Source organism: Opisthocomus hoazin, chromosome Z, assembly GCF_030867145.1.
Source record: "Opisthocomus hoazin isolate bOpiHoa1 chromosome Z, bOpiHoa1.hap1, whole genome shotgun sequence".
In the NCBI taxonomy this organism is placed as follows: domain Eukaryota; kingdom Metazoa; phylum Chordata; class Aves; order Opisthocomiformes; family Opisthocomidae; genus Opisthocomus; species Opisthocomus hoazin.
Window position 1 is genome coordinate 86,285,758 of NC_134454.1, and position 273,289 is coordinate 86,559,046.

General features: G+C 45.4%; 8 protein-coding genes across 16 annotated transcripts; 5 read left to right on the forward strand and 3 right to left on the reverse strand.

Moving 5' to 3' along the window:
* Nucleotides 1–27,022: 27,022 nt before the first annotated feature.
* LOC142358805 (urea transporter 2-like) lies at nucleotides 27,023–39,448 on the forward strand. The gene is made up of 8 exons (XM_075410657.1): nucleotides 27,023–27,188; nucleotides 29,476–29,665; nucleotides 30,146–30,274; nucleotides 32,756–32,948; nucleotides 33,809–33,956; nucleotides 35,471–35,605; nucleotides 37,736–37,785; nucleotides 39,200–39,448. Exons 1-8 carry the CDS (start codon nucleotides 27,023–27,025, stop codon nucleotides 39,446–39,448), a joined length of 1,260 nt encoding a protein of 419 aa, XP_075266772.1.
* A 16,873-nt stretch (nucleotides 39,449–56,321) lies between these two features.
* Nucleotides 56,322–63,296, forward strand: LOC104335626 (urea transporter 2). The gene is made up of 8 exons (XM_009941377.2): nucleotides 56,322–56,469; nucleotides 57,184–57,373; nucleotides 57,725–57,853; nucleotides 58,976–59,168; nucleotides 60,534–60,681; nucleotides 61,304–61,438; nucleotides 62,401–62,450; nucleotides 63,120–63,296. The coding sequence occupies exons 1-8, from the start codon at nucleotides 56,322–56,324 to the stop codon at nucleotides 63,294–63,296; spliced, it is 1,170 nt and encodes a 389-aa protein (XP_009939679.2).
* Nucleotides 63,297–81,940: 18,644 nt separating this feature from the next.
* Nucleotides 81,941–91,558, forward strand: SIGLEC15 (sialic acid binding Ig like lectin 15). Its single transcript, XM_075411803.1, has 5 exons — nucleotides 81,941–81,992; nucleotides 84,971–85,354; nucleotides 88,678–89,037; nucleotides 90,052–90,082; nucleotides 91,462–91,558. Exons 1-5 carry the CDS (start codon nucleotides 81,941–81,943, stop codon nucleotides 91,556–91,558), a joined length of 924 nt encoding a protein of 307 aa, XP_075267918.1.
* Nucleotides 91,559–96,605: 5,047 nt separating this feature from the next.
* Nucleotides 96,606–156,249, reverse strand: EPG5 (ectopic P-granules 5 autophagy tethering factor). Of its 3 annotated transcripts, none has more exons than XM_075410835.1 (44): nucleotides 156,158–156,249; nucleotides 151,443–152,381; nucleotides 149,146–149,389; nucleotides 148,490–148,626; nucleotides 147,819–147,926; nucleotides 146,697–146,770; nucleotides 144,498–144,606; nucleotides 143,871–143,985; nucleotides 143,109–143,259; nucleotides 141,275–141,430; nucleotides 140,763–140,920; nucleotides 137,046–137,200; nucleotides 135,459–135,599; nucleotides 135,079–135,243; nucleotides 133,744–133,863; nucleotides 131,921–132,180; nucleotides 130,101–130,241; nucleotides 129,239–129,383; nucleotides 128,181–128,378; nucleotides 127,522–127,632; nucleotides 126,618–126,737; nucleotides 124,436–124,602; nucleotides 124,009–124,236; nucleotides 122,686–122,809; nucleotides 121,625–121,766; nucleotides 119,367–119,538; nucleotides 118,256–118,418; nucleotides 117,518–117,660; nucleotides 115,754–115,910; nucleotides 114,729–114,923; nucleotides 113,435–113,648; nucleotides 112,475–112,635; nucleotides 112,148–112,355; nucleotides 111,427–111,502; nucleotides 110,422–110,525; nucleotides 109,344–109,519; nucleotides 108,439–108,624; nucleotides 106,086–106,295; nucleotides 105,807–105,951; nucleotides 103,670–103,912; nucleotides 102,601–102,820; nucleotides 100,899–101,114; nucleotides 99,802–99,916; nucleotides 96,606–98,590 (listed from the first exon to the last, which is right to left on the reverse strand). In XM_075410835.1, exons 1-44 carry the CDS (start codon nucleotides 156,209–156,211, stop codon nucleotides 98,408–98,410), a joined length of 7,749 nt encoding a protein of 2,582 aa, XP_075266950.1. In that variant the 5' UTR covers nucleotides 156,212–156,249; the 3' UTR covers nucleotides 96,606–98,407. The 3 variants fall into 3 exon arrangements, with proteins under 3 accessions (XP_075266950.1, XP_075266949.1, XP_075266951.1); XM_075410834.1 differs by having other exon boundaries at nucleotides 133,744–133,866; XM_075410836.1 differs by lacking the exons at nucleotides 149,146–149,389; nucleotides 151,443–152,381; nucleotides 156,158–156,249 and having other exon boundaries at nucleotides 133,744–133,866; nucleotides 147,817–147,926; nucleotides 148,490–148,572.
* Nucleotides 156,250–158,389: 2,140 nt separating this feature from the next.
* PSTPIP2 (proline-serine-threonine phosphatase interacting protein 2) lies at nucleotides 158,390–186,797 on the reverse strand. 5 transcript variants are annotated; one of them, XM_075447175.1, is made up of 15 exons: nucleotides 186,434–186,797; nucleotides 173,332–173,432; nucleotides 171,046–171,123; nucleotides 170,059–170,093; nucleotides 167,538–167,644; nucleotides 165,859–165,921; nucleotides 165,298–165,396; nucleotides 165,050–165,095; nucleotides 164,609–164,688; nucleotides 162,541–162,639; nucleotides 161,998–162,094; nucleotides 161,601–161,682; nucleotides 160,555–160,589; nucleotides 159,940–159,997; nucleotides 158,390–159,742 (listed from the first exon to the last, which is right to left on the reverse strand). In XM_075447175.1, the coding sequence occupies exons 1-14, from the start codon at nucleotides 186,533–186,535 to the stop codon at nucleotides 159,948–159,950; spliced, it is 1,074 nt and encodes a 357-aa protein (XP_075303290.1). In that variant the 5' UTR covers nucleotides 186,536–186,797; the 3' UTR covers nucleotides 158,390–159,742; nucleotides 159,940–159,947. The 5 variants fall into 5 exon arrangements, with proteins under 5 accessions (XP_075303290.1, XP_075303292.1, XP_075303291.1 ...); XM_075447177.1 differs by lacking the exon at nucleotides 186,434–186,797 and adding an exon at nucleotides 182,695–182,772; XM_075447176.1 differs by lacking the exon at nucleotides 165,859–165,921.
* Nucleotides 186,798–186,885: 88 nt separating this feature from the next.
* Nucleotides 186,886–194,854, reverse strand: ATP5F1A (ATP synthase F1 subunit alpha). The gene is made up of 12 exons (XM_075447174.1): nucleotides 194,682–194,854; nucleotides 193,332–193,410; nucleotides 192,098–192,267; nucleotides 191,088–191,261; nucleotides 190,841–191,007; nucleotides 190,550–190,698; nucleotides 189,468–189,619; nucleotides 189,113–189,337; nucleotides 188,901–189,008; nucleotides 188,195–188,339; nucleotides 187,816–187,966; nucleotides 186,886–187,093 (listed from the first exon to the last, which is right to left on the reverse strand). Exons 1-12 carry the CDS (start codon nucleotides 194,739–194,741, stop codon nucleotides 187,012–187,014), a joined length of 1,662 nt encoding a protein of 553 aa, XP_075303289.1. The 5' UTR covers nucleotides 194,742–194,854; the 3' UTR covers nucleotides 186,886–187,011.
* A 286-nt stretch (nucleotides 194,855–195,140) lies between these two features.
* HAUS1 (HAUS augmin like complex subunit 1) lies at nucleotides 195,141–207,134 on the forward strand. Its single transcript, XM_075411647.1, has 9 exons — nucleotides 195,141–195,229; nucleotides 197,305–197,479; nucleotides 198,067–198,202; nucleotides 199,236–199,370; nucleotides 200,403–200,526; nucleotides 201,296–201,361; nucleotides 203,798–203,869; nucleotides 205,755–205,802; nucleotides 206,838–207,134. Exons 1-9 carry the CDS (start codon nucleotides 195,179–195,181, stop codon nucleotides 206,919–206,921), a joined length of 891 nt encoding a protein of 296 aa, XP_075267762.1. The 5' UTR covers nucleotides 195,141–195,178; the 3' UTR covers nucleotides 206,922–207,134.
* A 7,067-nt stretch (nucleotides 207,135–214,201) lies between these two features.
* Nucleotides 214,202–262,551, forward strand: ARK2N (arkadia (RNF111) N-terminal like PKA signaling regulator 2N). 3 transcript variants are annotated; one of them, XM_075410945.1, is made up of 6 exons: nucleotides 214,202–214,323; nucleotides 215,796–215,906; nucleotides 231,573–232,390; nucleotides 251,849–252,031; nucleotides 255,916–256,042; nucleotides 259,595–262,551. In XM_075410945.1, exons 3-6 carry the CDS (start codon nucleotides 231,667–231,669, stop codon nucleotides 259,776–259,778), a joined length of 1,218 nt encoding a protein of 405 aa, XP_075267060.1. In that variant the 5' UTR covers nucleotides 214,202–214,323; nucleotides 215,796–215,906; nucleotides 231,573–231,666; the 3' UTR covers nucleotides 259,779–262,551. The 3 variants fall into 3 exon arrangements, with proteins under 3 accessions (XP_075267060.1, XP_075267059.1, XP_075267061.1); XM_075410944.1 differs by lacking the exon at nucleotides 215,796–215,906; XM_075410946.1 differs by lacking the exons at nucleotides 215,796–215,906; nucleotides 251,849–252,031; nucleotides 255,916–256,042; nucleotides 259,595–262,551 and adding an exon at nucleotides 240,074–246,516.
* Nucleotides 262,552–273,289: the final 10,738 nt, after the last annotated feature.

Genomic DNA, 273,289 nt, shown 5'->3' on the forward strand with positions numbered 1-273,289 from the left:
GTTCCTTCAGCTCCACCTATTGGCATCCTAAAAAAATGAGTGCTTTGGGGCAGCAAGTCTCTTCCTTCTGTATTGAGCACATTGCTCGGCCTCATAGATGCACAGAGGAGACCCGTTCCCCTGACAAGGCTGTACTTTAGCAGGTTGAGAACATGACTAATCTCTGCGGGTTCAGGACAACTGATCAGACAAAGCTGTACTCTACCAGGTTTGGTAAAAATGGAAATTTTTCTTCAGATTGTGGCAGAAACTTGTGCTTAACTAAGTAAACTTGAGTACAAGCCAACCCAAAGGAAGAATGACCATCATTACCATCATTAACATATGGTCTGATTTCATGTCTGACACAAAGCCTATGAAGTCAGTGGAGGACATCAGGGTAAGTTACAGACAATTTAAGAAATGAAGATAAAAGAGCAAGGAGCTGGCTATTTGTGTGGTTGGTGCACAATACTCCTCATTGACCAGACCAGGCTAGGTGAATGAAGATTTCAAGGAAAACCTGCCAGAGTGAGCCTTGAAAGAAGCATGGTAGCGAGCAAGCTAGCAGAGCGGGAAGTCAGGAAGATAAAAAATGGACTCAATTTGTTTCTCTGTCCTGTTGTTTGGGATCATATTTTTCCATCTCTACATTGTGAAAGGCCTTTGTGGGACAATGGAGACATCCCAAATCTGTAAAATGTCAAACTGTGAAGCTTTTTTTTGTCACCTTTGAAAAGCTCCAAGTGGAGGAGGTACATGGGGAAGAGCAGAGCTAAAGAGTGGGGGAGCAGCTGGGAGGTATCTAACAACCTGCCACAAGGTGCTCTTCACCTGAGCCTCATGCAAAGTGCAAGCACACTTTAGTCATCTTTCCCTAGGAAGAGTGTGTTCACCAGAGCACAGCTGGCAGGTCCCACAGACTTTGTATATCTGGTACTTCCATGGCTGGTCCTTCTTGGAGGTCAGGATTTCTGACTCTGGAAGAACTGGTACGGAACATGAGATGGGCAGAAAAGCAGCCTCATGCAGGGGTGGGAGCACTGGGCCAGGCCACAGGAAATCTGAGCTCTCCTTTGGCTCAAACTCATGACTAGTTTTTGACCTTGGTTAAAACAACGCTTTCTTGCTTTGTCTGTCCTACGATCTTTCACGTGTAACTTCTCTAAGCTCCCACTTAAGCAGATGTGTCACATTATCCACATCTTACCTGGAGCCGTACTCACCCAAAGAACTGGTAGCAAATAAGGACACAAGGGAGACAGGTTCAACTTCCAGCAGTGTAACACCACACCGGTCCATGCTGGGAAAGTCACCTATGGCTCAGAAGTCAGACAGAGGTAGGGTGGCAGTGGGAACTTCAGAAAGTTGCTCTGAAACACTGAAATGATTCATATTTCTAAATAACTTCTTGATCCCTGGTTAGAAGGAACTTGTGAATTGTTAAATATCATTACGAAACAAGGACTTGGAAACTTTTCTCCAGCGATGTATTTGGTTAAAGGCTGGTTTGGTAAGTGGCCCAAACTACTGGATGTGCCTCTATAAACTTTTCTGGAGATGACTCTCAGTGCTGATTGCATTCAGAGACTCATCGGCAGCTCTGCAGGTCTCCAGGCATTATCTGAACCCTCCCAGCCTACAAGCAGATGTTGGCAGTCACAGAGAAATGGTCATTTCCATCACCTCTGGTAGAAATATCTTGACAACAGCCTTGCCATATCTTGGCACTTCTGGTTCCAGAAACCAGAGATGGAAGCAGAAGTGGAAAGTAGAAGTATTTTATTTCCTTGATTTTAATGAAAGGTTTGGCTAGATACACCCAACACGGTGAGAGAGTGAGCAACATACTCATCACAGGAACTGATGGGCAACATTATAGCTTTCATCTTCTCTCCTGTATAGCTGAAGTTTATAAAGTAACTTGGCAAACCTTTCTGGAGATAGCCTGTCACCTGGAAGGTTTACAGCCTTGCTTCTGCTCTGCAGTACCTAAATAGAGAAGGGACGTGGCCAAATTCATCTCTGCGTAACTCAGTGGGGCTGAGGGGAGTTAGCACAGGGAATGAACCTGGCTTGCAGTTTGCTGTGTCTGATAAGAGATATGTGATCTGATAGGATGTTATGCAGCTCAAGGCTTTGCAGCAGCATAGACAAAAATTGCATATAGTCATCCCAGGAATGAGGGGCAGAGCTGAGACACAAAGTCTTGCAGGGGAAAACCTGGAGAACTGGTTTTGCAGCTCCTCCTGCTGCCACAAGAACCGACTGCTGTTCATATGAGGGCTTGACATCTCCCGGGAAAAGGTGCTGTCCCAGATGCCCCAGTCTCTCCCCAGCAGCAGTGGCATCAGCCGGAGAGCCTGGCAAAAGCTAAACAGGTAGGGACGAACATCACACTGCCATCTGACCACTTGCTATCGTGCCCACAGAGCATGCTGTTTCCAGCCATCTATTTGCTTTACATCTGGCCCTGTAGTGCCTGCAGCTTGAAACCGTTCTGTCTTTGGTCACTGCTTCCCTGCTTTGAATCGCTCCGTCAGCATGTAGCTGCAGGAGCCACACTTTATGTCGAGCTGCTGCAGTCAATGAAGGAGACACGTCCACACCCTGGGCTCTTTGACGGAGACTTTTGCTCATTCTTGCAGTAGTTTTTTTGGATCCAGCCTAAAAGCGGTTCCAACCAAAAGGCTTGTTTGAGTGGGAGAAGACACAGCAGATGCTCAGACTGCTGGAGGGAGCATAGGCTGAGGGCACACAATGTCTTCTGTCTCAGAGAGACAGCCCAGGAGAGAACAGCACTCCTGCACATTGCACTCAGGCTGAAAGATGTGGCTGTCTCTGCATGGAAAGCCTGCCGAGGCTACACTTAGATACCTGAAGCCAAAAACAGAAGATAAGGCTTCTCATTTTAAATAGAAGGAGGAGAGGGGGTCCCAGGGCACTCTGCAAGAAAAAAGCCACGCAGCCTGTGCCGCTGGTTGAATTCCAAAACCGCATGGCCTCTTTGAACATGACTCATGAGTCTGTGGACTTGTTCCACGGCCCCACACTATTTCTATATCATTTCACACACATTTAGGAAACCAGTGCATAATCCTTACAGCTGTATATTTGCACTGTAAATTTACTGGCTGGTTCGTTACTCCCTCCTTCCACACACACGCGTCTATATATTCATACACGGTTTATGCCAAGGCTGCGAAACCAATTCACAAACAGCACCTAAAATTACATGGAAAATTTTATCCTCTACCCTCGAGTTTCTGCAGCATGATAGACAATTGCCCCTTGGGTCAGTTACAACACAGGGCAGAAATGTTTTAGATTTTCTTGTAGGAATGAGCTGTGAGGGGTTTTTTTTTTTGGGGGGGGGGAACACAGCACATATTACAGGAAGCTGCTATCAGAAAGATGTTCAAAATAACCAGTCACCTCACTAACCTTCAACCCTTATTATTGCCCTTCCCCCATCACCTCCGAGTTATTATCTGTTTGCCACATTTTTAAACTATAACAAAGAAAACAGAATAAAATCAATAGCTCTCCTTACAGCTAGGAGGACAAAAATGTCCAGCTCCCTGGTAGGAAAAATGGTTCTTTCTTCCTTTCTTTCTTTCTTTCTTTCTTTCTTTCTTTTTAATTTTAAACTTCACTTAAGGTTCAGTGGTTGAACAAAAGCAGACAAAAAATATTGCAGTTATCTGACGTACAGAAGTGTAACACGAAGTCTGCTCATTATGGATAATATTTATGGCAGATCATAACATTAAATTACAACTCAGCCGCCTCAGCCAGAAATTTGTAACACCACACATGTGCTTCTAATTAAGGGCTTTTGAAGTTGCCCTGGATATTTATTTTCAACGGATTTAGTGCACAGAACGATTAAAGTTTGCTCTTGTTAGGAGTTCTGCAATCTGAAAAAAATAAAAGAGAGATTGCAAATGGACCTCAAATTAATATATACATTCATTTTTGCATGAGCGTATACTAGTGTGTCTGTTTATACACATATCTATAAAAAAATAAAAACGTGTGTGTTAACATAGATAAAATATTAAAAAGAGGGAGACAAAGAGCCCTTTGTTTCAAATGTGATCCGAGTCCAAAATTTGTGACCGTAATTTTGTTTATAGGAAATCCTTTATAATGCTAGTTTAGTGTTTCCATATGGAATTCTCATAGGACTCTTTTTTACCCCCTCCCTTTTTTATTTGGATAAGGCAAGAGAAAAGTGAATGTACATTCCAAAGATGCATAGTCATTCCGGATCAAATTCAATGGATTCTGGCAAGAGTTGAAAAACACAGATGCAGTGTTTTAGGTCTCCTGCTGTGCAGCCTCCAGCCGTGAGTGTCTGGTTGAAGCACTTTGTAAAATCATGAAAACCCTATTAAATTCATGAAACATGATATACTGCGTTTTCGAGCTAACTTTCCATTGAACTGTCCATGAAGATGGAATTTGGCTGGCTTGCTCATACAGTGAGTGTGCACACACACCCCCTCACCCCCCGTGCAACCAACAGACAAAATGAGGACCTGCTGCAGTCATTCAGAGGGGTCTTTTCCCTCTGCTTCTACAGCTGAATCTCCCTCTCCAAACCAGCAGAGCCTGGATCAAAGCCCAAGAGTTCCCATCAAGCCTGCTCTACCTTTTGCACCATCTAGCTCACCCAGCAACCTCCGTACAATTAAAGTGCTGAAGAGGTCCTGATGTTTAGGCGAAGGGAAGCCAGCCTCCAGCACAGCTGCCCCTCTTCCGAGTTAAAACAAAATCCCTCGCTAGGAAACTACGCCACTGAAAGCAGACCGATATTCTTACTTCATTTCCTATTGGGTTTCACATCATAAAACCATCAGATGTTTAGGCTTGGGTTTCTTTTCTCCTTTTTTAAATGAAAAAGTGAGACCAGTCCCCTGAGGAGAATGATCTGTCTGTTAAAATTGTCCTTGAGACACAGGCAACTGCAGCCCCTGTCATGCCTGTCAGGATAAGAAAAGTATGCATTTTACTAAAACTGGTCTGCCCTTCTTTATTTATGTCTAGGCACCCACTTAGTTGAAAGTTGTAGTAAGTTTAATAACATGTGCATGTACCTGAGCTTACTATACAACTGCATGAGGCTTTCTCTACCGCTACTTAAGGCAGATGGAGCTCTCCCATAAAATATGCTGTACTTCCGGTTGTGTCTCTTATTCAAGGATCTGTAGGACCTTCAGAAACACAAAAATTCATAAATGTTTGGGCCAGAAGGGATATTTCAGCATTCAGTCCATGTAATACAGACTGTAAATTTCATCCTGTAAATGCTGTACTGAGTGTAGTAATGTTGACTTCCAGTTTTGAGGTGAAGACTTCGAGAGTAGAGGAACGGATTGCTTTCCCTGGTAGTCTGCTCCAACAGCTAATCAGCCTTTCTGTTAAAAGCATTACCAGCAATAAATAACCCATAAAGTTTATGATAATATTGCTAACGGGAGGATTTCAGTTGTATATCTGTGATTAAGACTGTCCACAGGAGTCTTAACTCCACATAGTTTGAGCAAAAATTATAATAATGTGATTCATTTTCTCTCCATGATCTCTACCAAGTTCTGCTCCACGATGTCCACAGATAATATTTAAGATTTTGTGTAGAAATGTACATTGGTGATGCTTAAATGTCTCCACACTTTTGGTAGAGTCTTTCCCATTTCTGTTGTGTGTGTGAAGGTTTGATGCTTATTAGGCACATTCATATCTTTTGATCAAAGGTTTTATTGCAAGCACTAAAGCAATTCAAACTGGAAGTTGCTTTTCAGAAGAAATGTCCAGAAGTTTGCTCATTTACTTAAAAGTTCCAGATCTCTTTGGACTGGAAATAAAGGCTTAAATTTCAGGACCACACTGCATGTTTGACACATTCACTGGCCTCAGATATGCCAAAACAGAGACAATAGGCTGTCTGCTCTTTCCCATTCAAAATAAGCAGGGTGAAGGAATGCCACGAGTCCCTTGAGTGCTCACTTTTTTTTGTATAAATAGAGTTTTGAACTTGAGATATTTGCAACTTTGTTGTTTGCATAAGGGTTAGATGTGAATTATCTTAGGCTGTGATCAGATGAATCACATTCTGGAGCTGTCTGTGTATCTCCACTGACTGAAAAGGCAGTCTAATATCTTCCATTCAGACCTCCATGTCTTTTTAGAGATTTATTTTGGGTGAGATTCCCACTTTTTCCTTAAGAAAACACATTGAAATAAAGACAATTGCAGAAGTGTTACTAATGCTGTAATTGTCTACGAACATACAAAAAAATGGAGATAGCAGAGATAATACCTTCCTTTTTGTTGATTAGAGGTTACAGGGTGGTATATTTCTGTATCATGTCCCACCAGTGTCAAGGAGTCAGCTAAGTTACTTTACATGTCTTTAAATATTATTGATTTTATGATTCATAGTACAGTACTCTGCTGTCTTGCAATTTTCTTTAAAACACTGAATCATACATTTGCAGATGCTAAAGGAACATTAATTAATGAGGTTTATGTTAACAGACATCTTGAGAGGATTAACGTGCAAAAATTAGATAACTAAGTGCATGCCATTTAGGCTTAAAGTGCAACTCCTGCTGTGCTGTGTGAAAATTTTATGCAGAAAAGCACCTGTATTCTCCATAGTGTAACAAAATAATGGGGAACTTATTAAGCTTTACTAATTTAATATATAAAGTGGCGCCTACAGGACACATGTATTTACTGCTCTTTGCACTTTGGCAAGGAAGATTGTTCAAAGGGAACAAACAAAAATCATCTGCAAATATTTTACTGGATATCCAGCAAGAAAGATGAGAGAAAAGAAAATTCAGCATATCTTTGGCTTCATCCCAACCTCCCTACTCCTACCCCATCCCTTGGTGGTTACAGCCATCAACACAGGGTGCACAACCCTTTTGACAGTGACACACCAATGGACACATCCTTTGCAGGGCTCCCTTCGGTGACAGTGACCAGCATGCATCCATTTGGGTCCCTGCCCTTCCAAAGCCTCCTGAGACATGAGGGAGCATGTCAGGCTCCTAACACCACTCGTTACCTCTGACCAAGACATCTCATCCTGCTATGCAGCATAACTGCTCCCAGTTCCCCAACCGTGTGAGCATACTGTCTCAGACCGGAGTCTCATGGTCATGGATTTAGAGACTGCTTCTAGAGGTGCCATCAAGGTGAGGAATGCAATCTGTAGACCTTGCAAAGGTCTCTAACCCTGCTTCTCTTTGTAAAAAGAAAAAAAAGGAAGCCCAGCTGAAAGAATGGCATTCTACGCTTCTGTGTCCCAGCTCTCTCACTATTGCTGCATGGTTTGAACTTGGAATTTTTGCAAAACCAGGATCCTATTTACCTGTGAAAAGATGATCTCTTGTTTCTTCTTCCCACCTCTGAAGTGGCTGGTGAGATATTTCCCTTCTGTAGTGTCTTCTTATCTGTTCAGTTACCCTCCAGTCAGGCCCATTGGATCATCACATCTCCTTAATAACTCGTTGATCCAGGACATTTCTTCTTGAGAAAAGCCTACTCTTGACTAGTATTTCCAAGTAAGTAGAAGATCACGAAGCTTTAACAGGTGTTTACAGTCTTGCCTGTCCTCCTTTTTTCTTTTAACTTCAGAACACTACAAAGGCAAAAAAAAAAGCAGAAAGTAACCACTTCTACATTTAGAACAGAGCCCATGATTTGATAATACCTACAGTCAGGAATTTAAAAAAAAAATTACCAAACTACTTTTCTCAGTTGAACCCTTTATTTATTTCACACATGCCACTGGGCTGTCAACAGTCAAGAGACCATCCTTCTTCTTAGCCCCCTATCTAGCTTTACATAGCCATGTATAGTAACTGACCTTAAAATACTTTGACTGTAGACTCTTTGGAGAAGGAATGACATTTGATTCTGCTTTCATGCAGCATCTTCCAGTGCATCGAGCTCCATGACCAACACACAAAGTGCTACCACTGTGCAAACAACACTGCCTGGCGAAACACTTGTCATTAAGATGGGCAGCAATAGCCAAAGACTCCATAAATTCTCACTTCCATTACTTTCAATCCCATTTAAGGCATTTTTGGATCACAATGTCTCTTCTGCCCCTCCAAAAACAATAGGACTATTAAACAGGAACGTTGTGCTCATTGCTTAAATGCAACAAAATGTTTTGTCCACCACACAAGGAGCTAGATCTTAAAGCCTTCCCTGCTTCCTCAGGCAAATCTCCAGCAAGAAAATTCAAGATGATGGCATCATTACTGGTATCCTGCATAATATGCACTGGGGGGGTTCACTACAGAGTAGCAGGGATGGGCATAGTTCAACAGTTACTTCCTAAAAATCCTGTTTAGAAATTTTATAAGTGGAAATGCTAGTTTGTTCAAATGTAGTTCCCCACCCACTTGCAAATCCCAGTGATAAAAAAAATTGCCTTAAATTAATATGGACATCTCTCTTGCTTGTGGCACTCTATTTTTGGATGTAGGATTTGTGTTAAATATTGTATGGCAAGCTTGACTATATTCTTGAGTGTTATTCATATTATTCTTATTATTCGTATTGTGTTCCTTATGGAAGCCCTAACCATAAATCCCACTGGGCTAGATGTTGTGCACACTAAACCCAGAAAGATGGCTTTGCTCCAAAATAGTTTTGAATTGAAACATGAAACAAAAAAAAAAGATTGATACAGACAAACAGATGGGAAAACATGAGCACAATACAAGGCAATACCGGTTAGCTGAATAGAGAAGAGCTTAACACATCAGAAACTTGATCATTACCAAATGCTACATTCTCACTGTTCAGACCACTGGGCTAATTTCATTCAGTTCACTTACTTCAGACAAGGCAATTAGCCTCCCCACAACCACCACCCCATTTTTTCCAGTGAGCCTGGAGAAGACCAGCAGATAGAACAACAGAAAATAGGAAGGAACAGATTAACATCAGATTTGACAAAGGTCTAGAACAGCCTTTCTATGGAAACACCCAGGGAGAAACCTGTCTGGCTCTCAGATGCACAAAGGTGGGTTTGTGTATGAGGTTATAAGATGGGTTGCCTGGTGGCAATCAGGAGGTGGACCTGATGACCCAGATCTAGCGGTGTATACATAGTGGGGATTATTAGTGCTAGGCCAAAAGGAAAAATACATACAGGTATGTTTCAGAACACAGAAATTATATGAAAAAATAATGGCCATTAAAAACAGAATCTATATACACTAAAAAAAAAAACGTTTTTATAGAGAACAGAGAATATAGCTGAGAAGTACTGGCTGATTTTACCAACAGTAACCACACTTTTGTTGCACATATACAAGTTAAACTCCTATTTCTGAAAATAGAGACATTCTTTACTTCTTTCTTTGAAAGATTCCCAAGAAGAATAAGCTATCATATGCTTTTCCTTCTCTCAGAAGGGTTATTTAACCTGTCTAGAGCTCTGTACTACTGCAACCAGGCTGCTTCTGGCCCAGATATTTCTTGCCACGCTATCTGAAGCGATTGTTCCTATGCTTAAATAGAGAGCTTCGGGTAAGATGGCATATGCTCAGCATATTCTAAGATGATATTGACTATACTTTCTGTTCAAAAGTTACTCTTTTACATGTAACATTTACACTGCTTACAAAGTACAAAAGATTGGTGTTCCTCCATGTTCAAAATAGGGCCTGCTCTAGAACTAAGATAAGGACAGAGAGGAGAGGGACAGGACTCCCACCCTTCCCTGACAGGCATCCACTGAACAGGAACTCGGACTTGAACACCTCTTAAGCACACCAGAAACACCACCTGTTCCTGGTAAGACACCTCACAACCCACAAAGCATTTAGCACACTCCACAAATAAATCAAAACTACAGAATGAATCTACTAGTGTTCTCAGTCCATGCTGAAACTATAAAGCAAAGTCATGTAGCCCAAACCAATCTCTTGTGGGAAGAAGACGTTTTACCTTTTTATTTTTTGCCAATGATTCAAAGTGGTAGAAATTCCAATTCAATATTTAGTTGGGGAAAGAACCACAGGCCTGTTTTAGCAAAGAGGAACGTCTAAGTGTGGAGAGACTGGAAACAGATGAAGAAAGCCAGTGTATGTCCCTTGTAGCTGAGTCACTCCCATGCTCATTGTGGGCTCAGCTCCCACAGGGCTTGTACTCTGTTTCTCTCTTGTCCCAGTCCAACCCCCTCCGGATGCAGTAGATATCCAGGGTAGAGTGGACTCTGCATCACCACAAATTGTCACGTTACTATCAATTATCTGCCTAGGTGCAAAGTTACAGCTCAGACAGAAGTTTTGGGGTTTTCCGACTCTGACTAGCTAAAGCCCACTTCATCCAGACATTGACAAGACTTTCTCTGGCAATTAAAACAATATAAATCCCTCTTTTAACTTTGGTACAACAGCTACCAAATCACGGACTTGATCATAAACATGTTTTCCTCACTCCGTCTGTCTCTCTAGCCAGTTAAACTCATCATGATAGGAACAATAGTCAGTATCCATAGCTGTATTACCAGGCACATAATTTCCATAACGCTGGCACAGGTGGCTGTGTTTGGACACTCGCTAGCTAAGGCAGTGTTTCCTTTTTCATAGGCTGTGGCTCCATGACAGGACTTTGCACATGCAGGTTTGGGAACGTGCATCGGCTGGGCTCCACAGTTCATAACCACTACCTGGAATTTGCACAGCTCCTGAAAAGGCTGTACATGCTACGGTGACAAAGGCCCTCATCCACAACCCACTGAAGTCGAGAGAAAGACTTATAATTGACTTCAGTGGGGTCTGCATCTAGCTGATGAGGCTGTTGATCTGTTGCCTTTCATGAGCACTGATTTTACTAATGTATTTTTCAATGCAGTTCAGCTATCGCTAGGATAATTTCAAATCTGCCAAGTCAGATGGATGTGCTGCACACCATGCTCCATAAAAATGAAAGGTCAGCTATTAACTGGCTTCAGTTTAAGCTTGGTAACTTCAGAAAAGCCCCTCTCACAGCCACAATGTTAAATTTATGGATAGATATAGCTGGATCTATTTATTTCAAGAACAAAATTCTCTGGTTTGCAGCCATTGATTTTATAAAAGAGATAATAAAAATGTAATGAGTATGGAGATGCAAAAGTGGAAATGACATGGATAAAGTAATAATCATTAAAATAAAAATATAAACAAGTCTATAAACCAAACCCTAAAGATATTTGCCATGTGCAATGTAACTTTTATACTTCTTACTTCATAATGCAGAACTTTAAAAGAAAATTAATTTAATTCTTCTGCTAACCTTACCCAAGCCCAATCAAGTAAAAGGTAGCCAGAAAAACAATTATATGCACACACAGTAAGCTTTCATTTAGTTGAAATGGTGATTCAAGTATTTTGATTGCATAATAAAGACCTGAATCCCATTTTACCAATAGATACACTGAAATCCCAGAAGCTGTTTTTCATGTGAGACTGCTTGGATACTTAAACCCTGCATAAGTTTTTAACACTGGGATTTTGTGGGACACTTATCCTTGCTGGCCTCTCTAAATTTCATCAGGTACTTTAGCCACGATTCAGAAATAAGCTGTAAATATGGAAGCAGTCTTGCAGGAGGGACTAGGCTTATGGCCAAAGTATACTGCTGGACCATCAGCCAGTCATGATGGAGACTGTGTCCCAGTCTGAGTGAGCAGAGAGAAAAGCACTGATCCTCTTCAACCCATGCCAGGTAGAACCACCTGCAGCAGAGGGCTTAGCCATGGCAGTTTGTACCATGAGCCCAACCCAACAGCTCAATGTGATGATGCATCAGAGCCGAGCCCCTGTTGGGATGCTCTATGGGCAGCGCCCCTTCCATGTGACAGGACAAGGGGTAATAGTTCTAAACCAAAAGAGGGGAGATTTAGACTGCATGTCAGGAAGACATTTTTAACAATGAGGTTGGTGAGGCCCTGGCCCAGGTTGCCCAGAGAAACTGTGGTTGCCCCATCCCTGGCAGTGTTCAAGGCCAGGCTGGATGGGGCTTTGAGCAACCTGGTCTGGTAGAAGGTGTCCCTGCCCATGGCAGGGCCTTTGGAATTAGCAGATCTGTAAGGCCCCTTCCAATCCAAACCATACTGTGATTCTATGATTCTATGTCAGGCAAGAGGCACCTCCTGGGGAGCTACAGAGGCAAAGAGTTGACAAGCTCTTTAATCCCCCTCCTCCCTTGCTCAGGTCTTGTCCTCAGCTCCCAGCAGCATGATCACTGCCTTGCTGCAGAGGGAAGGACTGAATCATGGAGATATTGAAGTGGGTAACTTGAAAGTGGGGCGCTTCATGCTTATGTCTACCCAGAGATGTATGGCTTGATTATCCCTGTTGTGAAGTCTTACTGCTGCCTTCAGCAGACCTGACTGCACAAACAGAGTTGAGAAAATCACACTGACTGTTAAGATGTGGGATTATAGATATTTCCACAATCTCAAGCAAATACGTCAGCCTTAAATGGTTCTAATCCCTGGTTCCCCACCTTTAAAACAGAAAACAAGGAACTTCACACACCTTTCCAAGGGTAGGACAGGACTATTTCTAGAGCCGACTGAGGCCTTAGGCAATGGAAGAACCATGATCAGTAAGTCCAGAGAGAAAAGCAGGCATATGCTGTGGAAAACATTGGTAAGGGACTTTCAGAAGCAGGGAAAATTGCTCTGTACTAACAAATCCCTGAAGGTTTTGCTGGCCTTGAGTTCAGTGACACGACTAAGATATCCGTAGTCATATAAAGATTGCAGTTCTCTAAGTAGCTTTGTTGATTGCCAAAGGCAAGATCTACAAACCAATAATTATCATGATTAATATCAATTATTTTTTAAAACTGATGGAAAGCCAAAAGCTTGAGCTCAGTAGGTGGCCTGTTCCAGTAGCTGAGCCACAGAGGGTAGCAGAGCGATCCATGTAACTTCTGATTTCACCAGGGCTTGAACAGGGAATTAATGTCTTTGAGCTACAAGCAAACTTGTGAGCTTTGGACAGGTCCTGAGCTTCAGCCAACCTTGTGGGTACCAGACTCCTCAGGCACCCACATTTCTGCAGGAAAGCACAACTTCATGCAGGTGTGATAATATCGTTCTTCCTTCCATCTGCCTCATTTTCAGCTGTTAACAAACAAGGCATTCTTCCATCTTTGGCTGGAAAGCCACGTAGGAGAAGTATTTTCCGAGCAGGTCTCATCCCAGGACAACAGCAGACAGGAGCCAGCTGCCGACAGAGCTGGAGCAGCTCGTCCAGCTGCAGCTCTTTGCTTGTGCCCCGGGACAGGAGTCAGGGAGAGGCAGCTGCCAGGTTGGGAAAACATTTTGGCAGGCAGAATGCAACCCTCAGGACAAACATTTCTGCTTGAGCCAGACTGGACTTCTTGCCTGCTTGTCAATTCTCGCTTGTCCCCTGCATGTCAGATCTCCAGCAAATCAAAGGTGTCTTGCCCCACATCTTGACCTGAGTGCATGTCTCAGGACAGTAAGCTCCAGCATGAGTCCAGACACTTACAAGGCAGGAACAGCAAAACCCAAGGTCCGCTCGCATCATCCCCTGCATCTGGCTATAAATGACTGCTGAACTTCAAAACTAATTCCCTTTTCCAGATTCTCAGCTTCTTAAGCATTTACAACTTAAAATACTTATCTCTCCCATTACCTCAACCAACTTGTTGATATGTCAAATAAGGAACATGCTTGCAAATTGGCTCCAAATGTTTCTTCTCCTTCCCCTACCACATCCAAAGTATACAGATTACACCATCCTGAACTCACATAAACTCCCAACTGTGTTTATTTCAGAGCTGTAAAGCTGATGTGACTGTTCAGATTGATACAAGGAAATAGAAACAAATCACTTTACAGCCTCCAAGTTGGCTTCTACTGCCCAAATATCTTTCTTTGTGCCTCAGGCCTCAACAGTTCTCCACCAAATGGGTCTGAGCACAAGCCACGCAGATGAGTTAGTTCTTCACACATCTCTTTTAGGGCTTTCCACACTTAGATTCCCTTTTATCCTCCTTTTAATTTCCAAATATCTGGATATCTTAAATCATTCTCATACTTACTAAGGACCTTGCCAATATCCATTTAAACCCAACCATGCCTACTTGAATGGGTCAGGCCATCCAGAAATCTATCTTACAAATTTTTCCTCCAGTAAAATCTATAATGAGAACTGCATGAATAACTGTTTTTTTTGTTTTAATGGTTGAACTGAAAAACTAAGAAAGAAAATAGTATTGGATGAATTTTAAACTGTTTCATTTTTCTCAAAGGAATGAAAACAAGCACAAAAACACAATGAATGTTTTATTGCAGTATTTTCCTCATTTGAAAAATTATCACTGAATTTAGCTAAACTAGGCTTTAAAGGATCCAGACTGTAACTCTTTGATTTTCCCTCCCTGCATTTGATCTTTTTTTATTTTCTTCTGACAAAGTACTTTGCTAAATACAGCTGTTATTGCTAGATGTAGAATAACCTGAAACGGCTTTTTTAGTAAGAAAATGCAACTTTCTCTTAAAAATTGTTCTTCTATATCCAGACACAGAGAGAGAGAGAGAGAGATCTAACCTTTTCCTCTCTTATAGCACAAAACTAAGTGATATGTTACTCTTTCATGACTTTTTTTTGGCCAAGATGCTCTAAAATCTTTACTAAAATCTTTCTGGTAGTTTCTGAGGTAGGTTCTGCTTTATCAACCCTAATGGCAAAATGGGAAGGGACAGGGATGGGAACATTCAGCAGCCTGTCTAGAAAGAAGTATTTACTCGTGATGGAGCATGGCGATCAGCCATGGAATTTTGCTTATACTGTAGATGTGGAAAACATAGACCATGGTCCAGAGATTACTTATCTGATGTCAAGGGCAACATTGTTTATAATGTGTTTCTTTCACCGACTGTGTCACCATAACGTTTCTTCCTAGAAACACAAGAAATCCCAGAGCAAGCTCATGGAGAGGTGTTTTGGTCCATAACAAGGACCCCTGGGTGCATCCTGACCCCAGATCTAACCCCTACTTTGGCTCCAGACGAGGCATTCAGACTCAGGGACTCAAACCAAGTGGAAGCAGCCCTCAGCTCATCTCGTTGCAGCTGGCAAACTTCAGTCAAACTCCTGCCTTTCCAATTCAGCTTCTTATGATCCTCCACACTAATCCCAACCTTCGTGATGGCCTCAGTACAGCTAGCAAATTTATGTTATAACCCTCTTTATGCACCCTTTAGTCTTATAAACTCTATATTACCCAAGCAATGGCCATGCAAAAGGCACCCAAGGCCACACAAGAATATGGTGTTCAAATAAGCTGACACTAGTTAGATGCCTCATCCTCATAAGTGGAAGCCTTCATTGAAACAAAATGTTGCATTTTGAGAATTACAGTAGAACCTAGTGCTAAATCTAACCTTGGCTATAGAGAAGGCATACTACTCTGCGTGAAAATTCACTGTGAGTAAAACAAGCTGATGTAAACTCTGTGTTTTCCTTCACCATTGTGCCAAAGTTCAGCTATAAGTTTGGGTCTGCAATTTGTCTTTCAAATCCTGTGAAAGTAACTGCAACAATAACATAGGGAATGAGGAAGGTAGGTAGCACCACAAGAAACCTGAGCTTAAGGTATTCAAGTAAAGTGACATCAATATTGTCCATCAGAGAAGCTGCAAATTTGAAAGTAACTGCAGATCTGCAGTCACCAGTTTCATAGAGGTTATCCCTTATCTATTTCTGTCAGGAATACGTATCGTGCAAAAATTCAAAATAAGGCAATCAAATCAACTGAGAGCAACACACAGCTTTCCTCCACAGGGTCAAAAAAATTCATTCCTAACCTTCTCTCTGCAGCAATTCTTTTCGTAATCCTAACACCATCTGAACACTAACTTCTTACAGGCTCATACTGCTAACCAAAAGTTAGGAATATGGCAGTGTTTTAAAAAAAATGTACAAATTGTGAACATATCTGGCCTGAACAAGTTCTAAAATTCCATTATTTTTTAAATATTAAATAAACTTTAAGAAATAAATTTGAATTTTAAATTCTGAAGACCTCCCTCCACTTTATTCCAAATCAATTCTGCACCTGCGACTAACCTTAAACATCAGGTGATACACTCTGCTCTGCGTAAAGGAGAGCCCCAAACTGGCTCACCCACCCAGCTGTGAAAGTGAACATGGTGTTACTCACACACAGGAGCTGAAGTTAGGGATACATCAGACAGAGACCCCAATATCACATTTCCACCTCTTCCCACTTGAATAACTAAGCGTGAATTGCAGAAACTGGCTATGACTTAAGCTCCGCTTCCCTGTTTCACAGACCTTAACTCTAATCTGGTCCCTAACTCCCCCTTCCTCCCTTCCTCCTTTCCTTTCCTCTGGATGAGTTGAACATTGACCTAATCCTGGCTCTCCAGCCTTTCTTCCCTGGAAGCCCAACCTGAACACATCTCCAACACTTGGCTGGGCCATTTGCAATACTCATACTTGTGAATGAAACGCAGAAGGGTATCTGGCAAAATGTTCTTACTTCATTCTTTCCCTTTCCTTTCCACACAAGTGCTAACATTTGAGCTAAAATACATCTCTGCACAAACCTTAGTCTCATTTGTCCCCTGGACCATGGTCACTAACCCCACTCCCAATATTAGCTATGGACTAGGCATCCACTGGCCCCAGCTCCCACCATAACCAAGGCAAACTGATAAAAAATGCCCTTTGCACGAAAAAATAGATCAGACTGGGATGTTCTGTGCTGAATTTCACAAATCCTAACCCTGGCCCTATTTCTAAATCCGTACCTCTGTCTTTAGAAAACAAAAGACAGGCTCTGCTGTTGGTTAAAGTCCTCTACCAGGAGCCTGTTTGGCACCCAGAGATAACATCACCTGCATCTTTGGGGAGGGCTGAACCTCAGACAACACTTGACATAACACATGGGGGCCTCAGCATGAGCCAGCAATGTCCCCATTGCTCACCCAGCACACAGAGCACATGTACACCATGGTGCCCAGAGCACGCCACCTGGGAAAGGTCATCTACCTAAGACCTTAGATATGACAGACGCTTAGGTTACTTCTCTCCAGGTCTAGGCAGTGCAGGAGGGCACAAAGAACCAAGAAACTAGGCTGGGATGCAGCTGTCAGAGAAACAGAGATGAAGATTAATCAGAAAGGAAAGAAGTCCCAGCGTGAACAGGTCCACCACAGCTGCGGTTTGCATTAGGCCAAGCTCAGCAGTGGGCCTTCACCGAAGGTACAGGAGGTCTGCTGACCTGTGAAACACAGCATCCAATGTGCAAATGTCCTAGGGATCCCCCAAAAATCAATTCTGCCCAACCTCTAAGCATGACAGGAAAATGAGCAATTGCACACTTCTACTTTCAGCTTTCTGTATTAGGGATGGGAGGTTATCTCAGTATCTCGCAGTGCCTTTCAGAGGAGGCCCTCACAAAATATCTTCTGATCTGCCCAGGGAGCAATTTCTCTGGTGTTTCTGTTGGGAGAGTAAAGATTTCTTTTTCCCCCCTCCACAGATTCCACATTTAACAGCTTTGCCGCAGCAGTCAGTTTTTGGACCATGTACCCCCACTCATAGTAGAATTAGGATTAAACTAATTTGTGCATGTCATATGACCCTCTTAGTCCTCAAATTTAATTTAGAAACTTTTTGAATTTCAGAAAAATAACACCTGCCTCTAATTAGAAGCATTATTTAATCAGGTTTCACGGGCTTTCAAACTTACTAGGTTCTTGTCACAACCCTGGGTATGATTTAAGCATCCCACTTGAAAACATACACTTTGGCCACCAAAATATGCCAAAGATACCTTCTGATAGCAGGAGGTATTTAATGTTGCAGTTACCTGATATTATAGTTCTCACAGTACAGTAACAAAGCACAAGTGGAAAACACTGTAGCCACAAAACAAAGAACTTCACAAAAATGTGGAAATACCAGGAGACAGAGATTTTTCTCCTGAAAATCTTTATAGCTGCTAAGCTTCTGGTGTTCTAGCTTTCCATTTTGAAACCACACTTCTTTTTTTATCTGTAACTTGATATCGCAGCTATATGATATTGCATTTTTTTAAAGAGCAAAGCAAAATTAAATATTTTCAAAGACCCAAATTTAAAAAATAATAGCCGGTTTCAATTTTTCTTGTTAGAGATTTCTGTAAAGGAGGGGGGTTGTTCTGCACACCTTTTCAAAACCCTCCACAAAATAACACTCCAGTCTTTCATGAAACTCTCAGGCTATGAACAGACAGGCTTTGTAATGCAGATGTAGCACACAGATGTAGTCACCAGTGGGAGGTGGTGCAGACCTGCCCTGGGACGCGCATCAATGCAGTAGCATGCAGAAACCATGCTTGCTCCTCCAGTACACAAGTCCCAACCTGCAAACAGCACCAAAAACAGCTTTTATATATACAACAGCACAAATCCAGAGCAGCTCCACTGAGGATGAGGAATATGACCCTTCTCTAGCTCACATTAGTGTTATTCCATTAACTACAGAGGAATAAAACCTGAGATGAAAACCAGACTCCATCAAGCAACCTCTGCGCTTGAGCTGCTGCAAGAAAAGAAAGCCCAGACTGTGTAGTGGTGCCAGGGTCTGCCAGGAGCCTCGGCAGCTGCAAAGTTGTTACCTGAAGCTCTCGCTCCTCTCCGCTTCTTCCATCTTAGGGTCTGATGAAAAGGTCATTAACATGAGGGGCATCCCTCCATTGCATTTCAAAAAGGTGTAAGGCCTCTTCTCCACTGTGTAAGTGGCATTCCTCTGGCACACGAGCAGTGAGATACCTGCACGTGTGTGGATGCAAAACCCCACATCCTGCAAAGTGCCCTACTTTTTCGTTTGATTCTAGTTGGTAAGTCCCAGCGCCGTTAGCGACTCGGGAAATTCGGCCTGTCGTCTGTAATCTTTGAAGTGCAAACTTCAGGATCACGCAGAACAGAGAGCAGAAGTGATGTCTGTATTTTCAGGTGAGCAAAGCTGCAGACTTCAAAGGTACGGTATTAGTCTGTGAAGCTTCTTAAAGATTGTCACCCGAGTTTCTCAAAAGCTGGCTGAAAACGCATCCGCACATCCAGATAAACGTGTTCTTTGATCTGAGTGATAAAAACAACTGTTCTTCTACGTGTAAACTCCCTTTTTGTAAATGTTTATGAACTGTGGGAAATTATGTCTCTGCCAGATTTTGAAATAAAGTGATTCAATGGCTTTGCTTTACATTTACCATTCATTATGCTCACTAACATTGCAGGAATCCCAACGGAGTTTTCAGGGAAGGTTCACGGTGTTGTAGTTACCAGGGAAACACACGATAAATTGTTGCTATCTAAAAAAGAAAATCCCCATTAACTTTATATTAAAGAGCAAGCAAAGTGAACTATATGGAGAAATGCCTTTACTGTTACCCTATTAAAATGATGCATGTTTTGTTTCAAGATTTAACCAAATACTGGCCAAGGTGAGACGTTTTTATTTGTTGTGAACAGTGCCTAGCATTTAACAGTCTGTGGTTTGCCATGCATTGTTAAAGACAGTCCAGCATTCAGCTGGGTCAGCCCAGGAATAGCAGACACCATGTGATTGTTACTGCAGCTGAAGCAATTACAGGCAAAGCTTTGCTGGAGAGAGGTTTGATTGTTTCATACTAAGCTAGCAAAATTGGCAGTGCATTTCACACCAAAATGAAGGGTTTTTTGCCAGCCCCCTCATGGCTTGTACAGGGTATCCAGTCCCAGATGAAGACTATACAGGTTGAGCAACCAAGTAACTCTGCATAGTATAGACCTATATACCTATAGTATAGGTTTCTCAGTGTCTATCTACATTAGTTTTTTGGACTTGTGGCACAATTGCGTGCACACTAGGGTTGCAGGCCACAGATCACCCTGGATGCTCCAACCCTACCTTGCCCTTGGTGCTGCAAGTAGTGACAACACCACACGGCACCTCCTAAGCAGCCACATGGAGAAATTAGAAAGCTTCCTTGTTCAAAGCCCTCTTTGACCTCTTGCAGTAATGAAGAAATCATCACCCTCAACAACCACTTCTAAGAGGGAGTTGATGTCCCCACTGCGTTTTGGTCAGTCACCAGCCTTTGGGACTGACCACAAGAGCTTCTCCAACATTACTGCAAGACAGATACATTGCCTAAAAACACCTTCAGCAGAAGCTAAATTAAATCAGGCTTCTTCCACACTAAACTGTCCTAAAAGCACATTTCCTTCCCTGTCCTCTCTTTCACACCCATCAGTTACGGTATCTCAGCCAGTCAGAAGGTAGCTCCTCACAAAGAACAGTAATTTCTCTAGCTGCTCCAATGCAATTCATGTTTGACTGCCCATGTCTGTCACACTCAAGCCTTACAGAGTAAGTCTCTGCATCACTATAGTAAGTAAAAAGGATTATTCTCATTTAGGAGGTCACCTCTGAATTGATGAGAGACGTTCAGTAGCTGACTTCCCCAAGTTTCCACTGTGAATTAACAAGAAAGCAGAGATATCGTCCAGTTTCTTGCTGTATTATTCCCACCTTGCAACTCTCTGGATTAACGAAGGCATTAATTTCATCGGAGATCATGTTAGGACATCAAAGCTCTGTCCAACTGGAGAGGGTCTTTAGAAATATTTCTGGCAAATGGAGGAAGCGTTATTGGTAAGGTGAATATAGAAATTCTTTTTTCCCTCCTGACAAGACAGAGCAATGACTGGCTCTGAAAAGTGAAGATATGCAGCTCTTTGTGAAGGAGAAACACAGAGGGGCATGTCAAAGCGAAAGTGGGGAAGACGACAGGAGTGATTGTCAAGCCCAGAAAGACAGATGCTATGCTAAAGGAGAACTGATATGATGAGAGCTTAGGTGAGAGTTTTAGCTTCTTGGATGAGTAAGAAAATCACGTTTCCAAAGACGTGTCTGAAGGCAGGGCACAGGTCCCAACTCCCTGCTCAGCTCTCAGCTTACCTTGGTGGTTCCTCTGAACACCCAATGCCCAGTGCCTTGTAATGGAGATGAGGCACTAATTCAGTGAGTTGTCTGACACCACACAGCTTCACACTGTGGATTTAGCCTTAGCTTTAAATCGGTGTCACCAGCATGCAAAACAATGGAACAAAAGTGTCATTTTAGTCAGCTGGACTAAAAAGTTGACCTGTTTTCTTTTTCTTCTCCTTATTTTACTTTTACTGGTCTGTTTCTTAAATCCATTCTTAAAACAAGCAAACCTTTTTTGTTTCCATTTGCAAAGGATAAAAAAAAAAAAAGTGAGAGTGAGAAAGAGAGACACAGACACACAAAGCCAATAAGAAACAGAGAATCCAAGTGGAGAGGTATGTGTTATTGGACAAGTGTTTAATTTATGGAACTTGGCCAGCAGAACAAGAGTTTGAATTGTACTTCAATAAGTGGAGCTCTTAGAATAAATGTGGCTTGTAAAGTTGTTTTACAGTCTGCTCTGCCGAGCAGCCAACACCTCATGGAAACCTTTGAAAAACATTCTGTTTAGAAGCGATGTTTTTTATATTTCATATTTTCTCTATTTGTTTTCCCCTCTGGTTTTATAACTGAAACCATATGCAGGAAAACAGAATTTTTCTGTCTTAAAATATCTACCTGGTCTGACCACTTTTATTATTAAAAAAACAGCATTTTGAAGATTCTTCATGTATTAGGCACTTGATTCAAATATTAACATGTCCTTGTTTGATACCCCAGTCAGCTACAGATTTCCTGAATGACCTTGGGATAGTCACTTAGCTGAAATTCATAACCCCTCTCCCTACATATCTGTGGTGCAGCTGTGTGCGTCTGAGCTGTCTGTCTTTCCCATTATAGACAGCAAATGCAGCAGAGTTTAGGACATGATTCATCTGCGTAGGATAGGAGGGGATGAATCATGCTCTAGATCCATATATTGACCAGTTCTTCACTGGATGTCAAGGTAAGCTTCTCAGATACAGACAGCTAAACAGAGACACCCACAATAGCCCCATCTTAGCGCCTCGGTGCCACTAAAGGGATGAGGCAGACGCCTCTGGAAAGAAATCCATCCTATCCTAAGGGTGACGTCTGACACACCTGGGTGAACTGCCCAGAGATGATACCGATCAGCCTATGTTGACCATAGAGAGTGTCAAAACCATCAGCCTTTAAATGGCTGCAGGGTGTCAAGAGGAATCCCTCTCCCCAGACATCATTCAGGAAACTCACGGTAAGGAAGTCAAACCCTCCTTCTCCACAGTTACATACACACACACACGTATGTATAGACATACAATCCATATACAAATGGTATCAGCACAGCTCCTACCCATGACACTAGGACAATCCCTTAAATAAACTATGTTCCTCCATTTGGCAGATTGGGAGATACTTCTGCAACAGAGGGAAAAGAAGAAGGAAGACACAGAAAGACTCCAAAGCCGCTACGTGACAGCCAAGTATCTGAACAAGGATGTAAGAGTCATATTTAGCCCCACAAGTTAAACTATCCTGATTCCTAGCTATTGTGTGGTATCTGTGTTTGTACAGATACGACAGAGCTGCTCTGGAATGGGGCTTCATTTAATGGCTGTGATAGGAAAGAAGTTTACTTGAGCAATTTTTTTCTTTTTGGGCGGGATATTTTTTCTTTACTTTAAAAGTCTGTGGCTAAGTGTGTCATACCTGCTCTCTGCAGTTGTGTTGCATTCCACCTCAGGGACGGTTCTGAAATGCCCTGCTTTGTTCATTTGTTTTTAGTGTCACAAGCTGATCCCTGGTAGAGCTTTGCTTGGTAAAGTCATTATGACTCAGCCAAGCATTCTGTCCCCATCCCAAAGTGTTGCCCTTCTGAGAGCAATGTGCTTTTACAAACTGTTTCTTTCCAAGGCCCTTGTGAGGCCACGTCCTTTGAAGTCAATGCTTTCCTGATCACCTCTATGCTTTCAGCACAGAGGAGGAAAGAGAAACTGCCCAGGCTTGGCTTCAGGCATCTTAGCATAAGGCTAAGCTCCCTACACAAACAGCAGCCCTGTAGAAAAGCTGGCTCAAGTGTAACCCATCACCCTGGTCATGCACCTTCCGACTGTCCACAGCCCACTTTTTCATGGGGCCACCAGATCACCACAGACTGCGTGAGGGTGCTACGCTGTGAACATTTTCTCTAGCAGCACAAGCCAAAAAGAAACCCAGTGCTTACTCTGGCAGGCTTAAAAATACCAGGCTCTGTGCTATCAGCATCCTGCACCTCAAAAGCACGTTACAACAGCTGTCTGTGTGGGAATGAGCAGCCACAGGTAAGTCTAAAGATGACGCCTAACCACCAGGCATTACCCCACAGTCTGACAAACGTTCATAAGAAGCAGGACAGCTCATTACCATATTGATGAGTCAGTGTCTGCTGAAAAAAAGCCCTTTTCTCAAGGAATTCCCTATCAGCCCTAGGTGTGCCATAAGTGATTCAGGCTCTCATTAGCCCTAATTAGCTAACTGTTCAAAAGATTTCTCTATTATTCATGGAGCCTGTACCACTGAGCACAAGCCTATCGACTGACAGGTGCTCACTGCAAAGAAATTGTGCTTTTCCAGGGTGATGCTCCTGCAGGGATCACTGTGCCCACCACAGCCCTCCAAGACCTTCTCTAGTTGTTGCAGCCCCTTAGGGTCCTCTGCTGTAAAGCCCCACCACAGACCACTGTGCCAGTATAGAGAATTTCAACATCCCCATGTCTCTTTTTCTCACTACTCCTTTCCCCTAAAATTTTGTAATTCTTCAGTCGTCTCCTCTAGTTATGTGCCAGGTTGCCTTCCCATCCGAGGTGGGTGGGTGTGCTCCCTTCTAAGCAGAGATTTAGTTCCCATCTGATCCACAGGGAGACAGCAAACAGGAATCATAGAAAGAGACCATAATTTTTTTTCTTAGCCCCAGAGCTTTGATGCCCTTCTTGATGCAGATTACAGGCCTGTTACAGATGGCTCAGTGATTTAAAGCACTAGCCTGGGACTCCAGATCCCACCTCCATAAACTTGGAGGTTGACCTTGGCAAAATCTCCTAGGCTGGAATTTCTCCTGCCTGAAAATAGCCCTCTGAAAGTTCAGCAACCAGGCTCCTTCTGCAGCTGGTGGAAAGACAGGGACAGACACCCTTTTTTTCACATCTCAGATAGGTATGTAAGGAAAGGGACATGAATCACTCTCTGGAGATACTGGCCTCTCTCTGTATTGACTGCAAATGGCCCTCACATGACTACTTTGCACTTAACCCCTCACAGTTAAATTACGTGAGCAAGGACAAGAATTTTAAAAATATACATGTCCCATGTCTCAATTTCAGAGCGAATTGAGCAGTGCAGTCTAGTAAATACAGGCTTTGGAAGCTCTGCAGTGATATTTCTGCTTTGTAAAACCCAGCAGTAATTTTTCATGGTGAGGTTTAAAATGAGCATGAGATTTTCAGGTGCTATGAAGACATAGACACAACCACTCGGTATTTATTCTCTCTGCTGGTACCAGCTGCAGTCTGTTGCTGGTGGAGGATATTGTTCACAGCAAAGGGGCCACACACCTTTATTTACTGATGCATCCCCAAGACTTTAGGGTCCTAAGAGATGCTCCAGTCTCCTTTATGTGGATCCACTGCAGCTGTCTGAGCTCACTTCAACTCTTGAAAATCTTTGGAGAAGTCTTGTGGAAGGAACACAAGCAAACAAATAAAACAGGCAACATTGAATAGCTATCTCCAATACCAGCCGCACCTGCTAAATAAGAATATGAAGCTCTGGAGAGAAAGCAACCTCTATGACACCGAGGTGCTAGCCTGGCATTGCTCTTGAGTGTCTTCTCTGCTTGTGCTGTTGACCTCAGACCATGTGTCCCTCCCAAAACACATTGTCTGTTTGACTGGAGCACCCAGGTTGAACTGTCAATGGGAAGAACAGGAACTTTCAGAGGGTAGTTCTGAGCTGAGATGGGCTGACTTTCATCTGAAGGTGCCCAGACCGACGCTGGCGATCAGGAAGCCCAGGACAATGACACATCTTACACAGCCGAGAGCTTAAGGGATGTATCCAAGCACAAATACTTAGTTTTCCAGTAGGACTTGGCCTCTTCCTACCTCAGGGTGACGCAAATTCACATATCTGACCATTGCAATTTCTGTCAGTCTAGAGGACATATAGGACAAGAAAGGAGACTCTTGGTCAGTGTTACCTGCACCAACATCCTCCTGGATAGCCACAAGGAACTAGCCAAAAACGAAAGTCACTAAGGCTGCCTTAAACTGAAAGCAGGGATCGGACTCAGATTCTGGCCAGAATCAGATTACAGAGTCAAAGAAAAAGAAGACGGACAACAAACTCACCCCCTCCCTCTTCTTTTGCTCCTTGCTTGTTCCTGCACTGAGTGCAGTTGGGCAGAACCTGGGAACCCCCTTGCTCACGATGCCAAAAGTCACCGGTGAGCAAGGTTTTGGGGGTGTCTACTCCTTGCACAACAACATTCATTGCTTTAGACCTTTCAATACATGCTGTAATCCTCCTCCCCCGTACGATCAAGTAAACTGAATGCTTCTTTAGGTTTAGGTTTTACAGTTTCACATCACCTGCCCGTCTATCCAGCCCCGGGCTGACGCTGGTGCACGAAGGTCATCCCAAGGACTCTCGCTGCGGTGGGGACGAGCTGCCGGCAGAGAGAGCCAAAGCATCAGGCAACGAGCACTATGCAGTGCGTTTGCAGGGCTTCACTTAGGGGTGAAGAGAAAGCATCTTCTGACGCTTGAGGACCTTCTTACTAGGGCATTCCGAGCCACAGACATTTTTACCATCCGCCTGTCAGTGTTCCTCTCCGCAAAACAGCCTTTCCTCCAGCCACGCATCCCTTCCCAGCCTTTGCTGCTGCTGCTACGGGCTTTAACGCCGACAGTCAGCCTGTTTGAGCTACCAAAAACCAGGCTCCCACCAGAAGGTGGTGCCCACATCCCACGGAACACGGGACAAGCCTTACACAACCCAGTCCACTTCTGGGCAACGCCTAGAAACCTAGCCACACTTCTTCAAAATCACCAGAGCAAAACCATAGACCAGCCGGTGCCGGAATCCCTCCGAAAGCAGGGCGGCATTGTTGCAGGTGTAACCTGCAGCGTAGCTCACTACGGTGCGGTGCAGACTTTTCTCTGAAGGGTTTACATCTTCATGGACTTTATTAAATGAACACAGCCCTGCAACTGTAATAAGGAGTTTACTAAATCCATAATCCTGCCTGGGTATTCACCTGTTAACTAAAAAGCACACAGCCCTGAACTAACGTGTTTATCTTTGTCTGAAGCCACACGTGGATGCTGATTTCTGTGCAATACTTTCATGCTACTTCAGTTTGCTCTTGATGGTCTGTCAAAGGCAGATGTGGAATGAGGAGCACAGAAAGGCCATAGATTTGCTGTGATATGTGAAATCATCAGGTCAAAACATCAAAAGGGATACAGGCTTCAGCCTCTCCTCTCGTATTTTTTGCCTCCTGCTGTCTGCTGCTGTACTCACAATTTGCATTGCGTCCCGCCAACTCGCTCCTAGCCAGAGATCAGCAGGCTCCCTCCTTGGTAGCTGCAACAGCATGCAGGTACTGCTCAGTTACTTGGCAAAGGTTATGTCCCTGTTCAGCCAGCATCTTGTCACACCCTTCAGCAGGAGCTGGAGCGAGGGTGGGATGCTCCAGGGCATCTACGACACATCCCTCTCTCCCCCTGCAGCTCTGTGCCACAGCTCCATGACAGCAGTGGGTCATTTCCCAGTCCTCATCCCCAAAAGCAGACACCGCTGCCCTGGGCAGCAGCGCCCACCACTCTCAGCAGTGGTTCAGGCAGGTCCCTTCTCCGTTAAACACCCCATCTTTGAAAAAGGATGTCACCAGGGGGCTCTAAAATACAGCAGAAAGTTGCCAGGGCACAACACAAAAGGTTTTCTAACACATGGGCTTTGTGGTTTCAGTTACCTCTTCTAACCACCCATAAAAGATGGAGCTTGGAGAGATTGTTGTGGCCGAACGTCCCAGTGAGACGCAGCTGTACGCGGAGCAGATGCCAAGAGCCCAGGACCTGCTGGGGAGAAGCAGAAATCAGATCCACCAAGTTGTTGGGTATCTCACAGGAGAAATGAAAGAATATGGAGAGTGGATGAAAAGTAAGCAGAGTGATATGTCTGGGGCTTTCTGGCTAGGAAGAGCTAGATGGGAACATTTGTATTGCCAACAGCACTTTCAGTGCTGGGGCACAAGACAAGGCAGAACAGCGGCAGCATGGTCTGAACTCACTGCAAACTTCTGGCCTTTTAACCTACATCATTTGATTCTCAGGAAGGGGATCTCACTGCACCCTGTTGCCATTACCATGGCTGCAGGCATAATTCAGCACAGGCAAAAGACGTCTTTTACACTTCATCAGTTATGTGTCATTAGCATCCCGTTCCTTATAGCAGTGCCCAGAATCACACGTCAGGGTTGGGGATTTAGTTTTGTTTGTAAGTGCTTTGGATCAGCGACTGTCTCTTTGTCTGTGTGTGGGCTAATGCGGGGGACTTGACTCCTGATTGTGTGGGCAAAGGCTCTTGTATTACCAGCCGTGGGGGAGGAATGAGCACTTGTGGCTGTTACGTTGCTATAAAATACAAAGCAAGTACTGATCTCAAAGGTTTAGTGTCCAGACAGGAACAATACTTAAGCAGATGGTCCATGTTACCCAGAATCATTAGGGATTTGGGGCTTTGAGAGGCTGTGTAAGGCTGTGGGTCCTCTGTCAAAGCTAGGTTCATTAGCAATACAACTGCAGCAACTGGGGAGAGAAAGAAGAGGCAGACATGTACATCCAGGCTGTGCAGTGGCTATCGGTGGAGGAGGTGGCCTGAGAAGCCTCCATGCAGGGAGCTCAGCAGACTGGCAGTGTGGTCCACAGCTGCAGGGGAACATCTTCTCCTACTTTCTCTTTACTCTAGTGGTCCTTGCTTGGTAGACAGCTTTTCTTACTCAACTTCTTGACAAGCTTTGGCTTCTGCCCACAGGTTATATTTGAATACTTCTAGTTAATACTTGTGTCTGAAACCAAAAGAGTTGCTGATGTGTTTCATAGTTCAGCACCAAACATTAGTAATTATTTCAGAAAAGCCTATTTTTTTTCTCTAAGGAACTCATTCCTACCTGGTTTTAACTGCCTGGCTTCCCAACAACGCACAGCCTGAGGGATGCTTGTGAAGCCATCCCTCAGCTTGCATTCCAGCCTCTTGGGAGGGCTCTCCCAGGGATGCTGAAGAGATGCAGAGTTCCACCCAGCCCTTCAAAGGTCCTCTATTTAAGCTAATCACTTCTGAAAGCAAAACTTCAGACTTGATTGTAAACACAACACAGGGAAGTGGAAATGGACAGAGTGGGGAAGAGAGGAGTTTTTAAGAATAAGTCGTTACCCAAATTCATAGAATCATAGAACCAAAGAATAGTTTGAGTTGGGAGGGACCTTTAAAGGTCATCTAATCCAACCTCCAGCAATGAGCAGGGACTTCTTCAACTAGATCAGGTTGCTCAGAGCCCCTTCTATCATGTTTAATAGGGCACACCAGAACAGAAAGGGTTACATGCTTCCCAGAAGAGTGGCAGAACAAGTCTTCAAATCAGTTTGCCATAGAAGAGCCAGCAGCAAAAAGTTATTGCAGTGTTTCAAGACCCTCCTTGCCCCACAGAGATCATTAGGAGCACTGTACATAGATGCCCTCAGACAGGCTGCCCTCAGCCCCACACACATCCCACCTTCCCCCCTGCACTCACCTGAGGTACTCGAGCTTGGTGCCCCTTTTCTCTGTCCAGGTTCAATAGTCTTCTCTGAAGAGCAATGGCTCTTTGTCCTTTTGGAAATGCGCCTTTCACCTGAGTACGGTCCAAGCTATAGCAACCATTCTTTTAATTCAGATTTTTCAGTTCCCAAAGTACTTTTTTAGACACCTTTCACAGTTTGACCCCATCTCCTGTATGCAGTGTAGCTCCACGTCCTGTGTCCCTAAAACAGCAAGTGTTTCCTTTTCATATTTCCCTATCCATGTAAAAATCAGTTTCAGTCTTTGCCCAATCCCTCTCTGCATCTGAATTATATACACAGAAAGAAACTATCTCCTCATTAAATTTACAGCAGAACCTTAAGCAATCTACCATGCAAGAAAGACTATTCTTCGACAACCATAAATAAACCATTTTTTCATAAATCCCTCTACAAACTTTATAGCAGTGCCCAGTCCATCCCTATTAGCTTTTCAAGTGCCAGATGCAAAACATGCTCAGACAGCCATAAATCAGAGACGGATTTTACAGTGCTGTTGACACATCGCCTCCATTCTGTGGCCAGAAAGCGACTGTAGAGATGAGCGTGCTTTGAGGGAGTCCTGCTGAAACGATGCCTTATCACTGGTGGATTTATTTGATCTCTTCCAGATAAGCCCCTAATGGTCCAGCTGGTGGACTGGCTCTTGCGAGGGACCTCTCAGGTGTTGTTTGTCAACAACCCCCTCAGTGGGCTGATCATCTTAGTGGGGATCTTCGTCCAGAGCCCTTGGTGGACGCTCACGGGCTGTACTGGAATAATCGTGTCAACATTAACTGCACTGGCCCTCAGTCAGGACAGGTAGGTGGTACCTCGCGTCCAGGCGTTGAATAAGAATTGATCGTTACGGTATCAGAAACCCGCTGACGGGTCACAGTCACACATCTGAGTACGTTAGAGACAGCAAACCGGCTTTCCTTACGGATGGTTTGGAAGCAGTTAGGTGTGGACAGAGCTGTGGTCCAGGAAGAGCTGGCCTGTCCCCACAATTGGCTGTCTTTGTGAGAGCAGGCAGTTAGCTCTCTCTGGTAGCCATCATCACAGTCATGTAGGTCCTTTGGGTCATGGGAGCCCCTCTGGATCATCATCATTCAGCAACAAACTCTTCCCATCCACACATCAGTGCAATGCAATACGGCAGAAACCTCACCGCTTTTTCATCCTTTCCCTACACTGCCTTCACCAGGAGCAGGACACTTCTAAATTGTCTGTCAGTGGGTCCCTGCGACAGGTCACCTTCAGCACAGCTTTCTGCCTTGCAAACATTTCTTTCCATCACAGATCAGCCATCGCAGCTGGGCTGCACGGCTATAACGGGATCTTGGTGGGACTGCTCATGGCCGTCTTCTCTGACAAAGGGGATTACTACTGGTGGCTTCTTCCTCCTGTGGCAGTTGTATCAATGTGCTGGTAAGTGCCACTTCTCCATCTAGGGACAATTCTCAGAGAATGAGGAGTCCTGCTATGTACAGCTTAAACACACTGGAAGTCCCCTCTGCCCAGTCCCCTACACCAGCATCACCAGCCAAGCTGGCACTGAAAGAGGCATTTGTTGATGCACAGAGCTTGTGAGGCCCATTGGCAGGAGGCTGAGTGCACAGACACTGATTACAGCACACAGACACAGCAGCCCCGCTTCAACACCCTGCAAACAGCCCTCATCAGCAGGACACATTCAGAGTGGATGCCATTCGTGTCCAACACCGCAAAGGTTCCTCCTCATGCAGGTGCTGAACCAACCTGGTGCTCTCCCTCAGGCTGACTTCAATCTTCCCCTTCCTAGAGGTGCAACCATGAGCAAAACTGATTCCTCCAAGCAACTCCAAATGCCAGATCATGTCCTTTCAGGATTAAGTTTACCATTTCTAAATATGGACCCTAACAGCACTGCAGAGTCCATTTAACAGCTTTAACTGAAAAATTAATTCAGGAGTCACATTTTAATCACAGTTAGTGATAAGATGCAAGTCATTATTGCGTTTCACTGGGTTTAAAATCAGGATTTTTTTCATACTTTACTTATTTAGTCACTCTCAGCAAAGGTCCTTTTCTAACAACCTCTAAAAACCCGGGACATGTTGCAAGAATGTTTAGTTTGTCTTGTCTGCCAGAATTCCTTGAGGCTTTTTATTCAAACATTTCTTTGTTCTTTTAGTTCACAAGCCTCAAGGATAGAGCTGAAAGATTTTAAAATTAGACATATTACTGATTTTTTCAACTGATACTTCAAACTTCAGCTTTAGAAGTCAGCATTTCTTTATTTGTTTCTTTTTTTTCTGACAAGATGTATAACTGGCAGAAGATTTGTAGTTCAGCACAGAAATTAGGACACCGTTTTCACTGAAGTGCTGATTTTTTTCCTAGAGCTACAAGCAAGGAAATCTGTAAGCTGCTCTGGGAACCAAATTTCTCATAAAAGTATAGTCTTCGTTTGAGATTACACAGGGCAAACAAAGTATTTTTTCCACTGATAGTATCTACACAACTGGACACAAGATGTTGCTTTTGAAATGCCAAATAGTTTGGGTGGGGCTTTTTTATTAGAACAAGCCTAGTGACTTTCTGGCACTCCAATGCAGCTTCTTGAAAAATTCAAGTCTTTAAAATTATTTTTTGTAAACTGTGCAATATCCACTGCTACTTGGATGTTCACCGTGAGAGCTGATCAGCTCTTATTAGGAAAGCTCAGCTGAAAGCAGCAGAACATCAAGGACAGCACCTGGCCTTTCACTCTCTTCCACATACTTCCTGGTCTCCATAAAAAAACAGATATTATCTTGCCAATATGCTACAACAAAGGCATTCATGTGGGACACCCACTTCAAGTGGACATAAGGCAGTCTGTAAATCTCCCAAGGAAAGTAGATCTGGCGAAGTTTATGTCCTTGTTTCTACAGCCAAGAGCTTTGGGAAAAGTCATAGTATCTCAAGGTTTGTGTGCTTTTTAGTGTTCAAGCTCTGAATATTTTGATGGTCACCCCAAATACTTTACATGTTAAATATACTAAGTCATATTTATTAAGAAGGAAGCTCACTTTTCAGAAAAAGCCATATAATTTTGAGTGGTACCGGGGCAGCACACAGTAACACCAGTCTCATTGGCATAAGCAGAAACATCAAACAAGGTTTGGGTCATGCCCGGCACAACATCGTTCATGGCTCTGTTGCACTGCTGACCTCATCTTACACTCCGTCAAGGCTCCATGTGTCCTAAGGACTCCTCATGCCCCCAAAATAGCATCTGACAAACACAGTAAATACTTGACATCCTTCTTAATGGAAGATTTTCCATTCTCTTTAATCACCTTTTCTGTTTTATTTCTCTACCTTTCTCTTAAGGTATTCTTCAAATTATTTAAACAAAAAACAAACAAACAAACAAAAACTAGCAAATTTACAGGTAATTTCCAACTCCCTCTTGCCTCCTCAAGATGGCAGCTTTTCAGACCATGTAAAGTTTTCCACAGTTCTCCATGTGGCACTCCCAAAATTTGCTCTTCTGTTTCTTGTTAGAGTCTTCTACTGAATAAGAAGTCAGATTACCTTTCTTATCAGCAACTAAATGCTGTACTGGTCGCATTTCTTCATTGACTCCCTGAGCTCGGCACAGCTAGCGGAGCGCTTGTACACTAGCCAGCTGTCCTGAGAGGAGGGTGTGGAGTTTACACCATCCATAAATGGATGCGATAGTTGTTGCAATAAGATCAACAGCGTTCTTCAACTATTTGTCTGATGCAAACTAATATATTCGGGGATTCACTACCTGATGTTTATAAAACAAATGCTATTGGCTTGCATTTACCAGAGCTTATAACCAAAGTGGTAAGCTGTTCCACCACTATAATTGTTGTGAACAGTTTATAGTTGTTTCTCTTCTCCTTTTGTCCTCAGTCCAATCCTGTACAGTGCTTTGGGATCCATCTTCAGTAAATGGGACCTTCCTGTTTTCACTCTGCCCTTCAATATTGCGGTGACTTTGTACTTTGCAGCCACAGGACACTACAATCCCTTCTTCCCTATGACCCTCATCAAGCCTGTAGTGTCAGTGCCCAACATCACCTGGTCTGCAATCAATGTGCCACTGGTAAGCTTCACTCCAAAAAGTTTATGTTATTTCACTAAAGGGTGAGTGTGAAGGCATTCAGCTCGGGATAACAATTTCACATGGGCCAGAATGGCTACGTGATCTGTACAGCCAGTACCAATTCACAGAAACAAATGGCCCAGTTCAGTTTGTAGTGGACAGGACCGTAAAAGCCCTGGGGACCGACCTGGCTGATCCAATGGAAGTGCTGATTGAGCCTGAGGGAACAGAGATGCTGAGCCTCTCATTCCACCTAAAGTCAGTCTGCCCCAAAACAAGCCCTGAGTGCTGTCAATACAGGAGCACACCTGGATATGCACTCCTGCTGTCCAGATGTGGTTAAAAGAACATCAGCAAGACAGTCAGTGACAATATGAAAAGGCAGAAGAAACATCAGGTTGCCAGAGAGACAGAAACTCATGTACACCCATTCCCCTCAGGTCTAGCTTTAGCTCTGGAGGATCACCTTCTCAAAGCAGCATAAGGGTATCTGATATACTTCATATAATATATAATAAACCAACCAGACCCGCCATAGTATTAGTGCCTAGGAAAGTTACCATTTTTCTCCCTCACTAAAGTCACACAAAAAAAAAAAACCTAAAAAGCCCTATCCCTCCCACTCCCCATCTACCATAACACCATCCCTAAAGACAGAAAAGTCAGTCTTGGACTGGTGATGTTTGAACGAAACCGTGAACTATGGTTTGAAGGGCATGAGTGCCCATACTTACCCACCAGTCCCAATCAGAGCCAGGGTCCTTTCCTTCCTTTCCAATCAATAGCTTGGACAATATAACTGCTGTGTCCTTCCAAGTACATAGATACAATAACATGCCCTTTTCTACTGGCTGCTGCAGCTCTTGCAATCCATCCCAGTCGGTGTTGGTCAAGTATATGGTTGTGAAAACCCCTGGACTGGAGGCATCATCCTTGTTGCTTTACTTATCTCCTCCCCACTTATTTGTTTACATGCAGCAATTGGATCGATAGTGGGGATGTTTGCAGGTAAGAAATATTTGCCAAAGTAACTTTTTAACTAGGGTATCTTGACACTAGCCATCATATGGCTCTGTCCAGACTTTAGAATTGTATGGGCTTGGATGTACTGTCTCTAAATTTGAAAGGTTTTACTAAAGGTCAAACAATATGATGAAATCATGAACAGAAGCAGGTTTTCTTTAAGCTTTGGATTTTTTATTAGGTTTGTAACTCAGGCAGATGGTTTGTTCCACCTTGCTTAACCCTCCTGCCACTGGATGTGATGAATCCCATGGACATAACGATAAAGAAATCATTTCAGAACTGATCTCTTGCCATCACAAGTGTTTCAAGTTACCACTACAAACATATGTCTGCCTCAGAGCTGATCGGTCAGGGAAAAGAAATAGGTTTTTCTAAGATGCAGTTCGTTCTATCCGGCCACAGATCTGTAAAAACAGCTAAATGAATGCCACTCAGAATGGCCTGTCTCTCCACTAACCACAGCAACAACCGTAAGTTAAGGGAGATGAATCTGACCCTTGAAGTTAGACAAGATTAATGCCACTTATGTGACTGCCTGTAATACAAAAATGTGGCAGAATAAGTGTAGTCTGAGACCACAACCTTGGAAAAGGCACAGTTGTCCAACAGTCAGTTCTCTGTGCTCTGAAGCACTTTGTACGAGATGTGAGCTGCCTTACATTTGCATTTCGAAACAAAACTATCCACATTTAGTACAATTAAGAGCATTTGGCAAGTTTTGTACAGGTCTGACATTTAAGGTAGAAGAGAAAGGTCAAGGGAAAGTATCTGGGGGTAAGCATGGAGATGAAACAGAAGACAAATGAGGACAATATAGCAGGAAATGTATTAATCTCCAGTGTGACATGAAGGTGGCCTGTGCACTACATGTTGTGCGCTCCTTTTTACTGGTACTCCTGAAGCCTATGAGACATCCTGCAGAAGAACCTGTGGGGTCAGGTTTGGAGCAGACCCTCAGCTCCCAGTGGAGAATTTCCACAACACTGATGGAGTGGCCATCTCTACTAATTAGACCACCTCTAGCAAAGGTCACCAGGAAGAGATGGAAAACTCTGCTTACTCCCACAAAAGACACTCAGCTGTACCTCTGATATTCAAGATCAGGGTATGTATGAGGTTTAAACAGTGCATGTGAACACAGCATTCTGCAAGAAGGAGACCCAGGTGAGAACGTCCTCCTACACTCCGGCTGGATCTTCAGTCTGGTCATCTGGGGGACTAACTGCAACACACTTGGTGCATACACACTAAGTTTTACCTGAAAGAACCCTTTCAGATTGGGCCAAATTCCAACCCTAGGGACATTATTAGAGCGCCAAAATAAAGAGATTCATTTGATTTCATCCTTATTCTGCATATGCATGTTTTGCAAGTGTGAGCATGATTAAATTTGTTTGGAGGTCACAGGGAAGGGACGATGGATTCCCAGTAAGTGATAGGTCCTCCTGAAGATACCTCTCATACCTGACCTCACAGCCTTGCCCTTTGTCTTGCAGCACTGAGCATTGCATCTCCATTTGACGGCATCTACCTTGGCTTACACAACTTTAACTGCGCAGTCGCCTGCATTGCTATTGGGGGCATGTTCTATGCCTTGACCTGGCAGACTCATTTGCTGGCGCTTGCCTGTGGTATGTACCTTTTACATGAAGGGAAGACAAAAATTTATGTGGCCAGGCAGTCTATGAGTAGTACAGATCTAAAGTCAACTGTGGGCTACCACTCTGCTGCAAAGCTAGGTACTATGCAAGAGGTATTTCTGTGATGGCATTAGAGTTGAGCTTGAATGTGCAAGCTGCAAGTGCAGAAAAAAGGGCTTTTAGACCCTGATAACAAAAACATCTAGAAAGAATGGAGGTACTTTTTGTGAAAGGAACACAAGTTATGACATGAGCAGAAATTTAACAAATTAGCAACTCAACCGATTCATAGAAGCAGCATTTTCATAACTTTATGTATCATTAGAGGAAGCGTGTCATAAGAAGAGAGCTGTTGTACAAGGTCAGTTTAAAATACACCTACCCAAAGACCCCATCTTCAACAGCAGCCAAAAACAGACTTTATGGGAAGAGTTTAAGAACAGTGTAGCATATATGCAACTCCCATGAAGACTCAGCCAGCCTCCAACCATTTGCATTTCAGTAGTTTTCTGTCCTGAGCACAGTTTCTGGATTGTTCAGTAGCTTTCCCTTCCTTGACTTTGTCCTCAAGTGCCTTACCTCCTTCTTTGTCACCTCTGACATCCTGAGGCCAGGAGGCCCACTACTCACTGCTTGTGGTTGGAGCCCCAGGACAGACACTAGTGGATGTTTTGGTTTGGCCTGGATCAATGCCAGGTGCCCACCAAAACCGCTCTATCACTCCCCCTCCTCAGCTGGACAGGGGAGAGGAAATATGATGAAAGGCTCGAGGGTCGAGATAAGGACGGGGAGAGATCACTCACCAATTACTGTCAGGGACAAAACAGACTGAACTTGGGGAGAAAAGGGAGTTTAATTAATCACCAATTAAATCAGAGTAGGATAGTGATAAATAAATCCAGATCTTAAAACACGTTGCCCCCACCCCTCCCTTCTTCCCGGTCTCAACTTCACTCCCGTTTCTCTCCCTCCTCCCCCCGAGCGGCGCAGGGGGATGGGGAATGGGGGTTACAGTCAGTTCATCACATGTGGTCTCTGCAGTCCCTTCCTCCTCAGGGGAAGGACTCCTCACACTCTTCCTCTGCTCCAGCAGGAGGTCCCTCTCATGGGAGACAGTTCTTCATGAACTGCCCCAGCGTCGGTCCGTTCCATGGGGTGCAACTCTACACAACATGACCCAGCATGGGTCCCTTCCCACAGGGCGCAGTCTTTCAGGAACAGGCTGCTCCAGCATGATTCCCCCATGGGGTCACAAGCCCTGCAAGCAAACCTTCTCTGGCATGGGTTCTTCTCTCCACGGGTCCACAGGTCCTGGCAGGACCTTGCTTCAGCACAGGCTCCCCACGGGGTCACAGCTTCCTTCAGGCATCCGTTTGCTCCGGCATGGGGTCCCTTCCATGGGCTGCAGGTGGAGATCTGCTCCACCATGGACCTCCATGTGCTGCAGGGGGACAAACTGCCTCACCATGGTCTTCATCACAGGCTGCAAGGGAAGACTCTCTGCACTGGCATCTTGAGCATGTCCTCCTCATCCTTCTTCTCTGACCTTGGTGTCTGCAGAGTTGTTTCTCTCACATCGTCTCACTCCTCTCTCTTGACTGCCACTTCACCATGTGTTTTTTCCCCTTCCTAAACATGTTATCACAGAGGGGCTGCCACCATCACTGACTGGCTTGGCCTTGGCCAGCAACGGGTCCGTCTTAGAGCCAACTGCCACTGGCTTTATCAGACATGGGGGAAGCTTCTCACAGGTTCTCACAGAAGCCACCCCTACAGCCCCCTCACCACCAAAACCTTGCCACGCAAACCCATAACAGTGGAGAACTTCTATAATCCCCCACTGCACTCAGGTCAAGTTGTGCCGACTGATAAAAGAAATGCCACCATTACCTCCTCTTAACAAAACTGCATTCTTCATTCACCAGCCATCTCTACAGAGTGGATAGGACCAAAAGTAGTCTCTATGGCCAGATGTAGCCTTGGGGCATTTTAAATAACTGTTGAATTCTAACACTAATCCTCACATCAGGTAACTGGGATGATAATTTATGGTGCATTTGGACAATATTTCTTTGGAGAGACTTTACTCACCTTGATCTGTTTTTGGTCTTTTTCTCTCAGCATTATTTTGTGCCTACTCTGGAGCAGCTATTGCTAATGCCCTGTCTGTGGTAAGTTGGGGGGAGGAGGGAGGGAGTTGTGGGATTTTTTTCCTTGTTTGTTTTAACTGCATTTTGATTTGTTATGACATAATGCTAAGGAACTACCCCAAAATTCTCCATGTCAGTTTTGACAGCATTGAAGAGAGAATGCTGCAGCCAGTGGCAGGTCTTGGACAAATTCTGTGTCAGCTGAATTGTGCACTTGCAGACTCCAGTAGCTGACAGTAGGATTTCAAAGACCTTTGGAGCATGTTATCCACAGTAGGACTGCACACATATGTGTGAATTCGAGAAACAGCATATGGTTTGAAGTGCAATACCTCATTGCAGGCAATGTTTTTGAACAATTCCCAATGGTCTCAATTCTTACTTGCTTCTTCCAAGGTCTTTCTCCCACCCTTCCCACAGATATTATTTAATTTTGATCTGGTTATGAGAACTAAAATGAGAGGGAGACTGTTCTTTTAAATACAAAAGCATCATATCTGGGCAGATCAAGAAAGAGGTGAAGCCAGAAATGTCCAGCTTTACTTATTCTTTAAGATCTGAGAGGTTAAAGCAAAACCATATTTTAATAAAATTGATTTAGTAACTTCAAAGGAAAAATATTTAGAACTAGTATCTTCATGCTTTAAATGTATTCTTCTGGCATCCACTCAGTACCGTATAGGTCCCTGCAGATGGGTTGCTTTGTTAAGCACATCAGAAAAAAAAAACGTTTACTTTTTCTTCTTATGATCTTGTTTTTTGCAAACCCCAAGTCAGGTAAAGAGATGGGGTCACAGAGTAGGACTGAGGATTGGATGCAATGCCAGTAACACACGGGCATTGAGGATGGTGAATTTGTATGAATAGTACTCTCAGTACATGACTTCTTACAGGACAGTGAGTGTAGGATTTGGCTCATGTATTAGAGAATTTAAACGTCTACGTGTGAGCTGGGTGTCTTCACTTTCATTACAGTCAGCAGAGTCTGGAGCCTGATTCATTTGCTTCAATATCAGTGCCAAGTGCCATTCAGCACCTACAGCTGCAACTTCAAAAGGGCTGAGGTCTTCAACGTGGGCTGCCTTACACAGCCCCGTACATTCCAGATAAACTAGATAACTCTATGTGAGCAGCTGAATCGACACTAGGTAGCAGAGGATCTTCCCAGACCTCCAGTGACCAGCAGGCACCTAGCTCACAAGTACCCTCCACCATGAAGGCTCCTGCATCTGGGCATCCTCCTCTGGATCCAGATGGAGGATCCTGTACGGGGGCATTGAAGAAGACATGCCCTATGTCACACTGTCCTCAGGGAAAGCACGGGCTCTCCCAGCTTCTCAAAAGCAAGAAATTAGCAACAGGCAGAAGTAAGCAAAGGGAACATGCAAAAAGAGGTACCAAAACACATACATTTGTCTGTCCTTTCCCCTCCCAGTTTGGGCTGCCACCCTGCACTTGGCCTTTCTGCATCTCCGCACTGCTCTTTTTGCTGATAAATACAGACAACCCAGCTATCTACAAAATCCCCCTCTGCAAAGTCACCTACCCAGAAGCCAACCGGATCTACTACCTGAGAATGAAGAGAAGAGCATCAGAGAGCAGGAGAGAAGAGCAGAAACCCTCCAGTGACTCAGAAATAAGCCCAGGAGGCACCCTCCTGTACCCCCCCAAGAAACGCCACTGATTTCAAACGTCCACGAGTGTACAGTTCTGGGGTGTTTTCTCAGATGCTAGCCAAGCACATTACAGCCACAAACACCCCTTTTGGCGATAACCTGCAGGCTGGGGATTCAGCATCCCACACTCCTAAGGAAACACAATTTGCCCTTGAGCTAAGCTTTCCAGAAAGTACTCAGATAGAATAATTGCTGCCTTATCAATCCACATGCTGTTAACTTGAAAGTCACCTCTTCTCAATAATAGCTATAAGCACAGACAGAAGAACATTAATGCTGACATGAAGCTGTATTTAATTTCAGATGTGTAATTTAACAAAATAAATATGCTGAGAAGGACTTGGTATCTAATATTAATAAATAATGCAAGAACTATGTCCAGAACTGCACTTCCAAGAACATGTGTATTTGGAAGTGGAATAAACAGTGTGATCTCTTCCTTTCCTGTGTCCCATCAGTGTCTAACCCTCTTAATCCCTCTTCACAGCTACAACATACACAGGTAAATTTTCTTACAGAGTGCATACTATTTTTGGTGCCATTTCCTGACTCCCCATTAAGCGCAAAGACAATGAAGGTGGGAATATATACGCTTTAATCAGACAGCAAAAGTGACTAGTTAGCAATAATTAAACATTTTTCTTTTCCTTGCACCATTTTCTGTCTTACAAATAGAAGATCTGTCTCCTGCTGAATACAGGATAGCAGGTCTGAGCCCCTACACACATCCAGTGGGAAATAGGAAAACTTCATGTAAAGAATGAGATAAATATTTACTGCTGGTGGAAGTTACCGCCGTTCTTTCTCTCCCCTTCCCAAGGGAAGAGTTCCTTTGCTTTAAGCCACGAGCAATGAACAAGCCCAAGGCTCCTCTTGCCATCTTTTGGGTGTCAGACTGTGATCTTCACACCGGTCTTCAGTGTCCCGCCTGTCCCAGAGAAACCTCATGAGGCATCATCAGAGTTTATCATGGGAAACTGAGGACCCTCTTGCTGTTTTTCTCCCCAGGGGACTGGTTTCCAAAAGGCACAAGGTGCAAGAGGGTCCTGGCCACTTTATGCTTCCTCCAAGTGCCTACAACAGGGAAGGGCCGATTGCCTTAGGAGGACTTTCCTTGGGAACCTTTTCCAAAATCTCTGCAAAGCAAGCCTGACAGAAAGGCTCTCTCATTCTAAAGTCGTTTCACATGCTCAGTTTAAAATCACAGACCCAAAGGACTTCAAGATTTAAAATGCAAAGAGACTATGCAATCACCACATGGCTTTCGATGCGCGGCTGTTTTACAGATTCCTTGGAGCGTCTTTGAGCAGGTGGGAGCCCAGCTCTCACCCAGACCATGGATCTTTTTAAAAAAGGCAAGCGTGGCTGCTGTTCATGGGACAATTTGTGCCTTTATAATCAAAAGACCATCAGCACCAGCAACCGGCAACTCCTCTAAGCATCCCCTAAAAGGAGCATCCAAGACTGAGGTTCGCCTGGGACACAAAAATATGGTGCCATGTAAGTACGCTGAGATGATTTTTAAACAGGTTAGGCCTTTCCAGAAACTTTAATAAAATTTAGGTTCTACTTCCTCCTCTATCTGGATGACAACAGATTTGATATTCCACCTGCCAGGACAGCCTCACATATGCAGAGAAGTCCAAATTTCAGTAGCCAAGATAGCCCTGTCATTGAACATTTAGGGATCCAGAGAGCTTTTCAGCCAGTATGACCTGGTTCACCCTCAGACTCGAGCATCTGTGTGACACCTCTGTCCCCTTTCAGACACCTGAACCTGACTTTACGAATGCCCTCCAGAAAAGCACCGAGAGAGGGAGCTGGCATTCCCACATGCCACAAGTCTTCCTGGAGACTGATAAAAGCCCAAGAATCCTAGCAGTCTGCCTTCTATGTTAGCCACGAGACTTTTGTTGGCCCAGGGCAAACTAAGAGGGCTGGGACTCAGCACAGCTTGATACGTGACCTATGTCTGTTAGGAGGAGGAAGATCTGACAGATGTACAACCAGAGTGAGCAGGAAAACAAATGTACAACAGCGGCCAAAACCTCCCTTGCAAACCCCATCAGCCTCCCGGAGATGCTGAGCTCTGACAAGCAGCAGCAGCCCAGAGGCGCAGGCGTATTTCTGTAACACAAGAGCAAGGGATGAGAACTGCTAATTTAGGAGAAACAGATTGTTTGCAAAAAGCAAACCGTCACCCAGGCACTGCACAAAGGCAGCTGAGCCTTTAAGCTATCACAGAGGACTGCTGCAAATGGATCTACAATACCAGCCAGCGTTAAAGGGCATTTGTAGGCTGTACATGCAGCTGCTTATTCCCGCATTGTGATGCCAGAAAAAGCAAAAGGGGACAAAGACACCCTCAGAAACAGCGTCACCAGGCAGGGAGGAAAGCAGAGAGCTGCAGGAGAACTGGCTGCCATGCTGCCCTTTGAGCCATGATGCCAGCAGACCAATGTTAGTAAAAAAGCGGTCTGGTATGGTCAGTACAGAACGAAAGATCAGGGACATCCCAATGTTACTGCTCCTGTAGAGAAAAAAAGGCAGGCAGAATAACAAATGAGGTGATACATAGCTGTCTGAACACCTTCCCTTTATAGCAGTCAATGAAATATTATGCACATACAAACTAGCAAGACCCTTTCATCTACTCTGCACAGTTTAATTTAGCTCATATACAATCCAGCATTAGAGAAAGGTTTGAACAGTAGCAACACGAAGTTACAAAAATACTATAATACAGTCAGCTAAAACAATGCTAGAACCGTATATTTTAAGAAAAACCTTGACTATGGTTAGTTATGCCAAGCATACTATTTGTTCTCTTAAAAATAAGAGTGAAGTCCAAGCGCAGTAAGGCTATTGGAATTTGTCATGTAAGAGCCAGTGCAGCCTTTGACTTCTCAGCCACAAGAAAATCCATCCTGAAATCAATTAGTAAAGCAATTTCTAGAGTTGATGCCATCCATAAAAAAGGGTATGAACAGCTTTATTAATTCTCTAGCTAATCAAAAGATTTGAGTAACTATAGCCAGTACTAATAATTCTTGAAAACAGCCAGGACAAGCCAAGTGTCCTCTGGAAGGGAGCAGTAGATAATAAAAGCACTAACTGAAGTTATCAATGGTAGCCCCAACAGCCTACTGTCTACGGAGTTCTATAGAAAATTTCTATAAAGAGAAATAAAATGTACAGTTTTCAGTGGGACTAACAATTTTAGACAGTTCCCAGAGATCTAACATAAAACAAATGTACCCATAAGAAAAGAAAAGCCTAAAAACTAAAGCCACTTCTACAGCTAGAGTGGTCACTCCACCCAGTTCATCTGCACTGTAAATGAAATAAATACAAATAAGTACAAACCAATGCCTGACCTAGCAGTTACATATATAAAAAAAAAGTCCTCCTGAAAATTTGCCTTCAAAAACTGAACAGCAGCAGCAAATAGGAGCAGACTAAGCAACATGAAGGAATTGCAAGAGACTTTCCCAGTGAAGAGAGACAACCACCTTCTTGGTTGTAACGGGAGTCCAATATAAAAACACTACATATACCATGTGGCTCTAAGATAAATGCTTACTTTATTGATCAGAATGTCATTTTTCTTACTGTTGTGTTTGCTCCCTACTCCCTAAAAAAAAACAAAACCAAAAACAAAAACAGACCAACTTTGCTCTTTGAGTGGATGATCCCAGTTCTTCTCCCATAGAGACAGGTGCTTCTGTCGATTCAGAAAAAGCTGAGGCAAGTGCTTCAGATGTTCTGGATTGGGTAGTGATGACTCCAGAATGAGTTACCTGTTAATCAGTCCTCAGGAACAACTAGCAAAGCTGCGCTGCGCAGATGTGGAGGGGAGGTATTTGCCTTCTCAGTGGACATTAGTAGTAGCAGAGATCAGAGCCCCGCTGACAAACACACTGGAGCATCCTAGCTGCTGGACCATGACGTTTACCACCTGGTTCCCTCATCTGATGACCTTTTTTGAGACCAAACAACACACTTACGTACTACCGGGGTCCAGAGCAGACAGAAACAGCAGTACAGTGGGAGCCCGCTATAGGAGATGGTGACACCTTGCAGCCCAGGGATGATACCCAAAGCTGTAGGGCTAGAACAAGATGCTGCTAAGCTTTCCAGCAGAGATGGGGTGAAGCGGCTGCAGCGCTGTATGGAAAGCAAGAGCCAGGCAAAGCTCGATGGGTTAAAGTCCCACTGCTGCCACTGAGCGGGTTTACTTGTTGGCCTCCACTCTCAAGCTGCCAAAGCTGCTCTGCAGCAGTGCCTGGGCTCTTCCCTCCCAGCTCCAATCATTACTGCTGTGAGCTTAAAATGAATATTATAATTTTTTCAGCCCCTCTGCAATGTCAATACCTTTTCTTTCCATACCTGCAACTACAGATCAGTGTGAACAGGAGTGTGAAATTGTTAGACACGGGGACAGCAGGCATGTCCCCCCCAACCCCGATACATCTGGCGTGTGGAGCCCGCCAGCATCCTGGCAGCCATCAGCAAATACCAGGAAGGGCTTTATACTCCAGAGGGGTGCTCCAGCAACAAGGGGCCTCGACACAAGCTGAAAAACCCCAAATTTCACAGCATGTCCAAATAAGCTAAGCCCCTAAACTTTCCAGCTGCTGGGAAGTTGCTCTGTGCTTTGTCCATGACAGATATGTCTGGTCTGCAACGACAGACAAATTTCCCAGCAACGCAGGCTTACTCAGTTTTTTGTAGATCACGTTTGCCAGGGTTACAGAAATATCAGCACTCTGAGGGTGCGACCTGTTTGCCAAACACCTTCTCCTTCCTCCCCCTTCAACAGAGGGTGTGTTTTAATCTGGAAGACGGAAGGAGTTCAAACAGGAAACAAACCCTCGATTGCAGCTGATTTTACAGTTCTCAGGGGTCTTTTACAAACTCCTGCAGATGTTGCCACAGCTGGAATTCATACATCCCAGTGGCAGGATAAGAAGACCAGGGATAGCTCTGTGGGAAACAAAGGTTTCTTCCGCCCCATTTTCCTTGGGAATGAGTTTGGACACCTCCCACTACAGCTCAGCAGCTTCTGAGTGCACTCAATTACCTCAGTGCATTTAGTAGTTTAAGCTGTCGAGAAGCTGCATCCTCACATCCTTCTCCAGGGACAGCCGTTTGCACAGAGATTTGAGGCAGAGCCAAATTCGTGCTCCCAAAGTGTGCGGCTTCGCTCAGGACAGAAGGGATGAAGCACCAAATGCATGCAGAAGCTCTTCCAAAATGACATCCCACCACCCCACCCCACCTCACTGCACAGGGGTGCAGGCTGCTTAGCACATCTCAGCAGCTGCAGATCGAATTGTGCTGTGTGCTGAACTGTAAAAGGCGAAGACAGAAAGACAGAGACATCCTTGACCTGTGCAACATGGGACGATCTGGAGTTTTATTCTCTTCGCTCCAGGGCACCCCAGCCTGCACCTGACCCCACTTCTCTGCACTTCCCTCCTTTCAACTCAGTGCTGACAGCTCTGCTGCTCTGTTGCCCACAAATCTCTGCTCTGCAAAACCACTCATCCAGAAACCAGACATCAACTTCTTGGCTGCGGAGAAAACCAGAAAGGCAAAGATGATGACAAAATATCAACCAGAGATGGTTTCTTACTGCAGCTGAGTGAGTATTTCACTCATGTAAAACTAAATCCTGTGTAGGGCATATTCCGATCCCAAAAACTGAGTTATCCAGCAGACATGACTTTCTTTTGTCTACTACTAAATGTGCCTTGTTGCTGCGTATGGATTTATGCCTGCTTCCATGTGTGCATGAAAATGCTGCTCTGTAGCACTGCTTACAAAACCCCATAAGCATCTACAGCCATTGTAACTCTACCTCTGCCCATCGCACCGATCATTAATTTTCAGTCATTCCTACTGTCTGCTGGTTCATTTCTGGAGGCTGCCAGTTTTCTTTCTCTTGTTGATCAGGGTTGCAACCCATGCTATGTACAGCACCTTCCACTTCTATTAAGCTCTACTTGGCAAGAAAATAGCAATCACTGGGATTTATATGCTGAAAGAGTTTCTCATTGGAATTACTATAGTATTCTGCTCTTTGCTAAGGCCTAACACATTCATCTTCTACAATGTATAGGTTTGTGAGAATGGATCGTTTCCCTGAAAGCAGGTATGCCTCAGGTGAGACTCACACCCACACTGTCAGGGCGAAGGAAGAGGAAAGGGTGCGTAACTGCCAAGCTGAGATTAGATGCAGGGAATTTAAGTGAACCAACTCTGAAATTGCAAAAGTGGATGAAGCAGAAGAAAAACACCTTGCCTTTTGTCATAAAAATGAGGCAAGTCTGGCCAGATTTGTCATTCTCACGGTGACACGGCTGTCTTGAGGTGGGTCTGGAAAATGAGCCCCTTTGGATCTGGGCTTTTCCATGGATCCAGGAGAACAGGAGAGGGGTTTGAAACTGGAATTCAGAATTGTTTGAGTGGCAATTTCCTCTCCAGTCCTGAAATACAGCTATACAGTTAACCTTGGTCTGCCAAAACCCTCTAGTAATTCAGAATGTTTCAATACGGCTGATCCAGTATGCAAAGCTACAGATGACCAGAAAAACAAGCAGCGTTGAGGCTCAGACTCCTGGTATGAAGTGGAGAGCTTTGTTCCAGAGTCCCACAGCAAAGAAACAAAGTGGACCATGCCAAGAGCCAGGCAGAACCGATGTTCCCTCCTCCAGGTCAGACGCACACAACTGGGAGAGAGGAGAAGATCTGAAGGTGTCTGAAGCTGAAGTCGATCATACAAGAGGTCAGTGTCTTCCAGCCAAAGCGCACAGTATCTCGGGACCCAGCTGGCCACAGTAATTGGAGCTAGGATCATGATGGTGAAAAGAACGATTTCCAGTGGAGGTCCTATGGGTGCTTGCGACTCTATCTCATTTCCACAGGAATTCAGGCCAGCCAAGTGAAACGGCCATTGTTGATAAGAAAAGTGATAGTGCCGCCTGGAAAAAGAGCAGGGAACACAAACCCAGACAAGGGGAACCAGCTAGATGAAGGCACTTGGCTTTTCTTTGACCTATATTTACTCGGGTTTCATGAGAGATACTACTACTTGGTCTTTCTTGGAGTCTCAGAGACGTCTCCTATGCTGGACACCAAGGTCACCTCTGCACTAATGAATGGAGTGGTGCAGGTGGCAGCTCATCATCTCCTAGATGCTGAACTATTAGCACAGTCCTTGGCACCTGTTGGCCTTGGCCAGCTAGCTCACTTCCAAGCAATTCTTCATTCCAGCTAGTAGCAATGTTTTAAACAACCATCTTGAAAAATCTGCAGCTAAAAGAGATGAGTTGTTTGCTGTCCAGCACTCCGGTATTCAGAGCATCAGCCTACAGGAAGCGAGTCAGAACCTTTGCCTAATATTGGCACCTAATTGCCATGACACTGTAGAGCTCTTTTACACCCTACTCTAGCCATAAAACATCTACAACCCACTCTTCACAGGTTCCTGCCCCACTGCTATCCCAGGAGAGAGAGATTATGGCTCCTGATCTATAAGTGCTTTTCCAGACGCCAGTTAAGATCTCCTGCAGCTGCACGGACTGAGAGGTTGAGTCCCAGGAGCAGGTCAGGCTGGACAGAAAGGACAATGGATCTCCAGAGCAGGTGGGCAGGAGATGGAAGTGATGTGCATGCATTAGGAGAAAGGTTTATTTTGGGAGCGTATGTCAGCAGCATTATCCAGAACCTAACACGAGCTCAGAGCTTTGGCTGGGCCAGGGGCAGGAAACTGGTGTTTATGAGCCCTCTGAAAATGGACATCTGAACATTTGCTCCGATTTCCATTAACTGCACAGGTGGCTGTGCTGGACACATACCAGCAGAGGGAGCCGGACACCAGAGCTGGACAGCTCTCTTCTCCAGCCATCCCCAGAGCCACCAGCTAGAAGAAATTCTACCCAGTCGTCACACACAGAAGTGTCAAATAGAAGCTTTCTCTGGAGTATTTTATGGGCCAAAATGAAGGGATAGAAGCTGCCCACACCAGCTTGGGTTTTGGGCCACTCTGTATAAACCCAAAACTACTTCCCTCACCTAACAAGTGCAAGGCTGTGACACAGTACTTGGTGCTCTGAGCTGAAACAGATTTTTTTCCACTCTGCTTTTGCTCATAAAAAATAAGATTATGAAAAGCAACGTGGCCACAGATGCCAACAGGCACAGACTTGCAGACATAGATGTTGCTCCTCCAGGTACACTGCCTGCAGGACTGCTCAGCCCTTGCCTGGCCAGAGGAGCTGTCTCCTCAGCCAGCACACAGGCTATTCCTCTACACACCACTACACACCTCTACGCATCACTATTCCTCTACACACACCATGTGGTTATCCCCCCCTTCTGCCAAACTTTCATCTCCTTTGCCGCCCCTCCAGAGAAACCACAGATTGGGAAAAAATCTGAAAATGAGGTGGTGGGTTCAGACATAGTCAGCCTTACAGCAGGAGGCTAGACCAGATGAGCTGCAAAGGTCCCTTCCAACCTGAGTTATCTTATGGTCCTAAGTAACGGAGCAGTTTTCGAGCAGCATTCGGTTTTGACACTGTCTCCTGTGACTTCCTCATAGACACGTTAATGAAGTATGGGCTAGATCAGTGGACAGTAGGTGGACTGAAAACTGGTTGAATGGAAGCACCCAGAGGGTTGTAATCAGTTGCACAAAGTCCAGACAGAGGCCAGTCAGTAGTGGTATAACCCAGGGGTAATATATATTGGGGCCAAAAAAGTTTAACATCTTAATTAATGACCTGAGTGACGAGGTAGACCACACCCTCAGCAAATCTGGGGAAGATACAAAACTGGAAGGAGAGGTTCACATGCCAGAGTCATGCTGCCATCCATAGGGTCCTCAGGCCGGAAAAATGGGCTGTCAAGAACCTCATGAAGTTCAACAAGGAGAAGTACGAAGTCTTAAATCGGGGAAGGAACAATTCCATGCATCAGTAAATGATGGGGGCCACCCAGCCAGAAAGCAGCTTGTCAGAAAAGTCCCTGAGGGTCCTGGTGGACACCAAGCAATGTGCCCTCGCAGCAAAAAAGGACAACAACCTCCTGGGCTGCATTAGGAGGAACATTGCCAGCAGGTCGAGGGAGGTCATGCTTTGTTTCTTTCCCCTTTACTATGCACTGGTGAGCTACATTTGGAACACGAGGAGCTGAAAACTAGACATAGTACAGGAGAAATGGGGACATACCGAGTGAGACCGGTAAAAGGACACAAAGATGATTAAAGCATTAGAGTCCCTGTCATACAAGGAGGGGTTGAGTGAGCTGGAACTGTTCAGCCTACAGAAGATAAGGCTCAGAGGTGTCTTATCCATGTGTACAAATATTTGATCAGGAGAGTGAAGAAGGCAGGGCCAGACAGTTCGCAGTGGTGCTCAGTGACAGGATCTCGGCTCCTGGGTGTGATTTCCCCACCAACGAGGGATGACAAGGAGTCCAAGAACATTGGCTACATTTCACACATCCACAGCCCAACCTAGCAAAGGCAGAACAGGCCTTGAGTTTTAGCAATCTGCAGAGCTCCATACATGGATTTATGTAATTTTAAATCACCTGTTGGAGTCCAAGAGCTGATGCAGCTACCTGTACAGACCTAATCTCTGCAGAGTAACCCAAGCAGAGGAGCACAGCCAAAACCAGCAGTTTAATGGCAATCTGCTACCGAGTGGTTTTCAATGTACCTCTTGAAGGCCACTGAGCCTTGAGAGAGGCATGCAGATAGAGTGTGTGAAGCTGGATTAGGGCCATAAAAGTCTTTCCTGGCAGAGATGACAAGTTCAAGCACTGTACCCAGCTAACGCAGCTAGACAGCTCCTGCTTGGCAAGCTAACACAGTCAGAGATCATTCAGGCGTTTCTCTTGCACAGCTCAGGTACTAAACCTGGTTGAGATCCAACCACCTACCCCTCTTCTGACCATGTCAGCCACTGGGTTTGGTCCAAGGGGCGTTCTCAGGGCCACGTTCCCACAGAGTTCAGCAGGCAGAAGAACCACGTCAACCAGCTTCACTGGCAGAAAGCTGATGATTTAAGCCATGGATCCAGCTCTCCTAAATGATGCAGAACCCAGGTGCCAGACACCAACCCCAGCTGCCTTGTCCTCAGCACCAAGTGGTCTTCACACATGCCTAAAATGAACAGACAATTCGCTAGTCACCTGTGTTACCTGCATGCTCAGTTTGCACATCATTACACAGTTACCCAGAGCTGGTGGCCCACTCCCAGGCAGATGGCACCTGACAGTTACATAAACAGGCACATGGCATGTCTTCATCCGTTTGATGAGGACTGGCCTGTGCTGCTCCAGTCTCCCCATCTTGAACCCCAAAGCCCAAAGACAGGGGTAAATAATTACACCCTTGAGTGCTGAGCACTGGAGATCAGCGGTGGGCACCTAACTTGGCATGGATTGAATTACATCTGGGAGGTTTTCAACAATTGCCACCCTTCTGCACCAGTCCTATAGGGAATCTCAATCCTCAGGCAACCATGAGTGCTTTGGCCAGCTAAGGCACACAGCCATGGGCAGGTGTTCCTGCACCGACTCCAGCACCCAATGTGGGATCTGGCCCAGACCTTTTTGGAAGGTAATTGTTAGAAATTTAGTGATTCACTAAGGCAATTGCTGCAGTAGTGAAACCCTCCCCGTAGTTGGCTGCACCGATGATCCCGTGATCTCATCACATGGCAGTGGAGAACATCACTCCTCTGCCTGTAGTTCACAGAGCAGGCTGCTGCCAACGACCTCATTCCCACGCAGGCATCAGCAGACTGTGATCCTGTTACTGATTAACCAGCTCTTTGACGAGCTAAACAAAGCATCGCTCCCAGACATCCATCAAAGACCTGCAACCCAGTGGCTTTTTTATGAATCCCCTCTAAAATGTCAACAATCTCTTTAAAGCATCAGAATTGGACAGGGTGGTCCTGAATCTGGTTCCCCGGAGGAGAGAGACACCCCACCGCTCCGCAGATGGAGGCAGCACAGCGCGACAGTGAATCCCCTGCTCTGCATCCTTTTCACAGAGAGCAGAGAAGACGCTGTTTTAAACGACTTGAGGCTAGGACTGAGCATCCCTGAAAATGAGATGCAAAGTCTAAAACTCAGGGTGATCATATTTTCTGCGAGGACCTCCCATCCAAATTCCCCAATGCATTTCCCTGCTTTTGAGATGTAAGAATTCATTTTACCAGTGAGAAAGCAAAGGTAGTCCAAGGAGAAATCAACTGTAAAGGCAAAAGGTTTTACTGCACTGAAGTGAAGCATCTTCCTCTGCAAAATATCATGCAACCTGTATTACTGGGTGCTAAGTCAGTGGACGGCAGCATCTGGCTTGCTCACAACCAGGACTCGCTGGTGTCTGTTTGATCAGAGGAAGCCTAGATCATGCTGCAACGCTAAGCTGACAACCGCTATCAGATATCCTGCTCTTAGTGGGGAAAAAACAAATCCCGTCTCCAGTTAAAAATATCTCCATCAAAAGACAGGCACCCTGGGAATGAACACAGTGAGAATAACATCACTCCAGCTCGTGCAGATGCTGAGGCTGTTTCCACAGGGCCGGAGGAATCAAAGCCATAAAGCTAGATGGGTTCTGGTTCAACAACAAACCTTTCACTCCAGCACTCAGGTGAAGATGCAGGGTTGCTTCTCTAAGCTATCACTCTGAAAGAGTGCTAAAGTGAATTAAACTCTGGTTTAAATTAGCCAAACAGGTTCCTTAAGCTTGCTGGCTTTTCCTCTGCCCTTTCTCCTATAATTCACTCCTTCAAGACTTCCCCCTCCAGCCTCTTCTCTGCCTTTCGCAGTGATTTCACAGCTTTATAAACTTCTCAAATATGCCACACTTCTGATATTCCAGATTCCTCCAGCTAGCCAAGGAGGCCAGGTCAAAAAAAAAGGAGAAAGAAAAATCCCTCTTAAATTTCTCAAATAACTGAAAAAAGCAATTAAACAACAGAAGGTCACCACATCCTTTGCTCCAGTGTGTTAGCAGGATAGTGCCTCCGAAAACCACCCAGAAGCGGGAAAACTCAACAGGCTGCTGAACACAACGTGCTGTGACACACACTCCCAGCTCAGTGTTTTGAGAGGGAAGGGTGCTGAGCTGTCTTGAATGAGGAGAACAACACCGGAGAGGTCGAGCTCAGGTATACCAAGAGTCCGCTTTGAAGCCCTGAGTCTTTTTAAGCAATAGAGGAGGAGAAAGACAGAGTTAAAGGAGAATTAACAAAGAAAAGAAAAAAAAAAAAAAAAGCAGCAGGGAAGTGGACATTTGGAGAGGCCGTTGGCAAGAGACCAGGGAGAGAGCAAGAGGAAATGTGGGGAACTCAAGAGGGAAGCTTCTTGACTTTCGCTTGGAGCTCACCAAGTGGGAGGAGAAACAAACCAATTAATAGTATCAGGACAGGAGCCATGCTAGCCTATATAAGCTGGTGGGACTTTTCCTTTTCCTACTGTCTTAGCCCAGCTTTCCTTCTGTCTTGGCCAGCAAAGCAACTGCTACCCCTGCACTCACCAGAGAGGTAAGAGTACTTTTTTCATTCTTTTCAATGCACAGCAATAAACGTGCACCCTGTTACTGACTTACCTGGCTCTTTCTTCTCCCCCAGAACACAGAACAAACAGCTTTTGAACTGTCCTCCTGAGTGAGAACAGCGAAGGTTCAAGAGGAACACAGAGGATAGGGAATGTCACAAGAATTTCAGTTAATGAGAATTTTCTAGCAGAGTGAGGATTTATTAATACTGCTTAGCCCAGTTGGCTGAACCTTTGAGGAAAAAAAAGAAACAAAAAAACAGCTGGAGCTCTTTAACATCTCCTCTTACTGCCTTCCTATTCTGCAAAGTGAAAAATGCCCCCACAGTAATAATACACAGTTAATGTGATAGTATCTCTGGATTTCTCTGTCCCCGAGAGACAAACCTCTGAAAATTGAATTGCGAATGGGCTTAACGAATATTTGAATCTGAGGGATAAGTTTTCTTTTGAACTAATGCTTTGAAATGTATCTTCTATGGGAAAACCCGAACTTTTTTTTTTTTTCTCCAGTGAGGGTCAAGTGCATTATAATCTCTCTGGTTCGGGGAGTGTGCTGGTGCATGCACGTGCTCCTATACATAACACAACACTATACTTCTCCAGCTTTACTAAACCCCTGGTAACATTACACAGGCTATGCTGGAATCAGAGTTGCTGAGAATCTGGCCCTTTCCTCCTATTGTACTTGGATGCAGGAATTCCTCTAAAAACATGTGAGAGCTGGGTGCCTGCACGCTCCACAGCAACAATTCAGAGAATGCAAGATGCATTGACTGTGATTGTGTGGTGGCAGTTCCTGGGACAAAAAAAAATACCACAGAGTCATTTAAATCCTCTTGATTTACAGAGTAAGCTTGAATTTTGGCAGGGAGAGAGGAAAAATCCAGAAAGAAGAGAAAGTACTAGATAACTTTGCTGCATTTTCAGAGGTGAAAGCCCAACACCTAGCAACACAGGCACTAGCCTGGAAATAACTGTCACCTGGGAGTATTAAAACAATTAGCCAAATAAAAACCTCTGTTCCTTTCCCAGCTGCAAGCACAGCACCACTCTTGCCATGCATAACATGTAAGCAATGTGTGACCAGGCTTGTCTCAGTTGCAGCAGGTGTAAAACAAGTATTTGCAGGCCAGATGTTGCAGGAGTGCAGCACCAGCATGGAGCCTGCTTCGCCGCAGCTTTAACAAGACATTACTGGGATGCCGTAGGTATGGCGTGACATGGAAGAAGTGTACACAAGTGGAAGGGAAATTGATTTAGGGAGACATGAAGTTGCATAACATCAGTACTTTGCTACAGGACATTTATTAACTCTGAAAAGGTGATAAAAAAACCAATAGATTAGCTTCTTGGCTGCTTCTTGGCTCTGTGATGATTTCATTTTCATGCAAGAGCAACCATTTTTTTTTCTTTTCTGTTCTTATGGGTTCCTTTTCATAACTGATACAACAGTATTTAGATACTTTTAGCTGCAAAACTTTCCTTCTTGCTTACTTGAGCATTCTTAGTGAGGATGGCAGAGCGATATTATTCAACAGCACAAAGACACCTAGGCAAAGGGAGACGACAAACACCTGGAATCACTGGGGAAAAGCAGCAGTGCCCCAAATCTAGCTCTCACTCTCCACCACCAGAAAACAGATTTAAATAGTTTCTCTGCACATGCAGCAGAGCACAAATCAGTACTTACACCACAGAGATGAAAATCACATTCAGAGTCTCTCTGCCTGGGTCCTGCTGCTGCTCCTGTATCACACCAGTTACACACCAGCATCGGGAGCCTGCACTGGATGGCCCACCAAACTCCTGTCTGGAGCACCTCCCCAGAGCATACATCTGTGTCTGAGAGCAGGACTTACACAGTCCTTAGTTAAGAATCTAAGATCAAAAAATACTTTCCCAGACTTACAGAAATTAGGAATAAAAAAAATTTTTTACAAATCCTGTCCCCCTGCAGAAGCCAAGTAGTCTGTTCCAGAACAGTAGTCCTTTCAAAATTATTTCTATTTTCTTCATGAACTAAGGAAAAAAAAGCCCACTTTGACTGAAAACCACATGTTAACTTTAATTTAATAGCAGGTCTTCAAAAGACCTGCTGTAGACTGGCCTTCCTGCAATACCTGTCAGAAAGCACACACTTCAGCTTCAATTAAAATTCAGACATCACTGTCTTAAAATTCTCTGAGCACCTCCAATATTCTGGGATGGGACACCTTTTGTCTTCTGTCCTTTCTTAAATAGTTGCTATCACTAACTCCCTGAAACAAGGTAATGTGTTAGCAGATCGTTAATTTGAGCACACATGGCAACTACCATTTCTTACAATGTCAAAAATTATTAAAACCGCCAAAAAAAATTCTGTGCTGGTGTCAGTTTCCAAGTGGTTCACTACTCCTTTATACTTTCTTTGGACAACTAAGTAGAAGTTGTGCAAGTCCTCCATGCTCTGTGTTTCTGGACAGATGGGACAAGCACCACGGCTGCGGTGACAGCCAAATCACCACTTACCAGCAGCTGCCCTCACACAGAGCCTGGGATGTGATTTGGGGCAGCCGTGAAGCCAGTGGGACTGTATCTGGGTCCTTAGGTGTCACAAAGAGCCCACCTGAAACCAAGGGTTCTCTTAGCCTACGCATCACACACCATGCTGCTCTGCAGGCGATGGGGGTGTTTCGTAATGATTTCTTTCCCCTTTACCATATATAAGCAGATAGGAAAGATGAACTGAAGTTAATGTGATTCTTCTCTAGAAAGGCACATCACTTGAAGTACAGGGACATAATGAACATACATTTGACCACTGGCCAGAACATGCCCGTGATCTACCTACCCAAGCACTTTTAATATTCTGGAAGAACAAGTATGCAAGGCATTGACGCAGCCTTCATCGGGCATGAAGTGCAAGCCACGTTGGTGGAAGTGACTCACCTGGTCACCTGGTCTTTTTGCCGTGCGAAGTTCATCTAGCTGACATCATTTCTGGCCATGAAAACACAGAGCAAAGGAGTTCTGCTGTCTCAGGCTTGCACAGTGTGGTACTGCCCTAAGTATCTGCTTAAGTGCCTTTCTATGGCAAAGAAATTAATCAATTTTGATGAATTAGGGCCTCCACCCTGACCTGTTTTCTTCTGTACTGTGTGAGGGACCAGACAGTGACTCCAATATTTCTCATGCGCATTACATCCCACTCTGCAGACTCCTGCCGTGCAACCAGCTCCTCACTCAGCATGCGGAGAAACATATCAGGCATCCCAGCACAGGACACACAACATCACTCTGCAAATGCAAATGTAACAGCCCTTGAATTTATGGATTAGCAACTGAGAAAGTCTAAGTTACATAAAGAGAAACGTTATTTAAATTGAAAATGTAAACGTACTTACACCAAATGAAGGGCATTTATCTTAGCTGGAAATTTTGATTTAACTGAAAGTGCATCCAATTCACTTATTCCATTATTGCAGAATAAAATATGAGAAAAACGAAGGTATATGAATCAAGGTAATGAATTATAACTGAGCCGGAAAAAAGCCTTCCAGCACCAAGACACCATCCCTAGCAACACTCTCATCCTTTTCTTCCTCCTCTAGTTAAGCTCCTTGCCTTTGTGTCCTACACAAAGTCAAATTCAACACTCTTCTATGTAGTGTTCTAGTCTTCGTCATCTTTCATGTGGAACCTATCCTTGCATTAGCAGGGCCCTTACAAAAAATATCTATTTATTCTTTGTGCAAATATTTACTACTTCCTGAAAGGTCACCATCAGCCTTCCAATAACATACAGTAAGAAAGTGGCCAGTATGTACATCAACCAGCTGCTCCCCCCCTAAGCCTCAGAGCTGCTTAACCACATGTCTGGGTCTGCAAGTGTAATGCCCAGGGGTGAGGCTGCTTCAGCTTAAGTACCCAGCAACTGTAGTTCTGAAGTATGCATTCTCTTCCCCAGCCACCGAGAAGGCTTCTACTGAAGTTGCAAGTTTCACAGACTAAGTCAAATAATTTCATGCTTGTTTCATCTTATTTAGTCTATTAACTCACAAGGTAAATTCTTTATTTGTGACTGCATGAAAGTCTGGAAGGACAGTACAGGGTCCCAAGAGCACATGAAGAGAGAATGTGCTCCTGGAGACATGAGAATCAGGCATTCAGAGTAAGGATTTTCCTCTTTTTTGCTCCAAAATGACACATGGTAAGAAATAATACATGGTAGAGAGAATAAACAGGGATCAGTAAGAGGCTTTGTAATGAATTTTTTTTTTCCCTTGAATTTTACCAAAGGGTCAGAACATCAACATGGAAAACAATGTTGATGTCAAGATAGAAACCAAGGGGGAAAGAAAGACAATCAAGCAGAATCCAGTGAGCAAAGCTGGGAAGAAAGTCTGCAGAGCTGTCGGGTACATCACTGGAGACATGAAGGAATTTGGAGCCTGGCTAAAAGGTAAAGCTATTTCTTCACAACTAATCAGGGGATTCCAGAGAAGAATTACATCAAAGGAGTAATAACTAACTTCTCAGTAATGTAATTCAAGTTAGAGTAGTACAGAAACCACCTCTGCCCTGATTTACTTCTGTTTTGTAGGGAAAAAATCAGCTTTGCGCAGAGATTCAGATACTGCTTAAATCTTGAGGATGACTGAGATGACATTTACCTCCCAACATGCCATGTACAAAGTGAATATAGTCCCACAGAACCTAGCCCAGGATGGTTATTCTGAGCTCTGCCGTTCTTTATAACCCCCCCTGTCCTTTCAGCTGAGCAGTTTCTGTCAAGCCTAATGCCACTGTGAAGTTAAATTACATATAGGTAGGTGTATTTGGTCCCCATAATAAATCAGTAACGGGATACACATGATTTGCCATCTGAGGCACAGACATCATAAATTAGCTGGTTCATATGAATCTGGTCCAGGTTACTTTATAACACAGGACTCTGGCAACCACACTGTTCATCTCAGCTTTCCAGCTGTAAGACTTCAGTATAGACCATAATAAATCCCAGTCATGTTTTACAGTCTTGTTGATTCATGGCTTCAGTCGTGCTGCCAAGTTCCACTGCCAAAACTCTTCCTGAGTTTCAAAAAAAACATGCCAAATCTGTATCATCTGCATACTTGGGTTTTTTTTAATTATTATTTAATTCAATCTTTTCCAGATAAACCTCTCATGATCCAGTTTATTGACTGGATGCTGCGTGGGATATCCCAGGTGATGTTTGTCAACAATCCCCTCAGTGGGCTTGTCATAGTTGCTGGCTTCCTGGTGCAGAACCCGTGGTGGACACTCACAGGCTGTTTAGGAACAGTTGTCTCAACTTTAACAGCACTTCTTCTGGGTCAGGACAGGTGAGTCCATCCTTTTCCCCTTCAAAACCAGACTGTCACTTCAGTGCTGACTTCTGTGTTAAACGAGTGACATATAGACGAAAAGCACGTAGCCTTCACCAGCTATGTATCTGGTCTGGTAGGAACAGACAGATCTGTCCACCAGCTGCATCTGGTGCAAAGGGACACTGAACGTAACTACAGTAGGGGTAGCTGCTGAGAGGACGTGGGACTCATGCATGCGAAATCGAAGGTTGATGCATGAGCCCTGGCAGGTCACATAGAGTCACGAGTGCATGGGGAGGGAGGGGGTGATGCAAGCAAAGCATCTGAAGTGGAGAAGATTTCAAGACGGTTCGTTCCTTCACACAGATCAGCCATAGCAGCGGGCCTGCATGGCTATAATGGGGTCTTGGTGGGACTGCTCATGGCCGTCTTCTCTGCTAAGGGAGACTATCACTGGTGGCTTCTACTGCCGGTAGCACTGGTGTCCATGATGTGGTAAGTCGGATGGCTCTTCTGCTTCTTATTCCATCCCCAGTGTCCTCATGCTGAGACTGAGCTGTTGTATACTTTTATGCACTATACAGACTACAATGGGAAAGAAACACAACTAACATATATGTGCTACTAAATCTATATCATTCTTCATACTTTTAAACTCAGATGTAATCCCAAAACAAATAAAATATCCACATAATCACAAATAAACCCAACTGGGAAAAGCAAAATTGATAGATGATCATATGTAATTCAATGCCCTAAATGTTAGCCATATTGCTGTGATGCATCAATGCATTTTTGTCTCCAGAGGAACATTATTTTCACCATTCCCTACCACCATCAACTACAAGTGTTTCATCTATTTAAGCCATCGTATAAAAATGCCAAGAAAATTTACCTCTCCAGGCACAGAAGATGATCGGTGGTCCCAAGACATGATGGTTGATGCTAATGAAAACAAACAACTAATAATACTTTACTTATATATATGACACCATAATCTGCTAGGTATTTGGATAGAAAAAATTTTGAAAGCTGGTCTTTGGCCCCCAAATGTCTATTTGGAGATTGCTAAACCACACACATCATCTGTCTGCCTGGAGTTCATGTGGTGTTCTACTCATTTTAATAAGCATACCTTTGACATCAGCCTTTACTTCTAATGACTCTGATCTGTGAGCTTGGACAAGGGCACACAGCCTTTTTCACAGTTCACTCAAACCTGGCACGAGTGTCCCAAATACAATCCTCTTCAAGTACTACAAGAAAAAAGTAAACACTGAGAGCGAGCTGTGAAATAATTCCATTAAACCACTAGATTCTCCACATGAGTGAGGAATCTTGGCTCCTTCATGGTCACCAAATTGACCACATACACTGCATAACATGGCAGGAATGTGTAGATTGCTCACTGGGAAGGGCGGGAAATTCACTGAATGACCCTAGCACATGTCTGATTTTAAGAGAAAGACTGAGGAAATAAAACAAATCTTTAAAAAAAAATAGAGTGAATTTCCTGCAGGTTTTTGTGGGTTTATTTGGTGGGGTTGTTTTGTTGTTTGTTGGGTTTTTTTGCTAGGCTGACAAGCTCCTAGTGAGACCATTTTGTTCTTCTTTCAGCCCTGTTTTCACCAGCGCTTTAGGCTCAGTCTTCTGTAAATGGGATCTGCCCGTTTTCACCTTGCCTTTCAACTTGGCCTTGACCCTTTATCTGGCTGCATCAGGACCCCATAACCTCTTCTTCCCTACAACTGTCATTCAGCCTGCAATAGCAACACCAAACTTTACCTGGACGGATGCTGAAATGCCACTGGTAGGATGTCCTGAAGATAACAACCTTCTCAATTTACAAAGAAAACCACTGTAGAATGAGATTATCTTCCTTTACATTACTGCATTATGGCCTGGCAATATAAAATTGCATTTATAAGATAGCTATTATCCAAAATGTAAAGGTTTAGTCTAGGAAATGACATTTTTTGTTAGCTTGAAAATAAGCATCTTTTTGGTATCTGGTACCTTTCACTTACAGTTGGATCTAAACTATAATCTTCAAAGAGCCTCTAGAATCAAATTACCCTTTACTGTGCGTCTACTGATCAGTGTCCCATAGATACGGTCGTGCTGAGACTATCAGTTAACTCGCAGGTTAATTTTAGTTTTTTATGTAGAGCGGTGTGGTTTTAAAATTGCCTCTTTCTGATTAGAAATGAGAAAGCAGATATTACTATGGCAGAATGGTTATAAACTTGGGTGCAGGCATATGCTCACTTATTTTTAGTTAATATTTGAGTTGGACCTTTTAAAAAAAGAAAAAAATAAATTTATTGTCCTGCATAGCACGGTAAACAACGTAGATACTAGAGTAATGGCTTTCCCCTAAGGCTCAGTGGACTATTTTGAAGGGTTCCCTGGGAGCAAAGGAAGTTAATTGACACCAAATAGCAATCCAGATGAGTGATATTTCTCACAGAAAGTTTACCATGCCACATAATTTTATGGGAATCATAAATAGGCTGCTCTACATGGAGGAACACAACACTTTGATGAAAAATGTCTTGAAACCATCTCTAAGCTTTGACCAAGTTGAGCTCTGTCCCACCAACCCAGCAAGTCTTACACATTCTTATTCCTAGTGAATCCCAAGGGAGTTTCAGGTAGGTAAGTAGAATGGCAATACAGCCTTACCTGAGTAAAGTCTTCTAATTCTGGCCAAGACATTACTGTCCATTTCATCCTCAGATCTGCCCACTCAGAGGCGAATGTCTTTTCAAAGGCATCATCTACCCAAGCACTTCCATTTCCTAGATTCACTGTCATGCTCCACAACAGCATGCAAAAATGGCCAAGTCAGCAGCACATGTAAAGACGATGAGCAAACCCTTCCTAGTCCTTTCACAAAAGACATTTACCTTTGATATTACAGCAAAAACCTGGCAGAGGAGCTCATGGCTAGGGAACAAGGGATGACTCATCATCATCAAAGGGGAAACCCTGTGGAAATGACCTGCTGTCTCCTGAGAAGTGTCCAAACTTTCCACTTACAGTCCAGAAAGAGAGACTGCATCCAACAGATGCTAAACATGAACAAGGCCAAGAAAAATAGCAGGGTTTCTTTTAAAACTAATGATAAATCTGGAAACAAACTGTCTTTTTTTTTTTTTCTTTTTTCATGCAGCTTCTGCAATCCATTCCAGTCGGGGTGGGTCAGGTTTATGGCTGCGATAACCCCTGGACTGGGGGAATTTTCCTGATTGCTTTATTTATCTCTTCACCGCTCATTTGTCTGCATGCAACAATTGGATCGGCAGTGGGGATGCTGGCAGGTAAAGATTTGATTTGTGTCAAATTGTGTCAGACTGGTATAAAAGCATGGAGAATAAAAGAGGAACTGCAATAACTGGAGTATTTACAGTCACCAATGTTTCCTCCATTGGAGAATGACTGCTTGAAAAAAAAATATACACACATTTCTCTTTTAAGAATTCTTTTGATTGACTTCCCATTCTCTTACTTAGTTTTATGATGGTGGAAATCTTCAGAAGAAAGAAGCATATTTTTGTCTGAAATAAATTTTTATCATGAAATACTTCATTTCTGGATATATGCTGGTGGATTTAGGAGCAGCTTAATAAAAGTCCTAGCCATCAGTCAGAATGCAGGCCTCAGGGATGCATTTCAGGTTCATATGTATGGTTGTTCACTCATATATCTTCCATATATCTTCTGCTGAAATCACATGGCCAAATTCAGCTCAGTAGCACAAGGCAAATTCTGCTGTGACTGCACTAGATTAAAGTGGCTTTAGTCTTAGACCATAACATGACTACAAATAAGAGCTCTGCATACATATGAAGGCTAGAGCCCTTAAAAAGGTGCACTCATGCCATTTCTCAGCTGCTTTTATCTCTTTGGTGAAAGATAACACATCTTTGACTTATTTTCCAGGACTGAGCTTAGCAACACCTTTTAGCAAAATCTGCTCCGGCTTGTGGGGCTACAACAGCTCCCTCTCGTGCGTTGCGATTGGAGGCATGTTCTACGCTTTCACCTGGCAGACACATTTGCTGGCAGTTGCCTGTGGTAGGTACCCTCTGGATTTTCACTACTGCCACGTTTCCTTCTGAAGTGAGAAGAGATACATTTATACTAGAGGTGGGCTGAAGTCAGATGGCCAGCACTACACAGGCAAATGGACTTAGGTGAGACCGACGAGTGGTGGAGACAGATGTTGGGGCCATTGCTCTAACATACCCTGACAAAATAAAAGCAGTGGTTTTGCTTTCGGCCAAGAGTTGTGTTCAAAAACCAAAGATGTGATTAGTGGATCATTAACTGTGGTCTTTGAAATTAGATGCTTAGTTTTGAGGTATTAATTGTGTTTGTTCAACACTTCTGTATGAGTCATATTGTTTCTTCCAATCCTAGATACCAGCTCAAATTCCTTCTTTCAAGAAGGACATGCCTAAACTTTAAGAAAACTGGAGCTCAAGATCAGTCCAGCTCTATAGTTAGACAGTACAGTTTCCCCAGTCTATTGAAACAGATACCAAAGGCATGAGCTAGGCAACACAGAATGATTGAAGAATTATTTATAAGGCAATTCCATATGAAATTTCAATATCACTGTGACCTGGGAGTGAAACTATTGCTCATTCAGTGCTCATATAAAAAAGATTTAGTTTTGTATCATCTCATTGACCCACCTTCTAGCCCTAAAGGCAGGAGAGATGGGGGTGGAAGGGTTATTCTCCTATTTAACCCCATCCATCACGCTACACGCTTTCCATGTCAGTGCATTTTTCAAAAGCCTCTGCTTCCATAGACACATTTTTCATCACTCCAGTTCTTTTTTTACTTTGCCCTTTCCACGATCTCCAGTTCAGAGGGGACACAGCAGAACAGAAAGAGCTTTAAAAGGGGGTTGTCCAGGCACAGCTGTAAACAATGGCTGAGCTGCCCAAGGCAGTGTGAGAGATGTTTGTCCTTGCTGTTCTCCTCCCTGAGCAACTGAACTCACCAGGAACTACCTTTCTTTTGCATAGCGCTCTTCAGTGCCTACCTGGGAGCAACAGTGACTAACATGTTGTCTGTGGTAAGTGGTGTATCAGCTAAGGTCTCTTTTCCAAAGACTGATTTGAACATCTTCTATTTTCCTGGCTTGTCAGGCAAAACACCAAGACAACAATTCAGCCATTAGCAGAACTGACCCAGGAGAGGAGACACAGTCTGCCCAGGGGGTTGGTGTCATTGCCACTGAAACAGGCCACTTACAATCATCATTTACCACTCTTCATCCTCAGAGTTTTCTTGAATTTCCACTGTTTACCCCTCAACACCTCTGAGATAATTTTACGTCTATACTTTGTGCCTGAAGTGATTGAGAAAAGGGCCCTCCCCATGTGTAAAGAAACATCAGATTTGGTTTAATTGCTTTGCCCATGTGCCAAAAGGTAGTCAGTACAACAGTCTAGGGAAAAGCTGCACGTTTCTGGTATCCACTCCTCTCCACCTAAGACCACTGCGAATGCACACAGAGCAGGCAGCAGAAGAGCTAGGAGATGCTGCAGGTTAATGCACAATGTCAAGATCTCATAAAGAAATCCTGCCTCCCCAGGGAGTGACTCCATGCAAAACCAAGTCAAAACTTCCTTGAGAAATCTTGTTCCAAGCTGCTTGACTCTGACTTTTGTTTAAGGGCTGGGAGATAAAATGAAAGAAAGACGTGTAGTTAACATGGAGTTTGTTTTTTTTTTTTTTACAGTTTGGGGTGCCATCAGGAACCTGGTCTTTTTGCTTGTCTGCGCTGACCTTCCTATTAATAACCACTAACAACTCTGCCATCTACAAGCTGCCACTCTCCAAAGTCACCTATCCAGAAGCCAACCGAGCTTATTATCTGAAGATGAAGAAACACCAGAGGTCTTGCTGTGAGGTATAAAGACCCAAGACAACAGATACTGTGCAGATTTTAAGGCAAGAGTGCAAGGTGTTTCCCCCCAGAAAAATGTGATTTGTGTGCTACAAAGTCAAAAGACTAAAAAAATTCACCACCTTCTGAGTGGAGGCACTTTTTCCACCACATTCGTTTGTTCTGTCCTGACTAGCTAGGACTGTGCTGTGCTGGAAGGACCTTTCCCAAGACCAATCTGTAACGATTTAAAAGCACATATGCCTGAAAAGACAGTTCAATTATAAGCAGTGGGGAAATGACTTAGAAGTTGATAAGAGAAATCTGTTTTGTGAAATCCGAGTCACAGCAATTGGATGTAAAACAATAAAGAGCAGAGCTTCTCTCCGCATCTGATGGGACTCCTAATTAATGGCTAAAACCAGCTTATGACAGCAATAGGATACATCATAGCAAGCTTCATAGGAGCAAAGAATTGGAATAAAGAACACACTTTGCTAAGTAGAAAATAGGTGGTGAAGAATTCTACCTGGAAGATCTCTCAAGTCTGGTGGAGACAGATGCCCATTAGCAACCATCACACACAAGATGGACACAAGCAGCATTGCTAACATTTGCAAGACATGGTAAAAATCACAGTAATGGGAGGGAGGGGGTGTCTATCAGCCCCAGTTTTTGGATGTTTTAGTTTGCATTAGGCTCTAACATTTCATGACAAAAATGTTTCAGGCCTAGCCAGTTACAGAGAAAAGTCTGTAAACCCAAAGCCAAGAAAGCAAATTCCAGTGAAAGTAATCTTTTGCTACAAAAAAAGTAAGAAGTTTCATGCTTTTTTGTTAATCTCATGGTATTTCTGAATACTTGAACGTTGTCATGGGTTAGCAAAGGAGGGGACAGAAGCAAAGGCATTGGCTGTCCCTTTCCTATGCGATAAAATGACTCAGTTCAGCTGGTGCACAAGAAGAACTAATTTGAGCTGATCTTCTTGACCTGTTTCCCTACACCATCCCTCTCAGCCCACAAACATCAAGCAGAAAAATGGTGCACTGTCCCAGTCAGCAGCCAAACATGCTGCTCTGCCATCTTCCTCCACACTGTGATGGGAAGAGGATGGTTTGAGGACTAGCGGATGTAGCAGAGCTCTGCAGCGGACCAGCCTTGTGCCACATCTGCACAGGCTCACGGGGTCTGCAGGTAGGGAAGGAGAAAGCTGACCTTGCACTCAACTGTGCTGGTCACCTCAATGGGTGCTAACTCAGCCACATTTCTGTCTGGCTCATGGAGACACTTCATCTCATGATGAAGTTGACATCTTCACCACAAATACTCCCTATGCTCAGGACCTTCAGCTGGCTTTAGCCTACGTGCAGTGATGTCACAGAATCATCGAATGGTTTGGGTTGGAAGGCACCTTTAAAGGTTATCTAGTCCAACACCCCTGCAGTGAGCAGGGACAGCTTCAACTCAATCAGGTTGCTGCTCCTGGGGAAGTAGATCAAAATCTGTTCCTCTCACAGCAGACGAAATAAAAAGTAGCCTGTGAATAGTGCTACTGCTGATTTTTGAGATTGGGGAAAAAAACGAGTCTTTTTACGATGACCAAAAATATCCCAGCGAAAAATATTTGGGATGAACTGCTGGCAGTATTTTCTGGTGAAGTGTCAAGTTTTCAGCTGTTTGACAGTATTTCTGCGTGACTGAAACTCCAGAGAACACTTGTATTGGCCATTTCCTGTGTTTTTCCTGGTAAAAATGTACATAGTAGTGTGGAGTTAATTTTTAAAACAAATATTCATACTTTCTTGAGTTTAGTATTAAGTTTTCCTGTAGTTATCATCACTAAGGTTTTCCAAAGACAGGTTATCTCTTAAATAAGTACTCTAGAAAATGCTGGGAAATCTAATTATTGAATCAGTGTATGGGGGAAACTTCTAGCTTCTGCTCTTTGTACTTACGGCATTTTGCTGCATCAATACCTTCTCAAATGTGCAAGTACAAAGTCTGCCACTGTAGAGAAGACACAACCAGCTGGAGGCACAACGCTGTGCCTGCAGGGCTACAGGCACAGCTGAAAACATCCTCAAGACCAGACGAGGACTTGGTCGCAGGAGAGATGCTGGACAGGCCCCCCAGACTGGGGTTAGATGAGGTCATTTTCTGTATGCACCTCTCCATTTGTCGAATTGTGATGGAAAAGGCTGGCTTTTGGTGTCTGAATTGATATCTCCCCACCCAGGGCCTTGTGTGCCCCAGAGAGGGAAGTCCACAAAGTCCAGCTTTCACTCCTGTCAAAATCCGCACTCGAGTAAGAGTACATACTTTTATGACTAGTGTATATCAGCAGATTTCCTCCAACTGGTGCTATTTCAGTCCTGTTGCTGAGCAACAGGGACATTTTAGCAGTACTGTAAAGAAACCATACGCACAGAAGTGAAAAACAACAAAAGATGAAGGATATGTCTCAGCCATTAGAAAGATTTTGCACTTCATTCAGAACTAATTCTTCATTTTACACTACACAGGAAATTCATTCTTCCCAACACCCCATTCAAAATAACAGTTATTTGATAATTTGACATGTGTCAGTCAGAATACCATGCTTTTTCTAATTATCATTCATGAAGCAGTCATTGCTAACAGGACTAATTTATCTTACTATTGAAACTGTTGGGTTTCTTTTCGTTTCAATCAAATAAATGCTGTTGAAGTCACAATTTTTTTGCAAGCACTCTGTTTGCATTGTTGTTTCTGACACACAGGTTATATCAGAGTCATAAGAAACATTTATGTTGGGCAGGAGTTTTGGGGCTCTTTCCTAGACCACTTCCTTCTCAGTGTCAGCATAACATAGCAACAGAGATGTCACTGCATTCAAAATTTAAAACAAATGAACAGACAAACAAACAAAAAAAAGCCCAGAAAACAGAACACAACACCAAGCCATCTGCTTAGAATCAGATCTTATCCAAAAGTCTAACCCAAATGAACTGCCTCACTGCGATTTCCTAAGCCACTCTCATTGCTTCTGTCTGATGTGCATAATTCTCTCCAGGACTCACAGTTCCATGTCAGGCAACTGCCCCAGTCTCCACCACTTGACACCGGCATGTCTCCTGCCTCCCAGTACCCTCTGCTGTGGTCCAGCTGCCCAGTAGCCCTGGCTGCAGCCACACACCTCGTAGTACTGCATGGGTCTTGCTGCTGGAGGTAAGGGGAGTGAAAGCATGAATGACAACTTGAGACAAGAAATCGCAGGACGCTGAGCAAGGACCAGCAGATTTTTGGCAGCAGAGCCCTCTGCTCTCCCTTCCCAAAGCAGTGCTGCTGGTTCACAGAGCCCAGGGCATGCTGACACCTCCAGCAGTGGTAGCAAGACACAGGTTACAGCCCTCGTTTCACCTTCCCCAAGAAAACCAGTTTCTGGGCAAGCACAGAAGAGGCCAATATTTAGCCATGTAGGAAAGACACTACACCCTTGGTGATGCTAAACTGGGAGGAGGAAACGTTCAGCCCAGGTCACCTGAAGACAAGACCCAAGAGTCAGCTGTAGACGCAGGACCAAAACCAGGAGGTATGAGTGCAGCACATTAGTATTTTAATCTGGGACATGCAACGATGCAATCTCCTTTACCTGACCCTCCAGGACTGTTGCAGGTTTTGTTTAGTTTTACCATGCTGTACATGAAGTACAAACAGTATGAAGAATGCTTGTGTTGATAATTGTCTAATCCTTTGAATCTTGTGATTAGCTAGTGATAATTCATCTGCTGAGAAAGACGCTAGCCATGAGGAACTAGGGTCATGCATTTAAAAGAAATACTTGATTATTTCCCCCTCCCTCAGAATATAAGCACTGGAAAGGTTACTATGGCAAGTGACTTGTTAGACATAAATTAACATCTTTCTGATGCTTTCCTCTTTGTCTGGCTACAGAAACCTGCCTTCAGGTGGTAAGGCTCTTTTTTGTTACCAGCAGTTCAGCTTAGAAATGGGGAAACAGTGTAATTCCCAAAGCAAATAGACTTCAATGACTTAAGATCCTCATTCTGCTTATTCTCCAAGGCACAGATAGAACAAGGTAATTAGTTTCCCTACATAGAAATGGAATAGTTTAAACTAGAGTTGGAAGTCTTAATATTTCATAGATCTGGACCAGAAGCCTTGGTCTTAGGTGCCTGAAGGCTACGGCCATGCTGGTAAATGAAAAGGATCAGGTGCTGGTGCACAGACATCTACCCTGCCCGACCGAACTTTCGTGACCTGGCATGATCCCAGCCTTTCTCAGCCAGCAACCCTCAGACAGTGCCTAGACACAGCTCAGCAGGCAGCGTGGATATCCCTTGGCTCCTCAGCACTTCCTAAACCAGCTAACATCTAAACATGTTTCACTCGCAAAGGGGCTCTGAAGGTTAAATCGCCTACCTTGAGGTTGAGCCCTCCTGACCTGTCACTGCATTTCAATGCAAAGTAAACCCAGCTTGCTTCATAGCATTCCTGCACTTTTCATCATCAAGACCCCTTCTGTGCCTAACCATCTGCGTTCACAAGCGCAGCCTCCTGGTCCTGCACCGGTTGAGGTTTCGCTCCCTCTCTGGGGGGCTGCTGCCCACCCTGCCTCCAGCACCGGGGCCAAAGATGTCCTTGGCACACGTGAGGGGCAGACCACAGATCTCCATCTAGTTTTGTTTCTGGTTGCAATTCTGAACCCTGATTTCTCACACAAGGAAAGAAAGAGGGAGATGGAAAGCCACACTACTCTGGAGAAAGCAGGAACATAATTCCTAAGTGGAAAATGCTAATTCTCTAAATAAAACTGGGAGTGGGTCTTTATTAGTCTTCAAAAAACAGAGTACAATTACACCTTTAAAATATGACATTTTCTGAGATTTAACTTTTCACAGGAGAAGCAAATACAGCATCGACCTGTTCATGCTGAAATGCTAAAACAGGAATACGACTCTCAGCAAGAACTCAAGGGGCATCTGCCTAAGACCTCTTCACTGCTACTCTACAAAAATGCTGTCACCTCATCTGTCAGCCCCAGTGAACCAGTCATTCATCTCATCAGCCATCGTGATGCTGAACACCTTTTGTGTGGGTAAAAAAGGTAGAAAGGTTTTGCTAGTGATGACAAAGCTGCCATGTAAGTAGTAGGTTGTGTTACATCTGTCTGCCCTGACCTGAACCTTTCCTCATCTGCACAACGAGAAAATAAGAAAGCTTCCTGTATCTGGAATTGCTGGTTTTTTTATTACACATTCCCAGCCCTTCCCCATCTTTTCTCTGCTCTCTGTTGTTTTCCTCTACTCACATGACAGAGAACACCTACACCAAGTGGAAGCATCTGATAGCAAATGCGGGATCCTCATGGTGCCCAAAACATCCTGGCTTTACTCTCAGCCAGAGGAAGATACAACCCTTTCCTGCGTTTATGCACCCCCTGCATACAAAGGAGCAGTTTCCAGCTGAATAGGAAGATCTGGAATGATAAACCCCTTGAAACACCTCTCTGATTCACTTTATCTTAACCCAGCAGATCACTTATCTTCAACTTACCTACTCAGCTTAGAGAAGGGTGACTGAATCCTTCCTGTACAAAGAATACTTTCAAAACACAAACTCTCCCTCCCTGGATACAGACACCCCACTTAGCAGCCAGTGTTGTGCAGTGGTGGCTTAGCAACAAGACGGATCTCCTCGTGTAACTTTTCTGCTGGACACTGCAAGCAGCTAGCAAGCTTGCTACGTGTAATAAAGCTAAGTTTTATCCAACAAACAAGGAACACAGCAATAATTTGGAAGAAGTGCAGGTTAAAAAAAAATCCCCTAATGTGACATTGAACTTCTGTCTTTTGCCCCAAGAAAGCAGTTCCTTTTTGGCCATCCCACCATAAAAGGCTCTTTGAGCCTTCGCTCCCTTTTCCGTTTCCCCATTGCTGGTTTGCTGGCAGTGTGGTGTTGGTGATGGACATCGTCACCAACCCCTCTGGGGAAGCATTCTAGCTTCTACAGCACCACCAGCCACTTCGACTTCACTAACCTTTGAATATCCTTAGCCACAAGCCTCTCCAGTTGCTATCAGAGCTTCTTCTGGGGCTCTCCCCACACCCTTGTTCCTGCCACAGCAGTGTCCATCCATATGCATCCGTGAGCAGGACCCTCACTGGAGTTCACTCAACCCTTGCTGCCCTCTGCAGCTTGGTGGAAAGTACATACCATTCATTTCTGTACCGAAACACTTAAGGATTTCATCTCCGTGGGGTGGAGAATGACGAAAGATGTGTGACCCGGCAACAGAGTCCACAGCACCAGAGACTTGCTCCATGCAGATACAAGGGCAGCATTCCCAGAGGGCTAGGACAGCAACAAAACTATTACAGCGGCATTCATGCAGGCAGATTACATACCATATGTTCACCCTTCATCCACATGATACAGAAAACACTGTTTGATTGCACTAGTTTAACTGGAAAAGACAAAAAACTGGCTTTAGGAAAGAGGGGATCCCTACAGCAGTGCAAGCACACAGACCAGCCCATCCAAAACATAGCTGGGATTTATACATAGGGGAGCCTGAGAATACATTTAGCCAAAAAAATGAGTGATACAGCTTTGGGATGAATTTGCCACATTATAATTTTTTATTTTACTATGCCAAAGATGAAAGCTGATACAAAGCAGACAGAATAACTAGTTGAGTTTTGAAAGAGCAAATGCCCACTACCATACCCAATGATAGAAGCTGTGAACTGAAAGTCATGTTGGTGACTAAGAGCAGCATAGCAGGAACAGAGCAGAAAAGGAGAACTATCCTTATCCCTGAGATGTTTGCAGATGTGCTGAAAAGAAGTAGAGTGTGTCACAGAAATTAGTTACACTAAATGTGCTTGAGAAACGGGCTCAGCTGGATTGAGACATCCACACATTCTCCACTGAATACCAAAAGCTTTTTTTTTTAGTACAAAAATTTTTATTGTTTTATATTTTGCCTGCAATGAAAATTCCCGAAGAAAACCTTTCCCCTGACTGATACCTCCTGGAAGCTGAAGCTGTCTCTCATCTTCAGCGCAAGCAAGGCTCAGGAGCAGCGGGTGCCAAAGAAGGAATTACACAAGAGGGATGCAATCTGCATAGGTCCAGCCTAAACTCTGCTGGGATCTTGTGGAACGGTCCTTCACAGCAAGTCACACCACCCATCATCTCCTTTCCAGCACAGCTGAAAATCACAGCTGTAAGCATTTCGCTGCCTCCCAGGGTGACAATTCTGCAAACGAGCAGGAATCATAGAATCATAGAATCATAGAAAGTTTTGGGTTGGAAGGGACCCCTAGAGGTCATCTAGTCCAACCCCCCCACAGCGAGCAGGGACACCGCTAACTAGATCAGGTTGCTCAGAGCCCTGTCCAACCTGGCCTTGAATGTTTCCAGGGATGGGGCCTCCACTGCCTCTCTGGGCAACCCGTTCCAGTGTTTCACAACCCTCATTGTAAAGAATTTCTTCCTTATATCTAGCCTAAACCTACCCTGTACCTATCCACAAGACTGGCATAGACCAGCCAGGTGAAACCAGTGCCACGCTTCACGCTGGAGCACATGGCAGGCCAAGGACTGTTGAAGCCTACGGTAGCAGAGGAGGAATGTCAGCAAGAATGCCATGCAGGAAAGGCACATTGTCCTTCAAACAATCCTTCTCCCAGAGGAGGCCACGAACCTGTATGTTGCGGATTTACGTAATAAAGCTAGGGAGGTGAGAGAGGTCCCATTTGCCTCATGACCGATGATCACGCCAGCAAGTTCTGCACGTTCATTTGTTCCATTGTCCTTTCAAAGAATGACGCCTATTTGCAAGACTTGCAGAAGCCTGTGCTTTTCAATGAAGCTGTGAGCAAGCAACGAAAGAAATGCACCCAAACAGCTCTAACTTCAGACACATGGGGTTGTTGTTGTTCTCCTCAAAATATGCATAGCCAGATTTCTCCTGGTCTTGGGAGAGGTAACCACGTATTAGTGCTGGAGAAGACAGTTCCTTACAGACATCACCAAGCCATCCAGAACTGAAGTTCTTCTGGGAACACATCCAAAAGCACTCAAATGATAACTGAGAATCGTTTATACACTATGAGAAAAAGAGCCAAAGCCCTGATTATTCAAAATAATCAAGCCTGACAGGCAAATGAGAGTGATTGCACCTCAGAGAGCACACATGTCGGTTTTTCTTTCCCTTGCTACTTCATTATCTAATCTCTCTAGAGTATGATTATTTGTAAAAAAGTAATGCCTTTTGTCTACAAGAACTTGGCTCTGTTTCATCAACATGGGCTAGACCAAAGCCTGTCTGTATGACAACACTGGCAGAGGTTGCCCACTGCCAGGTGGATGCCCCATCCCTGGAAACATTCCAGGTCAGGTTGGATGGGGCTCTGATCGACCTGGTCTAGTTGGAGATGTCCCTGCTCATGGCAGGGGGGTGGGGCTAGATGATCTTTAAAGGTTCCTTCCTGCACAAACTATGCTCTGATCCTATGACAAAGTCACCTGCAGTCTATTCCTTGAAAGCCTACCCGTGGACAGCCTTAGTCACCCATATCCTGGGTGATATTTGTGAGAAACCCATCTGTCCTTTGTACCAAGAAGTGTGATTAACTGCTCACTCCATTCATCATGTCCACTCCTAACCAGCACCTTCCCTTCCCCACCTGCTTTACCCAATTCCCAGCTTTAGACTACCAGTATTTTATTTACCCTGCAACGTGACCAAAATTCTTGCTGATGCCCTGGTTTCATCCTACTGTGCTTTAAGGCAATTTCTTTTCAAAAGGGACTAGGACCAAAGGTGACAATCCATAAAAGGGGTTCAAGACTGGAGAGGAGAGAAATGACAGTATCAAAATACACAGGGAGCTTTTGCTGGGACTCGGGAAAAAAAGGAGAGTTTACCGATTATGGAAGAAAGGGCAAGAAACTCAAAGGGAGTACAGGGGTCTCGTTAGGTCATACAGAGAGGAAATTAGATAGGGAAAAGCCCAGCTAGAACTCAGGCTGGCCACTGTTGTAAGGAACAACAAAAAATGTTATTATAAATACATCAACAACAAAGGAAGGGCCAATGAGAGTCTCCATCCCTTAATGGGTGCAAGGGGGAACATTGCCACCAAGGATGAGGAAAAGGCTGAGGTACTTCATGCCTTCTTTGCCTCAGTCTTCAATGGTCAGACTGGTTGTTCCCAGGATATTCAGGCCCCCCGTGGTACCACACAGGGACAGAGAACAGAATAAACCTCCCGTAATCCAGGAGGAAGCAGTTAACGTCCTGCTACTCCACCTGGACACTCACAAGTCCATGGGGCCAGATGTGATCTACCCGAGAGTACTGAGGGAACTGGCAGAGGAGCTGGCCAAGCCACTCTCCATCATTTCTCAGCAGTCCCAGCTAACAGGGGAGGTCCCAGATGACTGGAGGCTTGCCACTGTGACACCCATCTACAAGAAGGGCTGGAAGGAGGATCCCAACAACTACAGGCCTGTCAGCCTGACCTCAGGGCCAGGGAAGACTATGAAGCAGTTCATTGCGAGTGCACCCACTGGGTGTGTGAAGTACAACCAGGGGATCAGGCCCAGCCAGCAGGTGTTCATGCAAGGCAGGTCCTGCTTGACCAACCTGATCTCCTTCTACGACAAGATGACCCATATAGTGTATGACAGAAAGGCTGTGGATGTCATCTACCTGGACTTTGCTAAGGCCTCTGACACTGTTCCTCACAGTATCCTGCTGGAGAAACTGGCTGTTCATGGTTTGGATGGGTGTAAACTTCACTGGGTAAAAAACTGTCTGGATAGCCAAGTCCAGAGAGTGGTGGTGAATGGAGTTAAATGCAGCTGGTGGCCAGTCACGAGTGGTGTTCCCCAGGGCTTAGTATTGGGGACAGTCTTGTTTAACATCTTTCTCAATGATCTGGATGACGGGACTGAGTGCTCCCTCAGCAAGTTTGCAGAGGATACCAAGTTGGGCAGGGGTGTCAACCTGTTTGAGGGTAGGGAGGCTTTGCAGAGGGATCTGGACAGGCTGGATCAATTGGCCAAGGCCAACTGTATGAGGTTCAACAAGGCCAAGTGCCAGGTCCTGCACTTGGATCCCAACAACCCCACACAACACTACAGGCTTGGGGAGGAGTGGCTAGAGAACTGCATGGAGGACAAGGACTTTGGGGTGTTGGTCGACAGCTGGCTGAACATGAGCCAGCAGTGTGCCCAGGTGGCCAAGAAGGCCAACGGCATCCTGGCGTCTGTCAGGCATAGTGTGGCCAGCAGGACCAGGGCAGTGATCGTGCCACTGTACTCAGCACTGGTGAGGCCACACCTCAAGTACTGTGTGCCGTTTTGGGCCCCTCACTACAAGAAGGACATTGAGGGGCTGGAGCATGCCCAGAGAAGGGCAACGAAGCTGGTGAGGGGTCTAGAGAACAAGTCCTATGAGGAGCAGCTGAGGGAGCTGGGGCTGTTTAGTCTGGAGAAGAGGAGGCTGAGGGGGGACCTTGTTGCTCTCTACAACTACCTATAAGGAGGGTGTAGTGAGGCAGGTGTTTGTCTCTTCTCCTAAGTAACTAGTGATAGAACGAGAGGCAATGGCCTCAGGTTGCATCAGGGAAGGTTTAGACTAGTTATTAGGAAAAATTTCTTTATTGAAAGAGTGGTCAGACATTGGAACAGGCTGCCCAGGGAAGTGGTGGAGTCCCCATCCCTGGAGGTGTTCAAAATACGTGTAGATGTGGCACTTCAGGACATGGTTTAGCAGGCATGGTGGTGGTTGGTCAACGGTTGGACTTGATCTTACAGGTCTTTTCCAACTATAATGATTCTATGATTCTACGAAATGTCCACCTCACAGAAGGGCCATCCTCCCCTCTTCTCCCAGGCTGTGCTGTTCTCTGATACTGTAGCATCATTCTTGCACAACCCTAAGTTGCAGCTCTTCTTCACCCCCTTTCCCACCTCTGTGCCAAGCAGCTTCCCCTCTCTGGTGTAGCTTCACTTTCGAATCTTGCCTGGACAGGAACTCTGAGCTTTCAAAAAGGTCCTGCTGGTGAGTCAACAGCCAGTTGCACACATAGCTGTAAGCAGGGTTTGTTAAGTGATGTAGATTGATCTATTGTTTGCTTCAACCCCATGTGTGGTGAGAACTGATAAGAACAATGTACTCCCCATAACACTTCCCCTCCACATTATCAGCCTCTGATCTTAATCCCAGGAGTCAATTGTATAATCCATCACTGGTAATGAGTGTGAGCTCCCCTACACAGGGGCCTTATCTCACTTGGTATCTAAAGGGCCATATGAGGTTATAGCAATAGTGCAATTAAGTAAAGGTTACATTGGCCTGAAAGTGTTAGTGCTGGCTCTTTGGGAACACTTCCACGTTATCAGAGACCAGAGGAAGCAAAAGTAAATGTCTTTCTCTGCTACAACTCACATGTATTTTCCTGGCGCTTCCACCGCTGGGACCTTCCAACCCAGCAGATCCCAGGACCGACAACACAGAAGGAGAAGCTGCCAGCCTTGGACACCTACCAACATGGACCTGTGCAAGTTTTGTGGTCTGAAGGCACGACTGAGCATGCTGGAGAAGTGCTGAAAACAGGTTGCTGTCTATCATTACTAAATGTTTCATTTACTACCAGAAATGTTTCCTGAGATGAAGGTAAAGAGTAAACACACAGGCAGTAATACTTTATCAGTGTGTCCCATTTAGCCCTGTTGCCTGCATCAATCAAAATGACACACCCATTGAGCAAACAAGCCCAAATAATGTAAAAGAGAAACACAATCTCAGATTCGTCCTGCCTTCCGGGCAACCGCTGCCACAGAAAGAAAAAAATTATTCCTTCTCCTAGCTCTTCCAGGGGCAGGTCACTCCATCGTGGCAAGGAAAGTTGCTGCCTTCATCTCATCTAATTCCTGTCCCAGCTAGAAAGGAGCTGATCGCACACTGATAGGCTCTGCCAAGAATTCAAGTACAGGTCTCCTCTTTCAGTAGTACCTGCACTCCCTGCCCTTCATATGGGTCACGAGCTACCTACAAAAATTATTTGCAGTGGTCTTCTTAAAGGCAAAAGTGTCTAAAATGACCTTAGAATACACTTCCCTCTGCCTGTGACTCAGCTGCAATGTAGACAATCCTGGGACAATCAGGTCAAGGCTGTCAAAGAATATTGCCTCCGGACACAGTTCATTGGAAAGAGTGAGCCCCCAGCCTCCCCTCATTTATTACCTCAACAGTTTGGCTTCACATCTGCAGCTCACCTTTCCTCCCACGCTTGTCCAGTGTGGCTGGGCAGGGCTGCAGGCGTTGTGCCTGCCCTCACTGCTTTCTACCACACGTGGTGACTCGGTACGGTGGTCAAACCCAAGTTTTGGAATTCATTTCAGGTGCAAACGTATGAAAACAATCTCTGTTACACTAGATGTTATACATGAGGTCAGAGCAGATGGTCTCCTCTGGCCATTCAACCCACCTCTTTCAAACACATGCTGGGCTACATTTAAGAGCAAGTATGATAGCGAGATACCCATGCAGGATGGAAAACCTGTGGTTGACCCTTACAAGTGGGTGAGCTGAGGACCAAAGCACTTCTGGAGCTGCACAGCAGCAAATACCAAGAGCAGAAATTCAGCTGAAGTTTACCAGTGAGCAAGGGCAAATGGCTGAACTGTCCAGGCCTCAATCACATTTCAGATGCACGACAGTTTGGGGCCCCAAAGTTGGAAAAACAGGGAAAAAAAAAACCCAAACCACCACTAACAGCACAATGGTTATAGTTCGCATTTCGATCAATGAAACACTATAGGCCATCAGATATTAGGAAGGATGAAGGACAACAGAATTGTATGTTTCTTGGAGAAGTTGCTACAGTAAACCTTACTCTAGAGAGGCTGGGTACAGCATCTCAGGCAAGGCACGGTGTGAGTAAAAAGAAGAGGTAGAGAGGTCTTCTCCAGAGACACATCCTAGAGAGGTCTGTTTCTCTCTGTTGCCACAGATCTAAGTGCTTTTGAATCTGCTTTGAGCCTGCAAAGCGAGACAGCAGAGAGCTCAGTCCATCCATCAGTCCCATTGCTTCACTGGGCAAAAGGCTTGTGTCAAGCGAAAGTTCAGGACCTGCTTCAGGTATCGTGTGAACTGATGGATATAACCAGCCCACTCTACATCCCAAGCTGCAGCACAAGGGAGTGCAGCTCTCGTCCCAGAGAATGGCTATGAAATCTCCAGTTAAAGGAGCATAAATCTCTTCAATCACCAGCTGCACTCATTCAGCAGGGAAAAGACGGAACACATAAATCTCCAGAGGCTCACTTCCAGTAGGAAAGGCAGGCAGGGACTTCTCTTCTGGTGGCATTTCAAGCACCTTTAATGAGACACATCATTCAGACGAGGCTAAAGGAGATGTTTCGTGTCTCTTGTGCCAGCTGGCTCATGCCTTTGCTCAGGCTAATCCCAGCATCACATAGAGACAAGACCTTCAGTTTTTGTCGGGATGACATGGTGACCAGGGCAGGGGAGGACAGCCAGCAGTTGGTAAGCTCACATGCGTCCAAGGATCTTTGGGGTCAGTGCTAAAACTTTCCATTGCTTTTATTAAGCAAGACCATAAATATCCCTTGTGAGTAAAACATCTCTTAGGGTTGCCATTCTGAACGCCCACATCAGGCATTTCAGGGCAAAGCTGTGATTAATTCAGGTGTATCTACATGGCTGGTTAAGCTTGGGACCAAATCCTGTGCTGAGATGAGACAACCCCACCCTGCAAGCCTACAGTAAACTGTTGTCTTATCCTGAGATCTAGTGCTGCCTGGAGAAGGCGGGCACTCGTGCTATCATGGCCCCAGGCTCATTGTGTCAGCAGCTTTGATCTGCCTTGGTACAGTCAAAGGTGAGCACATTGTGTGTGTGACTGCCTGTCTGCAGGTGTTCCATACACAGTTCTTCTTGGTCAGAGGCTTTGAACAGGCAGCAGCAGGGACAGAAACGCACAGGTTCTGGGCCATCAGACCTGTTCTTCATCTCAATACAGGGATGTGACTGCAGAAATCAACAAACAACTTACTACAGGGACACTTCCTTTTTCTTCTTCCATCCATGATGCTCTGCCTATAATAAGATGCAACATATGTTTGTCATACAGCAATTTCCCACTAGGAGAAAAGTACCCAAATATGCCTTTAACTTTCTTCAGTTGATGTTCACCAGAGGCAACAAGGCTTTCCAGCACCCCTGTTGCTGCTCCATTAATTCACTGCTGCAGCTTCGGCGATGAAACAGCCCAAGACCTTGCAGTGATGATACAGCAGGCAGGAGAGTTTCCCAGGTCAGCGGCATTTGTAAGGGTCTGAGCAAACACCACAGGCGAGCAACTGAACCTGTAGACTTTGAAATTGGATCAGCAGGAGCTTGAGGCAGCAGCGACCATGTTCTGCAGAAGCAACTATGTCCTGCAGCATCACTCAATGCCAGGAAGGAGGATCGGTGTCACCTGCAGGAACAGTGTTTGATTTAGACACCTTCCATCCCTCCCACCCTCTACTTTCCTTGCACTGTTGGTATACCCCTTACTATTTTTTCCCCTTCAGCTCGGTGAGGATGAAGTGGGCACACAGGGGAGAACAGCAGCCTGCAGCAGCTCCTCAAGAAGCTCAGCACAGCTCAGCTTTCTCCTGCTCAGCTGGCAGAGACCAGGCAGACGGAAAATTGCTCTGGCCTCCCAGCTACTTCATAGACCCAGTCCCTTCAGGGAAGAGTGTCGGATTTGACAAAACATAAGGCTTCTGTGTCAAACATGTGCAAACGGGCACAGTCGAAGGACTACAGGCAGGAATTACATGGGCCGCTGAAGTAATTGAAGTAGAAAACCTTGGAGCTGGAATTAAGACCCATAGGGAGGGAGGGGAAACAACCAGCTCCACTCTGTTTCTTGAATTAGCAGATGCATTATCAGCACAAGTACATCCACGCAGAAAAGCTTGTTGCTCAGGCCCTTGGTGACAAACCTGGGACCAGGAGGCATAAGCTCTGCCACGCTCATCTCCAGCTACGTGTTGCAACCCGGGAGGACATCACCACCCCCCAGGACCAGACAGTTGCTCAGACCACAGCAGTTTAACACAGTGGTCAGTGGAGCAGTGCACAAGGTGGCCTGGAGCAGCTTCTGACAGGTCCAAATGGCTTGGAGACCAAGTTGCTGTCTGTCAACACACATGGTGCAAGCAGTACCGCTGAACAGAGGGCACATCTGCTAAGACATCATCCTGGCATGCTTCTGGGTCGCCCTGCAAATTTTGTCAACCATCCATCACAAAACACTGCCAGAATGTCTCAGGGAGTTAGGAGAGGTGAACACTCTACAAGAGGCTAACCTCTACTAGAAGCCAGCCAACTAGGAAAGGTTAAAAGGAGCTGGGAAGTGCTGCACATCAGGTAGAACTTTTGCATCAGCAAAATACAGCCACTGACCGCCAGTTTCTTTCAACATCGTTCTCTCCTTCTTCTGTGCTTTCTCCTTCAGATTGTGCTTTTAAATTGCAGTCTATATGGTATGGCATATAATTCCTCACAGAGCCACTAACACATAGTTACTGTAGTCAAAGCAACACCCAGACACCATGCGTCTCTCGCCTTCCTCAGTGCCTCAGGAGGCCACCACCTGGACAAGGAGCAGGCAGAGGAGGCAAAGTGCTGGGAGCAAAGGCTGACGTTGGCCTTCAAAACCCCAGGACTGCTATTTATAGGACCAGACGCAGCCGTGAAGGTGATGAGGATACAAGATATTCCTCTTCAGCTGCCAAAGAGTACGCCCTGAACTGGCCATACCATTGGCGGGAGGGACAGAGGTCTCCCCATCCTTGGCTGAAAATTTGCCACTGGCCTACACTCAAGTTGCTACTTACTTGTATTTACAGGTTCCTCTAGTTTTTATTTACAGGTTCTTTTTATTTAAATGAGTTCACTCATTTTCTAAGTGTTTCCATTCCCCTCTCTTTCTCCAGATTCAAAGTATTTTCATACCACAAGAAAGCATCAGAAACTGGGGTGTCTCTGGGACCAGACCCACGATTGTTGCTTCTGTACAAACAGCAAGGGAAGTAAAGTAGCATAACCATTGCTGCCATTACCTATCACGCTTAAAAAAAGATTTACCAGAAAGAAAATCAGTATTGGACAAATATGGAAGGCATCCTGGTTTTGGTGTTGGACCAGAAGCAGCCTTCCTTACAGAAATCTTAGGCACTATTTAAGCATAGAACTGGAAAACAAGGTCACAGATAACAGAGTCTGTGGATCATACAGCCACGGGTGTTTTTATTCTTGAGATTTTTCGGCTGATTGAAATAGTGATTGCAAACATTTTCAGCTACACATTTTCAACTCTGCATTTTTCAAACATTAAAATGCTTCTTTGCAAATATCTATCTCATGGCCTGAAAATAAAAACAGTTTAGAGACAAAACCTGAAGGATTCATACTTCTGCATTGATTTACCAGACATTTGTCTAGGAGATGCTGAAGTAAAACATTCGAGAGGGAGAGGTTCATACTAACTGTTAACTGTGGCTATTCTTTACATCGATCCTTTATGCTTCACTGCAACCACATGTTTTAGGCATGGATTTCACTTTAACCTTTTACTTTGAACCCCTGAGACCCGCTGGGCCAAGAATGCTTGAGATAGTCACAGCACCAAAAAGTTTACACATCACGAACAGATAAAATCAAACAGCATATAGAGGAAAATGGGGAAGGTACACAGAGAAGACACGTAATACAGATTGGATAAGGATACAGATCTCTTATTTGCTGTTTCCACCACCCATACCTTCACGTTTCTCTGCTGACAATGGGCATGTATTACTTTTTATAGCTATTAAGGATAGTTTGCAAAGTAGAGCACTAGGTCCTGACCCTCTTGCTCCAGGAGGACGTGAACAGGGACTGAGCAGGGCTCTAAGCCATTAGTTGAAATAATACCACCCCCTGCTGAGTAGCAACAGCTCCAGACACTGCAAATACTAGCCAGGTACTCTGAGCTTCCTCCCAAAAAGTCTGGGAAAACAGAAATCGCTCCCTTCGCAGACATTCAAATCTTGACTAGAACAAAGAAAATGTTCAGAAAACAATGAAGCTACCAAATCTCCAAGTCCCTCCTCTGGGAGCTATTCATAGAACGGTTTGGGTGGGAAGGGACATTTAAAGGCCACTTAGTCCAACCTCCCTGCCATGAGCAGGGACATCTTCACCCAGATCAGGTTGCTCAGATCCCTGTCCAGCCTGGCCTGGAATGTTTCCAGGGATGGGGCATCAACCACCTCCCTGGATAACCTCTGCTAGTGTCTCACCACCCTCAGTGTAAAAAACATCTTCCTCACACGCAATCTAAATCTCCCCTCTTTTGGTTTAAAACCATCACCCCTTGTCCTATTGCAACGGACCCTGATAAAAACAGCAAGTTACAAAGGGCACACACGCAGAGAGTTTAAGAAGCGGTGAGGAGCAAAGGGGGGCCCTGGCATCTCTGCCGGGGGAAGGCACTGGCTCTTGGCACAGCGAAAGCGGCAGGAGCTCCTCAGCAGCATCACCATCTTACCTTGGATCTGGGAGCCCTCCAGTGGCTGCACACCCATCGCTGCCTACAGCGGGCACCGTGTGGGTGCTGCTGTCTCCAAACAGGAGACAGGCAGCGGGACCCTACAGCGGAGCAGCTGCCGAGGGGAGAAGAGAGAGTCGGACAGAGCCCTTCCTCTGGTCCGAAGCAGAAGCAGCACTCCTCAAGCTAAGCCCTGGCAGGGAATAACCTGCCAAGGTTAAACTTCACAGCGTCACGGGATCACCGTATGGGAGATGGAGGGGAGCGTGGTCGGCTCTCCACAAACCCACAGCTCTGCAGATTAGCAAGCTGCACAGTAAAGTTTGTTAAAGCTAAACCCAGAAGGAAAGAGCAAGCACTTGGACAAGGATTCTTGGCAAAAGCTGGAGCTCAGCTTATTTCAAACGGAGGTTAAAAACTAGGAGGAGAACGACTTGCAGCTCGTCAGGGTCATGGGAGTCCGGACAGAGCAGGGTACCAGGGGACTCCAGAGCACTCTTCCACCGCTGAACCCTGACACAAGAGCTCATATGATTTTCAGATAAGAAAGTGGCTTTTTACACCTTCGGGACAACAACATCCTGTGAGAACAAGGATGAAGCGCATTTGGCTTGCAGGCTCTGGGTTCAGGAGGATGAACTACCTCAAGACAGGAGAGCAAGAGTCTCACTTGCCACCTCCTTAGCAGGTTGCAAGGAGTTCCTCCAGACTGGCGAGTTGGCAGCCCTTGAAAGCTTTCCCCTGTTGCACCATCACACACATGGACTGGGTGTTTGCAGCCCCAGTCTGCAGTCCCCTTCCTCTAGCTGGAAAATGGTAATGCTTTAATTCCCCCTGTTGTATTTTTCACATGACTGACCACAAAACTATTAATATCTGAATCCAGAGCTGGTTCAGCTAGACAACTCATTCCCTCCAAGGACAGGAAAACCACAACTTCTTCCATCCTTGGAAAAACCTTTTGTGACTGCAAGGCCAGCAGCTCAGATGTAGTAGAGACGGTTCTGGTTTGCTGGCACACCTCAGAGGAGAACATCAACAAGCATGAGAGAGTTCAGTTTGTTTCTTCTGTGCCTTCTTCGCATCTCCAGGAAGGGTGAGTTCTGAGCTTGCTATGAATCCCTGTCTGATCAGGGCTTTTCTTCTCGCTCTAGTCAAAGGGCCAGGGGAATTGCTTGGTACTGTAAACTCTCCAAGAATTGCACCATCCATCTCTTTGCCTAAAAGGATCATGAAATTTCAGGTGCTTGTGGGAATACTGGAAAAAAACCCAAAGGCTTGTCTCTGCCATTGTTAGAAGTCTTTGGTTTGGTGTTTTTTACATTTCTTGCTTTTTTAACTTGTGCAGGGAGTTAATCATCTAACTTTTCCCCTGCATTGTTGGCTGGATGTAGCATGTTCATCACCACCCAGAAGTGCTGTTTCATGTTCCTAGGACTTAGTATGCATCAGACCCAATTTGGTCCACATCCACTGAGCACTTCAGCTCATGTTTAACTTCAAGTATGCACTTAGGATCCATTAAAATCAATGGGATTCTCTTAGAAGTACTGTTGAATAGTGTTTGGTAGAGCAAGGCTAGTCTCTGTGGTGGTCTCCAGCTCTTGACATTGTCTTCACAACCTTTCCATTCACAATGGGTAGATGTACTGACCTGACAAGCCTTTTCAGGAATTACCTTGTGTAAGGTGTGTAGGCTGTTTGCCTATGACCTTCTCCATTTCTTGTGAGACCTTCAAGCCCAGGAACAAATGGAGGCTGGATATTAGCAAGAGAAAGACCCCCCCCCATGCTGAAGCTTTAAGGTTAAGGTTAATTTATACACAAGATGCCGACAACTCCCTCTGCTCGTAACAGAGGCAAACTGTGTTTCCACAGAAATGGGTGGAGCTAGTAACACTAGAAGCACTTATTTTTAACATTATTTCTCATGTGGAAGGCAAGGGGATGTTTATGGACTAAAAATTATGCTCTTTGTGTAAGATTTTCACAGAACCACAGACTGGTAGGGGTTGGAAAGGGACCTTTGTGGGTCACCCAGTCCAACCCCCTGCCGAAGCAGGGTCACCCAGAGCAGGCTGCACAGGACTGTGTCCAGGCGGGTCCTGAATATCGCCAGAGAAGGAGACTCCACAGCCTCCCTGGGCAGCCTGGGCCAGGGCTCCGTCACCCTCAGAGGGAAGAAGTTCTTCCTCCTGTTCAGCTGGAACTTCCACTGCTTCAGTTTGTGCCCACTGAAAAAAAAATGCAAATCAAAAAGGTGGCAGAGAAAAGCAAATCATGGACGCAAAAGCACATGATCTGCACTTCTCCAAAAGCAAAGGTTACAATGACATGCTGTAAAATGAACAAAATCACATGAAACAAACTAGTAAGCAACAGCGTTTTCTCTTTACGCTACCAGGTCTTTATGGCCAAAGTCCATGAGCTTTCTGGAGCTCCTGCAGCCATCTAGCCTTGTATATCAGATTACCTAGGCTGCTAAAGGTACTCTTATCGTCATAATGAACGATGAGGCAGCCCAACTCCAGATAACAGTAATCAAAATACTGGCTTGGCCCTGATTCCCAAGAGGTAACTTAATGGCAGAGAACTGGTCCTCAGCTGGTCTCTGTTCATTGTCTGGTGCACAATAGATGAATAGGAGCTGCACCACCACCGAGGTATTTTTTAAATACTATGAAGAACAGATATATGAACAAGCAACAAATCTTATCTTAGAGTTTACATGAGTAACCCAACAGCTGAACACCCACAGACCACAGTGAAGCCAGCCAGACCATGGATGGGTGGCAGTTACTTACAGGACGCGTTTACATTTTTTTGCAGTTATTCTCAGCTATCAAGTACACAGCTCCTGATTTAATATAGCCATCAAGTGAGTTTTACAAGACAGGAATGTAGCCACAGACGTTCCTGAAACCACAATCTGCTGCTACAGCTGTTGCAGCTCGCAAGACAGTGGAGAGATACACATATCTACATGGAAAGCACTGCCTGCAGGTGCTGTTTGTTGATACTGTTGGCTCCTCGGGAAGGGAAACAAGACGAGACATTGAGTTTTCCCCATATACTTCAGAGGCAGGGAGTGTACAGTCAGGTGAAGGCTGTGTTCATCACCAGACAGAAATGATCAGAGCAGGTCTGGTGGCAACAAGGTTCAGCTCCCCAGACTGCACCAGGATTAACTGTGACCAAAGCTGGCCAAGAGAGCAAAATCCCATAAGACTGTGGCATCTCATGTGGAAAACTCAGGATTTCCCCTGCCATGACAGCAGGACGAGGCCTGGCTGGGAAGGCACCGGAAGCCAGAGTCCACGCAGTGACGATCTGCTCTGCTAACAGGGAGATGCTTTCCTTACCATCCAGGGCATTCTCCTTCGTACAACAGGAGCCAATACAGGGAACTCGCCTGTTCTCACCAGCCCTCGCATGATGAGTATCTCCAAGTCTTTATTCAGATCCTGTCACCTCTTATGAAAATGGTGCTGCTTTGTGACGATAGCAGCACTGCTTGTTGGAAATGTGAGCTGTCACTACCTTCTCCAGGGGTAATGCAACCACTAATTGAATAGTGCAACAAATACCATAACGTAGGAGTACGTGCGTGCATGCACTCAAGGGCAGGGCTGCTGCACTTACTTGTACTGCAGTCCCTAAAGCTACTGAATACAGGCAACACATATTTCTGGCTTTTTTTTTTCCTCAAAAAAAAAAAAGTCTGTTCCTCCAAGCACATCAACGTCTGCTACCTGCAAAAGACTGTGTTAAACAACTTAGGATGCTACTGGTCACTTGACAAACAGGAGGCTTACTTAAGAATTAAGTCACTTGTAACACGGGCTAGTCAATCCCCTTAGCTCTGCTGCAGACTGGTACCAAATCCAGCCACGGTAACTGAGCTGCGCAACAACCTGCAAGTTCTCAGCAAGAACACCAAGCAGCACAGGGCCCACCACGGGAACAGAGCATCCATTTTCTGAGCAAAAACACAGCTGAGGCAGGAAGGATTCCCAATTTTCCTTTCAAACATTGCAGATAAATCAGTCTTGATAATATTTTTTTTGTTTCTAGGTGTGCAGTCCAATGGTTGGTCTGTTCATGTCCCATCTGATGTTACTGGTGAACTTGGGAAGATGGTTATCCTGCCCTGTACTTTCACACACCCCTACAAAACATTTGACAGGATCCTCACTGCCATTTGGAGGATCAAGGAACCTTACAACGGCACGATAGTTTTCAAGTGCATTAGTCAGAGCACCAGCGAGCTCTGCAAGACTGCCATCAGCTACAAAAACAAATACAAACTGCTTGGCAACCCCCGGCACAAGGACCTTTCCATCAGGATTGACAATCTGACCTGGAGCGACAGCGAGAGATACTTCTGCCGAGTGGAGTTGTCCGGAGATATCCACGACAAGTATGAAAGCAGGAACGGGATAAAGCTGCATTTGATTGGTAAGAGAGCACAAGAGCCAAAGGAGGCAAAGCCACCCCGTAGGGAAGTGAGAGCCACAAGACATGGAGACCAATATGATGGTAACAGAGGCTGACCTGAGATGGTCTTCCAAAGGGTTGGCTTTTCCAGCTCTGGGGGTAATTTCTAACATTTGGGCAGGGAATACTTGTTGCCTTAGGCAGTCTTCCAGTACAAGGTGACGTGCACACCACAGGGGAGGGAACAGGAACAAAACTGGTAAGGAAATAGCCAGGCTCTGGCTGCTGGGGTAAGAGCCAGCCAAGCCTTCAGCATCCCTTCTAATTGCAGGGGGGGCTGGACTAGGTGACCTTTAAAGGTCCCTTCCAACCCAAACCATTCTGTGATTCGATGCTGTGCAGGCAGCAGAGAACCAAGCTGGGGTCAGCAGCCCATGGGGTGGGGTTTAAAGATGTCTTTGTTATCAAGATCTGAAACAGAGAGCCTGACTGCCAAGTACGTGTTAGAGAATGTAAACATGTGCAGGCTTGGATGGTAGCAGGGTCCTTGGAAGACCAAATATCCAGCTTCCATGTGCCACAGGCCTAAACAGCTCCAGAGCTGGAAATATTAAGCACAAACAGCCTTAAAAAGAGCTTTGATGAACAAATGTCAAACCTGAGAAGCTGGCAGTCTCTGTTAAACCCTAAAGCTCCTTGGGCTCCTCTGACCATTGAGCTGCACCCAGATTAGAGGACATAAACTGGAGCTTCACATCCTCTTCAACGTTCTTACTATCTGCAGCTTGGGCTGAAACACTGTTTTGAATCCTGAGAAAAAAAGCCCTGAGCTTAACTATAACTGGCTGGAAGCAGGGTCTCCGGCTGCCACGGTCCCATTAGCTAAGCACACCCGATCCTGTCCTTCTGGAGAGCACACGGTCCCAGGCTCCTCCAGTATTCGCCAAGGGATCACTTAGAAACCACAGGGGCAACAGGCATAAGGCAAATCATCTCTGAGGCAACATTAGACAACAGCTGCATGAGGTGAAAAGTCCATCCACAGGCTTGACACGCATGGAAGTGACATTGTGATCCCCAAATGAGCTTGGGACCCGTTGCAATAGCTGTTGGATGGACATACACAGGGTGTTGCTCATTCCTGCGGAGCCTGTAGTCTCAATAGACACGGGGAAGGAAAGAAACACATAGAGGTGAACTTCACAGCAGCCAAAATCCGAGTCTCAAAGTCACACGCTGCCCAGCAGCACCCACTGAAGCCTACACACTACTCATAGTACAGAAACCCACCACAAGAGCTCACTGCCGCAGCAGGACTCATTTTTTCTGTCAGATGAATAATATGGCTAAAAAAACCCTGCTTTTAGAGCTGCTCAGCACAGTAGGGACGCGGCAGAGGAAGCAGGGGCGAGCCTCCAGCACAGACCACACAGCCCCGGCTGTGCCCCTCCATGCCCGGGGCTCCCGCAGAGCCTGTGCATCCCCAGGCTGTGACGTGTTTTGTTCAGACCCAGCGTTCAGTTATAAGGAGAGCCCGTTCAGGAAAGCGCTAATCCCACTTCCCCCATCCAGAATCACAGAATGGTAGGGGTTGGAAGGGACCTCTGTGGGTCATCTAGTCCAACCCTCCTGCCGAAGCAGGGTCACCTACAGCAGCCCTTCGAGACCCAGGCGGCCCCAGGAACAGACTCAGACCTCACCCTCGAGGGCAGAGGTCCCATGTGTTGGATGATTCTGCTTGTGAAGTGAAACCGCCTTACACCTGCCGTGCACTGCGGGCATCCAGATGGGACCTAAGGATGAGCTCAGTTACTTCTCAGGAACTGCTGCGCAGTCGAGTCACTTACAGCAGCTCCCAAGCACCCACACACACACAGCATGGCCATGGGTCTCCTTCTCCTGGAGCAGCTCCCAAGCACCCACACACACAGCATGGCCATAGGTCTCCTTCACCTGCAGTAGCTCCTAAGCACCCACACACACAGCATGACCAGGGCAGGACAGCTGCAAAATCTGTCTCTCAGGCACTGTCTGGATTTTAACATCAGAGGAATGACAACATAGGCAGATACGGTACCCAGCCTGCACGCCGCTTCGGGACTGGGCCCTGACAGTATGAACAGCAGGGGTTAAATAATGCCTAAAAGGTTAAACATGCAGACACATGACACAAAATTAGCACAGCTAGCTTTCTTATGCATCAATCCTCCAGGTTCCCACTCCTCCTGCACTACGGGTATCAACAGACAAAGGGGAAGACGTGCTGCAGGTGGCTGCAAGCTATATATTTGTTGCCTAGCTTGACAAAAAATGAAATCAATATTGAACAGCTTGTCCTCCGTGGGGACACGCATTTACCTCCCTCCAGTTTTCACTATGCCTTTAGAAACCAAATGCATGAAATGGGTCAACAGGTCTATCAAGAGAGGACCAATGGGTAAGACAACCTTGGTGATACCAACTACACTTCCTTAGCAGACTAGACCAAAGACAACACACTCAATGGTGCCTCTCAACATTTTGCATGCCCCAAACGATCTTTACCACTGTTCATTCAGTCACACAATCCCCTCTGCTACAAATACAGGACAAGAAATTAGTGGCCCTATCTTGGTATTGGTGCGCTACCACAAAGCAGCCAGGAACCTATACCACCTGTCATTACAGGGCTAGAAGAAAAGGTCAAAAATAGGTTGTAGCAAAGAGTTGAAATGTTCCCTGTCCATAATTTGCCAAATCTGGCAAGTTTCAGACGCTGAGCAAAGGGCGCGCACAAACAGATCCCTCCACGTGTGCTCTGGAGGTCAGAGACCAAGGGAACAGCCACAAGACCCTTGCAGGAGAGCACCATGGTTGCCTCCTCCTGGACCATGTGCAGATCAGCCAGTTCGAAAAGGTCACCAGCAGCACCCATGCCTATGTCATGGATAGGACTGGGCTGCGATTCAAGGTGCAGCTGCAGAAAGCAACTCATCTTCATGCATGATTGCCCTCTCACAGCACAGTGCCTCTGCCTTCTGCCACCGCAGAAGGTTACAAAGGCTGAAGTTGACCAAAGCTCAGAAAATTGTGTAAGACATTATGGGGATAAAACACAAATGGAGCACACATCCTTGCACCCAGGCTTTGCTGGGTGAAGCCCTTTGCTCCTCTGTACAACACAAGCAGGGTGGGAAAACCTAGGAGAAAAAAGTGCCAAGAAAAACAAGGAAGAGGAAGTTTGATCCCAACGTTACCCTGACACATCACACTGAGGGTCCACCAAGTGCTCATTTTAGGTGTTCTGTGCAAGACCTGCCTTTGAAGCCTGGCACAATTTCCCTCCTCTGTTGCAATTTCTGCAGCTGCCCCCCGGATCATCAACATCACGGTCATCTCCAATGGGGATCAGACCTTCCAGGCACGCTGCACAGCCGAGGGCGAGCCAGCGCCCACTCTCACCTGGACCGGACCCCCCAACAGCAACCTCACCTCCACCACCAGCATGAACCACCGCGTCACCAAGGAGCTCCGGTACCTGACCCATGACGGAAAATACACCTGCACGGCTGTCAACGGCCACGGGAGAGCAGAGGGGACCGTGTACTTCTATAAATTCAAAGCATCCAACAGCTCCTTTTTCCTGATACTGATTTTTGTTCCACTGGGGATAAAAGTGCTCATTTTCCTGGTGATACTGGGCTTCGCCTTTTTCTCAAGAGGAGGTATGTATCGCTGTTTGCCTCGGTAGTCTTCCTCCACCAGACTGATAACCAGCGATGGGATGTGGCAGATAAAAGTCAGGGAGGAGGGGTTGGTTATATTTTGTTTCTTTTTTTAAAATATGATTTTCCACCCTAGAAGAAGGACATTTCCAGTGGGAAATCTAAGAACAAGTAAGAGGGACCTCCTGGCTGGCCAGTCGCAGCCTGCAGATGGGAGGTCTCACTTGGGAAGCAATCTTTGAAAAGACAGAGGGAGCAGGAGTCTCCCTGCACCTCAGTACAAAGGTTAATGACCTACCATGGGCAATTAGCAGAGAACACGCTGCCTACACAACCAGATTTTAAACTTTTTTTTTTTCTTGAAGTGGACTAATTACTACCTCTTCCCCTATAGCCCATGGGCAGGACTTACCTTTGCTACATCACACACAACAGTTCAGTCTCTTGGCGTGGGCATCCTCATTTTACAGACCATCCCTCTTGGTCCCTCAGGCATCACTACCCGGGTGCTTCCCAATCATTCAGTGAAATCCCACCTTCCAGCCACATCAGAGCTAGGAGAGCAGGGACAGCCCAGCTCGTATGAGATGAGCATCAGCTCATGGACTGAGGGATGAGAACTCCAAGAAGCCCGGAGGCTCCCAGCCCACTACCCTGCTGTGCAATGGCGAGGGGAGGAGGGGACCAGGAAGGACTCTGGGTTCTGCCTTTCTGGTGGGACAAGATGTCACATCACCATTACTCATCTATAGACACAGTCTGATGTCAACACCTTGTGAAAGCCACCACTTGCCTCAAACTGTAGAATCCGTAAGACAAATCAGAAACGCTTTGCTCCTTATACTCCCACTCTCATGAAGGGGACCACGCGCCTGACCAAAGGTCTTCTCCCCACTCCCTGGGGTGCCATCACCACCCTCTCTAGTGCAGCTTACCAACAGCTCTAGGTCAGTCCTGTCTCTGCAGCTCACTCCGACCACATTGCTAACCCACGTCTTCCTTCCCACTTCGCAGGTCCCTCCTCTGCCCCATCCAGCCTGGCCCGGTAAGGACATCCTGCCTTCTACTCATGTTACCCCACAGGAGGGTGGAGATGGCTAAGGAAAGAAATGCAATGTGTCCTTGGTCTTGGCAACAACCTTCTGGCCTGAGAGCAGGCTCCTGGCAAAGGACAGGGTTGGGCTGAGGGCCAGGGAGCTGGTGTGAGGGACCAGGGCTTGGGCATCGCTGGGAGGAGGCTCTGGCTTGGGTACAGCTGAGAAGAGACCCCACTGATGTGAGGACAAGGGACTAGGGCAGCAGATTAGAGAGACCACAGCACATGGACGCTACAGCAGCAAAGGGCTAGCAGAAGTTGGGATGGGGCATAGGCCCAGAGCGTGGCAGGAAACCACATTAAATGAGTAAACGAACCACTCACTCGAGGGAAAGGCAAGGGGAACAGGCTGGGATGGGATCTGTGCTAGGCTGAGGAACGATGAGCAACAGAGGGAAAACTGTGCAACAGAAACCTTCCCCTCCCTCTGCACCTCAGTCTCTAATGGGGCAGGAAGAGGGCCCACACCAAAGCCGATGAGAGCTGTCAATTGTAGAAAAGGGATGGAGATGCCAAGCAGTCCACCTCAGAGCCAGCTCAGGTGTGGCAGGGCCCGACGCTTTGACTGGCATCCATGCCACACTCCCACAGCGCCCTTGGCATTTCCCATTACCCAGCACAACACTGACCCTGGACACCCCTTACGGCTCTAGTGGCCAAGCTAGGAAGGGATGGGGGGAAAAAAGCCAAACTAGAAAACAAAAACAACCCTTAGACTAAACCTAAAGAAGCTGTACCTGAGGTCAGCGTAATTACATCTGCCCAAGACTGCTCCCTTCCAACCCCAGTTATCCCTCTGGTCTCTCCTTCCCTCACCTTACCCAAGAAAGATGGCCATCTCAGCAGGACAGTCAAGTATACAGCATCAGGACACGGCCAAAGAGGCAACGGGGAATTTAATCCTAGTTAAATTCGTAATAATTATTTGCAAAAGCATAGTTTTGCTGATTTAACAGCGTCTAAATCATACTGCACCCTTGACTGTATTTGTATAGATACATGAATGGATAAAAGGTTAAGAACAAAGATCCTCCATGCTCTGCGTGAGAAGATCCTTCTCAGGAGACGTTTGCAGCTCCTGAGGCTCTGAGCAGCAGGACACTAGTAGTAGTCAGTGCTAACGGTGTGGGAGATCACTCTGGATGCTTTAAGATGTAAAACATAAGATGCAACTCAGATGCTTAAAAACTACCTGCTGCAGAGGGGAGGATCCGTATCAGTATTGCAGACACTCACTCTGACACTCCTTCACTACTAGCTGAAGCCTCTTAGAAAGCCTAGAGCAGCCAGAAATGTGTCTTCACCTTATTTACTTCTTCTACCACCAGGCCACAGCTGCAAGACTCCACCTATGAAAACTTTGACCGCAGACACGGCGGCAGCCAGACTTTGCCTGCAGAAAGGACAGCATCGAGACGGAGCTGAGGACCTGGGTGGTCTCATCCGCACCCCCCGGCACGGTTCGAGCTCCTGTCGACTCCACACAAGGGTGCCTTTTCCCAGTGAACATAAGACTGCTGGTGACTGATGCACAGAAGGTCAAACAGGCCTTGCAGGTGGATGACTTCCATCCCTGTTCTTCCTTACAAGCAAGAACAATCTTTGCAGGGAAAGCAGAAGAAAGAAAAGAGAAAACAAAGAGGGCTGCAGCTGGAAGAAGAGAAGAGGACCTACACAGGACGCCAGTTCTAACCAACCTGTGTGTTTTTAGCCTGTATCAGACAGCGTTTAGCAAGCAGATAGCAGTCTACCATCTTCTCACATCTTTTTGCTTTGGCATTTTTCAGATATTACTTAAAAAAAAGGCAGTTTTCACCACTCTACTTGTCAAACCACTTGCAGCTTCCTAGAGCCAGCAAGTGAACTATTTTCACATTTCAAATACCAGCTGTGAAAAAGACACTGCTGGAAATTCTGCAAGAGTTTATTATTATTATTATTAATTATTATATTCCTTAACTTCCAGAAGACCTTATTCAAGAGTTTCAAGGAAGTCTTAACTTTCAAGAGGAGTCCAAGCAAAAAGGAAAAGAGGTTTTCCGAAAGCTGGTAGAGCTGAAAGCAAGACATGCAAGTGGTGGTCTGTATTGTAACTCTACTGCAGCTCCTAGTGCACATGTGCACACACCAGCAGAATCTCAGAGCTTTGTGATAACCATGCTGTGAAAATATTCCAATAAACCAAATTGGTTTCCCCTCCCCGGCCTCAAAAAAAGCCAAGGAAAACTATTTCTAAACAGTTTCCACTTCTGTGTTACATTAAAAAGTTCCTTTAAGGTCTGACTACTCATTTCTCAGATTCTTCTGAGATGAAGTCCTTATTATAAAGTCACTGGTCACCCACAGACAAGTACCTAACCCAACTGTGAACGTGCTCCAAGACCAGGTGGATTGACCCAGCTTACGGTACAGGATGATACAAGTCAACCTGGAGTCTTGGTCAGGCAGATGAAAGTCCAGAAGAGGGCTGTGAAGAGCGATGGGTTGGCATAGAGGAGGAGGAGAAAGAATGAAAAAAGACAGAGCGATAAGAATCTCCTTTAGATTTATATTACTGGATTCGATGCTCTGTCTAATCATTTCAGTGCAGCAGCTCCAAAACTCCTCATTAACAATCTCGCTCCCGGTAACAACCATCACTGACTAGGAGCCCAAGCTGCTACTGAATTACCACCAAGGCTCTGGTCCTGCTTGCAAGCTCACCCCCAGCCTGTTATCATTTTAAAATACATCTGGCACTGGCAAAGTACAGTGTGGCTTTAAATGACCTGGCCAGGACAACAAGAAAAAAAAGGAAAGGAAAAAAAAAAAGCATGAAAATATCTGAATCTAATCTTTTAAATTCCCAGTTTAAAATCCCAATTTTGGTAAAGCTAGGTTTAATAAAAATAGGAAAAGATGCAACAAGGAAAGGGAAGTCACAGTAGACAGCATAGACATGTGGACCAGTCAGTTCAAGTTTCACAGGAAGAAAGGGACCTCAGAGATATTAATGTGACAAACTAAATTGAATTTTTGAGCCCTTATGATTTATAGACATAGATTGTGTGCCCTGGTTGCCAAGAAGGCCAAAGGCATCCTGGGGTGCATTAAGCAGAGTGGCCAGCAGGTCGAGGGAGGTTCTCCTCCCTATCTACACTGCCCTGGGGAGGCCCCATCTGGAGTATTGTGACCAGTTCTGGGCTCCCCAGTTCATGAAAGATGAAGAGCTACTGGAGAGAGTCCAGCGGAGGCCTACAAGGATGGTGAGGGGACTGGAACATCTCTCTTACGAGGAGAGGCTGAGGGAGCTGGGCTTGTTCAGCCTGGAGAAGAGAAGGCTGAGAGGGGGCCTAATATATACTTACAAATATCTGAAGGGTGGGTGTCAGGAGGACAGAGGTCCCTTCCAATCCCCGTCATTCTGTGATTAGAGTAATGAGAACCCATTTCTGCCTGAGTATGGGATTGAAGCTTGGCTTATGGGATTCTTCTGTTGGAAACTATTTCTTTAATTCCAGTAGCTTGGGTCCAAACAGAACCATCAGACCTCATGTCCCAAAACCACTTGGGAGGCACCCAGTGTGCCCTGTTGCACATTATCAGCACGCTGCTTGCTGCCAGCACATCACAAAATTACTGCTGTACCTTAGATGTCAGGAAACTCACAGATCAGCACTGTCCAGCCTTTACTTACTCGGCTTCCAGAGCACAACCCACACTAGTCCAGCAAACAGGAGAACAAGAATGTCCAGGTACAGGTACCCACCCCACCCCTGCACACTATGGAAGGCACAGAAAGGAGCTTTCCCAAATCTTGCCCCTCTCCGCGGTGAGGGACCTCTTTCCATCTCAACCCCTGCAGGACTGATCTTCAAAGAGTCTCCTCTCAACATTTCCCGCTCACGGTTTAGTCCTTTGGAAGGCAAAATGTGCAGGGTGATGTGCAGAGGAGAGTCCTCATAAACAACAAAATGGAGTGGAAGGAGCCCACTTCAGTGTACGTGCACTGAAGAAGTGTAAAGAACTGCCTCCAGGACAGCACAGTGGGGAAAGTTCTCACACCTCTTCTGAGAAATCAGCACAACCAAGTGCCTCTCAAGCAGGGAACAAGCAGGAGGAATGAAGAGGTCCATGTGCAGTCGCAGGCCTACAGTCTCACTGGGATGACAAGAGATGCTGCAGGATAGCTCACAAGCCTGGAGTGCTGCTACGGATGGATACCATTTCTTCAGGATGGACCACCTGGGACAGTGAGGACAAGGAGCTGTCCTGTATGCGAGAGAGCAGCAGGAATGCACCGGGCGCTGACCAGGGGCAGATGATGAGCCAGCGGAAAGGTTCTGGCTCAGGATTAGCAGGCCAAGAAACACAGGCAATGGCCTGGTGGACGTTTACTACAGACTGTCAGCCCAGGAAGTAGATAAGGCCATCTTCAGAAATGCCCAGAAACATCAAACAAGCCCTTTGTTGGCAGGCCCTGGCCCTCAGAGGCGACTCAAACCAGTATCTACTGGAGGGACAAAACACGGCAGGACGCAGGAACCACTGTCTGCACATTCCACACATCGTGCTGCTCAGACTGTCAAGAAGGCCAATGGCATTCTGGGGTGCATTAGGAGTGTGGCCAGCAGGTTGAGGGAGGTTCTCCTTCCCCTCTACTCTGCCCTAGTGAGGCCTCATCTGGAGTCCTGTGTCCAGTGCTGGGCTCCCCAGTTCAAGAAAGATGAGGAGCTACTGGAGAGAGTCCAGCGGAGGGCTACAAGGATGATGAGGGGACTGGAGCATCTCTCCTACAAGGAAAGGCTGAGGGAGCTGGGCTTGTTCAGCCTGAAGAAGAGAAGGCTGCGAGGAGACCTTATAAATGCTTATAAATATCTTAAGGAAGGGTGGGTGTCAGAAGGATGGGGCCAAGCTCTTTTCAGTAGTGCCCAGTGACGGGACAAGGGGCAACAGGCACAAACTGAAGCAGAGGAAGTTCCGTCTGAACATGAGGAAGAACTTCTTCCCTCTGAGGGTGACGGAGCCCTGGCCCAGGCTGCCCAGGGAGGTTGTGGAGTCTCCTCTGGAGATATTCAAGACCCACCTGGACAAGGTCCTCTGCAACCTACTGTAGGTGACCCTGCTTCGGCAGGAGGGTTGGACTGGGTGACCCACAGAGGTCCCTTCCAACCCCTACCATTCTGTGATTCTGGGATTTTGTGACTTCTGGTCTTCCACTCCCCTGACTTACGTTAACACCACATTCAGCTGTTGTGTCCATTTCCCTGTATGGCCTTACTTTCTTCACAAATATTTCAGCTGCAACCCACAGGCAACAACCCATCCCAGTGCAACGACTGCGAGTCAAAGATTCAGAAAGCCACAGATATTCCTTCTCTGACTACACTGCACAAATTATCCAAAAGGCACGCTTGTTAAGTGGCTGACATTCCAGTTTCATCTCTTCCCACCACAGTCTACAGTGCCAAAACCACAAAACTCGGTTTTCCTCAGAGACTACCTGGTTACATTCACGATGTGAAAAAGAACACTGCAGTTTGGGGCAGGACAGAGGGTGGGAGATGCTGAGAACGTGAAAGTCTTTCCAGTAAAACTAGAAGAAACAAAAAGTCAGCCTTTCGGGCATCATTTGGACGATGACACTCCACGTCCTGGAGCACACATCCGTGACTCTGCCAGTGGATCTGTTAGTTCATAGAACTTCTCCCCTGTACTTGAGGAAAGCACAGATTCAGACTTCTACCACTACCACGCTCACCAAGAAGCCACAAGACTGGTTTGTGGGTGACACAAGCAGTAGCTCGTGGTGAATTCTCCCTAGTTCTTAGGACCTACCATGGTATTCAGAGTATACTTTAACAACAACAACAAAAAAATCATTTTCATCACAATTATTAGATCAAGAAATGGGAAAAGAGTCAACAGCATCACTCCTATTCCATTTTAGGCAGCTATTTATTCAAGCAGCTGTTTCAATGGTCAAGGCAAATTGCCATGATGATGGTGTTGACAGTGTTTGCTGACAGCAGCAGCTCCAGCCTGGTCCAGCCCTGCCCACCCATACAGCCCTCGGCAAGAACATCGTATCACCAGCACTGGAGACAGAGCTTTCCCCCACTTCCCTACACACCACCAGCTTTCCCCTCATCTGGGATAAACACCAAACTCCACAGCCCGCGTCAGTTGTGGGGGGTACTGAAAGACCCAAACCAGTGTGCCATCCTACGTCACATTATCAGAAAGGCTTGAAGAATTTTGCCAGGAAGAAATGTTATTTCTTCCATTATGCAGATGAGCTTTCTCCTGGGTTCTGGGCACAAAACCAGGCTGTGGTACCCCATACATGTTAAACCCAGGACCCCAAAGTGAACAGCCTCCAACTCTCCATCAACTGAGAAACTGCATGGCATTCCCCCACCATACTTTCCTCTCCAAGAACAACTGTGTATTACTTGATGTGGATTCTTCCAGCAAGTTGAAGATACTATGGTATTTGTCACAGTTTACTTTATTTTTCTTCTTTATTTTGCATGGTCTTTGCAGACATAGCACGTTATAAATACAACATTTGTAAAAACTCAACAGCTGAACCAATACGCCATTTCAAAAGTGCATCTCAAACATATATTTCTGACTTTTTCACATTTTTACGCAACTGATCAATACACTGAATCTAACAAAACCAGTGCTTTTAAGTCTTGTAGGGGGCAGGGGGGGAAAAGGGGGAGCAGCAGAATGTATTCTTCCAGATGTGAATTTTCCAAAAGTGTCTGTTAAAAAACATGCTGCATCGGTATCTGGTTAGTATAGAGAAGGATGTACATATGTATATACATGTATATATATTTATAGGCTCGCAGATAGAGCAAAGAACTCTAAGACCACATTAAGATGAAGGTGATCTAATGACCCAGCTGGCATAGTTTGCAGAATCCGTCACGAAAAAGGCGATTTGTTCTCCAGCACCAGAACCACAGTTTGGAGCAACACTTCAGAGCGTTATTGGCCAGACAGCAGGTAGCACATTTCCCTCCCCTGGTGACCAGAACTCATGCTTTAACGTTTAACCATGTTCTAAACATAAAGGCACAGTTAATGGAGGAAGAGAAGAAGTGATCATTGTTCCTTCATAGATGTGTACAGATTGGGACTGCAGGACCTCGGGCCACCTCAACTAGATCAGTGATAAAAGGGACAATGTCAGACAAGCAACTGGGGAAACTTGCCTCCTGCTTTCCCTGAACAAAGGTGCATCTTATGATCAGACAAGGCAACAAAACCAGCGATCATTCAGCTGAAACAATAGATTTACAGGCTCATGGTTCATGCTTTGGCAATAGAATGCTAACAAATGATCACCAAAATTAATACAAGATTAAGACAAGAAAAATACCTTTTCACAGTGTCATCTAAAATCCTGTCATGTCATGTCCAGCTAGGCAGAAAAAACTCAAGTGGTGAGAGTCCACTTGTTAAATCAGTATTTCCTAAACAACCAGACTTTCAGAATAAATGAATCTTATCTAACATGAACATAACTGACTGTTCCCTTCCCAGACACTGGGGATCCACAAAATTTGTCTCTGGATTTAAATTGCTCAGCTTAAAGAACTTGGCTAGAAGTTACTCACATTTAATCAAGCAATATGGATGCAGGCTCACTAATACGTAGAAAAATAGGAAAAACCAAAGCTGTTTAGTTCAAATTTTAGTCTGTATTTAAAGCAGTGGGAGAAGATTGTAGGCATGCCTTCCAACTACACATTTCTGTTGGATAGCAAAAAAACAACAAAATTTAAAATACTATCTTTCCAAACACAGGGATTTCACAAGTCTCCAGACACACACTCACATAAGATGCAGAGGTATCCTGGTTAAGAAAGTCAAAACCTCTTTTTTGTACACTATCCCCCAACTCACTCTGAACTGACCTGAGTGATGACACATTGGAAAAAAAAAAAGGCACAAAGCAAAAACTTAATGCTACAGGATGAGCTTTGCTGTCTAACGATTTGCACATCTATTGTTAGATATACTCCTCTCAGATGTGCACCGTACACAGGAAGATATTCAAGTGTTTTCAGTCAACAAAAAACCGAGCAATTCCACAGGCCTACAAATGAAAAGAGAAGAAAGCCTTAAAGAGGAGAAAATTTGCTCGTGTGCAGTTCCCATTCACATTTCTGACAAGTGAAGTGGAACTCTGAAGGTAAAAAATGCGTGTGCAATAACAAGATTATATATAAACCAGAGTAATCAACATTGCACGATGATTTTGCAAGCTCAGTACTGCTATCGTATGCTGTCCAAATAATGCACTTCTGGGTACAGAGTGTTAATAAGCAGAGCCAAGAGATTATTGCCATCTCGAAGACAATGTTCTGGATGCTTGATGAACTGAGAAGCCTGGGAGAGCTGCTCTTGATAATCCACATACTGTTTGTTTGATGCCATAGCTTCAAGAGCATTCAGTGCCTATAGATATAAGGGAAAATTCTGTTAGCTGTGTGTACTTTGGTCCATAACAAACCAGTTCATGAGCCACCACATGCACAATTCCACTATACGATCCTTATCTGCCAGAGAACCCAGAGTATTAGGAACAAAACGTTCGTAAAATGCAACCACATAATGGCATTTAAAGTCAATCCGTATTTTTCAAGCTGTTCCTTCCCCGAGACCAATGCAACTGTTCTACCAAGGCTTGCTAGGATTCTTTTACCCAAATACTGTCAAATATTTACTCCATGAACTCGAGAAAAGGTTTTAGATAACCAACACCAAAATACAAACTGCAACATACTTAAGTATTCATTTCAGGCTGTTCTTCTGAACATTTTTGACTTCCATAAAAGTATTATCTTGCTCCCATTAAAAATATTGTAGAGATGATGTTAAGTTGGAAATCATATGTAAAAGAGCCTAGGCAGAGCCTATGTTGGCAGTACCAGCCAGGGCAAATGCTGGAAATCCGTCGGAACAAGTTTCATTCGTTTCTTAGAGAAGAAAAACAAGTTGTACCAAGCAAGTTACTTTGCTTTGGTTTCTAATCAATTCGTCCTTCCTCTCCTCATGCACTTACTGAAACAACAACAGGGTCAGTGCACATGCTAAAGAAGGAATGTCTACTTGTCATAGGGCTTTTAAGCCCTGATCTCACATAAACAAATGCTAGCCTGAATGTAGCCCCGCCTTATCACTGAAAAGCAGGGCAATCACAGCAGCATTGTTTTTTCCCCTGTTTGTTTTAAACTCTGTCTACCTGCTGTGTTCCAAAGTATCGGAACTCAGGGTTTACAGACCTTTTCAGTGTACAAGATTAGAAACCGATGCCTTGGTATTATACACAGAAGGCGATATGAACAGTTGTGCCTAGGACCACTTCAGGTTAGGGCTCAGACACACAGTCCTCCTCTGTCTCTGGCAGATTCCAAGGTAGTGCTGTGATGCACAGCAATACCACACACAAGTCTGCGATGCACCCCCCCTCCCCGAGAAGGCAAATGAGAACAACAAGCTATTTCTAAAAGTCAGAATTTAGAGCCTGGTGTAAAGCAGCAGCAAAAAAAAAAAAAATACTTGATGGCATTCAGCACCAAACAAAATCAACAAGTTGAGAGCAGGATTTAGCTTGAGAGCAAGGATGCAGAGGGCATGTCAAGCAGCCAGCAACTGGCACACGCTACCTGCTGTGCCTTCTGGGACAGCGTCGGCTCTGACCCCGCTTTCAGGCGGACTTGACTCTCTGCAGGAATCTGCACCAAGAGGAAGGCAGACAAACTGCGGGCAACCACCCGAAACCTTGCACAGGGAACAGGACAGAGAGAGAAGGTGGTATCAGATTCACATGTCCTCAACAGCACATAAACTGGAAGTTCTATCCCATGAGATATCTCTTGCATGAGCAACACAGTAAAGACTTTAGAGGATCTTTTTCAATGCATTAGAAAAAAATAAATTACTTCAATATATACACAATAGGGTAATCATACATACTAAAGGATAATATAACACCACACCTACGAAATGTTACATCTGCTCCAAGCTCAGCTGAAGCCTCGAGGTCACAAACAACACGCTGCTTCATTTCACAGCCTTTGAAATATTCTTATCACTCAAATCAAAGGATCAGTTAAACAAGACTAAGATTTCAGGGCATTTTCAACAGGATTGCATCCCAGAAGGTCTTTATAGACACAAGATTACGTTCAGGTGCTGTGCTGAACTGGTGTTTCACAAATATTTACGTTTCTTGCCATTCTTTGCACAGTGAACTTGATTTTAATACCTAACAACGAAACTTAGTGTCTCTCTTTAGAGGGGTAAAGCGAATAATGAGCAAACATGTACTTCTCTGAGTTTCTCTTAACATTTCCAACACCTCAAGGTTAAGACTGAAAAGGCAACGTGCATGTGATCTTACAAAGTTCTTGAGAGGTCAACTGGAACAGTTTTCTGTCTACAGAACAGGTGGAAGTATTTTCCTCTAATAAAGAGTCTCCCTACAATCTTTGCTGGAGATGGACATCGAGCGAGAATCACTACTGAGTTTTCTTTCCTTTCCCACCCCAATCTTTGCAGAAGTTCATATTCACTCCTTAACCAGATTAAAACACTCACTACATTTTTTTCCCCGTGATAGACCCAAACAACTTCATAGATTTGGGGACAGCCTGGATTCAGAGCATCTTTTTGACATTGCACTGTTCAGTCTGGATCCAGGCTGCAGTTGTATTAGCATAATGACTCAAACCAATTAACTTACAGCACCTTCAACCCTTACCTGGGTGACAAAGGAGACCTCCTGCCTAGCCCAATAGCACCAAGTATTCCAGAAGTCAGTCTCTCCTCAGCCAGCTGACTCTGCCTGCCCTGGATTGACAGCAGTGTCCGAACAACAGATTCAATCAGAATGGTGTCGTCTTGCTCCATCTGAATCAAGGATAACTGCATGGCTTTATGCCACCAGAGAAACAGCTTTGCCTCTTCCTTCGCTGAGCTTTAGATAAGATTTAAAGAATAAAACAACACAAAAATACAAATTTTTAAAAAAGTGTCAGATGCACAGGTTAAGAAGTTTCTATCTCTCCCCATTAGGCCCATGAAGAATTCACATGGTTAAAGACAACTAATCTTACTATACAATAACTATACTACCCCACCAGTTACTATGCTGCTGTAACTGCTGTCATTATGGATTTAATGCAGACATCAGCTGGCAGGTTTTAAGGGCCTGTAAGAGGACAAAGAACAATGCTTCCTTTTAAGCTTTACAATTGAGAATAAATGATATTGCAGCCAGAAGTGGATTTGAACTCGTCTAAGACTTAATATAAAAGGAATGAAGCTGTATCTCTACTCTTTTTTTTTTTAATTTACTTACCAATAAAACACATTTTAGGAAGCACTAGCTGTCGTTTCCACGACAATTTAGACTTTTAATATCATCTTCTAGAAAAGGAAACGTTGAAGTTTTTTTGTTGAGCAAAGCACAAAACAAAGTTCCCCCTATGATATTTTTAATCTTTCCCCAAATAGTTTGCAGCTTAATCCAAGAAGCTCAGATTTTCCACATAAAGCATCAGCACGAGTTTCCTGCATCAGACTACCCTCACGCTGCTCCGCCCAGTCATCTCCCATCCCAGGCACCCTCAGCTTTGCTATTTAGAGCAAGGTTTAATTTGCTGTGTATGGTGGCTTTGTTGTCTCCTTCACACTCTGGCAATCAAATTAGTATGGTACCTACACCAGTGAAAGTATTCTTTGAATTTCAAGAAAGAGTGGGAATATACATTTTACCAAAATGTTCTTTCACAGCAAATATCAACATTATTACGGAAAAATATTCACCACATTTGCCAAATTCTGGCAATTTCAGCAACAAATGCCAATACAGCTGTTACATACTTTAACTACAAAGTATTATCATTTCATCCCCAGAGCTATCCATCCTTTCCCCAAAGAACGCTGTTATCTAGTAAGCTGTTTTACAGGGATGCAGGCCCCCAACTCTGGGCACTCCACCAGATTCACGGGGTTCAGATTTGGTTCAGAGCTGCTGAACAGTCCCCTTTGCGCAGCTCTGAACACCAGGTCTCCCAGTGTCCAACTGAGTATTTAGCACGTAACTCATCCCACCTAGTGGGCATTCCAGAAAGTGGGATTTAGGCTTTGCTTAAAGTCATTTTAGTAGAGTGCAGATCCAGGCTGTCATTAAAATCAAGCTTCTCTGACTCAAAACAGATGAAAACTGCACCAGAAGCATTGAGGTAAATAAAATTCCCTCTTCTGTTTAACCACAACAACTGTTTGTATTAGCACTGGGGCTGGGCAGACTCCATAACAGTGGATATAGAACCACTAGTCGTTTCACCCAGCAGCCTGGTGAAATCAATTTAATTAACCTGGCCACCTAATTATACCAGCTATACAACCACAGCCTTATTTAAAAGTCCAGGCAGATTCAGAAGCCTCAAGCTTCATACCTCGGGTACACTTGCTCCAGCCACTTGCTGATGGTTAGCAGGATCTTCATCTCATTGGTAAGAGTTTGGTCAGTGTTCAGGCATTGCAGCAGGTAAACATACAGGGTCAAATAGCTTCCCAAAGACAGGCACTCCTGCAGGAAATCTTCCATGGTTAGCTCAGGAACTTGAAGGGAGGCCAGTATAGGGCCCCAGCCTAAATCCTGGTGGTAAGGACTATCTATAAAGAAAACAAAAGGACAGAACAAAGAGTATGTGAATAAGCAGCACTTGGTAAAACCTTAGAACTGGAACTACTTCACTGTATTCGTTTAAATTACAGAATTTGGGTCATTTTAGCTGTTTTCCAGGTGATCAATTTGTCACGCAACTCTGACAGAGAGAAAAGAAAAAATCCACTATCAAAGAGCATCTCCTTGAGGTCGAGGCAAGATATTTTCCCAGCACTGTCACGCTTAAATTTAAAAATTTTAGCAATGGAATTTTAAATATCTCCTTCAAATGTACTAAAATCTGATCACATAGAAGGTGGAAGAAACCAATATCTAGTTGCACAAGGATTACTGGAAAAGAAACCCCCACCCCAAAAAAAACCACACCACACAACAGAATTACAGAGTTTTACCAACTAAAAGCTTTTTGGTTTTTTTGTCTTAAATTAGCCTACAGAATGCTACAGGAGGGGGCATAAATATCTATTTTGTTCTCTTGGGATGATTCTTTTTTAAAGAATCCTCTCCTTTAGCTGGAAAAACAGCAACCATTACAGAGCAAATCAGTCTTCAGAGACAGATACAGCTCTTAAGAGTATAAATGATTAGAGCAACTGAAAAACCCAAACCACAGTGGCCTATCTTTTTTGCATCTAGATACTACAGCACGTACACGTGAGACAGCTGGGAGCCATCAGACACACAGAAAGGAACTCTGATTACGGAAACGTGATTAAAACCCAGTTCCAGTACTGGGCAGCGTGAAGCTATAAGGATTCCAAACGATTTGTATTTAATGGGCGTCCAAGTCTGACCAAAGTTTTGGGGACAAGCAGCAGAAGACGAGGGGCTCCTACCTCCATTGAAATAAGCAGTGATACAGGCTTCTGTCGTCTCTGCCATGTGTCGCACCGAGGCCAGGCTCTGACACGCTGCTGTGAGAAGAGGCATTGCTAGCAACCCGTGCACTTTTCTTTCAATCCACTTTCGTAAGCTCCCCCGTAGCGACTCGGCTGTCGTAACGCTAGAATTGTTCATCATCATCAGCGTTTCTGTAAAGAGGCTGCTGAGGGCCATGTGACGTGTTTGCAGATCTATATCTGCAAGTCAGAAATACGAAAACCATTTCAGTAAACAGACACTAGAACCCAAATTCAGCTTCCCCACTGAACCCTTTCTGTAGATACTGGGAAAAGGCTCTTGCTCATTACACACCTCAGTTCCCTGCCTGTACTTATGAAGCTGCAATGAGACACTCATTCCTCACAGCCTCTCCCCCTAATGAGACAGTTCATCATTCATTAAACAGAGAGACAGATAAGACTGTACAGCAGAGTACGTTGCAGCCCATCTTTCACCTAGGGTCTTGTGCCATGACTACAGTGCAAATAAATGGAATGATACAGCACATCCACACTCTCCAAGAAAACGAGGGCGTTAAAACACAGTTTAAAGCACAGCTTAGAGTGAAACAACCAAGATTTTGGACGATTCAATTTGAAATATGACCGAGATGAGACCTGAAGTGTTGCAGCCCTCTCGTGCATTACCTGTTAATCCCAGTGTTCAGCCCCAGAATATTTTCTTTTTAAACCATTCTTGGCATTGACTGAACATGTTCTCATAGGCTGTCTGTAACCGTACCCCCAAAGCACAAGCGTTTCCTGCACTTGGCTCTACTAACTGCAGAGTAGACCTTTTAACATATTGACGAAGAGAAACCACCATTGTTATAAATTTTCAAGCAACATCAGGCATTCTAGAAGGAAAAATTTCAACTGGTTAAGAAGAAAAGTTGTGCAGAAAGAGTGACTAATCACTGGAAAAACACTGTGCAAAGAGGCTGAGACCTCTGCGCTTGTAGGTATTTGGAAGCTCACCGGCCAAGGCCCTGAACAACCTGATTTAACGTTGAAGTTAGACCTGGTTTGGGGAGGAGGCTGGACTACAGGTCTCCAGAAGTCCCTTCCAAACTGAGCTATTCTGTCTGTATCTACCTATTAGGAGAAAAAAAGAAAAATAAAACAAAACGCCCCAAAAGTCACCTGTCATGGCACAGCTGCCTAGTAATGTAAATATCATAAATATCTCTTACCACAGACCAACCAAGAAAGATGAAGCTAAATCTGACACATGCCACTACCTCCCGGTCACTTAGCATCAGCGATCCTCCTGCACTCCACAGCCTGGTTAAGCAGCACAGACCATCCTCTTTCAGCTCTAACACACACAAGCGTGCACAGGGGTTCATGAAACGGAGTCGCTCCTCTTGCACCAGAGCTCTTCCCTCCTCCAAAACTTCTCAGCTATGAGGAGTGTTGGCAGTAACACTTTCTGCTCACCCTTGTTAGCACACAAGTGTTGGTCACGGTCAGGCAGAGACACAGCTCCTGACAAGTGTTTCGGTACAGTACAGCAAGAAGATTGATCTCACCTGAAGTTTGAGTTTGACAGAGGAAGCTCAGGATGGTACTAGTACTAAAACTGAGATCAATATAAATGCTGTGGCTGTGGACACACCGTAATACTAGCGTGCATCAGTGTAATTCTCCTACTTCAATATAGTCAGTTTTCCCAACTGTACAACAGTTTAGAATCCTGTCTTAAAGCCCAGTCCTTCAGGACCAAAAGAGTGTATTTGTGTCATCCTTCCTTTTTTAAAAGATGCAAAAGCCAAGTAAGAGTAAAAAAAAAAAATATTAAAAAACTAGACAGCAAAGAAAAGAATCCCTCAAACCCCCATGTATTTGTCAGTTTCACTCACAGTATAACCCCTGCTTTGTCTGCTGGTCCTGTCACTCCTGACATTCGTGTTTTTGTTTTGTGCTAATATACCGCCCATACATGCACCTCAACGCAGCATGCCTTGCTGCCCATGAGGGAGACATTACAGTAATGCAAGTAATTACGTAGTGACAGATGTTCAACAATGCACATAGTACGATAAAGGACCTTCACAGTTTAAAAGTAATTTGCCATTTCTCTAACACAAACCTGGTGGATTAAAGATGACTACATCATCTAGCAACTTGGACATTTCTTGTTCCAAAACTGCAAAAGTAATCTTTCCACTTTGTTCTAAGGTGCTGAGAAATTGAACCACCTGGTGAATGTAGGCTCGGCACTTCAGTGTTGCATCCTGTTAACCAAAATTAAAATCAATTAGAAAAAAAATCCTGCCTAGAACTCTTTCCACACTCTATAATACACAAAAGCAGAACATTGCAAATGACAAGAACTGCTCAGAGGTACCACAGAACCAGTTCAACTTACTAGGTGGATGTGACTATCTGAAGATGCACCAAAGCCTGCTGAGATTTTCAGGAGCTTCACTATCAGTTCAGCTGCAGTATCCTTAGCAATGATCACAGAGGGAGGGTAGTGACTGTTGCAGTAGCTGATGACGCTTTGGTAAGACGAAATGCCCACAAGCTGCCAAGGAAGGGAGCTGGTCTGTCCAAGCAGATTTATGAGTGGTGATTCCTGAAGATTTGAAGACATCAGTCTAAGCTCCACCTTCTTCGCTGTTTTAAATTAATATTCACAGTACTCAATATTGGAACGAAGCCCAGACTCTAAAATTTGAAGGAGATGGAGCAGAAACCCCACAGAAACAGATGACCACTGGAAGTCGGGCTGAAAATCAACTCCTCATTCAAGCAGCAAGCCAATGTATGTATGTCATCTCCAGCACACACCTAACAGTACTCGGGCTGCTGCAGCAGCTCTAATCAAGCACAAAAGTCAGTGAGAGACATTAAGACTTGACACGTAAACACATAAAGACAGCTAGAAAGAAATGGTGACCCTGCAAGGTAAAGTCACTTCATCAGAGGTTTAAAAAAGGTATTAAAAAAATTATATTACAAAAATGATCAAAGTTGACAGTAGATCCAGGGACAGAAGCCAGGTCTCTCAATTTTCCATTCAGTGACTCATCTCCAAACCCGGAGGACTCCTCAAGCACTTCTCATAAATACCATCCTGAACAGTGCAGCAGCCTGCAGCGTCCAACTCGCACAGGCAATGCAGATGGAAAAGTCACTCTGCCTACAAGCAGCTGAGAGTCTAGCCTCAGCTACCACCACCCTTCTCTCAAGGGTTCGTATAGATCTGCAGCCCAAAAGGGGCCTCCCTGGACATCGAGCGGCACCACATTTCTACACGGACAGAACGAACAAATACTGGAATTTTGCCAACTGCCAACACAACTAAAGACTGTAAGGATCCAGAACTAACCCAAATTAGACTACAACAACAAGAATGCGACACTGGTGCATCAAGTACTTCTCAAGTTGCTCATGCACTGGAACACAGGGCTGAGAAAGTTTGAGATTTAGGTCAAGGTGTCACAGGAGCCTTCTGGGAGGTAAAACACAGGTGACAGCAGTCAGTTAAACACACTGCTGGAGGCTAGGAGGAAATTCCTGAGGCTGACTCATACAACGTACACACAGGTATCTTTTGAAGCTTGAGAAGCTTCTGATAAGCAGATTCATTCAGGTCAAAGCACGTTAATGCCAGTATTTTTCCTAAGCTAGGATACAGTGTTGATCAAAGGCTGCTGGTGACAGCTTGACACAACATCACATAATGCCTCAGAGGAAATGAAAAGCAGAAGTTGCTGCAAGTGACAGAAAGCTGCTAGATGTGAAACGGGACTTCTTGAAGAGTCCTCCAGAAGCAATGGACTGAATCAGACTGTGACAGACTTACCCACACAGAGCTCTTAGCAAAAGCAACGTTTGAAAAGTTCATCCTAAGACTCAGTGTTTCTCTTTCCTATTACAACAATTCAGAAACAGTGGCATGTAGCCATAAATGGGAAAAGCGCTGAGAATCAGAGATTATGAAATCCCCCTTCAGAGCAAGGGAACAAGAAAACTCAACCTAAGATTCAACAGATGAAGTAAACTGCCCCCAGGAACTCATCAGTGACAAGCTTCTTGAAGGTGTATCTGGCCTACAAGATGTTGTTATATCACTGTGACTTGTCATCACATCACACTGAGATAGGGCGCATTTTATGGTAAGAAATAAATGTTTGCAAAAGCAGTCCTGAGTGAGGACTGAGCAACAGGTATTCATAACTTCTGAGAAGACATGTTCAAGCATAAATATTTTCCTTTTAGACAGCTTATCAAAATATAAACCATGATTTCAACCATGTCAGACAGAGACAAGAAAGCTACACTGCGCAGCACTCCATACTTAATGACAGGAAAAAACAACTGCACAGTAGCTTTACATAACAATAATAATTTTTTAAACACTAATGAAACTAATATACATACTTGTTCTTTCCAAATCCAGTGTCATTTTGTAACTCCAGCAAACTCTCTGTATTTTTTTTGCTTACTCTTCACAACACTACTGGGTCACAGCACCTACAGAAGCTTATTAAAATGAACAGCTGCTCTCCTTTTTTCACACAAGTTATACAAAATGCCTCACGTAAGGAATTAGTCTTAGCCATCTCTGGAATACTATTTCGGGTATTTTACCTATGCAAAAACCACTTCCAAATTAATCATTCTGCAAGTTAGAAAGGAGTCGTATCCTGCACCCTTGCTAGCAAATGATTACTCTTCTAAGACAGACAGGTATGAACATTTCCAAAAATTACCTCTTTGCCTATAAGTTGTTCCTCCTTTGCCAACAGGACCATCATATACAGCAAACAGACAATCATGTTGTGAGTCTGAGGATGTGGGTTGGGATTCCAGGCATCAGAGAGGACACTGACCCAGTTTATTTCACACAAAACGTAACCCAAGAATAAGAAACAACTCTTGGGGCTGCCTCTTTCAATCTAGGAAGGAGAAAGGAGAAAAGACAGGCACATAAAACAACGTAAGATACAAATACTTTCATATTTTTCAACTCCTTAGCCAGCTACAGACCCACAGCAGCGTTTTAGGTCAGAGGAGCAGACAGATGCCACTTCTCCATCATTTTGCCCCCCACAGAAGAGTTGCAGACAACTTTTTAAGCCTCTCAAACAAACTAGTACAGAATACCAAGCTACCGCAGATCAGAAAGTAATAATCTATTACAGACTCTTCGCTGCATGATTGCATCCATTTCTCATCACTCTAAGAGAAACTGAGAAACTCTAAGCCTGTTCAGAACTGCATGAAGAGCTCATCCCAAACAGGTAAGTGGTAAATCCTGGAGCATTTCCATACCTATCTGCAGGTTTACATGATCTCAGACAACTTGGAAGTGAGAATGACATTGCAATAGTAAAATATTTTAACTCTAACTAAATACATATTAAATATGTAATAAACGAGATATTTAGATAGAGCACTGACAGATTACAAAGACTGCCTGTTTTATAGCTCCCCACAACATCATCTAAAACTCATCAGCACTCCTCCACAGAAAAATCAATCACAAAATGAGCACCTGTGAATGCTACCAAAAACTTCAAAAGCTTCTTTGCTAAAACAACTGTCTCCAGCTATCCAGTTACTTTCAAGGGCGACACTGATTATAAACTTAATTCAACAGATGCCACGTACTCACTTTAAAGAACTCTTCCATAAGCATCTGGTCTGGATGCATGTCCTTCCATGGAAGCCTTCTGAACTCAGTATGCAACGTATAGAGAATAAACTCTGGCATTCTGGGGGCTGTGCAACATCCACAGTAATGCATTAGATGTAACCAGAGAGCCCCATGGTGGCTTGGCAACAGCTTATCTAGATTCAAAGAAAATCGCTGAATTAACAACAGAACAAAAATTCAAGGAACTCTTCATTACAGAAGGAAGTTGAATTTCAAAGACAAAAAAACATAAGTGCAAGTTACAGTAAAATACATTCGTCAAAGAAAAAAAAAATTGTACATTACGCTTTTAGAATTTTTTTCCTCCAAATCAACAAGTGGGAAATGTATCATTTCACACCCTTCCTCGATCTTTTGCAGAGTTTCTGGACAATAATCTGAAGTTATAAAATACTCCTTCCACACAGAACTTCATTGCTTTTATTTTGGGTTGGTTTGGGTTTTTTTTACAAAGATCTTATGTATCCCGAATTTTATAAAATACACAATAATACGTTATTTTTAATTATTTATTTTCACAAGATAAGTTTGAATCTGATTCATCCCTAAAAGTTGTTAAGAGGTATTGTGCAATTAATTTTTTCCACTCCTATGTCTAACTACACATTCGGCACGACAAGCAGTGCTATATAGGAGCTCGAAATGGTTAGTTCTGGAGACGAAATTACCCCGAGGCTCGCTGCTGAGACACTCGCATTGGTCACTGTGACATGCTACCGCGTGTGTGGTATGGGAACAACACGCAGCCTTGGAATGAAGTCATGCACTTCTCATGACAGCTCAGATTGTTTTGCTTTCCTTCACATCAACTTTGTCATCTGACAGATCTGCATCTATCAATTATCTTATCTACTCTTGCCAAGGAAAACAGCTGTCTTTTAAGGATGAAATAAAGAAAAGCTCCTGGTACCACCCCAGTGGTCATAGCTTGGCTAAAAGTTCGTAACAAACAAAAACCCCTCATCCCATCTGTCAAAAATCTTTTTTGGTCTGATTGAACAGAAAGTGTCACTGCATTAAAACAGAGTGGACCCACCTTTAAAGCTCTCGTGCAAAAGCTTGATGCAATCTGTAAACAATCTGACCACAGTGGAAGACACCGGAGAGTCACTCTCTAACCAAGGGTAGCAGGGCTGGTTTCTTAAAAGATGAAGAGAAACAACACAAATTCCAGTGCCGATTTACCCAACCATAAACAGAACATAAACACTTAAAACAATTTAAATATTCTAAAGCATAGTAAATCAATATAGTAGGTAGCACACAGTAAATGAATATAGTAGGTATCAGCAGTTCTTTCATTCAAACTCAACCCTTTAGGACAGCCTGTTTCTTCCTTAGAAAAGGTACATATTTTAACTTCACACTGAAGATTCATGATAACATTGAGTAAGCAGAGATTACTTGTGTGATCATTTACAACCGAATTAAATACCGTAACACAGGAATTTCTGAATGACAGCATATACCAGCTGCAGGCAGCCTTCTGATTGTATGCTGGAGATGTGCTCAGAGCTCAGAAAGCTTTTGGCTTCAGAAGTCAAATTTGAGTGTATAACATTACAAATATCTCTCCAAGTGAAGACAGAGATACACAAGACCATCATATGACTGATGTGGTCCAAGGTTTCTTTACATACCACTGGCATTTGGGGTTCTATTTATTTGGATCTTTTGTTTTAAACTAAAGAGTAATCAGCATTATGGAAGCTGAAAAAAGGAACCTCAAATATAAATTTGAGTGATTCCAGAACTAAGCGCAATCCACATTTTTCTCATCTCTGCTTCCTGACCAGAGCTTGGTTATATTTCTTGTATCTAAAACAATTACTCAATCCGAGTCTCGGAAAATTTGGCTTAAGGAACTCATGAATTAGTTCCGTAGTTAAGGATATGACAAAAGTCACAGCTATTTAATGGAAGGTCACAACACAATCATGAATGAGAAAAAAAAATATCAAAAAACAATGAAAGCCATTCTTCTAGGGTTAAAGTCCTTACTTTCGCAAAAACTCATTCAATTTTGGAATGCATTATATACCTTGCATCTTCCTTATCCAAGACGAGTATCCACGGTTTAAAGAGTCCAGCAATGACTGAATACAAGGACTGCAACGCTAGAAGAAAATAAAAGATGCATGGTGCTTTTTTCCTCCCTCAAACTAGCAACAGCGAACATATTACAGCTTTCCAAACCTGAGTAAAATGTCCTTTGCTTATTCCAACAGTAAATCAGTTCTTCCTGGTCAAATAAAAATTTTAAGTACAAAATGCTTATAAGTAGCTCTGGTTAACAATATGCTTGTTTTAACAACAGTCACAAGCATTTTGCATTGCTTAGATGGGGGTAATGATGATTCACACTTTAAAGCTGCATATACTGATATAAAAGTATTTTGGGGATTTTCTCCAAATCAAAATCAGATCACATCATGCTGAAATTCAGTAGCCCCTCACTCCTAAACCTCTGTTCAGTGAGTTAGGGTTAGGGTCTTCTCTTTGAAGAAAGAATGATCTCTTGATAAAATAATCTTAAAGCAAGCTGAAATGTAAACAAGCTTCCTCCAGCAAGCATAAAGATAAAGCATAAAGTTCCACATGGCTGCTAAGTAGCATCAACATATCCCGCCTGTATTTTAATGTTGTCACCACTGTACAAACGCAGAGTAAGAGGATTTTAGTGTATATTTAAAAGGTCTTTAACAGAGGAAATTAGAGAAACTAAGTGTCTTCTTCAGTAATTTGCTTTTAAGACACATTACCTGCTAGAATTCTGCTACTGCCAACAGGCTCTTGGGCTAAATTGGCAACTTCAGTGTCAATAAGTCGTTTAGTAAGATACTCTAGAAATCTATTCACTTCAGCCATGTAAGGACTCCACTTTGAAAACAGGCCAAAAGTCCTGAAGTCCATCGAAGTCAGACGGAGTTTGCAGAAAGATGTGGAAAGCCATTCCATTGTCTCTCTGACCTGTAAAAAGAAGGAAACTATTAATCAGCTACAGAAAGACTGCACAGTAGTGTTGTTCATCACTAGTGGGCATCTGTTTCAGCCGCAAAACATAATAAATCAACCGGAGAGGCACGCACCTGTTCTTCAGACAGGAGAATTTTTGCAGTGTCCCGCAGTACGGGACTTTCAGTAGTATCGCTTTTCTTGAAGCTTCCCTGTTCAGTCGCTGATGAACCACATCCCAAAGCTTTAAGTGATGCCTTCCAACAGTCAGGGCTTAGAAGCTGCTCTGAAGAGCCTGAGGAGAAAGAGAAGGGAATTGATTTGTGAAAATCAGGAGAAGCATATTAATCTCTATCTCAGCAAGAGTCAGAGAAGGTTGATATCAGAGCTCCCTGATACATAAAACAAAATTCGACAAGGTTTGAGTTTGAAAGCCCCACGTTTAATGGTGAGCAATATCTCCATTTCCCCAGTGTAAGTAATGTAACATTCCCTTTCGGCACCAACATGCTCTATTCTTGGAGAGTTTCCCAGGCATTCAGTACAATCCTGGCTACATATGCATATCAAGAGACAGCTGCTGCCTCTGCACACATGATTTGACAGAAAGAAAGTACTTTTGTTCTCATTTGAGACGCATAGCAGATTACAGGCAGAATCTAATGTCAACCACGACGTTTTCAGCAGATTTCAGTGTTAGTCCCAGGTCTCCGTAATTCCAGTTCTCAGCTTGACATTGAGGGGTGCTCAATAACAAGGATGCTGCATTACAGACAGTGGCATAATTATCAATTAATAAGTGCTTCCGTTAATAGAAACCTCTCCTCCCTCCTTCTCCTGTAATATGGGCTCAAAATCTGTTGTCATCAATATGTGTACTCTGATCTGCAGAAGAGTGTTTCTTTCTAGCAGAGGTAAAATATGTCTAACAAAATCATATCACATAGCATGCACATAACAGTGGATATAGAAACTTAAGGAAGTTTATATCATTATGTATTTGTTGCAATTTAACTCTACTGCATGCAGTTCACATCTTTAACCCAGAAGAATTCTGTATGAAAGGCTTAGTATGCATCGATTCAGATACTCACTTTGCACGAACAATCTTAGGAAATCATTATAGTGATCAGGGAACTGATACTGGAGAAGGTTAGTCCAGTGCTTGCAGAAGATATTAAATGGCATCAGAATCTCCTCCTCAGGTTCAAGGCCACATGCATTGAGAGCCAAGTGAATAGACTCCAGAAGCTTGGTACGTTCAGACAGAGGTGGCTTAGCAACATTTAGCCATTGCGTAAGGTCAAACTAGAACAGAGGACAGGAAGTATTTAAGTAGAAGTTTTAACAGCCACAAGACATTTAGGAGAAAGGAAAAAACGTCGGGGGGGGAATCCTGGAGATTTTATATATTTAATAAAGACCTAATGAATTTGCACCTCATTAGCCCTAACTCAAAACCTAGGTAATGCTCTGCAAAGTTTACAATAAAGCATGTTGCAGAAGTCCCCAAATTTATGAAAAAACGCTCAGCAGGGGCTCTCAGATTCAAAAGATGTGCATGAAATCCCATGCTTCAGTACCACCGCCAAACACTTACAAGCATTAGGCTGGGCTAATTTCTGTAGTCCATAACATTTCAGGTGGAGCTGCAAAGGTTTTGTAGCCTCTAGGCCATCTGTTCAGAGCTGGGTCAGCAGGGACAACGCTGAACACTGCTACTAAGCACAGCTCAGAGTTACACCCAAAACAGACTGCCCTGCTATCCACAGCTGTCAAACCCTCTCTCTGAGTAACTAATAAGGAGAATCAGAGCAATATCAAAGCCTAAGTACAACAGCAATCTCTTCACTGACACCACACGCAGACAGTATCACGCAGCCCTGAAACAAGAGGTGTGGAAATCACTTGCTCTTACCCAACTCTATTTTTTAAGATAGGCAGGAAGGACATGGGAGCCACAGACAGAAGATTCATATACTGTCCCACATTTTTTGCTTGTTTGTATTTTTAAGACACCTGGGATTCACTGGCCATTCTGATTAAGGCCTCTGCAGAGATATCAGGAGAAGAATCCACCGAGAGCCTCCTTTAATTTCAGGAGTAACAGTACACTAAGAGTAAGCCCTAGGAAGCACACACTGATACTATCCAGGCTAGGAAAAGGTAGTTTAAGCTTCCTATTTGCAGTTGCATCCAGTCCGTCTTGAGCTTAAATACAACACATACCACTCGGGATGAGAACACAGATCCTATGGGACCTGTCAATGTTATTTTAAAGTACCAGATTTGCACCTCTTTCTTCCTTAGCCTAAAGTCAGTCTTTAGGGAAAGAACACCCACAAAAGCAACCCACAAACCAAGACGCAGTATTCATGAGTACTTTACCTTTGTCAGCAGCATGAAGACAACATCACTGTTTTCCTCACTCAGAAAGGCTACGACTTTTTCATATAAAGTCACAAACTCACTGGGAGAGGCAACAGGAGTGAAGTAAGGAGAAAGGAGAGTACAGAGCCTTCGATTCTGCAGGATCGTCTGGAGGAGACGTTTGCACTCTGACTTGGTCCCACTGATGAACACCTGAGGAAATTGGGAATGGTGAGAAAAATTGCCCAGTATCAATCTTTTGGAAACTATACCTCTTAAGAGCTTTTTGTCAAGACAAGCACAATTGTGGTCCTTTTTTAACAAAGGAAAGTTTTCTCAAGAACAACAGACTGTATGAGACCAACATCAACTAAATACTGCTGTTCCATGAGATACAACGTAAAATAATCATGTTTCCCTAGCACACTTAAGAACAGCACTTGTGACCACTCACGTTGTCTAAAAATACCTAGAAATACAGTTTTTCTGATGGAATAGCAAAAGAAAACAAATTCTGATTTCAGCAGCCTGCCTGCTATTAGGAAAAAATTAAACAGAACTACAGCCACGAAGAGCTTTTCAGCACTTCAGCTGTTCGAGGTGCTTAATGACTGCCTCACATGGAAACAAATTGCATCTAAGAAACTAAAAAAAAAAAAAAAACCTGGACCCAAAGCAGAGGCTAATGCTATCTCAGAGCAACCACATAATGATTGCTGTGGGGAACACATTACCACCACCAATAAGCACTTATGTTCTCTGCCAGCAAAATTCTGCCCAAAAATCCAGTCTACCTTAGCATTTAACTAACACAGTGAGCATTTACTAGTACGACGCAGGCACATCCAAGCAACAGTTTTTATTTTTCTTATATGCAAGCTGAAACTCCCCTAAAGACTCTGTATATTACACAACTAGTCCAAAGGAAAATGGGATAAAAGCTTAGAAGTGAATTTTCAGGCTTCTGAATGTTTTAGACCCCCAATATCAGCAGGCAATTTGGAATAAGCATTAGGCATCCAAAAATCAGAGAAAAAACTCACTTGGCCTAGAATCTCAATGCAGGACGTGAAGAACTGCCTTGTGGGAGGACTGCGTTGAGTTTCATCACACACATATTCCACCAGTGTAAAAAACAGACTAATTCCAACTTTCTTAATGGCAGGCATAGGCTGCACCTGGTAGATATTTATTAAGGCCCTGCAAAAAAAAAAAAGTAGACTAAATTTATGTATGAAAAAAAAATCTGTTTCTTACCAATATATAGGCGTGAGATAGGTATTTGTGGTTAACATGATAATCAAGCATGGGTTCACCGAATCACAGCATGGTTGAGGTTGGAAGGGCCCAGTGGAGGTCATCTGGACCAACCCCTCTGCTGCAGCATGGCCACCTACAGCTCGTTGCCCAGGACTATGTCCAGATGGCTTTTAAGTATCTCCAAGATTGGCAATTCCACAACCTCTCTGGGCAGCCTGTGTCATGCCTCACAGTAAAAAACTGTTTTCTGATGTTCAGAGGGAACCTCCTGTGTCTCATTTTGTGCCCACTGCCTCCTGTCATGTCACTGGGAACACCTGAGAAGAGCCTGGCTCCATCTTTCTTTGCACCCTCCCTTCACATATTTCCATACATTGATAAGAACCCCCTTAAGCCTTCTGATATCCAGGCTGAACAGTCCCAGGTTTAGCTCAAGTACTTTTGCTGCCTGAAATGGGTACCTCCAAACCTTAGAAAGCCTCCATAATCGGAGTCAGAAAGTGATCATCAAAATATTTTTAACAGCATAGTTCAAACAGATTATTTCTCCCTGAAATAATGTGTTCATCATGTTCTTAGGCCATCTCAACTATATTTGTACTGCAACAAAATTTACCTCATTTTACGTAACAGGCTCAGCAATAAAAATTCAAACAGAATAGATCTTTTCTTGTGTATTGCCAACTAAATGCCATCTTGAGCTCAAACCTCCACCTTCACTGAGTCTGAATTAAAACAACTGAAGGGCATGCAACTCCACAAGATGTAAATCCCACAGCTCATCCACGGAATTGTTCAGATTAATGATCAAGAATGAAGATGTAGAAATAGTAACCAAATATTTCCACTTGCACAGTGAATACACTCTGTAGGAAACCAACTACACTCAAACAAACCCAGCAGAAATCTAGAAGATTTAGAAGCATGGTGTTGCAAAACTGGACCTCTGGGATGAACTCTAAAAGGTCTTTAAGAGGAAGAGGGTCTTGGACTAATCCATTTAATCATCCTGCCCAAAATAGTGGTATTATACAGTCCTCTTCCACTGCACAACTTTCTTTTTTCCCACACATTGAAAAGCTATTTCAAATTTTCACTCGCTATTAAAGAACCATGCCCTGCACTAGAACAGGGGAAAACATACAGAGAGATACTAAAAACATCTAGTTTAGCCTGTGGCTGAGACAGCAGTGGTACAAGTTTGCCACTTCCTAAAGTTTAACGCAGCATCCCTGTCATCACTCAGCGTGCTTTTGCAGGGTTAGAAGGGCTATTCTAATACACAGTACAATAAATTGAAGTAGAAAACAATACTGTGTGCCTAGTGGGGGCTGAATGACCAGTAATTAGCTCTTCAGACAATACACAGAGTTATTCCTTCAGAAGTCTGTGTCACAAAGATACAGGTCTCTGGATTCCAGCTCTGTTATTGACCCAAGCTGATAGGCATTACGAAAACCACACAAACAGGTTCCACATTTTAACCCCAATATACAGAAAAAGAAATACGAAGCATCACTATCTAAAACATTGTCTGAACAACCTACGTTATAAAATTTTCCACATGTACTGCTGCTTCCACAACACCCAGAGAAGGTGGCTTCGTAGCTTCTGCCTGCAGTTGTCTCACGTCTTTACGCAAAGCATGAAGCTGCTGGCTCACTGCTTCATTTTTATGTTTCCCTTCAAACTAAATGACAAAGAGACACATATTCATTTCACAATAATATTTTTTGCTAAAATTCTTCAATGTTACACCTCTTTGTAAAAATGAAGCAGAGCCCAGTAGGAGAACTCTGAATATAGATGGTTTTCCCCTGAGAGTTTCGATCAGATTTAGTACATCGTGTCTAAGCACATATCCTTGGTCATGTTCCTATTTAATTATCCCACGCTAACATAATTCACGTCTTATGTAAGACTTTCAATCCACAGTTACTGAAACTTAGAGGGGATCAAGAAAATCATACACTAAGCAACACGAGAATATTTCTATAAACATTTTCATACTTCTATTCCTATCAGTGAGCATATTCCCACACTCACACATCGCAAAGTAGTTTAGAACAGACACTATGAGTAAAACAAATTTTATGCAACAACTTATTCTTCAGCTGTTGATCTGCATCGCCTTTTGAGTATTACATATTAGGTATTTCAGATAACTATAATGTGTGTATGGATTTCTCTGGTCAGCTGCTACCACTCCTGTACCCATTCAGTCATTTCACATTCATTATCCATGTCCAACAGCCCCAAAGCAGAAATGATGCCATATCTCTAACCTGGACTGTTAGAAGAGCTGCTCCCTGGCAGCCTTTATTGGAAGTTCCCCGGCACTCCAAACGAAGAGTGATCTGCTCTTCCCGATTGACGTAGAGCTTAGGTACTGTGTCCAATATTTCACTATTGAGAGCAACATGCTGAGACTCCCAGAGAGCTGCAGTTCTGAAAAGCATTTTATTAATAAAGTCACCAAAATCTTTACTGAAAACAGTAATGCTAACAATTTATAAGCAAGAGAAAAGAGTCTTCCTGTGCTGTACAAAGACTGGTGACACTTTCCTGGAAAATGTAAAACATTGTTAAACGAAATTGAGTTAAAACTTCAAAGTAACAGCACTTCAAAGTAATAAAAAAAACAGGTTCCTAAGAACAAAACTACTCAAGTCTGCACAATTGCTTTTTAATTATTCACCATTACAACCTGGAGGGAGATGAAATACATCAACCTCCGTAGGAAATGCAATTTTCCACCAGAAAAAAAAGCTGGACTGTGGGATGCTTCAGTCAACAAATAAAACAACGACCTAAAATAGCTGCTGGAATTTACTTTAGATACATCCTCTCATGGGCTTAGCAAGTTTTGTTTTGGTTTATAATACTGTTATTGAATTACATTGGTTGAGAACAGCTATAGATTCATCAGCTGAGTTGGAAAAATCATTCAGCTGGGTTCTCTTAGTAAGAACATTAAAAACAGAAAGGCTCTTTCACTCACAAATCTAAATAGTCCCAGAAACCAGACTCCTCTCTTGGGTGTTCCAATGATTCACACTGTAGCTACTACATTAGTGCAAAAGGGTTAACTTCTTGTCAACAAATCTAGGCTAAAGCGAGGCTTTATTTTAAGCAGTATGCCAAATGAGAAAAGAAACTGTAGCTGTCAGTTGATGTAATCTCAGACATTGGATAAGACTTGTGTAGTCTTAGCTCAGTTAAAGGAGTGGAATAACAACATGATAGCCAAGAAAAAAAAACAAAACACTGAGACAAGAAGCAGAAGTCAAGCACTGACAGTCTTGTGCTAACACCACAAATTAGGCTGCTGTAAAGGGCACCTGAAGCCACTGCTAGACACACTAGTGAGGCAGAAGGAAAACAGCTACATCTTACTTGGCATGTCGCTGCAAGATGTTAAGGTCCACGCGCATGAGCTGAATTGCTTCTTTCTGACTTATTAGACTGGCAGAGGAAATCACTGGCACAGGAGCTTTCACCATCTGGAGTGGAAGAGGGGGCTTGGGAGTATCAAACTTCTTCAAATTATTTATTATCCTCTCTTTGGCTAGAAAAGAAAGCAGAAGCAAGTTATATTAACAAGAAAAGTTTAGGAGGAACTGAACAAAAAAATTTTTTTTTTTTTTTTCAAGAAACATTTTTAGCAGCAGACTAATACTTCTCAGGATTCCTCCCTTTTCCTTAAAAAAAAAAAAAAACACACTTAACTAATCTTCCTATTTTTGTTACAGAATCACAGAATGTTAGGGGTTGGAAGGGACCTCTGTGGGTCACCCAGTCCAACCCCCTGCCGAAGCAGGGTCACCCAGAGCAGGCTGCACAGGACCGCGTCCAGGCAGGGCTTGAATATCTCCAGAGAAGGAGACTCCACAACCTCCCTGGGCAGCCTGGGCCAGGGCTCCGTCACCCTCAGAGGGAAGAAGTTCTTCCTCATCTTCAGCTGGAGCTTCCTCTGCTTCAGTTTGTGCCCACTGCCCCTTGTCCTGTCGCTGGGCACCACTGAAAAGAGTCTGGCCCCATTCTCTTGACACCCACCCTTAAGATATTTATAAGCATTTATAAGGTCCCCTCTCAGCCTTCTCTTCTCCAGGCTGAACAAGCCCAGCTCCCTCAGCCTCTCCTCGTAGGAGAGATGCTCCAGTCCCCTCATCATCCTCGTAGCCCTCCGCTGGACTCTCTCCAGTAGCTCCTCATCTTTCTTGAACTGGGGAGCCCAGCACTGGACACAGTACTGCCGATGGGGCCTCACTAGGGCAGAGTAGAGGGGAAGGAGAACCTCCCTCGACCTGCTGGCCACACTCCTCTTGATGCACCCCAGGATCCCATTGGCCTTGTTGGCAGCCAGGGCACGCTGCTGGCTCATGGTCAGTTTGTCATCCACCAGCACACCCAGGTCCCTCTCCACAGAGCTGCTCTCCAGCAGGTCCGCCCCAGCCTGTACTGGTGCATGGGGTTGTTCCTCCCCAGGTGCAGGACCCTGCCCTTGCCCTTGTTGAACCTCATCAGGTTCCTCTCTGCCCAACTCTCCAGCCTGTCCAGGTCTCGCTGAATGGCAGCACAGCCTGCCAGTGTATCCACCAGTCCTCCCAGTTTGGTGTCATCAGCAAACTTGCTGAGGGTACACTCTAACTCTTCATCCAGGTCGTTGATGAAGAAGTTGAACAAGACTGGGCCGAGTACAGACCCCTGGGGGACACCACCAGTTACAGGCCTCACACTTTGTTGACAAAGTGTATTTCAGACAGCTAATTTTCATTACCATCTCCATCACATAACATTAAGGTCCAAGGCTCTATTGCATACTTTGTTTCCTCCAGCCACTCCCATCTTCTACCTTTCCATTTGTCCTCTTACCATCCCATCTATTCCCCTCATGTGACAGCAGCTCCCAGACCCAGTCTAAGCCAAATGAATCTTCCTTTCCCCTACAATTCATCCTTGCCTCTAGCCCTATCAGCTTCCAATTCCAAGGCATGCTCTCTCTCCAGGTCAGCTCTCTCCTCCTGCAGATTCCCACTCAGTTCCTTTACCCAAACAGTGCCAATTCACCTATGAAATTCTTCCAGTTTCCTTCCATTCCCTTCCTCCCCTTTTTTAATCAGCCCCAAAAAAAATCCAGTCTCACCATACCCTTAACATACCTGCCAGGACTACTGTCCACTTCTGTGCTAGAACAACCCTTCCATCGTGCCAAAATTCCAGGGAAAGGCAATTCTGAATTTTGAATTGAAAGCAACAAAAAAATACCAGAGACAATCTTTCTGGTTTCAGTTACAGTGGTTTTTGCATTTGCTTGCGGTTGTCTCTATCGGAACTTTGGGAAAACTCAGCCTGCCTGGAGCATGTTCTTTGCAGAGGAATCTCTGGGGAGCTCACCCATGAAGCTCTAGGCACAACATGACCTGCTGTTCTATGACGTGGCAAACTCAAAGCCAAAAACATCAATGTTAGCCTCGCACAGGGGCATCTTAGTGATAACACCATGAAAACTCCATGTAAAATACTGTACCCACAGAAAACAAATTGTATTAACGCCTTTATCCACAGACTTCATTATGTTCCTAAAGAAAACAGGGCTTCAATATGCTAATAATTCTTTCTGGCCCAGCTTTGTTAACAATCTTATCTCTTACCTGATAAGGGGTTGGTGAAATCTGTTTGCCCTGCAGAAACACAGGTTGTATGTGATTCAAGTTGAACCTGCAGCCAAAGGTTTAGAGCTCCCTGAAACTCATGGTGTATGAGTTCAACATTGACATACTCCATCCATAAATCCTAAAGCACAAAAGAACTAAATTATCATTCTCATTTTGGTCAGTATCCTATACTATGCATCCATCCCAGTAGCTGGGGAACTAAAATACATACATGAAACTAGACTTTACAGTTTGAAGTCTTAAGAAAATTATTACTCGGGGGGCTGGGAGGGGAGAAGAATCTATGTTGAAGATAAAAGCAGCAGAATTTTTACCACACACAAAGAGAAGCCACTGAAAAGCATCTGTGACACTTAGAGAAGAAATCTGACAAGCACATCCAGTATAATTTCTAACAAACACAAGAGAAAGGGTACAATTATTGAAACTCTGTTCCTAGAATAGGAACAAAGAAGGAACTAAGACATTCTAAAATATCATGGCATGAATAACTGTAATTAGGATAAAGCAGGCTGCATTTCCAGTAGTCACATACACTGGAGGAATAAAAACAAAGGAAGTATAAGGGAAAGGCTTTCCAAAAATCAGGAATTTTTTAATTTTACCAACCCTTTAGGCTTACTGGACATAATAATATACACTTCTCACTCAATAACATAATATTTGAACATCACACATTACAGGCTACCAACATTAGCAGATTTCAGCTTCCAGTCTTTTGTTATTTAAAGCTCCAACTTCAATATTTCTCTACAATTATCTTAGAACATACAAAAATTACAGAACAGTACAGAATAATGACTGTACTCTCATTAGGCAAGAAATCTACTCATGTGTCCTCGCTCAAATACAAAGTAAGGTAGTTTTGGAAAGCACAGGATTTTTTAGGAAAAAACAGTTAGAGCTGAGAAGGTATCATACATGCTGTGTGCAAATTGAAAATCAGTGACATCAAGTCTCCCACTGCTTCTGAGGACCCACTTTAACAAGTGAAGCGAATTTTGGATCCCAGATTGCCAATGTCATTGGCACTTCACCTGTTGATTCTGCATGACTTTGGCAAGTCTATGTGCATCATATTGCTTCGGTAAAGAAGGAATGTACGCGTCTCCTTTCTGGAAACTCTCTTCTTCCAACCACAAAACAAAAACATTACATAGCCTGAGAAGACAAAAAAAAGAAATACATGTGAACTTTAATTGTATGCATGGGTGTATTACACAACTGTCTCATTCTGGAGTTTAGAGTTAAGGCAACAAATCATGCTACATGGTAACACGGCTCGAAACAGATATTTCAGATGCTTTGTGACCAGTTTACAAAGTGTCAGTTCAAAGACCAGCAGTGGAAAGCAGCCATTTAGAAAAATAACACAGACAAACAGGACAAATGTTGAAAAGGAAAATACTTTTGCAAATTAGCACATGACCCAGGACTGGAATTGTCTCTTATGTCATGGAATCTCACCTGCAGCCCCATTCAAAAGACCAAAGGAAAAAACAAGAGTACATTTGAGCAAGTTTGGCTCCTCACCCCATGACCTCTCTGAAGTCCCTGCTCCAAAAGGTCACACCTGAGCTGAGTTACATCTTTTCATTTCTTTTCAGACTCAAACTCATGGCTGTTTTATTCTCATTTCCTCACCTGCTAACACTGTGCTTTAACATAAATACACCTCTTTCTTCAGCTGACTTCATTCTCCTGAGTGGTATAATTGTACCATCCAAGACTTCCTGACAAGGAAGAACTAGAATGCCATTAGATCTTCACACTATGCTATTAAATATCACTAGCCAACTCCTGTTTTCTATATCAGTGTCACTGGTAAAAAACCTGAACTAGTCTAGTTCCAGACATCAGCCTTGAGAATCTATCAGTATTTTCCCTCCTCTCTAAGTGATCATTCAACTTCCTGAGCATAAGATTTACTTGGCTGTAAAGCAGTCCGGTCTTCTGCTGGAGTGGGGAACTCCTTTGAAATGAAAGGCTGGAAATATTAATCAAGTTACACCTAGTAAGCTAGCAACATACGTACTGGTAGCAGATATGTCTAAACAACAAGTATTTTACCAGCATGGTGATGCTACTAACTAAGAAGCAAAGCTCTCCCTTAAGGGCACTGACAGCTCTATCAATGATGTTTTATTTTTAGTAGCAAAATCAGCTCCCTCTCAAACAAAACAAGTTCTATCAACAGGGGAATGGATTCAACCACAACTATGCATATAAGAAGCACCCACAGTACACCTAGGTCACCCAAGGGGCACATCCCTTCACATCTCCCACTGCTAAGACTGTGCTCTAGTAGTTTCTCAGCTGGTTGCATTGAATAAAATTGAACTGGGCAGGCTTTTTTTCACCTGACAAGTTCCTTATGCAGTTCTGGTGAAGTCAGGTAATCTGGTGAGCTGCTCGCCTTCTCTGGTGATCTGTCACTGCCCTCCGCAGGACTCTCCATTCTTAGTGCTTTACTGGCAGCATGGTGAAAGTCTGCCACCTCTATCAAGCGCTGCTTCATTTCATTTAGTAAGTTAACATGAACTGCACTCTGGAAAAAACGTCTTCCAATACAGCCATCTACAGGTAATCTAAAAGTGAACAAAAAATCACAACAACGTCTCATTGCGAGCGTCAAATCAGCATCTCTGCAAATACATTGACTCTTTAGAGAAGTTGCTGGTACCCACTGCTTTCAGGTATAGCCTTAGATTGAGGCACTTAATCTCACTTGCAGTGCAAACTTACCACTGCTCACTAATCTGCTAGAGCCCTTATGATCAGACTCACCCATACTGTGGTCCTGGTCGGTGAAGGTAAAGGAGGAAGAATTTCTGCCAGATTAGTGGCATGAGAGGGTGATCAGCAGGGGTAGCAAGCGCCTGGTGAGCCCAGCGGTAAATCATGAGCCTCTGAAGGGAAGGTACAATGGGCAGCTTCAGATGGGTCTGTGCTTTCTGCAGAAAAAACAATTTTCAGACAACTGTTCTAACTGTTGTTCCCTATAACAGGCTGTCACAGCTTAACCCAAGAGATTAACACAGCATGAAAACTCAGCAATTACAAAGGAGAAGACTTTGGAAACATTCACACATCTTAGGAAAGAGCTGCCCATCTTACGGTTGTGCTGGACAGCTGTTAGAGAGCAGTGCTACACCCCTGATGCTGAAAAAAAGGTAGCATGAATGGAGGAGCTAGCTTCCTTCCAGAATTTCTACCTAAATTTCGGCAAAGAACCTGAAAAATCATAGAATCATAGAAAGTTTTGGGCTAGAAGGGACCCCTAGAGGTCATCTTGTCCAACCCCCCCACAGCGAGCAGGGACACCACTAACTAGATCAGGTTGCTCAGAGCCCTGTCCAGCCTGGTCTTGAATGTTTCCAGGGATGGGGCCTCCACTACCTCTCCAGGCAACCCGTTCCAGTGTTTCACCACCCTCATTGTAAAGAATTTCTTCCTTATATCCAGCCTAAACCTACCCTGTTTTAGTTTAAAACCATTACCCCTCGTCCTGTCACTGCTGTCTCTGCTAAGAAGATTGTCCCCATCTTTCCTATAGGCTCCCTTTAAGTACTGAAAGGCTGCAATCAGGTCTCCCCGCAGCCTCCTCTTCTCCAGGCTGAACAAGCCCAACTCTCTCAGCCTGTCCTCATAGGAGAGGTGCTCCAGCCCTCGGATCATTTTTGTAGCCCTCTTTTGGACCCGCTCCAACAGTTCCATGTCCTTCTTGTGCTGAGGGCTCCAGAGCTGAACGCAGGACTCCAGGTGAGGTCTCACCAGAGCAGAGTAGAGGGGCAGAATCACCTCTCTCTCGACCTGCTGGCCACGCTTCTCCTGATGCGGCCCAGGACACGGCTGGCCCTCTGGGCTGCCAGTGCACATTGCCGGCTCATGTCCAGCCTTTCGTCTATCAGTACCCCCAAGTCCCTCTCAGCAGAGCTGCTCTCGATCCTTTCATCCCCCAGCCTGTATTGATAGCGGGGATTACCCCGACCCAGGTGTAGGACCTTGCACTTGGCCGTGTTGAACCTCATGAGGTTCACACAGGCCCACCTCTCCAGCTTGTCCAGGTCCCTCTGGATGGCATCCCATCCTTCTGGTGTCTCAATCGTACCACTCAGCTTGGTGTCATCTGCAAATTTGCTGAGGGTGCACTCGATGTCGCTGTCCATGTCATTGATAAATATATTGAACAGCACCAGTCCCAGTACGGACCCCTGAGGGACTCCACTCGTCACTGGTCTCCATCTGGACATTGAGCCATTGACCACTACCCTTTGGCAGCGACCAACCAACCAATTCCTTATCCATCGAATGGTCCACCCATCAAATCCATGGCTCCCCAATTTAGAGAGAAGGATGTTGTGAGGGACCGTGTCAAAGGCTTTACAAAAATCCAGATAGATGATATCCATTGGTTTTCCCTTGTCCACCCTTGTTGTTACACCATCATAGAAAGCCACTAGGTTGGTGAAAATGCCACCTGACTAAGTTGCCTGGCTAAAGGAGAGACCTGAACAGTCCTGAGTGTCCTGGAAAATAATTCAGCAAACACAGAAAAAAATAAAGCCCAGACTTCTGCAAAACTTGGATCATCTGAGAAATACTCATTGAAATACAGGCACATCTTCCCACCTGTATAGCAAGAGTATCAGCACCCCATATCTCAGTGGTATAGAATAAATCCACTGAAGATCATGAGGCATTTGGATGATCCAGAAAATCATGTGAGAACACTAATTAATGACTGAAGTTTTCCATATATAATGGTGTATGAAAAAACAGGTATTTTCTTGGTAGTTTTTGAATGTTCACCATCCCCGAGGTATATTTTCTTCTGGAAAGCCAGATACAGCATTAAGTTATGCATTTATCCCAGTAAGAAAAAGCACATAAGATAGAAACTAAACAACACAAGGGAACACTTCTCTACAGTAGTTCTGTCTAATAAAAGTAGACAAAGTTCTCTCACCTTCAAAGCCTGATCAGGAGTTAAATCATTAATAACCAACTCCCCCTCCACAACCCTGCGAAGCTGTGAATCTTCTTCAAATATTGACTCCATATTTAACACCGTCCATGAAAACCACACCTGCAAAACCAGTAACAGCAGAAACATAGATAACAAAATGGCAGGGGTAGGATCAGGAAGCTTCCTGTTTTCTTAGGAGGAACAAGTCTTTGCCAGAGTCTCATTACAAAGCTCCAAAAGCACTGCCGCATCTCAACAAGAAAACTGAAAAACAGTTTCCTCCTTATCTACATTCAAACATTCTCTTTGCATTCTGTATATTCTTGAGAAAGCAGTGGGAAACAGGCACAGCTGACAGAATTATCCAGTGGGTTCTGGAGGAAACAACCTACTCACACACTGTAAAATAAGATCTCCTCTCTCCCACCTGCACTACACATCTCCAGCTGGGGTACTGGCAGGTTGGTTTTGTTTTTTTTTTTTTTTTTGAATGAGAAACATGCTTAAGCAGAGACAAAGCAACTAGTATTCAAAATACTTACCAGAAAAAACACTCATCTAATGTAAGAGTCAGGCTTTACATATTTTTTCTCATTAAATATACTGAGAATAATTGAAGATTAGAAGAAATCTTTACTAATAAATCCTATTACATGAATTCTTGGACACAGATCAGACAAACTTCTTCTGCACAAAATGTTCATGCTCCCTTTAGCGTAATAAACCCACAGCATTCTCTTAGGCTAAGTTCGGGTTTTATTACAAGAAAACTCACAAACACAGGGACAGGAAGAAAGAGGCAACAAGAGAAAAATCTGCAAAAACCTGCAAAAGCAGAAAAAACCTCAACACCTACATACTGCTTATCCCAGGGGTGTTCACCCAACACCATCATATGACATACCTGAGAGGAATTGGCATTGCCTTCAACAAAGGAAGGTGTCACATTGCCTGCCACAATCCAGCTAACAAGTGAAGACAGCAGACCTTTGTCACAATGATAGCCCAAAGCATTCTACATGGAAACAAAAAACATTCAGGTTTTTTTGTAGGCAGCCTAACAGATGATTTACAAGCTACAGGTATGTCACTCTGCCTTCATTCAGGTTCCTTTCCACCTCACATTGCTACTTCCCAACCTTAGCTCAACCACTTACCACTGAAATGCCTGCTAGTACTTTATTTCTTTTTTGCTGAAAAGATTCTGTTATAGTGACAGCATCTGTTTTTTCAGGAGAGGATGCTCTATTTTTGTTCCAAATACACTATCAAACATTTGAAATGCAAAGACCACAGACCAAAATACCATGGATAGAACTCAAGAATGAGACCTGTGTTCCAAACAGGTTTTAACTCTTCTTGTTATTATTATTCAAATATCAGACATTTCACTGATCCTGACATACCCGGAAACAAATCAGATAACATAACCCCACCATCACTCATCATCATCACAGTTTTTGTTACGTTTCAGGAAAATTCCATTCACATCAAAATGAGAACGAGCAACACAGGAACTGACCATTCACTCAACAGCCACACCATTACACCGTGCCCATTTACCTTGTGTTGTTGGTAAAGCAGCTTTTGTACACAATCCTCTTGACTGTACTGAAAAGCAGCTCTACATAAGTCATCCAGCAAGGAGAGCGTTGCCCGGTCCCTGTGCCACAGCTGCTGGCTGGTGAGGACCTGAACCCAGAACTCCAGTACTGCAGCTGGTCCCACTCCATTTGGCTGGTCACTTCGAAAAATGTGAGTCTGCAGATTTAAAGGGTAAAATTATACAAGAGACTGCAGCTTCAATTAAAGCTTAAGAATTTACTGAAGAACTGTTTAACTTGCATAAGGCTGTAGGTCTATCTTTAAAATAAATAATTTACAACAATGCTCTCTATGCCTATGTAAAAACAGCTTTGTCATCTCCAGCCTCCAAATTTCTGCAGATTCTGCAGCCTGGAGCACTAAGCATCTTGTGCAATCAGCAAAAACAGACACAAAAGCCATAAGCAGGACCCCTGTGACATGCAGGTATAAACAGCACCTATTTCTGAAGTGTGGCCTGCTGCTCCTGCACCAGGACTTCCCAGAGCAGGTACGTTTCCCTTTAGGCCTTACCCCTCTCTGACGTTAGTGGGCCTTAGTTCTTGACCCCTCTGCACTTCAGAAAAAACAATAAAATACTAATTTCTTAACACAGGAACATTTTTTTCATGGGACGGCCATAAATCCATGGTCAAAAGCAAAGCTTTCAAACTTTAATGTGCCTGCAGCATTTTTCAACTAACGTAAGTGAGAAAGTAGTGCTGCGTATTACATTCCATGTTCAGGCAGTTTTGACCTGGTATTAGGAAATGTGTTTCCAAAGAACTCTGGAAGGAAGGCACATATTGATGTTAGGTCCGTCATCACCTGCACTGCCACATCCAGGCAAGTTTAAGTGTAAGTATTTCAGGAAACCAAACCCAACTACTCATGCTCGATGGAGGGTACTCCATGGCTGCAGAACTGCCAGATTCAGTATGGTTTCTAACCTTAAGCACCAACTCAGTCAAAAAAAGTTCAGTTTTTAATGCCCCCCCCACTCCGCACTTTTTTTTTTTGGTATGTACTCTTCTCACCTGTATCATACTACTGAGCAGCTTAACATTTTCTCCATAGCTCCCTCCTGTCAGGTGCTGTGTTACTTTATGGGTAACCTGCTGAGTCACGCCTTGAGGGACTCCACTGTCCAGATGAAGGAATAGTTGGACGTAAGATAAAAACCTAGGGATGTCAACAAGTTGAATTAATTCTAAAATTTCTCATACTGCATAATATACAGAGAACCTGCTTCTAGTGAATTTAAAACCAGCTCAACAGCGCTAACGATGCCCATGTACAAGGATTTCGATTCACAACCACTCGGTAGATTTAATTGCTCCATTTTAACCATATCATAGGCACAGTAGGAGCAGTTCGTGGCAGAATGTAATTCCACGCAGCTCATCAAGACTGAATACAGTTCTTGCTCCACATCAGCACCCAAATCTAGCCCAAGAATTGTCTGAGTCTGCCAGGATGCCCAAGCCAAAAGCACGCTCATTTACCAGGACAGACAGCTGAGATCCAACACTTTGGAACACTCCCAGTGGCTCAGCTTCCCAGTAATAACACAGTTATATAGTATTGCCTGCTTATCTTTCTCACTCGTTTAAACACAACAGCTACTTGTCAACACAGCTGTCTGAAGACCACTTCTGTGGCGCAGCAGCAGCATCAGAGACGAATGTACACGTGAGGTCAGCAGGAGACACTTCTACAGCTACCTCCCCAACCACAGTCAAACAGCAGTTCGGCAAACAAAACAGAGGTACTTCCCCACCATCTGCATCACACTCTCACTGGATGCAAAACCCAGAATGAAGCCTGGTAAGTATAACAGTTAAGATTAGCTTTCACTGCTCTTCACCAATAGGTGTATTAGGAACATATAATGCTTACGGTTCATTCTTCAGGAGATAATACTGGCAAGGGTAAAATAAGGGTAAAATTTTATCCAGCACATGGACTACTGTTCTCAGGTATCTAGACTGGACGAGTACACCCAAAAGAGGGATCCCTTCGGCACAGAACTTATCAATGCTGTCAAAAAAAAAAAAAAAACAGAAAGGAAAAACACATTGACTATCAGTAGAAGGGGAGACAGGATGCTGATTTTGGGGTTTTTTTTTTTTGTGAACTGAGATGTAAAGACATTCATATCTTTACACTTGATCTTTGAAATCCTAAACAGCTAAATCCACAGGTTTTCTTCATCGGCTGCAGAGGTCATTCAATTGCTGACAGATTTGGTAAGTATTTCCTGCCATTCTGCAGATTTGTGTCCTGTCTTCTGAAAAGAGATGGGGGTCTTCATCCATCGAGTTTCAATCAATTTAAAGCTCAGGGTTCTTGTCTGACCTAGCCAACCAGCCTCCCTCTCCAAGCAAAGGAATAACCTACAGAGGGAGTTTCATCTTACCTAGCTTTGACATCTCCTCAGGATGGCTGACACTCTGGACATCTTTCTTCATTATGTACAGATGGAGCTCGGAGGGTTTGCTTACAGTAGGTACTTAGACGGTTGCCATCAGCCAAGACGAATCCTACTCTCACTGTCCAGAAAACTCACTAGCGGCCACTTATTTGGTACGTTGCTCTGCACCAAGTTTTGCTAACTGAGAAGGGTTGCACATTAGGGAAAGATGTTCAACATTAATCCTATGTCTACTGTGAGGTCGTGAAAATGAAATATTATATTACATCACTAGCACACAGTACAGGGCTTTTTCTTCTACTTGTTAACATAACTGGGCTTGAACTTTTCCATGGGGTAAATACCAGTGTTATTGTTTAGACAGGAGATGGATATCAAACAGTTCTTTGCCAGGACACACAGAGTGGCTGGGAGGGCTGAAGGAAACCACTCAGAAGAGGTTCCTTGTTTTTTGTTCCATGCTAAAAGTCATATAAAAACTCCCACTCTCAAACCAGAATACCTTCACAACAGCCTCAAGTTACTCCAGCGCTTTGAAGAAGCACGTATGTATCTATGGCATAACCTTAGCACCAAGCAATGGCTGGGGAAGGAAAAGAAAGCCAAGACCATTTTCTAAAGAGTAAAGTAATATTATATGCGTAAAACCAGTTCGTCAAAATGTTGACTATGAGTAAAAGATAATTAAAGAGATGACAGATGCATGGAAAATCGACCCAGGAGAGACAGACTAATTCACGCCAGCCTCTGTACTTTAATCAACCAGTACATTTTATTATGTCCAAGAACCTTTCCTGCAAACCAGCTGAAAGCACTGGAAAACACTATGTTGGAACACAGTCAGGGCTAGGAGGTTCAGTATTAAGGTTATAAAGTTTTCTCTTTATCATTGCTAGCATGAGTGGTTTTATTTCTCCTCACTGTTTTCTGAATGCTCCTGCAGCCCTGCTAAAAAAGTCTACCTGCAGAACAACCCTTTTCCACAAGTGTGGTTAAAACCTCTTCCTGTCCGTGGCAATCAGGATAACCCCTCAGTTCCAATACTGTTTTTAATTACCATTTTGACCCTAACAGGCAGAAGGCAAAAAAACAGTATTAGCAAAACAAAAGAAGTGGCAAGTTTTTGAAGCCACAGTCCGTGAAAGACTGCTCAATTGCTTGCACCAGAAGTCTTTAATTCTTTAAAGATGCATAAAGATGTTAACAGCCCTCAGCTCCTCATCAGGTAGGCTGCTCAGTCACTGGGGCCATCCATCCAAGGCAAACATGAAAAAAGCACGCTTACCTGTGACCAAGCTTGGTCATGGCCAGTGCCAGGTAACAGCCGAGAGGGATGCTTGCTTTAACAGCCTTCAGGAGGGGATGAAGCGCAACCGACTCCATCATGTCGAGCACGCTGTCAGACGCAAGGCCTGCGTGCCAGCCATGCTGCGCGCCACGGTCATTTCTGTGAAGCTTTAACCTCAAAACCAAACCCCATGCCCACTGATTGAAGGAAGTCTCTGGTGTTTCTCCGTAACGAACAATGCTGGCCAAGTAGGAGACCTGGAACAGAGCAGCAGGAACAGGAATGAGAGGGAGCGCAGCCATACTACGGCACATATGGCACTAGTCTAGCACTTGGGTCAGCTTGGATGCATTTCCTCTTCTACCACAACACCGTGACACAAGATCTGAGCAACAGTAGTTATTTTTCAGACACACCATGTAGCACCACCAGTTAAGTTTATCTGAAATCTCAGTTTCTGTTGCCTTGATTTCCACCACCACCCCTCTTCCTCCACCCATCCCTTTTGGTAAAGGCTATGAACCTATTCTGTTCGGCTAAAGTTTTCCAAACTAGATTCGGTCTCTGATTAAATTTTATTTTTACTATGTTAAAAAAAACACACACACACACAACATTCCGTAATGTTTAAGACTGCTAGTAAAAGCAAAACAAAAAAATATATATACAAAACTAACATCTGTCAACAAAATGCCTAACACATGGCAGCCTTAGAAAGAGGTCTGTAACGTGGACAGGCAGAGTCTCTGTGTGATGTACATGTGTCCACTATCATGAAGACCCTGTCCACATCAGAAGGAATTCTAAGTCTTTGGGAAAAACTACTGTACGTGATCTGACAGACCAGTATAAATTGCAGAGCTGGGAGTCAATGCAGATATTTCATCCTTCCCAAGTGGGGATACAAGAACCTAAACATTATTTTCTCTCAAATTCCAGTTACAAGCTCATGCAAGTCAGGACAGATTCACCAATACAAGCGGTAACCAAGGCTGAAAGAGGCTTAAAAAGAGAACTCATCTAGCTGGCACAAGACAACAAACCATGATTAAGTAGTGCAGAGAAGCGAGTCAGAAAAGAGCAGAGACAATAAGGAACATTCAGAGTGTGGGAAGACTGGGAAAAGAAGCACAGGGGAGGAGGGGAGTAGAAACCACTGTACAAGAAACACTGAGAAGGCAAAGCACAACACAATGCTAAAAGCTCTGAATAAATAAATAGAAGCATCTTGGATTGACTATCCAAAAAAGGGATTTTTAACCTTGATCTATCTTTCCATTCCCCTTCTGTAACTTAGAGCCATACCTTCCTCAGTCACCAGTGTGCTGTAAAATCAACGTAATAAGTGTTTGTAGGGTGTTCAGGCAACACAACACTGATCACTACTGAAAAGCTCCCAAAATCTTGAATCTTTAAATAAGGTAAGGCTAAGAGCTGGAGGCACAGGAAGGACGTCTCTTCTGCTCAGCAGTAATATTAAGTATCCTCTCATTAAGGAAACACTGTCTAATTCTGCATCAGTAATGGATGCTTTGGAAAAACAGCTGGCAACTATCCAACTACAGGCTGGATAACGACACAAAGCTACAAGAGGGTCAAATTTAAAATGTCTATTTCTCATATAGGTGTTCAATGTATGTTTAACAGTACTATCAAATAGCTCTGTGGGTGCAAAGAATACCGAGAGTTGGTATATTATGATGTTCTAGTAGTACCAAGTTAGCATAGCTTTTAAAAAGAAAAGAGAAACAAGGTCTTGCCCTGCAGCTCTTCCTATCACTATTAATAAGCTATTCCCTTTAATTCTGAAGCAGGAATACCTGTTTTATGCTTTCAGAAAGCAGCCCAGCATATGGTTTCTGGGAGAGATACTTCTGATACGCTTCGAGGACCATCAACGCAACTTCAGAATGGACAGCTGGGTCCAGATGAAGAGCACCCTGCTAAAAACAGAATCGCATCACAAAACTTTGCCTCATTTAAAAGGTGTCTACAACTGTATCATTCCATCACACTACAGAGAAATAAATCTTGATTTGAACAACCAGAAAGAGATTAAGTATTGTAATAGATAGGCAAAATCTTGCCCAGTAAGAAAAATCTCAGCCCAACATTGAAGAATCGTAAGTTCACACTGAGCAATACAAAGCTCAACAGCTAGCTTATCTCCAGCCAGAAAGGACCATAATCATTTCTCAAGTGCTTTTGGTGACTTTACAACAATTAATCCAAAGATCCATAGACGGCATTTTAAATCACATAGTACAGACACCGGAAATCTTGCCTTTAAAAACAAAACACAAAAACATTTTATGGTTTTTGTTATCAAACTTTGTAATCCCTTTCATCATTTGCCACATTAAAGGACTATTTTTTGCCCATATCAAGGGGTACAGACATGACACAGCCATTGCATAGCAAAGACCTCAGTTAATTCTCCCTACCACTCCCTTGTTTTCATGCATCATCATGAAACAGGAAGAAAAAGTGATCTTCATGTACATGTATCAGCACAAAAAGAAGAGCTGAGTATGATCAAATGCACAGATTACAATACTAAAATGGATCACTCAACACATGCAACAGAATTTTTCCCCTCATCTATTTCTGTTTCTCTCTGAAAAAAACATTCACCCTCCACTGGATCCTGAACTGATGGAGCTCCTGGAATGACCCACTCTCTGGAATATTTTCCAGTCATTTAAGTAGTGTTCAGGGCTTTCAAATCTCGTAATTTCAGCCATTAGTTTTCTTGCATTGTGAAAAACACACCTGGACATCAGCCCGCAAACCACAGTCACACCAGTCTCATACACATTTTTTGGAGGATTCCTCTATTTCTGCAGCCACAGATATCTTAAGTGACTCACAAAAAGTGTCCTGTCAGCTGTTTCCTCTTGTTTAGAGAAAGGAAACTCCACTTAAATATCTCTTTTATTCTCAGTTGTAGAACTACAAGAAAGCAACACAAGTAAATCCTCAGGCAGAATGCTGCAAACAAAGGATGGAAGTTCCCATCCTATGCCATCAAGTGTACAGCTATCATATAGAAGCACGCAGTTAACTGTTTTCAGATTCAGTTATAGTCCCAGATTGAGCAACACTTCTAGTCTGTAAAACTGACAAAGTACAGGCCTCCCGTTTTTAATACATACATGCTCACCAAATCCCCAGTTTAGCCCTTCCAAGATAATGCAGGCTAGTTTATTCTCCACTGTCGTTAGACTGTAATTTAATAACCAGTCACGAATCAGTGCCATCTCAGAAGAAGAAGGATTCCACAGGTGCAACGGCAGTTCTTTAAACAGATATAAAGAAACCTTCGAGGGCAGAAAAGAAGAATGCTAATCAATAAGCAGTATGGAACAATAATCAGCATTACGTCCTTCTGTCTTAAAGAGTGGTATGATCAAAAAAAACATGGACAGGTCTTTAACACAGTCCATTCATACCGAGCCTTATATTACAACGCAGTCTAATACGGCCTCTGGTTTTAACCCGGTGCCTGCTTTAAGTGATGTATATTAGCACTTACCATCCCAACTTTCTCGATGGTGTCTCTAACTCGATCCAGCAGTACAGAAATAATCTGTGTATGGATGCTGGCAATTGCTCCCAAGAGTTCTCGACCAACTTTTGAAAATGTCTCTCTTGTGGAAATACTAACATAAGACACCTGAGAAGATGAGCAGAGAGAAGCTCGTGGTTACGACTGACCTTCACTGACACCACAATAAAACATTTTTTAGAAAATACAGAACCAAATTGTTCTTGATGATCCTGGACAAAGCTGCTAAGTGCCGATATTAGCACTGAAACTGACCACCCTACAAGATAAGGAAATTATGTCACACTACCAAAAAAACAATCCAAAACTAAACATAGGAACACCACCACCACACACACACTAAAAAACCCCAAAAAACCATACACACTGCAACAGAAAAAACACCACACAAGAAATTTCAGAGCTACAAGTCAGACATGCACAAGAAAAAAATAAAGCAAAAGAAATATTTCTACCCTCAGCAAGTTTTCTGACAACACCTAGCTGTGTGGTGCAGTTGACACACTGGAGGGAAGGGATGCCATCCAGAGGGACCCTGACAGGCTTGAGAGATTCAGCAAGGCCAAGTGTGGGGTGCTGCACATGGGTCAGGACAATCCCAAGCACAAATACAAGCTGGTGGATGAAGGGATTGAGAGCAGCCCTGAGGAGAAGGAGTTAGGGGTGCTGGTTGACGAGAGGCTCAACACCACCCAGCAACATGCGCCAGGAGCCCACCAGGCCAACCGCGCCCTGGGCTGCATCCCCAGCAGCGTGGGCACAGGGCGAGCGAGGGGATTCTGCCCCTCTGCTCTGCTCCACTGAGACCCCCCCAGGAGTCCTGCATACAGCTCTGGAGCCCTCAGCACAGGACAGACCTGGAGCTGTGGGAGCGGGTCCAGAGGAGGCCCCAGCAATGATCCGAGGGCTGGAACCCCTCTGCTGTGAGGAAAGGCTGGGAGAGCTGGGGCTGCTCAGCCTGGAGAAGAGAAGGCTGTGGGGAGACCTCAGAGCAGCTGCCAGCGCCTGGAGTGGCCCGCGAGAGAACTGGAGAGGGGCTTTTGACAAGGGCACGGAGTGATGGGACAAGGGGTGATGGTGTTCAATAGGAAGAGGGAAGATTTAGATTTGATGTTAGGAAGAAATTCTTCCTCACGAGGGTGGTGAGGCCCTGGCCCAGGTTGCCCAGAGAAGCTGTGGCTGCCCCCTCCCTGGCAGGGTTCAAGGCCAAGTTGGACAAGGCTTTGAGCACCCTGGTCTGGTGGAAGGGGTCCCTGCCTATGGCAGGGGGTTTGGAACCAGGTGATCTGTAAGGTCCCTTCCAACCCAAAACATTCTGTGATAATGGTTTCATCCGTTTCATTCTAGCTTGGTCTGCAAAAGAGCAGTTCTTTCTCCCAGAAAAACACGCCCTTCAGAATATTTTAATTCGATACTAGGTTATCAACCTCAGAAGCAGCACTTTTAGTTCCTTGGTAGAGCAAACTACAGAAGCCATGAACATTTCACACTTTTCAGTTATAAAGAAAAACAGCACACTCATCGTCTTCCTGAATGAACCAGTAGTGTTCTCACCTCATATATCTCCAGAACAATGATTCTGATAAAATCCTCATCAACATCAGCCCGCTTAGTTTGTGCCATCTGAGCAAATGTGGTGAGCAGACAAATTTCTTCTGAGCAGTTCATTGATCTGAGATACTTTTCAAAATTTTCAAGGTGCTCTGGGTCTAGAAAAAAGTCACACGAAAGAAAAACGATAAAAGAAGTGTTATAGTGACATACATCATCAACATTTATTTATTTATTCACAGTCCCATGCCAGAGAAGGAATCGGTGACAGAGGAATTATCATCGCTGCAGATTTGTACGTTAGTATCCTCTCCTCCCAAGTGGCTGGTACCAGCTGCTTTAAAATAAGATGCAAGAAACAGCATAATATGCAGTGAGTCCACAGGATTTAGTAAATGTGCTAGTAACTATATAATTAAAGCTAGAACTGCTTCAAGAACACCTGGAATTCGATTTTTAATACTATTTTAACTATGCAATGTCGATCATCCATAGGTAGAACTGCTTGAATCTTTTTGCTGTTTAAAAATGTTATCAGGGTTTTGGCTTCCATTACATATTGGAGCAATTAATTCTACCGATTAAGTCCAAATTACATGTAAGGATTCTAGTTTTAATCAGCACACAGTCAAGAGAAGATTAAAACTGAGCCCATCCAAGCACAGCAGAGAGCTTTTGATCAAGTTGAGGGACTATGCCCGTTCCAAATACCATGATCTCAAGCAGCAATTACACTGGGGAGATCATTCTATACCAATTACAAATAAGAATACTTCAAGCATCTAGCCCTGGGCCTAGATTATGCCCAAGAGTTACAAGGAAAGATCAGCTTCAGTTTCTCAAACTAAATACAAGAAAAGTACTGAATGCACTTGTTTGGAAAGTATCTCAAGAAAACAGAGAACTGAAGTTGCACAGGACAGGAAGGCTAAGAGATGCTTTCATTTGAATTCAATGCAGGTTTCGCCTTTGCACCCAACAGTGAGATGTTGCCAAATACAAATAAACATTTCATTCCTCATAGCAGGGGACAACAGGAAGGTCAGGGTAGAAAAACATCTGTACAGGACTTCAAAATATTTTTTATTTCTTCTAAATAACTTGAAATAGAGTCTGTGCAGCAAAACAACCACTGAAAGCTACATTTGAGCTGTAAAATGGAGAGTGGTCTGCTTCCTCTGAAGCATAACATGCCAGTAAACACTGTTTACAGTGATTTTATCATAGCAGTTGAATATACTGAAAAAACACTCATTGTGGCACTCGACTACTTAATCTGCACAGGCACGTGCTCAGCATGTTTGTGATTAAACACCGCCACTTAGGTTACATTCTATTTTAAGGGCTTTCAAGAATTTTGCAACTGTACTTCAGCCTGAGAAGGTCAGATTTGTACAAAACATCTCATGAACAGCGCTACAGGATTGTGCAATTTAAGTAAAGAGTTTTTCCATACAATAAGATAGGCTACACTCCTGATAGATACACCAGACATACAGAGGATGTCTCACCCCTCCGTCTCCCTTTCCTAATACTACCTTTTGTCCTTACAATAGAAGTTAAAGCACTGTGGGTTTTGTTGTTGATTAGGTTTTGGATTTTTTTAAGGTAATGCAGAAGGACAAAAAAAAAAAGACTATGCCATCACTATATATAAAGCCATAGCAGAATGACCCAGCGTGGGGAAAGGATAGTGCACAGACGTTACAAACGACTATGACAGCATTTGTCATATTCGCACCATGATGTGTGCATCTGTGTTTTGTTAGACATAGACCAGCTAAGGAACAGAGAAGGGGTTTGGAGGGGAACAGAACAGCAAAAAGGAATCTGGTGAAGTTAAGGACAAAGACCATAAGCAGAGGGCAGATGGCTGGTTCCAGCCGCTGAGCACGTGTGCGCTGGACCTTCTCTGCTGAAATCTTCCCGCTTCCTGCTTCAGCTGCACCTTCCTCGTCACTGTACCTGGGGTCGCCCACGGGGTCCACACGCTGCAGACCCCGCACCAGCCTGAAACCCACCCCAAGCCACAGCATGGGACTGAAGGGTGGGAACAAGCAGTTGTCCTACCAAGTGCAGCTCCATCACTGCACTTCATTTTATCATGCTCTTTCTACCTATCCCTTAAAAGCAGCTATGCTCCCACCTCTGTATGTGCAAGCCTAAAGCTTCCATGAATTACTAAGGCTTGCTACCACTTGTAGATTCACCACTCTTAACACTTCTCAAACTTAATTTGGGAAGGGAAATCAATAAAAAAAGCTTATCTCCCAAGACAAGGTTAATGCCATGGTCTTGTACAGTATGAATTACAGGAAATTAAGTCAGCATTATATTGGTGTCAGTCAAAAGAATCTATTTCAGAAGATTAGATGGATTTCACTGAAAGAACTGTTGATATTCCCTGTCTAGACAACTGTGAAAAATAGATTGTGCTGACATAACTCATTGAGGAGAATGAAGAGGACAAAAATACCCTACATCAGCATACCAGGGACTTTAAAAACACAGAAGATAGCTAGAAGCAAAACAAAGTCTGAACAAAACAAAATAAAACTTAGTGTTTTGTACTGTCAGAGCTGCAACCCACCACATCATATCACATTCTCTTTGTTTGAGATGCAGTAAAAATTTCTTGCAATAACAAAAATAAAAAACAGTCCTGCTGAAACAGTCTGTTACTGATTTGCACTTGCCAGCCAAAACTCCGCAAAGCCTACACAGCTACAGTCTCAATAACCCTCTCCCACTCTGCATAAATTGCCTTAAATGTTAGCTGAGCTTGCACAGAGTCAATATGCTCAGTAACCTCTCAAGATCACCATTTTCTTCTGCTTCTCCATCAGAAGGCTTGGTTGATGCAGTGACAGCTATCTGGCCCACCAGCTAGCTGAAAAGTAAAACTGACTAACAGTGAGATTTGCTCTCCCTGAAGACAGCAAACATGCTGTGAAGTAGGGAGTTAGTCCGTTGTTTACCCGTATCCCTGTCAATCAAGTCCCAAAATATTTTCCATGAAGTCAAAGGGAAAGTAGCATTCCAGCTGGCTTCTGAATAACTCTGCTATAGCTGAAGCCACTGCAGTCACTGTGGAGATCAACACAGGGCAGAAGTCAAGGGGAAAGAGAAAGAAAAGGTGGCATACAGGACAAGCAAAGCATCAAAAGAAGGCATGAGGTAAGGGAAACATTCGTTGTTGTGGAAGATAAGCAGATGTCCCACAATGTAAGTTAGTGAAGCCAAAAGTAGCAAATGGGGGGGTGGGTGGGCAGGAGCAGGAAGGACGACTGGGGTGTTTATACAAATATCTACAGCTCAGTCAACAGCTCAGAAAAAAAAAACCTTAAGTGACACAAAATTCTTTATTTCAGGATTTAAATCTCACTCTCCAAATACCATCAAAGGTCAAGGTGGGACCCGACATAAGAACACACAAGATGTACCTACTGCATGGCACTCTTGCAGCGCTCTGAAGCAGCCAGTAGAAGTCACTGTCACAGAGAAAAGTAAGAGGACAGCAGATCCGCCAATTCCTGTTAAAATGAGTCTGGGCAAACAAGTGCTGGAAGCCCATGAACTGCACAAGACACTTCTCAGGCCTCTGGACCAATCATGCTGCTGAGGGCGAGTTTAACAGTGGAACTTGCAAAGAGTTAAGCCCATAGCTGATGCAGCAGTAGCCGAATTGATTAGAACTGGTTCTGAGCGTAAGACTTCTACCTTTGAGTCTTTGTTTGCAGTCAGCAGGTTGCAGAGTAGAGCAGAGCTTTTCCAGATGCTCGCTCTCCACACAGTGCATGACAAAGAATAGCCTCCAAAGCATGTTGCTGGATAAGGTTCCATAAGGCATCTCGGACATGAACAACCAGACTCCCAACCTGTTGGATTAGAAGAGGCAGATAGAGTTTCACTCTGATAAATCCCAACATTTGAAAAGGAGACATACGCCCACATCTCTGCCATGTAACAGCAACAAGAATGTGCAGATGTGTCTTAGCATCTCAAAGTCTGAGTTCACCTCATTCTGAGCAGAACAAGCCCTCAGAGCTTCAGTCAGATGCTAGAATTCAAGGCATAATTCCTCCCCATCTTCATGCTACCAATGCGCTGAAAAATCCTGCACATTGTAGCCTTGTTTAAACCATTAAGTATTTAAAGCTACTGCAGTTCTCAGTTTCAAATATCTAACACCTCCCAGATGAAGGCAGTATCAATCACCCTGGACAGCCTACCTTTTTGCCTTCAGAACATGCAGAACAGCTCTAAAAAACAGCTCATCAAACTCCAGCTGCAGCTTTTCCACAGAGTAGGGATGCACTACTGATCCATAGTGTTTATTGCTACTAACATATTGCGCCCAGTGGTCACTCACATGACAAAGTGTCATCCTACACAGCAGAATAAACAAGTTGAAGAAGGATCATTAAGAACATCATCACCATATAAAAACACAGACAAGCACAACTACATCAGAGTCTAGTCACAAGAGACAAGTTCATCCCTCTGTCATCTGGTTTCCAGAGATTTCCATATAAATAGTATTTCCCTCCTCTCTTCAGACAGGGTTAATCTAAAATTCTTGTCTCAGCCTTCCTTGGTTTTGCAGGCAATGTGTAATATTTAGTTATGCCAAATTAGTTTGTGTATGAACTTTGGAGCCTTAAGGCAATCCTGCATTTTGAAATGGCAACACACACAAAAAGCTCATACAGGATGATAGAGAAACATGAAACTATAGCAAAGAAGCCTTAATATTTTCTAGTTTTTAGTAGCCTTTAGTACTGTAACTTGTATTCCTGCATGCACAGTGATCTAACGATGTAACTGTTACACTAATCCCTGTTTTCTCATTAAGGAATGTAGTGGATGGACATAGGCACAAGCTATCACTTAGTTGTTAGACAAAATAATTAAGTGAAACAAAAGCGGTCTTGGTTCTCAGCAAATAACTGAGATAACTGTAGGATAAAAGACAGAGAGATAGCTCAGCCTTGGGAGGGCAAATGTGCCAAGCTACAGAGATAAGGAGGCACCAAGAGAGCAACAAGACCGGAGCCAAACAACCTGAAGGACATGCATGATCTTAGAACTGAGCTTGTGCAGAAACAAAGGTAAATCAGAGAACATCATGATGAAGAGGATGGGCCTTTATCTTGGGACCCCCAAAGACCACCCAAAGATGCTAACAGACATGCGTGAAAGATATTTACATAGTTCTTGGAAAAGTAATGAATATGCCAAGTAGTTCTTAGAAATATAATGAATATTTACATGTGTGATTGTATTTAACCTGAAGCAACAGGGTGTCTGGCATGCACTTTTGGAGGAGAAATCCCTTGTGCCCAGCACCGCAATACAGAATACCTGCTTAAGAGTACACTTTGTACTGTCAGGTTTTTCCTACCAGATCTTCAAATCAGGAACAATAATACTGAGAAAGTTACTGCTCCAATAACCCACAGAAAAACAAGGATTTTGTTCCTGATTTAACTGTATTGCCCTTGAAAACACACTCATAGAAGCCATACAAAATGACTGTTAGAGACTTCATAATAAAGAGCAACTCCTAGGTTTCAATTACATTTGCTTACTGCAACAATATGATTATTTTCAAGGAGCGAATTAAAAACCCTAAAAGAATTCTGGACAACAACAGAAAGCAAGTAGTAACACTGGTTATAAACAGGGGTTATTTGAGAAACTGTTTGCTGGATTTCAGTGACTTTACAAGACAAGCCTCAGCACATCTCTGATGGAAGTCAGCCTGGTGTTCCAGAGCTCACCTCACTCCTTTGTACCCAAAGCATTTAGACTCTGCAACTCTCCACTTCACAGGCAGCTTTAGAGTCCAGGACCCTGGGATTTCAGATTCCCAGATCGGCTAACTCTAAACTGACCAACTCTCCGAGCAAAATCTACCCAAGCACTTTTGAGTTTTTTGTTCTGGTTAGTGCAGTTTGGGGTTTTTCACTTGTTTGGTGCTGTGGGGTTTTTAGCAGCTCTGAACTTCAAACCAGACTGTACAAAAAAAGATTTAATCATATCACAGAGAAAATGCTGTCTTACTTGATCAGCTGACCAATTCGCTTCACAAACTGTCGGTACCGCACTCTGTTAAATGTTTCTAGTCCCGCAGCCAGAAGTTCCACTAAGGAGTTTGCAAAAGCAAAAATCTTCATCATCTCCTGGGGAGTTGTCTTTTCAGGAAAATAAGCACCTTAGGTCGAGACAGAAAAATACATCTCAAAAAAATGTGTGAATTCTGCATTTCTTTTCAAGTAACTTAACAAGCACTCAGAGCAACAATTCATCATATTGCTGGAAACAGTTCACTGTTTGTCAGCTATATAGTGCACCCAAATTTTTATTTTGATTATGAAATGAACAATAAATACCTGTTAAGTATGAAAGTACAAATAAACTATGCAGGCTGTGAGACTTCTAGCAAGCAATCATCCTCATGTACTTGTCCAGAGATTTAGCAAAATAAAGAATGAATAACTAATTGGAGAAAAAACACAGTAACATTAAAGCTGAGGGGCAAAGGGGAAAAAAATCATTCTGAAAACACACCTGTGAGTGTAACTACTGAGCAGGTCAAAACTAAGGGAAAGGACTCTTCACGTTTTGCATGCTCATATTGCTGTAAGTTTTTAAGTTCTCACACATGGCGTACACTTCCATCTCATCTGTTTAGTCTGTGAGCTATTGCATATGTTCATTGTTACTTCAGAGAATCTCATACTGCAGTAGCACTCTTGGCAGTTTCAGTCATTAATACAATTAGTGTAAGCAAAATGAAGAATAACTCTTTAGCAGCTGATTTACCTCCAGACTTAAACCCAAGGAACTGCTGAAAGAGTTCATGAAATGGAAACTGTGACAAGAGGGCAATCAAGTCATCTTCCAAAAGCAGAATCCAGCTTGTTTCAGGATCCTCATCCTATAGACAAATACAGGTATTTTTAGTATCTTTACAATAAAATGTATGGTAAAAGGATGTCACTATTGTACTAATTACAGTTTGCTTGTTAAAAAGAAAACAAAGAAAGTCCAAAGGAACTCTCCTACACACACACAAGCTCCTAAATTCCTCTTCTGTGTGTGTTTCTACTTAAAAGCCCTTATCAGCTAGGAAACAGCAGTAGAGGCAACGCTCTGCTAGTCCAACCCAGTTTCTGAAGGGAAGCACCTATTCCAACATACGTCTTCTGCCATGCTCTTTTTGCATACAATAGCTCAGATGCTTAAATTCTGTCTGTTAATACTCATTCCTGGAAGATCCACTATCTGCGCTTATATCACAGAGATAAAGGGAGACTAAAATAGATCCAAGTTTCCAATAATGCTTTTTTAACTGCAAGAGTCAGCTTTTCTTTCTTCATTTCACAAAAATCAATACAATAAGCCTGAGCAAAAGCATAAAGGCAAGAAAAAACAAGTCATTTGCTGTACCTCTTCTCCTCCTTCATCTACCAGGGTCCAGCTTCCAGATTCTTTCCCAGATGAAGACGAACTTTTCCTTTCATTTGGTTTCATATGGCACATGAAGTCCACCCGATTTCTGATTAAAAATGCAAAATCAAGTTTACAAAAAATTAGAAAACTAAAAATTCCAAATTAAGCCATCTTTTCGTTAAGAGAAGATCGTAGGAAAACAGATACGAGAACAAGCAATCATCATGTATGTCAGAAAGCTGCCTGGCAGAAAAGGACCTGGGGGTGCTGGTCAACAGCCAGCTGAACAGGAGCCAGCAGTGTGCCCAGGTGGCCAGGAAGGCCAACGGCATCCTGGCTTGTATCAGGAATGGTGTGGCCAGCAGAAGTACAGAAGTGACTGTCCCCCTGTACTCAGCACTGGTGGGGCTGCACCTGGAATACTGTGCTCAGTTTTGGGCCCCTCACTACAAGAAGGACACTGAGGTGCTGGAGTGTGTCCAGAGAAGGGCAACGAAGCTCGTGAGGGGTCTGGAGAACAGGTCCTGTGAGAGGAGTCTAAGGGAACTGGGGCTGTTCAGTCTGAAGAAGAGGAGGCTGAGGGGGTACCTTCTTGCTCTCTACAACTACCTGAAAGGAGGGTGTAGTGAGGTGGGTGTTGGTCTCTTCCCCCAAGTAACCAGCGATAGGACGAGAGGCAGTGGCCTCAAGTTGTGTCAGGGGAGGCTTAGATTGGATATTAGGAAAAATTTCTTCACCAAAAGGGTTGCAAATCGCTGGAATGGGCAGCGGTAGAGTCCCCATCCCTGGAGGTATTTAAATGATGTGGAGATGTGGCGCTTAGGGACGTGGTTTAGTGGTGGACTTGGCAGTCTTAGGTTTATGGTTGGACTCAATGATGTTAAAGACCTTTTCCAACCTAAACGATTCTATGATTCTAAACAATTCTGTGATAACCTAATACCCTCCAAGACTCGCACCAATCTGCTGTATTCAACAAACGATCTCCCAAGCAACATTCTGAACAATATAGAGGGCTACCAGCCCTGTATAGCAAGCACATCTAAATATGCAAGTAATAACACTATTCTTGCCCATGCATAAGAAAAATCCTTTAAAAAAATCAAAATAAGGATATTCCATTTCAGAAGAGGTATTCTACAACAACCCTTTAAGCTATAACCTGGTGAGTCAGCACCAAACAGGATGAGTGCAGGCCAGCTCCACCATATGACTTCCACAGCAGCATTAGCTGGACACCATGTCAACACTAGTAAGACTGGTCTTATGAACGCTGAACTACCACAACTAAAGACCTTCCAGGGAAGAGTTGCCTCAAATCAAGCCAGCTCCAGTTCCATGTATTACACCACCTTAAGTCTGGGATACTAGTCTTTGGACTCTATACCATGTAAATCCTTAAGTGTTCAGACATACCACCAAGTTAAATGAACGTGTAGAACGGTTTATATAAAAGTTAAAAACATCCAACTTGAAATATACTGGCAGAACTTCACACACAGTGCCATAAAACTCCGGCATAGTATCACCCTCCTGATCTCCTTGAATTTATACTCTGATAATATAAATGCATTACAAGCTAAGTACCAGTTGTATGACAGTGATTTCACATATCAAATTCAGAATTCAAACTTGTTCCTGACACGCAGCAGCTGTAACAGACAAGTCTCAGCTCTTTCACCAGTAAGTACAGCCATTGTAGAGGCTCTGAGTTCCTGTATCAACAGTCAAGAGCATCAGTCCAGACACCTTAAGGTAGCCCTTGTTCAAAATGCAAGCACCAAAACACTGGCAATACGCAGGCCCTCAGGATACATTTGTTTCCCCAGGCAGCTCTAGACAGGATATGTGAAAACCAAACCCTTCAAAATAATAGCCTCCAACAAACAGGACTCCCAAGGGCAAGAATTTTATTTCAGAAGCCACAGTAACAAAACACATGTGTACATCAGCCTTCACAAGCTATTTGACAGCTGAAAGCAAGCTCCATCATACTGTGCACAGTAGGAGAACGTACTGCCACAACTGCACTTGAAGATGAATGAGCACAAAGCGTTTAAATTAAACTGTAAATCTCTTCTTCGTGCCTGCTTTCATGACTTTGCCTGCAATTAACTTTCAAAGTTTTACAAGTAGATCATATATTATGTTTTCGACTCTTAAATAACCAGAATACATTTATAAAATCATACTTACTTGACAGGAGACATAAGCAAGGCAAGAGATTGCATGAAATGAAAGACACCTGATGGGTTATCCAAGACTTTTATCTGAAATTAAATGCAAAAATCTCAGTAAATCTAAATAAGTACAACACAGGCCAAACTAGCTTTATTAGAAAAAAAAAAAAATCAAATTCTGAGTTTCACATTTTTCAGTAGTTTTTTTTTCCAGACTAGAACGTGTCCATAAAAGAGAACACCCACACCCTGGAGAAAGCATTGCTACAGTGAATATTAGGAGTTTTCCAAAAGGACTACTTACAGAAATTACAGGAGAAAAAAAAAATATCTAAAGCACCAAAGAAAAGACAACTTCTCTGTTTCACGTGTACTTCTGAGCACCAGGGGGAACTGGGATGTTGAGCACAAGGGAAGTTAGGATCCTCATCACGTTAGGTTAAGAGTGGACCAAATGATCATAAAGGTCTCTTCCAACCCAAATGATTCTGCTCTATCCTTTTATTTCATTGCTTGCATTTCCCCTGTTAGTGTAATTGCAATCCTTTTCCTACAGCTAGATTTCCAACATCTTCCCCTCTTGAAGGAGCAAAAATATTCTTTGCCAGGACATCCTGGTAACTGGATATCTGCAATCCCTCCGATCTGTACAAAGTCAATTCTTGCCCTTGAAATTACCTAGCTAATAAACTTTCCAGGGAAACCACTCCTACTTCAACACGCAAGATATAAAAACCTGTTCTTCCTTATCCCTTCTACATCACAGAGCTGCCTCCAGTCTCACTTGTCTCATATACAGTTGCTGCTTCAAACCTAAATATTCTTTCCACTTCCTGGAGACCTCTCCCAAAACCTGCTGCTGCACGACACCTTCTGAAGCACACCACAACAACTTGATTCCCTTTCACAGAGCCTCTCTAAGCAAGAATGAGAAGTGTGTTTCCCTTTTAACCTGCTCATGGTTAGGCTAACACAGGTAAATACACCCCTTCACAAACCCCTCACTGTCACCATGATTCCACACACCTGGAAACACGGTGTTGGTCATGAGGGATTGACAAGGCACAAGACACTGCCCTCTCCCACCCACTCCACTCTCCATCCAACTTTCTACCAATAAAGAATTAAACATTCACACCTGAATGAGTGGACAAGCCCACTCGCTGATCCCAGCTGGACATCGAAGGATGTGGTTGAAGAGGAAGAGATGGTCACCTGGACAGCCGATCCTTTGCAACACAGACACCTAGAGGGAAGTATATTGGAATCTTGCAAACAGTTTCAAGGTTCATTCCTTTACAGTCTCGCTAACTAGAGTAATACTGTCTTTTCATTTCTCTTCCTGTGCTTTATAGCAAGCCTCAGTTTTCAGAGCAAGTTACAGGAGAACGGTATTTAAAAGCCTGCTTGCTCAGCTCATGAGCCACAAAACTTTTTCTTCAAAAAATTAATTACTCCACTATCGCATTAAAAACTAATTTATTTAGAAATCAGCAAGAATAAAAGTTTCTCAAAAATTACAAGTCTGAATAGTTATACTTTCAAAATAAGTAAAAGCATAATGAATATTAAGTCCACTTTTAGCAGTGCTGAGAGGCCTCAATAATGCCGTTGACCTCCACTGTCTTCATTAGACAAGGGAATTCATTCTAAAGATTCACTAACAGATTCCGCTCCCGAAGTAGAACAAACCCCCAAAAAAATCACTGCATGTGGGACAGTGAGAGAAACAGTAACTCCTTCACGAATGACTCCCAGATTCAGCCCACATGTTGGATCAAACAGATATATCCACGCTTACTCCCTCACCAGTCTCCGCAGCCACATGAAAAGGTCACTCTGAAACTGAGCATCTTCGATAACTCTGCGAGTGAAACTGAAAAGGACGCTGATACATTCCTTCAAGTGGCCCAAGTCTGAAGACAGATTTTCCACCTGCTTTGAAACTGTAAATTAAAAACAGAATTACAGAGTTTTGACAAGCAGCTCTCAGAGTAGTAGCATATGTAATGGGTTTGGGCCTACATAGCAAACCTGTTCTCTGTGTTTCTAGATACCAAGCTATTTCAACATAGCTGCTTGCTTAATCTGACAAACACTTACTTAGTACTTTATTTAATCTTATAATTAAGCACTGGATGCTAATTACAGGAAGAATATACTATGGTGACTCTCGTAACAGGGGCCTTCCCTCAACATAAACTTTCTAAGAACCATCATTTACCATGCACATAAACTAACAGGGAGGTGAGAGGCAAAGGGAGGACGACTAGGAAGGATAAATATCTGGGGTGGGAGGTGGACGAATACTTTAGCTAAAAGATTATATTGGCACAAACCCAAATAAGTAATGCACCTAGGATGAAAACCAAAAAGATTTCTAAGTATTAGAGCTGTGAGATTTCACATGGCCTTCCAAGAAGCAGTAAAGCAGGAACAATACCCAGCCCAGACCAGCATCACACCTTGTTCTTGATGCTGAAGAGCCACTGATCTCAGCAGGGACGAGCTGCTGAGCAACCTGTAGATGTACGACTCCACCTGCAGCCGGGACAACACCGAAGTGTACGAGTGCAGCGCCAGTGTCTGATGCACGTGCTCCGCTTTGGCTTCCAACAGCTTTTTCAGTTCCCCCAACACACTTTCATTCAGCTCCACTGTCTGGTAGCGATGGTGACCGGTCACTTTGCACTGATCTGCACAGACACCCTGAAAAGAAAGCAATCACTTCATTTAAGTGGCTTTGTCATTTTGCTGGGTCAAGTGTGCTTACAGAAGTCAACCTCAACATAAGTCTCCCCTCAACAGATTTCAACGCTTTCATAAAAGGGGCCACTTCACCAGTGGAAAAGACAAACACACTGGAACATTCTATGTACCTTTTAGAGCTGCTGGCTACTGAAGATTCCTATCCCTGACTTCTGACAAAATTGCTCTGTAAACCCTCAGTAACTCAGAATTAGAAATAGACATGAAGTGACTTGTCTATATCACTGACACATGTGAACAAAACCAGGTCTCTCTACTCCCAGGGAGTGCAACTGTTTCTCAGTTTATAGATTTCCACAAATATTTGGATCTGCTATTTTAAAGCTAAAATATGTATTGAAAAAACACAAATATTATTCTAAGCTTCTAGATCTGAATATTTGTAGCAGTTCCCCATTGTATGTTTAAAATTTTCAGAAATTAACTGCACTAAGTTTTTCCCAAACTGGAATTAAAAGCTGAGCCCAGACTTCCTCTGCCTCATGTCTAATTCTTCAGCACAAGAAAACTACACTGCATAACATTCCTGCCATTTTTCTTTGCAACCAGAAAACACGCTTCAGAGCCAGCACCTTGGAAGTTCAGCTTGAAAGTATCCCTGTGTTTCCTAAGTTAGTAGAATAAGAATTTTAAACGGGTATAACAACAACAATTTTTCCTGGACATACAATACGTACATAGTGAATTGGGATGGAATACAGCAAACTGCAAGCTTAACCAACCATGACCAGCACAGATGTAAGAATGAAGCCAAAATTGCTTTTCAGTGTAGAAAGCGATCAATACAAAACTGAGAGTCCAGCGAGGTTCAGAGATATTTCTCAGTAAACAGGAAAATATTCAAATCTGTTCAGTGGATGTCTCTCAATGTCTCAACTCTGAGGAACTGCACAGGAGAGGCACCGCACTCACAGAAACAACAGTAAAAGCCACGACATACAGAGGTATTTGTCACCCTTGGGTAACTTTGGAATCACTAAGGATGGAAAAGACCTCTAAGATCATCAAGTCCAACCATCACCCCAACACCACCAGGCCTGCTAAACCATGACCCAAAGTGCCACGTCTACACATTTTTTGAACACCTCCAGGGATGAGGACTCCACCATTGCCCTGGGCAGCCTGGTCCAATGCCTGACTGCTCTTTCAGTAAAGAAATTTTCCCTAATATCCAATGTAAACCTCCCCTGATGCAACTTGAGGCATAAACGATAACATGCTGGCTATAAACAGCATCAGAGTGCCAAAACAATTTCCTTCACTCCCACTGTAACAGCCAGCTCCAAAACAAGTAACATAGAACGAGTTTGGGGGAAAAACTGTCTGATGTGTGCCCCAAAGAATTCCCCAGACCCCTCTGATTTGCAGACAGAAAGGCTACAGAGTACCATGACCACCCTGGAAGTAGCTAAAACCACAGCAACACTTCTGGAGCCACAGTTACTGGAAATGGATGGACCCAATGCTCCTTTCTGCCTAGAGCAACAGGGTTGCCCTCGAGCATGACTCAAGCTCCTCTGCAGCTGCCACCTGACAGCAGGACAGTCAGGAATGACGTCAATGAAAATTGTCACTATGGGCAGCGGGCCAGATGGGACATCACCGCTACCACCATTCTGAAGTCCTCCTCCTCCACCACATATCCCCTGCACCTACCCGAAGCACTGTGACACAAAGTTCACCCAACACTACGGGCAGACCTGGGTGTGCACAGGCTCATCCACACTTACAGACATGAGTGACTCCAAAAGAGATCGCTAACAGAGATCCCACTACCCTACACTCGTCAGTTTAAAAATCAAACAACAAACTGTCTTAAGTCTAAACAGGATGGTACTCTGAAGTACCAGGGGTCAGTGGAGAGACAGAAAGCAAAGGCAATCATCTCCTAAAACAAAGCAGATTCAATATGACCAAATTGACAGCAAGTAAAATTAATGTCTGGAATCACACCCAAATAGTTTGGGTTCAAAAGTAGTTTCAGCAACAGCACCTGGACAGTTTTCTGCTCTTCTTTAAAGGTCCATAACCTCCCCTTCACATTTTGGCAGTCTGTCATCATAGCCTGCAGCTCCGCCTCGGCCAGCAGCAGCTGCTTCCTGCAGCGCATGTAGCTCAGGAGCAGTTCATAAAACTCGTGCCTGTCCTGATGAGCAACACTTTCAAATTCCTCCACATAGGACTCAACGTTCTCCAACCATGAACACGGCTCAAAAATTTTCAGCTGCTCTCTGGTAAATGGCACCAGTTCTGGTTCGGTTGGGAGCTCCGGGTACAGCCTTTCACTGTGCAACAGCGGTTTAACTGCCATTACGGTTGGTCTCTCATAGGACAACTCAGCTGACAAGCCTGGGTAAATCGGTTTCAATCCTGATCGCTGAACACGCATTTTGGGTTTCTCAGAATCCTGCGAAATACGAAGAGGAAGCTTCTCTGAAGAACGGACAAGAGGATTTTTAACATCTTGCACATTTTCAGTTCCTTCATCCCGTACAAAGCCCACTGCTGTCTGAGAGCCAGCAGCACTGGAATGAAAGGTACTGCTCAATAAATCAGAGTTTCCTGATCCGCTAGCAACCACCTCCACAGGGCTGTCAGGTTTGCCCAACTGGCTTTTTGCACTCTTCTCAACATCCCCCCAACATTCCTCACGGGAAGGATCAGCTTTGGACTCTTCTGTATCTGTGGGAGGCTCTTCAGTCACCAGCAAAGACCCTTCGTTTGCTGAAGACAAATTACTCTGGGGGATGTCGCACACATCATTTATAGTTTTTCCATCCTCTACTTCGTCACTGAGCTGAACTTCTGTAAAATCTCCAGGATGTTCCACTTGCACTTCACTGGCTTGAGAAGACACTTCTGCCACAGGAGGGAGGAAGACATCATCAGACTCTTGTATTTGGGATTCCTCACTACTCTTTTTCTTTTTTTCCTAGGAAAAAAAAAAAAATCAAGTGTCACTATCATGTGAATCTCTGCCCCCTTACACCCCAAATCCCACCATCACCAAAACTAGTATTTGTCAATGTCACAACTCCAAGAGCCCCTCTTAGCACATTAATTTTCATAATATCAAAGGTAAAACCAAATGCACCAAACATTGTTCTTTAGCTGCCCTTTGAAGACTGTCTATCAGTGTCTATTTTCTTGGTCAGTTCATGAAAAAAATGTTAATGTTTCTATGTAAAAAGCAATAAATATCACAGAACGGAATGTTTCATTAACACATAAAATAATAAAATAACAGGACCCTGACATCTAAAAGAGTCACTAGATTTCACCATGTTACAGGAAAAAGTTACTTTGCAATTCACATTACATTTTAAAGAAATATTTTAATGCATGGAAAATTATTTTCAAAAAAGTAATTTCAGAACAAAGAAAGTCTAGAACACACCCCTCATGACATTCTAGAACCATCACAATCACAACATCTGTACAATCAATGAAACACCCGTTTTCAATAGGTGTTACACACTAGAGATGTAGAGAAAAACTCAGCAATGATATGAAAATCATAAATCAATTATCCACTTCTAAATTAAAACCAGTTTGGGGGTAAACAGTTCCCATAAACCTAATCTAAGGTGTAGATCAGCATCTTTCCCAAAGCACAGCATGGGAAAAATTTTGCATAGGAAACCAACGGTGATTTTGTCAATTTATAAACCATTTGCCAATTAGTAAAACAAACAAAAAAAAAAGGTGCAGTGTTTTGCCAGTTTCTGTATACCTATGAGTCTATTCAGAGCAAAAATAAGAGTTAGGTTACAGCGCTCCAGTTTTGGATAATACGACAAAGAATACAGGTGAAATCAGGAAAAGCTCTCAACGGTCTTCCATGACTGGGGAAAGAGACGATATATTTGGAAATCTGCTGACAGTATCACATACACTTTCACTAAACACCTGACGTGACTTTGCCTTATGAGAGGGCATACATGAAAATCAAGGCCCTAGCTAACCTCAATCTCAAGCCTAATTTTACTTCAAACATCTCCTCGCAGCTTGTTTATAAAATTGCAACACGCTGCCTTTGTTTTCGGACTGTGCTTTCCAGTGTTTTAAAAGCTGTAAACACTCTGACCACAAAACACTTCCGACACACTCCAACGACAGCTAAAGCTGCAGGTGAGAGGTTAAAAACAGATCAGCACAATTCTTTCAACTGGGACTTACAATAAACATCTCCTTATAAATAACCCAAAGTTAGTAATTTCCACAGGATACTGTATCACCAGATCATATTTTTAACAGTGCACTGATCCACATATTTTACAAATATATGCTGGCCCTTTCCCTTCTAAAATCTAAAAGTTCCCTCTTGCAGTGCTCGTACAGAAAAAACTCCCTTTATCTTTCAGCAGCATCCTGTATTCCTTCCAAATGCCACTGCTAGATAAAACAGTTGTTTTTAAAATTTATCAAGTGCCTTTCTGCTCTCCCTTAACCAGGCAAAAAATGTCATAATGATTAACAGGGATTTCATCTAAGAAAGGATAAGAGAAATCAGGTTCTGAAGTAACACGAAAGCAAAACCTGCTGTTCTCTCTTCTGAGGTTTAGTCTTTAAGTCAAAGATGACACCAGCTCGTTACCCTTCTCCTATGCCTAACCATTTCATGGTTTAATTCTAAGATTCTCCTCTCCTAGCATGTCAGTGAATGGCACCTCAAGCTCTACGGATACCTATTTTTCAGAGAACCCCTCAGGAGTCACTGAGTGCTTCCCACCGACATGCACAGACACACAGCCTCATCTTCACCAGTTCCAGGTTCACTGGTTTTGCCACTTCACTGCGTTCCAGTCAGTCTGGTGCTACTGGTGCTGGACAAGCTTAACTTTGGGGCTATCATTTTCAGGAAGCCCTGGGCTCCGTTCCACTACTTGGCAGCTCTGCAGCTGAGCCAGCTTTTCTTCCAGCTCATGAGAATTTCAGCCTTTCAAAGGATTATGGCTGTTTCTGAGGCACAGCAATGGCAAAGTCCTTAGCATGACTGAGCCCCAAACTGCAACCTCAAACACCCCTGTGTATTAACAGAGCTGAGCATAATAACAACAAAAATATCAGGAATGGGTCATGTGTAACACTGAAGGATTCTGGATTCTCACATGTGACACCGCCAGTGAATCGTTTCACGGTGAATTACACCTGGAAGGGACGGCCAGAGACAGCGGCCACTGGAGTCACTGCACACACATCATTAATGAACATTAATGAACGACTGGTGTCATCCATGACTCACCGTCTTGCTGCAGGGAACCGATTCTCTTAAACAGCAGTCTTAAGAGGTAACTGCATTGCTCATGCTATGGGGCTGAATCAAAACAAAAACAATGACACACTTGCTCTTCTGGGACTGCTCTTCCCTCCAATCCTTACTTGCCTTGAGATCAGGAATCACAGCCACAGCTGATACGTGGATCTAACCCTTGTTTTACAAAACAGTGATCAATTAATCCATTAATTTATTTTCAGAGGGCTTTGACAGCCATGACTTCAATGCCTTTGCTCCATGTGGTGCAGTTCACAACACAAAAGAGGTTATGCAATCAAGGGAGACGTTCCCATTTTGACTCCACACTGAGGCAAAACACTTCGCAAACTACTGAAATCCTGCATAGCACAGCCACAAGGAAAGTAAAGCCTTCAGAACGCTGTCGGTACGAACATCCTGAACAAGGAACACACTAACAACAGGATTAAAAACTAGGAAACATGATACTTTACAACTGTAACATCAACTAACAAAGACGAAGAATGGAGTCCTGCGTCCAGCTCTGGAGCCCTCAGCACAGGACAGACCTGGAGCTGGTGGAGCGGGGCCAGAGGAGGCCCCAGCAATGATCTGAGGGCTGGAACCCCTCTGCTGGGAGGAAAGGCTGGGAGAGCTGGGGCTAGTCAGCCTGGAGAAGAGAATGCTGCGGGGAGAACCTTAGAGCAGCTGCCAGTACCTGAACGGGCTGCAAGAGAGCTGGAGAGGGACTTGTGACAAGGGCATGGAGCGATGAGACAAGGAGGAACGGCTTTAAACTAAAAGAGGGCAGATTTAGATTAGATGTTAGGAAGAAATTCTTTCCCATGAGGGTGGTGAGGCACTGGCCCAGGCTGCCCAGAGAAGCTGTGGCTGCCCCCTCCCTGGCAGTGTTCAAGGCCAGGTTGGATGGAGCTCTGAGCACCCTGGTGTGGTGGAAGATGTCCCTGCTGATGGCAGCGGGGTTGGAACCAGATGATCCGTAAGGTCCCTTCCACCCCAAACCACCCTGTCAAGAAACCCTGCATCTGCAACAGGCGGCCTCACGCTCCGAGCATTCCAAACCCAAACCCACACGCGAGAGCTGCTGCCAGCCCGTCGGCCCACGCTGCACCCAAACACCGCCAAACGCCGGTGACCCCACGGCTTCCCGCGCCGCACCCCGCCGCCCCTCCAGCAGGCCGCACGCCCTCGTTCGCACCCTTCACAGCGCGGGGCCTATCGCGTCCCCCCCCCCAGCTGCCAACCGCCCGAGCCCTTCCCAAGCCGCCCCCCCCCCTTCGCAAAGCAAACGGAAAGCGAGGGGCAGCCCCCGGAGACGAGACAGACACACACCCCCCCACCCCCCCGGACCAACGCCTCACGGCGCGCACCGCCCGCGCAGGCCTCAACCCCCCTCACGGCTGCGGCCGGAGCCGCCACCGGCCCCCCGCCGCCCCCTGGTCGCCCCCTACCTTCGGCCTGCTCTTGGCGCGGGCCTTGCGGGGAGCCCTCACCGCCTCAGCCATGGCCCCAGCCCGCTGCCCAGCGGCCCCGCCGGGTCGGGGAGGTGGTGGAAAAGGCGGGCCTGGCCCCACCCCCCCGGGCGCTCTCGGCCAATCAGCAGCGCGGCAGGTACGGGAGGGACGGAGGGACATACCGAGTCGCGGCGCGTTGTCTGCGGAGGGAGCCGGGAGGGGGCAGGGTTTCCCCGTAAGGATCTGTGGGGAGGCCGGGCTTCTCCCAGCGGGACTGGGAGGAGGCCAGGCTCCTCCAGAAGGACCGCAGGGAGGCCAGGCTCCTCTACAAGGATCTATGGGGAGGTCAGGCTCCTCCACAGGGCGCTATGAAGAGGCCAGGTTCCGCTATAAGGACCTGGGAGGAGGACAGGTCCCTCTAGAAGGACCTGCAGGGAGGTCAGGCTCCCCTATAAGCATCTATAGGGAGGTCAGGCTCCTCCATAGGGCCTTCTGTAGAGGCCACGTTCCCCATTAAGGTCCCTGTAAGGACCTGGGAGGAGGACAGGTTCCTCTAGAAAGACCTGAAGGGAGGTCAGGCTCCCCTATAAGGATCTATGGGGAGGTCAGGCTCCTCCACAGGGGCATGGGAGGAGGTCAGGGTCCCTTGTAAGGATTTATGGGGAGGCTAGGCTGCTGCTAGAGATAATCTGGGGTGGGAAGCCAAGCCCTTGCTGGTGAGGATTGTGCACAGGAGGTCTCTGCCTGTGCCGTGGCAGGACCTGGAAGCGCCCTTGGAGCAGGGCAGCCTGTCCTGCAGCACCTGAGGCTCCTCCGGCCCCAGCAGAGCTGCTGGCTCAGCCCAGGGGGCCAGCCACCTCCGCCCCTTCTGATCCCTGCCCTGGCACCCAGCCGTCCCCAGGGAGCCACGGATGGAGCCGAGTCCAAGCCCCACTGGGAGCAGAAGTGACGTCTCCCAGTCCCCAGACAGATGAGCCCTCACAGAGCTCAGGTCCACTTTGCAGCAGACATTGTAGCTGAGGAGTCAACGATCTTGAACAGGCCACTTCTGCTCTATTGGACCTTGTACTTAGGGCTTGAGAAACACGATACCCTGTGGTACCGGCCTTTATGGCACCTGCCTGACCTTGCATGTATATGGAAATGCACCAAGAAGTTCTCTTGTGAACATCCTTTAGGAACAGGCTTGTTTTCTTCTCAGTAATTTATAAATGAGCTCAAAGGACCAAAAAGGGAGAGCTCCATCCAATTCCACCCGAAGGCAGGGTGCCCAGCATCTGAAGGGACATAAGATTTACTATCTGTATTCCTGCTCTTATTCTGTCTTATTAAAGCAGTTGTCTTGCTAAGGCATTTGTTGTCTCTCTCTCTCCTGGGGGGCAGCCCCAGGAGGGAAGGCAGGAGCTGCACAGGTGGTTACCAGGGTCTGTAGGGAGGCCAGGCACTTCTATAGGGGTCTGGCCTCCTGCCAGACATCTGTGAGGAAGCCCAGCTTCACTATAGGGGCCCAGGAGGAGGCTAGGCTCCTCCACGGGGCGCTGGGAGGAGGCCAAAGTCTTCTGCACCACATGGAAGACAACCAGGCAAGGGAAGATATGGAAGTTAAAAAGCCATTTCAGTACTCACGGGCACACAGAGTTCCTTCCTGTTAGCTCCATGTCTGGACACACCTCTTCCAAGCCAGGTTTTGTTTGGCTTTAGGTTTATTCAAAGGGTTGCTGTATTCAGAATCAGCACCCCTGTTTTGGGATTACTTCTGTGCATTTAGTGTTTGTGCAAGCCAAGTTTCAGCCTCATTGGGGACCGCGACATGCAGAAAAGCCTAACACCACCTGCTGTTCTTGGTCAGATGAAAAATCCCAATAAAGAAACTGTGCAATGTATTGTAGAGCAGATACTCTTCCAGGGGAAAGGGCCCTATGTGGTCTGCAGTTCATGGCTGATCACAAGTACTTGTTCTCATGCCAGCCCTCTTTGGGGTGTTCTCTCCCACAACCATCTTGGCACAGAGCAAGCACTGGAATAAAGGCTGAGGAAGGATACGCTTTTGTGGGCTTCCTTCCAGGGGAGGCAGCTCACACCACCCAAACATCCTAGGGTGCTCTGAAGCTGTACCAGCCCCAGCCCCGACAGAAAACCAACAGGACAATCTTTAAAAAAATGTACCCAGCACACGAGTCTCAAAAGTTATTTTTAAAACATGTATTTGAAGAACTAAGGCTACAGCAGGCTCTTTCAGAAGAATATTTGTACATATGGTCTTTCAGAAATAAAATAGGACAACTGATTCCTTGACATGTGAACTTCGCATGGTTCATTGTAATGCAGCAGGACAGATGTTAAAGCTCACCATGATCTTCTCTGCATGAGGGAAAGCAGTAGAAGCCATGGGGCCAGTGGGCTTAGGCACATGCTGAAGTCACGCAGATTCAACTTGAAGAACATCATACAACTAGCAATTCCTGTTGCTCCGAAGTTAGTCACCTGGCATCAGGTTTAGACACCCCAACTGTGTCCTGGTCCCCATGTCCTGTGTCACCATCTCCAGCGTTGTAAGGCACTGAGGAGCTGTTAAGCAACACCGCCCACAGGGACCTCAGAGCGACCAGCAGCCCCAAGGCGTGTGAGTTTCTGAATCAAAGCCATAGTCGTATATACCATAACAAAAAGGGCACGAACTTTGAGGAGACCTGATCAAAAAACAAGTTTCATGGCTCCAGCGCAGCGTTAGTAGCTAAGTTTGTTTCCAGTGGTCAGAACAAGCCCAAAGGTTAGGGATTCCCAGAAATTAATCAGACAGGGGTCTCCAGCGCCTACCAGGGACAAGCTATACCATGAGCCTAACAAACCGCAAGCCCCTCAATCAGAGGGGCGGCTGGGAGAGCTGACTGACTTCCTTCAGATCCTCAACAATGCTGTTGGGTGCAGGACTTCCCAGAAGGTTTGTGGCGGCCCAGCCTCTCACGAGGTAGCTGTGCTGTGGGCTGCCGCACCAGGCAAGGTGCCAATCAGCTCCCAGTATCAGCACTTAAGCCAGGAGCACAGCTACAGCTAAGCCAGACCCATGGTGTAACCATTGGTGCTCCTCTAAGTAAGCTTCCTGAGAGACATCACCGAATTAACACTACAAGTTTAATCACCACCAATGAAAGACTTTAGAAACAGGCGAAAGCGTGACCCGAGATCTGAGTGGGATAAGTAAGCCCCGAACACCACTCATCGTGCCCAAAGCATCGCAATGCTCCCCTCAGCACGTAGGACTTCTCCAGTTATCTCTCCCAGATGGCTGCACTTCAGAAGAACTTCAAAAACTTCTTCTGACACAGGTCACCTCTGTGTCTGGGTCCATTGCTTACACTCCTTTTCTTCCCCTGAGTGTGAAGATGGGGTATCTGTCCAAGGAGTTTGCTGATCAAAGGCACAGATTTTTAGTAGGCACTTTCTGAACGTACAAATAATTATCAGAGTCCTCAAATACTTTCTTAAGATGCAGAAGCATTTCAGCTCTGTGTGGCTGGGAATAACTGGAAACACCACCTCTGCCACGCTGGCCAGACCAACAGTGTCTTCTGCCTGGAGAACCTACAGAACAGGATCAACAGCGTCTAAACCACAGCTCCAGCTCACACGAGCTATGGGAGGGCTGACAAGATCATCACTCCCAGTCGGTCACCTCAAAATGTCATCCCTTAACCAGTGGCCTTTCTTTCTCCACTCTCCCTCCTCTGTGTAGCTGCATCTCATATTAAATCCTTTCTTCATCAAATGTGAGTACTTACTGTGGCTGTTAGTGATGTATCAAGCTGTAGCCATCAATTGTGGTGTAATCAGGTTCCCCTGAAATGCAGAGCACAAAAAAATTAGGTCTGCTCATGAGAAGTGCTCGTTACGAAGCTTTACACACAACAGAAACACCATGTGCTGGTCACCCGTGCTAAAGGGATGGGAGGTAGGGGATAATGAGACTCAAAGAGATGGCCTGATTTGCCCAAGAGCCAAAGCAGGACCTCATTTCACCGAGTCCTGGTGCAGTATCCCATCACTGAAGTGGCACTAGGAATGATACAGCTCATGCTGCTGAAGCAGAGAAGGGCCCAAACAGCAGAGATGGGTGGGATCCCAAGCTTAGACATCCTTAAGCTCCCGAAATGCCTACACACAGGGCTTTGATCAGAACTTCTCCTGGGTGAAACCTTGCCTCCAAAGTCAGTGCCCTACTTCACAGCATCTGTCAGTGGGGACCAGAGAGCATCTGTCAGTGGGGACCAGACTCAAAGCAGGAGCTTCACCTAAAGCAATGCCTTTAGAGAGCTAAAGCTCATGATCTGATGGGGAAGAGCAAAAGCAGAGAGTTTCTCTGTGGGGCCACAAACCCCATAAAGCAAGTAACTCACCTGGCGTGCTGGTCGGGGTTGGTAGAGGTCCCCTCCTGCACAGAAGGAAAGACAGAGCTGAGAATCTGCATGGCCACGGGACTCCCACTGCCCTGACTCGGCGCTCCCCAGCTGCCCTCCCAAAGCTTTATGGAGACCTGGTACCAAGGCATGTCATGGTGGGCTCACCACCGACAGCCTGCTTGGCAGACATGGGAGTTGAAGCTGATACGGTGGGGGGGGGAGGAAAAAGTAAGCAAAAAACACTAAGTTGGGGAAACAGTCACAAGTGAGCCTCAGGGCATGCCTTTTCGCATGCCTTTGCCCAGAGTGAGACATCAGGAAGCCATAATTGGCCATGACTCCTCTCCTGACGTGACAGCCAAAGTGGCACACTCATCTTTACCAAGAGTCTTTGGCCCTGAATCCTCACCTTCCCCCCAGCAGAACCATCCTTCACCCTGTCCTCCCCGCCCAGCTTTTGTCCCGGGGCAGTCAGTTTGGCTCTGCTGTTCCTCCCTCTACCCACACATGGTTTTCACTGATCCATCTCTCCTCAGATAGACAAACCTCATGGAGAACCATGCAGGGAAGCCGAAAAGGTTTCATTCTGGTATAAAAGGCTGCTCTGAAAGGGAGCTCAGATTGTTCCCAGAGAGAGCAAGACATGAAACTGCCTTGCTTTTCTGCTGTCCAAGTACCACAGCCCCTCACCTCCGTGCAAAGGACTTCTGGAAGAGGCTTGGCACAAGAGAAAATGAGCACACCCTCACCACAAGCGCTTTCAGAATAACATTCCCACCCATGAGAAGGGAGAAATGACCCCACAAGGGGGAGCAAAAACCTCTGACTGGGCTTGAGGGGGTCCTTGAACAGCTTGTAGAAGGCAGCACATTGCCGTAACCTGTGCTGTAAAAAGTGACGGACTACATAGGGTGGGAAATACTGTCCTCTAACACTCCCAAGTCAAGCCTCCAATAGACTGAAAGCAACAAAATCCACTTTTTTTTTGGGGGGGAGCATAATTTTACAATAGCAACTGCAAGTGTACGTGTTACGCCCCTTACCTTGATATAGGTGCAGGAGCCGGACTTCTCACAGGAGCTGGATTTCTCTGCGTATTATAGTAGTTTTCATAAACAACAGGAGCTAGGAAAAGTTGACAATAGTAAAGTACAGACCTTTTATAGCCATAAACTACTTGTCATACCAACATTCAGCTGCTAAGTCTTTCCCCTCTCTGGGAAAATGCCGGATCGGGAAATAAAATGTTACGATAAGGGGGGATTATCTTCAGGGGCTGGTGATAAGTGGCAGAGCCTAGTGCTGCATGCCAGTGAATGAAAGGAGGGATGTGGCAAAATCAATGTTTTTTGTATACAAACTGATGCTGATCAGAGCAGCAGCTCCATGAGGAGTACGAGCAAGTCAGCACTACTTTGTGAGACTGGACTGAGCTCTTACCTGGGGCCAAACTTCCAGTTTTGCGTAAATTTACAAAAAAGTCAATATCCTTCTCAATGCTGCACATTTCTAAACTCTTTCGGATGTTCTCATATTTCTGCAAAAGGGAAATAAAAACCATTTCTATACATCAAGTCAAAAAACAAGAGGGTTTTGTCCAATTGTATATCACACATAGGGTGACAGCCCAGTGAAGGCCATCTAGTGCCACCCCCCCTGCAACAAGCAGGGACATCTTCACCCAGATCAGGTTGCTCAGAGCCCTGTCCAGCCTGGCCTGGGATGCTTCCAGGGATGCGGCTTCAACCACTTCTCTGGGAAAACTCTACCAGGGTTTCACCACCCTCAAAAAACATGGGAATCCCAGAGGAAATCTCATCTGCAAGAGCTCTGGCCAAAACCTTCTGCCTGCACACTCACGCTGGTGTCTGGTGACAGATCAAAGGCCACAGGCCAACTCGGACATAACGCAGCTCAGTGCATAGGAAAGCACATTGGGCTTTCCTTTCCAAACAGAAAAATGAAGATTTTCATTTAACATACCTCATCATTCTGGACGCAGTCCTGGGAGAGCTGGTTGACATGAAGCCAGAGGGCATTGCGGAAGTAGTTGATCCGCTCGCACTCCTGAGTCTCAAAGAACTGAAATGACACAGACCTAACGTCTTTAAAACAAGAGCAAATCTTGTTTATCTTGATTGCTTCTCATCCCTAAGTGCCACCACAAAGATGACTGTCCGCAGCGAGGCGCAGGTGGTGTTGGTCTTCTGCAGGAAACATGGAAACCATGAGCCCTCCAGCTTGCCCAGAGGAGAAATCATGCCTCTATGCAACCAGGTGTTTCAAAGATGAGTGTTAAGGTGGGGAAGGTCTGCAGGACCAATGTGGAAGGGGTCACCCGGCACACCACTGCCTCTGGGGAGACCAAGGCAGCTTCTAACAGCAGTGCATGTTCCCTGGGCACGCCGTGGTCCTGCGGCCCCAGCTCCCTTCCCTCCCACAGGTACGGAGCAACAAAAAAGCACTGGGGATGTACGAAAACAGAGGTGCATCAGCTGGCTGCTCTTCTCCTTCTTTCCCGCCCAGCCCTTTTCCCAGCAGGTTTAAACCCAAGTCTTTTGAAATCTGCTGTCTGGTATACTTCAGTTCCAAGTGCCTTTACGCATTTCCACAGAAGACAACCTTTCATCCCGGAGCGTACGTATGCACTTGTTATCAGTTATGACCTTTGCAACATACCGAGGGGAAAATCTCCGTCTGTGGAAGTGAAACTACTGCTTTCCACGTGCCACCGTCAGAGAGGCTTTTGGAGACCCCAGACACCAAAAGCACACCAGCACTGAGACACCAACGCATGCCACACAAAACAGACAGCAAATTCCATTTCAAAAGGAAAAAGAAAAGTAGAGGCCTGAGGAGAAACAGCCTGGGAAGGGATTGGCGTGGCTGGGGATAGGAAGACCTTTTGCAAGCTTGCAGCAGACCTGGGGTAAAACCTTGATCTCTGCAGTCCTGTCCATCCCTTGGTCACAGATCACAGGCAGCTCTAAGACACAGCTCAGCAGCAGAGCCGCTGCACGGTCCTCTCACCACCAGCCCTGGAGTTCCCCAGCACGTGCTAGAAATCCTTGCAAGATCACTTCTCTTTGAGACAGTCTGCCCCAGGGTGATAAAACCACTCGCAGGGGTTCCCACACTACCACTTGGTCCGTGAGAGTGGAGCTCCATGAGAGAGGTCCATGGAGTCACCATTTGGAGACCTTATTGCGGCCTTTCAGGACCTAAAGAGGGCTTGTAAGAAAGATGGGGACAGGCTTTTTAGCAGGGCCTGTAGCAACAGGACAAGGGGTGATGGTTTTAAACTGAAAGAGCAGAGATTTAGACTGGACTTAAGGCAGAAATTTTTTACACTGAGGGTCGTGAGGCCCTGGCCCAGGTTGCCCAGACAGGTGGTCGATGCCCCATCCCTGGAAACATCCCAGGCCAGGTTGGATGGGGCTCTGAGCAACCTGATCTGGGTGAAGATGTCCCTGCTCACGGCAGGGGTGTTGGACTAGATGGCCTTCAAAGGTCCTTTGCAACCCAAACGATTCTGTGATTCTATATTTCTGTGAGATACAAGGCAAAAGGCTGCTGGTGCACGGGGATGGCTTCGCCCAGCCTGGCAGCAGCCTCTATTTAAAGTCTTTCAGAGTTTCAGAGTCTGCTGGGTGGTGTTGCAGCTATAGAACACATTGGCCTCAAATCGCCGGGTGTGCAGAGGTGACCATGACCGTGACTGTGACCGTGACCGTCCAAGATGATGGCCACACCGAACATGCAGGCAGGTAATGAGCAAAAATGTCACTGCTTAGTGCACTGACTCTGTAAATTTTAAAAGATGCTGGGAGGAAAAAATAAAAGTAAAAAACCAGTGGAAACCCTGAGGTATTGGGACCCTGAATCCAGAAGCTAAGGGTAAGACAAACGCGGGGTTAGCTGCAACACATCCTGCTGCTTCACTGCCAGGGGAATGCAGAGAAGGCAAAGCTGCGCCGTCCCTGACTCCTGCAGCAAGGGATGGACATCCAGAGGACCACGCTGCCGCATGAAGGCGTTTTGGGGCATTTACCTCGCAAGCTTTGATGTGCTCTTTCTGCCATTCTTCACGGATTTTCTCCAGCGTGGTAACGCTCTGCTGGTAACTCCTGTCTGCAAGGGAAATCATGTTGTCATCTGATTCATATTAATTAAAAAATCCCTTCGCTAGAAGGTAATGTGTGAAGTCCAAAATGGGCGTCAGGGAGAAAGCAGCAGTAACGCGTGAGCTTGGCTGTGGGTGGGCGCTGCAAGGGGACACGGGGACGCACAGCAAGGCAGAGGGTCCTGCCATAGGGAAATGGTGGGAGCAGCCTTGGTGGGGCCATGCAGTCTTCTCCAGACCAGGTGCCCACCTCCAGTGTCTTTGGCACCCAAGAGCTGGAGGTCACCTGAGAGCCATGCCATGGCTTCACAACCCCCTGCCCCAGGAAAAGCTCCCCTCACCCTCCAAACGCTGCATTTCCATACTCACCGGAGTCCTCCAGAGCTGATTTTGTCTGAGCCAGCTTCAGGAACAGCTGCCAAAAATGGGAGAGAGAAGAAAGGTAGAGGAGAGCCTTGGTGCACCACCGACGGCACCGCAGCCCAACCGGGGAACATCACCAGCCCTCCCGTCTCACCCCAAAACCCACAGTGGGGAGAGGATCCATGGGGCAGGAGAGCGGCAAGAAGACAACCTCCCTTTGTCCCGCTGCCCCACAGCCACTCGCCTCTCCGTACCTTCTCCTGCTGCTTCTGCGTCACCATGTTGGCGTTGCGGTGCACAGCCTGTTCCGCCTCATCCTTGTCCCTGCAGCGCTGCTCGTAGAGCCGCTTGGCCTAGGATTGCCACCAAACGGGGCGGGAGCATGTCAGCAAGCAACGCAGCGAGATGCAAGCACAGCTCACGCGAGAGGCTTTGGAGGAGAGCACAGCCCACGAGTGACGAGGCGGGTGCAGGCTGCCAGCAGAGCAGAGGACGGCACGTGAGGTCCTACGTGCCCCACCGCTTGGGCAAAACTGGCCTCACAGGACAAGCTGCCCTCCGTTTGGGACGGAAAGCTCATGGCAACGAGTCCATGACACATAAATCACTCACATCCAGCCCTGCGAGGCTACCACCGGCCGTGTCGCTGGCGTACTCTTCAGTTTTTCTGAGCACACCCTGCATACCACTCGTGCAGACACAACGTAGAGAGTTGCAGCAGCGGAGCAAGAACCTCAAATTTAAGTCTGCCCCAGTGCTGCGCATGTTAGCAGCGTTAACCCATATGGCAAGAAACAGCAGCACGTTTGCTTTACCTCCATGGTCTTCTTGTACTGCAAATTCCTGTTTTTGTGAATCGCCTCCATTATCAGCTCTATCTGTGAAGACAACAGACCCAGAGCCAGGATGGACTACATGGCTTAGGAAAGGAAGAGGCATGGACCAGACTGAGATGGGTCTAAGGACCTTTGTGCACCCCAAGCATCTGCACAAAACCCATCTACTATGCTTCTACCTAAGCCTCCACTTGCATGTATGCAAAGGAGCTCTACAAGTGAAATATTAGCAAGATATAGTAGTATAGGGTAGTGGTCAACAGCTCAACGTCCAGATGGAGATCAGTGAGAAGTGGTGTCCCTCAGGGGTCTGTACTGGGACCAGCACTGTTTAATATCTTCATCAGTGACAGAGAGAGTGGGATTGAGTGCACCCTCAGTAAATCTGCAGATGACACCAAGCTGAGTGGTGTGGTTGACACACCAGAAGGACGGGATGCCACCAGAGGGACCTGGACAAGCTCGAGAAGTGGGCCTGTGTGAACCTCATGAGGCTCAACAACGCCAAGTGCAAGGTCTCGCATCTGGGTCGGGGTAACCCCCACTATGAGTACTGGCTGGGGGATGAAGGGATTGAGAGCAGCCCTGCCGAGAAGGACCTGGGGGTGCTGGTGGATGAAAAGCTGGATACGAGCCAGCAATGTCCGCTTACAGCCCAGAAGGCCAACCATACCCTGGGCTGCATCAAAAGCAGTGTGGGCAGCAGATCAAGGGAGGGGATTCTGCCCCAAGCAATGATCCGAGGGCTGGAACCCCTCTGCTGTGAGGAAAGGCTGGGAGAGCTGGGGCTGGTCAGCCTGAGAAGAGAAGGCTGCGGGGAGACCTTACCGTGGCCTTCCAGTACTTAAAGAGGGCTTATACGAAAGATGGGGACAGACTTTTTAGCAGGACTTCTTGCGACAGGACAAGGGGAAATGGTTTTAAACTGAAAGAGGGGAGATTTAGACTAGATCTAAGGAAGAAATTCTTTACACTAAGTGTGGTGAAACCCTGGCAGAGGTTGCCCAGAGAGGTGGGAGATGTCCCATCCCTGGAAACATTCTAGGCCAGGTTGGACGGGGCTCTGAGCAGCCTGATCTGGTTGCAGATGTCCCTGCTCACTGCAGGGGGGTTGGACTCGATGGCCTTTAATGGTCCCTTCCCACCCAAACTGTCTATTATCCTATGATTCTATAGTACTGTATCATCTCCATAGGGTCTGGCATAATTGGGAAGCCCACTCTCCTCCACTAGGTCCAAACCAGCCCCTGGTTCTAGCAGCTTTCCCTCATTTTCCAGACAAAGCAATCTCAAGCAAGAAGTTAAAAGGCTTGTCAGTTTTAGCAGACCCCATGGAGATCATACAGCACTATATGTATGCTTTGAGAACATTCCTGGTCGAGGCTGGAGTCCCTGGAGCTGAGCCCCTGCTATAGCTGGCCCCAAAAGGTGCCCAAAGGAGAAGATGTAGCAGTGAGAAGAAGGAAGTTGGGGGTTGCCGCGCAGTTCTCCAATATGGTTGCAACACGTAGGAAGCAGCTCAGGACTTCCGGGCAGCGGCAGGCACCAAGGGCATGGTGGGGGCTGGGGCATGGCAGGAGACAGCGGCCGGGAGCAGCACATCACTGGGGCCGGATTGACACCCTGGGGCAAAGATGCATGCTCCCGTGGCACCTGACCTTCTTCCGATGCAGTTTTTGTTTTTCTCTGAAGTCCTCCATCTTCTTCGCTTCCTCCCGAAGGGTTTGCGCCAGCTGGATGTGACCTTGCCCCACATTGTCTATCTCTGCAAAGAAAAAAGAAAATTAAAAAATATCTGTATATTCCTAAAAGGACTCTGTTGCTCAAGTCAACTGTGGTAGCTGACATCAAGCTGACCCCACATCACGCGTCCCCTTGCAGAGACATGTAACAGCAGCAGCGCTTTGGAAGCAGCCTCCAAGCAGCGATTGCCTAGGTAAGGATCAGTCGTGCTGGGGCCTGCCCCTCAGTCTAAGAAGACTCGTATCAAGAGGAGGTTTTCAAAGCAGCACAGTCCCATCTGCCGCTCCCATGGATGAACTCAGGCACATTTGAACACATCGCACCCTGAAGCACAAATCTGAGGGAGGCGTTGCCCCAGGCTAGCAGACAACCAACCTTGGGTACAGAAAAATTAATGCTAAAAAAATCTCAGGCTCATCTTGCTGAAGGTGAGCAGCCGTACCGTGAAACACCACCCCAGCAAGCTGATCAAGGGAGCTAACCTAAACTGGAGCTCACAATTCAACCCCCAGAGCTGTTTCGAACCCGCGACTATTAAAAACCGCCTAAAACCTGATGAGGTTCAACAAAGGCAAATGCAGGGTCCTGCACCTGGGGAGGAACAACCTCATGCATCAGTACAGGCTTGGGGTGGACCTGCTGGAGAGCAGCTCTGCGGAGAGGGACCTGGGTGTCCTGGTGGACGACAGGTTAACCATGAGCCAGCAGTGTGCCCTGGCTGCCAAGAAAGCCAATGGGATCCTGGGGTGCATCAAGAAGAGTGTGGCCAGCAGGACGAGGGAGGTTCTCCTTCCCTTCTACACTGCCCTGGTGAGGCCTCATCTGGAGTACTCTATCCAGTTCTGGGCTCCCCACTTCAAGAAAGATGAAGAGCTACTGGAGAGAGTCCGGTGGAGGGCTACAAGGATGGTGAGGGGACTGGAGCATCTCCCCTACAAGGAGAGGCTGAGGGAGCTGGGCTTGTTCAGCCTGGAGAAGAGAAGGCTGCGAGGGGACCTAATAAATGCTTACAAATATCTGAAGGGTGGCTGTCAGGAGGATGGGGCCAAGCTCTTTTCAGTGGTGCCCAGTGACAGGACAAGGGGCAATGGGCACAAACTGAAGCACAGGAAGTTCCAGCTGAAGATGAGGAAGAACTTTTTCCCTCTGAGGGTGACGGAGCACTGGCACAGGCTGCCCAGGGAGGTTGTGGAGTCTCCTTCTCTGGAGATATTCAAGACCCGCCTGGACGCGGTCCTGTGCAGCCTGCTCTGGGTGACCCTGCTTCGGCAGCAGGGTTGGACTGGGTGACCCACAGAGGTCCCTTCCAACCCCTACTATTCTGTGATTCTGTGATTCTGTGATTCTGTGAAAAGTCAACTGCTGCAATGCCATAGCCTTGTCAGGGACGTCCACCGAGGAACAGGGCAGCAGGCAAACCTGGCTGGGGCTAGGGACGGACCCAGCGCAGGAGAGCAGAGTGCGAGCCCTCCAGGTATGGATGCTGTCTGCCTGTACCCCGGTGGGCTGTGACACGTGGCAGAGAATGGACAATGTGAGGTGGCTGAAGCATCATCTCTTAGATGTGCCAATTAGAATCATAAAGGTTGTAAAACACCCTAAAGATCATCGAATCCAACCATTAACTTCACACTGCCAAGTCCACCACTAAACCATGTCCCTAAGCACCACATCTCCACATCTTTTAAATACCTCCAGGGATGGTCACTCAACCACCTCCCTGGGCAGCCTGGTCCAATTCCTGACCACTCGTTCAGTGAAGAAATTTTTCCTTATATCCAGTCTAAACCTCCCCTGATGCAACCTGAGGCCATTGACTCTCGTCTTATGATTTGTTACCTGGGAGAAGGGACCAACACCCGCCTCACTACACCCTCCTTTCAGGTAGCTGTAGAGAGCGATAAGGTACCCCCTCAGCCTCCTCTTCTCCAGACTGAACAGCCCCAGCTCCCTCAGCCGCTCCTCATAGGACTTGTTCTCCAGACCCTTTACCAGCTTCGGTGCCCTTCTCTGGATACGCTCCAGCACCTGAGTGTCCTTCTGGTAGTGAGGGGCCCAAAACCGAACACAGTATTTGAGGTGTGAATTACTGCATATGTGTGTGAAGAGGGCAAGGCGAGCCAGTCCAACAAACTCCAGCTGAGCTTCCCACGCACAGCTCCTGACGTACAACGCAAGCATGACCTCTGAGCTGCAGCCAGCCCCGAAAGCCCAAGAGATCCCCAAAAGGATGCCCTGTGGGTCCCTCTCCCACCAGAGCCCTGGAGCACATGGTCCTAAACCCCACGCGCTAGGATGAGCCGGGCCAGGAGGACAGCCTATGCCTGACCCCAGCATCACCCTGTTCTGGAGCTTTCTCTGCAATTTTCTTCCCAAGCAGTTGCCTGCAGGCTTTGGTGCTGCCAAGTGTCGTGACAAACATGAGGAATTACTTACGTTGCTTGAAAGTATCCAGGGATCTCTTCAGCGTGCTGAAAAACAGGCAGAGCATTAAACAGACTGGGAAAGCACAGCCAGGCGCAGGCATCAGCAGAGGACCTCTCCCAAACCAGACAGCAAGTCCCTCACTTGATGCCAGCCAAAGCAGCTCAAAGCAGGTTTATTTACCCCTCTTTACACCTCTGGCTTTTTCTCTCTCAGCGAGTGTAACGTAGCTCACGTGGTTTGAGATCTACTTTACATTTTTCTGAAAGTTGGATGCTATTAAAAATCCTGACTTTCATGACAGATGTTTCAGGCACCCTCCTAAAAGTCTCATTTGGGACGCAGGAACACCTTCTACGCGGTGCATTGGCCAGTGGCTGGAAATGTAGGGGACTTTTCTCCCAATTAATATTGTACAATAAAGATTTCAGAAACATTTTATATGACACCTCAATATAAAACTGTAAATAAATGATAAGAGAATATCAGACCGGGCATGTATAAAGTACAGAAGCAAAGCAGGAAGCACAAGGTGCCAAGGGTCACTGGGGAAATGGAGACCCACTCACAGAGCCAACAGCAGTGGCCACAGCACCCCTGCGGGGTGGCAACACGCTGGGCTTTGAAGATTTGCTTGGCCTGAGTCAGGGAAGTACCTGTACTTCCCTCTGGCCACAAAAACAGTCAGGAGCCAACCCAAGGTCTCATGATCCTCAGCCCTCTGCGGAACCACCAGACCACGTCTTGCCTGAGCGTCTACGATTCTTTGGTTTGTCTACGGCTGGTGGGAACTTGGTGGAGTCTAACTCAATTATTGGCAAAAGCCAACCCAACCGTGCACCGTTCATTCGCAAGATTGATTTGAGATCATCTTCTGGTAGCGTCCCAATCACGATTCAACACTGTTTTGTCTCTCACAGCCTCCTTCCTTCTCCTCCTCCTTCACTGCTCCAAGTAAGGATGCCCATAAAAGCAAAACACACACAGGACTGAACTTACTTCAGCTCCGTTTGCCCACAGGGCTTCTTCTTTGACAAGTTAATGAGCTCTTTGCCATATTTTTCTTCTATAATTGCCCTGTTGCAGAAAGAGAGAAATGAGAGGAAGTTCTCGTTTCAGAAACTGATACTTGCTTGCAGCAGAGGCCAAGACCCGCTCTTAACAGCCTCCCTATCTTCTGACCTGCCCTGGTCAGTTGGCTGAAGCAAGACTGTCGTTTGCAGTTACCCAACAGCCCTTCTAGTGAAAACACTTTGTTTGGCTGTGCCTGTGGACACGATGCATTGCTTTCCCCACCTCCCCATGGCCGATGGGTGCAAGGACCACTTCTGCAGGAGATCGAGGACTAAGCAGCCAGTGCATCTGGTGGCCAGATGCAGGCAGCTGAGTCACCTGGGTAGTTATTAGCTCCGTTTGCTACGGGAACAAGGCTTGTGCGATCACATGTTTTCTGCATCTCGGCCATCAGCATCCGTCAGTCCCTCCACACAAAGTATTTTTGAATCTGATTTGGCTGATTTAAACCAAATGTGTGACAGAAGGGAGCAGGCATCCCAAAGACCACTCAGCCTCCGTACATGCACCCCAAAGCTCAGCTGGGCCATTTAAAATGAGGCAGTAGGGACTCTCTCCTGCCCGCCTCTGGTCCTTAGGAAGAAGACCTGAGGAAGAGGCCAGATTTTGTGAGGTAACATAAATAACACCTTTGAGAGACTGTATTGTCCTCCCTTCTTGGAAGAGGATCGTATTGCCCTCCCCCCTTGCAAGAAAGAGTGGGGGGCAGGAAAGAAAGCTTATGTGTTTGCAGTCTAAGAACAACCAGCTTTCTGCAGTTGCTTTGAAATCTGTACAGATAACCAGGGCAGGACTTGCTTGGTCAAATGTCACTATCTCCACCTGGGCAAGCGGCCCGAGCTGTCTGCAGTCAGTGGAGACAAACAAGTACTGCTGGAGGCAGTTCCTAAAATACCTGTATCTCTAACGCAGATGTAGATGCCTATGTTGTTGATTTCTAGAGTTTGGCAGTGTGGTTCACCTAACTTTAACTCTTCAAAAACTCCAAAAGCTTGTAGGCAAATGGAAAAGATAAAGATCATAAATTGATTTTTTTTTCCTGTATCTAAAAATATTCCCATGAACTTTGCTTTGAGACAAAGCACCAAATCCAACAGGCATGTTCTCCATGGCTGGGACCATGTAACAGCCATGCTGTAGATGGAGAACTGGGCCACGTTCAGAGAGGGCTGCCAGTAGCAAGTTCAGGCCCAGCCTCTAATCTCCTCCTGGCTAGACACGTCAGTGGGAACCTACACCTCTTTCAACAGCAAAGAGGAACGGGGCATAGGGTGTGGAGGAGACTTTTTACGCTCTTTCTGTCATCACAGATGAGTGGGACACAGTTCTCAGGGTTCAGCCAATGGGTTCCTTGGGCAGCTGGAAAGCCCAGATTTTCCTGGAACCTGGGATTACAGCCTAGACAGATGTAGGTGCATTAGACACTTTTAACTGCAGGTTCTCCTCCTCTTCACCCCATTATATTTGTTCCAGGCTGTTTTGTACCAAGTCTTGCATTCAGAGGTTTGTTTTCTCCAGTTCTAAATACAAAAATTACATTATTCAGGGTTGCTCTACGGTGCTCTTCATATTTAGCCATTGCTGACCAGATGAAACATAAAGTCAAAACGCATGGCAAGACCATCTCAGCTGTCCCTTTTGTAGCCACAGAATCTCTACTTAGGTCATATCCTCTGATTAATAAACGTAATACCTAATGCTACTTCTTCTTTTTAACGTAAAAGCTGTGGGCTGTCCATAATGTACAAAGACAAATTCAGGACAAAGCTGTGCCCCTGCTATGCCAAGGCCTTCACCTGATCTTCTGCAAGGTGAATTTCGGGAGAGCATGTGGCCTGGGGAGGCCTCCAACAGCTGCAAACACATCAGTACAGATGTCTGGCAACATGTAAGACTGAATTATTAAACTGCTCCTGATTTCTCTCTCTTTGATTTAACACACAATACAAAAAGTGAGCATCAAGCCCTAGGCGCCGTCGCTGCCTCGCAGCTGAGGATTCCTGGGTACGGACTTCATACCACAGCACCAGCCGTGCAAGGAAAGGACAGTGTAAGAAAACAATTTCCTCATCAGTCAAAAATCAAAGGTGTTTTACTGTAGTGGACAGTTAAACACGACAGAAACCAAACTGGGAATACAAGGAGTAGAAGTAGCGCCATGACCTCACTTCCCAGGTTCAGCCCCACCCATTTTCAGAGGCAGCTCCATACCTTTCCTTCAAAAAGTCTTCAAACTCTTTGCAGTTCTTCCTGCCATCATTCAGATGTTGAATGATGCTGTCGTAGCCAACTGTGCTCGTCAGATCCGTACTCTGAAAACACAAGAGCAGGAGTGACATCCTTGTCAGTACAGTCCATGGCCACTGCCATCTCCAGTGGCATTTGTACATGGAACCACTCAGATGGGAGCAAGTGTGCAAGTGCCTCTTTACGAAATCAGGTCTTTTTCTCTGAGGGGTGGGAGAGGCCCCAGAATGAGAACAATGGTGGCAATGTGGGACATGGCATTTCTATGACTTTCAGAAAAACAAAGAGCTCAGTCCTACCACATCTTATTGCTCCCCCCTGGTCTAAGCACAACTACCCCCACAGCACATAGCATCTCCTTCCAGGAGCTTAGCTGTCAGCTCTAACTTAACGAAATCAAACACTAAAAACCCTCCAAGTCTCTAGATGCAGCCTATGTTACTAATGCTCCTCCCAGTTTCTGCAGACGTGGAGATGGATCTTGGTTAGCATTGACCTGCACTATTCCGGGCATCACCCTACATCTGGCTGTAGGAGCCTGTGTCTGGGCTGGAGGTGAATTTATCAGACCTTTCTGCGCAGGGTCACTGACTTATGGGCTTCTCACTGTCCTCACAGTAATGTATGGATGCACCCAATGACTGCTGCTGCAACAGCCTTGTCTTTGTCCTTGCAGAAAGCAACACTGTCCCACACGTCAATATAAAACACCACTGCAAAGATCATTTCTCTAAGTACCAGGTCCTCCACCACCACTGCTGTATGCCCTCCAGCACTTCACACACAGCCAGCTTCTTCACTCCCCCCCGAAACATCATAGCCATGGAGAGGTCCCTCCACCATCTATGTAGCCAAGCCCCATCTTCCAGCCCATGGCTCTCAGCCCCACAGTGCCACTCAAACTTCCCACAGACTTCTGAAGGATCACTGCTTTCCTTCAAATTACTTCTTAAAAACGTACCTTGTGCTGTGTTGCTTATTAAAAAAAAACCAGACACACGACAATGATGTAGGTGGGCTAGGACAAAGGCTGACTAAATCTACTCTATCCTTTCCTCATACCTGTTCCTGGAAGCACCTTAGGACAAAAAAAAAAAAAAAAAGGATTTTTTCCCTATGACTATTGAGGATTTACCACCCTGGAGACCTGAGCCAAGAGCAGGGCTCCTTAGTGTGTGACAATACAAAGAGGTATGCTCTGACCATGAGCTTTCCTTCCCTTGTTCAACTTGTTGTTTCCTTCCCCTTGTTCAACTTCTTCATCAACGACCTGGATGAAGAGTTAGAATGTACCCTCAGCAAGTTTGCTGATGACACCAAACTGGGAGGTGTGGTGGATACACTGGCAGGCTGTGCTGCCATTCAGCGTGACCTGGACAGGCTGGAGAGTTGGGCAGAGAGGAACCTGATGAGGTTCAACAAGGGCAAGGGCAGGGTCCTGCACCTGGGGAGGAACACCCCCATGCATCAGTACAGGCTTGGGGCGGACTTGCTGGAGAGCAGCTCTTCGGAGAGGGACCTGGGAGTGCTGGTGGACGACAGGTTAACCATGAGCCAGCAGCGTGCCCTGGCTGCCAAGAAGGCCAATGGCATCCTGGGGTGCATCAAGAGGAGTGTGGGCAGCAGGTCGAGGGAGGTTCTCCTTCCCCTCTACTCTGCCCTGGGGAGGCCTCATCTGGAGTACTCTGTCCAGTTCTGGGCTCCCCAGTTCAAGAAAGATTAAGAGCTACTGGAGAGAGTCCAGCGGAGGGCTACGAGGATGATGAGGGGACTGGAGCATCTCTCCTACGAGGAGAGGCTGAGGGAGATGGGCTTGTTCAGCCTGGAGAAGAGAAGGCTGAGAGGGGACCTTAGAAATGCCTCTAAATATCTGCAGGGTGGGTGTCAGGAGGACGGGGCCAGACTCTTTTCAGTGATGCCCAGCGACAGGACAAGGGGCAGTGGGCACAAACTGAAGCAGAGGAAGTTCCAGCTGAACATGAGGAAGAACTTCTTCTCTCTGAGGGTGACGGAGCCCTGGAACAGGCTGCCCAGGGAGGTTGTGGAGTCTCCTTCTCTGCAGATATTCAAGACCCACCTGGACAAGGTCCTGTGCAGCCTGCTCTGGGTGACCCTGCTTTGGCAGAAGGGTTGGACTGGGTGACCCACAGAGGTCCCTTCCAACCCCCACCATTCTGTGATTCTGTGATTCCCTGGAAGAAGCCTGAAGCAGACGCAGGGAGCTGAGCAGAAGGTGCTATCTGTCGTCTTCTGCAAAGGGGACCCATTGGCTGTTGCGTAGAACAGCACATATGGGAGCAAGGAATATAGGGAAAGAGGCTGCAGAAAGGAAGCAATGGTAGGAGTATATATGAAACTCGGGGAAAGGAAGAAAAAGCCACAAACAGTTATTAAGAAACTTCAAGAGGAATAATGGCAGGACGGAGAGATCCAGTGAATGGTTCGAAGCCAGGATGAGAGTATGCAGAGAACTGACATCGAAGCGTGGCTGGCAGTGGGGGGGATTTCTCAGGAGTTCGTACCCCGTGCAAGAAACGAGGAGGAACAGGGCTGGCACTTGTGAGAAATGAAGGATTTAATCATGTGGCCTTCCCTAAGGAGTCAAGGACTCGAACATCAGTGGCCAGAAAGCAAGAAATGAAGCAGAGATCTGGTGGGGTGGGACCTGCAGGAAATCCCCAGGAATCCCAGATCCGCTTTGCTCCGTCCGTGAGATGCACGGGAAGACAGGACTGTGAGAAGGACCTAAGCAGAAACCAGAACAGTTTCCGTTTCTTTACAAAGCACAAAGTTCTCTCCAACATGGGCATATTACTGATAAACCCACAACCGGTTCTCAGTTTGCGTTTGCTTATCGAATCTGTGAGAAAGGAAACACGCTTGCACCAAAGTCGGTCTTCATGACAGCTGCAAAATGCAGAAACATCCTAAGTTGATTTCCTATCCCCAGTTTCAAAGGAAATAAAGTGGATGCGGAGAACAACTGTCGGTCACTGCAAGCCGGGGCAGGACGGAGTGGTCAGACCCACATCGCTGCGTGTCCGGGGGCACCTGAAGGCTCCTCCGTCCTGCTCTGCTGCGTGGGACACTTGGGCTGGCCGTGCCAGGCAGAGCTGCCGGGGGGAAAATGGGGAGCATCCCTCAAAAACGTGTGCTAAGCGCTTTATTTTATCACTCTTCCTCCTCCAGTAGAAAGGATTTAATTCCAGCATGTATGAATTTCCTAAGTGCCCATGGCTGGACCAGACCTCACAGTGCAAGGTGTTATGGAGACACAGAAGGTAACAGAGACCGTTGAGGTTTCTAAAAGAGCTGCTTCCAAGCAGTAGGAGCTCCTGGGCCAGAAGGAGCTTGGCAGGGCAGTATGCTGTGAAACCAGCCTTCACAGAACCGTTCTGGGCAGATGTTGGCACAGAAAGAATAAAAAGGACCAGCGTGACTGCCCGTGGGACTTCCCAAAGGCAGGGCTGGCAGGGAGCAATGAAAGAGGAAGGGCAACACGGCAAGCACAGAGACACGGGTGCAGAGAACGAGATTTAAAGACATAATAAACTCAGCCAAGGACAGGTATGGAGGATGAGAAGTCACACCAAGCCCTCCCTAACCAGAGGGATGCAGGAGGACACGCATTTCTCCTCCCGCCCCGCAGTGGGTGGCTGTCCTAGTCCTCCCCACTGGGCAGAGCTCTGAGCCCACATGCTATTTGGAGAACAGCCCATGGAAACTCCAAACAGATGATTTCAAGGTGACAAAGCAGCAGCTGATGTTTCTCGAGCCCACGTGGCTCAGCAGGATGTGCCCCCACCCTTCCCGATCCGCTGCCTGGGTTTGTGCCATCCTCCTGATGGACTTCATGAGAAGGAATTCATGTTCTTGTTTCGATGATCTGGGTTTTGTTTGCACTTTGAGACAAAAGAGGGGGTAAAGTGCTCTAGTAGGGGTCTAAAGTCACATTATGACCTTGTGTGAGTCACAGCTGAAAGGAAAGCTGCTGAGCTTGACATTTCTGTCTTCTACCCCACTTGACGTGGAAAATCCCCTCCAAACACACACCTTGTGAAGCCAATGGCATGGGAGAATCATAGACTCATGGAATCATTCAGGTTGGAAAAGACTCTTAAGATCATCAAGTCCAACCATAAACCTAACACCGCTAAGTCCACCACTAAACCATGTCCCTAAGAGCCACAACTCAATGTCTTTTAAATACCTCCAGGGACAGGGACTCCACCACTTCCCTGGGCTGCCTGTTCCAGTGCTTGGTAACCCTTTTGGTGAAGAAATTTTTCCTGATATCCAATCTAAATCTCCCCTGACGCAACGTGAGGCCACTGCCTCTCATCCTATCACTGGTTACGTGGGAGAAGATCCTGACCACACCTCACTACAATGTCCTCCTTTCAGGTAGCTGTGGAGAGCAATAAGGTCCCTCTCAGCCTCCTCTTCTCCAGACTAAACAGCCCCAGCTCCCTCAGCTGCTCCTCATACGACTTGTTCTCCAGACCCTCCCCAGCCTCATTGCCTTTCTCTGGACACGCTCCAGCACCTCAATGTCCTTCTTGGAATGAGGGGCCCAAAGCTGAACACAGCACTCCAGGTGCGGCCTCACCAGTGCCGAGTACAGGGGCTCGATCACCTCCCTGCTCCTGCTGGCCACACCATTCCTGATACAAGCCAGGTTACCATTGGCCTTCTTGGCCGCCTGGGCACACTGCTGGCTCATGTTCAGCCGGCTGTCAGCCGACACCCCAATGTCCTTTTCTGCTGGGCAGCTTTCCAGTCACTTCTCCCCCAGCCTGCAGCGTTGCCTGGAGTCGTTGTGACCGAAGTCCAGGACCCGGCTCTTGGCCTTGTTGAACCTCACACAGCTGGCCTCAGCCCATCAATCCGGTCTGTCCAGATCCCTCTGCAGAGCCTTCCTACCCTTGAGCAGTCTGTCCCAGCCTTCCCAGAAACAAAAGGTTTGGGGCACTGCACAAGTCACAGACCATCGCTTGAAAGTTCTTCACTTCTGTGGAGCTCTTAGTATCTCTCCTCAGCCTTATCTGCTTAGAGAAACACAGCAGGAGCTGGATGACTATTTCAGCAGTCAGAAGCACCATGCAACAATAAATGGCTGTGCTATTCTTGCTCACAATCAGTACAGAATCACAGAATCACAGACTGGTAGGGGTTGGCAGGGACCTCTGTGGGTCACCCAGTCCAACCCCCTGCCCAAGCAGGGTCACCCAGAGCAGGCTGCACAGCACCGCGTCCAGGCAGGTCTTGAATATCTCCAGAGAAGGAGACTCCACAACCTCCCTGGGCAGCCTGGGCCAGGGCTCCGTCACCCTCAGAGGGAAGAAGTTCTTCCTCATGTTCAGCTGGAACTTCCTCTGCTTCAGTTTGTGCCCGTTGCCCCTTGTCCTGTCGCCGGGCACCACTGAAAAGAGTCTGGCCCCGTCCTCCTGACACCCACCCTGCAGATATTTGTAAGCATTTCTAAGGTCCCCTCTCAGCCTTCTCTTCTCCAGGCTGAACAAGCCCAGCTCCCTCAGCCTCTCCTCGTAGGAGAGCTCCTCCAGTCCCCTCATCATCCTCGTAGCCCTCCGCTGGACTCTCTCCAGTAGCTCCTCATCTTTCTTGAACTGGGGAACCCAGAACTGGACAGAGTACTCCAGATGAGGCCTCCCCAGGGCAGAGTAGAGGGGGAGGAGAACCTCCCTCAAGCTGCTGGCCACACTCTTCTTGATGCATCCCAGGATCCCATTGGCCTTGGTGAGACCAAGAGAAACGCTTGCACCGGTGCTTGCAGGGAGCAGGGTGCGGAGAGCAGGAGATGCCGTGAGAGGCTGCAGTTCCTCCCCATCCCCTAACCAGGCAGGGACCACAGGACAGAAAAAACTCATCGCGGGGAGGAAAAGCACTCGCTGCAAATTCACCCGCCTGAGCACGGCACCCTGCGGAAAGCGGCTTTCTGATTAATAATCTTCCTTTTGAAGTTTCCTCCCCCCTGTGCCAACGCACCTACTCCCGCTCGATGCAGTTACTCCTTCCCGCAAACCCCACCTTGTTCCTTCCCAGCGACGACCCGAGGGTTTTGTAACGCTGCCGATGAGCTCTGCCAAGCCCGTCCCCGTTTGGAGAAGGACAAGCAGGGGCACGGGGAAGTGAAACGGCCCGGCCAGCGTCACTTCGCGAGTCAGCAGCCGGGGAATCAACCCGGGAGCCCGGGGCCGGCAGCCCCTGCCGTGCCCTGACAGCGGGGACGCGGAAAAAGGGAGTTTGTCCCCGGCCAGACACACGAGGCTGAAAAAAAAGCAAAATGATGGCGATGAAGAAATACAGCGGGTCGCAGCGCTGGCAAAACACCGTCCGTAACCCGTGGCAGCGGGTTCCTCTGCGGACACCAGCGCTCCCTTGCTCTGCAGCAGAGGGCAAAGCCTTTCTGCTCCCCCACGCTTCGTGGCTGCCATTGCAAAAAAAGAGACGCCACAGCTCTTTCCTACGCGTTGGGGAGTAAATAAGTGTTTTCAGACACTTGGCCACGTGCTTTGTTAGGAAATTAAATGCGCCCGGTGCTGCTTTTGCTGCAGATGACTTGCCCGAGGCATGGATTGTTTTAGCAGCATCACTTTTTCCTGATGTGACAAATAAATATTTGAGAGTGCCTAAGAGATTTAGACACTTAACTCCTGTTTTCAAAAATTTCTTGACCAGACCAACCTCGGTGGGAGTCAGCGAGTCTCAGTCTTCAGCATTATTTGCTCGGGGTTTTTTTCATGTTTTACCAAACGCTTCTTCTTAGTGCACCCTGGGACACACTGTGGAGAGCACAGCACTGCTTTCGTCTCACCAAAAGCAAAATGACCGAGAACCCACCCTCCAGATTGCGAGCTGTTAGCCAACAGATCAGTTTTAAAGTGTGTTTCAGCATTATTATCATTTCTATTTCCACACACACACAGTTTTACAGGTGCCCACGAGGACCGAACGATGAGACCCAAAGCTTTGCTGTTGGGTCACCCAAAATCCTCGTCAAGAACAGGCTTGGGGAGAACCAGGCACGCACCAAGAGAATTGTTAAAGTGAGGGAAGAGCTCTCGTAGAGTGAAAGAACAGCAGGTTGCAAAAACAAATGAAAACCCCCACACTTGCTCAACTCTTGGCAATCACTACAGGCAGGGCAAGAGGAAACAGGCATGGTCTCTGGGGTATTTTCATTTTTGCAGAGCATTTTTGCCAGCAGCACAGGCTGTGGGAAGGAGTGTCATGAGAGCGGGGGCACCTGGGGCAACGCTGGCCCTCATGTGCCGCTTCGGGCACCTTCGGACTTCGGCCTCTGGGCAAGCAGGAGGCTGCAGTAGGATGCGGAAGAGCAAACCCCTTTATTTCAGGGAATTTATCCTGTGCTGAGACCCAGGAGTGTAAGCGAACTCAAACGCAGAGAGCGAACTCGCAGCGTGCTTTCCCAGCGCAGCGCATCACGAGCATCACTCCATGAACTCCGGCAGGCACCAGGTCCCGGTGCAGGAAAAGACGGACACACATCTCGCCAAAGAAACCAGAACTGGCGGGGTTTAAAGCTGAACCAGTCCCCAGGTGAGGCCTGAGGCACGGCCCCGCCGCCCCGGCGGAGGAAAAAGAAAACCCCACAAGGAAATTCGGCAGTCGCTGTTCACAACCCGCCACGTTTCACAGCTGGAAGCCGCAGCGCTGAAAATGGTTCGGCTTTTGGGGAGTTTGGTTATTTTTTCGACTTCGTCCCATTGACTGGAGCATCCCTCCCCTGCGACCACCCCCCTGAAATCTCCCCTTTCCCATCAGGTTGTCCTGATCACTGTGAAACCACTTGCTCTGGCAAAGAGTTCTCCTTCCCTCTTTGGCTTAAGCAAGGTAATTTAAGAGGAAAAATTGCAGGAGGAAGCTTGCGCTCTCTCACAGCAGACCAAAGCCACATGAGCAGCCCTCTGCACCTCGTCTAAATTCGGTTTTTCCTGCCCATCTCTCGCTCCCCCCCCTCCCTCCTCAGCCCTCGCAGCTGATGAACAGTCACCGGTACGTGGCGTGGAGACGGGTTGGGGTGGTGCCTGCCTTTTCCACGGGCCAAGCGACCGCCGCGGGGCCTCCATCTCTCCACTGAGTCACGTCCACCACGCTCCCATCCAGCCCCTGCCCCAGGCACGCTTCCTTGGTTGGGGGGGAAGCGCACAGGCTTCGGAAAGGGAAAAGCCAAGTAACATCGCTGGCAGGACCGATGCTTTCGGGCTCAGAAAGAGGATTATTCAGTAAATCGCCACGTTAGCTATAAAAGGAGGCGGGCAGGCGTGAGGACAATACTGAGACCAGTTTTGTATCTCCCCCAGCAGTGGAGAGGCAGCACACTGCTCGCCAGACTCTTCTCAGTGGTGCCCAGCGACAGGACAAGGGGCAACGGGCACAAACTGAAGCAGAGGAAGTTCCAGCTGAACATGAGGAAGAACTTTTTCCCTCTGAGGGTGACGGAGCACTGGCCCAGGCTGCCCAGGGAGGTTGTGGAGTCTCCTTCTCTGGAGATATTCCAGCCCCGCCTGGACGCGGTGCTGTGCAGCCTGCTCTGGGTGACCCTGCTTGGGCAGGGGGTTGGACTGGGTGACCCACAGAGGTCCCTGCCAACCATTCTGTGATTCTGTGACGCTGGGAGAGCCCAGAGCCCTGTGTTTACCCCCCTTACGCAGGAGCCCCGAACCCAGCACCCGCACATCTTCCCCCCTATCCTGCAAGACAGGAGCTGCTTCCGAGGCACCACCCGGGCGACCCCGGGCGCCATTGGCCGGCGGGGGGGTTTCAGCCCGCAGCGACAGCGTTTCGCAATTTGTTTGCTGGTTGCCGGTACCTGGAACGAAGGCCCCGCGCACCAAGAGGAACCGAGCCGCCGCCGCGCCGATGCTCTGCGGCGGAGCAGCGGCCATTCCGCACTTCTCCATTCCTGAAACCGCAGCTCGGGCTCGGAAGAATAAATTGCGCCTTTCCCCGAACCGTGGCTTCTCCCCCGCGGCTCGGCGGCAGCGCGCCGAGGGACTCGCTCGTAGTCGGGGCTTCGCTCGACGTCAGAGGACCCCTTTTTTGGCCACGGTGGCCATTTGACGTTAGAAGACCCCCAGCCCGGCACCGGCAGCTCGCCAGGGTCTGTTTTGGGTGCAAAGTCCACCGGGGCTCGGGACACGCGTGGACGGGCAGCGGCTGCGGGGGGGGGGATGCTCAGAGCCTCCATCAACGGCACCCCGCGACCACCGGCCCTGACCGGGGAGGGGTGACCCCCCCGGCCCAGCTGTGACCCCCAGCCCCGGCCGGGTCCCCCCGACTCACCCAGAAGTGGTCCCTGAACCGCGCCTCCCGCATGCTGCCGCCGCCGCCGCCGCCGGGACGCCCCGCACCGGTCCTGCGGCCCCGCCCCGCGGCCCTCCGGCCCCGCCCCGGCCCCGCCCCGTCCCCACCCGCGGGGGAAGCCCACGGGTGACGCCAACCGCCGCGGGCCCGGACGGGGTGTTTCGGAGCGGAGGGTGCCCGCGCAACCGGCAGCGCCTTCGCGGGGGGTGACGGGGCGTTGCGGGGAGGTTCCGGCGGGACGCGGGGCTGCGAAGGAGGAATCACCCCCGCGGCCCCGGCTCCAGCGCGGGGACGGCTGGGACAAAGCGAGTTTATCCGCTGACTGACGTGACCCCAGCCCCTCGCCGCTCGGCAGACGCCGCCGGGGTTTGTACTGGAGAAGCGGGGCTCGCACGGAGTTCTCCAGCGCTCGCGGCTGCGTCACATCCCCGGTTCCGGACCCGAGAGGTTTCAGTCGGGGCTTTGAGATGTTTTAGTGACTTCACAGAATCCCTGCGTGGTAGGAGTTGGAAGGGCCCTCTGTGGGTCACCCAGTCCAACCCCCTGCCCAAGCAGGGTCACCCAGAGCAGGCTGCACAGGACCTTGTCCACGTGGGTCTTGAATATCTCCAGAGAAGGAGACTCCACAACCTCCCTGGGCAGCCTGGGCCAGGGCTCCGTCACCCTCAGAGGGAAGAAGTTCTTCCTCATGTTCAGCTGGAACTTCCTCTGCTTCAGTTTGTGCCCGTTGCCCCTTGTCCTGTCACTGGGCACCACTGGAAAGAGTCTGGCCCCGTCCTCCTGACACCCACCCTGCAGATATTTGTAGGCATTTATAAGGTCCCCTCGCAGCCTTCTCGTCTCCAGGCTAAAACATGTGAACATCTGTCAGCTGTGGTGCCATCTGCCCAGCTGCAATCACGCAAAAAACCTCCAAAGCGCGAATCCGGGAACAAATTCTCCCAAGTTTTCTCCGTCTGATCCAACTGCAGTGGCAGGGCACGCTTTAGGACAGGCAGACAGGCCTGAGTTGGGTCCAGACCCGAAGTGGGGACAGAACAGCTCAGGACCATGCACGCAACGGCCACCATCAGCCCTGCAGCTTCAGCATCACCTGCACGGAGACAACTAATCCATGGGCCCCGATGGAACGCACCCACGAGTGCTGAGGGTGCTGGCGGATGTCATTGCTGAGCCACTCTCCATCATCTTTGAGAGGTCCTGGAGGACAGGAGAGGTGCCCGAGGACTGGAGAAAGGCCAGTGTCACTCCAATCTTCAAAAAGGGCAAGAAGGAGGACCCAGGGATCTACAGGCCGGTCAGCCTCACCTCCATCCCGGGAAAGGTGATGGAGCAGCTCATGCTGGAGGCCATCATCAAGCAAGTGGAGGAAAAGAAGGATATCAGGAGTAGTCAGCATGGATTCACCAAAGGGAAATCATGCCTGACCAATCTGATAGCTTTCTACGATGACATGACTGGCTGGGTAGATGAGGGGAGAGCTGTGGATGTTGTCTACCTCGACTTCAGCAAGGCTTTCGACACAGTCTCCCATGATATCCTCCTAGGGAAGCTCAGGAAGTGTGGGCTGGATGAGTGGTCAGTGAAGTGGATAGAGAACTGGCTGAATGGCAGAGCTCAGAGGGTTGTCACCAGCAGCACAGGGTCTAGTTGGAGGCTGGTAACCAGTGGTGTCCCCCAGGGGTCAGTACTGGGCCCAGTCTTGTTTAACTCACTTCATCAGTGACCTGGATGAAGAGTTAGAATGTACCCTCAGCAAGTTTGCTGATGACACCAAACTGGGAGGTGTGGTAGACACACCAGTAGGCTGTGCTGCCATTCAGCGTGACCTGGATAGGCTGGAGAGTTGGGCAGAGAGGAACCTGATGAGGTTCAACAAGGGCAAATGCAGGGTCCTGCACCTGGGAAGGAACAACCCCAGGCACCAGTACAGGCTTGGGATGGACCTGCTGGAGAGCAGCTCTGTGGACAGGGACCTGGGTGTGCTGGTGGACGACAGGTTCACCATGAGCCAGCAGTGTGCCCTGGCTGCCAAGAAGGCCAATGGCATCCTGGGATGCATCAAGAGGAGTGTGGGCAGCAGGTCGAGGGAGGTTCTCCTTCCCCTCTAGTCTGCCCTAGTGAGGCCTCATCTGCAGTGCTGTGTCCAGTTCTGGGCTCCCCAGTTCAAGAAAGATGAGGAGCTACTGGAGAGAGTCCAGTGGAGGGCTACATGGATGATGAGGGCACTGGAGCATCTCCCCTACGAGGAGAGGCTGAGGGAGCTGGGCTTGTTCAGCCTGGAGAAGAGAAGGCTGAGAGGGGACCTAATAAATGCCTCTACATATCTGCAGGGTGGGTGTCAGGAGGACAGGGCCAGACTCTTTTCAGTGGTGCCCAGCAACAGGACAAGGGGCAACGGGCACAAACTGAAGCAGAAGAAGCTCCAGCTGAAGATGAGGAAGAACTTCTTCCCTCTGAGGGTGATGGAGCCCTGGCCCAGGCTGCCCAGGGAGGCTGTGGAGTCTCCTTCTCCGGAGATATTCAAGAGCCACCTGGACGCGGTCCTGTGCAGCCTGCTCTGGGTGACCCTGCTTCGGCAGGCGGTTGGACTGGGTGACCCACAGAGGTCCCTTCCAACCACGATCATGCTGGGATTCTGTGACAACAGTCGTGCACCGCACAACACGGCGCCAAAACTGTGATTTTTTCCAAATCAGCGACCCACCCCACCAAGCAGGAAATTGTCCCCGGCCACTTTGCAGCAGCAACCAGGCAGAAGTCAGAACTTTGGAGTATTTACCTGTCACCAGAACCAGCTGCTGTGTCTCTGTGCAATCCTGGACCAAGACACCCGTGGGCTCGGTGTCACACCGAAGTGAAACGCAGCACAGCAACACGTGACTGACGGGTCCGGTCACTCTGCAAGCTGCAAAAGCTGTCCCAGAAGGGACAAGCGATGCAGAGCAGCCTGAGCAAAAAGATCTCACCCCCGCACGCCATCTCGCCCAGGAAGCCTCCCAGGCACCCGTTCGGGACCCATGTGCAGACACAGGGTTCACAAAATCATTAAGGTTGGAAAAGACCTCTAAGATCAAGTCCAACCATCATCCCAACACCACCAGGCCTGCTGAACCATGTCCCCAAGTACCACATCTACACGTTTTTTGAACCCCTCCAGGGATGGGGACTCCACCACTGCAGTGGGCAGCCTGGTCCAATGCCTGACCACTCTTGCAGTAAAGAGATTTTTCCTTACATCCACCTGAAACCTCCCCCTCCCCTTTCCTGCTTGGGCAAGGCAGGAGCAACGCCGCGGGAAGCCCTCCTCCAGGAGCACCGCGCTCTTCTGACATTTCCGGACTGAAAATAAGGGTTTAATTTTTCCCGTACCGCAGAGTAAGCGCTCACACTCTCAAAGCACTCCAGCCATTAACGCAGCAGCTCGTTAGCCTGGGACTGTGCGGGAGGCTCAGACACAGCGTTCCCAGCTGGTGGCCATGCAGCAGGTTTGGACCTGGCGGTGGAATGCTCCCGTGGAGGAGTCAGCTGGGGATGGAGCCCACAGCCCCAGCAGCCGCCCCGGTCACAGGTAACGGCGGCACAGCGGCTCACCGAGGACGAAGGACCGAGTTCCAGCGCACCGGGCACAGCTGAACACACCACACAAAACCGAGCAACTTCAAACTGAACTTTACCACATCCCAGACAGAAGCTCTCACAGCGGGAAACATCGTACCATGCAGAAAAAGCCAGGACATGAGACACAAGCTCCGCCATGAACCACTAACGAACGCAGCTTCTTGGCAGAGCTGGAGTCAGCTGCAGAGGACGGTGGCATTTGAATCTCCAGCGGTCACTGCTGCTAGGAAAGGACAGCCAGTCCTGAGAGCACCCGTCTTGTGACAGCCGGGCACCGGGACGGGCTCGACAGCGGCTCCCAGGAATGCTGCCAGAGAACGCTGGGAGGTCCAATTAGTTACCACCCCTGACGAGGCGGCGTGAAGTGCTTCCCCGGTTGCGTGCCCTCCTCCGAGACCAGCTGTCTAGCAAAAATCCACCCAACAGCTCCGACGTCCCCCCCTTTACCGGGGTCCCTTCAGCAAGCCCACACCCAGGGGAGTTCAACGCCGCGGTCTGACAGGCGTGCGCTGCTCAGGCAGCACCGTTTAGAACAGAACACGCCAGCCCTTTACACGGAAACTTTTATTCTGGTTGAGATCTGTACATTCAAGTCGCACGTACTTTGAAGTCTTCGATGGAGCTGGAGCACAGGATCACGACAACAGCGTGGTCTGCTGGGACAGTTTTCAGAGTTTATGCCTCAAAAGTAGACAGGAAACTTGTAACTATCTCCTTCAACTTAGCTTCTGTCTGGTCAGAGATCTTCCCTTCGGTCCTGTCGAAAGAGTTTAGTTAAACTGCCGCAGGAACAGATACAGAGTCGATCCCTGACTAAGGCTACGAAGAAAAAAACCACTTTGCAATGAACCTTCCAATTTCTAACAAAGTTAACAGATGAATGCACATTTCAATGCACGAAGCTGTACCACTGAAGCTACCCTAACATCCCTTCTCCTAAAAAAGTTAGTCCTGTTTAAGAACGCAGGTTGTCAACAAGTCTTTCAGAAGAGCTGCACGCAGCTCAGCAAGGCTCCATCTTCTGCTGAGCTACGCCCCAGAGACGCACGGCACGCGGTGTGGCTCATGACAAGCCAGGACCCGGTTTACAGGACAGGACTATGGAAGCACTCAAGCCCCAGCAGCCCACTCGGTGACAGCGAAGGCAGTGAGCGGCGCTTAACCCACAGTACTGCAACGGTTTAAAGCTGTCAAAACCATGGGAACTAAGTGATTTCAGTATCACATCAGCAGAGGTGAATTCCAGTGGGTTCATTTTAAGCATCAGCTGAATTTCTGAGTGAAAACCGAGACAAGCAGCTGAGCTGTGGATGGCAGTGCAAGGACAGTGGGAAGGGGCTGATTTAAGCTCCAGTTCTGGCAGAAGCAGCTTAACGCCCGATGTTCTAGGACACACTAAATGAACAGTTCAGTGATCACTATCTGCATTCCAGCCACCAAGTCAATACCCTCGGGATGAAGTAAGATAAATCATCATACCTGATTGTGGAGAGGAGGGCCTGGTGCTGGCTCAGTACGTGAGCTAGGAAAGCACTCTCAAATTTAGTGATTTTGCTGGGCTCCAGCTTGTCCAAGTGACCTCTTACACCAGCATAGATGACTGCAACCTGTTCCTCAATAGCCATGGGAACTGCAGAGAAGAAAGCCGTCACACCACTGGTAACTCTTACATCAGGACACAACAGCATGACACAGAGTCCTTCTCGGAAGGATCAACTCCACGTATTCAACACGGTTCAAGCAAGTCGGCGTTTACCACCTCCACACAACAGACACGGTAAACGCTGCCACAGAGACCAACCTCATTAGCACACGAGACTAACGGGGAACGCAGACCTGTCACGCCCAAGACACTCACCATACTGTCCCTGTTTGAGAAGCTCTGTCAGACGTACACCGCGGTTCAGCAGCTGTTGTGTGGCAGCATCCAGATCAGACCCAAACTGAGCGAAGGCAGCTACTTCACGATACTGAGCCAGCTCCAGCTTCATGGTACCCGCCACCTACAACACACGACACAGGGCAGACCGAGTTTGACCGCTTTCTGAACGCATCGACTGGTTTGCAGGTTACCTTCAGCTGACACTGGTCACCAGTCAGCTTTGCCTTGCATACCAGTCAAGCGAATCTTGAGATTCCAACAATGAAATTCACATCTAAATATCCCACTGTCTGCGTGGCCTTTTAACATAAGCACTTTATTCCTCCCCAAAAAGGTGACAGTTGATATTAAACCTCTCCAATTCCGTATGTGGACTAAAAGCACAGGATTAAGAGACCATTCTCTATTTCTGGTTAGATCAGTACCCAGTTCAGCACACTGAAACTTTACAAGTACCACAACTTCATGCTGAGACTATTTTCCTTTCTCCCCCCCTGCCCCTCTCAGCAAGCAATGGAGATATCAAAGAGACCCCCAAAGTCTGTTCTTTTGTAATTTCGTAACGCTAAGGAATCCAAAGCTCTATTCCCTCTGTGTTCACAACTCTTTAGAGCGAAACGGGTTGAGAACCCTACATACTACTCATCTCCAGAGGGAGGAGGAGCAGCAGTTTCATGCTTACCTGCTTCATAGCCCTGGTCTGAGCAGCAGAACCTACCCGGGACACAGACAGACCAACATTGATGGCTGGACGGATACCTTTGTAGAACAACTCCGTTTCCAAGAAGATCTGTAGGAGAGAAATGTTTTATTGCCTTGGTCAGAAGCCTGGAAGCCTCCTCAGAGACCTGCCAGTAGGTTACACCGAAGTACTGGCATGTGAAGAAGTCCTACCTGCCCATCAGTGATGGAGATGACATTGGTTGGAATGTAAGCAGACACATCACCAGCCTGCGTTTCAATGACAGGCAAGGCGGTCAGAGAGCCACCCCCAAAGGAATCGTTCATTTTGGCTGCTCTCTCCAGCAGGCGGGAGTGCAGGTAGAACACGTCACCCGGGTAGGCTTCACGACCGGGAGGGCGCCGCAGCAGCAGAGACATCTGACGATAGGCAACAGCCTGCGTGGTGTAAAGACAGCTTTCAGACTTCAGCAGCTTGTTTAAAATTCTGAATTTGTAAACCTGAGGTGATCTTACAGCTACAAACACCAGTGCTCGACTACGAGGCCTATAAACAGTGTTTGCTGACCTGTTTGGATAAGTCATCATAGATGATTAATGCATGTTTTCCGTTGTCTCTGAAGTACTCCCCCATGGAGCAGCCTGAATAGGGAGCCAGATACTGCAGGGGTGCAGCATCGGATGCTGTGGCAGACACCACAATAGTGTACTTCATGGCATCTGGAAAGAATTGGAGACACACAACACCGTAAGTTCATTACCTCACCATGCCTGCAATCAGCAAATACAACACGCACATGAAGTACTCGCTGTTGAAGCAAGCCCAGGGAGCACTACTACACTGTCACAGGAAAGAACACTGTACTAGACAAACACACCCATTAGCTCAAATAACTCCACAAGTTGCAAGAGCAAGTTTGTGGCAGCCAATGTCTAACGCTTGCAGACTCCTCTCCCATTCAAAATGGAAGTTTAAACTTGCACTAAGATACACTTTGGTTCTAGAAGTAACTCAGCCTTACAGTCTGGGATCTCCTGGCTTTTGCAATGAGGTTATCACCCTTTGCTTCATAGTACCAAACAAACTACTTCTTTAAAATGGATTTATTTTCCTGCTAGTCAAGCAGAGTCATAAGGTGCCTGAGGTGCCATAAGGTCTTGCAAGCTGTTACATATGCAGCCTTGGTCAACAAGATCACAGCTTCTGAAAAGGTGCTATCATTTCATCCCTTCCATTACTTGGGCTGTAAAGTTTGTATTTTGAAGTAAAGTGTCTCCATGGTCATTCACACTGACTTGCAGACATATGAAACAAATGCCAAGTCCTTAAGTACTTGTAGGCAATAGCTTGCCATCAGGCCTGTCTGACTGCCAAGAGGAAGCTTTCTGAACCCTGCTAAAAAAAAACAAGGAAGGTGACTTTTCCAGAAGCAATTCAGCAGTTTTGGGTCCTTACACTAGTCTTCCAATGCAATGCAGCAAAAGAAGGTATTTTCCCCCAAATACCTAGAAAGATTTCTTGTCCAGAAAAGCAGGTAGTTCACTAATTTAATAAGAAAATAATTCTGTCCACACTCGCAGCTAGGAGAGTTCACAGTAGTATTCAGCATTGTAATGAGAACAGGCCCAACCATCTTCAAAGATCTGTACCTGCGTCAGTCAGCCTCTTCACCAGCTGAGCAACAGTCGACCTCTTCTGGCCAATTGCAACATAGATGCAGTACAGCTTCTTTTTCTCATCTGTTCCATCATTAAATCGTTTCTGGTTGATTATTGTGTCAATGGCAATTGAAGTTTTCCTGTGTAACACAGAGATCAGCAAGTTAAGCTGCCTGCAGTTCTCCCAGCCCCCATGCAGCTGTGTTCAGCTCTGTACATGGGTGCACACTGTACTTGAGTCTCCGTTTAAGGAAGCGTTTTTAGCTTGGGCATATGACTTACCCAGTCTGCCTGTCACCGATGATCAGCTCACGCTGGCCACGACCAATTGGCACCAAGCTGTCCACAGCCTTAATACCAGTCTGCATAGGTTCACGCACAGAGATTCTGGGAATGATCCCAGGGGCCTTCAAGCCAACTCTCCTACGTGTCTTAGATGTAATAGGACCCTTAAAAGAGAGGAAACAACCTGTTGCAGTCTGTATCACACAGATACAAGCAGAGCTAGCAAACACCTAGTTACACTTACCTTCCCATCAATTGGATTGCCCAGGGCATCTACAACGCGGCCCAGCAGCTCTTCCCCAACTGGCACATCCACAATGGCACCAGTCCTCTTCACAACATCCCCTTCCTTGATCAGTCTGTCGTTACCAAACACGACAACACCAACGTTGTCCGGCTCCAAATTCAAGGACATACCCTAGGACAAAGATCACATTATCCTGAGAAAACTTACGCCGACATTTATGAAATTTTGACAGTTTAATACCGATAAGGTTATTCTGCAGTGTAGAACACACAACATCATCTATCTCAATCTTACTTGTAACAACAGTCAATGTGCTGCTTTTACATACAATGACTGCTATACTCTTCCATACTGGTGAGAGAACCTGCCTCACCCTTCAGCTTGCTACAAAATTAATCATACTCGCAGCAGTCTAGGATTAAGTCACTTATCTCTCTAAAAATAATGGAGAGGATAAGCAGAGTTCAAACACAACATTTCTCTCCTGCCTAGGAACGGGACAAGGAAAAAGCATTGGCCTCTCCTCGGCCTAAGGTGAGTTAAGTCATTAAAAATACTAGAGGAGATGCTGCAGTACTCAGAACAGTCACCTTTTTAACTCTAGTCTACTCTTAGGACTATAAGAAATCAGCAAACTACACAGGGTACACAAGCACAGAGGCTATTATTCAACACTGAACAGAAAAGCCAACCTGCAACCAAAATAAAAATCCAGTGCCAGATTTGTCCTAGATGAGGACAGATAAAACTCAGATATTGGCCAAGAACCATATACTAATATTGAAAGCACAGTATTACAAATTGAAATAACATTTGCTTTTGCAAAGTATTAAAAATTCAAAGAATATTTGCTTTTGCAAGTATTATTTCAACCAGTTACTATGTGCTGAAGCTGCAGTAAAGTCTGTAAAGATCCACATGGGTAACTCCAAGCACAGTCTCAGGTTCTCCTTAAAAAGAAGACTTTGTATTTCTAGGCTAAACAAACCGCTTTAGTGAAAGCTTACCTTCAGACCAGAAGAGAATTCAACCATTTCTTCTGCCTGGACATTTCTCAGGCCGTACACACGGGCAATACCATCACCAATCGAGAGCACACGGCCAGTCTCCTCAAGTTCCGCAGAGGTGTCAGCTCCCAAAATACGCTCCTCAAGAATAGAGGATACCTCAGCAGTGCCTGGAAAGAGAAGTTTCCAACCAGATTTAGCACATTAAGGCACCATATGAATTCAGTAAGCTTGTCTTGAATTCACAAGCCAAGATACCTTTCTCAGGTATGCCACAAGATCTAGCAAGCAACACTCTTCCTTACATAGGATGTGCAAGATAAGTAACAGCTTCTGTATTCATAGCCAATAAAAGGAGCTTCAACTCACCACAACGAGCCAGCTTCAATCAAAACACTGATGGCTGCTTAGTTCTCCGTTTCCTTCAGTATGTCCTACACTATTAGCAATCTCTTCTTGAACGCAATTATATTAGACTTCGAGAACTGACATGCTAGCTCTGCTTGAAGAGCATTTACTTAGACTGGGGGCATCAAAATACCCTAATTATGACTAATTTGTAATCCAAGGTCCAGATATATTTAAAAGAACTCAATACATCTAAAGAGCAAGTTGTCCAACATAAGCTATAAAAATGTATTCTCCATCGTCCTCAAATGTGTCTGGCAATATAATTCCAACAACTTTTATTTCCTCCGTTAGGAAACAGTAAATAACACTGTAAAACTGTACCTTTCGTCACCCCAAACCACTTCAAAAATCATACATAAATCACTACCAAAAATACAGCTATGCAGTGCCACTGCCTTCTGTAAGCACCAATAAGCTGGCAGCAAAAATACTCAAGGACACAAGGTCACATCCAGGCAGGACTGGGAAAGTCATCCGTTCCTTCATACTGTTACAAACAAGACAGGAAACTGGAGTTAAGAGGCGTTTTTTCAGACAACTCTGTAGGAGAATTTAATTCTTGTGAAGCAGCTAAATGGTGTAACCCAGCTGACATGCAACCACTCCTTCAGTTTGGGCATAATTTGGATAGTTATTAAAGTGAAGTCTTCTGGATGTGACTGTGTAACAGACAGTTCACTGCTAAATGCTATCCGTACACAAATATCCTCAAGCGTTTTGTCAACTGACACACACAATCCCACACTCCATATTCAAACTCCTTTTAGTCTGACAGAGCAAGTTCTTAACGGCACTCTGACATGAAGACCTTTCTCAGACTCACCAGTTTTCTGAAAGCTTGTTTTGGAAGCATGGATGTTTCTTGTAGCAACAAATGCCGCGCCAAGGGTGTTTCTGGAAATCTAAAATAAGCAATTGTTTCAGCAACAGTGAGATTTCCTCAATCATTGAAAAAAAATTTAAGAGATAACACACTAAAATTTTTGAACAGGAGCTTATACATTTAACATGTCTCAGTTTTGCGCTAAGCTCCACTGCACTCCATCTGCAAGCTGTAGTTATGGAACTACGTCCAGCAATACTAAGCAAGAAGAGGTGAATATTAAACAGAGACAGATTTAGAGCAAGGAGATTGCTCTGAATTGCTTGCTGCATTTTCCTGCATTGCACTGATGTCACCATCACAGCAGCTCCCAAAGCAACACCGCCCCTTTTTCGCCACCTTTGCTGTGACCACCAAAAACCTGGAATGCTGTAAAACATTAGGGTAAATACTAAACATAAATTATACTTGCTAAGTAAAAGAACAAAAGACACTATCTGATACATTACCTAACTTCTTGCTGAGGGAATTATGGATGCGTACGTAACAGATTAATTTCCTGAACTACTGGATTTAGGGTTTGGTTTTTCCTCCAACAAGTTCCTTGATCATTAGTGCAAACTGCCTGCTGTAGGAGACCCTGCTTCGGCAGGGGGGTTGGACTAGATGACCCACAGAGGTCCCTTCCAGCCTCTAGTATTCTGTGATTCTGTGAAATCAGCGCACCATCATGGTTCTGCACACAGCAGAAATAAAATTGTGTCCTCTTAAAAAAAAAAAGAAATAATCTAACTATAGAATTTCTGAAGCATGGCTGGAATAAATATGAGAGCAGAAATTCATAGGAAAAAAACAAACCTGAGACAATAAATGCATTAAAGATTACTGTAGTCGTGCCTCCCAAGCACAGTCCCCTGCACAGCGTCAACGCCATCTCTCTGAACGCCTGGGCAGGCCTCTCTCCCGTTCACCTTCACAAGGGACACCGGCCGGGATCGACTCCCTCGCCTTCCCCACAACCACAGAGAAAAAAACACCCCCCGGCAAAGCCTGGCAGCTCAAACCCTAACCCCGGCTGTCACCTGGCAGCTTCCAGACGCGAACGCCGGCAGTGCCAACCCCCAGACCCCCCGGCCCCTCAGGTGAGGGCACCCCCGCCCCTCAGCTGGGGGCCTGGCCCCGCTGGCACCCGGCGCCGAGGCGACCCCCGCGCACACACGCACCCCTCCGCACCACGCGCCCCAGAGCGGGAGGCCGCGGCCCCTCAATGTCACCGCGGCCGCCAAGATGGCGGCGGCACCCCTTCCCCCCCCGCCTTCTCCCGCGGTAGGGAGGCGAGTGCGCGCTCACCAGGCCGGCCTGCCGCGGCAGGGAGCGGGCGAGGGCGGCAGCCAGACGGGCGGAGAGCATGGCGGCGGCGGGCGGCGGCTCCTCCGGGCGAGACTGAAGCGGGCTGCGGACAGCGGCCGGCCCGGCGCTCTCTCCACAAAATGGCGGTGGCGCGCTCCTCCCCTTTTGCCGGCGAAACCTCGCCCACTGCTGCGAGTGGGGCGGGGCGCAGCCCGGAAGTGTTTCCCCCCCCCCTCAGTCGGTGAGGGAAGGTATCGATACATGTAAAATTATTGAAAAATACCGACAGAAATGCGGTTTTCAGAAAAATACCCCGCTGCGTCAGGCGCCCTGGCAGCGCGGGGTCCGGTGTCAGGCGCGGGAGGCAGGGCTGGGGGGGGTGGGGGGGGTGGGGGGGCTGGGGGGAGTGGGGGGGTCTCCCGCCACGCCCCCCGCACTGTAAATCCCATGAGGCCCCGCGCGGCTGCCGCGCGCGGGGGAAGCCGGGACAAGGCGGGATGCTCGAGCCGGCGGCGGACGGGGCCGGCATGGAGGAGAAGATCCAGCGGGTAGCGGCGCGGCTCCGGGGCGGCGGGGGTCGTGGTGGTGGCGGCGGCACCGGCCTCCGGCTGCCCCTCGCCCGGCCGGGGGCTCCTCCCCGCCTGGTGGGGGGCGCCGGGCGGTGGCGGGCCTCCCCCGCCCCGCTCTTCCCTCCGGGCCCGCACGGGCGAGGCGCCGCGCTGAGGGGCGGAGCGCCGGAAAGGCGCGGGTCACCCCGTGCCCGTGAGCTTGGCTTTCTTGCTTGGTCTTGTTCCCATCTGCGCGCAGTCGCTGCTGTTTGCTCCTCGGGGCGTCGCGGCGTTCTCCCCGGCGTAGCTCGGGGCGGTGTCCGCTGTGCGCAGCGTACGCGGGTGAGGTGCTGGCGTGGCGGGAGGACGGGGCCAGGCTCTTATCGGTGGTGCCCAGCGACAGGGCAAGGGGCAACGGGCACAAACTGAAGCAGAGGAAGCTCCAGCTGAACAGGAGGAAGAACTTCTTCCCTCTGAGGGTGACGGAGCCCTGGCCCAGGCTGCCCAGGGAGGCTGTGGAGTCTCCTTCTCCGGAGATATTCAAGCCCCGCCTGGATGCGGTGCTGTGCAGCCTGTTCTGGGTGACCCTGCTTGGGCAGGGGGTTGGACTAGGTGACCCACAGAGGGCCCTTCCAACCCCGACCGTGCTGTGATTCTGTGACACGCTGTAAAGAAATGTCTCTTCAAGGTATAAGGCCAAGTCCTCTTCTACCATTGGGTTCCTTAGACAAGAATTTGTGGTTACTCAGTGTTGAGCTTCTACGTGTTCAGTTATTATTCATTCAAAGATCCGGTAATGACCTAACTGTGATATATACTGTAAACTGGCGTCCTTTATTACGGCTGCTGGGGGATCTCTCCTCCAAACATGCGCATCAAACACCCTTTCATTTCAGATTAAATATGATCACAATGTACGTATTAATTATACTTCTGAGAAATACTTAACACGTTTGTGTTTTTTCTGAGAAGTAATTAGCTTATGTTAATGTCCTTTGCACGTGTCTGTTAAGGGTTTTCAGATGAAGGCTAGGGCTCTTCATCACAGTGTCCACTGGTTGAACTCTGTTTCTGCGCAAACTCAGTTCTAAGATCACAAACACCGTGTCCTTCCAGGTTGTTTTGTTCCGGTCGTGTTGCCCTCTTGGTGCCTCTTCATCTCTAGCTCGGCGCATCTGCCCTCCTAAGGCCGAGCTGTCTGGAGTGGAATTATGTGGGAGTCTCTTATCCCACAGCTATCCCAGTTATCCACTGAGAACCAAGACTTGCTTTGGTTTTAGTTATCTGTTGTGCAATAGTTCTGGTGACTTGAAGTGATAACTTATATCTACTACATTCACAGGTATCAATCCCTCTTTTTCTTTTGAGGACTGTAGCTTAAATATTTTGAAACGGAGGTTAGTACAACAGTTGCAGCGTTAGATCATTACGTATGCAAGAATACAAACTGTAGTAATAGAACTACTAACAACTAGAAAATATCATTAAAGCTACTTTGTTGTAGTTTCACGTTTCTTATGATCCCTTCTATCATTATCGGTCATAATCTCATCTTTCTGTACCACCTGAGAGCACTGCGCTGATCTCGATCTACCTTCTGACCTGCTTTTCAGTGCTGAAAGCTGTGCTCTGTCGGGCTCGTGCACACTGTAGTAACCCTTTCCCCGCTGCTAGCCCGTAGAGGCGATCGGGGTTTGGTCAGTTTTATCCCACACTGCTTGAATGCGGTTTTTTACCAGATGCCCAAATACCCCTTTCACACCTCTTGGATCAGTAGTGTGTCACGTTAATAAACAGATAGAATTTTATCACCTGGAGATAAGTAGGTGTCCAGTGAAATGAGCGATATTAAAGGGGAAGTGGTTTTCTAAACTACAGAGTGTGTTTCAAGAAGAGACAAAGGAAGTTGTCTCCCCTTTTTCCGCCCATGCCTTGGCTGATGCAGTAGGAATTAGCAGTTATTCTTCAGGAACATTGAGCTTACAGCACTTTACATTTTTCACATCTATTGGCTATTTTCTGTTGTTTCACTTGACCATCTGCTCTTCCTCCACTTCTCCCCACTTCTCCGTCAGGTTGGTGCATGGCTAAAGAAAATATATGGGAATGAGCCTGTTCCACAGTACGAAGTGAATGAGAGCACTGTTGATATCTTGTATCAGCTTGCAGAGTGCAATGAAGCCAGAGACAAGGATGTTTCTCTGCTGATAGAGGACATGAAGCAGAAGGCAAAAGAATATGAAGCAAAAGGTGAGTTTGAAACTCCACTTCTCAGTTCCATCAAAGATAGGTTTTTCTTAGTGATCCTGAAGATTGTCTTTGCTGAAGTCTTACAAATACATATTTATTTTTATACAAAATGGGAACGAATTCAACTTTTGTTCTGGTACAGCTTTTACTACAATGCATCCCGTGCCTTCCTTTACAGTGACAGAAGGTTGGTCAAGAGCAATTTAAGCCATCCTGAGCAGGCTGTAAATACAGACAAGCAGATTAATTGCTGAAACCTCCTAGCCTGCTGGGCTGAGTAGTACAGCATTGAGATATTGGCTGGATAGACAGGGAAGCAACCCTACAGCTGTTTTAAGAGTCTGAGCCGGTGCTAATCCACTGTTAAGGAAAGCGCTTGAGGAGTCTGAAACAACAGCGAGGTGATTAAGTTATGCTCGAGCTGCCTAGAGTGAGTGTTTGAGGATGTGTTTTTTTGGAGCATGTGAGCTGTTCAGGGAACCATAATACGTTTTTAACGTGTGTTGAAAGAGGGAGTCCCATCTAGGCCTTTAAAGAACAGTAACATAAAAAAAAAATTGCTATTTTGGCTTGTATTTATTTTCCAGCTAACCATCTACAGGGCATTCTTAGAGAAAGCCTGGGTCTTTCCCTATCCAATCTGTCCGTTAAAGGCATCAGCTGCCTCAATGCCCTGGTAAACAGCGCAATGACACTTGAAACGAAGGACACTTCTCTTACCAGGTAATTATTCCCACTGTGCATCATGAGTAATGGTCTGTGCTGTTTCTCTCTGATTTTTCCATTCAGCGGTTTCAAACTTGACTTTCACACCCAGAATCTTACTTATCCAGCTTCTTTTGCACCCTTTGGGCAGCTTTGAAATGGAGGAGCGGAGCACAAAGCTCTAACTCTTTATTATCCCAGCAAAGGAAGTCTCTGAAGCCAGAGAGGTGCCTCAGCCGCAGTTAAATCCTCCTTTTGCCCCCGCTTTTGCGGTCAGTGGCCGCAGAATGCTGCCACTTAGACTGTCGTGCCAGGTAGCACAAGCTAGAGCAGGTTTCATACTGCTTGGGCAAGGACTGAGGAACTGTAACCGGTCTTTGTCGCAGCTCCTCTTTCTTCTCTCTGTTACCGGGCCTCAGTTGACGTAAGGAGATTTCCTTAGCTCAGCCACAGGGAAACGTCAGCTGTTGGTTGGTCTGCTCTTCCTGGGCCCCTCTCCCTAGCCTCGCCTTGACCCATAACACAGCAGGTCTCTGCTGAACCCTGGCAATGAGGAAGGACCAAAATCTGCCTTGGAATCCAATTTTTGTGTGATGTTCAGGAGCCCTGGCTCTTACAGCTCTGCTGAGCTGGAGGGGTAAGCAGCTTTGAACCATTTGGGAAGGAGAAGAGACTCAAGTACTGCTGGGCATGTACATTTTTGGGGACTGAATAGTTTCTCTCAAAGGCAATTTGGCGAGCTGGGGGCAGAGCATCTGATCATGTCAAACCCAGTGGTTGTATTCACTAGGGTGCTGGGTCTTGTTTGCTTCCTCTTACTTGGGTTGCTGGGCCATTTCCCCTTCCGGATGAAATCTTCATTAGTTAAGGGAGGCAAATACACTTCGTGACTTATTTTACTGTCCTCCTATAAAATAGCTGGCAGTTACCTGATGTATCGGGAGAACAAAAAAAACAGTCATTTGTGGAAAGTGTGGAGAAAATAATAGTGATTCTGAGTTTCAGAACAGCTGACTCTTGAGCATGCCGACTGAATTTCTCTTTTCACCAGCTTCTTCTGCGCCATCAATGACATGACTTCAGAGCTGTACACAACAGAATTAAAAAACAGAGAAATGGACCTGGAATTGACGAACATTAGGAAAAAACTAACTGTGGCGCTGCTGCTGCAAGAGCGGTTAGAAGAGTGAGTAATGAATGAGAAAAGGGAAGGATGTAAGCAATACTGCTGATCCCTGCCGTGTGGAACATTGGTTGTGATAATTAACAAGGTTAAATGAATTTTCAGGGTTTTGATATGTCTTTAATTTGCAGTATTTGCAAGTATCTAACGAAAGCCATGTGCTACAGACACATTCAATAATCAAAAGAGGTTTGGGGTACCATCAAGCTCATTATTTTAAACCAAAAATGGTCTACAAGCAGTTCTTATAGAATCGTTAAGGTTTGAAAAGACCTCTGAGATCATCAAGTCCAACCATCAAAGATGTGGGGTGGCATCTTCCACCAGTTGCCTTCGTCTGAGGTTGAAGGCAAACTTGATTTTCTTACCACATTTAGCATGGGCTCTGTAGTCAGAGTGAAGGAGCCAGGCAAAACAAAAACCATTCCCAGGTAAGAATTTCCTTTAACCGGTGTGTGAGAGACTTAATAATGCTAATTAAAGAATAATCAGTACAGAGTCCATTCCCTAGAGGATATAATCTGCAGTGCTTTGCCAAGTGTGGCAGGATCAACCCCTGCCTTGAGTGAGGATTGGCCCAGATGATCTCCACAACCCCCTTCCACGCTAATTACTTGCTGGTTTGTGTCTTTTAAAGTAGTGATTGTGGCGCCGCTTGTAGCAAAGACACCAGACCGGTGTGCTTCGTGCTGGCTTGCTGTGGCCCCGCTCTGCGATCTGAAGTTTAGCTTGTATAACAAGTCCCTGGCTGAACTGGGGAATTATGCAAAAGACTCTTACTCTTTGCTTTTATGCAGATGGCTTTCCCCTTGGCCTTTTTTTTTCCCTCTGGCATTCAGGACTCTGGATGTAACAGCTGTGGATGTTTCCACTGGGAAATTTCATAGGGAAATGCGAGTTTTTCCTCAATTCTCTCCCTTTTGCTGTTGGTTGTATTACAGGGTTTAGCCTGAGCATAGATGTCTAAGCAGGGTTTGTATACTGGTATCTCTTGAAATGTAAAAGTTTGTTTCTTTTTGTATTTTTTTTTTTAAGGGATCTTAAAAAAACAGAGGAACGTCTGGAATTGGCACAGGTCAAAGCTGACAGCCGATCACATAAACTGAATTTCCTGAAAGATAAATCTGAGGATTTAAAAATCAGGATCAAGGCTGCTGAGGTAGAGGAGTTTTCTAACAAGACGTTGCGATGGGATGGCACAGTCACAGTTGGTCGGGCCCAGAACTGTAGTTAAAGACATCCCTGGAGCTTCCTAAACTCCAGGATTTAAGAATCTTGGGCTAAAAGGACAATGCGTTACTACAGTTCCGTTATTCCTGCTATATTCATTGTCTCGCCCCAGGACATCCTGTGATAAATGCAAGGACACTTTCTCTTCTTCCACTGAGAACTCAGTATTAGCTCAGACTACCTTGTGCCTTTTGTGAGGTGCTGTCATGGAAGAGTATGCAGACAGCTACCAGCAGAGCAGCTGATTCACTGAGCTAAATTGTGTGTCAAAATTCTGAATATAGCTATTTTTTGAAATTAATGAATGATTAAACACAGAAGCCAGAAGTTGTACTGTCTTCCTCGTCACATTTCATACACGACGGAGATGTGAATATTTTATTTAACACGTGAATGCTGTATGATACCTTGACAAATACGAGATAGGAAATGTTGTATTAGAGTTGTTAACATTTTACTAAGAAACCTCTTCCCAGCCTTGCTGTGTGCTCTTCTCCCACTAGTTTTCCAGAATTCTCAATACATATTCCAGTAGCAACTGATTTCATATACCAGTTGTAGCTGTGGTCGAAATAGCGCACGTTTCTGTTGTTAACAAACTGTATACTTGTTTGCCTGTTTAGGTGAAAACCCAAGGAAATGGTAAAATTTTTCTCCTCTCTGCTGTATTTTGTGAACGAGCCCTTTCCTCTTTGTAGGAGCAGCTTATTGCCACGGGGTTGGACCAGTCGCTGACGCACGAGTCACTCATGAGCCTGTCTGAGGTAGGTCTTTTGGTGGATGTCTCTACAGTGGTGCAGACCAGGCTGGTTTGTTGGGTGGTTTTGGGAAATGTAGTTTGCTATTTGGTTACCTGAACAAATGTCAACGGTAAAAAGAAGCACCAATAAAAATTCCGTAGGCAGATAGCTCTGAGCTGGGTTGCGTTAGATGGGTTTGTCTCTCCTAGAAACTGAGGAGCGTCTGTGGCTGCTGAAGTGGTACCTTTTAATGGGAGTTAAATATGGGCTTTGTAGTTGGGAAGAAGCTTTCCTTCTGGACTGCTTGGGAGGAACAACTGGCATCTTTCCATTGCTTTTTGTTTTTCCCTCTCTTCTCTTACTGCCTCTGTCTGCAATTGGGAATGTAGCCTGTTTCCATGGGATCGATTCCCCAACGCTGAAAGAAAATTGGCAGCCTGTGATCTGCCTTCTCCCTGTGGTCGGCGTTTTAAACACAGTGGGTATTTTGTGGACTGTACCCTGTTAGGGGGCTGCCCGTGTATTGCAAGTGCTTGATACAGTGACCCCGGTGATTCCTTCTAGCTTGTGTGAAATAAACCTGCCTGCAAACACTTCTGAGCAAGGGGAGGAGGTCGAGTGAAGCCCGAATCCTGAGCCGCTGTGTGCTCTTTTCCTTGTGTCTTTAAATGAAACATTTGTGGCTGTATAAGGACAGCAGGATAATTTGTTAAAGGAAAAAGCACATTTCTTGAGTTACTAGCTGTGGATTCTCCAGCTTTGTGGTGAAGTATTTGTACACATGTAACATGTCTGTGGTGTTCTGTCTGCACTCACTACACTTTATTTTATTTGCTATTACTGTAAGGAGAACTTAGTCTTTCTCCTCACATCTTTTGGTAGCTTTTCCTGCGTGTTAAGTTGAGCACTGAAAATACGTTTCCCGACTTTTAGGTTGTCGTTCTCATGAACCAGCACTTGGTGGCGATGTTTACATGGCACAGTGCTGCAGAGGCGTACTAACCAGAAATAATTCGTGTTGGAATTTTGCATACAAAGTCATTGCAATTTCCTAGACTTGTCATCTTCTAGAATCTGAGCATAAGGGCAGGTTTGACTCCCTGATATTTCTAGATCTGCTTTGCCAAGAGCACAGTGAATTTGGCAGCACAAATTGCTTGATCTTGGAGTGTTTTTTTTTTTTTTTTTTACTTTTTGTTGAGTATTTGAAAAGAGTTGAGGACTGTGGAAGGTGCTCCGTTTTCAGCCCCAAAGAGAAATTATTTCCCTTTTTTAACAGAATAAACAAAGCAATGGAAGTGTAAGGGGAATCTTTTTTCTGCTGCATATGCAAAAGTGTTTTCACACAGAAGGCATAGGCATGAGAATGTATCCCATTCCTTGGGGCTCTGTTCTGTCTCTGGCCAGTCAGGTTTGATTCAAAGATCCAGTAGGAAAAACCTAACAGTACAAAGTGTACTGTTAAGCAGGGATTCTTTATTGCAGCGCCAGGCACACGGGGGATTTCTCCTCCAAACTTGCACACCAGACACCCTGTTGCTTCAGGTTAAATACAATCACACATGTAAATATTCATTATATTTCTAGGAACTAATTAGCATATGTAAATATCTGTCACGCATGTCTGTTAGCATCTTTGGGTGGTCTTCGGGGGTCCCAAGATGAAGGCCCATCCTCTTCATCACACTGTTCACTGATTGACATTTGTTTCTGTGCAAACTCAGCTCTAGGATCACGTCCATGGTGTCCTTCAGGTGGTTTGGCTCTGGTCTTGTTGCTCTCTTGGTGCCTCCTTATCTCTGGAGCTTGGTGCATTTGCCCTCCCAAGGCCGAACTGTCTGGAGTAGAATTATTTAGGAGTCTCTTTTATCCCACAATTATCTCAATTATTTGCTGAGAACCAAGACCGCTTTTGTTTCACTTAATTATTTTGTCTAACAGCTAAGTGATAGCTTGTGCCCATGTCCTTCCACTACATTCCTTAATGAGAAAACAGGGATTAGTGTAACAGTTACATCGTTAGATCACTGTGCCTGCAGGAATACAAGTTACAGTACTAAAGACTACTAAAAACTAGAAAATATTAAGGCTTTTTTGTTATAGTTTCACGTTTCTTACAGTCCCCTTTATCAGGTTGACAGTGAAAGTCCTCTGTCTGGTGGATTCTCATTTGAAATCCCCTCTCCTTTCAGGGAGGTGAGATCAGGTGGTTATACTGTAAGAAAAGATACCCGTAGATGTCTTCAGAGTGAAGAAAGTATGATACCGGGGTTTGACTGACTGCTAAATGAACAAATAACAGATCTTTAGTTTTCCGTGGGTTTTGAGAAGGATCATGGAAGCTCACACCAACATCTGAGAATTCTGAAATGCTGTAGGTAGTTGTGGATCTACTTCACTGATATATGTCACTTCCACAAGTAAGACTGTAGGATATAATCTGCCTTGCTCTCTTTGCAGAAAGTGGCTGGACAGCAGGAAGAACTTGCGCAGTTGAAGAAGAACCTGGAGTACTACCTAGATTTACCTCCTGTAATTATTTTTTCTACTGTTCTATTGTATTTGCCATCAGATTAATTTTAATGGAATTCAGAATGTAGCGGATATTGTTGTGTGGTTTCAGTGGACAGGCAGATGTCCTACAGGTCTATTAACAGTGTAAACAGAAGACTTTGATTAAATGGAAGGCCAGCTATTTATTAATCCAAGCCAAGAAATTCAGTATGCTTACCAGGCAAAGTTTGTTCTAACAAAACACACGGATTTTCTGGGTCAGTTCAGTATCAAGTTGAATTAGCTAGAAATTAGACACAAAAAAAGGAAGAAAAATATCATTCCTTGGTATAACAAATTTTTTGAGATTTACCTATATGTTAGCTAGGCATGTCATCAGGCTGTCAATATGATGGACACAGCACATTGTGCAGAGGTTGGAGCTCTGAGCAAGATTTTAATGACTATGAAGACATCGCCGAATGTTGGCGTTGTCACCTGAACAAGTGCTCTAGCTGGTGTGAGTACTGGCTGCTCCATCACTTTCTTCAATTTCTCTTGAGGGTGATAGGTATGCAGCTCTCTGAAAATGCAGGTTTCTCATTTAGGTGACTAAATTGCAGTTTTGAAAGCCCCTGTCTGTGTATCTCCATTTCATATTTTGGCTGCTGTGACTATTGGTTCCTGTGCTAGGAGTTACTCTGACTGCTGTGGGAAGCATCTGTTAAATTTTGCTTTTTTCGAATTAGAACGCTTGTTACAAAAGATTGTTTCAGCTAAGGGTAATTTTGTGAACAACTTTATAGCAACTTAACGAAGTCGTGGGTAAACAAGGCTTTAGTCCATGAAACAGAAGGCCTTGGCTTTGTGTGATGTCTGTACGTCTCCACCTGTGATATTTGGGACTACTAAACCTGAGCATTTCCAATCTCCGTTAGAAGATTGCCATTGCTTTTACAGATGAGTATTAAGGGCTTTTCTCTGTCATTTAGTGGAGAAGTAGCAAAAAAAGTGGTAGGTGAATAGCTGAATGGGTTTTGGTTTTATTAAATACAATTGCAACTGTTTAGTTTATGGTTTTGTATTTGACTTACCTGATACGGCCCCTGTTACATCCTCATCTGAGTGCCCTGCAGCCTTTAACAGAGCTAACCTGAGACCTTTCTGTGTAAGAGATGAAAAAGATTTATTCTAGTTCTTATAAGTGGGGCATAGAGGTCCAGAGAAAGAAGGAGACTTGTCCAAAATCACAAAGAAACTCTGCGATCAACCACACCTCATGTATTATGAACTAGGGACCTGTCTGCTGGGCCACCTTCTCTCTCCATTCACCTCCTTAGCCCTGCCATCAAGTTCCTGCCTCTTGAGATGTCTCCCTCCTAGAAGGATGAAGGGAGAGGGTGGGACTGCTTCTCTTTTAAATCCATCTTACCCTGAGAGGCAGCTGCCTCCTTTCTTTAAGCGAAACAGGACGATGTTCAAATTGGAGCAAGTTCTCCAATTCCCCCCTCCCTCCAATCTTGCTGTCAGTGGAGACGAGGAGAGCCCCGATGCCTCGCTTCTAGTGCAGGCAGAAGGAGGGAGGAAGGTTTAGACTTGCAAGCTTATTGTGCTTTGGAAAATTCATTAATGGATATGTTTAAAATCCAGTGCCTCAATTGGTAGGTTTGGAAATTTGCTAAAAAGTGGGGGTTTTTTTAGACTTTAGGCCATAACAGACTTTTGAAAAATACATGCCTGCCCAAACCAAACTGATACTAGGCTTTTAATCTCCGTACCTTTTGCATGTGAAGGGTGTACACGAAACTGATTTCATTATCCCTGAATTCCCCTGCGGCACATCATTAGACTCTTGCAATGATGCAGGGACTCTTGTGTTTCCAGCTGAAATATTGATTTTTTTAATGCCATTTTCTCTCATTAGAGTCTTTCCCTTGCGCGAGTGAAGATTGAAGAAGTGAAACGAGAAGTGGTAAGAGTTTATCTTTCATAGAGATTTAAATGACTGACGTTGTCCCAAAACAAGCTATATATATTAATTGGTTGTGGGTTTATCTACCTCAGATTGTAGTCTTAATGATCTCTAGAGGGAGGTTTTGCTCTGGTAAGTCAGAAGCCATGCATATTGGTAGGAGGAACTGGTGGAAGAACGATGTCTAAGCTACAAAGGCGGTTGGGCATAACAGCATCAGTGGGATCAGGTATCTATATCGCTCCAGATTTTGTCTGCTTCACCTGTCAGAATGTTTATTCACTCAGCTGTTTTGCAGCTTGTTGGTCTCACAACTTTCCTTGCTGCTCCTGAAGTCTCAGGGGGCTCTAGGGCCCACATTTTTTCCAACAGTTGCCTTGCAGGCTGCAGTGGGGACCTTTCTCTATAAAACATAATGGCAGTTTCATGCGTGCCTGTGTAGTCTACAGGTGTGGTTGTCGGGAAACATTCATATCAAGCTGTTGGGAAGTTCATGTGTAGCTTTCCTGAGTGAGCTGGGCCACATTTGAGCATAAAAACCTGTCGTTATTTCTTTGGGCTACTGTCTGCTTTCTCATAGATACAACACAAGTCGGCGATAAGCCTTAAAGCTGTGATCAAAAATTGTGGCTCTTTGCGAGCGTTTTGTACACTTTCAGATGGGACAGCTCGGGTTGGTAAGCCACTTGTTTTTGACTCGGAAATACAAGCTCACCTTACCAGCCTGAGGCTTTTATTAGGTCAGAACACTCACCTCTGGAGTGTACCTGTTCAGCTTGAGGGTGTCTAATACCACACTGGGGCACTGGGCTTGTTTAGCCCTTCATTTGGAGACTTCTCTGTAGCTGTCTACAGCGACTGCTGCCGTTTGCAGTAGTGAGACTTTCCAGTTCAACGCTTGGGTTAATCAGTGCTAATAATATCCCAAGATTTGCTCATCGTAGGTATGTTTGTCTAACAAGAATGTAAGAAAACTGTTTCGTGGTTACTGAGTCCTCCTGATTTTTTGTTTGTTTTTTTTTTCCCTCCTGCTAGGACATCTTGGATGCAGAGTTCTCAAAGGAGGTTGAGATGCTGACGCTTGAGATGCCAGAGCCCAGCAAATGCCACTTCAAATGAAGTGGCCTGCGTGGAAGATGATTTCCTTTCTATTGTCTATTTGCACTAGTAAAACATTTTGGACTTCTCCCTGTACTTCTGCAGCTTTCCATCTTACTCTTCTTGGTTTTGGATGGCATGTTTGTCACCTTTCAGCAAGCATGCTCAGGGGTTCGTGTAGCCTTCCATTTGTAAACATCACCTATTGTTCATAAAATAACCCCCAAACTTGCTGTTTGCTCTCTCATTTCTTTTTCCATGTGTGATACACACCTGTGACTGGCCTCCAGATGGCACCTTGACCAGGAGATGTCCCTGTCAGGATCTGGTTCACCATTACTACATAGAATTGAACTCATCACGGAGTCTGGTTTTCCTCTTTTTTCCCTGTCTGGGCTCTGGACTGTGCTTTTTACCTGCTGGGTTGTGGAGCCTCTGAGCCCACAAAGAGGGTTTTCCTGTGTGTATGATGGCTGTCTACCTCTGGGGAAACAGGTTGAGCTCTGTTTTACAGACAATGTGTAGTGACATCTGTTTGCAGTTAGTCACTAAGGATTACGGTAATGATTTAGCATGGTGTGCCTGTCCCCAGGAGCTGTTACTTCACTGTAGAAACTGATTTTGCTGATCTGCAGGAAGAGAGATTCTGTTGCTTCATGTCCTCCCTTGAAGCGATAGGATCACGAGATCTGTATCTGGTCAGGCTTAGGGTGTAGCTCTGGTTTCTAAGAAGCTGCAAGCTCAGAATGACATGGGTGTTGAACTGCCACAGCCACCTCACCTTGTGACCTCGTTCACCTTCCTTCCCTGTGATGGGGAAGAATTGGAGGATGCTCTGAGGGCCAGTGCTCACGGGAATCTTTGGCCTCGTCTTCCATACGCTGGGTGGAGTTGCTGTTTAGTTTCAGGGGTTTAAATCGAGATGTTGGGAGAAGGTTAGTTGCTGTAGTTTTGTGGCTATTTATCTTCAGTTCCTTCTGGGCTAGAAATCAAGATGGCAACAGCAAGTGGGAAAACTAGATTTTGTACACGGGGGCTAAATTTTCTGAAGGGAAGTTACCTCGGAGGTAACTGATGTGAAATCTAGAGCAGGCACAGTAGTGTGGGGATGACTACGGGTACAGCTACAGCTTACGAAAAAACACTGAAAAGAAGGCAAGGGGAAAGGGGAGTAGTGTTTGAATCTGGAAAGGGAAAGAGCACAATCTGATCTTTGCTGTGGTGGAAGGGGAAAGAAATCACAGTCTTGAAAGGCACCAGAAGGTAGCTGGGTAGACAGCAGAGAATGATTTAACAGGAAAGCCCTTCTACAGCACTGGAGGCCATGGCCTGACAATTAAGGAATCTTAATCACTGGAGGCTTTTAAAAGCAGATTAGAAATGCTTTGCTTAAGTGTTTATAATGTGAGGGAGTGTTGATCGTGCTTTGGGATAGAAGAGTGGATTAGACGAGGGCTTGAGGGTGCTACCAGCCCTGCTTTTCAGTGAGAGCCTCAACTCACTCAGCTAATGTTAGATGAAGGCTTTTTGTTGCACACGTGTGACTCTGACTCAAGGCTCAGGAGGTTTTCCCAAGGCTGTGGAGCTCCTTTGGCACCGCTTCATCACCCAGCACCGCACCGGTCATGAAACCTGGGGGGTGTTCTCCCCTGGCGCCCGCGGGGCAGCTGCGCCGCTCCCTGGCTGCTGCTCCTTCACAGCGTGTGCTGTGTCCCACTCGTCGGCAAAGACCCCGAGCACAGACAGCAGCAGGGCGAGGCTCTGACTCGGATGCTGTCCAAAGAGAGCCACGTGTTGCTGCCTAGCACTGGAAACGCAAGGAGGAAAAAAAAAAATACCCAGCAGCTGCACTAGAGCTGTGTGCCACAGCTGAGCCTTCTGCAACACATGCAACATCCATCAGAGGCCAGCTGTCAGGTCTGACAGGTCAGCCTTTGATGGAAAAGGGGAAAGTCAAATAAACGAGATTTATGCAGCCAGCGGGTGGGCAGTAAGATTTCTCGGCTCTTCAGTTACGCGTTTGCATGGGCAGAGTGCCTTGCAGGGCAGGCAGAGATGTCCTTCCTCGCTGCTGGTGTTTTGGGGCGGCCCGGCTTTTCCAGCTCAGGGAGGGGATGCTGGCTCAGGAACACCTCGTAAAGGTCCTGCTGAGAAAATGCTGGGTTTTGGCCTTCACCCTCTGCCCTGGCAACTGTTGTGTGTTTCCACGGAGGTCACAGCGGGCGGCGAGGAGCTGTGCGGCAGCCTGGAGGGAGGCTGCCACCTGGACCCCTCGGCTGTTGTATATTATGAAATAATCACTCAATTGAGAATGACACGAATGCCTGGAGAGGCCTCCGCTGCTTCGTCCCCACTCCAGATGACACCAGCTGCTCCGCTGTGAGCTCCCAGCCTGAGTTTCGGAGACAACAGTCTAATAACGCCTGCAAGCTGAGAGCAGTTGTGCTCGCTGGGAGCTTCGTGTGGGGCTCCAGCCGCGCCGGCGCAGCTGCCCGCAGTGTGGGACGCTGCGGGGCTGGAGCTGGAGTCAGGCTGAGCTGCACATCCCTTGGTTTCACGGACAAAGTGCAAAAGATGCCCATGCTTCATGTCACCGTGCGCTCAATTGCTGCTCCTGGAAAGTGTGAAGATCCAAATTCCGCTTGGAAGAAGAAAAAAGGAATTAAAATTATGCACTAAACATGAAAAACAGTGGTCAACCTCAAGTGTAAACTTGTATATGTCTTACCATGCAGTGGTACACTGTTCTTATCAGGCCAATATGCAAAACAGTAATTGCTTTAGGAAAAAAATTTCATCCCCAGATTAGCTAAGTGATAGGGATTTATTTAAGAGAGAACCTCTAGGTACTAAAACCAGAGTAATAAAAATAAAATGCTAGAGAAATGCAAAATACATGAGGCAAATTTGAGGTTACTGAGCTAGAATATGTATCTATTTACTGAAAATGCATTGAAGCAAAAGATGTGTGTGGAATCTCTTTTGGATCTACGTTTTGGCTAGCACTACAGAAATATTTGTTGCAAACTTTTCATTGTGGTTGCTTTTCAGTCTTCCTTCAATTAAAAGTATTCAGGATTTTTTTTCATTCATATCAATCCTTTAGTAGATATAGAATATGAAACTATGTAATTAAGTGCAATTTTATAAAATATTAAAATAGTTTCAAGATCTATTTTAAAAGTAAGTTGGTTGCATTTTGTATCGTCTCCAGTAAAACTCTCCAAATATTCCTTTGATAGTTCTGGTTTGGGTACTTGTAAGTGAAAAATATATTATATTCAGCAAGGCTTTCGACACAGTCCCATGATATCCTCCTAGGGAAGCTGAGGAAGTGTGGGCTGGATGAGTGGTCAGTGAAGTGGATAGAGAACTGGCTGAATGGCAGAACTCAGAGGGTTGTCATCAGCGACGCTGAGTCTAGTTGGAGGCTGGTAACCAGTGGTGTCCCTCAGGGGTCAGTACTGGGCCCAGTCTTGTTTAACTCACTTCATCAACGACCTGGATGAAGAGTTAGAATGTACCCTCAGCAAGTTTGCTGATGACACCAAACTGGGAGGTGTGGTAGACACACCAGAAGGCTGTGCTGCCATTCAGCGTGACCTGGATAGGCTGGAAAGCTGGTCAGAGAGGAACCTGATGAGGTTCAACAAGGGCAAATGCAGGGTCCTGCACCTGGGGAGGAAGAACCTCATGCACCAGTACAGGCTTGGGGTGGACCTGCTGGAGAGCAGCTCTGCGGAGAGGGACCTGGGTGTCCTGGTGGAGGACAGGTTAACCATGAGCCAGCAGTGTGCCCTGGCTGCCAAGAAAGCCAATGGCATCCTGGGGTGCATCAAGAAGAGTGTGGCCAGTGGGTCGAGGGAGGTTCTCCTTCCCCCTCTACACTGGCCTAGTGAGGCCTCATCTGGCGTGCTGTGTCCAGTTCTGGGCTCCCCAGTTCAAGAAAGATGAGGAGCTACTGGAGAGAGTCCAGCAGAGGGCTACGAGGATGATGAGGGGACTGGAACATCTCCCCTACGAGGAGAGGCTGAGGGAGCTGGGCTTGTTCAGCCTGGAGAAGAGAAGGCTGAGAGGGGACCTTAGAAATGCTTATAAATATCTGCAGGGTGGGTGTTAGGAGGACAGGGCCAGACTCTTTTCAGTGGTGCCCAGCGACAGGACAAGGGGCAATGGGCACAAACTGAAGCAGAGGAAGTTCCAGCTGAAGATGAGGAAGAACTTCTTCACTCTGAGGGTGACGGAGCACTGGCACAGGCTGCCCAGGGAGGTTGTGGAGTCTCAGTCTCTGGCGATATTCAGGACCCGCCTGGACGCGGTCCTGTGCAGCCTGCTCTGGGTGACCCTGCTTCGGCAGGGGTGTTGGACTGGGTGACCCACAGAGGTCCCTTCCAACCTCTACTATTCTGTGATTCTGTGATTCTATGTGTCAACTTGTAAGTGTACTTAAGTTTGGGGTTTTTTTAATTACATCTAGTAATGGTCTGGGACAGATTTGTATTTCTGAGCTATTCTTTGAATTTTTGAACAGGGTCAGCAGTGAAACAATAATAATCCTGGTCCGCGTGGCTTTGCACGCTGCAGGAAATCCTTCCCTTTGTCTCTGAGTGCGCAGTTGCTGTTAGTAACTTCAAGAGCCTTTAGAAACATTTTTCGTTTTCTTATATTCTCACTTCATTAAGAAAAAATCAGTACCAGGCTGGAAGGATTTCTGCTTCTCCAGTTCAGAAGTATTTCTTCTGCAAAAAACCCCCCCACAAGCGAATAAGCAGAGGCTTTACCAATAAGCGTGTGCTTAGCGCAAAACTTGCAGATCCTTCTCTCTTCGCCGGGCACCACCTACGTGGGAGGATGCGGCGCTGCCTCCATCTGCCCTGAAGTCACTCAGCGTTACATCGTCCTTCCCCAACCATGTAATCTCCAGTAAAAAAAAGAATAAATAACTCCAAAACTACAACTTAATCTAATAAATGCTTCCTCTAGCCCCTTGCTAAATATGCCTTTAATGCCAATTAAGCAGCACAGCCGCTTTATTATCCATTATTGGCTGGTAAAACCCGGCAGCAAGGGAAGGTTTTATGTCTCTCCCCTCCCGAGGAGATGCGGGCTGTGGCTCGGGGGCGGGTGAGCCCCTCAGCGTGCTGGGCACCTCTCCCGCGGTCCCCATTGGGCCGCTGCTGGTGGCTGCAGGGGACCCTGGGTGACGTATCGAAGGAGCCCGAGTGCAGCGAGGGGATGGCTTGGCCGGGTTTCAGCAGCGCGTTTGTGATTTCAGATGCCTGGCAGCCTGCAGCCCAGCTTGGAAAACAGGCGTCATTTAAATGTTACTCGGAAGGTGAAGTTTCTATATATTCCTTTCACAGAGGATGCTTAGTCATGTGCCGACGGATACGGCCGTCGGATGCGTGAGGATGAGCTCTTGAACAGTCACTCTCCCAGTCTGGAGCTGGAGGGAAACTTTTGGCCTAGGAGACGGGCGCGGGGACAGGGGAGCTCTGCTCCCCGTGCCAAGAGCCGGGTGAGGGAAGCCGGCCTGGAAACCCTTAGGAGCCGAAGTGCTCTCACAACCAGCTTTTACTTGGACACGGGAGCGTGGCTCAGTGTCACTCACACCGTCTGCTCCAGCGCTGAGCTAATTTCCTCCCATTGTCCTTGGGGAAGCGCCAGTGCCACCGAGCAGAGCTGGTGGTGACAGTCCTCAAGCAGCCCGGGTGTGGGGCTGCACCGCCAGCCCCTCCGCAGCCCAAGGAGCCGCCGCCGCTCCCTCCCCATCTCCTTTCTAGAGATTTCCCACCAAGACTCTCATTTCTTCGTGGCAGAGGAGTTCTCGTTGCTTTCTCGTGGAGGTAACTACTGCTGGAATCATTTCGCTCTCAGCAGAGGTGGTCGAAGAATGATACAACAGAGTCAAAGGAGCCAAGAAGAGGGGCTGGGTGCACTCCCTAAATTCCTGGAGACAGTACCACCTCTTGCCTCTTCTCCTCCCTTCCTACTCTTTCAGCCCATCTCCCTGAAAATTCAGAATGAGTCCCCTGGTGTTTCTCCTAATCCAGCATTTAAAATCTCAGGCAATAAAGCTTTCACCACTTCCCTTAGGGAGACAATTTTCCAGCCTACGGTTCTCCATTCAAAAGCTTTCCACCCTGATTCTCAGCTTAAACATGCCCTTCCTTAATTTCACCCCATTAAAATCATTAACGTATCACCAGTCTTCTCCCTTCGTGCCACTTACTTCATTCAAATATTTACAGATCGCTAACGTCTCCCTGCTTAGTTTACTGATTCCGCTGTACCTATGCAGTCAGAATTTCTTTTTTTTTCTCTCTTGTCATGCCTCCAGGCTGCCGATTCCTTCTGCCGTGGCTCTCCGAGCTCTTTTCCATTTACAAATGAGAGGCAGACGCTCACCGCCCTCGCCTGTGTCGTGGTGCTCCTCCGTACGCCGTCCAAAACCGCCGTGCGTGTTCCTCACTGCCGCGTCCTGACGCCTGTGCAACAGCGCGCTGTCCTCCGGGTGCCTTTCAGGAGCCAGGCCCCCGAAGCGCACCCTTCCCTGTACATACAGGCTCTGGATTATCAGAATATTGCGTTACTACGAGAAGCAGCCAGCCGGGCTGCGCAGGGTGATTTTAGTCGGTGGGAGGGCATGGCTGGAGCCGCGCAGGAGATCAGAGCCGGCTCTGGCTCAGAGCTCCCCGCGGCCCCCCGCAGGGCAGGCTCCATCTTTTGCTTCATCTTTTGCTTCATCTTTTGCTTCACCTTTTGCTTCATCTTTTGCTTCATCTTTTCCCACGTGCGGTGCTACCTGTCCCTTCACGCGGGCTTCGTTCGCGCCCTGCCCGTCCCCACCGCTGCAGGCCCCGCCAACACCGCCCCAGGCTGGCGCTCCCGCTGAGGAAGTTTTTCACGCGTTTGGTGAGAAACACCTTGCGAAGTGCCGCTTTACAAGAGAACCGTCAGCTCCCCAATACGTAGCTTCACTTGCACCTGAATTTCTGAATCTCTGAATTCCATGTGGTAAGTTCTCCTGAGGAAGTACGCGACGCCTTTTGTTTCCCAAGCGCACGTACATGATTTTTTTTGGGGGGAGAGGTCGGTGCATGCGGCGCGGACACCCCGGGGCTGCCCGCCCGCGCGCCGCTCCCCTCAGGGAAGGATAAAAAGGGCGGGAAAAGGTGCCGCAGCCCTCCGGCGCCCCCCTGCGCCGCGCGGGGGCGCTGTCGGGCGCGGCGGGCGCTCTGCGCGGCAGCTCCGCTGCTCCGGCGGCGGGGCGGGAGGGGGGGAGGAAGTGACGCCGCGCCGCGGCCTCCGGTGACATTTTCCCTGCCGGGGGAGGGGGGGGCCGGCGGCGGCGGCTGAGACCCGGCTCCTCCCGGCCGCCCATGCCGCAGCTGCTGCCCCCCGGGGGCCCTGCGTCGTCCGGGTGAGTGGGGGCGGCGGGGCCGGGCCGGGCCGCGCCGCCTCTCCGCGGGGACGCAGGGGCCGCTGCCGTTAGCCCCGGGTACCGGGGCCGGCGGGGCCTCGGGGGCCTGGTCCCGGGCGAGCCGCGGCGGGGGGAGAGGCCCTGCCCGCGGCGGCCGGGGAGGGGCTGGGGAAGGGGCGAGCTCCGTGGCGGTGCCCGGACGGCGGGCGCCCGGCCTGGCCGCCGGTTTTTTTTATTGTCCTGCCCTCGGTACGCGCCTGGCCGCGGCTCCTGGAAGCGGGGTCTGGGCGCTTCTGCCTTCCCCGCGGCTGCTGTAGGGCGGCTTGGCTGCTGCGAGGGGAGCCCTGCGGAAAACAAGGCCTGCGATTGCTCCAGCGGTACCTTTCCTTAGGTTTATTCGTCTGTTTGTTTTGGTTTTTTACTTCTTTCTTTACCTTGGACGATGTGCGGGAATATATATGTTTATGGGGGGGGGGGTAAAGTTCGAGTAGGTCGTTGCTGATCTAGCCCGAGAGTTCCCCTTGAGCTCCCAGCCTCTAATGGGTTGCAGATGCGGCCCTCAGCGACGCAGCCACCCGAGGAGGATATAAAATTTAAGTGTGCTACTTGTTCTTTTTAAAAAGGGAGAAGGCAGTCTGAGCAGACTTGTAATATTTTAACTATTTCCCCTGTTCCGGGATTGTAACATTCTTTGCACTGAGGTTATCGATCGACTCCTCGAAAGGACACATTTTGAAAGACTTAGCGGGTGGGGGGTGGGGTTTTTTAGGTTTACAATGTGTAGCTGCTGGGGAGAGTTTCCACTTTTGTTAAGTAATATCTGATTGTGTGTATGTCTTAGCTTGTTAACAGTGCAAGAAGGCTGCCTGTATTAAAGTTTGTAGGTACCTTTGTGAAACCATAACTGCAACAACTTAGTTAAACAGGGTCCTGGTTGTACCTAGTTACAGACTTCAAACCATCACAAAGTACCTAACAGCGTTTCAAAGGCTGAAAAAAACTTGTGCATAGAGATGCTGTGACATAAGTGTAAATCCTGTTTGGTTTCGGTTGTTTTTTTAACTGGCAAGTATTTGTAGTTTTTAAAAATGAATGAGTAGTAGATCTTTGAACCCTTGAGCATCTCTTTTAAAATGTAAAATTTCTTTTCATTCCCCTTCTTCTTCCAAATACATTTTATTTAAGTCTTCTCTGGTACTTGTCATGCGCAAGACTGAAGAGTAGTTTCACTTATAGGCAAGTGCTAACCTATTTCCAGTTTTCTAGCTAAATTTTCAAGTACAAACAGTAATAGCTCTCCCCTTAGAAAGGCAAACAAATGTTAAATTTAAAATGTTTATATTAAAGTATCGTATGTTGCTTAAGTCTATTAAAAAACTTAGTGTTTGACCTTGAGGTGGAAACGGAGGATGGTGTTTGTCTTGTGGCTGTCCTGCTCTAGTTAACGCCTGTAATTGCTGTTTCTGTGATAGGAGAGCTGAAAGTCAGGCAGTTACTACAGTGCAGCCTCCCCTGTTGCCCTGGAAGAGGGAAACACCGCCTTTGCCAAGCGAATAGCCTTGTAGCAAGCTGTAAGGAGAACAGTAAGTTGCATGTCATGTGTTTGCTAAACCCAAACATCGCCCTCCCATAGATGATACGAAAGAAGTGAGACGAAGTGCGGAGAACTCGGCTGTCTTGCAGCAGTCACTTTTAAGCATCATTTTCTGAGTATTTCTCACATCTAGTGATCGAGAGGAGTCTGGTGCCGGCAAAAGAAGCTCCAAAAGAGGGTGGTTATGTGGCTATTAAAAGCTAATAAAATACTGCTTTCTGTGGTTGTGGTCTGCCAGTATCACTGGTGTTTTGTCTAGGGGGTTAGGAGGAGGGACAGTGGGGGTGATGGAACGTAGTACGTGAGTTTGGGCAGCTGGTATTTATGCTCGAGTATGAGGGTTCTGACTCATTTTTAAACACTTGAATTTTTAATTACAATGTGTCGACTATTTCTGTTTGCTCTTCAGCCTAATTGCTAGTTGGCATGGTGGAGAGGTGCGATGAGAAATTCCTGAGAAATCAGGAAGAGGAAAGGACTGTTGGTCTTACACGTTCAAGCGTGTGGTGTGTGTTGCAGCAGAGCCTGACCATCTATGCTTGCGCTCGATACGTGCACGAAGGGTTCCTGCTTGGTAGAAATTAAAGCACACAAACAAGATGGGAAAGGAGTGGATACATTAAACTGCGGAGGGAGCGGAAAAAGGAAGGAACCTGAAGCCAACCACAAGGCAGCTGAGAACGATAGATGCAGAGTGGTCACAGCACACACAAACCGAACTCTAACTGATAGCAGAGAGGTAGGAGGGATGTTTGTGTGCGTTTGACAAACGGGCAGATCGCCCTGGCAGCTGACACTGTGGAGGAGGTGGGGATTAATGATGTAAGATAAGATTGGATGAACAAAGAGTAAATATAGAGAATCATTAGGGGGCTTTGAACACTAAGCGTTAGGGAGATAAGTTGGTGTAACTTGATCGGAGCAACCCCGAGAAATAATTGCCTTGGTTGTCCTGACCCCTCATCTCCTTGCTATGTATTTACCTTTAAAATGCAGGCTTCTTTGCCTTGCCTTGATTTTGTTCATTTCCTTCGTTGTTTCTTGTATATTATCACATCCACTGCCTGCTCCACCAAGGATGTGTGTGCCCTCTATGACCCACCTGTACATCAACATCTCACTTAAACATCTGTTAATGAGACGGGAGTCTCTGCATACCACACTGTGAGAGCGGCTGCAGACCGCGCGTTCGCAGTGCTCTGGCTACCCTCTGACCAAAATGTCACTGTTAGATACTTTGCATCTTTGGAAACTTTTCAAATGAGTAAACAGTTTCAAGCAACCTGTGTTTAATTCTCTGTAATGTTTCAAAGTTAGCGTGTTGATGGTATTTTTTGACAGAATTGGGTCTGTGGTCAATCTCAGCTTCTGCTTTTTTTATCTGCAGTTGACTAAGTGACTTGCAGAACTGTAAACATTGGCGGAAACTGAGCAGCAGGTTTAATAACACATTTACTAGATCTGAGCGAAAGATTTAAATACTGTAATCACAAGTGTATAACTCGCATCTCAGAACAAGCACTCTGGAAAAGACGTACCAGAACTTGAAAAAATCTTTGCTGGCTTGAACATTGTCTTTAGCAACGGGGAACCAGGACAGAAGCAGAAGTGGGAGAGGGGGACAGGCACTGTGCTGGGAAGGATCTCTGGGATAAAGTTATGAGGTACAGTGCGTGTCGCTGCGCAGTTACAGCTCCAGGAGAACCTGAGGCTTATGTGGCAAGGAAACCGCTTTTGTCTCGGTTTTCCAGTACGTGAATCAAAGTTCAGCAGAGAACTGATACTTGTGCCTTTAGCTTTAGCCCTGGAACTCAGGAGCAACTGGACTGCTACGCCAGCGGAATCTGTGGCAGCAAATATTATTGCGGGGAACTTGGTATGATTTTTGTGGTGATTTGTGTTGTCTTTCTGTCGTCTGTTTGTTCCGTGTTTTTAGTGCATAATGCAGTTCCGAGTCTGCAGCTTGAGGTCTAGAATGTAACTTCTACAGATGTGTGATTCTGAGCAAAGGGAAAACTAGGTGAAAGAGACTGTGAATGAAGATGTTTGCGTAGTGCAAATATTAGCCTCTGCAGCTGCCTTATCATGACAGAGTACATCTCTGAGCTGGACCGGAGTGACTGATAACTTGTCACTTATTGGGTGTTACAGCTAAGAAAACTGAAATTTGTGGTTGCCCCTTCCCGCTTGTTAGCATTCCCTTTTCACATGTCTGATCAGCCTGAGTGGAGCCTGTATAGTACAGTCGTTTTTCCACGTAGGTGACTTGCTTTCTGCAGTTCAGGCACACATCGATTACTCATTCAGGACTGAAAATGAGATGCTGCTCAGTCGCTGAGGTGTTGCTGTTACACCGCTGCAGATGCATTGCTGAATGCACAGGGAGGTCAAGTAACCTGCCCGTGGTCATGCGGTGCGTCAGCTTTAGATTCGGAGTGATCCAACCTAATGTCCCCTTTTAGGTAAAAAGATATTTAGGGTTAGGTATCAATTTGACCATGTGGTCTGTCTCTTGAATGCTCAGAAATTGATTTAAGTAGGAAAGTGGTGTATAGGCTTCAGCCGTGTCACGCCTTGTAATATTTGATCTTCAGGAAGACAGCTTGCAGTGTGCGCTGGCAGCCCAGAAAGCCAACCGTGTCCTGGGCTGCATCAAGAGCAGCGTGGCCAGCAGGTCGAGAGAGGGGATTCTGCCCCTTGACTCCGCTCTCCTGAGACCCCACCTGGAGTCCTGTGTCCAGCTCTGGAGCCCCCAACACAGGAAGGACATGGATGTGTTGGAGCGGGGCCAGAGGAGGCCATGAAGATGATCCAAGGGCTGGAGCACCTCTCCTGCGAGGGCAGGCTGAGGGAGCTGGGGCTGTTCAGCCTGGAGAAGAGAAGGCTCCAGGGTGACCTTAGAGCAGCTGCCAGTGCCTGAAGGGGCCGACAGGAAGGGTGGAGAGGGGCTTTTCACAAGGGTGTGTAGTGATAGGACAAGGGGGAACGGCTCTAAGCTAAAAGAGGGCAGATTTAGATGAGATATTAGGAAGAAATTCTTCCCCATGAGGGTGGTGAGGCCCTGGCCCAGGTTGCCCAGAGAAGCTGTGGCTGCCCCCTCCCTGGCAGTGCTCAAGGCCAGGTTGGATGGAGCTCTGAGCATCCTGGTCTGGTGGAAGATGTCCCTGCTGATGGCAGGGGGGTTGGAACCCGATGATCTTTAAGGTCCGTTCTAACTCTTAGCATTCTATGATTCTATGAGCTTAAAAGCTGTTAGGACTCAGTCTGACAGCTTTTTCGTCACAAGCAGAACAGGTGGTCGCTTTTTAATTAAATGCACATATTTAAGACTCTTTCAAGCTAGCATTTTTGTGTCCATGTACTTGGACCATGGCTTTGACTTTATAGCGAGACTGCTGCAGTGTCCTGCACAATGATTTTCTGCTTTGATGCTTCAAAGTTTGCTGGAAATGAGCAGCCGCAGCCTGACCATGATTGGATAAGTCTTGTTCTCACTACGTTTCTGCTGTAATGTCTTGTTTCACAGTGCTTGGTCATTAGTCTTTCAAGACTTATTCTAGAGAAGGCAGATTTCCCTTCAACATACCCAAAAGGAGTAGAGACCAAGTGACTCACAGTAGCAGAGCTGGGAATAACAAAGAGCCAGGCTTTGTAATACCAGTTGTGCGCGTGATGACGCAGTTGTTACCATTTCAGTAATTCGTTTTTCATGGGGAATATTACATTTCCATGCCATCAGATTGAGGTTGGTGCTGTAAGCTCCTATAGTATTGTAAAACTTCCTGAAGCAGAAAGAAGCAACTCCACATGATAGCCAGGTAGGGTTAAGACAGTACTGTTCTCTGGTACTGTGGCTTTCTCATCAGCTGGTAATGTCCTGCTTCCTCAGCTTACTCTCCCAGTTCTTGCTCTCTGGGTGTGCCATCTCTTGCTAGAGAGTAAGCTGGCAAACCCAAAATTTTAGGGGAAAAGAGCAAGAAAAAGTAGTCAGGAAGCTATCTGCTAATTCCATGTACTTTTGCTTGGAAATACAGTATGAGATAAGGGGGTTTTAGAGGCTGTCTCCTAATGAAGTTGGATGAAATGCTGGTAGCCTGAGGCTTCTGTGTGTTTACCAAGGTGTCTTGGAAATGAAGTTGTCGTTATGGGAAGGAGTGGCCCTGTAGGTAGTAGCGCCCATAAGCTCAGTTACTGATAAACAAAAGTGAGTTGTCAACAGTTATGGCTCCTCCAGAGCTGGTATTACCTTGCAGTCAGCACTGTGCAGGATCTGTGAGGAATTAGAAAAAACACTTCTTTTGAGTATTGTTTTTAAAAAGCCCTTAAGGTGAAGTTTTATTTTTCCACATTTCCAGTTACTGATATTTGTAGATTGTCTTAAAGGCAATTCACAGGCTTTGGATTCCAGGCCAGGCTTGATCTACAGCCTTGTCGGCTCACTGTGATAAAGAAAATCCAGAAATTGTTGAATACCGTGAAACTAAGCTAGGGAAATTTAGTGCATATCTTGTCAGAGTTAGCTAATTATTGAGGGCTTGTGAAGTTATAGACTTCACTTTGATTTAAACTTGGTTGGAGAAAAGACACTTGATTTCCCTTTTTTTTTTTTACAAGATCTACTTTCTAACACTTGCAGCAGATTTTACTGTTTGTTGGAACTCATCAAGCAACAGCAATAAGGCAACTGTTGAATGAACAGGACAGGATTGAATTAATACTCCAGACTTGGTGCTTTTTTTCTTCAATCTCTGCTTTTGCTGGGGAAGTTGTATATGTTGTTCACATCTCCCGTTGCTAACTAATAGTTACAGTCTAAAGAAAGCTCTGCCAGCTGAGCCTCTTTTTCTTAAATCAAGGACAATAATGCAAAAAATCGTTTTGGGGTAAATGGTGCTTTTATTTAAGGGCAAGTAAGGTTTCTTTCTGTCAGTACCTTCATGGTACTGATGAAAACTACCTTTTAGTTTTCTTTTGCTCTTTTTGTAGCTGGTAACTTGGTATGCTCTTACATGCTGTTATTGAATTGCTGTAGTCAAATATATGCAAAGTCTTTGGTATGTTGTGGGAAAGAAATGCCTGTTTCCTGGTCTGTCTCTTACCCTCTCGAAGCAGAGGTCATATTTCTTCACTTCTGCCACCTGGAGTAAGTACTGTAGGAAGTATCTGATAATAAAACCCGTGTTAGAGACATTACTCATAACATACATGCAACTGTCTTTTAACCTAGTCAGTTCTGTTTTTTGAAATACCCAAAGTAGGTTTTGTTTATTTGTAGAACCAACCTGTATGTGCTTCATACTATTTTTTCATTTGTTGTCAAAAGCTTATTCTAAATTAACTCTTTTCTCCACTGTCCTTTTTCTTTACCAAGCTTCCTTCTCCTTCCATAACAGACCGTGCCACAGTCCCTCCAATTCTGCCTGTGTTCACAGACACTTGTCTGTGGCTGCTGCGTCCTATGAGAATTTGACTTTTTTGTTGCATGAATTTCTTAGGAGATGTCAACTAGGGAGCAGAGTGTTAGGATTGGTAAGGCTGCAGACTCCTGAGATTGGCTATCCAACTGAGCTGCGCTCTTCTTGTGTACGGTTTGGTGGCACAGGTGAGTTTTGTTGGTGCAGAGGTAGCACGTTGTTTCCATTGAAGCTATACTTATTCCTTACTGAGTCCGTAGGTCGTGACAGACCAGTGTCGTGAGTGCTTGCTTCATTAGGAGCACTTTGGACAAGTAAAGACAATCGATTGTTAGCAATCTGGTGGATGCTGAAATCTATGATACCTCTTACTACTGGTCAAAAAAAATTATCAAGGGTTTGGTGTCAAGAACATCTCAACAGCAGTTGGTATCTTACTGTTAGTAAAAGTTTCATAACTTGAATGCAGCATGACTTCACCTGTAGTGTAATGATACCATTTATTTTTCGGTAATACATCTACTGCAAATTCATGTTGCAATATTTAGATTTTACACTACTAGCTTAATAATTACAGGAACAAATGAATGATATTAGTGGCTTGTGGATGAGAAAATGACTTGAGGTCGGGGTTTGGTTGGCTTACAGCTCCTTTCCAGCCTTTCTGTAGAATTTTGGCGTGTCACCTGATCTCTCTTCTTGAGTTGGCCAGACCATGAAATGGGTATGTTACTGCCCTGTGCCTGGAAGATGCTGGCTTAAAGCAAAGATGCAGCACTGGTATTGAATTAAAGTATTTAGACTGACCAAAGGGTCGGTTTTGTTTATTTCCTGTGGCAAAAATGTGTAAAAAGGTCTGCTCGTAGAATACTTAAAAACTGTAGTGTCACTTAACTCATCTTTGTTAAGTGGCTGTCACAAATCCATACTGCTTCTCGCTCAGTGACTTGAGCTTTCAGATAGCTGCGAGAGAAGATGCTGGTGAGTCGCAGCACGAGCTGCGGAGTACCTGCGAGACAGCCCGGGCAGTTGTGGCGTTGGTTAGGTGGGCAGCACTGTTAGTGGGAAGGAACAGAACCATTTTGTCAAGCACACAGAACCTGACAAAACAGCTCTCTTATCTGCAGAGTGTCCATCCTCCTGATGGCAAGGGTTGTGCAGTTTTAGAGTGGTGTTTTGCAAGATGGGGTGAATCGTCCAATGCTCTCCCTTGGTCCAGGCCTGTCCCTGCTGTCTGTTGTGTAAGAGGCTCACCCTGCTCTCCTTCTGGACCCTGACTCTGATCCTGTTCAGCCAGCTAGGCCTATGATAAGGTGCACAGCTTTCCTCTGGGAAGCTGAATTACAAAAGGACTTGATGGAATCCAGCTGGCCCAGCAGGTGGGCACCTCTGCCTCCTTACAGCAGCAGTGGACTGCAGGATGGACTAACGGGCTCCTGGAACTGCAACCTGTGCCGTACAGCACTCATGGCTGTGTCAGGATTTCCAAATAACAGCAGTAGTGAGGTGCAGGGTGTTCAGGTGTGCCTGTCCATGCTGGACCGGCTTTGAGTTTTGCAGGAGAGAGCACAGGCCCTTCTCAAATGAATACTGCGCTGCTGAGATGACTTCGCTACTTTCAAGTTACGTTGCACTTGTCCTGATCTGCCAGTTGGAGCTATCATTGAATAACGCAATGTTTGATTATTTACAGGATATTTCAGATGAATGTTTTTAATAGAAGGAAAATCTGTGCTCTGAAAATCGGGATGTGTTCGTTACTGTTATGCTCGAACAATTTGAACTGTGGCTTTTCTGTGAGCTTTACTTTATTGACAACGGTAGAACAACAGAACAACATTTCTTGAGAAGAGGAGGTCTGTGTATGTGGAACGGCATGAACCAGCGGAGGAAGCACAGAATACATTTCCTCTGAGTAACAGAAATGGAGAGGTAAAGTGGGAAAACTCATTAAATTCACAGTCTTAGAAAAAGGTGGTACGTCCCTATGAGTGTCCTCAGTAGGGTGATCTTCTGCAAGCTAGTATATGGCAGGGAGAAAGAGAAGTAAAGCATGGCTATCCTAGCATTGATTTCTGCTACTGGTTTAGTTGGAATAATGAAAAATGTAAGAGCGAGGGGCTTAAATTTTTTAGGAACATATAGTAATAAAAACATGCCCCCTATAATTTTTAGAGTAGAAAGCATTGTAGACTTCAAATCATTGCACACTTGAAAAAAAGTGGTTTCACTGTGGGAAAGAAATGAGATTTTAGAAGGTTAAGTGCAGCCAACCTTATGTGCCTTTATCTGTATGCTGATGAATTTATTTTTACAAGGAGGGTGATTTTTTCTTTAAATGTGGTTTCAGTGCAGCTGGTGGATGTTTCTGGAATCCTGTGTGCAGACTTGTGAACTAACCCGTAGCTGGTAGTTACCTTTCATTTGAAAGAGGCAGAATATGTGCATCAAGCATTGCAATACGAAAACCTGTGTTTGAATGTAAAGTCTTGCTTCTTATTTGCGATGAAATATGTTGCTTTTCAAGGTTGCAAAGGATGCTCCGTAAACCTTTGTTTTAACACATATCCTTGTAATTTTTACTCAGTCCTGGATAATTGGTGTGTGCAGCCTGTTAAGCGCTCAGTAGGAGCAGTCTATTTTAAAACCTTCGTTTGTTTATGCAAAACCAGTTTAAACACAGCATTAGTTTAATCCTTTCTTCTTTTGTTTCACACCGCAGTTCTCTTACCAGGGTCCTATTCTTTGGGATTGCTACCAGGCCTGATTTATGAATCATCTGATAAAGAGCCAGCTCCACTCCCAGAAATGTGCCTTAGGTAGAATTGTATGCCAGTGAGTCAGCTTTAGGGCAGCATTTTCAAAGGAACACTATATAAATTACACAGTATCCATGTGGGGGTGGCTTAGTGTTATGAAAAATCTGCTCTCGAGCATCGAGCATCGTGCACACACATCCACACAGAGCTGAGTCAACTGTCTTGAGTTAAATTGAGTGCTGGTCACACTTCTGTTGCTTTAAGTGCACGGGTAGGTGTGACGCCTGAAAGAAAATAAAAAAGAATGTGTGGTATCCTGGGGAGGAGATGAACAAGTCGAAAAGACAGCAGTTGAGAAGTGCAGAAGGCATTGGTACTTCTGCTTTTGTCTGGATGTGGATTCTTTTTTTCTGACAGAGGCCTAATTATTTCAATTGACTAGTTTTTGGTTACTTGGACATTTCACTGTTGGGCATGTCTGTATATGCTATTCGTACTAGAATGTCACTGGTGAGTTTGTCAAATTGTGTTGGCTTTTAATGGGAAAAAAGGCAATTCAAATAGGAAAAAAGCATGACCAACATGCAGATACACCTACAAAGGTTTTTGGTGAAGCTTCAGAAGTGGCCAGAGCCATTAGCATTTCACATCTTCAGAGTTAGGTGGCTCTGTCAGAAGAGGACATCACTTTGGTATTACTAAAAGTTTCTCCAGTGTTTGGAAGCGGACTTGTGTGTTCCGGTCAACTCTTCAGTACCCAGGTCCGGTGCTGCTTCTGTCCTTTCCCAGCCCACCAACCTTAGACACATAGTCCATTGAGAGTTTGATTCGGAATTCTTGATGGGCTTGCCTGAGTGTTTACATTAACAAAAAAGTCAACTGTTTTACGTAATTTGTTAGCCTCAGCTGTATACATTTGTCATTAGCTCTTTCACACCTCTGATTTATTCCATCTATGCTCAGTTTCATTGGGTAAATGTGAGATAAGGGAATCCACTGGTGATGGAAATAATTGTTAGTATGAGCCACAATATTCTTTAGTTATGTATAAATACAAAACAATATCGAGGTTTCGATAAAAATATTGACTTGGGGGATGCTGGAGCTGTAGGGTGGTACCTGCTCTGGAAGGATCGCTGTAGTTAGCTGTGTCTTCTGAACAAGTAACTGCTATGCAGCAGTGCAGTGTCACTTTTCATTTACATGGTCACAAAAGCTTAAAGAACCTGCTTGATGTTATTTTCTGCAAAAACGTAGGTACAGTTTTGCTTTTTTTTTTCCAAATTGCAACTTGCAAATGAATGGCTAGTGGTGTGAGGAGATAGGTTGTTCAAACTGTTTTCTTTCAGTGCTAAAATGGCATTAAAAGGCAATGTTCTGCTAGATATTTTTTTTTGTTTAAACAATTGCTAGAACTGGCATAAGAAAGTTGTAAGCAGGGAAAAGAAGTGGTCTGTTGGACTCTGAATAGAGGATATGTGTCAGTAACAAACTAAAGTGACTTCTAACAGCAAGCTGCTATGAAGAACTTAGTACTTTTGAAGAAAGAGTCTCATATACACAGCTGCTGAGAAGAAGGCTCATATGGTTTGCTTCGTATATGCTAGGCATTCATTATTGTGAAACATAGTTCATTAGCACCTAAAATGATACGTACAAGTAAGGTTAGGGTATCATGGTGTTTATTAAGTATTTTAGGCCTGATCATTTATTTGGCTGAAGCTCATTTCCTTCTGACATTGCAAGATATACAATTATAAAGAATAAAATTTACTGTGAGCAAATCAAACAAAAATATTGTGATGGATGTGTGAGTGGCCAGTTGTTGATTGATAAAGGGCATGCCTGCCATCTTTGATGCAACTCTTTGTGCAGTAATATGCATTACTTAGTAGCAGACATTCCTGGTAGTTGTTTTTTAGGAAGCTACTAACATCTCTGTTTGAATTGAATTTTTTGCTTTTTAATCATTTTTTTATCTTCAAAAATCTCTTCTCAGAGCAAACAGTGCTGTGAAAGAAACATTCGGTACCCTCTACTGTGTCTAGTTGGAACCTGTGAGTTTAAGGTGTGGTGAGACCAAGCAGCAGGTAGTCTTTAATCAGATTTGGGTTTCTCCTTCATTTTGTTGCATGCCCTTCCCTCATCTTCCTGCCAGCTCTGGCACAAAATTTCACTTATTTTCTGTTTTGTTTTTTTTTTTTTTCCACTGGCTTAATGAAGTGAGTCTACCCAAGAAAGGATGAGCCAGTTCTGGTGCAAGGGAGGGAACAGGACTGCGCAGTCATGAGTGGGTGGTAAAAGAGTAGGGGGTAAAACCCATCCCTGTTAGCGGCAGTGAGCTGTTAGACTGTCTTTGCTAATCTTAACTTCAAAATTCTTCTGAATTTCTTCATTAAAATGCTGTTCTCATAGTGTACTAGTAATGTGCCTTTACGAATGAGTCCACGATTTCAAAATATTTCCCAGGTAAAGGTACAGTTAGATATTGATTCGAAGATCCAGTAGGAAAAAGCCTAACAGCACAATGTACACTGTTAAGCAGGGATTCTTTATTGCAGCGCCAGGCACACGGGGGATTTCTCCTCCAAACCTGCACACCAGACACCCTGTTGCTTCAGGTTAAATACAATCACACATGTAAATATTCATTATATTTCTAGGAACTAATTAGCATATGTAAATATCTGTCACGCATGTCTGTTAGCATCTTTGGGTGGTCTTCGGGGGTCCCAAGATGAAGGCCCATCCTCTTCATCACACTGTTCACTGATTGACATTTGTTTCTGTGCAAACTCAGCTCTAGGATCACGTCCATGGTGTCCTTCGGGTGGTTTGGCTCTGGTCTTGTTGTTCTCTTGGTGCCTCCTTATCTCTGGAGCTTGGTGCATTTGCCCTCCCAAGGCCGAGCTGTCTGGAGTAGAATTATTTAGGAGTCTCTTTTATCCCACAATTATCTCAATTATTTGCTGAGAACCAAGACCGCTTTTGTTTCACTTAATTATTTTGTCTAACAACTAAGTGATAGCTTGTGCCCATGTCCTTCCACTACATTCCTTAATGAGAAAACAGGGATTAGTGTAACAGTTACATCGTTAGATCACTGTGCATGCAGGAATACAAGTTACAGTACTAAAGACTACTAAAAACTAGAAAATATTAAGGCTTTTTTGTTATAGTTTCACGTTTCTTACAATCCCCTCTATCAATATTTAATGCCTTCTGCGTACAGGTATGTGCTGTGTGTGGCTGGAAAATAAAAGAAGTTCTGCTGGAAAAATCGGACACAAGTTTGCACAGAATTGCCTTTTAAATTCGTCAGTGCAGTATCTGTGCATCAGAAAAAGGAGGATGACGTTTCTGAGCAGTGTCTAATTAAGTATCCATCTGTGTAAGCATCACAACTTATTTTTCAATGCTGTGTTCTCTTTTAACAAGCAAGGAACTGGTCTTTCTGTAGCATCACCTTGAGATTACCTTTTCCAGTAGTTATGAGAAAAGTGAGTGGCGAGGAAGGAATGGGAGTTTTTCAGTGCAGTCTCTTCCTCTTTCTGATCTATACATTTCTCAGGTAGAACTAAATCAGTACATGTTTTCCTGCTTTGAGACAAGGCTTTCCTTGGCATAGATATTTTCCCCTGAATGGTTTGTGTTCTTCCCTGCAGCAAAGTCTGTTTGAGTCACAAGAGACTTTTTTTCCACAGAGATAAATACCAAGTTATTTTTCATATACGTACTAGTACTAGAATTGTTGACTCTTTAAATAGCCAGTTTAAAGGACTTGGAGACTGCAGACCTCATCAGAGCAAGTATTTTTTACACACACACAGAAGCACACGTCAATATTGACCAGGTACACTTTTGTGAAGTTACTAGTCCCTGTGCTGCCTTCTCACTCAGAGTATAATTCACTGATCCCTGTGTGAGAGATCAAACAGGTGTGGTTTAAGTAGTTAAAGTAACATCCTGCTTAATCATAAAAAAATCTTCTTAAGTCATTCAATAGACTATCAGCAAGGTGGTACCATGTAGAAGAAATGTAATTTTTAGTTCCTGATAAACCAGAGAGATGGAAAGGCAATTACGGGTGTTCTTACAGTCCCTTTGGGAGCTGTGAGGTAGACGATGTTCCCAAGTAGGATGTTAATGAAAAAAGAGTCTCTAGTTTGCTTTGGCTGCCCTTTAGCTTTGTGTGGAACTCTTTTTTGTGCTCCCCGCTAAAAGGATGAATAGTGCAGAAGCTGTTCTGCAATTTTTAGTATGAATATTTAAATACATTTCTTTTGTCCAGGCTAATATTTTTCTTGTACGTGTTTGAGCCACCAAATTTTTCTCTACATGTACACTTCAAAACTCTGAGAAAAGAAACTTTTCTTTTCAAAGTGCGTGGCCAGAGCAAAGCTGGGAGTTGCACTAGCAGGTACAGTATATATCCCACTGTGTATAACTCTTGGGCAGTCATTCAGCAATCAAATCTGTGTTTTAATTACCTGTGTAATAGGAGAATTATTTGATAGTGTAGATTTACAGATGAAATATGTAGAAATACTGATTTTATTACAGTCTTGGGATGCATTTATGTCTTAGAACATGTGTTTTCATCATTTGGGTTTGATGCTGTGCTTGTGGCCTTGGAAATAAATTGGTTCTTACGTGATATTATTGCCTACATTAGATTACCATCTCCAGAAATTCTTCTTTTAAGTTGCTTTCAAGAGAGTTTTACTCAGTGCAAGTATTGGCATTTTTCTTTGTATATATGTTCCTGTATTTTATAGTATGTATTCTATTCCTGCACTTCTTTTTAAAGTAAGACACTGGTTTTACTGTTTTGGGGTTGTTTTTTGCATTTTCATATTTGGCAGACCTGGAGTTACCATTTCCATCTTTCTTGTGTTGCCTGGTACTAACTGAGCTTTTTTTCCTTGACTGGTGTTTCTCTCCCATAAGTATTTTCATAATTCCCTTGCACCATCCAGCACTTCATTCATTAGCCTGAAGGAAGCATGAACTCTATTTTAATATTACTTATAAATGAAGTTTCAAAGAGGGTTAGGACAGCCAGGACAATGCTGAGCTTCTCGCAGCACCTTTTAGAAGCAGGGAGGTAGACTTGCTCTGTGCTGCAGGTCGGGGGGGGGAAGCAGCATACAATTACATACGTACCATTACAGGCAGCTTTGGATGGATCAGGAAACAGAAGAAGGATTCTCAGGGTACAGAAAAGTCTCTCTGGACCATCCATGCTTTCTCAGGCTGCTCAAGTACTAATTGCCTTTGTTTGCAGAAATGTATTTTTTAAAAACAGTAGATTAAACCTTAACACTGTTTTGGTTTTTTTTCCCCTACGCTTATTTGAAGTGCCATAAATTTATCATTTGCTATAATTCCAAACCCGTGAACAGTTTGTTCCATACCATTCATCTGTAAGCAAATGTGGTAATTGAAAGATCTTTATTCTATGTTGAATTCCAAGTGAAAATTTAGGTGGAAGGCAAAGTGTGAATAATGAAGATAAAATGATAAATACTGATCTCTGAAACAAAATTTCCCTGAAGGTGCTTCAGGTACTTTTTGGTTGATGATGTGCAAGTCATCAATCAGATAAATGGCTTGTTTTTTTGTGTTTGTGCTGAAGCAATGCCATTTATTAAGTTATAACTTGAAGTAAAATACAGGGTATTGCTGTGGGTGGATACTGTTTCTTGCTTGAGCCTATACTGTTTGGTGCTGTTTTCCTGGCAGATTTGAAAGAGACTAGATCAGCCTGTAGGTTCTCAGACAGCCAGGCAGGACTTGTATGGGAGACAGTCAGGGAGCACTGGAATCGTGTGTTAGATAGTCCTAAGAAGTCTTTTTTGTGACCCACCAGCATGGTGGTTCTGTACTGTGAACAAGTCTGTGTTACGTGTGGCTAATGTTTCTGAAGACAGAATCACAGAATGGTCGGGGTTGGAAGGGACCTCTGTGGGTCACCCAGTCCAACCCCCTGCCCAAGCAGGGTCACCCAGAGCAGGCTGCACAGCACCGCGTCCAGGCAGGTCTGGAATATCTCCAGAGAAGGAGACTCCACAACCTCCCTGGGCAGCCTGGGCCAGGTCTCCGTCACCCTCAGAGGGAAGAAGTTCTTCCTCATGTTCAGCTGGAACTTCCTCTGCTTCAGTTTGTGCCCATTGCCCCTTGTCCTGTCACTGGGCACCACTGGAAAGAGTCTGGCCCCGTCCTCCTGACACCCACCCTGCAGATATTTGTAGGCATTTCTAAGGTCCCTTCTCAGCCTTCTCTTCTCCAGGCTGAACAAGCCCAGCTCCCTCAGCCTCTCCTCGTAGGAGAGATGCTCCAGTCCCCTCACCATCCTCATAGCCCTGCGCTGGACTCTCTCCAGTAGCTCCTCATCTTTCTTAAACTGAGGAACCCGGAACTGGACACAGCACTGCAGATGGGGTCTCACTAGGGCAGAGTAGAGGGGAAGGAGAACCTCCCTCGTCCTGCTGACCACACTCGTCTTGATGCACCCTAGGATCCCATTGGCCTTGTTGGCAACCAGGGCACACTGCTGGCTCATGGTTAACCTGTCGTCCACCAGGACACCCAGGTCCCTCTCCACAGAGCTGCTCTCCAGCAGGTCAGCCCCAGCCTGTACTGGTGCATGGGGTTGTTCCTCCCCAGCTGCAGGACCCTGCCCTTGCCCTTGTTGAACCTCATCAGGTTCCTCTGCACCCAACTTTCCAGCCTGTCCAGGTAATAGCTTGCCTGTAGATGTCATAAGCTCAGTGTCCTTGACAATTTAGTCTCACTTTCTTGTAAATAACGTCTTCGGTACATGGGGTCTGCTGCAGAGTGGTCCTGCTGGAAGAGGGAGGTGTTTGTAGTCTTGCTGTGCAATGTTCAGCAGCTGCTCGGTTTCTGCTCAAAGTAACTGGATTTCTCCTATGACATGTTGGTGCTGTAGGTTTGCAAATTACTGTAAAAACATTGTCATTTTATAGGGTTGAGGTCTTGTTCAACTGAAAGTGGATTTCTGACAGACAGGGAAGCTGAACTGTGTTCTGGTCTGTCCAGGTAGATGAGTACCAACTCGGAGAATTTTCAGGCTGGCGTTGCTCATAAGGGTAAAGTTCTCCATTAAAACACATTCAAAGTTATAAGTAAAGAAGTTTAGCAAATGTTGTTTATAATATATTGATTTATATTTCATAAAGTGAGAGTTTAGAAATATTTTTATTAATTTCTGATCCGTTTTGATTATTCTGGTAAGGTCAACCACATTTAATGTGATTCCAGTACCATCTTTCATAGGTGTGTGAAAGGAAGAATTGTTTGGTGTAACAGGATGAGGTCGTTAGGGAAATAGTAAATGAAGAAGACCAATACGATACTGAACCGTACTGTCTGTAATTGAAAGCAATGAGTTGTTTATGTAATACTGTTAAGAGCAGGGTTATTTGGGTAAATTATTCTTACTGTTCCGTTCTTGCGCAGGCTGCTGTACTGCTGACGTCCATACTGAAGTTCACCCAGTCTTCCAGACCACGTGCTCCATGCTTTGAGACCAGGAGGACCTTGGTGTTCTGAAATGAAGATGGAGGCGGTGGGAAAAGTAGAACAACTTGTTGATTCAGAAGTTCCACCAAAGGCTTCTGAAAAGCGAGAGACTGCTCCTGACGAAGACGGACCTATAGAACTGGAGACACAAACTCAGAAAGACAATGTGCCCGCTGCAGCAGACTCTGCGGTGCTCTCTTCGATGCCTTGCTTACTGATGGAGCTGAGGCGAGACTCCTCGGAGTCTCAGCTAGCGTCTACAGAGAGCGATAAGCCAACGGGTGGTCGAGTTTATGAGAGTGACTCTTCTAATCATTGCATGCTTTCCCCTTCTTCCAGTGGGCATTTGGCTGACTCAGATACATTGTCTTCCACAGAAGAGAATGAGCCTTGTCAGGCTGAAGCTGCTGTAGAGGGAGACCCTTCTGCAGTGTCTGGGGTTGCAGTTGGGAGGAAATCCAGGCGATCCAGGTCCGAAAGTGAAACTTCCACAATGGCTGCCAAGAAAAACCGACAGTCTAGTGATAAGCAGAATGGGCGAGTTACCAAGGTAAAAGGTCATCGAAGCCAAAAGCACAAAGAAAGAATTCGGCTGTTGAGACAGAAACGGGAGGCAGCTGCTCGCAAGAAGTACAACCTGCTGCAGGACAGCAGTACCAGCGATAGTGACCTGACGTGTGACTCGAGCACGAGTTCATCAGATGATGATGAAGAGGTTTCAGGGAGCAGCAAGACAATCACTGCAGAGATACCAGGTAGAGGATGTTTTTTAAACTGAACTGTAACGCATCTGACATCGTTTCTCAGCTGTCATGCTAAATTAGATGAGTGACACTTGAGAAAAACCAGGAGAACTGCAGCTCTGTAAATCTGAAGACTGCAGTATATTAACAAGACATGGGCAAATTTTAATATCTGTTCTGAGGTTTCGGTGCACTTTTGCACACCAGCAAATCTTAGAAATGGTAAATTGGAGGAAGGACTAGCTTTGAATTCTGGAATTTTAGGTCTTTTCCTTTGTAAGCCTATATGAACTCCTATCAGTGCTGTCAGATCCCTTTAGATGGTGAAAATTTAGTAAATGCATTCTTAAGATAAGTGGCCAGCTTTGCTTTAATATATTAAGACCACAGCTCGGCAGCTGTGTTAGAAATAACATGGCGTACCTCTTGCCCGTGTTACAGTAAGGCCCCGTTCAGTGTTGCACTTATGCTGTGCTTTTAGCTTTATGCTTCAGTGCATGACAAACCTACTTAGCCTTATTGTAAATTCTTGCAGATTGCAGCTGGTCACCTATTTTAGGACATAAATATGAATTTGTTTATGCAGGTGCCCAGGCTATATCCATACCTAAATTTTCAACCTTTTAGACAAAGCTGTTACCATTTTCCTGTCACAAGGATCTATAATTTCTATACTTTCAATTTTCTGACACATTTGTGTTAAGACTGGAGGCAGCAAATTATAGGGGCCTTCTCATGATTTTATTAGCAAAAGAAAGATGAATTCTTCAAGTTTTTTGTCTGCTGAGTCTTTGTTACTTATTAGCCCAAGTGCTGTGGACAGGATTTTGTGTGAATTTTTCTTGCAGCATATTATACCATAAAACCATCTTCATATGGTGATCAAAAATAAAATCACATAAAAATAAACTTTTTGGCTTGCCAATTTTTACTGGGTTACATGCCTTTTTGCCTCTTGTGCTAGAAATTTTTTTTTTTTACATAAATATCAGCTTACATAGGGCAAGAACATTTAAAGGAAAACTGCGAGAATTAGTCTTAAGTTGCTGAACTGATGTTTGCTAGATGAATTACTTAAAAGATTTGCAGCAGATTTTATAAATAACTTCTAACTGACTTGATTGTGGCGGATTATTCTGTCACCATGACAACTGGCATTTTTCCCACATATTGCTAGGAAGCAGGTTGCACAAAGGAAGTTAATGTTTATTAGGAAGTCTGGGAAGGGCATAGTCCGCTTACAATTATTGTATAGTAAACGTAATAGAAATTCTGTATTTTTTCCAATTTAGTAGTTAATCAGACTTCTAGCTTTCATATTTTTGTGCCCTTTTATTTACTGTATTTACACTTTGGACAATTAATGAAATAGTCTTCTCCAACAGGCTTTAAAACAGGCTTTGAGTTTGGGACAGGGTCCTCCCCACCCCTAAAAAAACTCCAAACCATGCAAAACAAAACTCCCAGGTAGTATTCTTTAAGTCTTAAAAGTACCTTGTGACTCAGAAAGGCACCACATGGTATTTTCAGATCTGCCTAGAATTCTGACTTCTGTTGTGGAGATCTGAAACCACTCTAGGGTACTTTCTCTGTGTCACTGGGCTCTTCTGTATTTGAGCTCTCAATCTTAACCGCGAGGTGGTTGCAGTGAAAAGGTCCGATCGCAGCGCACGAAAGAACTTAATGGTATAGTGATGATTACACCAAGGCCCAGTTTCACCTGCGATGCAAGATGTGGGACTGCAAAAGCCATCCTAAGGAACGGTGACCTATATTCTTATTTCATAGCATGTATCATCTGCTTAATACTAAATGGCGTTTAAGACATTAAAACTCTTGAGCTGTCCTTTTGGAATTAGGTGCAATGCGTACCTGCCACATTGCGGTTTTCCTTTAAAAAGAAACAACTTTCGTTTGTGGGAAACGAGAAAAATATTCTCCGTAGAGATAAGGACAAGGTTGGCCGAAAATGCATCCTGTGCTGCTTGTGGGTTAATGAAACGTTGTGGTCTTAACAGATGCAGTGGAGCTGTGAGTCTGAGTAGGACTCTGTCGCAGTGCTGGGTTCACCTGCCATCTGCGATCTCTCTGCTTGGAACTGGCAAAGTGCTTAAATTATTTTTTTGATTACTAAGCCACTTTAGTGCACTTAGCATTACAATGTGAATATCCTCAAAATTTTGGGAATGAACATGTAGTTACAAAATATTACAGGGTATCAAAAAGCGTTACTGGAAATTCAGGCCATGAGAGTCCTCTGCAGATAGCCAAAAGCTAAGACTTGATACTTGAACTTGAGTGTCAGGAAACTACAATGCACCTGTCAGAGGGTCATAAGCATGGAAAAACTTTTGCCTTTACATTTGAAAAAAGTCTGTACACATTGCAGAAGAGTTTTACAGGTACCCTGTGTTCCCCTTAGTCTTACTGTATTTGGACATTTCAGCTGTAGTGTTGGTTACTGTCTCAACATAGCTTGTTATTGGAACTGATATTTGAATGTCTCTTGTCTGAAAAATAGCTTTGCCGACAGATGCTCTGAAATTTTTAGTGACGGTTAATTTAATGTGGCCTTCATGTACGTAGGTCCTACATACTCAGGCCCTTGACCTTCTGTTGACACACGTAGCGTTACGGAACACAGTTCACTTGTCTGTGGTCTGAAAAGTGAAGTGCCACATTTGAGAATACAGTGGCCTTTCATGTCAGTAAAGCTCTTCCATTTTAATAGTGCAGTTATTTTTTTCAGACCATCCACATGATTGGCTCAACTATGTGTGACTAAAATTAGTAAGGTAAGGAAAACGTTCAGTGAAATTTGCAATAATGCCATGAACTTCTGTAGTGTTACTACCTCCATATTGTGTGTGCATCCAAGTTGTGAATGGAGCACTTGGGCCATAGTGAGTCAGTTCTCTCTGCTGAACTCACAGAATCCCAGCATGTTAGGGGTTGGCAGGGCCCTCTGTGGGTCACCCAGTCCAACCCCCTGCTGAAGCAGGGTCACCCACACCAAGCTGCACAGGACCGCTTCCAGGCGGGGCTTGAATATCTCCAGAGAAGGAGACTCCACAGCCTCCCTGGGCAGCCTGGGCCAGGGCTCCGTCACCCTCAGAGGGAAGAAGTTCTTCCTCATGTTCAGCTGGAACTTGCTCTGCTTCAGTTTGTGCCCGTTGCCCCTTGTCCTGTCGCTGGGCACCACTGAAAAGAGCTTGGCCCCATCCTCCTGACACCCACCCTGCAGATATTTAGAGGCATTTCTAAGGTCCCCTCGCAGCCTTCTCTTCTCCAGGCTGAACAAGCCCAGTTCCCTCAACCTCTCCTCATAGGAGAGATGCTCCAGTCCCCTCCTCATCCTCGTAGCCCTCCGCTGGACTCTCTCCAGTAGCTCCTCATCTTTCTTGAAGTGGGGAGCCCAGAACTGGATGCAGTACTGCAGATGGGGCCTCACTATGACAGAGCAGAAGGGGAGGAGAACCTCCCTCGTGAGAGAAATTCTGGGAATCAGTATTTATTTCTGTGTAAACACATTTCTTTGGAAGAAGGGAGGGAGTTTTAAAAATTCAAAGATAATACGAAAAAAATTGGCATTTCACCACCATTGTGCTTTCTACAGCTCGGAAGACTCTGAATCAAAATAGCAGTGACTCATGTTTCAGGCTTTCAAAAAAAAATCTGTTAGAGTGTTGATGTTGAAAAAGGTATCGCTGCTGACTTTGTTTGAAAAAGGAAAAAAAGGGTTTTTTGATACACAGAAATCCAGGGAGTGGGGCACAGTGTACGTGAGGGACTCTCAACCAGGTTGCTTCCTCCTAAGATCTGTGCATAGACTTTGGATCAAGCATTTTGCAAGGGATGAATTTGGTTGAGGTAACCCAGAATGACAACTATATAAAAACAGGCAAAAAAATCTGTTAAGAGTGATTTTCACTACAATACTCATTTGGAAATGTCAGGTAGCATTACAACATGGAATCCACCATTGCTAATTAGAATGAAGATGCAGCATATCTTCTGAAATAGTTACATTGTCAGATTTCCTAAATTATTGGTCATTATTCGGATAGTACTTGATAGATCCCATAAAGAGACAGCATGGGGGCATTTCTTAGGTGCAGTTTTGCAGGAGGTATGATCTTGAAAATAAGATATGATTCTTGGCTTCTGACCCCTTTGTGATTGCAAATTTCTTCACATTTTAACTTGGCGTAAATTCAAAAACTAGAGACCTGTAAGTTTACAGGTAGCAAAGGGATCAATTAGATAGATGCTAGCTTTTTAATACAATACAAATGCATTTAAACTTGATTATTTTGTTTTTAACACTGAAGGACACCAGTAAAGAGAAGATTGAAAAAGGCTTGTTGTAAGAACTGCAAGGGAAGCATTTGAAACATTGATTTCCTGCTACTGTAAATTGTAGATATGCTATGAATGGTGCCTTTTAAAAATAGTATTGCAGGATAATACATATTTCATTACATTGTCTCATCAGTTTACAAAACAGTTTTGACAACTTTGACCATGCTACTTCTTTCTTAACTTTAAAAGCCTATATAGATTATGTCCCACATTGACATCAATAGTTTTTATTTAAATTGTGATTAAAACTTACTCAACACTGCTTAAAGGTGTCTGATCATGAGCCCATGGAAGTCAGAACGACTGCCGTTTAGTGGCTTCACCTTGGGATAAGATCCGTGACTAAAGACGAATAAACAGAATCCTCCTGGATGTTCAGCACTAGCAGTATATGAATCATAGAATCACAGAAAGTTTTGGGCTGGAAGAGACCCCTAGAGGTCATCTAGTCCAACCCCCCCACAGCGAGCAGGGACACCGCTAACTAGATCAGGTTGCTCAGAGCCCTGTCCAGCCTGGTCTTGAATGTTTCCAGAGATGGGGCCTCCACTACCTCTCTGGGCAACCCGTTCCAGTGTTTCACAACCCTCATTGTAAAGAACTTCTTCCTTATATCCAGCCTAAACCTACCCTGTTTTAGTTTAAAACCATTACCCCTCGTCCTGTCACTGCTGTCTCTGCTAAGAAGATTGTCCCCATCTTTCCTATAGGCTCCCTTTAAGTACTGAAAGGCTGCAATCAGGTCTCCCCGCAGCCTTCTCTTCTCCAGGCTGAACAAGCCCAACTCTCTCAGCCTGTCCTCATAGGAGAGGTGCTCCAGGCCTTGGATCACTTTTGTAGCCCTCTTTTGGACCCGCTCCAACAGTTCCATGTCCTTCTTGTGCTGAGGGCTCCAGAGCTGAACGCAGGACTCCAGGTGAGGTCTCACCAGAGCGGAGTAGAGGGGCAGAATCACCTCTCTCGACCTGCTGGCCACGCTTCTCCTGATGCAGCCCAGGACACGGTTGGCCCTCTGGGCTGCCAGCGCACATTGCCGGCTCACGTCCAGCCTTTCATCTATCAGTACCCCCAAGTCCCTCTCAGCAGGGCTGCTCTCGATCCTTTCATCCCCCAGCCTGTATTGATAGCGGGGATTACCCCGACCCAGGTGTAGGACCTTGCACTTGGCCATGTTGAACCTCATGAGGTTCACACAGGCCCACCTCTCCAGCTTGTCCAGGTCCCTCTGGATGGCATCCTGTCCTTCTGGTGTCTCAACCGTACCACTCAGCTTGGTGTCATCTGCAAACTTGCTGAGGGTGCACTCGATGTCGCTGTCCATGTCATTGATAAATATATTGAACAGCACCGGTCCCCGTACGGACCCCTGAGGGACTCCACTCGTCACTGGTCTCCATCTGGACATTGAGCGTTGACCACTACCCTTTGGCAGCGACCATCCAGCCAATTCCTTATCCACCGAACAGTCCACCCATCAAATCCATGGCTCCCCAATTTAGAGAGAAGGATGTTGTGGGGGGCCGTGTCAAAGGCTTTACAAAAATCCGGATAGATAACGTCCATTGGTTTTCCCTTGTCCACTCTTGTTGTTACACCATCATAGAAAGCCACTAGGTTGGTGAGGCAGGAACAGAAGGAATATTTTTTTCAGGGAGGAAAAAGACTTAGAATATACAAAAGAAGCCATGTTTTAGAAAAAAAAGTACCATTTTACTTAATTACTTGTAGTTAAAATGCAGTTGGAGGAAGGTAAATTAGGTGCTGTATAGTAATTTATTTTTGAGCAGAGGACCTGAATGCTGAATTTCCAGCCTGTCTGATAGGTAAACAGATGGGAGAAATGATTTGAAAAGTAGGGTCTTTTACAGAACATTTTTGGCCCCCGATGGGTAACATTGGTACTGCTCGTAAACACGAGAAGAATCCTAGACTTTGTTTAGCTGTCACTGAAGGACTTGCGAATACCTCATTTACATAGCTCCTAAAAAGAGTATATTGTTTAAGTAATACTATAATTTCATGTATGCAGTGAAATCCTAATAAAGATTTAGTGCCTTATGTTCTTATTAGTAAATATTTGCTTAGGTAGCGCGACGATTTCTCGCATTCTTATGAAATTTTCTACTATTCTTAAGCTAGAGGATCCCACAAGTTTCACGTTTACATATGAAATTGTCTGGTTCTGTAGCTGCTTTGTGTAGTTGAATGTGATGCTTGTCTTGTTTTGGAATTACCTTAGGTAACGTTTGTGTGTTCAGACAGCACGCAGACATTGTTTAATATTCCTCAAACAGGTAGAGAGCCTCGTTTTCTTCGGGTTTTATTGCTTCCTAGAGGATTCCTGAGGGAACTCTAAACTTAAAAATATAGATACCACTGCCTTTTCATGTTAATACGTAGAGTAAGATAATGAGGATGCCTTCTTGCTGCTAAAGTTCTTCCTGAGAATCCCAAGGCCAATGATTTTAACCATCTTTTTGATGGATAGAAGGAAGGAGAACAATGTCCTTCCAGCTATGCCCTGTCTGTTGTCTGCCCTGGCTAGAATTAGTGCTGGAAAGCTGCCCAGCCGGTGGCCCGTGCGACGGAGGGCACGCTTCCCGTTGGTGCGAGGCTGGTCGCTCCTGCGTGTCGCGTGGATGTAGCCGTGCCCGTCAGACCGAGCAGGGGGGGCTTTCACCACGTGTATTAGCACAGCATCCGCATATCTTTTCATATTTGTGTGTATGTGTTCATGTTGTGTGTTCTCTTCATTGGTGTTTAGTGTATTTTCCAATATCAGACCAAGAGCTTTGGGCTTGGCTACTTTAGATGCTGCAATCACTGTATCAGCCTTTATCTCTGTTATCTTGTGTACAATTTTGTCTGTGTTTAACAGTCCGTTATAAAAGGGTTCGAGAGTGTAAGTAAAGTACTCATAACTATTCAAGTTTATCAGTTAAACAGTAATATTTTGGATTGCAGCTTAACGGAACTAAACATGTTATTGTATAATGGTTTTGACACCTTCAGCTGAATTCAAAACAAATTGCAAGGGAATTGGACTAATTTGGTTCATTTATCAAAAAAAAGAAACCTTTGTGACAGAATTGTCTGAGAATTCTAGAATAAAAATAATTTTGAAGCCAAAATTTCTATTATAACCTCAGTGAGTGTAAAATGTTATTTTTTTGGTGGTAACACTGTTGGTTAATATTTGCTAATTCCTCCCCCATTGTCATATCCAAGGAACACAATTAGAAAAGTTTGTTTTCCTCAGTTAACATGCCTTAATAAACAGTGTTATCTTCTTACTTAACGATGTCTTATCAAATGGCCTCAATGTCTTTAAAGCTGGCTTCAGTCGTGCTGGGGGATCTGAAGGAGCGACCAGGGAAATCCCAGGATTGCTTGACAGGGGCACCGTGTGGGATAGGAACTGCATAGGCAATGTCCTGGAAGAGGCCATGAACTGCTTTGCCGAGATGCAGAGGCAGACAGAGGAGAAATTCCGCTTGTGGATAGAAAAGCTAACCCGTCTTGACACGGATGAAGAAAGCAAGCAACAACTGGATCCCAGGGAACCTAAAATTCAACTAGTTGGCCAAAGAATCCCCCCTACCGCGCAGGCAGGGGCTTTCATACAGATGCCTGATAGCCAAGTACTTCCACAGCAGTCATTTAATTCTTACGTGGGCTATCAAAATGTCGATGCTACGCTAGAGTTTCCAGCGACTTTTAATAACAATTTTCCACCCATCTTTCCGGAGAATGGGAATGTTGCAGAGCCTGACCTGAATCAATCATAAACTTAAAAAAAAATCCAGTCTTTGAAATCTCAGTGTTACTTTGGATTATACTAAAGACAAGGTTTGCTTTTCTCTTTGTATGTGTTTGTTTTGTTTTATCCTCTTTTGGGCTTTTTTACCATGGTATCCTTTTTTTAATTTATAGATAAAATATTTATAGTGTAAGAAATCCCACGGTATACCTATGTGTACACGCATACAAACACCTTTAAAGGTGTGAAGGGGAACCACCCGAAGCTTTCATCACCAAACTTGGGAAAATGTAACTTAGAATCCTTGTTTAGATACCCCAAAATCAGTAGAGCTAAGTTTGTTACAGTAGGAGCATTCAGAGTATTCATCCAAATGCGGTTTTTGCATGGTAAAACATTTATATAAGGAAAGAAGTTTTATATTTAAAGATGTAAAGTAGCCTAGAGAACCAGATTAGATACAGACCCATAACATTTCCTTAACTATCTCTTTGCTCCCAAACTTTTCAGCTTGAACATGTCACACATTAGGTTTTTTCTTCTTCCTTTTTAGGCAGAAGTAATAAATAAGCTTACCCTAAAGATTTAGGTATATATAACAAATGTGCACAACTGATTTTTTTTTGTCTCCCATTTAGTAGTTAATTTTCTGTCCAGAGCTTTTATTAATGTCACTGCTGTGTTGCACATGGCATATTTATGGAAGCAGCTGTCTTATATTGTGTGCACAAATACGAACATGTATACATATATATGTGTTCGGTTTGGGTGGAAGTCATCTCCTCTAATTTTAGGTGTCTAGTTTGCTGTTCGGTGGATCTCCTTCTGAGTCAATGGGAACAGAGAAGCGCTTGCAGAGGATACCTCCTGGCAGCGTCTTTCTCTTCCATGAGTTGTCTAAACTTCCCTTACAAACAGTTTAGAGCAGATAATTTTTGGCTAAAGTTAGGTGAGATGAATTGCACCCAACTGCATGTTCATGCATGCCTGGTGCGCACGAAGTGCTGCTGCTTCCTTCTGTATATACGACCAAACCACATCCTTCGTGCTGGAGTAAAAATAGTTGTGTCGGCCCTCAGACAAGCAGCCGTTGGCAGATGGATTGATCCTTGGCACAGGAATTTAGAGGAAGGCTTGGCAGGTTAGTAAACACTGTGGTGGTCTGAAGGGACGGGCTGCTGGTCTGGGTCAGACAGCAAGAGCTCCTTCTGAACCGCATTGGAATGCCGCTGAAATCATGATTTACCTGTGGTGGGGAATGCCAGAACATTAGTTTCATTTAAATAATACAATGACTTGCTATCGTGTGGGGTTTTTTTATACCAATAGTTATCCTGAATAGTCAGGCTTGAAACTGTGATGTTTAAAGTAGGATAAATTTAAACTGTATATTAGAAATCTCTAGTTAATTCCTGTTATCACTGCACACAGGGATTTTTTTGGTCACCTCTCCATTAAGGCCTTTCTTCATGTGAAGTAACTTCTCTGTAGCTACCAAAAATGTATATTTATCATCAGTTAGAGCTTGCTATAAGTTTCTAATGCAAATGAAATAAAAAATCTGATAATGGAAATTGAAAGTCTTTGCATAGACGTAGTTTAAGTAAAGATGTAGGTCTATAGGTCTCCTTTAGTTCTGTTATTTTGCTTTTTAAACCACAGTCACTTTTTTCCCCTAATTATTTTAATATAATTCCTTTTCTTCCTGTTGGAAGTAACCATTGTATCTTCTGTAGGTCTGATTTCCACCCCCCCGAAGCCAGTGGGAGTTTTTCCATCAGTTTGTATGGGAGTTTGGATCAAACCTGTAACAGGAACTCAAGAAATGCTTTTTGTTATCAGTATAATACTAACACTGATGTCTTAATGATTTTATTGGCCGAGACTTACTTTATTTTTTAAGTATGTGATGCCCTTGTTAAAAGAAAAAAAACACGTTAGAGAGCTGTGTTATTTTCAGAGTAGTTATTTGAAATACTATGCAGGAGGTAATTTTTAAGTACTGCAATAAATTCTTTACAGATCACCTTCATGCATAATTTTGATACAAAGATTTTCAAATGAACTTGTAAGAAAACTCCCTCGTCTGAAATTGTGTGCATTTCAAGTAGAAGTTAAATGAGTTATTCTATATTTGTCCTTATCTGTTTAAAATGTAAGATTCTTCAGGGAAGATTATTTGCCGATGCAAAAATAAAATCGGATCATTCTGGTGTTCATAGATTTGAGAGAGAGATATATATACACATACACATTGGAGACAATAAGAGCAGCATATTTTAGAGCATGACAACTTTACAAGTGTTCCCATGCATGCAGAAGCAGCTTTTTGCAGTGACTGGTTTCTTTTAGTGTTGAAGAGTCACTTAGCTCAGTATGTCTGTAAGCATGCCCTAACCTTTTTTATAAAATAGAATGTATTGAGCAATTAGGTATTTCAAAACAAATTGTGTAAGAAGATCAGTTGAACTTATTTAGCTCTCGGACTGGAACAGACTTTTACATACTGATCCTTAACAATGGATAATAACTTTGTTAGGGATTTAGCCAGTGACATTTCTGCCAACTTTCAATATCTTGTTTAGGTAATTTTTTTTTTAAATAAACCGTTGAAATAATTCAGTGTATTAAACAATAAAACATTGGATTTGGTTCCTGTAGACAAAAATTAAAAACTTTCAAACATTTTTATCCGTTTGTTAACTGTTTTTTTAATGCAAGTGGCTATGAATGTGAAAGAACAAGCAGAGGATTGTAGCTGTTGAGCATACAGACTTCGAAGCTGTATGCTTTCTAGGATAAAACAATTCCAAGGCACCCAGAAGACTGAGGGAATGGTTCATATTGGATATAATTTTAACTTGGTTTCCCCACAAAAGCTACCTAGTGTTAAGAACACCTGCACAAGACCAATGGTTGTAAATGGTTTTGTAAATATAATTTTGTTTGGTCACTCTTTTCGCTCACCTCAAAACTGGAGCCAGATCTTCAGCTGTCATAAATCACCTCCTTTGAAATGAAAAGTGTGCAGTGATTTACACTGTTGAGTATCTGGTCCATTAGCTTGTTTTCCACATGAAGAACTGTGTTGCTCCTGCTAGAAGCTGAGAGGGGAACCGCACCTTTATGTTGTTCAGGTGTGGTGTAAAATACCTGGTGCAGGATTTGGCAGGCTGCGCAGTTAAACAGGAGCATCTCTCTTCTTGCTTTGTATTAGGAATTTGAAATATACAGAGCACGGAGGAAACCAACCTTCAGATACCAATATGAGTGATGAGTATTTTAAACATGTGTGCGACAGCCTTTGGCATCTCTTTGAGAAAACAGATAGCTAATACAGAATTTCAGATTTTTTTTTTTTTTTTCTTCCTGGAAATATTTTTGCTGTATTATATCGCTGCGGTTAAGTTTGTCATGACTTCCGTTACAAGCTCTTATTTTCAAAGTGCTTTCACTAGAAGCTTTCAGGGAGTTGAAATTTCTTCAGCTGAAATTTTAACAAACTTCAACCTCATCCATTCCATATTTCATTAAAGCAGTCTGGCTTTATTTAAGACTATTTTAAAATTATTGGAAACTCTTGTACTTTACAACACAGAGTTGCATTTTTAATGTGTGTTTGTGCTCACATCTCAACAAATTACTTCAAAACCACCAAATTTAACAAGTAGAGGAGAAATCAGTAGTTTTGCACAGATGTGGAGAATCACAGGTGATAATTTAGAGTTTCTCTATTGCCCTAGGTTTTGTACTTCAGAATGGAGTAAAGAAACATTCTAGTTTCTTTAAAGAATTTTCCTTATCTTATGATTTGAAAGAGTAAATGCATGAAGTCAGATCAGCCTGTGTAGGCTGCTGTAGTCCTGGGGAAGGTGGTGCCAGCTTAAACCCAGCCGGCTTATTTAAGTCTCTATGTTGCCATTGTTAATGTATATATTAATTATATATGTTTTCAGTGTGGCAGCTGTTTGCATGGGAGTAACTGAACACCCATGTGACTGCAGAGCTGGGATTTAGGAGCAGGTGAAACACAGCTACTTTGTTAGTGGTTTTAGTGCAAGTGCAGAAGAAATATCTTCACATAAACAGCTCAATTTAAATGTCACTAAATGTCAAACTGACAGTTCAGTAAATGAAAGATTAAAGGGTCTGCTCCTAGAATTGGCCCCCTTGCCCAAAGAAGTCCTTGGGAGTCGCGGGGGGCTTTGACATGCAGTGGTTTTTGCAGGCTCGGCTGCAGGTTCTTCCCCAGACATCTGTGCTGCTCCCGTGAGTGGGGTTTGGTAAGGAAGGTGTTTTATTTAGGGGGAAAAAAAAAAGCTGTTATACAACAGAAACTAACGTAAAGGCAGTGAAACTTTATTCAATGTTTCTATTGCAAGAAATAGCTGAACAGGGAAAAAAAAACCCAAAAATTAAACCTTTCAGATGTACTGCTCTTCAGTGTTATTTTTAACAGTGTCAGGACAAAAGAATTCAGGCAGAAATATACACCTCTGTTTTTTTAAGTTCAGTGTCTTTTAGTGTTTCTGCAGGATTGTTAGGTTATTTTAACTGAGCTGCTGGAGTTAAGACTGGTGAACCAATCTTAGCTTCAATGAAACGGGATTATATTTGGCAGTTATTTTACAAACTGAAATGTATTTATTATCACTGATTTATTAAAGTATTTTGTCTCTTCCTGTAACAATGTGCTGTAAATCTCTTTTTTTTTTTTTTCTGAAGTAATATTTCAAGGGCATTGAGAAATTAAATCCTAGCCCCATTAAAACCCGTAGAAAATTCTACTAATTTCAGTGGGGCTAGCATTTCACCTCATTAGAAACTGAACTTACTCTGCAGTTTTTGGTCAGGGAATCCTTTAGCTCACTTTAAGGGGAACGTTTGCCTGATAAATGTCTGTAAATCAGGCCCACTGTGTAGATGTTTTTACAGTAATCGGGGTCTGCACTGTGACCACTGCAGTTAACATTTGGAAGCATTAGAACAAATGCGCTGTGCAATTTGTACTGTAGAAGCTGAAATATTCAGGCTGATTGATGGAGACGGACAGTACCTTGCAAAACATCAAGCTAGAAAGCGGTCTTTCCCACAACTTTTATTAGTCTCGTAGTGTGAGATCAGCAAAATGAAGGCACATGGAAAAGAGGCTTATGAAGTTAGAAGCGATTTCAGGCACTGTGTTAAATGACGCAGGCTGATCAAGCAGGGGGTCAGTCTGGACCATTGAAAGTTTTGCATCGAGTCTATGCCGGTCCTTCCGTGGGAAGATGCAGTTTGTACTTGCAGAAATATGGTGGGTTTTGGAGGGGTGCCTGTGGGGCACACGTTTGCCTGCCTTTCCTAATGTAAGTTGTGTTTACATAGGATTTTTTTTTCTTCACTGTCATAACTATGTAAGAGTAGGGTGTGATGGTTTCCCAAACCCTCCTGATACACTTTTGCAAGTAAAACTGGGGAAAAGATATGGCTAATACATCTGCTTCCATAATTAATGAATCATTAGGTGGCATCAGTGAAAATAAATCCGATCAAGAGATATAAACTGCACACCACCTAGTGATACTTTCAGCACACAGCCATGTTCCATGTGCCTTTGCTTAACGCACAATGAAGAAGACTGTCATGACTTAATGTATAATTTTGTGAAACAAATCCAAGATACTTTCCATCTAGTCATCAAAAAGCCTGAGAAGAATGAATGTTGATCAGCAGGACTTGAATTTTTGAGCTCTCTTTTGATGTGATATATTAAAAATTATCTAGTCTGAGAACAGATACTCATTTGGTCATGTTGTTTTGATTTTAGTATTTTATTATTATGGGAAAAAAAAAAACAAACACTAAAGCTTTACTGTGTGAAATGAAGGAAAATGTGTGGAAAGTGGATTCATCGATAACTTTCTGTTCACTTTATGATTTTAGAGAGAATGTTGTTACACTACTATTGTTTTTTATTGTATGTACAATGTATTCTTTGCCTAACGCTGTAAATTTTGAAATGTAACTACTGTAACCTGGAAGAAATAAATAAATAAAAATAGTAATGAAGCGTTTCATGTTGCTAAACAACATTAAAAAAGCGCAGCTCTCCTGCCCTGCATCACTGCTTGGGAATTGTTTTAGGGTTCAGCTAGTTCATGCCATCTGGACTGCACATACTTTATGAAACCACAGCTCTGGATCATGTCTTAAATAATACCAGGTTTGTATTGTTTATCTAAACCAAAAAGACTGTCACTTCAGCCTGTAGTCTTGTATATGAAGCCTTTCTTTTTGGATCAGCGTTACTGATGTGTGTATTGTAAAACATTTTGGCAGGTCAGTTAAGATGAATCCTCTAGTTTTTGGCACACAAAATATGATCTTTTTGATTACTGTAGTGATCATTTGATCTTAAAACGTAAGTAGGTATTTAAATCCGGTCTATGTTTTGCTTGATCTTGAAGTAAATCGAGTTGTCTCTTAAATTTAAGTCTCAAGTGAAAATGTGAGAGCATTCTTAGATCTTTTATTATCTTAAATGTCTCAGTATTCTCTGCTGTTATATAAAAATAAATGCAATTTAGTTTAGACTACTGAGATTGAGACAAAGCAGTGACTGTATTCACAGTGAAGGTGCAGAGGTGAGGCTGGAAGAAGCCCTGCCTCCTTGGGCTTGTGAGTACCTGGGTGCCTCTGTTGCCTTTTTAGATTTTGCATGTTTCACAAAAGCATTCCTAAACACTGTTTTTAAACTCCTCCATAATTTACCAGTCAAAAATAGCTCAGTAATTTGAGGGTAATGTTTTCAGCAAAGCTGATCTCCTCTGCTTTTTAGTCTTGAGCAAGCTGCAGATCTCTTCTTGCTTCGGTTTCCCCCGTAGGCATAAGGAGGTTAATAACCACCTCAGAGCTCTTTGAGATCTACTAGTGGAAGGCTTTTTGCAAGAATAAAGTGCTGCAATTATTATTGCTGTTATTACTGTATCCATTTTGTTTTAAAGCTTAGGATGATAGTCACACCTAAGTAAGGGTCCGTGTCTACTTATTGCAAGGACACTGATGACTCCAGAGGGCGATTCAGACCGCCAAAATTAGGCTTCTGATTTTCAAATTATTTCTATCAGGGTAGTCCCCTGGAGATTTCAGTCTTTTTCCGCTACCTTTATAGAAAATATAGCGAAGTTTAAATCTCATCCCTAAGGCTGAATTTTGTTGTGGTGTACTTCAGCAGTGTGAGAGACGGGTGCCTTGTCGAAGGTGGCTGTCTCAGCTCTTGCTGTTTAGTGGGGAAGGAGGAGAGATGATGCTCCAGGCTGCAATTTCCAGGCTGAGATTACCTGTACCTGAAGTTTTTCTCTCTGGCTACGGTAGGAGGGAGTTTAGGTGGTGAGCTGAGTCTACATGCCTGCATTTAAGAAAGCTAATGAGAAGTAATGACTCAAAGGACTAAATTCCCCATTCGGGTTCTGCTAGCTAATACCTTTTGTTTCCTATGATAAAAGTACTGCTGTGCAGTGATACACAGCTGTTTCAGCGCAAAGGTGCAGTGCTTCTTAACAGGACCGCTGCTTTTGTCCTACAGCTGGAACTTTGTGGTCGATTCCCCCTCTTTGCTTGTGCTGCCATTATAATGAGTTAAGGGATGATGGATGGGAGTGTGGATCTTACAACACAGTTCAGATTGCTGAATGTTGAGATGTGACGCTATGAAAAGCATGGGAGTGGCTAGCAGATAAGAAACAAGTGAATTTTCTACATTGCAAGCTGAACATGGAAGCTGATATGTGTAGACCTGGATTTTTGTGCATGTGGCCTCCAATTCTACGCAGAATTAGTTTTTATGAGCTATGTAAATTAAGGGAGAATTGGACACTTGGAAATGGTGTCCCCGTGATGACCTCTGCCTCTGAATTCTTTTTTTTTTTTTTTTAATAAAGCAGTCTTTCCCTCCCCCTGCTAGCATTAAATGTCAGCAGCTGTATGTTGCTGCTGGTACTTATTAACTTTCAGCCTTGTTTTTTTTAAGCGTTTATTGCTTTAGAAATGAGTTAAAGCTTATCACCAGGGAAATGTAAGTCTTCAAGCTATCTTGGCTTCTCAAAAGACACGATTTTTCTTAAATAGATTGTTCAAATTACTGACTAGGGAACCTCCTAATTGTGCTACATTAAATTTTGATTCCGGCATGGCTTGTTTTGGTGCCTGTTTTTCTGTCTGTTGAAATCCTGTTACAGTCAGTAGTTACAAGGAGTGGCTCCGTTGTAAAGAAAAAATGGCAAGTTACAACTATGGTTGTAGTTAATCCTTTTACGTTTTCAGCCTGAAAACATGTTTTCACTTATTTCCTAGCTGAAGCCAGTTGTCCTTATTTCTTGGTACCACACATTCACTTTGCATCACATCATTGGCTGATCACATAGTCGGCTGGGGAAGTATTACGTATGTCCAAATGTAACCCCCCCCCTGTCCCATGCTTGTAGCACAAGCAACCAGGCTTTTGGGAGTGAAGGATTTTTAGAGGATTTTTTTTTAATATGCCTTCACTGCAACTTTCATCTAGTTGTCATTGTCTACAACTTATATATTGGTTTATTTATTGGTTGGTTGTTTTTTTTTTTTTTTTAAACACACATAGGCATTTATTGTTTATTTCTTCTTTTATACATGCTGAGAATCCTAGGATTTGTTGCAGCATCGTGGCTGTTATCTTGGCCCAGTTGGTCATTTACTGGTGATAGGTATGGATAACCCTGGTGTCAGGGGCCTTTCATTTCCAAACCTGATCCTGAAAGGCAAGGCTGAGAAAAGCGAAAATAGATCTCTGCTGTGATTGCTTTGTAAATAGGTGGCTTGTTTTTTTCTGGATTGTTAAATTGGTGGCTATTAACACTGACAAATGTAATTACGGTATGTAAATTATATTGAAAATATTTTTGTCTGTTTGATGTATACTAAATTTAAGCTAAGTTATAAGGTGTGCTGTTTGGAAGTGTGGAAGATACAAGAGTGGAGCTACAGATAACAAGTTTATGCTTGTATTTCCTACTGATGAAGACTTTCACACAAGTTATTTCTATGGGTAGGTGATGAGAATATCACTCTGCATGTATATACATTTATTATACATTTTTGCATGATTATACATGTAGGAGTGGTACAATTTTGACTTGAGACTATTGGTGCCTTTTGTCCAAATATAATTTTACTTGTGTAGACACGTCTATCTAAAATGAAGTTTTGCTTCTACTTTTGGAAACCTAAAGAAGCGAGAGAAACAAAGACCTGAAAGAACAGTACATAGCTCCCGAAGTTTTAGATAACCTATTGAAAGAATGGTCAAATAGTCAATATTGTACTTGACCCTCGTATCTTCTGCACTCGACTTTATTTTTATAGATCACATTATATATGTTCACTCTAAACTCTGATGATAAGACTGAAAGAAAACATGCCTCTCATGATTCAGTCCAGTTGTAACTTCTGCATGTAATTTAATCATCAGCTTTCACAAATAGTTAACTGAACATCAGCCAGCTTAATTTTGAACTTTGTATTCCATTATTTTGTAATTGCCTTGAAAAAGACAAAAATTGCCTTTCAGTTAATTATCAGGACTTCTTTTCCAGTCACCATCATCAGCGTTTCATGTTGCGAACAGTTTGGTCTTTACATTGGCATTTAACTACCCATTTATTTTTGTCGGGTCTGTTTTAAGTTGGTAATATAACATTGTTTTATGAAATTGTTGTTTTGAAGGCAGGTCTGCTCGGAAATATTTTGTGAATGTCTTCATACCGTGTTGCAAAACTGATCTTTAGTACAACTTGAGCAATTTGGTCACTCTTTAATGAAGTGTGTTGCTAATCACCAAATAAGCATTTCTTAAAATAGTGGGCTGAGTTATGTTTACAGGGACCAAGTTACAAAAAAACCCCAAACCCAAAAACCCAACCCTAATAACTTCAGTAGAAACAGTGTTTCGGAGAACTAAATTTGAAACTTTTAGTTCATCCTGTTCTTTGTGCCTTCAACAGCCGCTTAACACACCTAAAAGAAACCAGTCTTCCCCGAAAAGTCGTTTCATTTTATTCTTTGTTACCTTTAAAGATTTCTTGAGTCATTTTATAACTCTGAAGGTCCTATCTTCCTGAAGATATTGTTCGGGGGTTTTTTTTTCATATTATCCCATACAAATTATACCCGTTTTGTGTCATACCCACAACAAAAAAAGTCCTGAACTGCCAGATCTTCCTTGGAGTTAAAGAACTGCAGTAGCAAAGCTGCTCAGCTTTCGCCCAGCCTGTTTTTCTATTTCATTCTTGTTTTTGTGGAGGAAGTCTGGGCCCAAAGAAAGTTTGGATTTTGCCCTTTGGGGAGTGAGAACTTGCACCGCTTTCATCCACTCTGAGTCGAGAAGCTGTAGCTGAGAGGAGGCATCTGAGTTAAAATGTACATCCTTTCAGAATTATAATATTTATCCATTCTCTCTGCTTCCACATTGATCTCTGTCTTGAAATTGACTTTTTTTCTGAGCCTCTGCTGTTTCCAGGGTGCATTCCAATTATAAGTGATTTTCATTCCTCACAAAGAAAATAATCCATCCTAACAAAACAGACCAAAAATAGCTTTTTGTTATTCCTCGAAAATAGATTTCACAGTAATGTAAGCAATTTTCTCTCCCTCTTTCCCTCTTTGCTTTGGTGGCCAAGAGTGCATATGGTAATCCTACTGAATTAAAAACACATTTATTGCTGCACATTATAGTTTTGTTTCTTGTTATTCTTGATCTTAAAAAAAACAACATTAAAAACATTGCCATTTTGAAAAATTCCCCTGGCCTTGACAGGTAAATGTGGTGTAAGGAAAGTTGCCTAATGTTAAATTTATTGTCACTGGATCAGTTATATCAAAAAGTTAGTCTGATTCAATCAACCCTAAAGTAATGTAAGCTGTCACCTGAGTTTTGTAAAATTCTCTAGATGAAGTTCTTGTCTTGCCAAATTTAATGTCCTGTGACTTACTATTTTTTATTTAAAACTGAAGGTTTTATCCTTTTAAGATTGTAAATGTAACATTGTCAGATACAGGGATGTTTATGTGTTATTGTGAAAGATAATACAGAAATAACCGGTACATTGATAAATGTGTTTTTCTTACATTTGTGTTTTCTGTGTATGCAAAATGTCTCTGTAATCTCAGACTATGTTTGTTAACTGAAGTTTAATAATTCATATAATTTATGGTTCTTTAAGAGCTTCGTGTAGGAGCTTGCATTAATCCTTAAACAAATTATTTATACTTTTAAAGGTGTCTTTTGCAGTATGCTGATTTCTGATACCCATTGCTTCTCTCTCCTTCTGCAGATGGCCCTCCGGTTGTAGCTCATTACGATATATCCGACACGAATTCAGACCCCGAAGTGGTAAATGTGGACAATCTGTTGGCGGCTGCTGTAGTTCAAGAGCACAGTAATTCTTTAGGAAATCAAGACTCGGGATCTACCTGGAGAACCAGAGGGCTGCTAAATGAACGGAGTGCTGATGCAGGTTTGTTTCAGTTCTCTCCTTCTGACGCTTGTTCCAGCATCGCAGTCGGTGTCTCTCCCTTCCTTGCTTTCAGTATTTCTGTAGTTTATTCAGCTTTACAAGCAACTTGTGTGGATTTTGCAGTATAAACGGTATAGATGCTTATTAAAAAGTCTGACATTTATGCCAGTATACAGCTGATAAAAATTGACAAAGATGCCTGCAATGTATTTTTTGACACTAATTTTCTTAATTATTTTTCCTCCTACTTTTCCCTCTAATTACTTCTTGGAACTTAGGTCTGGGGTTTTGGTGGTTTTTTTTTTAAAATGAAAGTGAGCTAAGCTTGTTACTGAATGGTTGATTATGATGACCCATGCCACCTGCTAGTAAACCGATCATAATCGAATTTTAAATATTGTGATTGTGTGTGTCTTGTTTCTCTTTATGTCTTTAAAATATGAGCATGAATTAGTCCCATATTCCAGATGCACTTGTCTCATACCTTAGCAAACTGGACAGACCAGCATCAGCTAAAGATAAAGGGGGAAAAGGTGCTGGTGAGTGGGCTTAGCACCAAGAGGCAGCAAAGAAATTTCCTGCAAGAAAGCAAGAGCAGGAGTACTGTGAAAGAATTCAGAGAAGTTCCTGGAGCTCAGAATAATTGTTCAGCTTCGCTAAGTGCTTGCAGCTCTTTCCAAACAAAAGAGTTAAACAGCGACGTGAAATGCTACTGTGTTTTGGATGCAGAAAGCTGACAGACTATTTCCTATCAACTTCATCCCGCAGCCTTGTATGCCAACGTACTGCCTTCCTTTCCACTCATCTTTTTAATACACTGTTAAGTTTTTTAGCTGCAGAAGACACGGAGTCTTGCCTGCCGTGGTGGAGCACAGCAGACTTTTGTTTCATGCTGCGTTTTCCAAACATAAGCCTGCCAAGGGACACATATGCTGGAAGCATCCTGGTCGCTCTGGGCTACTTTGCAGTGTCTGTAAGGCTTAAAGAAAAACAGCTATGTGGCAGAGTTAGAGAGAGATGTTCCCTTATTGTGTAGTGGACAGGTCCATTATTTGAACATGAGAATCTGTCTTCAGTTGTTTTCGCTGTGGTCCGTGGCTGGATGTTCCAGTCTTTCTGAAGCTAGACGCTATTTTCTGAGCTCACTGGTTTTGTTTGCAGGGTAGCAGCTGACTGAGAGTTAGCTATTTGACCCCTAAGAAGCCCACTCCTTTCTTGCATGATTTATTAAACAGTTAGAACAGCTGAAATTATTATATAATGCTAATGGATTAGTACTTCAAAGGAGTGTAAAGAAATAAAAAGTAATCTTTCTTACCAAGCTTTCTTCCGCTTTCTGCTTACGAGTACAATGCTGCGGTGAAGGTAGAAATTTGTGTTCCTTCCTCCACCTGTATCCAAGGGGACTTGCAAGGAAGACGTTGCCAGGGAAAAGAAAATCAGAAAACTTCAAGAAACTTCTTCATCCCTGACCCTATGGGAACGTGTCCAGACAAATTTGCCCCTGGTGCTGCGGCCATTTCGATGTCTGAAAGGATGAATCTCTTTCTTTCTTCTTGCATGCACCTTGCCCCAGAGCCCTGTAGCCTCCATACGCCTCTGACTGCGCGTTTGTCAGTACTGGCCTTTTCTTACCGTGTCTGCGCGTCTGGAAAGTGGAATTTTCAAGTCTTGCATCTGGTTCCCAGATTTAATCTGTGGCCAGTATCTAGTTTAACAGATGTTAAATTATGTGTTCCCATGGGAAAAGAACAACATAAGCTTTATCTAAGTGAAAAATCTTATTAGGACACACTATCGCATCTTTGTGCCTGGGCAAATATTTGGGGCTGTTTTGCAAGCCCTGATGTTGTAGGGCAAACAAAACACCTCCTTTGGGCATCATCCTAATGTTTGTGCAAAGGAATTAACAGCCTGGGAATGCTGTTAGCCATGAAATTTGTATGGCCAGAGGCTGTAAATCTATCTGTGTGTTATAATCCTGATTTACACGCAGCTACTGTTGCAATATTTACTCTGCTAATCATGGTTTCTCTAGAGCTAATTCCTTTTTTGTTGTCTGAACTTGAAGCTATGGTAATATGTGAAAGCTCTTTTGAGGCTCCCATCTCTATTTCTGGGGATTCATTCTGGGGCTGTTTAAGAGCTGCTTTGCCACCCTGCCAGACATTACAGAATGCAGTACATCGTTAATACGATGTCTTAAGGCAGGTTGACACCCATACCAGTGTCCGTGAAGCAGTGACCGGGGTCGTGCTGCTGTTCTGTTGTCCATGCCGTAGCAGCAGCGATGCTGGGGAGCGGGGCATTGCAAATCGCTGTGGCGGTGATCACGTAAAGCGCCCGGTTGGCGTCTCCAGCACGTGAATCAAAGCCTCTGAGCACTTCCAGCTCACCTTTCACACTGTACCCAGCTGCCTCTAATAAAGAAACATCCGTGACCCATCTGGGGACTTCCTGGCAGTCCATGAGATTTGCCAAGGACCATTCAGCTGAACTGTAACGTTAGGAAAAGTCTGCCTGGGCTATTAATTCATTTGAAATTCAGCTGACAAATCTTTTCTGTCTTGTGAGGTGGGAACTCCTCCTTGGGGGGTACCTGGCAGCACACCAGTTCCCTTCCCTTGCTAACCCTGATAAGGTGGTGCAGCAAGGCTCTTCGCTTTCCAAAATCCAAAAGTACGGTATGGGCTATGTCCTTCTGTTTGCTTGCATCTTTTCCGAGTGCTTTAAGCGATTATTAGAAGGTTTCCCTGGCACTTGTTTGAAGTTTAATTTCATCTTTCTGTGTCGTCTTGATCTACCTGCAGGTGTAATCAGTTCTGCGTGTTTGCACACCTTTGAAATTCTGTGGATCATTATTGCATCCTCCTCCTCTCGTCTTTGAAGAGGTGTCCAGTCAGGCTAGATATACATAATATAGTCTCTCTAATCTCAAATTTCCTGCTTGACAAATGATTCTTCCCCTGTGTAACACAGCTGAGTGGTTTCCAAGAAGTACATAGTCTTGTCTGCTTCACGGTGCCCAGCATCCCCTAGGTTACTGCTAAAGAGAGACAGTAGAAATAAGCTTCTTTTTTCTTTCCCCTTCTTTTTAGGCTGGGGAAAAAAAAAAAAAAGAAGTTACCTCTTTTTATTTTTAATTCATTTTTTTAGTAATTTATTTTCTCTAAAACAAATAATTTTGGCTGGTTTGTTTTCTCCGCGCAAGTATTATTTAATATGTCGCAACCCAGCTTCACTAACTGTGGTGAGGAACCTTGTTAGCGGTACTTGGCAGAAAAGACCAAACCTGCCACACTTGGGAGTATTTAGAGAGGACAAGGATTTGTAGTAATGCCAGAGCAGATGTGTGAAGAAGTGTGACCAGAAGCTGATGGTTTTGTTGGGTTTTTTTCCCATTGCCCAGCTTCCCCTACTTTTTTTTAATAAAAAGATAATAAATTAATTTTCCTTGGTGTGTGTGTGATGTTTCTGTCCAGTGTGTAGGCTTTGCTTGCCACAGCATCACGGAGTTTGAGACATGGACAACAGATTGGCTTGTTTCTTTATTTCAGAGAGGCTTAGGTGCAGTCTAGCTCTTAGCGTTGTTGTAAAATAACAGCTGGAAAGCCTGATTACAGCACGTGTTCTTGATGCGGTAGTCGGGCTTTGTTCACATTTGTGTGACAACACCATCACTAGAGCTGCTGAGACTGGATAAATCCAGTGACCGTCCGGTATCAAGCGACAAACTGAAAGTTGGATAAATTGATCTAAGAAGATTTTCCAATCTCAGTGTTTCAGTCTTTTTTTCTTCGCTTGGGAAATTCCTTTTCCAGCTGATTTCTCAGTTGTGTAAGCTGTTAAACATTGGCTGTATTTGCATTTTCCCCCATCTACAGGCCATTTGGATCCAGGCTTCCTTGCAAGTGACAAAACCTCTTCTGGTAATCCCCAGATCAATGAAGAAATTAATATTGCCTCTTCTGATAGTGAAGTAGAGATTGTTGGAGTTCAGGAACATGCCAGGTATGAATTCCCTTTCCTTGCTTTTTTCACTTCTAATATGTCTTTCATTTTATCAGAATATCTGTATTGCCAAAATAAATAAAGAAAAAACTGCTGACTTCGACTTCTGTAGTTATCATTCTATGACTGATGCCCAAAAGGTAGCAAACAGCGCACTTTTTTTTTTTCTATTCTGCTGGTCCCGGCAGTATCAGAATGTCTTTTTCTTTAGAACATTATCAACTTCATGTGTATTCAGATTAAGCTTGTGATTTGATATCAAACATTAACAGTTTAAACTTATGTAGTATTAAGATACCAAATACTGAGATACCAAATTTATATAGATCAGCATCAGGAATCACTGTTAGGGATTCAGATTTTAAGGGTTTGTGCGAATATGCAAATACATCAACAAAAATACTCACGTGGGTGCATTAAGCATTTAATCAGCTTCCAGTATATTTAATTAATCAGTAGTTGTAAAAATACTATCAACTTTTCAGTGGCTAATGTCATAAACTTTAGATTCAAGATATGAGAGAGTTCAAACCCCCAAAGTCGATGAGGGTAAGGAAGCCAGAGGTTTCTCTCAAGCTCACATCAAGCTGTCCAGCTGTGCTTCAGCTGTTGTTCTTGATAAGCATTTTTTGGTGTTACCCTTCATCTTTAGTCTGTGACCTTTCCTTGGCTTAAGGTGTTACGAAGCAGTTGAACAAGACTGGTATTTTCATATAGTGTGGAGGGTCAATTGATGTTAATTTTGTATTATTATTATTGTTGGAGGGTTTATTTGGTGTTAATTTGGTATTGTACAGACAAGTTCTTTCTAAAACTAGTCTGTTGCCTGGTGGATGCTTGGAGGCGGAAAAGGGGTGTGAGGGACAAGGAGCAGACCTGTTCCTTGTTGTCCCTTCACTGCATCTTTCTCGATGATAGGAAGAAAGAAAGTGTGCAGGACCCAGTTAGCCAGGCAGGAAACTCTACAGATAGTATGGGCACAGTCCAGGGCGGCTGGATGTGAAAAAAGAAAACTTTAAGGTGCCGAAGGACGAGGGAGGTTTAGTCTTTGCTTTTGGAATAGTGAAAGTCCTTGTATGGCTAACCCTTTTGGAAGAAACTGATTCCTTAGCAGTAGCTCTCCTGGCTGTTCGTCCAGCAGAACCAAGGCTTGGAGGATCCTTGTCCTAACGGTAAGCAGTGTGGACTCGTCCTCTGATAGCAGTTTGTGTAAATCTGCCTCGCACTACGTCCGTGCAACCCTTCTGCTTGAGGTCTGCTGTCCAAAAGCTTTCCATGCTGCTTGCCTCGATAATATTTACTGTGTACAAGAATAGAAATATTAAGTAAATGCAGAGTTGCTGTTTAAAATCAGTTTTAGTAGATATGGACTGAAATACCTTCAGGAAAGACAGACTTAAAGCACACTTTTGTGCTTTCCTTTGCTCATGTAACCATCTGCCATCTCCCAAAGACGACTTTTTACCGGCTCTGTTGAATACTCACACGTTTCAGTTATTCGAATCCTATTTAGAAGTTTGTTTCTCTTGCAGGTCTAGGCTTGCAGTTACGAAGTATTGATGGGCTTCTGGCTGGGTTGTCGTTTGGAAAAGGTTTAGGTTTTTGATCAGTATTTTTTGCATGCTTAGTTAGTATGGTGTTCGGATTCAGTTCTTTTGCTCACACTGTTCTTTTGTTGTGCTCCATATTCCACGTCATCATTGGACTGGCATGAGTCATGACACCCTAGACTTTGTCCATCATGTGTAGTTTTCCAGATTGCTAGGGAATTGGTGGTGTTTCTCAACATTTAAATATTATTTGGGATCTACTTAGGACACCAAGTAATGTTTTTCACTTTGTTTAATTTTTCTCCAATAGATTTTTTTTTTTTATCATACATGCATATAAAACAGTCTTCCGCTGTTTTTTCCTAGGTTTCCCACACACACACACTCCTTTTATCGTTGCCTTAACTTCGTATCTTCCATTAGCTACAGATTGGGAAGCATGTTCCCTAAGCTGGTGTTTGACTGAATGTTTTGCTCTTGGCTGCTTGTGTGACTTGTTTGAGGATAAACACTTTTATTTTCATGAGGTATCATTTCTGTGAGGTGATATATAGCTTGCCTTTTGTCATGTTCAGGGAGAAAAGTTAGTATTAGCTTTGCCTAAGCACTGAGGGAGTTCCAGTCTCTTCTTACTTATGACTCTTATTCTTTGTAGATATGTACTTTAAGTATGTATTTTTAAGACTGAGGAAGTAATAAAAAAGTCATTCTGAACATCACATCCAGAACTAAATAGCGTATCTGAGAAGGAAATGAGACGTTTGTATTCAGAGAAGTTAGAGCTCAGAGAATGAGATTTTTTCATTCTACTTCATTAAATTCTACCCAGAGCCAAGAGAGAGATGAGCATAACATGAGTAGTTCTGGAGAAAATAAATTGCACTACCTTAAATTCTAACAAAGAAAATGTAAATGTAAGAGATATTTGACCAGTGCAGAAAACCCGGGTTCCTGAAACACCTGCCTTCACAAGGAAATGGGACAAGGTTACTCCAGCAGCCAAGCATCTCCTGCTGACGTGTGCAGCCAGGAGCAGCTACGGCCACCACCAGCGCTTACAAGAGGAAGACAATTTTTGGAGCACCAAGTGTAAAGTTTTACTAGCACCTGTTTAAGATTTACAGCTGGAAATGGAGTGATCATCTTAAAGACTCCCCTAAGTTCTTGTCATCGCTTCATCATATAACAAGATTAGTCTATCTTCCGTTGTGGTTTTTTTCTAGTTATTGTTAGCTTGTACTTCAATTGTGACGTGTCTACTATGAATATAATAGGTAAAAATACCGTGTGAATAAGTAGGTATGCACCTCACTTCAGCAAGGCACTTGTGTTCTTATCTTTAAACGCATGATTTAGTCTCATTGACTATAATCACTGAAAGCTTAAATGTTGTGCTGAAGTGGGGCTGTACTGTTAGCGGTGAGCGTTTCCCAGCCTGTTTGCGTTTTGTAGTTAAGAAGACCAAAGGAAAATCAAGCGTAATGGCTGTAAGGTAATTACAAGATGTCTCTTGTAATTATTGTAATCAAAGTCTCGTAATGCCCTTATTTTAACATGGTTTTGATTTCGTATAGAAAGACAGCCTTCCTCTATGTCTCATCAACCTTCACTTAAAATTTTTCTCTTTTTAAAAGTCCAGTGGGTAAAACTACTAGTAGGAAACTGTGCTTCTGAATAATGCGTGGAACGACACAGGATGGGGCAGGCTGCTTCAAGATCCTTGGGATCCACGCACATGTTCTCTAAGGAATATCACTTTACAGCCACTGGCAGAATTCAGTTCTTGGAAATAATTTAATCCCCTCCACCACCCCCAAGTTTAAGGTTGGCCTCAGATCTGTTTACTGGGTACTTACGGTGTCGTGGACTCTGCGGATGGAAAATCCACAAGGACGTTTTGGAGAGGGACGTGTTAACAAGACGCCTAAGTGATAAACCGCTGCGGCTAAGAGTGCCAGAATGCCACAGTGGCTTTAATGCCGTGTCTTTTGCCTTGCTGCAGGTGTGTGCATCCCCGGGGAGGTGTGATTCAGAGTGTGTCTTCCTGGAAGCACGGCTCAGGCTCACAGTACACGAACGCTCAGCAAACATGGACAGCTGTGACTCCCCAGCAGAACTGGTCTTCGCCCCCAGAAGTAGTAGACCTCACGCTGGATGAGGATACCAGACGCAAATATCTACTGTAACGCGGTGTCGCTGTGTGTGTGTCCCCACCCCTCCTCCCCTTTGTGGCACAGAAGTTCTTTGTTAAAGCTTCGGCTTCAGAAGCCCTGTTCCGGGCATTACAAAGTTCAAACAAAGTTTTTCATTTCCATAAGAATGTAGTATAATTTCAATACCATTTAAAATGTTTTTGCCTTCTCAGCGGAGGATTCCTCCCAGACTAAAAGCCAATAGCTCCAAATTTAAAACACATCTACAGTTACTAACCCGTGCGTGTCCATTGGAAGAAATAACTGTGTGCAAGCTTGTGTCCTCACACCCTTTCCCACCTCCAACTTCAGTACGTTTTTAATTTATCAGTATATTGAGTTTGTTAGTAGAAGTTAGTGTTTTGCTGTGTGAGCATCAGTGATTTTGAGAGATGCTGTGTCCTCACTGATTTCAGTGGAATTGGGGGTATTCAACACTTCTGAAAATTGGGCCAAGAGTATTTTTACTGATTTGGTTTTGCTACCAGCAGGAGGGACTGTCTTTAATACAAACGGCCCAAGACATATGCACTGAACAGCTTTTAATTAAAGGATTTTTATTTTCCATATAATTTATGGTTTACACGCTTTTCAGTGCTGAGTCTTCTGTCTGCTTGACTACTGTGTTTCACTGAGCGTTTCCCACAGCTTGTTACGGTTTAAAATAGTAATAGTAGTGACTTAGTAGCAGCTGATCATTGCAAAAGCACAAGAAAACAAAAAGTAATAAAAAAGGCCCAGCACTCCTTTCCTCTTTAAATATAGCTGAACTTTTTTTACATAGATCCGAGTCTTGCCTGGAGTAGGAGAAGGAGAGAAATGAAACATTTTTCCCGTAATCCTCATTTCTGCTGTTGCTTATTTGCTTCATTGACCATCTCAAAAAAAACCCCAGAACAACCCCAGAACAAACCTGGCAAAGCCCCCGTCTGGCAAAGCACTTCAGCAGCCGCGTAGCATCCAGCTCAGCTCGCAGACGCTGGTGGGGCCATTCAGGCGCTTAAAACTCTGTCCTAAAAGTTGTTGCAGGACCGGGGCTTAAGGTTGTGATCTGTTGGAGTTTTTTTTATTTTCAAACTAGATCTGCACCGTTTTTCCTGACTTTCAGTCATGTCTCTTATCCTAGTTTTATAAGCGTTTTTAGGGTATGGACCAGGAAACACTCTCTACCAGAATATTCACCAAAATCAGTGGAACTACTGACTTGAGCAGGCTGCAGTTTCTGTAGTGTGTATGGAAATTCCTGCCCCTCATCTGTCGTTTTGAGCCTTTCTCAAGGCAAAAACCAAAGATTAGATTTTAACAAGATGATATTCACTTTAAATGTCTATTGTGCAATTAAAATGTTGCTTTGTATTCAAAATGTTTCTAGTGGGAATTTTTGTACAGCTCTATCATCAGATTTTTTTGCCAATTTAGGCTGACCAGGGGGTAGTCAGGACATGGGAAGTTCTGTTTTCTTTTTGTGTTGGCTGGTTTCTAAATTTATTTGGCTTCCAAGGATTTTATCTGTGGGCAAGAAAAATAAATAAAATTACCTATGTTGTCACATGACTTAAAGGAAAAAAAAAACACCACCCAGCAGTGGTGGTACACTTGGTAACAAACAGCTTTTTTCCTTAATGAGCAGAGCGGTTACGACTGCACTTTAAAGAACAACCAGGCAAGGGATTGATACTGCGATTTCAGGCTTCCTAAAACGTTGAACATTAAGTGTATTGCATGGCCAGAAAAACGTCCGTGGTGCTTCTAGTGACCGATTTCTTTCTCTGGGGGTGGGAGGGAGGGAGGGAGCGTCGCGTGGATGGAGCCCTCTCGCCTTGCGGGAGGGAACAGCCCCGCGCCGCTGTGTCGGTGGTGGCTGTCGGTCCTTCCTCCTCGTGTTCCCGTCGCGCGGCTCGGCCGTCGCGCCGGCGGGCGAGCGCGCGTGCTGCAACGGTGGCTTTGGAACGGTGGTTCAGTGTGGCTGCTGTTTCCTGTTTCACAGAGCCCGTTGAAGATCGGTTTTTAAGAAAGCTGCAGGGACCCACTTGTCGTCCTTCCACGAAAAATGCAAACTAACTCTTGTTTTTCAGTTTGTATATGATGTGACTTCCATGTATATATAAAAGCGACTGCGTCCTAACCAAACTTCCTCCAATTGTGCACTGTGTTTGTTTAAACAATTCATGTATTGTAGTCTGATGCAGGTTTTATTTTATTTAAAACACTACGTATTTTCTCTCATCCTTCACAAATTTGAAAGGGTAGTGACGTGAAAACCACAATCACTGGATAGCTAGGAAGTGGTTTTGTTTTATTTTTCTTTCTTTCTTTTTGTTTTTTTTTTAAAGAGAGCAAAATGTGCCTGAATGGTTTTGCTCTTCTCAGCTGGAAAGAGAAAAGCTAGCTGTTTTATGGCTAAGAACCAGTGCGCTCGGGGCCTGATCCAGCACCCACTGGAGCCGATGCGGGGCTTTCCACCGACTCGAGCGTGCATTGGCTCAAGCCCTCCATGATTTAGCGGTTCCTGAGTTGCTGGAGTGTGAACTTGGAATCTTCTGTAGCGAAGATGAATCATTGCTTAGAATATAAATGTTTAAAACGTGCAACTCTAATTAAAAAATTTCATTCTTCTCGACACTCATTATTTAGTTCTCAGTTTCCATCTAGTATTTAATGGTCTTTGGAGAAAAAATAATAAAACAGAGTGTTATATATATATATAAATATATATATTTTTGGTGCAAGATGAGACCTTCTGTTTTTTGAAACAAGTCTGTAGCATAAAGGTTAAACTATTTTAAGACAAAATAAAATAGAGTGTATTATTTAAACAATATCAACTTGTTTGGGATTTTTTCCCCCCCACTTTCATTCAGTACGCTGCTGTTTGTCACATCTCCAAAACAAAGCCTTAAACTCTGGGAGTGGGCGACAGCCGCCACATTTCAGCCCTGTTCCCTGCTGCGATGCGTTTAATTTTGAAGGTCCAGAACGCCGATGACGGCAAAGGCTCCGTCTCCCCGCGCGCCGCGGTGCCGCGGGTGTCTGCGCAGCCCTCACACCGGTGTTTCTCCGCCCGCATCCCCTCGTCCCGTCCTCCCAGCTGTCTTCTGCCGGCCGGCGAGAGCGTTCCGGAGGAGGCCGGGCTGTTGCGCTCGGATTTTCTGATGCAGCCAGGTGGTGCCAACAAGGTGGGCTCCGCTGCCGTTTGGAATGGGTGCGCAGACCAGCTGCGAACCTCTGGGCAGGTCCTCGCTGGCCACGGGAGGTGGTGCCAAGCTGAAGAACCTTCGGAGGAGCCCTGAGTTACACCGGGGAATTTACAGCGGCGAGTAAAGAGAAGGACGGTGGGTAGAACTACACCGTGCTGAACCTAGGGCCCTGCTGCCTGCCAGTCTTCTCGTAGTCAGTATGGAAGTAGGAATAATAACAAAAATAATAAAATAGTTTCCAGCTAAATAGGAGAATTTGCCTAATTCTGATGTTTTTGATCGTGTGAGAAGACTCTCAGTGGTGCAGATAAGGAGAGCTGTTTATCCACGTATTTTAAATGTCAAGATGGAGAACGAGAGCGAAGTGAGTTGGGTTTTCAGCCCCACTGAGACCTTGGCTTCTGCGAAGCCTGAGAGCATGGGTCTGGTGGCGGTTGAGGTGGATGCCAGACGCGGGTTTTATCTCGTGTATCACCAGCGCTGTGGTGTGTGGTGCAGATGTGGGAAGAGCAGAGCTGACGTAGCCTCTGAATCTTGTTTTTCTCCATCACCAAGAGATACCCGGAGCCTTTAGACTTCAGGCTACACTGACTGGAAAGCTTGGAATTTCTCCCGCGGCGCTGAGCACATCCCTCGTGGCTCGGGCCGCTTTGCTTTTGTGTAGGAGCCGCCTGGCTGCGTGGGAATTGTCATTTCTGGGGCAATACGAGAACTGACAAAAACTGCCCAAACAGGTTAGATTCCCTATTGCTGTCTCCAGTGAATTCGTTGCGATGCAGATTAATTTTGTGGCTGAAAATTTAGTTTGTCTACCTTAAAATGAGAACGGGAAGGGTTTTACTAGCGGATTAGTTCCCCAGTTCCCTGGAGGATGTGTAAATGGCATCCTTTGAGTGCATCAGCCACCTCCATTTGCTGAAATACAGCTTGGTTTTCCCTCTCCTCTTTAGGGTGGTCGTCTGTGCATGTCAGCTGCTGTGGCTTTCTCTCCAGAGCATCACAGGGGTGCAGTATCCCCTCTGCCTGCAAAGGAAAGGAGCAGCACGCCTGCAAAATGCGAATTTGTGACGGACAAACCCTGCATTTACTTTTGCCTTTGGTGCGAATACGGTGAACGCCCTCCTCTTACTGCAACGGAGCAGCAGATGAGGATCCAACCCCCCCTGCCCAGGTCTGTATCTTGATACCAGGGAGCTTATGAGAAGTATAAATGCATTCCCGAGGGTCCTGACGCCTGCTGATTCATAAAGGCCCCGTGGAAGTTTTCTCGTGGAGCTGGTTAGTCATCTGGATTTGCAATTCAGTTCAAAATTAAAATTGTGTGCCAGTTACTGGGAAGGAAGGATCTTTCAGATAATAAATCTCAGGGCAAAGCTGGAGTGGGCAGGGGAAAACCGTCTCAAAGTTTAATTTCAGATAATTTTCTACATTTACGTGCTGCGTCAGCAGCTTTGGGTGAATCTAGGGCAACCATGTCAGAGCTGGAAAAAGAAACAAGAGTCCCCTGTCAAATTCGTTTCTCATTGCTGTAGATGAGACACAAACTGAACGTGGAACTCCTGGAGCCTGCCCGGGCCCTTTTCCACAGGGGTTCCTGCGTGAGCCTCTGATAAAATGCCGTCTCGCACGCCTGAGGATCACGTTTTGCCTCGTCCGTGGCTTCGCAGCGTGGACAGCGTTGGGCTCGCCCATGCCCGAGGACACCCAAACCTTTCTGCCAGGTCCTTGTGTGTCTGACCTGAAACTTGACGTTACTGAACTCCAGCGTCACGTCCATCACTCCGGCTCACCCGGCCTCCTCCACGCCTTCTGACCAGGACAGCGCTGCTGCACAGCTCTCTGCGATCACCAGATTTCGGTAGAAATCTCCAGCTCGGTGTGCCCAAGCCACTCACAAAAACAGCAACTTTCCATTGCTTCCTTGGAAACGCATCTTTTCTAATATTGCCACCCGCAGGTCATAGAATCGTTTAGGGTGGAAGAGACCTCTACAGTCATTGAGTCCGACCGATTTACTTTCCTGCATCCTAAAATACTCTTGATTTCCCCCCATCCTTACAACTGTAGCCCTCTGGATGCCCCAGCGTGTGGCAGCACGGACCTCCAGAGGAGGCTGCCATTTCGAAGTGGGGAGCATTCAGATCCCCCCTGGGGCTGTAGATGCGTAGGAGATGTTTATCTGTGGTGGTGCGAGCCGGCAGTGGTCCCGTAAACCCAAAGAGGAGCTTTCAGGTCAGAGGTGGTTGGGCTGGAGCGGTGCTTTTAAGGTCCTAATGGGAAATGTGCCACTTGCGTTCTCACTCAAAGCTCATCTTACCTGGCACAGGATATGACAGAGATCCACGAAAGGGTAATTTTCTTGCTTTTCCACATGATTACACTTCCCATTCAGGTCCATTTATTCACACTCTCCCTGGACAGCGTGTGACAAAACCACCAGATAAAAATACCCCTCGTAAGAGCTTATAAGTCACCAGCCGAGCGCCTCAGATCTGTTTTCTGACATGTCACTAACACCACCCTTCTGCTAACGTTTTAGAGCTCTAATGGGATCCGTCTTCTGCATGAAGAGCCACAGCGGAGCTCTCCGTGCTGCGACGACAGGCTGGAAATCACCTTGGCTGGGCTTACTTCCTTCTCTTGGCCAGCAGCACATCCCTGAGAGGAGAATACCCCCTCCTCGTCTTGCAGCGAGAGGGAAGGGCGCCCTGGGAAACCCATTTTGTGCTTGAACAAAGTGGTGATGCAGGTTAATTTAATAGATTCGGGGAAGCAATGGTTATTCTGAGGATTCAGGGCTGGCTCTCAAAGGTGAGGGACTCCACTTGCTCAGCTTTCTGTCCCTGCTGCATGGGAGTGGGGAACGATGGAGGCATCGTCACAATGTTGGGTACCAACAAGGATGGGACCCATGGGAGCAGGACTTCATCAAGGGCAGCTGGTGGGGGACTCCTTAGCTGAACCTCCAGCTTTGCCTCTTGCTTCTGGAGGAGATCCCCAACCCCTGGGTGGAAGGGGCATCTCCAGCACGGTGGAGAGATGTGGCCGAAAGCTCAGCTTGTAAACACATCCTTGGTGGGGACGGTGTCTCCCTTTCTCAACAAAGTGGGAGATGGGACCTGCCTGTCTGTGAGATGCATCCCAAGGAGGAAAAAAATGCAGGTTTGGGTGTTTTGTCAAATTGTGTTCTTTTCTGATGGTTCTTTACATGTGCTGGGTCTTTTCTTGGACTATTAGTGCCACGTTTCCAATCCCATGCTGAATGTTAGGCTGGACAGGCAGTGACGGGAGCTCACTCTCTGTCTGTGGAAGGACCAGCGCGCTCTTCAGAGAACTATCTTCCGCTCCAGACAGGTAAGAGGTGGAGATTACCCAGACAAAATCCTGGTGGAAAATCAGATGTGGGAGCACCAGCTTGTAGAAACACCCACATTTCTGTGCTTTGCCCAGCTGACCTCCCAAGCACCCTTCAGTAATAAAGTCCCTGAAACGATGAGATGTCCAGTCACTGGGAGTCACTACATGCCCACAAACCATGCTTGGCCACGGCAAAGCCAGGCATGGGAGCCATGAGCGTGTAGGGGAAGCAGCGTCTGTACGGTACGACCTTCCCCAGGCACTCAGGGCCAGGCACAGGTACGAAATAACCAGGCACTCAGCCCATCCTGTAACACCTAACACAGTCTTGTGGCTTTTTGGCGTCCGTTGGCTCCAGGGAAGGTGTGAAGCTGCTCAAATGACCATGCATTGCTTAGGCTGGAGCGAGTAAGCAGATGCCTTCCCTTGAATAATTGAAGACTGTGTGTTTACCTGTGCTGATGCACTCATTTGCCACTTGTGTGTTGTAGGTGTGTTCTTGGTGATGAGCATCAGACAGCCCCGACGTGGTCCTTGGACTCCTCTTGTACAACGAAAGCCATGCCACCACCTCAGGCCCTGGCACTCGATGCCTAGGATGTGATTAATCACAGAATCACACACAATCCCAGCATGGTAGGAGTTGGAAGGGACCTCTGTGGGTCATCTACTCAAACCCTCCTGCCCAAGCAGGGTCACCCAGAGCAGGCTGCACAGCACCGCATCCAGGCGGGGCTTGAATATCCCCAGAGAAGGAGACTCCACAGCCTCCCTGGGCAGCCTGGGCCAGGGCTCCGTCACCCTCAGAGGCAAGAAGTTCTTCCTCATGCTCAGCTGGAACTTGCTCTGCTTCAGTTTGTGCCCGTTGCCCCTTGTCCTGTCACTGGGCACCACTGGAAAGAGGCCGCCGAGCAGTGTGCTGCCCCTTCACTGCTGGGGGAGATACAAAACTGGTCTCAATATTGTCCTTCACTCAGCTGGCTTTCTTTTTTCCGTCTTGTTTTCATCAGGCAGGGGGGGTTCCCCCTAGGTTTGAATACCACTGTCCCCCGGCGAGGTTGGGAGATGGGTGAAGGTCACCTTTGGGGTAACCCAGGGCAGACTCAAGCCATTAGGAAACAACGGTGGGAAGGTGAAGAGCACGCTTCGTGTTGAAGACACCCAGAGCAAAAGATGAAACACAGTTAGTAAATCCTAACGAGAAGAGGGATGACTTCGAAAGGCAGCTCACAGCATGTCTTGGACAAGACGTGGCGAGTTGAAAATGCTGTTTAGTTCATCTCGTCCACCGCAAAAGGAGGATGAGACCCTGGTTGCACACCTGAGCGTCTTCCACACCTCCTGAGAGCATCTGAGGACCTTTTCTGTGGCTGGGATGTAGCTAAAACATAGTGTCAGGCCATTCAAAACCCCGTCCCACTGGGAGCTGCGGAACCACTGGCTCCTTGCTCAACCTCTCCTTCCTCCAGCTGCTTGCTAAGAGGGTGAATTAGGGCAGTCTTTAGAGCAGTCCCACCTGGGCATGGCACAAGGCAGGGAGCATGCTTTCCAGGAGGGTCTGAGCTCCCTGCCAGCCAAAAAAAGTGTTATTATAATGCTTTGTACCCCGGTAAGCACCACACTCTACGGACAAGTATTCGGAGGGGTGATGCTGGGTTCCCTCATCCTCCAGTGGCCCAACTGAGGTCTTGCCCTGGACTGGCACTCCCAGCACGTGCAGGAGTATGGCAAAACTCTAAAACGCTCAGAAAAGTTCTCAAAAATGCTTCAAGCTTGGCTTTGCACCCGCATACTCCCCTTCCCCGTGCCCCAGGGAGGAATCCCCTTAACTCCTGGTGCTCCAGCCTCAGCCTGACCCGCTCCCAGCCCCACGGAAAGATGGGGGGTGTGGGTGCAGGTGAGGGCTCTCGGCAGCACCTGGTCTGAAAAGGAGGTAACCCTGACGATTTTTAATGCAATTTGGCCACCAATGCATTAGCTGGGAAAGCCCTGGCTGGAAGCAGCCGGTGGGAAGGCACTAGATGGCACCAGAGCCGGAGGATACGGGCTCCGGGCTGCCATCACACCCTCCCCAGAAGCGGGGAAAGTGCCCCCCAAAAACAGGCAGAAAAGGCTTGTGGATGTGGAAAGACCAAATTTCCTCATTTTCCGAACCGTGCTGGGCTCCGTCGCCTTGGCCGAACCCTGCCCCGTGCAGCCAGCATCCGTCCCACGGCAGGGAAACGGCCCCGGGGAGAACAGAAGAAGTGGAATCCTCTGGACGTAACGCCGAAATTAGATTGCCCAGCCGTCATTTCAAGGTAATTAACAACCGACGGGTCCGACGGAGGGTCGCTTCTCCGGGCGTCAAGCCCGGGATCGGGGAATGTGGACAGCGGCCGTCGACGTCGCCTTGTTTTTTCGCTGGTGCAAAGCCGGCTTGAGAGCGAGGAGCGGATTTCACAAACAAAACATCGCAGGGCCCTTGATTAGCGGCGGAAATTGCGGTGTTTTACAGCCCAGCGTGTTGCCAGGAGAGGGCTTTTCCTTTTGCCCCAACTCTTAGGGTTGGACTGGGTGACCCACAGAGGTCCCTTCCAACCCCCACCATTCTGTGATTCTGTGACTCTCCCGTCGGCCGCGGCTGGATCCCAAAGCCGGGATGCCGGGGCGGGGAGAACCACCGAGGAAAACTCACCAAAACCTCTGCTCCCCCGAAACACGGGCAGGACGGAGGGGAAAAGGTGAATTTGGGGCAGTTCTTCTTCAAACGGGGCGATGTGGAATATCCTGAAGCCCGATCCCTGCAGGGAGGCACCGGGTCGACGTCGAGGATGTGCGCTTAGAGGTGTAAATCTGAAGGAAGCATTTAATCAGCCCCCGTACTCCCCCCTCAACCCGCCACAGCGAAACGTCGCCAGCTCCCATTCTGCAACGACCACCACGTGCCAGGGAAATGGCTTTATTTCGCAGGCCGCCGCGTTCCGCGCGAACGGAGAGGGAAATTCCTCGACGCGAAACAGCTCGATGCTCTCCAAACGACGAGGCACGAAGGGGGGGCATGGCGAGCTGCTGTCCCCCCTTGGCTGCGGTGAATTGCCGTCCCCCTTGAACGATCTCGGGAGGGCGGTGGGTGGGCGCGGGGTCCCGTGAGGTCCCGGACATCCCCGCTCTCGGGGGAAGCGGAGAATCCGCCTCCTGCTCGCCTCCGGAGAAAGTCCCGGGCTGCGCGTCTGAAACCTGCTCCGGCGAAACAGGAGCGCGGCGTTTTCCTTCTCGCCTAGCCCCAATGGCTGCTCTCTGGATGTGGCGTTTTCACCCATTTCGTTGCCTTCTCCCTGTAAAACCGGAAAATTGAAACGCTGAAATGCTTCATCCTCATTTCAAGCCAATGGAGAATGATCTTCTCTACCTTGCCCCTGTTGTTTTTTGGAGAAAAGCGAGAAAGAAAGGGGGTAAAAGGCAGATGAGAAAAAAATATCGGGAGAGAGAAAATAAAAGAGCAAACTAAGCACAGATTAAACGTTGGTGTAAATAAATCTCAGACAAAGTCCCTTCACCAGCCAGGAGCCCCACACTTTCCGGCTCCCCACCGGGGTTTGGGTCGCTGTCTCTCCCAGGCACATTACGACGCGCTGGTGTTTGCTGGAGAGACTTCTCCTCCCTTTTCACCCTTTCTCTATCCACTCTTCGTTTTGCCTTTAATTTTTTTCCACCTTCACTTTTCCCTGTAGGTTCTCCTCATCAGTGCTGGTCTCCCAAGCCCATGAGGCTTTTTGTCTCCCCCATCCTCTAAGACCTGAGCCCCACAAAACCCCAGAACTGTTCTTCTTAATGGGGTCTGTAAGACCGACCACCCTTGCCCTAGAAGCACCACCAAAGATCCAGCCATGGCCACGCCGTGGTTCTATCACCACTGACGCCAAGACGTGCTCCCGAGGAAACTGCTATCCAAAACGTAGCTGAAGATTGGAAAATAGCGAACGGCCCAGACCGTTGTCTAGCAAAGAAGTAGCGTCGTCCACATGCTTCATCCCTACCAGAAGTGCGGCACCAGACCTTACCATGTTTTCAATCCCTTTGCTCATCACCCTGCAAACCGGTAAAATGGCGGCTGGGCGTGAGAGACGTCCACCTTCAGCAAACTGTGGCTTCAAAACTGCTGGAAAAAAAAATCCTTCACTGTGGCTTTTCTGCTGTCCCGTCAGAGGCTGGCCAAAAAAAACCCCACAAGCTTGAAGGATGTTGGCTCATTGGTTTCTGAGCCATTCGGTCCCGTCCTGACTTCTGGAGGGGTTTCACTTTTCTCAGTTTTAGAATCACAGAATCATAGAACGGTTTGGGTTGGAAAGGACCTTAAATATCATCTGGTTCCAATCCTCCTGCCATCAGCAGGGACATCTTCCACCAGCCCAGGCTGCTCAGAGCTCCATCCAACCTGGCCTTGAACCCTGCCAGGGAGGGGGCAGCCACAGCTTCTCTGGGCAGCCTGGGCCAGGGCCTCACCACCCTCATGGGGAAGAATTTCTTCCTAATATCTAACCTAAATCTGCCCTCTTTTAGGTTAGAGCCGTTCCCCCTTGTCCTATCACTCCACCCCCTTGTGAAAAGCCCCTCTCCACCCTTCCTGTCGGCCCCTTCAGGCGCTGGCAGCTGCTCTAAGGTCACCCCGGAGCCTTCTCTTCTCCAGGCTGAACAGCCCCAACTCCCTCAGCCTGTCCTCGTAGGAGAGGTGCTCCAGCCCTCAGATCATCTTCGTGGCCTCCTCTGGCCCCGCTCCAACACATCCATGTCCTTCTTCTCAGCTGCTCCATATCACTTTTCTACTTCTTGAAATTCCTCGATGTGTGTCTGGCTGAGGGGAGAAACTTTCCCCGTGGGATGGAGGGGTGAGACAACCCCAGGCACCCTGACGCCTGTGCTGCGGCATCTCCGAAACGTCTACTCCACCGGCACGCTGGTGGCACGCACGATGTCCACAAGTGCCCGAGAGCATCACCTTGAAGAAGAAATCCGTGGCGTTCATTTTTAAAGGCAGCCTGGGGGCAAAAGCAGGAGGATGCCCTGAACTGGGGCTGCTGGGACCCCAAAAGCTGGGGGACCCTGGCAGGCACCATCCACGTGGGCAGGAGGAAGTCGAGGGATAATTTTAACGCCAGCCCGTGCCGCCGGCATCGGGTGTCCGGGGTGGGGGGGGAGCACATGCAGACGAAAAGTGACAGCAGGGAGGGCTGAGCCCCCCGAAATACCCACGACAACTGCGGCCGGCGGGCCGGGGGCCCGGGGAGCAGCTGCCCACGGCAACCGGAGCTGGCGGAGGGGCTCGGGGGACCAGAGGGGCTCTGCAGGGTCCCCCAGGGCCTGTCCTTTGGCCGTCACGGGCGGGAGGAGACAAGGTGAAAATCCCCCCTCGGTCGATTCACGCGTGGGTTTGGCTGCGTGACCCTCTCCGGGCTTTTTTGAGCTGGAAGCTGTATCCCTTTCTCTGTGGGACGCGTTTCACACAGTGCAGCAGATCTGCTTTCCACCCGGATCTGATATACCACATTGCCCCGTTTCAAGAGGAATGGCCCCAAATTCATCCTTTCACAGAATCACAGCATGGTCGGGGTTGGCAGGGCCCTCTGTGGGTCACCCAGCCCAACCCCTCTGCCAGAGCAGGGTCACCCAGAGCAGGCTGCACAGGACCGCGTCCAGGTGGGGCTTGAATATCTCCAAAGAAGGAGACTCCACAGCCTCCCTGGGCAGCCTGGGCCAGGGCTCCATCACCCTCAGAGGGAAGAAGTTCTTCCTCATGTTCAGCTGGAACTTCCTCTGCTTCAGTTTGTGCCCATTGCCCCTTGTCCTGTTGCTGGGCACCACTGGAAAGAGTCTGGCCCCGTCCTCCTGACCCCGACCCTGCAGATATTTATAAGCATTTCTGTGGTCCCCTCTCAGCCTTCTCTTCTCCAGGCTGAACAAGCCCAGCTCCCTCAGCCTTTCCTCGTAGGAGAGATGCTCCAGTCCCCTCACCATCCTCATAGCCCTGCGCTGGACTCTCTCCAATAGCTCCTCATCTTTCTTGAACTGGGGAGCCCAGAACTGGACACAGCACTGCAGATGGGGCCTTCCCAGGGCAGAGTAGAGGGGGAGGAGAACCTCCCTCGACTGACTTCTTCCCTCTGAGGGTGACGGAGCCCTGGCCCAGGCTGCCCAGGGAGGCTGTGGAGTCTCCTTCTCTGGAGATATTCCAGCCCCACCTGGACGCGGTGCTGTGCAGCCTGCTCTGGGTGACCCTGCTTGGGCAGGGGGTTGGACTGGGTGACCCACAGAGGGCCCTGCCAACCCCGAACCTTCTGTGATTCTGTATGCGGGCACGTGTCCGTCATGGGACCATGCGATGGTCTGCGATCGTGTGTGTGTGCATGCGCGCATGTGTCCATGCAACTGTGTGCGTGCGTGTGTGCACACGTAAGTGCATGCAGGTGTTTGCATGTGTGCATGTGCATATGTGCATGTGTGCGTGCATGCATCTGTGTGTCATGTGTCCATGCAGTTGTGTGCAGGCACGTGTGTGTACGTGTGCACGCATCTGTGTGCATGTGTGTGTGTGCATGCATGTGTGCGCACGTATGTAAGCCCGTGTACAAGCATGCAGGTGTGCATGCACATGCGTCCATGCAGTTGTGTGCATGCGTGTGTGCAAGCGTGTGTGTCTGCACGTGTGCGTGTCCATGGGACCGTGTGTGCGCGTGTGAGCAGGTGTGTGCGTGCGTGCACGCAACCGCATGCGCGTGTGCAAGTGCATGTGTGTGCATGCACATGCGCGCGCGCGTGTACACGCGTGCGCGTGCACGCGAGCGTGCGTTTGCCCGCGCATGTGTCCATGCAGCTGTGTGCACGCATGTGTGCGTGTGCACGTGTGCGTGCACGCAAGCGTGCGTCTGTCGCGGGTGCGCGTGCAAGTGTGTTCGCTCGCACGCGTGTACGTGC

Bases quoted from the DNA above. Each gene is read 5' to 3' on its own strand.
- LOC104335626 (XM_009941377.2), top strand. From the start codon at position 56,322: ATGGAAAACAATGTTGATGTCAAGATAGAAACCAAGGGGGAAAGAAAG. The intron at 59,169-60,533 runs GTAGGATGTCCT...TTTTTCATGCAG, and splicing joins CGGATGCTGAAATGCCACTG to CTTCTGCAATCCATTCCAGT. The intron at 60,682-61,303 runs GTAAAGATTTGA...CTTATTTTCCAG, and splicing joins GGCAGTGGGGATGCTGGCAG to GACTGAGCTTAGCAACACCT.
- LOC142358805 (XM_075410657.1), top strand. From the start codon at position 27,023: ATGGAGCTTGGAGAGATTGTTGTGGCCGAACGTCCCAGTGAGACGCAG. The intron at 32,949-33,808 runs GTAAGCTTCACT...TGGCTGCTGCAG, and splicing joins CTGCAATCAATGTGCCACTG to CTCTTGCAATCCATCCCAGT. The intron at 37,786-39,199 runs GTAAGTTGGGGG...TTCCCCTCCCAG, and splicing joins TTGCTAATGCCCTGTCTGTG to TTTGGGCTGCCACCCTGCAC.
- SIGLEC15 (XM_075411803.1), top strand. From the start codon at position 81,941: ATGAGAGAGTTCAGTTTGTTTCTTCTGTGCCTTCTTCGCATCTCCAGG. The intron at 81,993-84,970 runs GTGAGTTCTGAG...TTTTGTTTCTAG, and splicing joins TCTTCGCATCTCCAGGAAGG to GTGTGCAGTCCAATGGTTGG. The intron at 90,083-91,461 runs GTAAGGACATCC...TTCTACCACCAG, and splicing joins GCCCCATCCAGCCTGGCCCG to GCCACAGCTGCAAGACTCCA.
- ATP5F1A (XM_075447174.1), bottom strand. From the start codon at position 194,741: ATGCTCTCCGCCCGTCTGGCTGCCGCCCTCGCCCGCTCCCTGCCGCGG. The intron at 190,699-190,840 runs GTAAGTCATATG...TGTGTTACACAG, and splicing joins ATCGGTGACAGGCAGACTGG to GAAAACTTCAATTGCCATTG. The intron at 189,620-190,549 runs GTACAGATCTTT...AATTCTTTCCAG, and splicing joins GAAGAGGCTGACTGACGCAG to ATGCCATGAAGTACACTATT.
- HAUS1 (XM_075411647.1), top strand. From the start codon at position 195,179: ATGCTCGAGCCGGCGGCGGACGGGGCCGGCATGGAGGAGAAGATCCAG. The intron at 195,230-197,304 runs GTAGCGGCGCGG...CTTCTCCGTCAG, and splicing joins TGGAGGAGAAGATCCAGCGG to GTTGGTGCATGGCTAAAGAA. The intron at 200,527-201,295 runs GTAGAGGAGTTT...TCCTCTTTGTAG, and splicing joins TCAGGATCAAGGCTGCTGAG to GAGCAGCTTATTGCCACGGG.
- ARK2N (XM_075410945.1), top strand. From the start codon at position 231,667: ATGAAGATGGAGGCGGTGGGAAAAGTAGAACAACTTGTTGATTCAGAA. The intron at 232,391-251,848 runs GTAGAGGATGTT...CTCCTTCTGCAG, and splicing joins AATCACTGCAGAGATACCAG to ATGGCCCTCCGGTTGTAGCT. The intron at 256,043-259,594 runs GTATGAATTCCC...GCCTTGCTGCAG, and splicing joins GGAGTTCAGGAACATGCCAG to GTGTGTGCATCCCCGGGGAG.
- PSTPIP2 (XM_075447175.1), bottom strand. From the start codon at position 186,535: ATGCCACCGTCCTCTGCAGCTGACTCCAGCTCTGCCAAGAAGCTGCGT. The intron at 162,640-164,608 runs GTAAATGCCCCA...GTGTCATTTCAG, and splicing joins AGCACATCAAAGCTTGCGAG to TTCTTTGAGACTCAGGAGTG. The intron at 162,095-162,540 runs GTATGTTAAATG...TCCCTTTTGCAG, and splicing joins ACTGCGTCCAGAATGATGAG to AAATATGAGAACATCCGAAA.
- EPG5 (XM_075410834.1), bottom strand. From the start codon at position 156,211: ATGGCTGAGGCGGTGAGGGCTCCCCGCAAGGCCCGCGCCAAGAGCAGG. The intron at 122,810-124,008 runs GTGAAAAAAAGC...TTGTCTTCTCAG, and splicing joins CTGCATAAGGAACTTGTCAG to GCTATGTAATGTTTTTGTTT. The intron at 108,625-109,343 runs GTGAGTACGTGG...TCTCCTTCCTAG, and splicing joins TTATGGAAGAGTTCTTTAAA to ATTGAAAGAGGCAGCCCCAA.